Raw genomic sequence first — 257489 nt, 5'->3', positions numbered from 1 at the left:
TGGGGGGAAAGAGGGAAAGTGCCTCGCCGCCCCCCCCCCGCCAGTATAGCGATCGGGGTCACCCGGGAGGCACAAAAAGCGGAGGAGGAGCTCTTTCACACGTTCGAGGCAGATTCGGGGGACAGCGATGATCCAATGCAGTGTTTCTCAATTTTGGCATGCTTAAGACGGGTGGACTTCAACTCCCAGAATTCCCCAGCCAGCAAAGCAAAGCTGGCTGGGGAATTCTGGGAGTTGAAGTCCACCCGTCTTAAGCGTGCCAAAATTGAGAAACAGTGATCTAACTAACTTGGGGATGGCATAAAAGGGCACTGATTCTTGTGGCAAGGGAGGTTTGAGTGAATGCTGGGTGAGGAGGAAAAGGAACCCCGAAATCCGGGGTCTGAAATCTCGGGGGGCTCCTGCAGCCCCTGGCCCGCTAGGGGAGAACCAGCCAGCCTCCCCCCTGGCCCTCTGGATATCAACCCCTCTGGCCCCGAGCCCACCAAGAGCCCCCTTCCGGCCAGGCACCGATGCTGCTGTGGTGCTCCCCACAACATCCAAACCCCGCTTGCCTTGCTTCTAATTAGGCAAGTCCCCCCGAGGCACCGGGGAGTCAGGCAGGCATCTGACTTAATTAAGGAGTTAATTAGTTAATCGACACTGGGCGAGCAGCAGGCCTGGCCTTTGGCGCCGTGAGCTGAAGCGCTGGCTTTTCTTCTCCCCTCGCTGCCTTTCCCTGCCCCCCAACCTCTGCAGTCAGATTTGGCTCCCTCCCTCCCGCTGCCCCACGGCAGGGCCGGCCCTGGTGATGATTTGGGGCAGCCACCCCTTTTGCAGCAGGAACGTGGTGGTGGGAGAGAGACCTCAGAGTCGGTGCGTCCCCCTGACCCTCCGTTGGTGCATCCACTTCGGGCGTGCCAGGCTCCCTTAAAAGTTGTGCTCGGGCTGCAGGCAGAACCAGGGTTCACCAAAGCAGGGCTGGGCAAATAAGTCAGCTGAACCAGGGTCACAGCAACACAGGGCCACTTCCCAAAATGACAACAAGAACCAGGATTACAGCAACACAGGGCGCCAAGGGAACTAGGCTCACCAGGGTTATGCTAACCCAGTGTTTGCTGAACAGCTGGAAATTAGCCTGCTGCATTTTCAAACCTGGGTGAATCCAGCCGAGGTGTGATTGTGTTTTCAACCACACAAGAGTGTCAAGTTTGCTAGTGTGATTTCTGTGCCTCTCTCCCATGGTTGTTCCAGACCATCCTTAGGAAACTCTTACGTGGGATTCTAACCATGGTTTCCGAAGCAGCCAGAACTCAGGTTTAAACCCGTTGGGCTGTTTTTAGGCCTTGATTCCACTCCTTCTCTGACTCCTGCCATTCGCGTTGTTATCATGGTTGCACCCCTTTGTTAAAGAAACTTTAAAGCACTGCCTAACCAGCCTTGGCGGAACCAAGCAGGATCAAACCTGGTTAAGACTTGGAAGGGAGAGCAGTAGCGACCACTGCTGGTCACGTAGTGTAATATATATAGCACTGTAGGATTTGTAATTGTAAGATATGTCCCTGTGAGGGTTATATATACTTTGTGAACCGCGCAGAGTTCCCCATCGGGGGGAGATGGGCGGAGAATAAATCGAATGTATAAATAAATAAATATAAAATAAACCCAGAATTGTAGGTTAGGCTGAGAATTTAAAAAAAAAAAATTCTCTATGGGTCCGTAGACATGTAGGAGGAGAGCTGGGCTCCGTCGGATGATGAAGGGGTTTTAATTTACATCCAATTTAAGGCCTTCATCAGTCGAGCCCCCCTCGTGAAAGCTGCCACTGAATAAAATTTGTGAGTTGGGAAAGTTGCTACCAGACTCCTCCAGATTTATCTCTTTCTCCCTAGATGATTTTAACTGTTCCCTCCAAATGTTAATTAGAGGTGTTGTAACAGACCTTGGTTTAGCGGATTTCAAATACATGGGTGCATATTTGCTGCTTTCATCTGCTTGTCTGTTAAACAAGATTTTACAACAAATTGCACCCTTTAAAGCAGTGTTTCTCAAACTTGGCAACTTTAAGACGGGTGGACTTCAACTCCCAGAATTCCCCAGCCAGCATAGAATTCTGGGAGTTGAAGTCCACCCATCTTAAAGTTGACAAGTTTGAGAAACACTGCTTTGAAGCATCAGTTACACAATTATGAAAGTAAAAGGAAGATGAAATTGGTTTATTTGAACAAGGTTAAAGTAGATATGTTATCTCTGGTAACCCTGAATGGACTTTTGCTGACAAGGATTGAAACGGATGAGGCTTTCAGGATTTGTTGATAGATAAGAGTTGGGATACGGGAAGAAGAGACCATTTGTTGTATTTTAAGAGGAGGCGATCAGTTTCCAGAATTGTATATGCTAGTTGTGATGAAGAGGGAAGTCATTTCTTTATATATTTCCTTTCTTTTTCTTTCTTACAGGTAGTCCTCGACTTATGACTCCAACTGGGACTGGATTTTCCGTCGCTAAGCGATGCAGTCATAAAGTGCAATGTCACGTGACCTCATCACTTAGCGACTGCAATCCCGGCAGTCCCCATTGCCGTCGTTAAACGAGTTCCACTGGTTGTTAGCCAAGGACCCACCCCAATCCAAGCCATTCTGGGCTTGGTCCCTCCCAGCCTTGAGCCTCAGTCAGGGAAGGGACTGCCTCCTCTCCAGCTCCCCCCACCCACTTATCTCCCCCCATCTCTGCCCTTTTGGCCACCCTGCACCCTGCCTTGTGGGGTGGCAAGCAGCCCCTGAACCTTGCAGCTCTGGGGCTGCTTGCCATGCTCTGGGAAGCCACAGCCACCCCAGCCCAGTCCCAGCCAGTCACCCTCACCACCCTGCACTCTGCCACCCCAGCTGACCTTCACCGTCTTCTTGCTCCCACTGCTGACAAGGTGTGTCCAGCTGGCCAGATCGGGCACACCTCATCAGCAGCAGGAGCAAGAAGATGGCGAAGGTCAGCTGGGGTGGCAGAGTGCAGGGCAGCAGGGGGCCAAAAGGGCAGAGATGGGGGGAGATAGGTGGGTGGGGGGAGTTGAACACCCCTGTGGTCATAAGCGCAGGCCGGCTGCCAAGGACCCAAATTTTGATCATGTGACCATGGGGGCGCTGCAAGGGCCAGAACTTTGGGCACGGCTTGTAACTCCCTTCAGGCCCGTCATAACTTCGAACAGCCGTCGAACGGATGGTCATAAATCAAGAACTACCTGTGTAACTCTTATTTTTTCTTTCTTTTCTATTTTTTTTCTTTCCTGCACTTTCTATTTTTTCTTTCTACTCTTATTTTTTTTAGTTTGTATTAGCTTTTATCTTTGTAATCTGTAATGTTTAATAAAACTATTATATACAAAAAAGAGAAACGCTGCTTTGAAACATCAATTACGCAATTGTGAAAACCACAGGGATTGACGCAAATGGCCGAAATGGATGCAAATGACTTCCATTAGACACCCTCTCCTTTACTATGCTCGGATGGAAGACCACCAGGAAACCTTACGTCTCTGGGCAATATAAAACCACACGGTATGGTTGCCAAAACCCCAGCAAATCACATGTTGCTGTGGTCTGCCGGAGTGGAACCTGTTTAATATTTTAAAATTTGTATTCTGGATATTTATCTCCTGTATCTCCTCTTGGGCTCAATATTTCTGGCACTATGTTTGTTTCTAAAGATTCCGGCTGGTGCCAAGCCTCGATGCCAATCCTGTTTGTCCCCCAGCCAGACCCAGCGTTTGCCACAGCCTGAATTCCTCCGCAGATTTTATCGCCCTGCAGCGTTTCCTTTCTTCCTCTCCTCACCCTGCAGTATCGGATTCTTAATTTTCCTTTGCTTCTGTTTACATCAATAGCGCATATTATTTAAAGGAAGGAGCAGGGAGCGAAGCAACGCCAGGAAAAAAAAGTCGCTTTGGGACAGCAAATGCTATTTCGTGTTTGGGCTTTATTGCTCGGTTAAATCACAGCAAATTGCCGAATATCTTTAAGCAATTGGATTTAATTTAAAACTTCCATGGGACTCCATCAATTTGCAGCCGAGACGATAACAGGGAACCCTTTTGTGTGGCTCCCAATTAGAAAGCGAGGTGGGGTGGGGGGAGCTGGGGGAAGAAATCACAGAAGAAACCAAAGCGTGTGCGAGAGAAACGGTGGTTGCGTCATTAATAACCTCCTTGCTAATCTGTGGGGCCCTGGAAGAATAAATGAGAAATGTCAGACTTTGGGGAGGAGCGTGCAAGCCGCAGTGATCACAAACCGGTTGTGCTTTCAGGGGGAACCAATGTACCAGTTGACTGAGCCTTGCAAATCACTTGCCAGAGATCCTAGCGACCATGCGGAAGGCTTTTAAAAAATAAATTGTACTAGGCAGGAAATCCATCTCGTTTTAAAGAACGGTACCTATCGAGGGGGGAGGTTGAAAGTGTTCGCACGTCCCAGTCTGAGTCCCCAAACTTGCAGTTCTCATAGTTGGGTAAGAAAAGTAGAAAGGATCCTTTCTCCTTTGTCCAAAACAGCGTCCCAACCTGAGCAACTCCCATCTGGACTTCAGCTCCCAGAATGGCCCCGCCAGCATGGTCATTGCTGGGAATTCTGGGAGTTGAAGATTGCCCTCCAGACATGTGGACTTCAGCTCCCAGAATGGCCCAGCCAGCACGGCCATTGCTGGGAACTCTGGGAATTGAAGTCCATTCCCCTGGAAATGGCCCAAATTGGGAAACACTGCAGTTCAGGAAGCAGGATGGAGAAAGATCAGTCTTGAAGGTTTAGCAGGAACAAAGTTGGGATCCCTGAAGCGAAGTTGCAACTTGACCTCGCAGGCTCTTTGGGAAAGCACAAACAGTTTCCGTCTTGGAGTATAACTTGACGGCGCGCTCCTTGACCCAGCTTAAAAGCGTGTGCATGCGGCAGTCGCACGCCCAGGGGTTTCCTGAGAGATCGAGGCTGAGTTTGGGAGTCGGGTTGAGGAACAGCATCTCCAGCGAGGTGAGCTCGTTGCTGGAGAGGTCCAGGAGCTCCAGATACTCTGAGGACTCAAAGAGCCCAGCGGGGATGTGGGTCAGGCTGGCGTTGGCAAGTGAGAGTGTTGACAGCCTTGGAACGACGTGTAAGGTCTTGGGCGCAATGCACCCGATGGGGTTGCTCTCCAGGATCAGCCTGTCTACGTTTTCCAGGCCTCTGAACATCTCCGGAGAGAGGTGGTGGAGGAGGTTGAAGGAGAGGTCCAGGGAGGTCAGCTTCTTCAGCTTGAGGAAGCAAGAGCTAGGCACCTCCTTCAGCTGGTTATGGTCGAGGACCAGGAACTTGAGCTGCTCCAGGGTTTCGAACCAGGATGGGCGCAATTCAGCCAGCTGGTTTTCACTGAAGGATAACTGCCTCAGGCTAGTGGCGTTGGTGAAGAGCTCCGGAGGTAGATCTTCCAGTAGATTTCTGGAGAGATCCAGGACTTGCAGCTCTGGGAGGTTACGGAAGAGGCCACTTGGAAGAGTCTTCAGCCTGTTGCCGGACAGATGAAGTTCCTGGAGCTTCGGAAGACCCTGGAGGGCGTCCACGCCAAGGCTGGAGAGCTGGGTGAACTCAACCGAGATCATCTTGGTTTGTACGGGGAAGCCGGTGGGAAATTCAGAGAGAGAGGGAGAGTTGCAGACAAACTCAGTGATGTTTTCTGGAGCAGGGTCTGGTGGGCAGTAGAGGATCTGCTGGCTGTAGCCGGTAAGGGACATCACAATGCAGGTGATCAGGAGGGCTGGACCTGAGGAATCCATCCTGTACAGAAGCAGAGAGGGAGAATGGGGGGCAACGCACTTAAGCTAAAGCCCTAGGAGTTGTGTTCGCCCAAATGTTCAGCTAGGCTGGTGTTAACATTGTGTGTGGGTCTTAGTAGTGATTTGTGCAGGGCAGGGCTTCTCAACCTTGGCAACCTGAAGATGGATGGACTACACCTCCCAGAATTCCCCAGCCACACATCTTAAAGTGTGCTGACTGGGGAATTTCTTCCCATGATCCGGACTCCTTGCTCTTGTTCATGCACCCCAAGATTGCATTTGCCTTTTTGGGGATGTAAAGGAAGGTCGGGGGGACACACTTTCAGACTTGCAAGTTTCTCTTACTGTTACCTTACCATGAAGATAGTATTAGCGTTCTTGGTTTCCTGGACTGGACTATCTTGAAGGGGTGGTAGTTCCCTTTCACCCATGCAACTCCCCCCTCCTATATTTGTGCCTTCCATTTTTCCTACCCAGATGAAGAATCTGACATTTCCTGCTGTTCAGTTTTGTCCTCTTCGTCTCCACCTATTGCTCAAGCCTGTTGAGATCTTTTTGAATCTTCCTCTCTCCTCACACATCTGCTCCCCCGTCCAGCTTTGGGTTATCTGCACACATGATAAGGGGGCCCTCAACTCCCTCATCTGAGTCACCGATAAAAATGTGGAATAGCCACGAATAGATGGGGGTGGGGGGTGGAAGAGTTGCCTGCCTGCCTGCCTGCCTGCCTTCCTCTCCCTCCCGCTTGCTTGCTTCTTGCAAAATGTGCACCTTAAAGTGAATCATATTGGTTCAGGATCTGACATTTCTGTTTCTTAATTAGAGAATCTTCAGGACTAGAAATTTGGGGAAAGGGGAATCAAACTGATGCTGTCTTTTGCAGGCAGGATTCGGCGCCCCGGGCTGCAACTCCCATCCCAAAAGTTTGCAACTTTTTCTTTCCTTCCAAATGCCCCAACCCTCCAGCTGTGGAAAAAAAGCCCAGGCGTGTGCCGCGGACTCCGCACTTACCTGTAGCTCTCTCCAAACCTGGTTTCTGCCAGCCTCTCTTCTTCTTGGGCGCTGCGTTCAGCCGGCAGTCTCTTTTATGCTGCGCAAGGAGGAAGGTCCCGTACCCAAAATCTCGAAAACATTAACTAAAAGTTTGCCCAGCCCTGATTGCATCACGTTCAGAAACACATTTGGCTAAACTTCCGTGTTCCAAGGCCACACAGATGTTGACATTCGGTTTACCTGAAATGCCTGCCCAAAAGGGTCATTTCCCTGTCTTTTTGGAGGAGGAACACTTCCCCAATCGCTTTTAGAAAAGCTGCCAGAAACAAGGGTCAGAGCAAGCCTTCAGCTTGCACGTGTTTCCATCTGACCCTGAAAAAAGCATTTAATGAGGAGATGCATTAATGTTCGTGAGTGGGTTCCCTGAATGACTGCCTATTTATTTCTTTATTGAGTTATTTGTTTTGCAGCTTGAGCAGAAGCCTGAAAAACCGCCACGGGCTCCTTGAATGAATCATAGCCCTAATGGGAGGCTCCCCCAGAGAATGAAGGCTTCCACTGAATTGTTCTAGAAGCTTGCACAACCCTGGTGAAAATGTAAAAGTGGTCACGGCAGAGTTAGAAGGCAGCTTGGAAGGTGTCCATCCAGAGGCAATTGCAGGGGGAGGAGGTCAAAAAAGTCAAGATGGTGGCCACAGCCTTGCAGTTGGGATCCCTTCCTTTTTCATGTGAATTTGGAAGGTGGGGCTTTGATCACCTCTGGACTTTTTGAAAGCCCCCAGCGGACCACCCTGCAAATAGGCCGCCTGCTCTTGCCATTCTCTTCCTTGGTCAGGGATAAAACAATTCAGTCCTTCTATAAAAGACTGGAGGCCCTTTATGGACTTTTACTGAGAAGGAAAAAAAGTGAAAGGGCGATTTTTGGATTTGACGATTGGAAAAGAATTGAATAAGGGGCTGAAGGGATTTTTGTAAAGTTGAAGAGAAGGTCGGAAGTCGCTTGCTTTTTCTGATTCTTGTTTCTTTAATTATCTTTTTTTCCTTTCTTTTATTGTCTTGCTTTCTGCTCTTTTTATTTTTTTCTCTTTCTTTTTAATGCATCTTAAAGCGTGCTGGCTGGGGACTTCTGGGAGTTGAAGTCCACCCATCTTAAAGCATGCTGGCTGGGGGATTCTGGGAGTTGAAGTCCACAGAGTTTAAAGTTGCTGAGGTTGAGAAACAGCGTTAAAGTAACCATACTGCCAACGATAAAAATAATGCTATAGACCAGTGTTGTCCAAACTTGGCCACTTTAAGATGAGTGGACTTCAACTCCCAGAATTCCCCAGCCAGCATGGCTGGCTGGGGAATTCTGGGAGTTGAAGTCCACTCATCTTAAAGTGGCCAAGTTTGGACAACACTGCTACAGACAGAGTGACATACATAATGCCCAACATCTTGTTTATTCATGACTCCCCAAACGAAAACCAACTTCTGTGGTTTTCTTGTTGTTGTTGTTCAGTCGTTAAGTCGTGTCCGACTCTTCGTGACCCCATGAACCACATCGCTCCAGGCCTTCCTGTCCTTTTCTGTGGTTAGAGAGATGAAATCATTGCCATTTCAAGGCCTGATGAAGTAAATCTGCTTTAACGCCCTTCCTGGAAATCTGAAGGGGGGGGGGCTTTGTGTAGCACATTCTATGGAAGGGGGGGCCACAGTTAAGAAGACCCACTCCTGCAGTCTCTGAGCAGAAGGGCACAGAGCAAGCCCATCCTACAGATCTTATCTGGGCGGGCAGAAGCTCTCCCGAGAAGGTGGTCCTGCAGACACTCAAGATCTGGACCATTTGTGGTCCTAAGGCTGGCTCTGACGAGGGTTGCTAGATGTCCAGCAACAGGAGGACTCGTCCTCCTTTTCGTCTTCATGTCCCCCGCCCGGGAGGCATGGTCTGAAAACCGAATATTGTCCGGCTTATCTTCCTAAGCAGCTTTTCCCCGTGGTGGAACGCTTCCCTAATTTCGTCCCACCCCAACAGGCCCAACAGGAGAGGCATGTTCTGGATCCCCTCCTTTAACGAATGCCATCTAATGGGACCTGGGAAGTGGGCCTTTTCTGTCACGGGGCCTGCCCTCTGGACCACCATTCCCCCGAGATCAGACTGGCCCTGACCCTGCTGGTCTTTTCCCAAGCCCAGAAGACCTAGGTGTGCCCCAGGGCACGTGGTCAGGAAGTGAGATAGCCCTCAAGATGTAATGATCACTGCTGACTCCTGTTGATTGGGTCTGTTCTCGGCAACCGTTGCAGCTTTTGGGTGGTGCTTTTGGGGGGTGGGGTGGGGTGGGGGATTATTTTGAACGGGTTGTTAGCCCACCACGGTCTCATTTGTGAGATGGGCACTGAATAAATCCATCGATCGATAGATGGTGATGACTGTGATTGCCGTGATATAAACACGACACACCAAAACGTCTTGCAGCACAACCTCATTTTCTAACAGGAGGTGAAATTCGACAGCCCATTCTCCCTTCTGCCTTCTGCAGGACGTTCCTTGCTCCATTGCCATCGGCCAAATTCATTTCTCCCTGTCCGCGTCTCTCCCTCTCTCTTGCAAACACTCAGGTTTCTTCTGCGCCCGTGACTCCTTCCTGTTATCCGTGGATTGGATTGGCCTCCGTCCAGTCTGCATCCACACGCACCAGGCGCGTGCGTGGAATGCATTTGCAGTTGAGGGTGTGAATGGAAACTCCCAGGGTTTAGCCTGGAGACTTAGCTGGGGGACTCCAAGATCAGAAGAGAGAGAAGAACTTGGTAAGGGCATCAGATCACACACTGTGAGCCTTGGGAGGCAGGAAACACACCCAGATGAGCAAATTCTACTTAATTGTAAGGTTACACCAATGTTTCTCAAGGTTGCTGAGGTTGAGAAACACTGGGTTACATTATCAGAATCTTGCAAGTCTGAAATTGCATCTCTCCCCCTGTCTCCTTTACAGCCCAAGAAACTAGGGAGGGTCCCTTCTGAGACATTTGCCACGCCCCATTCCTGCTGCGGGCTCAGCGGCCTTTTATCTGACCGTCCCCTTGGCTGTGTCTCTTCTCTCTGTCCCCCAAGGTCATCCCCACCTACGATCACCCACATATCCTGAGATCCAGCAGTTCGTGCATGCTATGGATTTCCCCTGGATTTTTTGCACAGATCCCTTTTGGCCATACGGGTGAATATGTTCCGAAAATGAAATGACTGCTTAAGCTGGAGCCGTGCCCTGCTTTCTGCCAGTGGGCTCCTGGGAATTTTGTGTAATGCCTCATTTGATGAAGCCTTGAAGTTTGCCCGTTGCTTGTTGTTTTTAGTGGAGCAATCAGATCTAGATTTAAATGCTGAGCAGAGTACAGTCCGGAAAAGATCGGATGGGAGACCAGTAATGAACGTCCAGGCTTGGCCACTGGGCAGCGAAGTTGAAAAAACATCAGAGAAGAAACTCGCTCTGAAGGAGGTGGTATTTTCACCCAGTCGAAACACTGGATACGGATATTTTTCAGTTATATTAATGAGATGCAAATATGTTTTGGCGGTCCTTGTGCTTAGAAGTGGATTTGTACTTCGAATGCTGTAACCCTCGCACACTAGGAATGAGACAAAGATGTTCTGTGGGTGACTTCAGGGCATCTTCGTTGGCACAGCCAGCGCCGACTTTCCACACCAGCATGGTTGCAAGGGGCCAAAGCTGGCCGCCACATTTTCATTCCAAATCTTGTTTGGATTTCTCTCCTGTTGGATCTTGTCTGGGAAGCTTTGGGGATCAGAACTGGGGTCCACCAAAGTGTCAAAGAGGTTGGTCTTGCAATGCAAAGCAAACGTCGCTTCTCTGTGTGTGTGTGGCATGAATATTCAAAAGGGGTGCAGCTGGTGGACATCTATGGCATGGATCTGCAGGGTGGGGTCAGAAAAGTCAAGATGGAGGCCACAATGATGTAATTGAAGCTGTGCCTGTTTTTGATGTGCATTGTACTGTCATGGTTACCATTTTGGCTTTTTTTTTACATTTTGGACCCCAGCCTGTGGACACCTCTAGCTGCAGGTCTTAAGTAGGTTGGAGGCTCATCTGTCTAGATCAGTGTTTCCCAACCTTGGCAACTTTAAAATGTTCGGACTTCAACTCCCAGAATTCCCCAGCTGGCTGGGGAATTCTGGGAATTGAAGTCCACAGGTCTTAAAGTTGCCAAGTTTGAAAAACACTGTCTAGATGCTCTACTGCAGGGATTCTTAACCTGGAGTCTACCCTTGGGGGACCGTGGATAGATTTCAGAGGGTCTGCGGGCTTGAATGGGAAAAAAAAACATTTTCACTAACCTGTAACATAAATGAAGCTTTGCATTTAATGATGTAGGTAGACCAATAATTTATGGCTTTTTATATCTTCAGTAAATCTCACTGCCTCCATTGATCATTTCCAAAAAAGGGTACTGTGATTGATTTACTGGATTAAGAAAAGAGCCCATATATTCCATATTGGTTATTTTTTAAAATATTCTGATATTCAATTTGAGCATAATTGGTTTCCTTTGCAAATACAATGTATACCTATGTATTTCCTGTTACGCATTTAAATGCATTTTTATGAGAAGGGGTCTGGAGGTTTCACCAGACTCTCTAAGGCCGTGTTTCTCCACCTTGGCAACTTTAAGCTGGGTGGACTTCAACGCCCAGAATTCCCCAGCCAGCTGTGCTGGCTGGGGAATTCTGGGCGTTGAAGTCCACCCAGCTTAAAGTTGCCAGGGTTGAGGGACCCTGGACTAGATGACCTCGAGGATCATTTCCAACTCTAGAATTCGCTGATTTTGTCTGCAGTTCCTCCCACCGTGATTCTGCAACTTAACACACAACACTTATTTGAAATGTGTTTGGTATAACACTGGGATCTCTCTCCCCCGTTTCATTCTTAGAGGATCTGATCTTTATTCATCCTTGGTCACCAGGTGGCACCCTTGCCAAGTCCTCAGAAAGAAGTTGCATCCGCTTCTGGGCCCATCCGTAGAAGCCTGCAGAACGCAGGAGAGGGAAACTCCACTTTTCATAACGGTGCAGCAAATTTAAACCTTTGCAGAGTGACATTCCAAAATGCATGCATTTGGAATTGCAGTGGGCATTTTTCACCCATCTCCCTCTGTGGTTTAGTGCTCTTGATTGGCAACTGGGGAGGATGCCATGGGGGGGGGGCATGTGTGAAAAATGCCAGTATAGGCTTCCTCATCTTGCTTCCTTTTGGAAGGTTTGGGGGGCAACAAAACTTCCAAAAAGTTCAGTTTGCAAAAAGCCGTTTGCAAGAGGTGGGGGGGGGGGCGGGTAGAAAGGATGCTAATCACATTTGCAGACATCGCAAAGCTGGGAGGGATCCCTGGCACACGTCTTCAAGATGCCAAGGTTGAGAACCACTGGATTAAACCCTGAACAGAAAGAAGCTTAAGCACGCTGCTCATTCAGCTGTAACCGTGTTTTATGAATGGGCAGGAGCATTTTCGAAAACAGAATGGGGTTGGATAGAACAGAACTGGCCATTCGGGCAAACTCAGGACTCCTTTCTCTTTTTTTTTAATTAAGCATTTTTAAAAAGGACAATAACCACGAACGGTGAGAATAAAAGAGGGAAATACAATAGCAGAATACAAGTGAGAAAACGTGGGATCAAAAGTGCCAAGGAAGGTTACAGTTTTTCAGTTAATGATAAAATTATATATCACTTTTTAAAGGAGAGTTTAAAGGTCACCATTACGCTTTGAAAGAGTGTTTCTCAACCTTGGGAACTTTAAGCTGTGTGGACTTCAACTCCCAGAATTCCCCAGCCAGCCATGGGAGTTGAAGTCCACACAGCTTAAAGTTCCCAAGGTTGAGAAACACTCCTTTAAAGTAAAATTACCTAGTTAACACAGTATAAATCACTTTCTAGAATTATTGGCTATAAGGAATTAGGAGTCAACACGAGGAAACTAATTCCTGATCAAACTGAAGTAGAAGCATTAAAAATAGGAAATCCCAAATTTAGGATGAGGAACAAATCAAAGGTGCTAGATTAGAAACGGGGGGATCATGAGTTCGAGTTTGGCCTGGGGACTTTGGGCCAGTCGCTCTCTCTCTGCCCAGCCCACCTTACAGGGTTATTGTGTGGACCATGGGAGGCGGGAGCATTAAGCAGGGAGCAGGTAAGATCCCTGCAGTTAACCCAAAATGAAAGTGGAATCAAAATCTAATCAATTAAAATTGTCTCCTAGAGGAGGTGGGGAAAAAGCTAAGGAGTCCATTTCCCCTCGGAGGAAAAGCTGCGCTCTTACTCTTAATTCAGAAACGACAAAAGCCGCAACGGGGGGAGTTGTAAATGCAACTTTCAAAACTTTCTCAGTTCTGATCTTCCAAAGTTTGCTTTCTGGTTGAGATGCTCTCCATAGCGGAACAGGCGGATGTCCTTCAGGGAGACCAGGACTTACTCACTCACTTACCTGTTGACTTAATGTGTACAGCCGTCCAATTCGAATACTGCAACTTGACCAGAAGCAAAACAAAATAAACAATGTCAGGTTAAATCCAAACTAGGCAACCAGGAACCCCCCTACCTATCCCGTTCCAGAGGGGAAACTCCAAGCATCCTGGCCGGGGGAAAAAGTTTTGCAACCTTTCTGAGGGTCAACAGGGTCGGGTCCAGCCAGTTGGAAGATGGAGGGAGGAAGGGCTGGAATTCTCTGGGGCATCTCATACCATCGACTGGGCTGTCCTTCTAGAGCAGCGTTGTCCAAACTTGGCCACTTTAAGATGAGTGGGCTTAAATGGAGAGAGGAAGGAAGGAAGGAAGGAAAGATGAATGATGGATGGATGGAAAAGGAAGAGGAAGAGGAAGAGGAAGAGGAAGAGGAAGAGGAAAGGGTCTTTTTAAAAGCAAAACTTGCTAGCTGATTTGAGAGGAGGCTGGTCTGGCATGGCCACCATCCGTGTGATTCCACCCTCCAGGAGCCCCAGAGAAGGATGCATTTCAATGAGCTGCGCTGCTCCCTCCTCCTCAATGAGGGACACAGGGTCTTCTTCAGCTGCCAGCGCCCATCTCCCCCCCACACCCTCAGCCCTGCCGCCTGCCTGCCTGCCTGCCCGCCTGCCCTCCCTCCCTCTCTGCGCAGCCTTTCACCGTCTTGGCGGCCTTGCGTTCTTCTTTACTAGCTCCGAGGGAGCCGTCCTGCTGGAGATTTATTGCAGGGCTAAGGACCCCCTTCGTTCTTAAGCGAGCATCTGCAGTCCGTGATCAGAAGCTGGCCGCCCCCTCTCCCCCCACCCGTCATCACTGCTGCCCTCTGGAAAGGCAAATTCAGTCTTGGCCAGCTACAAGCAAATCCATTTCGGGGCTGCCAGGGGAGGGGCACTTCTCTCCCCCACCCGCTGACCTTGAGGTGGCGCGTCATAATGTGCCGAGGGAGCGCGCACGGATGCCTTTTTGCAACTGGATGGGTGGGCCGCTTGCCTTTCTGAGAATGGCACTAGCTGGCATGGGGCATCTGCGGGGAATGAAGCACACAGAGAAGTCCTGGGTTTGGATCTCGCCTGTTGGTAAGATACTGCTCAAGGTGAGCCGCTTGGGGTGATGGTGAAGGGGGCCTGGCAGCCTTCCCCCGCTCATTTGCTCCCCACTGATTCTCCTCATTTGCATCTCTCTGAAGAAAGCAGGAACCGTTGTGACGTCACCAGTTTTCTTCCATCTGTTGCAGCGACTCAGCATTTGTCAGGCTGATCTTGTCTGGCCCTAGAAGCTAAGCAGAGGTAGGCCTGGTCCAGTTTTGGATGGGAGGCCTCCGGGAATCCCAGGGCTGGGGCGGGGAATTGAAAGCGAGGGCAGATCGCTTCTGTCCCACTGCCATGATCTGTCGATGAAGTTGCCAAGTCAAGGTGGACTCAGGGGGCTCTCTATTTTTAATGTTGCCCTTTCTCCATGAAGTCAGTTCCTGAAAAATAATGCAATTAAAACACATCTGAAGAGCGTAACGGAGAGTGGTTGAGGTGCTGTGCTCAAAACCAAGAGACAGCAAGCTCTGTTTGTGGTGAAGGTGCTGGCCTAGGAGGGGGAGACCCAGGTTCGAATCCCACCTCAGCCTGGAAACCGGTTGGGTGACTTTGGGCCATTCCCCCTCTCTCAGCCCAGCCCACCTCACAGGGTTGTTGTTTTGGGGAAAATGGAGGAGGAAGCATTAGGGATGCTGCCTGGAGTGGTACAGAATAAAGGCGGGAGATAAATCTTATAAAGAAATGGCCACCTTTCAGAAGTTTTTAAATCATTTGGGGGCAAATTCCTCTTATATGAAGCTACTTTGATGTTGGAACTTTAGAGGGCATAAAAACTGGATAGATGGTTGCATAGGGAAGGAAGGAAGGAGGGAGATGGAGAAAGAGGAAGGAAGGAAGGAAGGAAGGAAGGAAGGAAGGAAGGAAGGAAGGAAGGAAGGAAGGAAGGAAGGAAGGAAGGAAGGAAGGAAAGAGAGAAGAATGCCCACCTACCCGTCTAGGGGGAGGAAGGCTTTTGGCAGACCCGTGGTTCCTTGGAGCAAAGCCTGGGCCTGCCTTCTGATGACTCGGAGGGCCTGCCAGTCCTCTGCTGGGCATCCAGCTGGCGAGAGACGAAGCTGCCGCCTGGGCTGCTGCTGCTGCTACCGCCACCCCCGGGATCTCGAATAGTCTGCAATGGTTGCAACTGAAACGCACCTTGACCGCGCCCAGACGTTCAGCAATGTTAACGGAGCCCGAGGCTCACTGCTGCCGCTGTTGGCCTGTGTATTAAATGGTTGTGTAAGACTGGATTCTGGGGGACCCGGGGGGGCAGGGGGGGCTCCAGCAAGGAATGTCCTTTAAACTGTACAGGAGGGAGGCTGCGTTATGCCAGTTGGGTTTGCACTGGGGCGGGCATACAGGGAGTGTCTGTGGCCGGCGGGGGGTGGGGGACACACGAGAGCCTGGGTCTCCCCACTCCCAGCTCCAAACTTTTCACACACACACACACACACACACACACACACACACACACACAGGCTGCCTTGAAGGGTGCTCTCCCACAGATGGCGTTTTCATGGTTTTAAACACTTTCACCTTAAAAAAAAATGTTTTTAATGATTTCTGTAGGGTTTTTGGGGGTTGTTTTGCACTGTTTGGGGGATTTGTAACCTTGTAAGCTGCCCGGAGTCATGGCAGTGAGAAGGGCAGCCATATGAAATGTAATATAATATAATAAAGCAAAGCAAAGCAAACAAGAGTCTGCAATTAACTTCCCTTTGTCTGGACTTGGCTAATTCTCCCTTCAAACAAAGTCACTGGGAGGGAGAAGTTGGTGGTGTGGTTCTCTAATAAAGCCTCTTTGGAGTCCAACTCAACTCCTGGGGACTTCCAAGAGGTCGCCAGGTAGTTTTCTTGGCATTATACAGGCATGGTTGGTGTAATGGTCTGTGGGGATGACCTTGGGAGACGGGAGGAAGAGCCGCACACGGGACAACCGGCGTGTAAAAGGTGTCTCAGCCCACAGAAGGAAAAGGGGCGTGGGAAGCGTCTCAGAAGGGACCCTCCCGGGTTTTCTGGAGAGTAGAAGGAGAGGAGGGGAGAAACAGTTTCATTCTTGCAAGATTGATGTCAACCCTTCGAGGTAGTCCAGACTTTGGTTTCCTAGTCTGGTCTACCTGGAACGGCTGACACCTCCCACCAGACCCCCCTTTCTACGTTGCTTTTTGCAGGGAGAAGTGGGCGACTTTAATTGGCGCTCCGTTCTTTGAATGGTGTCTATGTTTGCTTTGCGTTCTCGGTCAATGGGAACCAGGCCCAAGCACATCAAAGGGGGTGTGTGTGTCACAACACAGGTGGGAACAAGCCCTCCAAATATGCGCAATTGCCTCCGACACAGTCAATTTCATTCCTATTAAATTGTATCAGCTTCATTGGCACAAAATGTTCAGTGACTGCTGCCAAGATATTGCTGAGACCACAGCCAAAACAGGATGATCTTTTCTAGCAGCGGGGCATCTGTTTAGTGCGAGGGCTGCATAAATGCTCCTGAAGCGTGTGTGTGTGTGTGTGCGCGCGCATGTGTGGGTTGTAACAAGACTCATGGCATCCTTAAGAGAACCACATTTATTATGGAAGGAGCCATCCAAGGTTCAGAGCGCCCTAAAGCTCATTCTTTTCTCTGCCAGACTATTTAAACTGAACTATGATCTTCCCTGTGACCTTTTAGGGAAGCGAAAGTTGGACTTTGAAGAAGCAGGAGAGGAGGAGTATTGACGCCTTTGAACTTTGGTGTTGGAGAAGACGCTGAGAATATCATGGACAGCCTAGAAAACAAATCAATGGATCACTGAACAGATCAGCCAGAGTTCTCCCTCGAGGCACAGATGAGCAGGCTCAAACTCTCCTACTTCAGACAGATGATGCAAAGACCCAGCTCTCCGGAGAAGTCCATAATGCTGGGAAAGGTGGAAGGAAAGAGAAGAAGAGGACGGCCAGCAGCCAGGGGGAGGGACTGAGTTACAGTGGCAATGAGGGCACCATTAGAAGACCTGAAGGGCCAGGTTAGGGACAGATCCTCCTGGAGAAGGTCTATCCATGTGACCTCTAAGAATCACCACCAACTTGATGGCACATAATCAATCAATTAATCAATCAATCAACATGAAGACCTAGCTCTCTGAAGAAGTCCATAATGCTGGGAAAGGTGGAAGGAAAGAGAAGAAGAGGAGGACCAGCAACCAGGGGGACGGACTTGATTAGATCAATGATGGTACACCTTTGGAAGATGTGAAGGACCAGGTTAGGGCCTGGTCATCATGGAGAAAATCTATCTACATGGTTGCTAGGAGTCAACACTTCCTTAATGGCATGCAATCAATCAATCAATCAATCAATCAATCAATCAATCAGTACAAAAACCCACGTCCCTTTGAGAAGTCCATAATGCTGGGAAAGGTGGAAGGGAAGAGAAGAAGAGGAGGACCACCAGCAAGGGGGAGGGACTCAGTTGCGGTGGCAATGGGGGCACCCTTGGAAGGCCTGAAGGACCAGGGTGGGGACAGATCGTCATGGAGAAAAGCTGCCTATGTGGTCGCTAAGAGATGGCATCGACCTGATGGCACATAACGAATCCGTTGACATTAATGCAACCTCTGGCTCTAAAGGAGAAAAGTGTAGGGTTGTTGCTGGCTGGTGACCAGGGCCTCCTTAGGTGGGCACGAGCACATCAGCAGCAGCAAAAGACAGGGGCGCGAGATGCTGGAACAGCTGGCCCTCTCCAAAAGTGTGTGTGCGTGCACGTGGGTGTTTGTATAGACACATATTTTGGGTGAACAGGGACCTCTTTAAAGGCGAGCGCCTTGGGTGCCTCGCTCACCCTGTCTACCCCACATCACACTTCATGGGAAGCAAAAAGTCCTCCAGATCTCCAATTCTCGTATCCCCAGGAGTGGATTTAGTTACTATTGAATTACAGTCCAGATATGCAGTAATTTGATATTTTTACTTGTTAATGCTCTTCTCTTCTGCTTTGGAATTATAACTGAAAATAGCTAGCGTGGTGGAGTAATAAAAAGGTGGGACTGGCATCAGGGGGACCCAGTTCTTTTGTCCACCCTCTGCAATGGATGCTCCTTGTGTGAAAGAATCAGCCTACCTTGCAAGGTCGTTGTTCATTTAGCATAGGGACACCCAGGTTCAAGTCTGCCCTCAGCCACAGAATTCTCTGGGTGACTTTGGACCAGTCACCTTTTCCCTACCCAGTCTACCTCAGAGGGGCGTTGTAGAGAAAACTGGAAGCAGGAGCACTAGAAATGCCACCTTGGGCTCGTGAAAGAATATCAAGATATATACCTAAGAACTAAAAATACACCGATTTCAGATATGCCACCTTGGGTTCGTGAAAGAAAATCAAGATATAACTCTAAGAAAATAAAAATACATCCATATCCAAAATGTGTCATGCTGGACTTGTGAAAGAAAATCAAGATGTAAATAAGAAATAAAAACACATCATTTTCAAAGAGATGCCACTTTGGGCTCGTGAAAGAAAATCAAGATTTTCAATCAAGATACCTAAGAACTGAAAACACATCAGTATCCAATATATTAAATTCCTGGTTCTCTCCCTGATCACGCTCACGTTGCAAAAGATGTGCATTTTGTAATGTTTGGACTGTCATCCCACAGCACGTGTCAACAAGCTGATTAAGAAATACAGTAACTGCATTTTCTACAGCACAGAAAGCTTCCTTATTTTACGCTTCAGCTAAAAAGCGTGTGGGTTTTTCCCCCCCCCGCGTTTAGCACGATTCGTGAATCCAGGCCATTCCTTTCGTTTATGGTTCAGGGCGTGGGACCAACTCCGCAAAAGTGGCGTGTCGAGTCGTGCACAAACCCAGCTTTCGAGCCATGCCGGATCTCCTCGCGGCACAGCCGAGAGGGCCGAATTTCAGGTTCCTTCACCCGAGAGGCTCCAGGTGAGTGGGAACCCGCAACCCTTCGCTGGACTGACAGCTGGTTAAACAAGTGTCAGTGCAAAGCCCTTATCAATAGTTCTGCATCCGACTGGAGAGAAAGCTTGCATTAAACGCGAGGCAATCTGTCCCCGGTGCCGCATCGTTCGGTATTCTTGGCGTGAGTTGGATGAGGTCAGAGAAACAGAGGCAGTGGGCTTCTCTGTGTCTTAGAAATGCTGCGTTCCTCTATTTCGAGAGCTTTATTTTGAGTGCTTTCCAATCCCTTGATTCCAAGTGAAAAATCAGGCTAGCGCTTTTTCCAGCTAAGAAATTTTATTTCAAAGCACAAGCTTTGGGGAGCGGCACCTCGCTTCTCCAGATGCAGACAAGGGCTAGATGGATTATTTGATTGCAAGGGGTGCGAAGGAGCACACCGGATTGCTGAATGCTGGAAAATCTTAGTTCTGGTATCGGTACAGTGACCATACAGCCTTTATGATCAAGGACAGGCCTGGATTTCAGAAAGCTGTCCTTTAAATGTATTTATTTTTTCCAGAAACTCACTTTTGCCCTTTATTTTGGTCATGTAACTTTTACTGCACCAATGGTACAATTTTGTGGCAATCTTTCACATTCGTGTGAAAAATGTGGGAATTGAATGGTCTTTTTACAATAAATTTACGTATGCTGTTTGATTTTAGACGTCTTTATTAGAATAGGTGTTTTTGTAACGTTTCTCTTGGTTTTGCTCTGGAATTTTCCTTTATAAAGCAAAGTTATAAACATAAGCAATTCTTTTTTTTTTTTATCCTTATGAACCTCTTTCAGATTTGGCCCTTGTTCAGGTTTGTCCTTTATTTTTTCCATGAAAACATGGTCCCCGTAGGTAGAGGACTCCTTAACGGATGGAAAATAAATAGAAAACAATGGGAAAATACCTAAAAAAACAGGCCATTCATCCATTCGTTTATGGTAAACGTTGCTTAGAAAAATCAGTTTGGGAGTTGGTTAGATCAGTGTTTCTCAACCGTGGCAATTTTAAGATGAGTGGACTTCGACTCCCAGAATTCCCCAGCCAGTATGGCTGGCTGGGGAATTCTGGGAGTTGAAGTCCACACATCTTAAAGTTGCTGAGCTTGAGAAACACTGTGTTAGATTAAAATTCTGTCTTTCATTCAGGAGTTCAAGGTGATGTACATAGCATTCCTTTCTCCTATTTTGTCCCACAACAACCCTGGGAGGTAGGCAGGGCTGAACCTGCCCAAAGTCCCCCAAGGCACTTCCATGGCTGAAATCTCTTCATGCCTAATCTTGCATCTTCTTAACCGTTTCTCCAAATAGTACCTGTGGTGTGCTAGTTTTCTCATGTCCCTGAAAAACCACAACTTCCTTCTCTTCAGAGGCCAAACTAAAGTAAATCCTGCAACAGGTTTAACCCGGTTACTGGGGAAACCCATTTTTTCCCCCTTTGCATAATCCGCTAAGCCAAACGGGCCGCCTTCACCCTGGATGCTGACCTATAAAATGGAAAACGGAACCACAATGAACTCCAGGCACATGTTGGACAGGTTTTCTGCCCTAGGTCTCCAAAGCAAACCGAGATGACATCCCCAGAAAGCCCACAATTGGGGACTTTGGTTTGCTTTCTTCCCCGTGGGGTTGGGTGAGCGTGCAGCGTTCCCAGGGCACCCTGGATGCTGACCTATAAAATGGAAAACAGAACCACAATGAACTCCAGGCACATGTTGGACAGGTTTTCTGCCCTAGGTCTCCAAAGCAAACCAAGATGACATCCCCAGAAAGTCCGCAATTGGGGACTTTGGTTTGCTTTCTTCCCCGTGGGGTTGGGTGAGCGTGCAGCGTTCCCAGGGCACCCATTCCAAGCACCGAAGCTTCAGGTCGTGGGGAGGAGAGGCGCTGGCCCTGTGCCCCTCTGCAGCAGGGAAGAAACGACACTGCAGGACAGGAGATCCAATTGTAAACAAGGTTTATTGGAAGGGAAATTGCGTTCTCTTGAGTGATACAGAGAACCTGTTACTGCTATTGCATGCAGGAACACAAGGATGAAAAATTACTGGGCGGGGGGAGAACTTGCATCATTCGAGTCCCCTGCCCCCAAGGCCACACGCGCCCCACACTTTCTATTTACAGTGTGCTTTCTTATCTCCATGGGGAAGAGGCATTGCCCTGGGGAGGTTACGGGGGGACGCCCACCTCTATGCCCATGATAGAGCTGCAGTTCCCCCCCCTTCAAACGTGAAATCCTGGTGGTTCACCCCTGCCCACATTCCACCGGACTAAACTGAAGTTTCAAAACCTGTCCCCCTCCGGCGCACGCGTGAGAAAATGAACATTAACTTCCTCCCCGTCCCCCCTGCGCAAAACTCAAGATATTAAAGTATGTAAGATCAATCGAGTTTCTACTGCGGCCAATCAGATGCCCTGATGGGAAGCTCACCTGGGGGGCGGGGAACGGTCACAGCCCACCAGTACCCCTGCTCTCCCCAGCTTTTTTTTTTTTTGCAGGGATACACTGCCTTTCAACATGGAGGTTTCATTCAGCCCAGTGCAAACTGTGGGGTATGCAGAGTCGTGCCGAATTTGCTCACATCCCTTCCAATGGTGTTTAGAGCAGTGTTTCTCAACCTTGGCAACTTTAAGACGTGTGGACTTCAACTCCCAGAATCCCCCAGCCAGCCATGCTGGCTGGGGGATTCTGGGAGTTGAAGTCCACACGTCTTAAAGTTGCCAAGATTGAGAAACACTGGTTTAGAGATTTGTCAAAGGGGGCCACTGAGGACCGAATGGCTGAGTTCACACAATTCTCCAAGCCCTAAAACGGTTCGCCCAACTCAGCGGACGTGTTCACGGAACATGCAAGGAGAGATCCCTGATGTTCTGCGGCCATTTGCCCACGGGGACCACTAGTCTCTTCCTAGCGTCTCCCACCCGTGGCTGAAAGGAGAAAAAGCCTGTGACTTCGGTACGATGATGGTTGGACGGCTCTAGAAACAGGTCCTCAAACTTTTTGAGGCTGCAGAACCTGTCTAAAAAAAATTCTCGGAACTTGATTGAGAGGCAAAGCTCTAGTAACAGAAGATGGGTGGTATGTGCATGAAAAACTGGGCACTAGAAGTCTGTCGTTCCCTTGTGGTTGGTTCACATCACACACCAAACCAGTGTTCCTCAACCTCAGCAACTTTGAGATGGGTGGACTTCAACTCCCAGAATTCCCCAGCCAGCATGGGCAGTGCAGAGAATTCTGGAACTTGAAAACGGCCCTTTCTGCAAGTAGATTTGGGCTCCCAGAATTCCCCAGCCGGCAGATTCATTGCTGAGAATTCCAGGAGGTAAAGATCACCTTTCCAACAAGTAGACTTCAATTCCCATAATTCCCCAACCAGCATGGCCATCGCTGAGAATTCTGGGAGTTGAAGATTTCCCTTCCAAAAAGTAGACTTAGGTTCCCAGGATTCCCCAGCCAGCATGGCCAACAGTCAAGTGCTAAGACAACTACGGCTGGCTGGATTCTGTTCCTGCTCACCTTGGGTGTGCATTTTACACTGCTCACCCGTTGTAAAAAAGGCAGTGGTCCGTTTCACACGGGGGTTGAGGTCTAAACTGTGCACAAAGGAGGAGGAGGAGGAGGAGGAGGAGGAGGAGGGTTTCTGCCTCCCTGCTGTCCTTGGGTCTTGAAATTTTTCTGAAGCTTTTGGAAATATAAAAGTGGTTGAAATCTCACGGGAAGGCCCCGTTTCTCGAGGAGTCTCTGTTCTCGCGTTCCATCTGTAAGAATGCAGGCGAGCGTTACAAGCTTTCAACACTCTTGCCCAAAATAAATGTGAATTCTCTTGAAAATCACAAGATTCCAGAGCTTAGCAGAAGGAGGCTGTTGAAATCTTGCTAAGCCTGGCGTTATTGTGAAATTCATATCATATATACATATATATGATATACGTATCATGTGTGTGCGTGCGTGTACACACACACACACACACCTTTTCAAAATCCCTACTGAAGAAGCCACCGTGCCTAATTTGTGTGTCAGAAATGGTGGTGAGCTCTCGCCTCCTAGTCTCGCGTTCCAACAGGAGACAGCCCAAAGAGAGAGAGAAAAAAGGCTTTCTCTAGTTTGTACCCAAGACTGGTGGGTCAGAGGTAGAGTGCTACTGGAGAGAGGAGCTCTGCTTAGCTGGCATAGCTCACAGAGAAAGATGGGGGGGGCTTAATCCAGTAATGCGTCAATTTCACAAGGAACCATTGCAACGCTGAATGCTCAGATGGGTTTAGCATTAACACGTGCCCCAAGTATGAACACGCGCGCACGCACACACACACACACACACAGAGAAGTTGTGTTCACCCAGCGCATACACAGAGGTTGCGTTCGCCCGGTTATTGAACTAACTCCTCTTCTAGGTTTTGAACACCCCGAACCATAAACTGACCCGTTGGGCAGGACTCCCGCAACGTGCTGAGCAACCGAAACTAACCGAGCTTAGATGTTTGTAGGGAAACAGCCTCTGGGTTTGTAACCGTGCTGGGCAGTTGTGCCAAGACAGTCCCCGCTGCTGCCCTTTGTGCTTTCCCGGCCTGGAAAGAGCTGGAAGAGCAGAGCTTCAAATAAAAGCAGCCGTCCGTTTTGCCAGCCCGGTTCCTGCTCCTGCCCACCGGCTTAACAGCGCGTGCCAAGGGTAAGGCAAGCGGAGGGCAGTTCCACCGGCTCGTTCGGGGCTAAAGCTACAGTCCTTAATTTTCCTCCAAAAAAGCACACATTTATGGCGCTGCATTTAAGGTGCCAGCGCAGCCGGGCACCGATAGAACAAGATCGGAAAGTCACAGCCGGATGGCTTCTGTTTCGTAATCAGCAAAAGAGCTCTCCTCGGACGGGTTTGCCTGTTATTAAACCTCTGTGCTTAGAGAAGGATTTTCAAAATTGCTTCTGACTCATTCCATTGCAATGCCCGAGAAGGTAATTCAGTGATTAACAGCCTCAGCTGGTATGTTCGGAAACTCTGTCTCTCTGGCTGAGTGCCTGCTCTTCGCTCACTTCCTTCCAAAGGACAGGAAAGGGTGGAGGAGAAACTGGCTTCCATCGGAGCCATTCTTGTGGAGGTCCCTCTGCAACCCCAAATGAAAAAGCTTGGCAGAGCCAACCTCTCTCAGAGGACTCCTGTTGCAATCCTGTGTGAGTCACACCGTCCTGAGTTTCTGCCTTGTGCCAGGATGCATACATCATCCTGTGCCAATGAGAAAGAAATGGGGCTCAGCTACCAGAGGTTTGGGAGATACTGGGGGGGGGGGGGGCTGGGTTGCCCTCCTTGTCCAACCAGATCAACTGAAGACCACACATCCACATTCACACAACATGCTAAGCTTGGTTAGCATTAATCTTGGTTAATCTGCTGTGGCTTGCTGTGCTTTGGAAGCCTGCCCTGTTGGAGGATCAGATGCACCGTGTAATAAACCCCATGAATGATTAAGCGTGTTGTATGAATGACCTCAAGTGGCCTTCCCTGGGGGGAGGAGGGCACAGTCTGCTGTCCTGGGCAGGATGGAAACAACTGTGAGCGTCAAGAGAAGATATTTTACTTTCTGCCTTGGTTCTGCCCATCACGTCTTCTAGCCCATGTGTACAGCTGCCAACGTTCTCCTTTTTTTAATCGAAGAAGGCAGATGGAAGAACTCGATCGAAAACCATTTTGTCTGCCCAAGGCGCTCCATGGAAGACCAGTTCTGGCTATGGTTCCATGGAGCTTCCATGGAGTGCAGAGGCAGGACAAGGGACCTACACTTCTGGTTCCTGTTCAGATGCCCGATGAAACCCCAGTCCTGTATCTGTAGCAGGGTTTGGCAGCAAGGGCTCGCCAACATGTCACAGTCCTCTGGAAACCCAAATTGGAGTCAGCCTCTTCAGGCTGGCTTTCCAAACTCACTTCCTCTGCCCCGCTATGAAATTGGACAAAACTCTTTTAACAAAGAGCTTGTACCAACCCGACCAAGCTGGCCAGGCCACCCTCCTGCTCCTCTTTTAAGGCTGGGTTCGTATAACGCACTAAGTTAAAATGGGATTGGCCAGTTTACTTTCTGTCTGTGGCGCAAACTCAGGATTTTGTTCTATAAAGGGCAGTTCAGGAAGTGGCAGTTTTAGCATGCTGTGCAAAGCCAGAGTGTTTTGGTAAGAAACGGCATTTTAAAAAGCTGGAGACCCTGTCAAGGGGGGCCAAACTGGGACTGCTGAAAGGTGAGGCTCCTTAGAAGCCCAGGCAGAGTGCCAAGAAAGCTGGGCTTAATTTCCACTTCCCCCCACTGTCACGATCCACCTTTTAACCACCTGTGTAACACCCAGGAATCCTGTCCTCGAAGCTGGTGTGAAAAGAATACAACCTTTGCAGTGGTGGGACCCAGTTGTAGCACCAGTGAGAAGGGGAGTCGGGGTCTCTTCCCCCAAGAAAGTTCTCGTTCCTAGAAAGGAACAGCAGCCCTGCTGGAGCATAGGATGTGCGTTCACATCTGTGCATGTCGGCGTGCGTGGGACCCGCTGGAACCGCACAAAAAACAGGAGGAGGAAAAAGGAAATTGACAATTATAATTTTTGGAAATCTCTTCCAGAGTCTGGAACAGAATCCAGAGCACCCCACCCTTCCAGAGCAAAAAAAAAAGGGGGGGGAGGAGAAAAGCAACTGGGAGGGCCCCCCCAAATGCTTTGTGCAGCCTTCCCAATCTTTCCTTAGCAGCGGATACGGGTTGCCATTCATTTCACGATCGCTGTTCCTTCCTGTCCCATCCTACTAAGAGTACCTTTGCCCACGCACGGGTGGGGCAGTGCCCGGGTCTGCCCCTGCCTGCCCACCCCCTCAGGGAGGAGGAGGAGTTTCGCAAAGGCAAGGAAGAATCCAATGAGGAAGAGCCAGGATGAAGAGAACCCCAACACACACACACACACACGAAGAAGAGGTCCTCCTGTTGTGCCTCCAACAGATCCTTCCTGGGACCATCTGTACGCCTGGGAAGGGGGCGTGCCAGCCCCTCCATTCCACCTAAGGGGGAATCAAGCGTCTCTCACTGTCGTTTTCCTGCTTTGCTCTTCCTCCTCCTCCTCCTCCTCCTCTCTGCAGCGAAACCCCACCCCTTTGCGAGGAAGAAGGTTGCCAAGCCAAGCCACGCACCCCTGACCAGCCCTATTTGACAGAGGAAGGAGTCCGCTCCGCGCCACTGTATTTCAAGAGATGGCTGAAGTCTGTCAGGGTGTGCTGAGGGCCCAGCGTCGGGGTCCGCTGGGCCCGGGCGTAAGCTGTCTGACCTTCCCCGCTGTTGAACGTGTGCGTGCGCTTCAGGTGAGTGCTCCCCTTGCTGGCTGTGTTGTTACTATTGAAGTTCAGCTTCTCGGGGTTCCACTGACTCCCCGTGTCCCCACTTGGAGCAGAGACGACCCGCCGCCGGTCTGGGCTGTCGTGTGGCGTGATGGGCAGCTCGCTGCCATAGGAGCTCCGAGTCCCGCAGGGTCGGTGTGCCGGCGGGCCTTGCTGCGGCTGGATGCCCCTCGGCCCCTCGCCACCGCTAACCGGGAGGTAGCGCATGTCCAGCGAGAGGTCGGCTCCTTCGTCGTCCAGCTCTTGGTCCATCAACACGGACTGGCAGGAAATGGGGATGACCCGCCCGGAGCTCAGGTGAGACGGCACCGGGGTGTGTCCCGCGTGGAGAAGGATGACCGAGGAGGGTGGGTCTCCCCCTCGCAGGGAGGCGTTAATGAGATTGTGGCTGTATTCCCAGCTGCATGGTTTGGGACACCGTTTCTGCTGCAAGGGGGTTTGTTCTGGGGTGGGGAGTACCCCCGAATCCAGGTCATGCTGGCCCACCTTAATCAGTCCCTTGGGCCACCCGTTCTGCATGAGGGGAGCCAGCAAGTTCTCCGGCTGCCCGCCGGGTCCCCGGGAGCGCCGGTCCCCCAGCCTGCTGACGCTGACGACGGATTCGCCGTGCGCGAGGATGTTCTCCTTGTCTTTGCGGCGGGCCAGTTCCTTGCGGTCTCGATGCCCGATGAACCAGCACACGCTGAAGCCCGAGATCACCGCTCCGATGACGAAGGCGGCCACCGAAGAGATGACCAGCAAGTTGACGGAGACCAGCCCGTTGGGTTCGTCCACAAAGCTTTCGGTCACCAGCCCTGGGGAGGAGATTGGGACGTTAGACGGCAGCCGTAGCAGGAGCCAGGAGCGTATGCCAGGGATGGGGAAGGGGTTGCAACAAGAGGGAAATCTGAAGCGGGGGGGCTTTTCTGCAGAAACTCCCCTTCTGGGGAACCCCCACATTCAGGAGACTTTTAATAACACTTTTTTCCCACTCATATTTGGGGACTGAGGCGTGAGTGGGTTGACATACCAAGGTTGGGACGAATCTGGTTGTTTGAATTTATTCATTTTCCTCCATGAATAAATGAACGAGTGTAAAGTTTTCGATTCATTTATTTAATGGGGTTCTCTTTATCTAGCTGTAGGAGTTGTGTGGAGATCACATTTTAAGGTCATATTTATGTGGAAATATTGAAAATTCAAGAAGGTTCACATACTTCTAAGCACCACTGTATAAGGCATCATGGTTTGGTGATGGTAACATAATAATTGCTGATCAGATCTTTTAATTGTTGATATATCGAGAATTTCAATAATATGGTTGATGCCTGTATGGTTACATATTGTAAGTGGTCGCTTGTAATCAGAATCTGGCAGTTGAAGGGGCATGAAGGCATTTGGGAAAAAAACAAAAATTACGTTTGGAAAAAAACCCCAAAAAATTATGGAGAAACAGTCAAGCAGGAAACAATACCCTAATCAAAGAACTACCAACTCAGACAGACAATCAAGCCGTAAACAACAGCCTAATCAAGGAACTACTAAGGAGAAAACCACACCCCCACCAGCACTGACAGATACCACCGCACGTAAACAGAGAGCAAACCCCACTCCATCTAGCACTGAAGATGTTACCTGGCTGGGTAATGAAACATCTGCAAGAAAAGGACCAAGCTCAGAGAACCGCAGTTCCACCCTGAGCTACACAGATTCTCTTTTATTGGAAACCAAAATTAGTAATAAAACGAAATTAGAAACAAAATAAATAAAAAAATAAGAAATAAAATAAAACAAAAGCATTAAAACTGAAAACTGAAAAACAAGAAATACACTAAAATAAAAAATTAAGGAATGAAATAAAAACTAAGGAATAAAATAAAATAAAAGATTAAGAAATAAAATAAGAAATAAGAAATAAAATAAAAGACTAAGAAATAAAATAAAACAAAAAACTAAGGAATAAAACCAAAAATTGAGAAATAAAATAAAAAATTAAGAAAAAATAAAAAATAATAAAAATAAAAGATTAAGAAATAAAATAAAACAAAAAACTAAGGAATAAAATAAAAAATTAAGAAAGGAAGAAACAAATAAAGAAATAAAATAAAGAAAAAAATGAAATGAAATAAAAGCATTAAGACATAAAATTAAAAAGCAAGAAATACAATAAAATAAAAAATAAAATAAAAACTAAAGTAAAATAAAGGGTTAAGAAATTAAATAAAATAAAAACTAAGAAGTAAAATAAAATAAAAGGTTAAGAATTAAAATAAAACAAAAAATAAAGAAATAAAATAAAACAAACAATAAAGAAATAAAATAAAAAATAAGAAATAAAATAAAACAAAAAATGAAGAAATAAAACAAAACAAAAAATAAAGAAATAAAATAAAAAATAAGAAATAAAATAAAAGGTTAAGAAATAAAATAAAACAAAAAATGAAGAAATAAAACAAAACAAAAAATAAAGAAATAAAATAAAAAATAAGAAATAAAATAAAAGATTAAGAAATAAAATAAAATAAAAAATTAAGAAATAAAATAAAACAAAAAATTAAGAAATAAAATAAAATAAAAAATAAAGAAATCAAATAAAAAATAAGAAATAAAATGAAAGATTAAGAAATCAAATAAAACAAAAAATTAAGAAGTAAAATAAAATAAAAGCATTAAGAAATCAAATAAGATAGGCCGAGGCACGAATGACAACCACGGTCTGAGAATTTTGTGGAATAATTAGCAGTCTGTAGCTGGAGACGCTCGGTTTTAAATTCTGCTCCCCTTTTGCTCTCCCAGCCGGCCTGGCTTCACCGCAGCGCCAGGCAGTAAATCTCAGATCTCCAGAAACTGAACTCCTTATTCAGAAAGAGGCTTGCTCAGCAGGAATCGGAAGACCTGACTTGGCCACGTTCGACTCCTGAGGATCATTTTGTTTGAACGAGGGCTGGCTTTTCCATCCTCCTCTTACTTATCTGAAATTTATCTGACGGATCTCCCCGGTCCCATCACGGGCACTTTTCAAACTGCACGGCTGCGATGCCGCTTGCGTTCGCGTTCCTGGATTCTGAGCTCATTTCATCCGATCCATTTGCCATTATTACGCGGTAGGTATTTTATCCTGGTCTGTGCGGCCCCTTGGTTAAAAGCCCCCCGATAAGAAGAACCGCGGGATGAACGGACCAGAACCCAGAGACGCAGAGAAGCGGATTTGCCACCGTCAAAGCCATGGTATCTTTCTCTGCCCCAGGATTTATAGATGGGGAAGACCCAGGGGGGATTGCAGAAGGAATGGGAGGGAGAGGAGACATGAAAATCGACAGACCGATGCGTCGGTCGGCGGTTTATCACATCGGTGGCGGCGTGGCCCAGGTGAGGAGAAAGCTTGGAAGAAGCGTTTCGGATGATTCGAAGAGACTCTGCCTGATTTAACCCGGGTTAGCATTAAAGGGATCTTCCTAACATCTGTGTAGCTCTTCTTTCCTTTGATGTATTAAGGCCTTAGGGCAGTGTTTCTCAACCTCGGCGACTTTAAGCTGTGTGGACTTCAACTATCTGGCTGGGGAATTCTGGGAGTTGAAGTCCACACAGCTTAAAGTCGCCGAGGTTGAGAAACACTGCCTTAGGGTTTAATGTCTGGGGTTTCTTATCTTCAGGCATGAACATCTGGAAATTGCAACTCCTTCCAGCCCTTCCACCACCCACCCTTTCTCACTGGATTATTCTGCAGATCCGACAAGGGGAAGAAAATGAGCCTTGCATCTTGAGTTATTGGAAGAGGGGCTCTACTATATAAACAACCCCCTTTTTTTTAGGATGAGAAAGCAATTGGGCGTTTGGTCTTTTTTTAGCAGCGACTTCACAATTCTGGAGTCCAAACTTGGGGCAAAACACACACGTGCGATTTCTGAAGCAGCCCACGGGGTTGGTAAGAGACACAGTCCTTTAGACATCTGGGCACAACTGTACAGCTTCTGATGCCCCAACCGGTTTTTTTTTTAAACATCTGGGGAAATGATGCTCAATATCTATTTCTGAAGACGTCTGTGGAATAGGGACAACTAAATAAGCCTGGGGCTTCACCTGGTTTTGGTGCCTCGGGGGTGACTTTATTGAAATAACAATTAAAATAAAAGTAATGTATTTATTTATTATTAAATGGGTATGCTGCCCATCTACCCCAAGGGGTGACTCTGGGCGGCCCACAATTAAACATCGGAAGCCTATAAACAAAGGAAAATACCCCATAAATAATTAAATACTCAATCCATTAAAATCCGATAAAACAAACCCTCTACATAAATATTAAAGACGTTCAAGATTAAAGATGGCCCTCTTTTGCAGAGGATGCAATGGGGGTTCAATAGCAAGATTTGCACCACCCTTGCCCAGCACCCCTCTTGCTAGCTCTGCCATGTTTGGACCAGGAATGGACGCCTACCTTCACAGTCACCAAGATAAGAGGTCTTGACGCCAGCAATGTCTTGTTCAAACACCAGCCTGTAAATCGATGGAAAAGGAGATGTGAGTGTTATAGAACCTTCTGAGGATTTATAGAACAGTGTTTCTCAACCTTGGCCAGTTTAAGATGGGTGGACTTCAACGCCCAGAATTCCCCAGCCAGCCATGGCTGGCTGGGGAATTCTGGGCGTTGAAGTCCACCCATCTTAAACTGGCCAAGGTTGAGAAACACTGTTGTAGAAGATGGCTGGAATCCCCAAAGCGGATAAGTAACTGGTGAAAAGTTTGATTTCTTAAATATCAAGCCAGGGGTCGGGTTTTTTTCACCTATCTTTCTTTGAGTTCTCTCCTCCCCACTTTTCCTAGCACGTTTCCCCCCCAAATCCATTCTGGGCATCCTTGAATCAAAGAAAATATTGGACAGCCCAGACAAGGTTTCAGACTTAAGCCTGCCTGTGCTATTCAGACAAAAAGTCCTGTTTTAGGATCAGAAAATTACACGCACGGAGGTGGTTTTGACGAACATCAAGTCCAATCATTCTTCGACGTTAGAACCGGGAGAGACAGTCTTGGTGAAGTACCTCTCATGAAGGTGAATATATTCACAGGTGTTTTTTTCTTTTCTTTTCCCTTTCTTTCATTTCCCTTCTCTTTTATTTATTAATTTAATTAATGTATTTATTTATTAAATTTGCCCCCGCCCATCTCCCCCTAATGGGGGACTCTGGGCGGCTTGCAACTGATTAAAACAATAAATAATAAAATAAATGAAAACAACAAATAAAAATACAATTGCATATAACCTAACGCTATATATAATAATAACTAAATAACTTAACTTTTGTATTCTGTGTGGTTTTTTTTTTAAACTGGATACTCTGTTTTTTCAGTAAAAAAGTAAAAAAAAAAAGGAAGACAGTAAAAGACCATCTTTTTCTTGACATGGTCATAAACCCAGTTTGCCTCTCCCTGGAATCAGTGGCTTTTCAGATGTGTGTGGGGGGCTGAATAGTCAACTATTATAGTTTAGTGGATTTCTGCACTGAGAAAGGAGCTGGGCTAGGTGATCTCTAAGTTCCCTTCTAACTCATGCCATCGATGGGCCTTTAAGAAGGAACCAGAGACTTTGTCTTCTCTCTCTCCGCCCATCTCTGCCCCACAGCAACGCCATCCGAACTCTTCGAATACCTGGGGTTCCGTTCCAGAAAAATGCAGGATCCTTCGGGGGTCCAGCCACAGTATGGATCATGGCTTGCCAAACAATTCCTGAAGGGCAGAAAACAAAGAAAGGGGAAGGGGGAGGTTACTCGAACCCAGTCGGAGGAGCAGATCCAACTGGAATGCCGCCAAGGCCCCTCTTCCCAATGCCTCTTAACAGACAAGGATCCTCTTCCCACAGTGTTTGGTACCTTGCAAGTTTGCAAACTCGCCTTCAGCAACTTGGCCCCCCGCCCCACTCTAGAGGGACTGCCCACTGGAAGACTTTCCAACTTATCCGTCAAGTATCACACCGTGCAAAGCTATTAGATGTTCTTGGTGGGCATTCTTGGAAGAATCTGCCATGAGCTACAGATGGGACAACCTTGCCATGTCCTTTCAGAAGGGTTTGTGAGTAAGGGTTGCTGAACCCCCTTGTGCATCCATCTGCAATTTAAGAAAAGAAATGCCCCAAAATGTGTGCGCATCCAATATATTTGCTCTCCATGGACACGTTCTAACCATTCTGGACCTCTCCTACTCCACAAAGTGGTTACAAGGGGAGAAGAGGCTGAGAACTTTTTGGAAGGTGCCACTTGGACCTTCCAGAGGACAGATGGAAAACAATTCCAATCATGCCGTAACCAAATACAAGCCACATTTTAGCATTTACAAGGATGCAAAACCGAAAGAACCACCTTCTACCCTGTGTGATTGTGCTGGGATTCTCAAAAACCGAATTCTGCAAACGTTCTCAGCGCTGAGGTGCAGCTGGAAACCCACGTCTCACTGCTTGGGGTGACATTTTTCATGTTATTTTTCTCAAACTTGCAGAAAAACTCCCTTTGCAAGGGGTTTCAGTTGAGTTCACCACTCGGAGAGGATTCGGTATGGGAACGGCACGTCCCCAAGGCCATTCCTGTTTTTCCTCCCAATTGCCAAATGCACGCTCCTGTCCAACATTCACACGGAGAATCCGAGAACATCCCTCTGAATTCTGCCCCGTCTGCCACCAACAAAGCCCTCCGGGTTTTTGACCTTCCGCTCTGCGACAAGCCTGCTCTTTTGTTTTATTCATCATTTTTTAAGTGCCTGCCTTCAGCTGTGTTCTAAATTTTACTGCCAATCCTTGTCCGGGGATCAGGTATTTCAGCAGAGAACTGGTGAATCATAGGATTTTCGTCTCTGGCAATTAAGCCCAGAAACGTTGCCAACGCGGCAGAGGGGGGTAAAGGCCACTGTGCTGGGTGACAAATGATGCTAATATGCCTTTGCAGTTGCGATGGCCGGCGGCTTTCTTCGATAATTGGCCAAAGACCTCACAAACAGATGCACGAGGCTGCTTGCTTCGTCCATGAAATGTGGCATTGGCTGAACACGGCCCAGGAGCAGCGGTTGGCTGGGAATGTTTTTAGGCTCAGCTGAAAAACTGTCTACGTGCAAAATTCCGTATAGGAGGAGAGCTGGGTTAGTTTTGGGTGGCAAAAAATTAGGAGTCTGGTAGCATCTTTGAGGTAGCCCAGACAAGGAATACAGCCAGAAGTACTAGCTCTATCTTTAATTGTAAGGTTACACGAACAGAATCTTGCAAGACTGAAAGTATTTCTCCCCTCCTTTCCTTTTGCTCTCCGGAAAACTCGGGAGGGTCCCTTCTGAGACGCTTCCCACGCCCTTTTTCCTTCTGTGGGCTGAGACACCTTTTACACGCTGGTTGTCCTGTCTGTGGCTCTTCCTCCTGTCTCCCAGGGTCATTCCCACAGACCATTACATGCTTCTTTGGCCAACCACTTTTATTCAAAGGCATAAGCTTTCACAAATGAAATTGGTTAGTCGGGAAAGGTGTTCCGCTCCTGATTTTATGCAATATTCCTGTAATTGTAGGCACGCTCCTTTGCATAGGAGTAGGAAGAGGAGTAGAGGGCCACTGAGACTCAAAGCAAAACGCCCAGCAACCAGTGGGCCCTATGCTTCCCCTAATTCTTTGCAATCCTTGATGCATGCACAATCCTGATGCGTACATACAGTGCTTGAGTAGGGATGGGATGTCCCAGGTGCGAATCCACTCTCAGCTACAGGAGCTCATTGGGGACTCTGATCCAGTTTTTCTCTGTTTGAAAGAGTCTGTCTCTGGTAGGCAGAAGATTCAATGAAAATGCTTAATCTCTTGATATGCTAATAAATTCAACCCCAGTTGTTGACGTTTTCGATTGAGCCAGATCCAAAAATGCTAGAGAGTTCCTGGAAGGTTGGCATTCTGACAAATCAGCCATCAACCCGCCCATAGAGATAGGACCCGTTTCAAAGATATAACCAAAACTCAAGGAAGGAGACAAACAACGTGGAGAACATCTTTTCCAGCAACATCCAGATAACCAGGAAACAGCACCAGATAAATAGGGAAGAAACAATACCTAAGCAAGAAACTATCAAGGAAGAAACCCCACCGGAACCAAGGCCCTTCAGACAGCCAATCATCACCTGATGACTGGACTACTGCGATGCCCTCTACGTGGGGCTGCCCTTGAACACCACCCGGAAGCTATAGTTGGTCCAGAATGCAGTGGCACTGGCAGGGACGGGCTTGTCACAGTAGGCGCATGTGTGCCCGCCAAGGGATGTCCAGCTTGTTCAGCTTCTAGGTTGTGCTATGCCCGCCTTTTTCATCAGCAGTGTCCCACTGCTTGGCAAGCTGCACAGGTTGCCACTTTGCTTTTGGGTGTGTCAACTCTCTCTGCAGGGCGCCATTCAAGGTGCTGGGTATCCCCTTTAAAGCCCTTCATGGCATAAGGGTTGGCACACAGCTTCCGTCTGTCTGGTGAGGCCAGGCAGTGCGGGCACACTTCGGGTCCCGTTGATCCAACAATGTCCTCTTGCAGGAAGCGGGCCTTCTTGGGGGTGGGCCCTGCCCTCCAGAATGACTTTGCCCCGACGATCTGTATTGCTCCCATCTGAATGACTTTCTGGAACCTGTTAAAATTTTGAAATTGTTTTCCTGGCCTTAGGATAGGATGCTGGTGAGGTCCCCGTGGTTTTGAGGGGGGGGGGTTGTGATTAGGAGTTGCTGTTCTGGTTGGCTGTATTCTTTTTGATATGTGTTTTCTTTTATTTAAGTGACCCAGTTGTTGAAGCGTTGGGAGGGAGGGAGGGAGGGAGGGAGGGGAGAAAGAGGAAGGAAGGAAGGGAGGAAGGAAGGAAGGAAAGGAGGAAGGAAGGAAGGAAGGAAGGAAGGAAGGAAGGAAGGAAGGAAGGAAGGAAGGAAGGTAGGAAGGAAGGAAGGAAGGAAAGGAGGAAGGAAGGAAGGAAGGAAGGAAGGAAGGAAGGAAGGAAGGAAGGAAGGAAGGAAGGAAATGGGATGAATTGGCATTGTTTATATCAGTGTTTCTCAACCTTGGCAGCTTTCAGATGGGTGAACTCCAACTCCCAGAATTCCCCAGCCAGCTTGGCTGGGGAATTCTGGGAGTTGGAGTTCACCCATCTGAAAGCTGCCAAGGCTGAGACATGCTGGTTTATATTAATGGCTGCAAGAGTTTTATACGCCTTTTACTGGAAAAGTCCTTTAACCTTTTCTTTGGAAGAATGGCTAACTAAATTGTGGAACGTGCCTCATTGTCTAGAATAACCTTGTATTTAAAAAGGAGATTTGACCTAGAATTTAATTTTAATTGGAAACCCTTCTCGGACTACAGTTTTATACACGCAGTTGTGCCACATCCAAAATTTGGGTTTCAAAGTCCTTCTTTTCACTTGATGTATAATTTACAGCATTGACTTAATCCATTATTTACTACCGATCGTTTCCTTTTAAGGATTTGAACAGCGTTAACCAAGCATTTTGAGTGTAAAGTTCAAAAGGGATATGTATGTTGCTTAGCAAATGGATAGAAGAATCTCTTCTAATGATGTAGCAGAATGATTATTATTATAGTTTTATGTTAGTTGAGATTTGCTGCTTATCTGCCTGGGTTATTTTAATTGTACTCGATTTTCTGACCTGTACTACCTACTTCTTATATTTTTTCCAAGATATATAATAATAATAAAAAAGAAAGAAATCAAGAAAAAAGGAAACTCCTTTCATGTATTTACCAGTGGTACCTCGGTTCACGAACTTACAGTGGTACCTCAGGATACGAACGCCTCTACTAACGAACATTTCGGGTTACGACCAACTCGGGATACGTCCAGAGTCACGGAATGGATTAAGTTCGTATCCCGAGGTACCACTGTAATTCGTTCCACGATTCTGGTCGCGAACCGAATCAAATTTCCCCATAAGCTTCAATGTAAATAAGGTTAATCTGCTCTGAACCATATGTATATTTTTTTTTAACCACAAAAATATGAAACAAAGTACAGGGGATCTCGCCTAGAGGACGTCACAGCCACGTATCAGAGCAGGGAAGGTGGCCGCGGGTCGTGTTCGTCACCCGATGCGGAGTTCGCAAACGGAAGCAAAATTTTGCGAACGCTGCTGTTCGCGAACCGAATTGTTCGTGAACAGAAGCGTTCGTGAGCCGAGGTATTACTGTACAAAAGTAGGTGGGAATTAGGCCTAAATTTCCACCTCTCCTACCGATGGGGTTCGGTTCCTCCCCTGCTTATCGCAAACCCCAGATGAGAAAATGATGGTGTTCCTTGCTGTATCGGGGCACAGGAAAGACGCCAATTCTGTGCACCATGCAAGCCTCTCCTCAAAATCTTTAAAAAAGAAAGAGGACACAGCCGGGGCACACATGGGGTGTGTGTGTCAGTGTTCACTATGGTGGCCCAACCCATGCCACTGAAGCCTTTTTGGGGTGCATGTAAAAAAGGAGGGGCTTTGATTGCATGGGAATTACTGCCACTTTGACTTTTTTGACCACCCCAGGATGTCCCAGGATCAGACTGCCCGTTAGACTCCTGAGTACAATTATCCCCATTCGGAGGAAACGATCCCCCCAAGACAAAGTTTTGTAGCTGATCCTTGCTTGTTAACTGAACAATTTGCCCCACCCGTCCCGAGTGACGCACGGCTTTCCCAGACGCCAAGACGATTCGCGGAGTAAACGATCCAAAACGTTGCCGTTAAGTTTCTCCCTAGGCCCAGATGTTTGGGGAAAACAAGGGGACGCTGCTGCCCTTATCTGTAGATTTACCTACGGAGGCTGCTATGGCGCTATTGGGGTTGGAGAGGACCCCCAGCAAGCCATTGGTTGAGCTCCTGTGACGTCACAGCATGCTCGCTGACATCATCACAGCCCTATCCGCAATAGCAAGGCTCGGAGTTCAAAGTTTTGTAGTCTCAGGGTTTTGTAGTCTTTTAACTTTGTTTTGCAGTTTTTAAACTGGGTTTATGCTGGAGTCACTTATAGAGCGAGACGGGAGGCGGATCAATTGGATTTAGAAATGAACGAATATAAATAAATAAATAAATAAATAAATAAATAAATAAATGAATGAATGAATGAAACGGGCCGGCCGGAAGATCTGCAGCCCTCTGTTATCCCTAAATTCTCCCAACCGATGGAGATGAAGTGTGTTTTTCAAAGAAGGCAGATGTTTTGTGGGGGGGCCCTGTGACGGGACCCACAGGACTCCATGCACTTAACCTCGCATGATTCTGGTCTCAAAGTCCCTGCAAGATCTCAGGGTGGAGAATGTCCAAATTCTCCACGGAAGACGATCCGGGCAAAACGGAAACGGTAGCCGGGCTGCGACAGAACAGCACCCGAGAGGCGAAAATGTCGCCAAAGCATTTTTTAAATACCCAATCTATCCTTGGGAAAGAAGATGCTGGACAGACTCTGCAAAAATTAAGGGGTGGCTGACTAACGCCTTTTGGCCGGTCCCAGGATCTGAAAAAACAACCGTTTATGGATTTCTTAGATTTACATCCAGCCTTTTGTACAGGAGCTCAAGGCGGCATCTATATGACAGGATGTACCGTGTACAGGATAACCGTTGTCAAGTGAAAATACTTCGTTGGTAAAGAGTTTCAAAAGTTAATTATACACTTTTCCTCTTGTTTCTCCCCCAACAAGCACCTGGAGAGGTAGGGCTGGCTGAAAGGGACTGGCCCAGAATCCCCCAGGGAGCTTCTGGGGCTGAGGAAGGATTCGAACCTGGGTCTCCCTGCTCCTAGTCCAGCCCTTAAACCACCACACCAGTGTTTCTCAAGCTCAGCAACTTTAAGATGGGTGGACTTCAACTCCCAGAATTCCCCAGCCAGCAAGGCTGGCTGGGGAATTCTGGGAGTTGAAGTCCACCCATCTTAAAGTTGCTGAGCTTGAGAAACACTGCACTGCACCAGTTAAACTCTGCAGACCGATGCGAGGACTGGAGGAAGCAAAGATGTACGGATGAAGGGCACGCGACCCACAGGCGAAGCCCATCAATTGACACGACCTTGATTTCTGCCCCGCTGCACCCGTCTCACTGGGAATCCCCACCGCACCCCCAGCTCAGCAGAAGCAAAAGCGGGGACTTACTTCATGCACGTGGCGTGCTGGTGGCATCTGGCCACGGGGGCCCGCACGACGCAGGGCGGGAAGGCCAGCAGCAGCGACCCCGTGGCCTTGTCCAGCTGCATGCTCAGCAGTTTCCTTTCGCCTGCATTGTCCTTGCCACACCTCGGGAAAGACGGTTATTGTTACTAATTGATTAACTCAATGTATGTGCCACCCGGCTCCCAACAACTCTGGGGGATGACAAATCGAAAGGTGAGAAACAAGAAGAAAAAAATTAGCCGTGAAGAGCGTCGTCGTGAGCCGCCCAGAGTTGTGTTTTTAAGATGGGCGGCCGTACGGATCTAAAAAATAAAATAAAATGGATGGATGGATTGTATTTGCATGGCCCCTCTCGCAGGAGCGTGACTCTGAGCAGCGCACAGCCGTCAATTAAAAAAGAAAAACCAATAAACATATAAAACTGTCACAATGAAAAACTATAACATGATAAAATAAAATAAAAATAAAACAAAATAAAATAAAATACGGCTGCTTAACGGAGAGGTCAGCTGGGATAGCAGCAAGCATCTTCAGAGGCGTACAGAGTTCTTTAGCAAGGACGCTGGAAAAGAGCCCAGGCCCACACATTTGATTATTTATTGGTTAGAGTTCTATTCCAGCTTTCGTTCAGAAGCTCTAGATGATGTACGTGCTGCTTCTGCCTCCTATTTTTCCCTAACAACAACCCTGTGAGGTAGGTTGGACTGAGCAAGTTGGGCTGGCCCTAAGTTTCTCAGGGAGCTTCTGAGCTGTGGACTTCAATTCCCAGAATTCCCCACCCAGCTGGCTGGGGAGTTCTGGGAGTTGAAGTCCATCCATCTTAAAGTTGCTAAGGTTGAGAAATACTGGAGTAGATGACTTTGAAGGTCTCTTTCAACCCTTCAATTCTATGGTGGAAGGGGAGGGGAGGCAGGGGGGAGGGAGGGGCGAGGGAGGGAGAAGGAAGGAAGGAAGGAAGGAAGGAAGGAAGGAAGGAAGGAAGGAAGGAGAGGAAGGAAGGAGAGGAGAGGGAGGGGAGGGGGAGGGGAGGGGAGGGGAGGGAGGGAGAAGGAAGGAAGGAAGGAAGGAGAGGAGAGGAGAGGAGAGGAGAGGAGAGGAGAGGAGAGGAGAGGAGAGGAGAGGAGGAGGGGAGGAGGGGAGGGGAAGGAGAAAGAAGGAAGGAAGGAAGGAAGGAAGGAAGGAAGGAAGGAAGGAAGGAAGGAAGGAAGGAAGGAAGGAAGGAAGGAAGGGGAGCGGAGGGAGGGGAGGGAGGGAGGGGAGGGGAAGGGAAGGAAGGGAAGGGAAGGGAGGAAGGGAGGAAGGGAGGAAGGGAGGAAGGGAGGAAGGGAGGAAGGGAGGAAGGAAGGGAAGAAGGGAGGAGGGAGGGAGAGGAGGGGAGGGAGGGAGGAAGGAAGGGAGGAGGGAGGAGCGGGGAGGGGAGGGGAAGGGGAGGGAGGGGGAGGGAGAAGGAAGGAAGGAGGAGGGGCGGGGAGGGGAGGGCAACTCAGTTTGAGCCTAGCTTAGCATGGCATTTGAAGGACAACTACGTGCAACAGTGTTTTGCTTCCTTTACGTCCCAAGGGTCCACTGGAGGTAGAGTTGCTGCTTCCACCCTGAACGCTGAAAAAAGAAGCGCCGTGCGTCTGTGCGCGTGCATGAGTGTGTTCGTCGGTTTCAACTCACTTGTCGCTGGGGTAGGTCTCAAATTCCTCCAGCAGCAAGCTGTGGCTACTAGCCCTGGCAGGGGAGGAGCTGGCGCTGAGGTTGGCGCGGATGAGAAACTTCAGGACGGTTCCCGTATCGGAGCCCAGGAAGACCACCGTGTAGTTTCTGCCCGGGCCGGCTGCATTGTCCACCACAATCTTCCGCAGCTGATACCTGTCCGGCAAAGGATGGAGGTCAGTGGACCGGGCGCAGAATTGACACCGTGGGCCAGTTAATGCAACCTGCCGGTTGTGTGTGTGTGCACACGTGCACGTATAAACATGCATGCACACGTACAAACCGTGAACTAGTCTACATCCATCCTAGTCTACATTCATGCAGGGAAAACAATTGTGCAGCGTGTGGGCGGGGCCCAGATGCCAGAGGGGAGGAGCAACGTTGGGGCCCCTGCAGGTATCCAGCTGCAGAACAGGGGACTGCTCTTCTCAAGGGCCACAGGCTGTATCCCCCCCAGAGAAACTGTCCTCAACACACTTGTGAAAGAGCCGCCCGCGTGTGCAAACCCCCCCCCATCTCCTGGAGTGTATTTTTTGCAAGACAACAGAAATAATGCCTGATTAATTTCACATAAAACAGCAATTAAGGCAGATTTAATTAGATCCAGATCGTCTTGGCTGAGATGCTTAAGAAATTAACAGAAACCAGCATTTCCCAGCTCTTTCCACCTGCCCGAGCAAGCCAAGGTAGTTGTTCACGACCGGTGTGTGCTAACTATGCTGCAGAGGGGCCTGGCGGACTAGATGACCTCTAGGTGACCAGATGTTTCTGCAGGCGACTGCAGGGGGTAGCCGGAGGCCTCGTTCGCCAACATCTGGAAAGCGACAAGTCCCCCAGGCCTGTTGTAATTAACAGTCATGGCGATAAACCAAGATTAACTCGGTTAATCAGCTTGCTTATTTTAGAAACACCAAAGTGTAATTTCGGGGGAAAAAAGAAGCTTTTTGCCTCTTTGCCACACAACGCTTCTTCAAACGCTTCCATTGCCTGGAGCTATGGCTTCGCCCCTCGCCTGCAAATTGAAGCAGATGTCATCGCTTAATTGGATGAAGCGCACGGCCGTAAGAGCCCCAAAGGGAGGCTGCGCGCTCCCAGAGCAGGCGAGGTGGCTGGTTCATTTATTTATACCTCGCGATTTGCTTATTTATTTATTTATTTATTTATTTATTTATTTATTTATTTATTTAAAACAATTTAGAGGTTGCCCAATGCTGAACATCTCAGGACAGCTTACAATTAAAAAAGCAAGATTGATTACGCGCCATCTGGTCGTTTTCGGCTCCTAGCGACCACATAGATCAGTGTTGTCCAAACTTGGCCACTTTAAGATGAGTGGACTTCAACTCCCAGAATTCCCCAGCCAGCCATGAAGTCCACTCATCTTAAAGTGGCCAAGTTTGGACAACCCTGACGTAGATAGATTAAATCGCAAAAACAAGAGCAACCGTTCGTGAGTGGCCAAAGACAGACAGATACCCCAGAAAAGTTGAACAGGGACTCCGCCATCCATCTCTCCCAAGGTCTGGGATACAAGTGGTATAAACGCAGTCAAGCAAGACAGTGTTGACAAGGTGCTTTGGAGCAGACGGGAGCGTGCACATTGCACCGGCATGCATGCCCGCGTGTGCTCCGTAGCGCCTTGTCAGCTCTGGATTCAAAGCTCGGTATGTCCAGATCCCAGGTCTGGTAATAAACAAGGAGCACTATCATCAAACAGATCAAGCCAGAGTTCTCCCTCGAGGCACCAATGCCCAGGCTCAAATTATCCTACTCAGGCACATGATGCGAAGACCCAGCTCTCTGGAGGAGGCTCTGGTGCTGGGAAAGGAGGAAGGGAAGAGGAGAAGAGGACGACCAGCAGCCAGGGGGAAGGACTCAGCCACAGGGGCGATGAGGGCACCCTTGGGAGACCTGAAGGACCAGGTTAGGGGAGATCCTCCTGGAGGAAGTCTCTCTACGTGGTTGCTAAGAGTCGACAGTGACTTGATGGCATGTAATCAATCAATCAATCAATTCACAAACCACCTCCCTTCGAGAAGTCCATAATGTTGGGAAAGGTGGAAGGGAAGAGGAGAAGAGGACAAACAGCAGAAGGTGGGTGGATTCAGTTCTGGGGGTGACAGGGCACCCTTGGAAGACCTGAAGGACCAGCGTGGGGACAGGTTGTCCTATCTATTTGGTTGCTTGCAAAAAATTGGCACCAACTTGATGGCAGATAATCCATCAATCAATCAGTCAAACCGACAGAGGCACTAAAAAGAGAAGATTCTCCCGGTCTGAACAGGAGGGCAAACAGGAAGGCTAATAATGGCCATGCCCGTCTAGCCTCCAGAGCAAGGGCATTTTTTTATATATGCTTTCTGTTTTTTCCTTTTTTCCCCTACCTTCTTTTCTCCCTGTTTTCTTTTCTTTCTTTTTTCACACTTACTTTGCCATGTGTCTTTCTCTGAACGTATTTCTCAGATACATTTTTAAGAATAGTTTTATTAAGAGATTTGAGACAGATAATACATCTCTCCGTTAAAAATGATTTAAAAAAAAAGGGGGTTCGCAGGACCCGTCTCTTTCTCACCGAGCCACGCTCCGGATGATCCAGGGGGCATTCCCCAAAGAGGGCACCGACTCATCCATCAGGGGATGCGTCTTGACAAAGCTGAGGATCTCGTCGGGAAAAAGGCTGGAGGAATTGTGCTGCATCCCGGGGGCCGCACAGCAACCTGGTCTGGGAACCAAAGAGGAGACCGTGAATTGCAGCAGGCGTCCGGCGTCCTGGGAGGTCGCTTGCGTGGCCCGCCTCTCGCCCTTGCCGTCACCCGCCCCCCTTGTGCTGGGTGAAGTTTTCAGAGGGGAGGGCCACGAAGCGACTGCGTGGACTGCATTAGCGCCCATCAGCAAAACGACCGCGCCAAGATGGAAGAATGCAGAAGTGCCCCCAACGGAGGCATGGGTCGCGAAGATGGCAGAAGTTGCAGAAATGGCCAAGTTGACTTGTTGGATCGGGGCGGGGACCCCAATGGCTTTTCCAAAAGGCTGGAAAGCCTTGATGGACATTTTGCTGAAAACGGATAGATTAAAATGAACTGGCGACTTCGGGATTTCCCGGTGGATAAGGGTGGAAAAGGGGGGAGGGAACTACGTGATGTCCTTTAGAAGGGGGGGGGAAACAGTTTCCAGCATGTCTGTAACTTGGTAAAGAAGGTCGGAAGTTGCTTCTTTAAGTCCTTTTTCGTTTTCTTTTTCTTTCTCTTCGCTTTTTATTGCTTTCAACACGTGTTGCTTCAGCTTTCTTCCATCCTCACTTTTTTCAATATTTTATATTTATTTATTTATATTTCAAATGTGAGCACCCCCCATCTCCCTAGAAGCAACTCTGGACGATTTACAGTCAAAAAATAAATACGAATTAAAATGCGATAAAACCATAGTCCTACAAATAATAAGGAATAAATATCTCCCAAGATTGATGGTGAAATTATTAGATTCAGGGAGTGTCCTCACGGCGCCAGCCACCCCCAGGGTTGGCTGCCCCTCTTCTCGCCCCACACGAGTCGGCAGAGCCAGGTCTTCACCCCTTCTGGAAGGTCGAGGGAGGAGGGGCCTGCCGCATCTCTGGGGGGAGAATATTCCATAGGGCGGGGGCCACGGCAGAGAAGGGTCTCCTCCTGGGCCCACCAGCTGACATTCTCTCACCGATGGGGTCCACAACATGCTCTCCCTGCCTGACCAGGTGGGACGGGTTGATGTGATGGGGGTGAGAATATTGTTTCGTGTTTATCTTTTAACTTGGGGGGGGGCTCTCATTTGCTGGAGATGTTTGAACAAAAGCCGGGTGACCTTATACCAGTGGATCCTGGAGGGGATGCTGTGGTGATGGACTCCTGTCCTGAGCAACGGGTTGGGCTAGAAGGTCTCCGAGGATCCTTCCAGCCTTGTGCCTCCAGGATCCTATGATTGGGGTCCACAGTAGAGCAGGAACCTGTAGGACGTCTGAGGTTCAATACCCACCATCTTCTGGTAGGTGTGTGACTAGACCTCCCCTATAAATCCTGGAGGTATTAACTCCACAAAGTAGTTAACACTGAGTTGGATGGACCTCCTCAGAGGAGCACCACACCTTGTGCTGTTTCTTTGTTGAAGCCCCCCAAGTTCTACCCTTAAGGCAGATGTGGACAACCATGGCTCCCCACATGTGGATGAAGTACAACCCCCGGCATTCCACGACCGTGGCCATATTGCTGGGAGTTGTAGTTCAGCTACACCTGCAGGCCAACAGCTGTCCAGATGCACCTGAAGGAGCTTGCGTGACTGGGACTGGGGTGGGCGGCTGTTGTCAGCCTTCCCAGGTAGACCAGACCGGAAAGATGACCAGATGAACTAATTCTACTTTATTGTAAGGCTGCATTAACAGAATCTTGCAAGTCTGGAAGTACAATTCTCCCACTCTCACCTTTACAGCCCAATAACTTAGGGAGGGTCTCTCCTGAGCCCCTTGCTCCACCCGCCATGCAGCTGTGGGCTAAGCTCCCTCTTATCTGACTGTTTGTGATGGAATGGAATTATGAAGACCAGGCTCAGGGAGATAAACATGTTCTTAGCTCCCCAGAAGAGCGTGGGAGGAACAAGAGGATGAGACTGGCACCTCCCTGAGGAATTCACACTGTTGTGGCTGGAGGACTTTGGGAACTGGGGTTTCAGCCTGGGAAGATTCTTGCTAGAGGTTGTAGCTAATAAACATAACTGGACTGAATTTGCACTGTCTCTTGGAGTTCCTTGGGCTAGGCCTGACACTTTTCCCTTGGCAGCATCTCTTTGCCCCGTCTCCCAAGGTCTTTCCCACATACCATTACAGTTGCAGAGAGATTGGCCCTGAGGTCAGGCAAACCAGAGCAGGATTGGGAATCCGACAAAGAGATGGAGGACCATCAGGATGAATTCCCTGAGTGCTAGAAACCTTCCCATAGCGGCTTTCCTGAAGCACACGTGCCCCTTGGGTTCCAGCCATGGGACCTCTGACTTATTTCCTTACCGTGGTTTGGGAACCAGTTCTTCTGGGACTGGGGTCCAAATGGATTCAGGAGATTTCTGCTCTCGGAAGCGCCCTTCGAAGACCGCTGCAATTTGGGCCATGTCGTAGGCGCAGACGGCTGAGCCAGGAATGCTGCGAAGAGAGGCAAAGAAGGTTTCGGGAAGGAAGTGTTGTGTGAATCCGGGGTGCTGGACTGCAGTTGTTTTTCTGGCCTTTGCAAGCCACAAGGCTGAGGCCTGAACTGAGCATCCTACCCCATTTTCTTCCTCAAGACGTGTTCTTTCAGCCTCAGGGCGCCTGCCGTCCAAAGTGGCCTACCCCGCAGGGGTGTTCTAAGGATGACGGCAAGCAGTGCTCCTGTGCTGTGGTGGGAGGTGGTGAGGGGTGGGCAGTGGCGGAAAAGAAAGAGGCAGCAGAGGAGGGAAAAGGTCCCGATCCCTGCTCCCCATGCCCCCAATGGCAGCAGCAGAAACTCTGTGCGTGGGCATGAACTCTGCTGGAGGGAGAGATGGAGGACAAGCTGGGAGACGAACGGAGGAGAGAGCAGACATAAAAGTGCATCTAAACAGTGTCTCAGCCCAGGTGGGGAGAAACCTGGGCGGAAGCGTTCCGCAGGGTTCGGAGAAATTCCACCTTAATTCACGTTCAGCAAAAGTGGGAAATTCCTAACGGAACTGGCGGGGATGGCGAAACTGGCTACCTTGATTAAAGAAAAGACGTCGCCTAGCTTTGTTCCTATTTGGAAATTAGCCACTCTCGGGCTTTTTACTTGAGGTTAAAAAAAATGAAATATTGATGTTGGGGTTTGAGGACTGATTTATTTCACAACTGGAGAAATACTTTGTACTAATCTGTTTTATATCATTTGTTGATATAGATGTCTATTGTAGTCTTTTGAATACTAGAGTGAGAGGTGAATGCATTTTATATCTATCCCTGGACCAAAGAAAGTTGGAAGTTACTTTTTTTTTCTTCTGTATTTTTTCTTTTCTTTCTTTTCTTTTTCCTTCTTGTTTTTTTTTATTCTTTACTGAAATGTAATAAAGTTCTTTTAAAAAAAAAAAAAAAGTGGGAAATTCCTCTTACAGTGTCCAGATTCTGCATTTACCCCAAGACTAGCATCAAAGAGACCTTCTGGTTAGTTCTGACGTTTTGGACCTTGCCCAGCTGCTGTGGGACTTGACCCCTGACCAAAGGGCCATGGTGGGGACACCGTTTTCCAGGCTGTGTGGAATTGTTCTTGGAATAAGGTATATTCTTCCTATGTTTAAGTCCCCCTGCATTCAGCCCCATGAGGACTAGAAACTAGGGGAAAGCCTATCGCTTTGCTGTAGCAACTGGAAGGCATTGGATAACCTCTACAAAGGATGGGGGGGAAAAAGCTGTGTTGGAAATCCCAGATCCTGGGTGAGAACACAACCTCACGGGCGGAAAAAATCTCAGAGCCAGGGCCAGGAGGCTGTGTGGGTGCGCCCAGAGTTTTACCCTGATTTGGCACAGCCTTTTTAAGGTTTCTGCCTAGAATCTCTCCTAACTCCGCTGGAGATGTGAGGACTTGAACCCAGGTTTTTAAAAACACATCCTCTAGAACAGAGCTACAATTCCTTTCCAACCTGGGGGTCTTTGGGAATTGGAGATCTTCTTAGATGGCTCCACTATGATTGATATTCTGCTCTTCCCTACCTGGGAAGGCTGACAAGGTTTGTAAATTTCAAACTCTTTGATAATATTTTCATTTTAATAATTACTTTTTATCTACAGTTCCCAGAAGTGGGGAACGAAGGACAGCTTTTTCCTGGTTACGTTATGGTCTCTTGCAAAGAATCCCACATTCTGCATTTCAGGGCAGCTGAAATTCTGGGTTCAATACGATGCCCAGCCCAGCCCTCCAGCTCACCTGTTGGTGGGCGTGGAGAAGACGGCCAGCACCATCGGCCTCCCGTCGATCTCCAAAATGTCCGTGACCGACTGGATGACGTTGAAATAGAAGTGAGAGTCTCCCGGGACGGAGCAGTTCAGGCGAGCCTTCAGGAAGGACGTCCACTGCTTCTCCAACACCCGCTGGGACCCCCCCATGTCGTTCTTGCAGACGCGGGCTATCCTCGAGACCACCATCTGCGTGGGGGAGAAGAAAGGGGGGAAGCTGAGTTGCTAAGCAGAAACCTCTTAGCATTTTTTCTCTTCCTCGCCCCCCAAATCAAGCTGGGAGGAATGGTGGTCCTTAGGGATCTCAAGAGGACCTCGGGGAGAGATCCAGTTGGCTCCCTAGGCAGGGCGGTTCTTGCAGAGCCTGAGTGGGGGTTCAAAGCTCAGCTCGCCACTGGACTGCCACCTTGCCTAGGGGCAGCAAGGGGGCTCAGCTCCTCCGGTCTTGGGGCTAGAAGCAAAGGACAGCGTCAGAAAGAGCCCACCTGAGCGGTCCCAGGCGTGGCTGGGGCGGGAGGGCGCAACCGGTAGGGGCTGCAAGAGAGTGGCGTCACTCACAGCAGGTGGGGCTGCTGGTCCGCGTTGCAAAACACGGGTCAGGCTCTCTTTTACAAGAGGGCTAAACGCACGTGGAGGAGAAGCCTGCCTAAGGCTGCCCAACGTTGGTGCTGCGGGTGGCACGTCTGCAGCTGAGCGGATTAGGAAAGGCTGGTTTGGGTTAAGCCGTGATTGTTTTTTCCTTTGGGTACGGCATGTTTTGTACACACAGCCACTGAGTATTGTGCGCTGGGATTTCTCAGGGCTAAGCGTGGCTTGGTTTACCTATCTGTGACTATGCGTCTCTGTGTCTGTGTCTACCTGTCATCTATTTTTATCTATGTCTGTCTATCTATCACCTATCACCTATCTATCTATCTATCTATCTATCTATCTATCTATCTATCTATCTATCTATCTATCCATCCATCCATCCATCCATCCATCCATCCATCTATTTATCCATCCATCCATCATCCACCCACCTATACCTATCCGCCCACCTATCCACCCACCCACCCACCCACCCATCCATCCATCCATCCATCCATCCATCCATCCATCCATCCATCCATCCATCCATCCATCCATCCATCCTCTCTCTCTCTCATCACCATCCATCATCTGTCTATCTGTCTGTCTGTCTATCTATCTATCATCATACATTTTATATATATCTATTTATCTATTATACATTTTTATCTCTGTCTATTTTTGTGTGCCTATGTGTGTTTTCTGACACCTACTTCCTTTTGCTAGTTTGGAGAAGAAACTAGATTTGCCACAGAACAATATTGTTTATTTTATTGATTAGATTTATCTCCCGCCTGTCTTTTGTGCAACTCCAGGCCCCATACCTAATGCTCCCTCCTCCTATTTTTCCCAAAACAACAACCTTGTGAGGTAGGTTGGGCTGAGAAGAAGGGGGGCCTTTCCCTTTAGGGAAGACGGGAACTCACAGTCTCCCGGTTTCTAGTCCAGCTTCTTCACCACTACGTTGTTTGGGTGAAATCAAGCTAGGAGCAAGAAATTCAATGGATAATGGAGATGATTTGATTTTGTCTGCAATTTTGTTCTATTTGGGCAATAAGCAGGACTGTTCTAAAAGAACATCCTCTTTGCATCTGCTCCAGTATTTTCTTTTCATTCCAGAGAAGGGATATATATAGCTTAAAACTCTCTGAACTAGCTGCGCAGCGAACTGGGGAAGGCAGGAGCAGATGAAAACATGACAGGTTATCCGTCGTGTAGAAGCGGCTGTCACTCAACGTGTTTATTTGATGTTATTATTAGAATAAAATGCCCCACGGCTGAGTCCCTGAGACCTCCTTAGAAGTTATTTCATCATTTGTGGGTAGCTGAGTTTGGACAAAACAGCTGGCTTGGCCCAGTGGTTAAAGGCACTGGGCTAGAAACCGGGAGGCTCTGAGTTCTAGTCCTGCCTTGGGCGCAAAGCCAGCGGGGTGACCTTGGGCCAGCCGCTCCCTCTCAGCCCTAGGAAGAAGACAAAGGCAAACTAATTCCAAAATCTTGCCAAGAAAACTGCAGGGACTTGTCCAGGCAGTCGCCAGAAGTCAGAACCGACGTGATGGACCATGACAAGTCCGTAGGCCGTAAGTCAGTGCAAAAGAGGCGCTCAGTTTTTAGACGCATATATTGTTGTTGTTGTTCAGTCGTTAAGTCGTGTCCGACTCTTCGTGACCCCACGAACCATATTGCGCCAGGCCTTCCGGTCCTAGACGAAATACCCTCCACCCTACGGGTTTTGGTAACATTTGCAGTGCATCAAACCAAGCATTTCACTTTTGGTTTCATTACTACATTCGTATAATAGGAAACATGATAGAACGACATCGTAATACATAACCCAATGTAATGTAATGTTTGATGTGATAGAATAACATATTGTATTACATTATACTGCATTCCGTTACAGTATAAGCCGATGGGTCTCCAGCGGATGGTCTACCTTCTTCTTTTTAAATAGTTTATTTATCAAGACATTTAAAGAAACCGAATCAATAGCTATATAAAAAAAGAGGAGGAGACGTAGTGGGTAAAGAATAAAATATCAGCAAATAGATAAAGAGTTTACAAGGATCGTACAGCTTGAAATTCATTTTCTGTTCACTCGTTCACCGTCCAGAACAAAGTCCGTTATGTCCTCCTAAGAAGTAAGTAGAAATCTCTACAAAACTCTAAACTTGATATTGATAGGATATCACCAATCACTTCTTTCGCATTCTCACAAAGTTCAGGAGCGACGCAACTACGGCATTTAGCATGGTGGAAGACCACGTATGGTGATTCGGAGGCTCAGCACCCAGCAGCTCCTGAGGACAACGCAAAGTCTAGCTGGCCCCATCACCCAACCATGAGTTCGTTGGTGTCAGGCCTAGCCCAAGGAACCCCAAGAGACCATGTAAATTCACTCCAGCTATGTTTATTAGCTGCAACCTCTAGCAAGATTTTTCCCAGACTGAAACCCCACTCCCAAGTAATGGCAGCCACAACATTGTGAATTCCTCAGGGAGGTGCCAGTCTCATCCTCTTGAAGTTCCCACGCTCTTGCGGTGAACTAAGAAAACGCTTATCTCCCTGAGCCTGGCCTTCATAATTCCATTCCATCACAGTTGGGCAGCGCTGGTTGGACTCACCTTCTCCAAGTAGTTGAACTCCATCGCTATCTCTCTGAAGAAGAAGTAGACGTGGTTCTTCCACTCCACAGCATGGACAAAGTAGGGTTCTGCAGAGGGTGGGGGAAGAAACAGGAGAAGAGGTCAAGCAGGACCATCTTGGAAAGATCCTTCAGAAGCTGCCTCATTCACTCCCTTCCCCATGTATTAGATTGAAGGACTTGCTCCAGAGGAGCCCAAACAATCCATCGAGAAACCACCACAGAGGAGCTGGACGCAAATCAAAAAAGATGTTCCTTGCTCCATGCTCCAGATGACATCTCAGAACTTGGTCAGGCCACCTCATGAAAACTGGGGTTCCCGTTCCATCCAACCCAGAACTTCATTGCACTTAGGACTTTTTTTGTTGTTGTTATGAAGGACCTCCAACTGGCCTTTTCTTCTCCATTGAGGGATTTGGGTCTTGGGTGTAGCTTATTAGGAGTGCAAGCATTTAAGGAAATGTTAACTCAGCGTTTCTCAACCTTAGCGACTTTAAGACGTGTGGACTTCAACTCCCAGAATTCCCCAGCCAGCATGGCTGGCTGGAGAATTCTGGGAGTTGAAGTCCACACGTCTTAAAGTCGCTAAGGTTGAGAAACGCTGAGTTAACTGATGCAGTGAGCTTCAAGGTCCCACAAACCCAGAACTGGAAGGGTACCTTGGGGTCATCCAATCCAACCCCTGCTGGGGGCAGGAATCATTGAAGCATTCCCAACATCATCTTCTTGAGCACATCCAGGGAAGGGGAGACCCCCCTCTAAGCATGAATTCTCCTTTGAAAACAGCTCTTCCTGTCTGGAAGTCTTCCTTCTCATTCAAGCAATGTCGGCTTTCCTATAACTCCAGTCTGTTATTCCATGTCCTCCATTCTGGAACAATGGAGGACAGGTCTTGACCTTCTGAAGTCTCTCCTCCAAGGCCTTTTGGAGGACAGCCTCCTCCAAAATCCTTCACAGGACTTCGTTTTTGCTCTGTTGATCATCCTTCCTGCCTTTTGTGGAACCCATCCCGATGAACGCAACCCCCAGAACGAGACACGGTCTCGCTGGCGGGGTCTCACCAAACCGGAAACATTATTTCCCCAGAGTTGAAAACATCTTCTGAGGCCAACTAAAAACAGCTTTCTTCCTTTCCTTTTTTCCAGCTATATCACCCAGCTGACTCCTCTCCAACCTGACAGCAACAAGATTTCCGAGGTCTTTTTCTCACCTATTATTGCTAAGCCATTAAAGAAATCTTAATTGATAGGGCCAGAGTCGTTGACCGAGGGCATCAATTAGCACATGAATGTACCCAATTGTGCAGAAACGCGGGCAGGCGTGCAAGCATGCATTTGCTTTGTGAACGGAGCAAGCCCACTATAGGGAATCTTGCAAAAACAGCTAGCAATTCCTGCGGCTGTCATTAATTTCGAATGCTGTTTATCTCCTAAATAAATTAGAGCGAACAGCCCTTGGCTTTATGTCCTTTACAAAGGAAAGGAAGCTGGGTATCTTTTAGGGATGGGCCTCCTGGCCCATGGCTCCCAGGTCCCATAATTTGTCTCTGGCACTCTTTTATTTTGTCAGTTACATTATTTTAAGCACACGTACGCACACGCACGGGCTCCAAGGCAACTTTTAAAATTATTCCAGAATCTTTTAGCGGATTGACTGGAAGGAACATTAGCTAAGGCTACAATTCTACACATTTAATGGAGTGTATATTCCACTGAATGCTACAAGACTGGGAATAAACACGCATTGGTTTGGCTATAAATACTGCCTCTGTATTTTTGCCTCCACTTTTAAGGAGTCTTCTACCATTTCCTAATAAAAAAAGATCTTACCTTCCCAAGGATGCTCACATTCTGTTTTGGAACCATAAATATAGCAACTGGGGGTAAAACTAGGAGCGTTCTTCTTTTTTTTAAGCTCAGACACCAAGTTAAAAAACTCATCTTTTTATTCATTCAGGCATTTTAAATCTCGCTTGAAAAGTTTTAGATCATCCTCCCTGTTGATTTTAATCTGCCATTTTATTCTGCTGTCCTGGTGTGGTATATTTTATTCCTTTAGCGGGCTTGTGAACTCTCCAAGAAGCTGTGGCACAGAAATACATCCAGTGAAATAATATTCTGCCCAGGTTGATGTCACTTTGTTAGGAAAGCTATTTGATTTCTGGACCCAGAGAGTTCGCCAGCTCCTGCGTTGCAGTCTTCATCAACACGGTGCCTTGCAGAGATTTTGGATAACAACACCCCAAATTCCCAGGCACTAGCTGGGCTGTGAACCATGGAAACTATGAGCCAACACACCCAACGGGGCCCCCAATTTAGGACGGTTGCCATTTAGTCTGCTTTTTTTTTATAGTCTAGTAAAATGGGACGTTGGATGGGTTCTCCAAGGTCATCTAGTCCAACCCCCCTGCGTTGTGTAGGGATTCATCACTATATCATCCTGGACAGATGGCTCTTTGGTTTCTGCCTGAAGACCTTCAATGAAGACCAAGGCCTGAGGTGGTGCTGAGGGAGTCTGTTCATAGAATACTAGAAAGGGAAAGTGGAGGTGGCCTTAAAGGTCATCTAGTCCAACCCTCTGCCCAGAATCCCGGACAGATGGCCATCCAAACTATGTTTTAAACACCTCCACCACCACCTAGGACAGTGTTGTCCAAACTTGGCCACTTTAAGATGAGTGGACTTCAACTCCCAGAATTCCCCAGCCAGCCACGCTGGCTGGGGAATTCTGGGAGTTGAAGTCCACTCATCTTAAAGTGGCCAAGTTTGGACAACACTGACCTAGAGCAACCTGGTCTGTTGTAGAACAGCTCTGATGCCCCACCAAAATCTTCTTGGCTGCAATTTAAACCCTTCGCTTCTTGCCCCACCTCTGGGCACGATTCTAACCATTCGGCCCCCCCTCGCCCACCATACTTGAAAACGGCTCGTTCATTCATCTGTTCGTTTTTCAGCTGGGAGGAAAGGCCAGACCTGCTCTTGGCAATTGGTTTCCCCTCATCTTCACTACAAAACGCGTTTAAAAAAATATCCTACGATACAGTTTTTCCTCAAAAGGCCCACGGCCTGAAGGCTCCCCCACCTCCTGCTCAGGAAATTTTAATTCCGAAGAACTCTGACTTGAAAACACTGCAGCAACACCAGGAGAAAAGGCTATCGGTGAGGCTGAAATTATTTTCCAGTACCCAATTCCTTTTTCATGCCCAAAAATGCCACCGATAAAGTGCATCCGAGGCCAGATTTATTCAAGGGATGCGGTAAAAGCTTGCCAAACTGAATTCTTGGAAAGAGGCTGTGCTTTTCCTATCTCCCTTGCCAGAGCAGCTGTGGGGTCCTGACCCTCCTCTCCACATCCTGCATACACAAGACCAGCTGCACCCCTTTCCTTACCTTTAAACCACTTGGAGTCGTGCTTCACCGTGCGCAGGGTCGGGCTGTCTCCGAGGCTGCGGTAAATCACGGCGTCGATGGCCAGGAAATCGGTCACCGTGGCTGTGAACAGCATTCCTCCTATCGGGGCCAGAGAGAAGAAAGAAAGAAAGAAAGAAAGAAAGAAAGAAAGAAAGAAAGAGAGAGAGAGAGAGAGAGAGAGAGAGAGAAAGAGAGAGAGAGAGAGAAGAAAGAAAGAAAGAAAGAAAGAAAGAAAGAAAGAAAGAAAGAAAGAAAGAAAAAAGAAAATGGATGAAGAAGTGATGCGAGCAGAAAAGGGAAACCAGGGTTAAATAAAAATATCTGGGAGCGCTCCAGGCTCACCCCACAGCACTCAAACAGGCAAAGCCACGGAGAAATGCAACAGAGAGGATGCCAAAGAGAAGAATTGGGGAGGAGTGGGAGAAAGGAAGAGAGAAAGGGGGAAAAGAGAACTGGGCAGAGGGAGAGCAGAAGGAAACGGGGGGAATCAATGGCCAAGTTTTTGAGGAATCAGAAAAAGGGCAGGGGTGGGCACTCAGAGGGATGAATGATGCCAATGCTGGTTGGGAAACTGGACACAAGAAGAGCCCTGAGTCATGGTGAGGCCAAGGATCCATTTGATCCTGGAGAGTTCAAAAGAATCAAACCGGCTTAATGCTTAGGCGGGAGTTCACCAGGTAAAGGGAAGTCTGTAGGCTAGATTGGAAAGCCCAAAACAGCCCAACTGTAGACGTTGTAGGAGGAGAGGCACATGGGTCTCTAAAAATCAGGTGTCTGGCGGCATCTTTTCCAACTAACCAACTTTATTAAGAGGCAGATGAAAGAAATATCCACCAAGCCTTCTAAGCCATTTCAAGAAGACCGGATCAAATTTCCTGCCTCTTAAGGGGAAGGGCACAGGGAGAAAGGACACCACTCAGAGATCTCTGGGGAGAGAGGTGGGGATAGGAAGGAAATTAGAAGCACCTCCCTCCCACAGCACTGACCTGTAAAGAGGGCAACGTTGGCATGCTTGGGATCATACGGGCACCGGGCCATGCCGCTGATGTTGTCACCCATCGGTTCTAGATAGTCCATCTGTGGAAAGCAGAATGGGTCAGAAGAGTCGCAGATCCCCCAGCCAGGACAGACCAGGGCTGGATCAACTCTGGGACACAGGATCCCAGGCTTACAGACCTCCGGAGAGCTGTCCCACCACATCTGGAGCCAGGGTTGGGTCAGAAAAGTCAAGATGGTGCCCGTGATGGTGCGATGGAAGCTCTGCCTATTTTTGATGTGCGTCTCACCATCGCAGCTGGCATCGTGATTTTTTTGACCATGCCTTGCAGACGCCCCTAACCGGAGTGCCCCCATTCAGGGAAGAAGGGTTTAACGACCCACCAACCTAGAGATCACATGGATCTACAGTCTTTGTCCTCCCTTCTAACTCACACTGACGGCTTTCCCCAAACTTTCCCCAGAATTGCAGAAAATTCTGGGAATGAAACCCAATTGGGAGATACTTAGTTTGAGAAAGCCTGTGTGATAGATTTAACTTGCTCTAGATCAGTGTTTTTCAACCTTGGCGACTTTAAGATGTGTGGACTTCAACTCCCAGAATTCCCCAGCCAGCCATGCTGGCTGGGGAATTCTGGGAGTTGAAGTCCACACATCTTAAAGTTGCTATGGTTGAAAAACACAGCTCTATGGTTTGTAGCAAGTTAATTCTCCAATTGGAGCAGCCAAACCCAGGAAGAACCCATCTATGTTGGGCAACTAATGCACACGAGGTTCAGAGGCCGCGATCAGGTACTCACACTGTAATCGGAGCAAACGGGGTTGAAGGCATTGGTCCCGCACACAAAGAGCACGTTGTCGTTGCGGACAAGCAGCACTTTGATAAAGTTCCGGCATTCTGCCTGGGGAGGAAAGAAAATAATACGATGAGGGTTGCTGGGCAAAAGGCAGTCTTTGCATGCTCAGGAGCTTCAGCGTTAACCGAAGCTAGTTCTGGGATGAAACTCTGATTTGGGGAGACATTCCAGGAGATTGAGCTAAGGATGTGTGGCTTCAGCTTTCGCCCTGAGTTTGCTCCCAGTTTTCTGCATCCTGCAATGCAGGACAATCTTCTTGCAATGAGCACCATTCAAACTACCCAAGATTGCTGCCTTCCTCCTTAATAGCAAACCTTGGTTGAGTCCACGGCTGATCTAAAAGGGGACCCCAGAACAGCAGGCAGAGGGAATGCTAGGACCTGCAACAATGATTTTATTTTATTTTTATTTTTTTTAAACCCAAATTCGAAAGCAACCCCAGAGGATCACCCTTTGGCTGAGAGATTCCCACGGAGCCCAGGAGGTTGAACATCACTCTGAAAATCACAGCTGTTTTGCAATATTTCCTTCTCTTGGACCCCCAAGGCCTTTCTTCCACACCTTCTCCAACTTGCCTAATGCCCACTTGCTATTGAGCAGGGGCCAGATGTGCTCATCCTCTTTCCTTACAGCAGACCTGTAAGGTAGGTCAGTCTGGGAGAAAATACTTCAGTCCTGAACAACCCATTGTGGGTGGAAGCAAATACTTGGACCTTGAATCTTTTCACCCTAAGAACGCTACAATGATTATCCAGGATGGTGCTGATGCGCTTGGGTTAGAGTTATGGTGTCCTTCAAAAATCACATTTAGAAGAGAATCTGTGTAGCTCCGGGTTGAACTGCAGAGTCCCTGAAGTTCTCTGAGCTTGGCTGTTTTCTTGCAAACGTTTCATTACCCGGCTAGGTAACATCTTCAGGGCTAAAATGGGATGGGGCAAACCCACTCCCTTCTAGCCCTGAAGGTGTTACCTGGCCGGGTAATGAAACGTTTGCAAGAAAACAGCCAAGCTCAGAGAACTCCAGGTCTCCACAAAATCCCATTTTTTTCCTTCTGGTTCTGGGGTTAGAAAAATGCCCCCCGTCTTCCAAGCCAGGTTGTTCTTCTTATCGCTGCTGAGAGTGGAAGCGGCATTATTTTGGACTTCCAGCTTCTCATCTTCCGCCGAACGGGCTTTTGTGCTTCTCCTGGAGATAATATTCATCGTCCTTCGCTTCTCCAGCCCAGCACCTTTTCCCTCTCTCGGTTTCCATGGTTTCAGAACAGGCCGGAGAAAAGGAGAAAAAAGACATCCTTTTGGGGGGGAGGGAAAAACACAAAACAAAACACGGGTGGGTGATTTCCACCCCCTCCCCTCTTGGCTCCTGTTTTTCTCCATCTTTTTTGGAAGCGTTTTCGTTTCTGCCAATGGGGGAGGCTGAAAAGGCACTGTTTCCAAATTTTCCGAAAGCCAAACGGGAGCCAGAAAAAATGAATTATTCAAATGCCCCAAGATGTACATGTGGAGGCTGGAGGCTGTCTGGCAGAGGATCTCTGGTGCCGGGCACGTTCCCCACGAAGAGAGCTGCCCAGGTTGAGCAAACAATCCAGGATGCTCATCACTATGTTAGTCAAAAGGCAGGTCTGCTTTCGCCTCTGAGAAGGATTCCCAAAGCTGCCCTAACTCGTCTCTCCAGAGATGCGGAGAGGTGATCCGTCCTCCCGAGAGGCACCCGGTCACCTCCCTGTGTGAGTCACAGTCCGGGCCTCCCTTCCTTCTGAACACGGTGGCTTTCATGCTCTACAAATAATCTGTCGTCCAGGTGTGGGAGCAACCCCAGCTGAGCATGGATGGCTGCCATCATCTCCAAAGGCAAATTGAATTATCACCCCCCCTCCTTTTGTGCAAGGAAACCTCTCATTCCCAGCTTTTCCCTTCTTGGGGGAACCTCCAGTTTGTCCCCAGCAAGGTGGCCTTTGAGGGTCACCCCTGCCCCCCCCGGCACCCTCTTCTCCTGGCCAACATTTTACATCAAATGCGATTTATTAGGAGCCTCGTATAATTGCTTTTGTAATTAATTATTTCCGGTCTGCTGATCGGAACAGACACATCTCATAATCAGTGCGAAATCCAATTTCCAGATTCTATTAACACCTCCCTGGGTTGCATGTGTGACAGAGGTGTCCGCATCTCCAGGGGGTGCCATTCGCGGGGGGGACGGGATGCACCCCCCAGCTCCCCTTGCACAGAGTTAAGTGCTTGCGAGGGCGAGGGGGCTCACTGGCCAGAATTCTTTCCTCTCCCTATTTAAGGTAGCGGAGCGGAGGGAAATTTTAGCCGAGAGCAGGGATAGTCTGTGAAATGGGGAAGAAAAAAAAATTGGGGGGGTGAGGAGGGAGAACTGTGATGTCAACATATCTCCAACTCTAAAGACAGCTTTAGAGGGGTCATGTGTTCCCTGATTGGCTGGGTAAAGGCAAAAAGGAAGGGGAAAAATTTTAATTTATTTGGTCCAATGCATTTGGAATAAAATCAGGGGGGGGATTCTGGGAGGGGAGTTGGGGAAGTCTGTTTTAGGGGAAGCTTTAAAGCTGTGTTTCTCAAACTTGGCAACTTGAAGATGTGTGGGAGTGTCAACTCCCAGAATTCCCAGCCAGTCATGCTGTAAGTTGGGTGGACTTCAAGTCCCAGAATTCCCAGCCAGTCATGCTTTAAGATGTGTGGACTTCAACTCCCAGAATCTCCCAGAGATTCAAATCCTTTCTTGTATTGTTAAAATAATTCAATGTACTTTGCTTTTATGGTTAATTTCTTATCAAAAATATACTGAGCATTAACTGTACCACCTTGCTAACTCCTTGGCCACTTACTGATATGATATTACAGGTAGTCCTCGCTTAACAACCACAATAGGGACCAGAAAATTGGTCGTTAAGTGGGGCAGTCATTAAGCACGTCACCACATGACTGAACCTGAATTTACAACCATGTTTATGATGGTCGTAAAGTGAATCACTGTAGTTGTTAAGCGAATCACATGGCCATTAAGCAAATCCAGCTTCCCAAAGGGACTTTTTTGCCAGAATTCACTTAACAATCATGTGAGTCACTTAACAACCATCTGATTCACTTAATGATAGTGATTCACTTAATGATCATAGTGATTTGCTTTACGACCATTGTAAGAAAGGTCTCAAATTGCAATCACGTGACTGTGGGGGTAGTGCAACAGTTTGTGATGGTCATGAGTGCAAGTACAGGTCGTAAAGCACTTTTTCTGAGGCCATTGTAACTTCAAAACATCGTTAAACAAACAGTCATTAAGTAAGAACTACCTGTATTATATTTTTCCACGAATGTTTAAAAAAAGAATTCAGATTGAGGGAAGCAGAAGAAAGGGGGTGAGAACAGATCAGAGGATGGACAGGATCAGTCAGATCACTGAAAAGTTTTTGGAAGAGCTACAGGACATCAACAGGGACTGGTTGAGATGGAAGCCCTTTATTCATGCAAGACATCAATGCTCATGCCCAATTCAATGAGATCTAACCAGCGTGAGCAGCGGTTGCAAAAACAAATTTTCTAACTTTGGACTAACTCTGCCCTCCTGGGTGGCCATGGGTAGATTACTTTTCCAATTTTTTTTTTTTAAACAGTAAAACCATCATCCACTGAATGAGAGAGCAACAGTTCATTTTTCATTCCTTTCTTTTCAATGCATGGCCCTGTTGATGATGGAATCTATACGTGTGCATCTTGCTCAAATCACGGTTGGCACCTTCGAAAGGACACTGGGTCTGCTTCCTTCCTTTTCTAATCACTTTTGGAAATGGCTTGTTAACTGATTTTCAGCCATTAGGAACCTTTGGATCGACAGGTTTTAGAGCACTGGCTGAGTTTCTTTCAATCCTTGGTGAAAGAAGTTTTAAATATAAGTTTAAGGACTTTTTTTTTTCTGGAAAGGGTGATTAAGACTTTGATTTTAGAAAGTTACAAACAGACTAAGGGTCCAGATAAATTTGAAATAAGATTTTGGAATTAATGATAGAGAATCCTTTCTGTGGAAAAATGCTTTTGTTTTGAATTCTTAAAAAAAAAAAAAAAGATATGACCTTAAAAACTGGACACTAGAGGGAACTAGAAGGAACTAAAGATTACAATTAAAGGAGAAGAACACTCAGACTCAACTTACAAATACAGAATGAAGCAAAATATATTAACACTGGTGATACTGAAGGATATTTTTGAACAATGGACCCAGAAGTTAATTTTAAGAGTGTCTGTCTCTATAGATAGACTGTGTTTAAAAGATGTTATGGAAGAGAAACAAGTTTTACCTGATAAGATTGAGACTGATTTGAAGGTGGATTTAAAAATGACAGGGTACAAGAATGACATGGAAAAAGATGCTACATTGGATATACAAAAGAAACCAGCTGATATTCTTATTTTTTCTTTCTTTTCTATTTTTCTTTTTTTCTCCTTTTTCCTTTTCTGCACCTTCTAGTTTTTCTTTTTATCCTTTTCTTTTTTCTTTTTTAGTTTGTATTAGTTTTTATTGTTGTCAATTGTAACCTTTAATAAAATTACTACATATAGAAAAAGAACCTATACGTGGAAGATGATGATGATAGAGCCAAATTCAGAAAACTGGAAGGGAACAATGGGAATCGTTTACTCTGGGTAGGAGCGTGGACCGGATGGTCTAAATGCCTGTTTCTAATCCTATGATTTTATTCCAAGTTTCTAGTCCTTAGCGTTGCAAAGCTACGTTTGTAAATCAACATTGCGAGGTCCATTGTCCTAGAGCATCTTAGGCCTGGAAGATATATCCAAGATTCACCCAGTCTCTGCTTAAAAACATCAGCCAATATTGAATCTGTCCACTAATGAACTTGGGTAGCTGTTTCTAATGTAAAAAAGAAATCCCCTTCTTTTTTGCAAAAATAATTTGAACCCAGGAATTCAGGTTTTAGCTTCTGAACTCAACAAAGAGAAGCAAGCAATCCCATCTTCTCAGGCAGGGTTCCTCAACCTTGGCCACTTGCAGCTGTGTGGACTTCAACTCCCAGAATTCCCCAGCCAGCATGGCTGGCTGGGGAATTCTGGGAGTTGAAGTCCACATGGCTTCAAGTTGCCAAGGTTGAAAAACACTGTTCTAGGTTAAATGAACTCAATTCCTCTATTACTCCTTTCAAATGTGTTAGCCTCTCCAGGTTGCTGAAGTCCACATATCTTAAAGTGGCTAAGGTTGAGAAACACTGTGCTCAAGAAATGAACGAATGAATTTTGATAATTCCTCTGCATCCGTTTTTTCTTTTCTCCTGTTTGCTTCTTTTCACTTCCTTTCGGACATCCATCCATGCCGCCAACTCGGTGTTTCCCCAGGCGAGGAGAGCAGGTCAGCCTGGCAGAATATTTGCAGCTTCCAGAGACAGCCTGAGATGCAAAATCTTGAATTATGGCAAAAGAGGTTTTGCGCCTTCCCCCGGATTCCCCGGTGGCTTCTCCAAAGCAAACCCCACGGAAGGCCACGTTGAGAGCTTGGCGCAACCTCCATTTCTACGGGGCTGGTGTGAAACACACCCAATTTGCCTGCCTGGACATTCGGCACGTGTTGCATTGCTCCGACTGTTTCTTTGCACGTTGCACAGGAACAGACGCGGCAGGAAAACTGACCAGCTTTGCCGAAGCAGTGTGGGAGCAAAGCAGACCTTCCGCTTCCTTCTTTCCAAAAATGCCCACGGTTAGCAAGTTTGTCAGAAATGCATCATTTATTCCAGCTGCACAGGAGGGCTTTCCTGAAAACAAGATCTGAGTTGCGTGAGCCCGGATAGAGTCTGGGTAGCCAAATGAAAAAGAAAAATAACCATACACCTAGCCAAGGAAGACAGTTTTCTCCAGCAGCCGTTGCAGAATTTTACCCCTTTCCTGACCCGCTTCTGCTGTTCAAAAAGGCTGCACGAGCCTAACCCGGTTTGTTAAAAACCCAGTGGTGCTCATCTCCACATGCTAATCTGGGTTAGTTTAATCTCGGTTTGATTTTTTACGGCTTTTTGGAGCGGCATCCGTGTCTGCTTGTGCTTCTCCAGCGGAAAAGCAGGAGATGCACGTCAAAGAGGATGGTGATGGGAATAATTTACTTACTTCGTGTTTTCCCTTCATGTGGCAGATGTTGATATCCTGCTTATTCGATCGCCACGTCATTTTCTGTGTCAAGAGCAGAACGACGAAAAATAATCAGGTGAAAAAAGGGCACTATGGATCGTTTAGGAAAATGACCCCCCTACCCCCAAAAACATCTGGAATTGCAAACCCCCACTGTTGCTGGCCAAGGTGTCCTTCAATCCCCCCCCAAAAAAAGTTCAAAGGAAAAAGCTGATAGCATTTAATTCGGTCTGCATCAAATCTGCCTAGATTAATCTCTAGGTTTATATGCAAATTCAGAACCGCTCAAATGTATTAGACGCCACGAAAAGAACAATTCAGCAACACCTCCGAGAATCAGTGATAGATGTACCTTTTCTGAGTTTTTCTATTCCTCTTGTTTGCAATCTTTCAAACTGAGGGCCTTTTCTGTTTTAGCTTGCACTGATCACGTTTCTATTTGGCGAACAGTTTTCCAAGCATATGCATTTAAGTTCGCAAATCTCTGCCAAAAACATGCTTTTTTTGGGTATGCAATTTTCCCTAAGAGAACTCGTTTTTGTATGTGTGCGTGTGTATAGTATATTTTTGAATATGTACATATTGGTTCACAGGGTTTGTTAATCTAGTCTTGCTTTTAACCAGTGGGCTGAAAAACGTGACATTTCCTGAATTGTTCTAAAATTGTTACAGAATGCAAAATGCTTTTTCCTTGTATGGGATTTTCCAAGAGTCTCCCTGAAAAAGACTTGATTCTGATCCATTCTGGATCCTCTGGAGAGCCACTCATATATCCCTATCTCAGACATATAAAAAAGAAGGAAGAAATGGATAATTTCTTTTTTAAAAGGTCCACGGGAATGTCCCAACACGAGCAAGCGTCTTGGAAATTAAATTACTGGCGGTAAGCAATGGGAGAATTAAACAGCCGAAAGAATTTACAAAAATAACAATAAAAAGGCGGTTATTCCTCTCTAACAGGATCTGGATAAGTGTTTTGGAGTATACAGGAACAGAGAATTTCTTTGGAAGCAGGTGGGCAGCCACTGATTAATAATAATCATAATGATATATTACATTCATACTTATTGAGATCTTTCTGTTAGGCGTGCTGTAATGGTCACCGAACCCAGCTCTAACTTTACCTGAGCAGTTGCAAATCCAGAGATTCATTTCACAAGCGGGAAGGAAATCCCAAAACGCTATTGAAGGAAATACGGTGGGGAGGAATTTTATGTTTTAGCCCGTGGCAGCTAAAGCGAGTCTGATTCTTAGGCAGTGTTTCCCTAACGCTCAGGCAAACCTTATTTCTTTGCAATTTCTGTCTCTTGAGCTTTTTGCTGCTGTGAGAAACCAGAGAAAAAAACGCCAGGTCCTTCCAGTTCAGTATTTCTCAATCTTGGCAACTTTAAGATGCGTGGACTTCAACACCCAGAATTCCCCAGCCAGCCATGCTGGCTGGGGAATTCTGGGCGTTGAAGTCCACGCATCTTAAAGTTGCCAAGATTGAGAAACATTGTTCTAGTTTTGGGGGGAAACAGGGAATTTTTCCATCCATGATTTCCACCCTTAACAGGCCCAGATTTCATTTCAGCAGCCGCCTGGCTGAGCTCCGGAGAATTTCCTTCCATTATTTCAATTTCCTTCCATTTTTCCCAAGCAGATGCACAGACTGCTCGCTTCTGATTGCAGACAGGGAGCCCACGGGACAGAATACCCCGCCATCACAACATAAGCAACATCCACGCAGGTGGAAAGGTAGCAGGTCAGGCTCCCAGGTTAGGTTTCTCCCTGACATGCTCACTTTCTGCATGCTGGGATTAAAAAAAACTTTGGGGCTAAGTGGAGGTCAGGCATGGACAAACCGCGGGTTGAAAACCCGGCACAAATATTCTGCTGAAATAAGGATTCTTCTACCAGCGTTTCTGGCTAAGGGGGAAAAAAAACAGTCCTGCATTGGCTTGGACCTTAAAGCTAAATTTGCCTTTGATTTGAGATTGATTCCTGGCGACTTTATGGACCAACCACACATTCTTAGCAGTAATGGGGAACTAGTTTGTGATTTGGGCAGATTTCTTTCCCCCCAACTTCCCAGGCTAGCTTATGGCCTTGGGATCACCTCATGGTCTCCCATCCAAATATTCATCTGCCTCCACCTTGCTTAGCTTCTGAGGTCAGACAAAGCTGGCCGGGTTCAGCCACCTGCTGTAAGAGGTTCACTTCCTTGCGAGTAAATTTCACAAGTTCACACCTGAATAAACCAGTCTGGGCTGCGCGCCACAAGCGTGCAGCTTTAAGAACATATCCGCCTTGCCAACCGTATCATGCATATTGCATATCACTGCAATGGCAATAATACTATTCTTTACAATTGGTGGCAAGCTGGTTAATCTCCCAACTGAGCAGCAGGATGGAAAAGCTTCAGCACTCACCCTGTGGTAGCGCATCTCTCCGGCCGCAGCAGATTCCAAGCTGATCCGGTATAAGTTATCCCTGCATGGAAAGAAGGGAGGGGGCAAGGAGGAAATCCATTTAGAGACACCATGGCATCTCCTCTTCCTGTTTCAGCACTTGGAAAGCCCCCCAAATACAAGCCAGCCGGTCTAGTTTAAAACAAGCCAAAAAGGGAGGGAGCGAGGGAGGGAGGCAGGCAGGCAGGCAGGCAGGAAGAGAAAGAAAGAAAGAAAGAAAGAAAGAAAGAAAGAAAGAAAGAAAGAAAGAAAGAAAGAAAGAAAGAAAGAAAGAAAGACAGACTGGGAGGGAGGGAGGGAGGCAGGCAGGGAGGAAGGAAGAGAAAGAAAGAAAGAAAGAAAGAAAGAAAGAAAGAAAGAAAGAAAGAAAGAAAGAAAGAAAGAAAGAAAGAAAGAAAGAAAGGGAGGGAGGCAGGCAGGCAGGCAGGCAGGAAGAGAAAGAAAGAAAGAAAGAAAGAAAGAAAGAAAGAAAGAAAGAAAGAAAGAAAGAAAGAAAGAAAGAAAGAAAGAAAGAAAGACAGACTGGGAGGGAGGGAGGGAGGCAGGCAGGCAGGCAGGAATAGAAAGAAAGAAAGAAAGAAAGAAAGAAAGAAAGAAAGAAAGAAAGAAAGAAAGAAAGAAAGAAAGAAAGACAGACAGACTGGGGAGGGAGGGAGGGAGGCAGGCAGGGAGGAAGGAAGAGAAAGAAAGAAAGAAAGAAAGAAAGAAAGAAAGAAAGAAAGAAAGAAAGAAAGAAAGAAAGAAAGAAAGAAAGAAAGAGAGGGAGGGAGGGAGGGAGAGCGGGAGAGCGGGAGAAAGAAAGAAAGAAAGAAAGAAAGAAAGAAAGAAAGAAAGAAAGAAAGAAAGAAAGAAAGAAAGAAGGAAGGAAGGAAGGAAGGAAGGAAGGAAGGAAGGAAGGAAGGAAGGAAGGAAGGAAGGAAGGAAGGAAGGAAGGAAAGAAGACAGGAAGGGAGGGAAGGGAAGGGAAGGGAAGGGAAGGGAAGGGAGGAAGGAAGGAAGGAAGGAGGGAAGGAAGGAAGGAAGGAAGGAAGGAAGGAAGGAAAGAAGACAGGACGGGAGGAAGGAAGAAAGACAGGAAGGGAGGAAGGGAGGGAGGAAGGAAGAAAGAAAGAGAGAAAGAGAACAAGAGAAAGGGAGAAAGAAAGACAGGAAGGAAGGAAGGAAGGAAGGAAGGAAGGAAGGAAGGAAGGAAGGAAGGAAGGAAGGAAGGAAGGAAGGAAGGAAGGAAGGAGAGAAAGAGAGGCTGGAGCAGTCTGCAATTAAAAAAAATCATTTGCAAAGCAAGAACACCCCAGAAACTTGAAACTGAAATCAAGACTTCAAGGGGGTCCATGGGTTTGTAAAAAAAACTTATTTTAAGTCTGTGAAAAACGCTCCGTTGCATCTCCTGGCCAGACAGATGGTCGCTGGAGGCCAACGAAATCTCTGCTCTTTGACTGCACCCCTCAGGGGACGACGGGCCTCTCCAGGTACCGATGCAAAAGCGTCTTCTTGCCCCGTTTATCATTTTAACGCAGCACCAGCTGGCAGGCCTCTCTTTCAGCAAAGAGACCCGCAGAAGCCTCAGACTGAGCACGCTGAAAGCAGTTCTTGTCATGCCCCACAATTTGGGCATTGTTCTTCCCGCTTGGTGCCACTCTGCAGCCCGCTCCAGGCTGACCGGTAAAGCCAGCGCTGCTGAGTTCAATGGGACTTAATCCCAGGTAAATACATTTAGGACTGCAGCCTTTCTTGGTGGGGGAGCTTAAAGGCTTATCAACTCTTTAAATATATCTGCATATACTAGACCAGGGTTTCTCAACCTTGGCAGCTTTCAGACGGGTGGACTTCAACTCCCAGAATTCCCCAGCCAGCAAGGCTGGCTGGGGAATTCTGGGAGTTGAAGTCCACCCGTCTGAAAGCTGCCAAGGTTGAGAAACCCTGTACTAGAGGTTAAGCAGCCTCTTGCTTGATACATGAACGTTTGCACTTTGTATAACGATGTTAGAAAGAAAAATGAATCGGCATCTTTCTTTCTAAGAAGAGCAAGCCCGGGGAGGGTCCTACCAGCTTGTTTCTAACAGTGGCTGCAGGGTGTGGTGGTCAAAAAAGTCAAAATGGTGGCCACACGCATGTAAAAGAAAACCCCAGCCCATTTTTAGGGGCATCATAAATAAAGCAAGATGGAAACAGCCCTCCCTTGTTCATCCCCAATGTTTTTTATCCAGATACACTGCATCTGGCCACTGAGGCTCCCTCTAGCTATAACTGAGAAATATAGCTTGGACCAACTTATCAAGTGCCAGGTCTTCAATCGGGTAAATCATGATTTAGAGCAGTGTTTTTCAAAGTTGGCCACTTTAAGTGGTGTGGACTTCAACAGAACCGATCGTTTGGCCGCTCCCCACTCATCCAGTTTGATGAGATTCTTAATGAACACCCCTTTGGTACAATTTTCAAGTCAGGTGCGATTCAGCCTATCTTTAACTAGCTTTCTAATCAGCGTTTTAAGGAGCAGTTTGTCCAATACTTTGCTGAAGTCAAGATCTATTACATCTACTACACAGCGTTCCCACAATCTACTCAGGAAATTGCCCAGTCAAAAAATGAGATCAGATTAGTACGGCCAGATTTGTTCAAGACAAATCTGTGCTACCTTCTGATATTATTGGATGCTTTCAAGAGGCTGATAGATCAATCTGTTGATCATCTCCTCTCAAATCCTCCCAGGTCTCCATGCCAGATGGACTGGTCTGTACTTTGCTGAATATGTTCTCTTCCTTTCCCCCCCATTTTTGAAGATTATGCTCCCCTCCAGTCATCTGGCACTTCAAGATTACATGTAAGATAATACAGTCTTGGCTTACAGTGGCAATTGGGACTGAAATTTCCACCACTATGCAACACAGTTGTAAAGCACAATGTCACATGACCGTGCCACTTAGTGACGGCAGTTCCAGTTGCCATCATTAAGTGAGAACCATGCAGGTCGTTAAGCAAGGACCTCATAGGAATGCGACTTGCGACTTCCTGTTGGCTTCTCCGTTGACTTTGGGAAGGTCAGACATTGTGACCGCGGGATGCTGTGACAGCTGGAACTCCGAGGATTGGTCATAAGTACCACTCGTTCAGCCGTCGTAACTCTGAACAGCCCCTGAATGAATGGTCATAACCTGAGAACTACCTGTTCTGTAGGGTGCCACCATTTAGGCATGGAGATTTAACCCTAGCCTCCAAGATCCCTGGTCAGCTTGGCTAAAAGGTATAATAAAGCATCATCTAGAGCAGTGTTTTTCAAACTTGGCAACTTTAAGATGTGTGGGCTTCAACTCCCAGGATTCCTGTGATGGAATGGAATTATGAAGGCCAGGCTCAGGGAGATAAGCGTTTTCTTAGTTCACCGCAAGAGCGTGGGAACTTCAAGAGGATGAGGCTGGCACCTCCCTGAGGAATTCACGGTGTTGTGGCTGGCTGGCTTGGGAGCTGGGGTTTCAGTCTGGGGGGATTCTTGCTAGAGGTTGTAGCTAATAAACCTGACAATTCCCCAGCCAGAGAACTTGAAGTCCATACATCTTAAAGTTCCAACTTTGAAAGACAATGATCTAGAGCAGCTGATCTCATGTTAGGCTTCCAAACTCCAGGATCCCCAACCCTGCATGGGATTCTGGGAACGGTGGTCCCATCGAATTGGGAGGGCACCAGGTTGGGGACCGCGTGCTCTGGGCCGCCATCTGAACCCCATCTGCTTTCTCTTGCCAGACAATTACAACACCAGGCTGGCCTCTTTCGGCTTCACCTCCAAAGCGGCTGTTGCCGCTGCAATTCAAGGGCAGCACGTGCTCCGGGGGATGATCTCCACCTTGCGCACATCTGTCCTTCTTTAAACTTTTATTCATCCCAATTAAATCGAGCGTGGCGGCTCCGCTGGAGCAAAGAAGCCACAGGCCACTTCATTTCTGAGGCTCTCAATTTGAGTCAGCGGAACGAGCCACTGGAGAGCATCAAAGCACTTTCGTTCCACCGGCCGCTCGTTCTGAGCGTCTGCGGCGGGAAGCTGAGCCCTAATGGAAGCGAAAACGGTCGGCAGCCGCAAATGGGCTCCTGTGCGGGGCACGGCGGGCTGCAGCCTGCAGCGAGTCAGGCTGGGGTGAGGAAGGGGCCCAGAGATAGCCCGGAGCCACTCCAAGCGCTCCGGATCAGAATTCACACGGCCCTCGTTTTGCACGCTGGACCGTTAAGCACCCCGCCTTGCTCATCGACGCTGCGGGGAGGGAGCGAGGTGCGTCGCGGTGACGCTGCGGCCCGGGATGGGAGGGGGCAGCGCTGTTCAGGCTGCCCTCAATGTGGCAGTGGGGCAATGGGACGGACGAAGAGGTGGGGCAGGACCCAAGGGTGGGGCAGGACAGGGCAAAAACCAAGCGTCGTTACACTGCCAGGAATCAAAATGCGGTGAATGCAATTGCTGCTGCTGGTGCTTTCATTACTCCTCCTCCTTCATCCCCATTAAAAATTGCAGTAGGGTCATTTGGGGAGGGGTATTGGCCAGGAGACCCCAGGTGGGTGCAAAAAAGTCAAGATGGCAGCTGCAATGGTGCGATCAAAGCTCTGGTTTCTATGTGCATTGGGAGGAAACAGGTGGCGCTTCGATCACAGATGCCATCTTGACTGTTTTGACCACAACCTCCCACCCGATATTGGATCGCGTGCATTTCATTTCATTTTCTGCAGCCTGAAGATCCCAGGTTGACTACCCCTGGTCTCCGGCTTATACAACAGGCAATGGATTGAATGTGCATTCATTCGAAATTTGGGATGACGTTGGGGCTGGAGGTAGAGCCTCCACTCTCTGGAGCAGTGTACCTTTCGATTGCAGTTGCTCTGCTCTCTTTGCTGGCTGTGGGAGAAAAATGGGGCCAGGGTAGACCAAGCTGGATCCAGCCCCACTCTTTTCCACTTGGGGAAAGCCACAATTACGATGGCAGAATAAGCGAGGATGAGCTTGGAGCCTTGCCTCCAATTATAAATTGTATTTTGTCTTGTTTCCTTGTTTTAATGTTTTTTTTTTTAACAAATTGTAAACCATCCAGATTCACTGGGAGTTGGGTGGCATATAAATTTAATAAATTATGATGATGATGATTAAATGGCTTTTTTGCTCAGGGCACTGATGCTGATGCAGCTTTCCAGACAAGACTCTTGCCAGTTCAGTGCAAACAAGAGTGAGCAGAATAACATCGGGAGTGGGAATTTAGACTGAATTTTATGATGAGCCCTTACGAGGGCTCTGGCAAAGTGGTCGTCGGATGACGCCAGGCTTTTGAAGTTTGCAAACCAGGTGCCACCTTGGTTCAATAGAAACACGGTCCGTTTGCCTTCAAAGTTGTTTCTGGCAAAGGTAAGAAAGGGTCCTTTTGCAACCGTGAGCAGCTGGACCCACAGCTACAGGCATGCGCTTTTACAAACGGTGCACCTGCGCACCGTTACCCCACGATCTCAGCCACATTGCCCCGATTTTATAAGTCCCATTAAAAACATAAATAGATAAAAATAATATACCCAAAACAGGATTTACGATGTGCAAGGCTGAGGATGTTGGGAGGAGAGACAGAGAGCCCCAAGTGTGAGACAGAGCCTGTATCTTTATTTTATTTTATTATTTTATTTAGCAAATTTATACAACCCCCCATCTCATGAATGGGTCTCTTGGCTATGTCGAGGGTTTTTTATTTTTATGATTCTCTGCCAGTGGTGTATTTCATTTCCTGTTTTATTTTTTTGAACTGTATATTTGTTTTTAATGATGTGAGCTGCTTAGAGTCGTGAACTTTCTTCCACGAACTTGTTTAGATTAGGTTTAATGATTTGTAATGGTTATTTAAGACTGTTTGAATTGTTGGTTTTACTGTACACTGCCTAGAGTCACATTTGTGAGATGGGCGGCTATCTAAATTTGACAAACAAATGAATAAATAAATGTATTTGAGATGGTTGGCCATATAAATCGAATGGAAGGAAGCAAGGAAGCAAGGAAGGAAGGAAATGGAGAAAGAGAGGAAGGAAGGAAGGAAGGAAGGAAGGAAGGAAGGAAGGAAGGAAGGAAGGAAGGAAGGAAGGAAGGAAATGGAGAAAGAGAGGAAGGAAGGAAGGAAGGAAGGAAGGAAGGAAGGAAGGAAGGAAGGAAGGAAGGAAGGAAGGAAATGGAGAAAGAGAGGAAGGAAGGAAGGAAGGAAGGAAGGAAGGAAGGAAGGAAGGAAGGAAGGAAGGAAGGAAGGAAGGAAATGGAGAAAGAGAGGAAGGAAGGAAGGAAGGAAGGAAGGAAGGAAGGAAGGAAGGAAGGAAGGAAGGAAGGAAATGGAGAAAGAGAGGAAGGAAGGAAGGAAGGAAAGAAGGAAGGAAGGAAGGAAGGAAATGGAGAAAGAGAGGAAGGAAGGAAGGAAGGAATTGGAGAAAGAGAGGATGGAAGGAAGGAAGGAAGGAAGGAAGGAAGGAAGGAAGGAAGGAAGGAAGGAAGGAAATGGGGAAGGAAGGAAGGAAGGAAGGAAATGGGGAAGGAAGGAAGGAAGGAAGGAAGGAAGGAAGGAAGGAAGGAAGGAAATGGAGAAAGAGAGGAAGGAAGGAAGGAAGGAAGGAAGGAAGGAAGGAAGGAAGGAAGGAAGGAAGGAAGGAAGGAAGGAAGGAAGGAAGGAAGGAAGGGAAGGAAGGAAGGAAGGAAGGAAGGAAGGAAGGAAGGAAGGAAGGAAGGAAGGAAGGAAGGAAGGAAGGAAGGAGGGAGGGAGGGAGGGAGGGAGGGAAGGTCAAACTAAGGAGAAAGTATACCTCTATCTAAAAGGGAACTTCAAAGAATTGTTCCTGAGAAGGATTTTTTTATTATTATTTTTAATTTAGGGCTGACCTAAATGTTTTCTTCTGATGTATTCACCTTCAGGACCTAATTTCCAAACTGAAGAATCTTTGGAAGAATTTCCCCTCTCAGCCAATTTCTTGGATTCTGCATGATTTGATTTTCACATCTCCGACGGCAATATTTTAGCCTAATTAAGCTAGAGAAGGCCAAGTGTTTGGCCCCAAGGAGACCACATTCCTTATTTTCTACTCTGCAAGCCTGAAAACATATTGCATGCGGCTGATTGATCGTATCTGGAGCTTGAAGAATTGCAACTTGGAAAAGCCGTTGCTGCTCTGGCTGGACCTTAAGCTATCTGAGGTTATGGGGCTCCATTAACTCAACTCTAAAAGATGCCCTCGATACCAAAGATTAATTCCCAGATTTCAGCAAGAGGTTACAGGGCTGGTGGTTGCGAAGCCGGTGAAGAATCTGCAATTGTTCCAAACATTGTGGCACCGTGACAGCACAGTAGTAAGACAAAGCGATCCTGCACCAACTCAGAAAATATCATTCGCTGAATTGCAGATCTGGGAACCTGAACAGCAGAAATGGGGCTTCTGGAGGAAATTCTGGGAGCTGAAGTCCACACATCTTAAAGTTGCCACGTTCGAGAAACACTGATCTAATGCCTCAATGATCAGTCTCAGAGGAATGGGAAATAAGAAATAAGGAGAGCTTTTTTCCTAAATGTTTGCAGAGAGATTTGCTCACATCTTATAGGCAGTGGAAAACGCTGCCTATTACAGTGTTTGATCTTGGATGCAATGAGGGTCGAAAAATCTATTTTCCCGAAGTTACGTTGATGGGGAAAGTGGGAAACCTTAAAAGCGTGCACTCTTTGGGCGCCTTCATCCAATCATCTTCCAGCGGGTGATCTCTTTTATTTCCAACTGCGTTATCCTGTTGGCTGTTTATGGTTGAGTGGAATAGTCAAGGATCAAAACAATCTGAAACAGATCCAAGATCCAACCTCATTTTTCCCCCTTTTTTTGCACCTTGGTTGGAAGGGAAAATAACCCTCTGTCATTTGGGAATACCTTCAGAACAAACACGTGAAGGAAGAGAGAACTAGCTGAGAGGAGAAGGAAGGCAGAGAAAAATGTGCTTGGATGGAGCTGATGAAATCCTCAAAAAAAAATAAAGAGAGAGGGGAGAAGGTAACATGTGAAGTGGTGATGGGATGTGAGGATGCAAGCATGTTTTACAAGGGGCTAAAAGCGAACCATGCTGGTGCAAACTTGATTTAGCTACGTTTCCTCTTTTCTTCCTCGTCTGAAGCCTTTAATTTCTTTGGCTGCTATTTTTTACTCCTCATTTCTTTATTTCAGTTTAGACAATGGACTCTGAGCGGTTCACAAGTAATAACTTAAAAATCAGTGCAAACCAGAACCAAGATGGGGCCCAGGCACAATAAACAGAAAAATCCCAAGGGCCCCCTCTGTCTCACCCCAAGGCCTGGGAGAAGAACCAGGTCTCAAGGCTTTTCAGAACGCCAACAGGGTGGGAGCCCCACAGATTTCAGGGGGGATCTCATTCCAGAGGGCAGGTGCCGTGACAGAGAAGGCCCACTTCCTGGGTCCTGAGAGATGGCATTGTTTAATTGAAGAGACTCGGAACACGCCAACCCTGCTGGCATGTACCAGCCAGGTGGAAACCATGGGAGACGGGCAGTTCCTCAAGTAACCAGGTCCTATGCCGTGTAGAGCTCTATAGGTAACAGCCAGCACCTTGAATTGCACTTGAAAGCAAACTGGCAACCAGTACTGCACACTAAGCAGGGGTGTTCCACGGGCACACCAAGGCATGCCCATCACTGCCCACGCCACTGCATTCTGGACCAACTGAAGCTTTGGAGTGGTCTTCAAGGGCAGCCCCATGTAGAGTGCATTGCAGTACTTGAGCCTTGAGGTGACCAGGCATGAGTGACCATCTGAAGGGCCTCCCTGTCCAGATGGAGCTCTGCAAACCTTGGCCACCTGCTCTTTGATCAGGAGCTGGGAGTCCAAGAGGACAGAAGAACAGAAGCCGGGCCCTGGTGGAGGGGACCCTCGGACCATCTAGCCCAGCAGTCTGTTCTCCCAGAGGCCCACCAACTGCCCAGGGAAGCCCACCGGTCTCCCAGCAGATGCCCTTCAGAGGAGGCCTCGCGGTCATCAAGGCTAAGAGCCCTGACTTCCATGAATGGGTCCAACCCTTTGGTGAAGCCAGCCAAGCGGGTAACCAGCCCCACATCTCCTGGTAGCAAATCCCAAAGTCGAATTAACCATTGTGTAAAAAATACTTTCTTTTGTCTGACCTGATTCTTCCACAATTCAATTTCACTGGGTGACCTCTGGTTCTATTATTCTGGAAAGGGGAAAACAGCTTCTCCCCGTCTGCTTGATCCACACCAGGCAGAACTCTATACACCTCAATCATGACCCCTTTCGTTTGCTCCTTTCTGGGCTAAAAAGCCCCCAATATCACAACCTGTCCTCATGGGAAAGCTGTTCCAGCCCCTTTGGGGGTGCAGCGATCCAAACCGCACACAATACTCCAGAAGTGGTGGCACCACTGATTTATATCAGGGCATTATGATACTGGCATCTCTATTTTCAACACCGTTACTTATCCCTCCCGTGCCGTTGGCCTCCTTTTACAGCAGATGCACACTGGGTCGACACCCCCAAATTGCGCCCCACTCTTGGGCACCCCATCCAAGAGTATGGATGAAGAGTCCTTGATCCAGGGGGTCCTAACACCCACAGCCACTGGGCCTTGGTAGATCAAATCAGTCGGTTCTTCCTCCTCCAAACCCCCACAGCCTCCAGAACAGTGTTTCTCAACCTTGGCGACTTTAAGGTGTCTGAACTTCAACTCCCAGAATTCCCCAGCCAGCATGGCTGGCTGGGGAATTCTGGGAGTTGAAGTCCACTTATGTGAAATTCACACATGCACCGAAGAAGTGGCCACTAACTTCTCCCAGTGCTTCCCTGTGACGTCACTGGGTGCACTGATAAATTAAATCAACGCTCCCCCTCCGTGCACGCTGGTGTCTGCCCTTGAGCATCCCCACAAGGCCCCGATGCCAAGCTTCGCTGGGCACAATGGGAAATGGAAAAGGCAGCCAGTCACGCCCTCCCTGATCCCAGCCCTGCAAGGGCCATGCCATCATTGTTCAACGCCTCTTGGCCCGGCCGAGGTCCTAGCTGGCAACGGGAGGCGTGCCATGCTGTCGACCGTCGGAGAAAGCGGCCCGTGAGCCATGGAGCGCAGGAGGCGGGACCCAGCCACCCCGCCGGGTGGCGCCGCAAGTCGCTAGACCTCATTCCAGGAGGGCCGTGTCCCAATCCGAGAGGGGCCCGCTGGGAAAAGCCCCAGCCAGAAGAGTCTCCTTTCTGCAGCCTGCCGAAAACCTCTCCCGTCTTCCCGCTGCTTCCCGTGACCCACCGCTGCTCATTTATCTCGCTTTTCCTCCTTCTCCCTTTGATGCGCTTCCCGTGGACCGCGGGTTGCTATGGCGACGCAGCAGGCCACTGGCTCTGCCGTTCGGCCCACTGACTCAGAATCAGGCGACTCTTCTGCAATCCCCTCGCGCAGCTGGAGCCTTCCCCTTCCTCTGCCCGCCGCGCCAGCTGCGGACACGGGCTCCTTTAACCAGGATTGCAGGCTACCCTTCCACACCGAGGGGCTGCGGCCTCGTTGGAAGCTGGTGGAGGGGGGACTGGGGCACGGGCAGAGTGCTTTTCCTTTCAGCATCCTGCACTTGCCAACTCTGAACTGTCCTTGTACATCGGAAGACCTCTGCAAGCTACCTTCTGGGGTGCGAGCCCCCCATCCAGGGCATCTGAAGATGGAAGAGGGTCCTGCCTGCCCCCAACTGCCTGCCCCCAAATCCACTGGTCTCTGAGCATGGGAAGAGAACCTTTCTGCCCCTGGTCAATATGCATCAGAAAAAGGTTGAACGGTGGAACGTCTGTATTAACCGAGGCCCCTCTTCCAAGTCACCACCAATAATGGTTTCATTCTGGTGCATAGGAGGATCCTATTTTCTATACAACTCTTATAATTTGGGGTCTTCTAGACTGACTACATGCCATCAAGTTGGCGCTGACCCTTAGTAACCCCATAAAATAGATTTTTTTAATCTTCTAGATCAGTGTTTTTCAACCTCAGTGACTTTAAGATCTGTGGACTTCAACTCCCAGAATTCCCCAGCCAACATGGCTGGCTGGGGAATTCTGGGAGTTGAAGTCCACGCCTCTTAAAGTGGCCACGGTTGACAAACACTGCTCTAGACAGCTCTGTAAAATGACTTTTGACTCAAAGGGTCTATCTCAGTCCTATTGACAAGTTTCTCCTGCTTCCAATCCAATCCAATCCAATCCTCTTCGATTGCAAAATTTCTGACCTCTCTCAGACCAACTGGAACTAGCGCTCCGTGTTGTCACACCACCTCGGCCAACTAACGGCTACAGCTAGCAGTGTAGAATGGATAGAACCTCCACCATCAGAGGCAGTGTATCTGAGATGGCATAAGGACACACTTGGCTGGCCACCCTGAGCAGCTGCTTATCAGGGGAAAGTTTCAAAATTGGAAAGGGGGCCATGCTGTGGAACGTCGGATGCCACGGAAAAGTCAAAAAGGGGAACGAGATTGCATCAGGTTACCTCTCCCCAATAAACAAAGTCCTGTTGATTGTGAGCATCCGCTGGATATGGAGGCGCTCAGCCCCACCGTCTTGGCTGGCGAACCGGCCCAGTCCGTTGCCCACGAAGACGGCATATTGCTTCACATCTGCAGGAAATCCAGAAAAAGTGGGTGGGACATTACTGGGGACTACCCAAAGCCTTCTCGGTCTAGTTATCCAACCTCAGGATGTGGAAGAGCCAAGCGGGGACTGCCCTGGCATTTTTGATGGACGTAGGATCAGGTCTGGATCAGGGTGGGTTCAAATCCCTGCTCCTCTCCATGCAAAGATGTAATGGTCTGTGGGAATGACCGTGGGAGACAGGAGGAAGAGCCGCATACAAGGAACAGTCAGATAAGCAGCAGCTGAGCCTGCAGAAGGAATGGGGGTGTGGCAAACATCTCAGAAGGGGCCCTCCCTAGTTTCTTGACTGTAAAGCGGACGGGGGAGAGATGTACTTTCAGACTTGCAAGATTCTGTTAATGTAACCTTATAATAAAGATAGAGCTGGTACTCCTGGATGTGCTTCTTGTCTGGACTACCTTGCAAGGCTGACATCAATCCTGTAAGGTAGTCCAGACAAGAAGTACATTTCTCTCCCCTGCCTTTACAGCCCAAGAAACTAGGGAGGGTCCCTTCCGAAAGATTTGCCATGCCCCCATTCCTTCTGGCCTCTGATCTGACCATTGCCTAGTCTGCAGCTCTTCCTCCTGTCTCCCAAGGTCATTGCAAAGGTTCACCCAGTCAGTCTGCAACCCCCATCCTTGCAGAGGAATGACTGCATTTTGGAAGATGACAAAGCCAGGGGTTTAATAGAGTGCAAACAGGGGAGGCAGCCACTTGGGGGCCTGCTGGCCCCCCATGCCTGCTGGACTCCCTGTTCCTTGCTCCAGACTTCCAACAAACTTGGTCCTGCAGGAAAGGGCTACCATAATTGGGCTGCAATAAGCCAAACAGCCACTAAAGGGCAGCAAAGGTTTCACATTTTCCGTATCTTTTGCTGCCCCCTCGCGGTTATTCAGGTTAATGCAGCCACACATTACAGAATCCCAGGAGGAAGTAGAGCAGTACATAATATATACCAGTGTTTCTTACAGCGTGGTCCAAGAACCCCTGGGGAATCCCCCAAGACCCCCTCAGGAGTCTGCAAAACCAAAATTATTTGCAGATATAAGCCACAGGCAGCGTCTGCAAGAGAAAGGCCAACCCCAGTGCTCTTTTTCACAGAAGAGATATGAATATGTATATGTCTATGTAAAAACATTGCACAGTCCTAAAATTGGTTCACAGCTGCAAGATAGCAGTGAAGGGGGGAGATTTAAATTTTTTGGGGGGGGGGAATTCTCCAATAGTTCAATGGGATACCCCCCCTTGGAAAACTGATTGCAAAACCTCTTGGGCAAAGCTGTTGCCTCGCGGCTGCTCCTGGCACTTACAGTCCTCCAGAGCGATGCTGATGGGCCCCGATTCTTCGGGGAAGTGCGCATGAGACATCCTCTCCAGCAGCAGTAGAAAGATGAAAGGCAGACAGACGGGGCTCATGGCTTCCGCGCGGTGTGCCCTTCACACCCCTGAAACGGCAACGGAAGACAACCGAAGAATATTAAGCTGTTAGCCGAAGAAACTCAACAGTATCCACATCGTGCCCTGCCACATTGCTTGGGGAAAACAAAAATCAAGTCGGCTAGGACTGGACTAGCTTGAACCCAGGGCCCCACCGGACGCCTACGTTCACTGTCAGGTTGTTGATTTGTTTCCAAAATCCACAGGGTGCCTGTCCCGCCTCCCCCCTTCCCTTTTCTCTTAGCGGTTTGCTGTGGAAATGAAGATGCCAGCTACAAAGACAGATTTCCTCTCCTGTGACCCTGCGCTGAAACAATTTATCACCTGTTTTCTTCTGCTTCCCTGCTTGCTCTCAGGGTGCGTCCCAGTTTCCTTTGAATTCCTCTGGGGACGTTTTTAAGCTTACTTTCTTTGATGGAAGCAGTGAAGAGGGCCAGTACTGATACTGTTATTTCATAGGATGTCACCTCACCCCCCGCAAGGCTCCCCTTCCTTTTCACATTTCCCCCAAAGCCCCCCGCAAAGGGGTCCTCTCAACTGAACAGAAGAGTGCAAAGCCAGGCACGCTGCAGACATTTTTTTCCCCAAAAAGGACATTCACACGTACCTTTTGGCCATCTTTTTGCTTCGTTAAGGGCAAGAAGACCCCATTCCCCCCCCACCCCCCCAATGCTCTCATCCTTTGGGAGAAATTTCAAGAGCAAATGCTCTTTTATCAGATGGAATGAGAAGCAGTAAGAAAAAAGGGATAGGGGAATTGCAACTCTGAAGGAGAAAGGATTTAGTCCCTGTAAGGGATGCGAAAGCAAAGAGGGAGGAAGAAAAAAGGGGGTGGGAGAAAAATTGGGGTGTGTTTAAGAAGGGCTCAGAATTGTACAGGCTTCCCCTCATATAAGGTTGTCCCCCAGGGAGATATATAAGTGAATGAAAGCAAAGGACAACTCTAATGGTCTGTGGGAACGACCTTGGGAGACAGGAGGAAGAGCTGCAGACAGGACAACTGCCGCGGAAACAGTATCTCAGCCCCCAGAAAGAAAGGGGACGTGGGAAGCATCTCAGAAGGGACCCTCCCGAGTTTTCCAGAGAGCAAAAGGAAAGGAGGGGAGAAATGCTTTCAGTCTTGCAAGATTCTGTTAATGCAACCTTACAATAAAGATAGAATTAGTACTCCTCGTTCTGCTTCTTGTCTGGACTACCTCACAGGGCAAATAATGACATTCAAATAGCAGCCTGGCCCAACCAAGCATCTGAAAGATATGTGGAGACTGCCGCTCCCAGAATTCCTAGCCAGCAGGTCCTTTGGCAGGGAATTCTGGGAGCTGCAAACCTCTGAACGGTCCCACATTCAGGGAGCTGCCCCACAGAAGCAAAGAAAGCTTAAGTGGAGTCCAAGCCAACTCCGGGGGACTTCAAGGACACGTTCACAGGGTTTGCTTGGCAACAGCACGGGAATGGTTGGCCATTTCCTTCTTCCAAGATGTCTAGCCTACCGCCCTGAGATTTCCTGGTGGTGTCCCATCCAAGTACTAATCAGGTCTGACCCTGTGCAGCTTTTTCAGGAACAGTTAGGTGCTGCTGCCTTGCCAGGCAGCCTATATGCAGGAAAGAGCAATTCCACATCCCCAGAAATTCTCCAGGCTTTCCCTGTTTTACAACAATGCACCAAAATGAGCCGCAACCCCTATTTCTTACCCACGCATCCCAAAATGTACACACGCACCGAACATTGAGAGAGAAACGGTAATCACTGCCTGTTATACTGCTTAAAATGAGAGCACTGGGAAATTCTGACGGCTCCTTGCTCCGAAAATCCACAATGCACGTTCCACTCCGGTAAAGACAAACTTTCTCAAAGGGATTTTCTACTTTTCGATCCAAAGGAAAGGCTTAAGGAACGGGGGTTTAAAAACAGCAGGTAAGTGAGAGGAACCCAACAGCCATGCCTGGCTGAACATCTCGGATCTCAGTTTCTCCCCTCTGATAATTTTGGGCATGTTCTTCCCCAAATTTAGGCATTCAATACAAGCCACCAGGGTTACCGATATACTTAGTGCCACTTATGCAATGATGCCATCACACCTGCGCGTCATGTGCCTCTTCCCCCCCCCCACAGATATCCCTGCACCTTGACTCATTCCACCCAGTTTGCTCAATAAAGTGCTATTTTTAACAAAATCAGCAGAAACCGTGCCTGCAAATATATTCTAAGGCATCAACTTGGAAGTAGTCCTATTGAATTCTTTGGCACCTACTCCTCCCAAAATGAATTCATTAGGGGTGGGCCGTTTCCTAGTTCCAAAAGCACTGGCAAATCATCCTCTGGCAAAAATCAGGAGTGGGGGACATGTGAGGCCTCAGAAGACCATCTGGTGTTGCAGTGATTGCCATCAAGTTGGTGCTGACATGCCATCCAGTTCCATGCCATCAAGTTGGTGTTGACTCTTAGCAACCACATCGATTTTCTCCATGATGATCTGTCCCCAACCTGGTCTTTCAGGTCTTCCAGTGGTGCATTCATCCTCTCTGTAACTGAGTCCATTCCTCTTGCTGCTGGTCGTCCTCTTCTTCTCCTTCCTTCTTCCTTTCCCAGCATCCGAGCCTCCTCCAGAGAGCTGGGTCTTCACAAAATGAGTTTGAAGTAGGAGAGTTTGAGCCTGATCATTTGTGCCTTGAGGGAGAACTCTGGCTGATCTGTTCAGTGATCCATTGATTTGTTTTCTAGGCTGTCCACAGTATTCTCAGCGTCTTCTCCAACACCAAAGTTCAAAGGCGTCAATACTCCTCCTCTTCTGCTTCTTCAAAGTCCAACTTTCGCTTCCATAAAAGGTCACAGGGAATCCCATGGTTTGCACGATTCTGATCGTTGTGCGCATAGACACATCATGGCATTTGAGTATCTTTTCCAAGGCCTTCATGGCTGCTCCATCAAGTGCGACTCTGCGGCACATTTCTTGACTGCTGGCTCCTTTATTGTTGAGTGTTGCGGTGAGATCATGGGAATGGGTGCAGCTCAAATGTTTTGCTGCGGCTTCTTTCTGGGTTTGGAGGGAGAGGTGCTGGAGAGGTGTTGCACCCAAGCCCCCCCTTAAAACCATCCCACATCTTCACAAAATTGCTCCACTGAAATTCAGCCCCCAAATTTCAAAGCTGGGATGCTGAGAAATTATATAGGGACTATAGATGCAGGTTGCCCACCCTCAAAATCAGTGTTTCTCAACCTTGGGAACTTTAAGTGGTGTGGACTTCAACTCCCAGAATTCCCCAGCCAGCCATGCTGGCTGGGGAATTCTGGGAGCTGAAGTCCACACTGCTTAAAGTTGCTAAGTTTGAGAAACATGGCTCAAAATAAATGATCTGTTGTGCTTCTGCAATTTGCAAATGGGAAGAATAACAAAAGGAGGGAGAAGAGAGACAGAGTTTTAGCCCTTTGAGGTAGGACAGGTTAAGAAACAGGCATGGCAAGGATTCCAGAATCTTGTACTAAGAATAACAGAATCTGGCAAGCCTCTCCAAGTTTTGCTCTGCCCCGATACAAAACAAAATCAAGGCGGCGTTATTCTAAGTCTCTCGCTCACACTTTCCTCTTTTTAAAGCACCGGATAATTTTTTTCTGCACGTCCTTCCTTAGTGGCTCATTCATTGCTCCTCTTTTCCCAAGGTCAGCTCCAAATTCCTTTACAGAGACCTGCACTCCTTGTGAGCAGACCCCTAAGGGAGATAACATCCCAAGTCGGGGCTACAAATTGGGGTTTGCAACAGACAGATCTTTTGAGGAAGCATGACGTTGTCTCACTGAGCAGAAAATGGCTCTTGGGTGCACAGATTGCATGAGAAGTTGGGGATTCAGTCAGTTGCCACAAGAAGGGCATGGATGAAACTGAATTTCTTCCCCACTGTTGGCCCTGCTGAGAAGACTCCAAAGTGCGTGCGGGAAGGAGAGAAGCCGCCATCTCTCCCATCCCTCCCCTCCACCGCCCTCTCCCTTGCTACAGACGAGGATTGCAGCGAGAACTAATGAAATCAGCAAATTGAGGACAAACAAAAGGAAAATATTTCACCAGGCATCGCGTAATCCACTTAGGAAATTCAACTGCCTTGAGATGTGTACAACAGCCACTTTCCGAACATCCTTGGTAACCGAGTTTCAGGATCAAGCTGTGTGAGACGGACGGCTCACGGCTGCAGGAGACTCGGTGCTTTGCCGCCTGCTGTCCAACCCGAGGCCTTCAAACTTTGGAGGTTGAAGGCCACGTTCAGAATTTGGACAATCGTTTCAGCCCATCTCTGCAATCTGGCAGGGCTTTGATTTGGCTCTCGGATGAGGGCAGCGAGCCTTGTCTTCTCTGAAGCCTGAAGATCAAGACGTGGATCAACTCCTTCATGAGCAGTACTTGGTCTTTCTCCTTCTGTAAAGATCTTAGGACAATAACAGGTCTAGGAGTGTCAGCTTTTTCTTGGGTTCTGTAGACTTCATTCCCATTAGAGATGGTGATGGTTAGAAACTTGGAAGGCTTTAAAAGGGAAATGGATAAATTCATGAAGGGCAAGGCTACTGCTGGGTTAGGACGGGCCTAGTCTTATCTTCTTAGAAGGTTTAAGATCTTTAGGCTTTCTCCACTTTACAGGTCCAAGGATGGATTCTCTGCCTTGCGTATCCAAGGCCCTCCTTCCACCCTTTGTGGACCAACTAGAAAGGTCAAGTAGCAGGTGATGGGAAAAGGGTCTGCTCAGCCCAGGAACTGGAAATCACCTCAGGGTGGTCAACAGTGGACTTGATGTGCTGAGTATGGCCCCCTGCTCCATCCTTCTTTCTACCCCTCCACCTATCCTGTCCTGTCCTGGTTCTTTAGGTGGCTAAAACTCAGCTTAGATCTTCTACTGTACTCTACCCAGTTGGTCCCTCAGTTCTCCTAATTCGAAAGAAATAAGCAGCTACAGTAGTAATATCTCCACCCCCGACCCATGCTTGCTTCATAAGGTTCCTAATCCTGTACCGAAGGGCTGAGTCCTTCCTAAGCTCCATGTCTCTGGACTCCCAAACCATCCACTGTTTGAGAAATTCGACTCTTGTAGGTCACCTGTTTCATTCAGTCCTACCTACCTCCAATGGCTAAATTGGGGTCGGTCACTGCATCGCTCAACCTTACAAGATCGTTGTGAGGGTAAAAGGAGAGCAAGCATTATATGCTGATGTGAGTTATTTGCAGGCAAGGTGGCCCACCCCACAGCGACATACTTTTCGTGCGTTTTAAGATTAGTGGAGAACTTTCCACAAGCTTCTTTTTAAAAGGTTTTGCTCTATCTTGCTGAAGCTTGGGGATCACAGTCCTGTTTCTAAGCTACGTTTCGAGGTTACTCTGACCGCATGTCACACTGCCCTGATCAATAAAACTTACGTAATCTTGTTTGAGGAATCTGACAGAGAGCCTGTCTCCAAGCGCCAGATATCAAAGAATAAAATGCCTGGTTTTGCTCCACACCGGGATGCTTTGGATCACGACTAGGCTAGGTCACTCACAAGCCACTTCCAAAATAAATTAATACAGTATTTCCTTAATTTATACCTCCCCCCCCCCAGCAAATCCTTTTCTCCTTTCTTTTGGCAGAAAGGTGTCATTAATCCTAATTCTCACTTTCAGTTCACAGGTATAAGTGGGAGGGGGTTTAGGAGCCCTGTAAGTGTGACAGCTAAGGAGAGAGAGAAAAATCAGAAAGGCCCTAATAAACTAGATAAACAGCTAGAAAAGGAGATGTCTATAGAATATTGGATTTGGAGAAATTCAGTGTGGATCTGGAGGTGGGGAAAGGACTGTTACCTAAGGCCTCTTTTTACACGATGGAGCATTCAGAAGATATCTCCTTCCAACTGGGAATTTAAGGGGCACGATGTTTAAAAAGGTGAAGTCTCCTTTCAGCCCAGTTCCACTCCAGATTATTTCTTGGACCCATCCATGTGGTTTTCTCGGCAATTCTATGGGTACAATTTGCGCGGCCTTCTTGGGGACGTTTTCGGCCTTCTCCATCTAACCTACAGATTTCCTGTTGGCCTCCCATCCCATGACTGACCCTGCTAAGTTTTTTGAGATCTGCCCAGCTTATGACAGTTTGCGGTTTCCTGCTTTTTGTGAAAACCTTTTTTCCAAAGTGGGGAAAAAACTTTGAGATGGTTATGGTCTTTTGCAAAAAGAGAAGGGGGGGAAAAAGGGGCAGGTCTGTTTTCTTTCGACGTTTTAAAAGAAAGAGGAGAAAAAGAAAAAACCCTCACTTTTCAAAATGCAAAGGAGAGAGAGGGGGGCAGAGGGGAAAAAAATGAGCTGACGTTCATGAAAACTTCTGCCTTTGAATAAAATACGTTAGTTTGAAGAGGTGTTATCCAATTCCTCCTGATTTTTGGCTACCACAGACTGAACTACGAAGCACAGGGAGAATAACCCTATTTATCTGTCAAGGCTCCAGAGATCTATTGCTAAATTTAAGCTGAGCAACTTTGAGACAAGGTGGGACTATCCCATGAAGCACGTTTGATGGGGGCTGCGAGGGGTTTCCATCAATCTCAGATTTGGCAAAATTTCCTCCGGTTCCTTTGAAACAAAGAGTCTGGAGGCCCCTTCCAGCCTAACCAATTTTATTTGGTTTTAACTGATGTTTTTGGGGGGTTGCGATCCAGTTCCTTGGCACCGTGGCGTATGGTCCTTCCATCTGATGAAGTGGATTAGGTCCACAAACTTTTAATGTTATAAAAAAAACAGAATAGGTTAATTTTCACAGCGCCCCAAATGCCTGTTTTTATTTTTTGCTGTAAAAGACAAATGGGGCTGACTCTTTGGAAATTTTCTTTTGAATTTGGAATGATCAGCACCTTGGGCTTGGGAAGAACCTAGAATTAATCACGGTGGCTTTTAAGCCAACATCCTTTGTGAGCGTGCATTTTGGGCTGTGCGCTCATGCCCTGAGTTGGTGGCATATCCTTTTTTTTTTTTTTAATTCTAGGTCCTGTAGTCAATGGCTGTAGCCGAGCAAAACTGCCATCAAATTAGTGTTGACTCTTAACAACCACAAAGATGGATTTTCTCCAGGAGGATCTGTCCCCATCCTGGTCCTTCAGATCTTCCAGTGGTGCATTCATCCTCTCTGTAATTGAGTCCATTCATCTTGCTGCTGGTCCTCCTCTTCTTCTCTTTCCTTCCACCATTCCCAGCATTATGGACTTCTCTAGAAAGATAGGTCTTCACATAATATGTCCAAAATATGATAATTTGAGCCTGGTCACTTGTGCCTCGAGTGAGACCTCTGGGTTGATGTGTTCAATGATCGAGTTAGACCTCTGGGTTGCGTTCAATGACTTGTTTTCTCAGCTATTCCCAGAATCCTCAGGGGTCTTCTCCAACTCCAACATTCAATTTGCAGGCTCTGTCCACAGTAAAGCCCACTGGGTGCATTCATCTGCCAGAAAGTGCTGGCAGTGAGCTGGGAACTCTATACGTGGCCCCCTTTCAGGAGGGTGTGAGCCTTGCACACACAGCTGCAAACACATGTTGGTCCTTGTTCTTGGTGGTAGGTCAAGAACCAGCGGGACTGAGAGACTGGGGCCACCTTCTCGTCTTCTGGTCCTTCCAGAAGCTTTGGATGACCGTATCTCCCATAATCCCCTGGAGTGACCTTTGCGCCTTCCCACCCAACAAAACTTTTAGGGCACCAGCATTTGGCAAGACCAAGCCAGAGCGTTGGGCAAGGATTGAGCGGTTGCCGTTCGGTCTTCCTGATGCTTCATCGCCTGATGGACCCCTTTTCTCCAGCGTTGTCTGTTAGGAGCTGCTCCTTTGAATCCTTGCAAACTCATGTTTGTGGTATCCGTGATCCATCTTCCTTGTCTTCTGCTGGCCTCTTTTATCACTGCCTTTTATTTTTCCAAGCAGGACAGTCTATTCCAGGGTTTCTCAACCTTGGCAACTTTCAGATGGGTGGACTTCAACTCCCAGAATTCCCCAGCCAGCCTTGCTGGCTGGGGAATTCTGGGAGTTAAAGTCCACCCATCTGAAAGTGCCAAGGTTGAGAAACCCTGGTCTACTCCAATAACTTCCCTTTGCAGTAATGTGTCCCAAATCTCTAAGCTTTACCTTCCTTCTTAGCGCCCCAAGTTCCACCTTGCATTAAGGGACGCTGAGCCTGTCTTCAACTCTTCCAGCCTCATCTATTCCTCCCCCCCCCCCAGCACTCTCTCCAGGAGAGCTGAAAATACATTTGGAGCCGAAAGAGGCTTTGGAGGAACATCACAGCCATGTTCTTCAGCTATTTAACCTTCCTACCCTGAGTTGCAGACACTCCAGGCGTTCCTCCCACACACACACACACACACACACACACACACACAGCTCTGCTCTTTCGCCAAAACTCTCTAGAAGCCAAGAGACAAATCTCAGCCTCTTCGTTCGGCTGGCTCGACGGGGCCCTCGGGGAGAAAGCAGATTGCCCGTTTCCACATCAAACCGAGAGAGAAAACACGTCTTTGCCCTGCATGGTGGACTCTTTTCCATAGCCTGCTGCTATTGCTGGGGGTGTCTGGACTGCAACCCCCCTCACCCCCTCCCCACGGTGGGCAAGGATAATGGGATGTGTCAACTAAGGACTCCAGCAACTGGAAGGATGGGTGCAACTGGGCACAGATCGTCCTTGGTTGCAACAAGAGACCGTGATGGAGAAAGCTCCCTCTGCTTGATCTGAAATCCGTTGGGGACGGACACGCTCCTGCGTTGTTTTAAAAAAATAGCCTTTGGCTTCACTTATTAATATCGCTTTTGGCCTCGTAGGCACCCATTGCTCCTGAAAAATCTCTAATTCTTTTCCTCCTTGGACACCGGATCATCTTTGAAGCCAATGACGCCTGAGGCATAATACACCCAAGCATTACAAGATAATTGAATTTGTATTCTGCATTTAGCCCAGAGCCGACATCTGGGCCATCACAAAGGACAAACAGAGAGTGAGAAATTCTTCCTTTTCTAGCCCCTTACGCAGACTCTGCTCATCCTCTTACCCAAGACTTGCTATGGGCCAATTTCCCAAGCGTGGCGTCCTCTAGAAGATCGTTTTCCAACCTGGGCAATTTCAAGGTGCGTTCACTTCAACTCCCAGAATGGCCAGGCTGGCGGGGGCATTCTGGGAGTTGAAGTCCACAGATGCTGGCTGGGGCATTCTGGGCGCTGGAGTCCACCCATCTTAAAGCTGCCCAGTTTGACAAAGCCTGCTCTAAGTGGAGGTCTCTCATTGGAGTTACCAGCTGGTTAAGCTGCTCTGGCAGAAAATGACTCATCTGAGCCTGGATTGCCATTTGCAGATGTTTCATTAGGTTCATCGTTCTTCAGGGCATCAGCAGAATAAGAACCAAGAACGCCGTTTCGGTCACAAAGGAAGCCGCGCGCTCGACAGCATAGCCCGCTGGATCACGTGCAAGTCTGGTGAGATAACAGACCTACGCGCGCAACTAACCGACCGACCTTACTTCTCTGTGACCCCAGCATTGAAGATGTTACCTAGGCAATCTGCAGGGGTACAAGGCACGCTCAGAGCATGGCAAGTCTGCTGCGCAAATCTATTATCTCTGATTTTAAACCCTCATCATCGCCCAGAGCAGTGCCACACTAGGGACACCGTGGGAGGATCCAAGTGGCAGCTGTGCCCAGTTTGGGTTTAGAGGATCGGTCCTAAAGGAGGCCTAAGGAAGATTCGGGGCCCACGAATACCACGGCTGGTGATCCTGATCCGGAGATGCCATGCCAAGAGGATGCGGGTGGCGGGGAACGGGCACGGAGGAGGCTGGGACAGGGTATCCAGGAAGAGGGCTCGGTTGGTTGGCTGGCAGGCAGGCAAAGACCCATTTGTGAGTTTGGGCATTTGCATTTCAATAGCCCCCTTTTAGTTCCCAAGAGCTTCAGCTGCTGTAGGCTCCCGAAAAGACAGAACTATTCACGTTAAAGGGGGCGGGGGCAGGGAGGACGCTGGATCCACTCCGAACGGATGGGAGGGCGGGAGGTGAATCGGATCCGATCCTAAAAACGGGATCCAGAAGTTGGTGCGCCGGGAGGAGCGGACTGAAAGGGAAACGCAAACCCTCCATCCGTCCCCAAAGCACCCCGTAGCCCAGGAGGAAAACAGACCAGATCCGACCGCTAAGGATGGCGAGGCGGGGGCGGGCGGGCTGGTTCTTTCACACAATACCCAGAATCTTGTTGATGCCGTAACGAAAACGGCTTGCAAACGGCTTTTGTTGTGATGGTGGCCGCGGCGGTGCGCAGTTGCTCACCAGCATCTGGAGGAGGCACCGAAAAGGGCCGTCCCCGTTTCCCCCAGAAACCGCCCTGTGCCAAATGCACCCGCGGAGGCCCAGCTCCTGGGATGGCGGGCCAGGGGCGTTCGGAAACATCTGGCAGTAAGGCAGCCCCAGTGGTGTCTCCCCTCCCTCCGGAGAGGAGGTGAGGGAAGCAATTTAGGACATTAGTGAAAAGGGTTCCAAGCGCAAACAATGCAAAGACAGATGGAGATGAGTCACAAACGCCGGCGGGGAGGACAAAGGAAGGAGGAAACATTCGGGGCCACGCGAAGCCCTTGGTGTGGGCCTCCGGGTGGATCTGTTGAATCAGGGCTGTGCCCCGTCTTTCCTCCAGCAGTCCTCCACGCATTCGTCCCCCCCCCCACAACCCGGTGAGGTAGGTTGGGCCGAGAGGGAGGGGCTGGCCCAAATTCAGCTAATGAGCTTCTGGGGATGAGGGGGGGACTAGAACCCGGGTCTCCCCACATCTAGTCCAACGCCTTCACCACCACACCAGACTGCCTCTCGTAGTCCAGAGGAAGCCAGAAGATGCTGAGAAAACGGCCAGGTGGGCCTGACGCATCTGACCCGGAGCATCCACCAGGGAAGGGGGTCAAACAAGTCAAAATGGCAGCAGCAGCTGCATGGTCAAAACCCCACTCTTTTTGGGGCCTGCAAATAACAAAAGGGGTGCAGCTTTCATGGTGCCTTCGTGATCCCTGCCTTGACTTTTTTGACTCTTCCTGTGAAGGCCCTGCATCTAACCCTGCAGTAAGGTAGACTGCCTTTGAATACGGAGCAAGATGGGGCTTTTAGTCTGCCCCATCTATTTTGTTCGTTGAAAGGCACCTTGCCGCAGTGAATGCCACAGCTTAAGTATCCTTTGCTGGTGTGTCTGCTCCACGTGAGCTCCTGCTGGACCAATTCCACTGCCTCCCCCCCAGATCTCACCCTCGGGGACCGGAGGATCACAACTCTGTCCACTTTCTCTACCCCAAGCACCATTTCACACGAACATCAATTCTTGGCTTCAGGAGGGGCCGTTCAAGCTGTCGAGGCTGACCCCTTTTCAGCGCCAAAATCCAGATTACAGCACACTAACCCTCCACCATGTTCTTTCACCTCGTCATTTTATATTTAAACTGAATAAAGCTTAAAATTTGCTGGCCTATCCTCAAAGGGGTCCTCCAGTCCTGCTCATTTATTTGCGTCTGAAATCTTTTCTATCTCTACCACATCCTTATTTGAAATGCAGCAGCCAGGATGGTACATTGCATTCCCAATGTGCTGTGCTGAGGATTTATATAATGCCATTATGATCCTTGCTCCAGATTTATGTAATAGCCTTATAACCAACCTGACATACGGGTTCTTTGTATTAGCCCCTTTTGAACATACCTAATTTATCTCGAACAGGGACTTGCTTAACAGTTGAAAAAGAACTTCTGGGGAAAATACTCCTGCTCAAATCCAAATGTCGCTTAATGGGAAGAAGAAACCAAGTCAGAGTAGATCTGTTTGGAGGTAGCATAGACCTTGGGCCTTCTGCATCCAAAGGAGATCTCCTAGCAGGGGGGCTCAACATTCTAGTCCTCATTAGTTTAAACAGAGAGCTGGCTGAATCTGGAATCGGTGTTCTATCTGAATCAAGGGTGAGGATGTCAAGTAGATTCAGGGCTGGAGTACATGAGTATTGTCAACAGTGACGGACAGCCGCAGCACAGTGTTCCTGATAGCGGTTCTCGCTCACTGCTTGGAGACACTAGGGCAGTGTTTCTCAACCTCGACAGCTTGAAGATGGGTGGATTTCAACTCCCAGCATGCTTGCTGGGGAATTCTGGGAGTTGAAGTCCACCCATTCCAGCTGCCCAAGCTGAGAAACGCTGCACTAGGGGATTAGCTGCTCTGCAGAGAACTGACCCTTCCCTAAAGCTCTTGGCATTTTCTCTTCACGTCAGCCTACGGGCACAGGAATAAATTAGTAGCGCGTTTCACTACTTTCTTGGCTTGGCAATGTACTTGGTCAGCTTCCCTCTCTTGGCATCCTTCGGAAGTGTTGGGACTGCGTCTCCTCAAGCACAGGATTAACACCTCCAGCATGACTGTTCCCGCTTATCTGAGGCTTAGGAGAGGTAGAAATGGGCTTGCAACTGTTACGGTTCACTTCATGGACCCAAAATGTCACTGGCAGACCCCTCCCCAGCTCAAAGCCAAACTAGCTAGGCTTGGCTTGAGTTCCAGAAGAATTGAGAGGGGACGTCCACAGTGTTGCGGGTACAACACTTTCATTCTACGCGAGGGCTCTCAAAGACTAAATCTCTACTCATTTTGGATAATGTCTGATACGCCTGTCCAGGACTCAGCTCTGTTCTCTTCCAAGGTGTTTGGCTACCTTCCTCCTTTCGTTTGGTTAGTATGGAAGCCACGGTCTGAGAAGCGTCTCTCGCGTGGGTCTTTTCAGAAGGGCTCATCCTGGTCTTTTCCCAGATGCTACAGAAGCTAAACTCTTCCAAACGAGAAGTAGGACTCAGATCCTTGATTATGATCATTTTCTTATTTGGTTAAATTTATTAGCTGCCCAACTCCAATGGACTCTCTGACTTTCATACACACTCATTCATACCTTTACACAATTACATGGCACTAAGGGCGTCTATGTAGGAATCCGTTACAAATCAACAGAGCCAATAACGGCTTAGTAACACCGGAAACAATTCGGTGACCCTCCCAGGATCCCCACTGCTGCCAAGAACTATAGGACGTGTAGTTCAACACAGCGGGGTGTGTCAGGTTAAGGAGGACTGTTCTAGGCTCCGGTAGACAAGACACCAGTGGAAATTGCCTCAAACTATTGCCAAGAAAGGGGGAAATGTCAGCCGATTTTCCAAGATGGGCGCTCTTTTCTCCACCCTTGTCAACTGCCACCATCCCATTTCACAGAGTTCCTTGATTTGGTCTCCTCTGCAGGGAGCTTTCCCCAGAGAGACACTCTGTAGATGCGGAAGGCCTTATGATTATCAAAGGACTCAGGTTATCTTTCCTAAAGCTTTTTTGGGAGGAGGGAGGGGTCTGTTTTTGCAAAGTCCCACAGGTTCTTATCCATGCCAGAGCCAGACCGTTCAGCATCCTGGTGCCTGTCCCAAGTTAACTCTGTGATTGTTGGTCTTTACAAAAAGAGACATTTCCCAAGAAACGACCCAGATTCTGCAGGGCACTTGGAGAGTCCTCTGCATTCAACCCTGCCCCACTTCACATGCAATTTCCGTTCAGTTTCCCCCCCCCCCAACTTTGGGGGCTTTAAAGATCTCTCGAGCAGAGGACGCATTGCAGGTACGAAGGTTTTAAATCGACATGCCACAGAAGGGAGGAAGAGGGGGAATGGGTGTTTGTGGGAAAGAGGTTCTTTTTGTTTCTCGGTTGAAAGCCTCTCTCCTCCAAAAAGGTGACAATGAACATTAAAACATTTATCGCACACAGATGAGAAGGGTGCTATTTCAAGCTGCTAAATTAAAAATAAGAGCCAAGTGAATCACCCATCTCCACGTGACCATCATTGTTCCTCAGTTTGCTACCCCTCTTTTCGCTCCCCCTCCCCATCCCACAACAGACACAGACCTGGAGAGAAACAGAAGCATTTCTGGGCTTGAACTTCAGAAGGACAATGTGGAATGGTGAGCCAGAAAGATGCCCCAAAAAGGAGAGCGGACTTAAAATCAGTCTTTGCCAACCTGGTGCCCTCCAGGTGTGGATCCAAGGAAGCCCAGCCAAAGAGATATGGGGCACACTAAGTTTGGGGGAAGTTGGTTTAAAATCAAACTTGATAAGAGACAGAAACAGAGGTGTCCTTGAAGAGTAAGTGGTGCTCAGTGGGAAATAGCCACCACAAAAACACAAGAGAAGGGACAAAATGAAAAATCACTGCCCAAAGCCAACTCAAAACACTCCTGTTTTCGGGACCTGCCTTAACGTGGCAACAAGAAGCAACCCAGCATCTCAAGGGGGATCATTCCACAAGCAGCCGCCTTTTGCACAGCAAGAAGAGGGGTTCATCTACCTGGCACCGGCTCACCTGGAAACATCAAGAAGACTCCAAGACTCTGGCTTGCCAAGCAGGGGCTCAGCTATTTTTAAATTTTATTTTGTTGGATTTCTCCACTGCCCATCCCCCCCCCCGATGGGGGACTCTGGGCGACTTACAAAAAACATTAAAACTATAAATATATATAAAATACATAATACATCTAAAATTTTACTAATTACTTTTACTGAACAAGAGCAGCCGTGGGGCGGTGGGGCTGCTGAAGAGACCACCGGAGCATGAGGGCAAAGGAAGGATTTATTTGTGTCATCATATTTTTCAATATGTACTTGAAACATGCAAAGAAGTAGATTGTCAGCGCCACCAGGTAGGCCAGACCAGGAAATCGACTGCACTGGAAGTCTAAAATTACTTTGAGATTGGCTTTAATAACAGAATCTTGGAAGCCTAATTATGCTGTATTTCTTCCTCCTTCTTATACTCCTGTGAATCAGGGAGGTGTCTGTCTGAGCCTCTTTGGAATGCTACCTTGTTTCTCAGGACCTAAATAATATTTCACCCCCTTTTGCCCACGTGACGGTTCCTGCGTATTTCCATCAAGGTCATCTTCCTTACTCTCTGCACAGAAAATTCTCTCAGCTTATAATGGCTGCCTTAAGTCGAGGTTGAGCCCTGATGATTACTGGGCAAGAAAACACCCGCATCCTTTTCTTGGCAGCGGTACAGAAGCCTTCTGCGATTGCCTTCTTCTGGATTCTGTCAAATTTCCCACTTTAGCTTTCAACCCTGGCATTTCCTGGTGGCCTCCCGTCCGAGGAAGAACTGAGCTCATGTGCTTTGACTTTCATGAGATTCACCAAGCAAGTCCCTAAGCTGCACTTCAGAGGCTTAACATATCTATTTCATTGGCCACCCTAAAACTAGCCGAAAATCATGCCTCCAAACGTTGAAAATACAGTCTTAGGGACTTCAGGGGTATCAAAAAAGATGCTTGATGACACACATGCCCCCCAGGCTGTGCACCCTTTGTTTATTTTCTAGGAGATAGTAAGATTTGAGAAAGGATCTTCCCCAGAGCTAGCAGATATTGAACCTGGGGGTCTTCCACAGGGTAAAACACGGTCTTATCACTGAGTCACAGTCCTTCTTGATCATTATAATCATAACAACTATTTGCCTTGTCCTCATTTTTCAAATGACTGCAAGGACCAGAAGCAGGCACTTTACAGCTGAGCAAAATTCTCATGTAAATGAGATTATTTACAAGTTTAAACAAAGGCACCTGTTCTTTCGACTGAGCCCAGAAACAACCTAGGTGCATACACAGAATAGACCAACTATCCTAATCTCCTAAATTCAAAATGATCATTTCAAGCGTTCTCAGCTAGTAAGAAAACAAAACCTGTATGCTGAAGTTTTGCCCCAAGTTCCTTTTTTTCTTTCTGTTGCCACAGAGAACAATGGAGATTCAGAACAAATGCTTTGTCCCCCTTTTCATCTGAGGAGCAGAAAGAAGATGCAGCATGATTCATGCGGAGTGATATCTACCACCCAACCTACACAAAACTGATCAAGAGGAAGATTTTGGATTTTTTTAAAAAAGTTAAATTTTGATAACAAACAAGGGAAGCAGAAGTTAAGCACAGTGTTTGAAGTTTGTCTTCACAATATTCTAGACACAATGCACACGCACTTTGTTATTTTTTTTCCTTGCAGAACGCAAAACTTGGAAAGCATGCTTCACATGGGACTGTTTTATTTAGAACTCAGAACAAAACACAGATTTTTTCAGGGGGAGAGGGATGTTATACCACGTACAATCTTTTGCTGTCTAGATATCCTAGATCTGAATTACCAACATCATCAAGCAGCAATCAATTTCTCAGGATTCTGGGAGTTGTAGTCCAAACACTGATGGAAAGAAGAACAAGGGAAAGAAGATGAGATAATTTCCTTCTAGCCAGACATCCTTCGTATGCTGAGTCATATTAAGACTCTCTGGCAGAGAGAAAGTAGAGAGGGAGGGAGGGAGAAAAGATGGGGGAAGAAATGCTCATTTTGAACAGTTCGTCTTACAGAAATTGCGCTCCTGCTTCCTCCATTATCAGCTGTCACGAGAACAGTAAAGATTTGTTCTATTTTCCACATCAGAGACAGCTTTGGATAACCTTTCTGGGTAGCTCTAGCAGCTACAAAGAAACGAGCAAGATAGCAAATTAAAAACAAACACCCTGGACACAAATATTGATTTGAGCAATTAATCCCCCCAAATTGGAACGTGCCGAGCCAAGAACTCTAAGGTTCACGCAGGCATCAAGTCTGCAACGGGACACACAGGGCTCCCTTTCTCGCAGCCAGACCCGCACAGCCGTTTGCTCGGCTGCTGCTGAGTTGGGACGCGCTTGCCGACATCTTCACTTATGTGCCTGCTCGCGTGGAAATCGGTGGGATCAGGGACACTCCCACCAAGGCCCTGGTTCTGGAACAGACAGTCAGTCCTTTACCCAAGACAAGATCATCCGTTCGTTTTCCTTCCCCGTTGGAGTCAAACCAAGAGTTAATGAAAGGTGGCAAGCTCAAAAGCCAAGGACGGTCCCCAGAGATGCCTGTGTGGGGTGTGCGTTTGGGTGTGGGTGTGTGTCAAAAAAGTCAAGAGGGCACCTGTCCTGTGATTGAAGACCTGCGTTTGGCATCCTGCGCTGGTGGCTTTGCCACGTGAACTGGATGAGCCCAGAGTGAGCAAGTGGATCCCAAAACGAAGTAGGACAAATGCCAGAAAGAAGAGAGAAAGAGAAAGAGAGAGAGAGAATTTTGGAATAACTGCACCAAGGGATAAGACTCCTTCCTACATTCACGTAATTAACGTATAAAATGTGCTGCCAGTTGATAACACCGGGTACGCTCAGCCTTGAGAAAAGGGGGGTTTGGATCTTCAGCTGGTTTCACACAATCTCCTTCCTCTCAAACACGCAAACGCCCATTGCTGGAGATGTTTAAATCAGGGTCCCTCAACCTTGGCAACCATAAGCCGTGTGGACTTCAGCTCCCAGAATTCCCCAGCCAGCCTTTTTTGACCCACTCCCTGCAGGCCCCCCGAGCCTTGAGCTCCCCCAGGAAAGGCAGGATTTCAATGCACCGAGTAATGAAGGAAATAGGGCCTTCGGGGACAAAAAATCCCGGAACGAAAAGGAGGAGATAAGGGGGGGGAAGGAAGGGGGCCTGTGGGTGTGCGTGCATGCACGCACGTGTGCGCAGGAAGGAGGGAGGGGGGCAGCCTCTGGTCCAATGACTGTCTCCATCCCACCGAGCTAGTAAAGAGGATCCGAGGTAAGGGCGAAGGCAGATGTGGCAGGGCCCCCAGGGAGCCATCGGGAGACAAAACCCAGCTCCGTGCAGGTGGCGAGAACACCCCAAGCCACCCGGGGAGGGAGACCCAGCCTTTAATTAGTGCAATTAAACCGTTAATAACTTTCTGAATGGCTGGCCCAGGCAGACATCATTCCGTTCGAGCTCCCCGGGGAGAAACTCCATTCCGTTCCACTGGCCGGGGATGGGGGGGCTCCAGCTTGGTTCCCGGGAGGGGGAAAATCAGGAGTCGGGGTGGGTGCAGGGCTGGTGGGGGGGGGGTGGAGGGGGTGCCACCCATAGGAGGTCAAAAGCCCCCCCCATCTGTGCTCCCCCCTGCCCAGCCAGCCGGTTGGGCTCTGGGTGAGCAAGAAGCCTGGCTGTCCATCGGCGGGTGGGAAAAGTGGATGGGGGACACCTCTTTGTGCGATCGAGAAATTGGGGTCCAGGGCAAGCAGGGATCCGTGGCAGGTGATGGAGATCAAGACGTGGCAAGGGGTCTTTAGCTCTCGGAACAGCCGTTTCATCCACGGTCCCCCAGACACGGCCGGAGGCCACGACACAAAGGGCGAGTGTTTTGCGAAGCGTTCAGAAAACTCCGTTAGCCTAAGCCAGTGTTTCTCAACCTTAGCAACTTTAAGATGAGTGGACTTCAACTCCCAGAATGCCCCAGCCAGCAGGGCTGGCTGGGGCATTCTGGGAGTTGAAGTCCACTCGTCTTAAAGTTGCTAAGGTTGAGAAACATTGGCCTAAGCTGTTGAAGGGTGCACGATTTCAGAAGGGCATCGTTTCTTTCTTTCTCCCTGGGCCGATGGGAGCCATGCGTGAGCCAGATGAGCACTTTTGACGCGAACTGGAGCTGGAGATTTCCAGCCCCGGTTCTGGGTTGAGCTAGATGAACTCTGAGTTCCCTTCCACTGTAGGATCCTGTGGATCGTTCTCGCGTGTTCCTAACCCTTCTAAACGTTGCAAATGGGGCAAAGTAAGCTTTTGGGGCTGGTGGGAAGCCGAGGGAGAGCGCAGGGCTTGTGAGGTGCGAGGCAACCCCTTTTTCGGCTGAGATCTGAGATGATCTCCCGGAGCCACTTGGCTGAGATGGGCGGCTATAGAAATAAAATAAAATAAAATAAAATAAAATAAAATAAAATAAAATAGTAAAAGGAAAGGAAAGGAAAGGAAAGGAAAGGAAAGGAAAGGAAAGGAAAGGAAAGGAAAGGAAAGGAAAGGAAAGGAAAGGAAAGGAAAGGAAAGGAAAGGAAAAAATAATAAAACAAAACAGTAAAATAAAATCACCATTTTGTAAACCGCCCAGAGTCATTCAACAAGATGGGCGGTGACAAATTTGATATATATATATATAAATAAATAAATAGGAATTTAAAAAAAATAAATCAAATGAAAATCAAATAGTAAAATCAAATGAATAAAATAAATAATAAAATCAAATAGTAAAATCAAATCAAATCAAATACTAAAATAAATAAATAAATAAATAAATAAAATAAAATAAAATAAATAAATAAATAAATAAAATAAAATAAAATAAAATAAAATAAAATAAAATAAAAATTTTCCTACTACCAACACGGCTTCTTACGTTCTCTGGAATCGCTTTAGGATCAGGCCCCTCCCTGCAAATCCACCCCCCCCCCCCGCATCGGCACCAAACAGCTGCTTCTACCCGAAAGGGAGCCACTCTGCATTTCAGAAGAGCCCCCCAGCCCCTGCAAAGGGAAAAGCCAGACAGGAAGGAGCACCAGCCTTCCTCTCTCAGGCAATCCTCCTATTTTAAAGGTGAATTATTTAAGGGAGAGGAACCCAACATGAAAAACGCCCTGGCCTTTCCAGACAGACGCAGGGCAGGTGCAAAGTGCCTGGTCTAATCCAGGAGATTCAGTGAAATATTGATGAACGGAGACAAAAAGAGAGTCAGAAGGAGAAGAGAAAATGGTGGCGGGGGGGGGGGGGAAGACTGAAAAACAGCCCAGAAATAACGTCGGCAGAGGCCGAAAGAGAAATGAACAGCTCACCTTGGCACACCTTGGCTGCCATGGTGGCCCCCGATCCGTTTATGCCAGCGCTGCACGCACTAAAAACGGTGGCCCCTCTAAGGCCACCTCCAGCATCACCATAGCAAGGAATCCAAGCCACGGAGGCTGGGTCAGAGGCCGCCCGTCGGGAAACCAAGCCTTGGCCCCACGCCCTTCAGCTGTGCGAAATCCACAGAGCGGGTCGGCGGGAGACTCTCTGCCACCGAAGCCCTCGCGTGGCTGTTATCTGTCAAACTGGTTCCTTGCTTCTCCGCGCAATCGTTATGCTCCCTGAAACGCTCTGCAAAGAAGTTGGCTCAGACTTCTGGCTAAAACGATCCGTCTCTCGGACAGGAGGGAGGAGGCAGGCAGGCAGGCACAGAGATGGGATGGATGGATGGATGGATGGAAGGAAGGAAGGAAGGAAGGAAGGAAGGGAGGAAGGACACAAGGAGATGGAGAAAGAGGAAGGAAGGAAGGAGATGGAGAAAGAAAGGAAGGAGGGAGGAAGGAAGGAAGGAAGGAAGGAAGGAAGGAAGGAAGGAAGGAAGGAAGGAAGGAAGGACGGACGCAAGGAGATGGAGAAAGAGGAAGGAAGGAAGGAAGGAAGGAAGGAAGGAAGGAAGGAAGGAAGGAAGGAAGGAAGGAAGGAAGGAAGGAGGCAGGCAGGCAGGCAGGCAGGCAGGCAGGCACAGAGATGGGATGGATGGATGGATGGATGGATGGATGGAAGGAAGGAAGGAAGGAAGGAAGGAAGGAAGGAAGGAAGGAAGGAAGGAGATGGAGAAAGAGAGAGAGGGAGGGAGGGAGGGAGGGAAGGAAGGAAGGAAGGAGGCAGGCAGGCACAGAGATGGGATGGATGGATGGATGGATGGATGGAAGGAAGGAAGGAAGGAAGGAAGGAAGGAAGGAAGGAAGGAAGGAAGGAAGGAAGGAAGGAAGGGAGTTGTGTCCCCACAACGAGAGACTGTCACCAACAGAACATTGCCCCTAACTGGATAGAAGGAGTAAGTCAGACAGACAGCAAATTAGCATGGATGGTGAACTGGGGCCAACCCCTGCTGCCACTGTCTTAAATGATTTAATCATGTTCTCAAGTCCAGCCATGCTACTTCCCAAAAGGTTGCTCCCTGCCTCATGAGGAGTCCCCCGAGTTGCAGGCAGAATCCCCTAGGAGGGAAGAGTTCATTCCAAGGTTGTCTCCTACCCCACGTTCACTCCCAGCAACCGATTTCCCCCCTCTCTGCGTGGGATCCCAGCTCAAGGCTGATGTTCTTGCAACAGGAACATGGACTCCGAACAGGGACTCAGGGAGAGGTGTGTGGACAGGACTCCCTCTCTGGCTGATTAAATTCACGGGCAAGTTTTCTGGGTGAAACGCTGGAAATTACCGCCAAGCAGTTTTGACTCCATTTTATTTCATTTAAATCGTTTATAAATTGCTTGTTTTCTAACATTCTGAACTTTTTTTCCTTTTTACAGTAGTGAGCTGTTGGTTAAATAGAGTCATTGACTGGCATACAACAAGATGGCTTCCTATTAACTGTTTCGGTGCAGAATGGCAATTCTTAATTTTAATTCGGGGGGAAAAAGAGGACGTTCATCTATAATTTAGGGGGGGGGAAGAATTGGACACAAACTGTCCAGAGGCCTGGATTCACGTGCTTGCTCATCCGTGCAATTCAATATACAGTAGACCAGTGTTGTCCAAACTTGGCCACTTTAAGATGAGTGGATTTCAACTCCCAGAATTCCCCAGCCAGCCATGCATGCATGGCTGGCTGGGGAATTCTGGGAGTTGAAATCCACTCATCTTAAAGTGGCCAAGTTTGGACAACACTGCAGTAGACGATGACATCAGTTGCTGGTTTAAAACTTCTAAATCGAATCAGGATTGTTGCAAAAGTAGAAAGGGGGGATTTAGATACTGGGGTTGAAGAACTTTGAAGCGTGTGCGTGTTGGAGGGGGGCAATGAACGCTAAACGAGCAAGGTCTGGGGGTAGAGAAAGATTTAAACGCTGGAAAAACAGGGCCACGGTGCAGGCAGGAGAAGAGACTCCCGTTCTGCAGAGATGGGTGTGCAGTTATTTATGCCACCGTGGCTTCCATCCTTGCAAATTGGGTTTTTGTGAAGGGCTCGTGCAACAGGCCCATAAATTAATGCCTCTCCCCGTCCCCCTTTGTCCCCCGGCTTCCCGCAGGGTTTCAGCTCCGACACTCCCCGCCCGCCATGCGCCTGTCCTGGGGGGGCACCGCTGGGCTGCTCGATATGGCTTTTTAAAGGCCCTTTAAATCAAGAGGGGGCAACCCAGGAGACGCTGGATTGGCCCCAGCCCAAGAAAACTCCCGTTCTTCTGCACTGTCACCTCCCAGCTGACCCACAGGCCACCCACTTGGGGGGAGCATCCTTGCACGCTGGTCTCCCGCTTCCCCACGGTCAAGCACAGGAGTGCAAATTCGGGGAGGCCCAGCCGAATGACTTTTGGGGCCCCCAGGCGCTGCTGCCTTTGGGGCCCCCTCCCTCCACGAGAATGACCGGGTCAAACATTGCATTTCACACGAACGTCAATACCCTCTTTGCATTTTTACAGGGAAGTCGGGAATAGGAAATCATAGATCGGAGGAATTCTCTTGCCATAAGAGCCCGTCGCGGCATTTAACACGTGACCGAGCTCTGAATCTGAACTGTACTTATATCTGATCTGTAATTTTTGCATTCGTGGCCTGTTTAGCGTGTATAGTTTCCAGGCACGGACGGCAAGCAGGAGAATAAATAACTTCTCCTCCGTTTTTATTCTTTCTGATTAAAAGAGAGAAAAAAAGAAGGAAGGGTTTTTGCGGGCCCTAGGCACCCTGACTATTGTGCCCAACAGAGAGATATTGTTGGCATTGGCAAGGTGGGGGGGGGACCCAGCTTTTTCCAGGCGGAGGGCCCCCTTAGCCGCTGAGCATCCAACAGCGTGGATGGGGCCAGGACAAAAACAAGCCTTGATCTGATATCATTTATATTTACATTTACATTTATTTCCAACGAAATACAGTTCCTATGCGCCTCTCCGGCCCTGTATTTAATGAACCCGCCTCTCCCCCTTCAATCCAATCCCCTTCCAAGCTGATCTTGAAAAGCGAAGCAGAACTGGGCACGGTGAATGCTCGGGAGGGAGACTACAAGGTAATCCTAGGATTAAAGTCAGAGCAAAAGGCAACATAGAAAACACTACAGAAAAAGGCAGAGGGAATACAAGCTTCTTCTATAAGCCCAAAGAGTTTTACCTGCAGCTTCTTTTCACGCTGCCAAAGGAGGCTTTATCCTCATTTTTAACCCTGTCGATATTTAATTCCTGCACGCGTGCCTTTGTTGTGTGCATTTTTATTAATTAATTAATTACTAGTAATAATATATGAATCGGATTAATGGTGACGGGGTCATTCGCCTCGTATTTTACACTGCAGCATCTTGAACGTTACTTTTAGCGATGGGGGGTGGCGGCACAAAAAATGATCTTTTTCAAAAGTGACCCTATTCATGCCCATGGTCACTAAAGGCGCGGAGATATAAAAAGTGTCATCAATTGAATGTGCTGTATTTAATCAATATAAATACAAGAAGGGCATCTGATAAGGCATATACTCTCCCATCCGGACAATGAGCGATAAAAGTAATAAAACTGAGGGCCGTATATTATCTAATAAATAAACATACCCAGATCATCATCTGCCATTTGTTCTCTAGTGTCATCGGTCACAACCAAATGGGAGGAGGTCCCTTTCCTACTCAATCTGAGTTGTTCTCTGGGCTGTTCTAAAAAGAGCCTGCCGTGTGATGCTGCAGCTAAAAAGGCCAATACAATCCTCTGGTTTCTTAGACAGACATACAGATCTTGCCCTGCGGGAAGGAAGACTTTTGCCTTATCTCTTACTCTCGTCCATCAAATCTATCTGCCATATTTTAAGAAGGTCATTACAAAAACACAGGGCAAGGGGATTTCCAGCGGTTCTGCTCTAAAAGGGGGCATTTCCCCTTCCAGCAGAGTTGCAGCATTCGAGGGCCCAAGACTGCAGATCACCCCCCTCCCATATGCTCCAAAACGTGTTCCTGAATTGTGCGTCTTAATGTAACATGCGGAGGACATTTTTTAAATCTCTGACTAGAGACTAATCGTATTAATCATATGTAATTTTAAATACATTTAAATGTTCCAGCCCTTATAGATTCTGGCTCTCCGGATGAGGCTTAAGCTTTAATATTTACAGCTGGCTGGGGAGCCCAGTTGTGTGAGATAAATTGTTTTAAACAATCATTAGCAGCTGAAAGTTTGGATCGGCTTAAAAAAGCAGGTAACTTAGATGGCGGCAGGAAAAATGCATCTTCTCATGCAGTGTGTTTCTCAACCTTGGCGACTTTAAGACGTGTGGACTTCAACTCCCAGAATTCCCCAGCCAGCCTGGCTGGCTGGGGAATTCTAGGAGTTGGTCCACTTGTCTTAAAGTTGCCAAGGTTGAGACACACTGTCGTAATCTGTGTGCCCAAAAATTGCAGCGTCTTTCTTAGCAGCCCATAAAAACCTACGACTCCTTCCTTCCTTCCTTCCATCCATCCATCCATCCCTCTATCTCCCACTCTCTTTCTCTTATCTATATCTATCTATCTACCTACCTATCATCTATCTCTATTATCTGTCTGTCTATCATCTGTCTTCTATCATCTATTTATCCATTTCTATCTAACCATCCATTTCTTTCTATCATCTATCTATCTATCTATCTATCTATCTATCTATCTATCTATCTATCTATCAATTTTTATCTATTCTTAGATCTATTTATTTTCTACTTATTAAGAGTATTGTATAGTGTAATTTTAATTGATTTTAACTGTTTTGTAAACTGCCCAGAATTTCAATGAGATGGGCGCTGACAAACTTGACATATAAATAAAAAATAAATATCTATCATCTATCAATCCATCATCTATCCATTTCTATCTATCTATCTATCTATCTATCTATCTATCTATCTATCTATCTATCTATCTATCTATCCATCCATCCATCCATCCATCCATCCATCCATCCATCCACTTCTTTCTCATCTTCCTTCCTTCCTTCCTTCCTTCCTTCCTTCCTTCCTTCCTTCCTTCCTTCCTTCCTTCCTTCCTTCCTTCTCCCCTCCCCTTTTTCCTTCCTCCCTCCCTTCTCTGATCCCCCTTCCCTTCCCTTCCCTTCCCTTCCCTTCCCTTCCCTTCCCTTCCCTTCCCTTCCCTTCCCTTCCCTTCCCTTCCCTCCCTTCTCCTCCTCCCTCCCTCCCTCCCTTCCATCCTTCCTTCCATCCTTCCTTCCTTCCTTCCTTCCATCTATGATTTATCCATCCATCCATCCATCCATCCATGCATCCATCCACTTCTTTCTCATCTATCTATCTATCTATCTATCTATCTATCTATCTATCTATCTATCTATCTATCTATCTATCTATCTCGTGTCCATCCTATGACTTATTACCTCACCAGTCCTGGATCTTTCCATGCTGTCCCTGACACGTCCCTCTTGACTAAATAAATCCAGCCTCTTCACTTGTTCTACTTCCTTCCCTCCTTTCGGCCCTGGAGAGCTATTTGTAGCCTGCTCAGCTGCTGCTCAGCCCCTACAAATGGGAGGAAGGTTCTGACCCCTCCAGGTTTCTGCTTAAAGTAAGTCAAGCGCCTAGTCCTCTTGGCCGAAGAGCACCGCTGGATCCAGCAGCAGTGAGGAGAGCAAGCAGATCCAAGAGAGGAGGCCCAGAGCTGCAGGGCAGCGGTTTCGAGGGGTGTAGAAAAGCGGGGATGCTGGGAAGGGGGGGGACGTGTGGGGACGGGATGCCTCTCCAGTCCAAGAGGATGCAAGACAAGAGGATGCATCTCCACAAGAATTTACTTTTTTAGATTTTTTTTTATCCTGTCATTATTTTTATAAATAACTCAAGGCAACGCACATACCTAGTACTCCTTCCTCCTCCTATTTTCCCCACAACAACAACCCTGTGAGGTGGGCTGGGCTGAGAGAGAGGGACTGGCCCAAAGTCACCCAGCCGGCTTTCATGCCTAAGGCAGCACTCAAACTCACCGCCTCCTGCTTTCTAGCCTGGGGCCTTCCTGCCTGGGGCCTTCCACACTAGACCCAACTGGCTTCAATGCACGTTCAATCAACCAGCAGTTCCGTGCAGGAGTATCTTTTGGGTGGGGGTCAAAAAAGTCAGGATGGGGGCCCACAACCGTGCATCAAAAGTTCCGCCCCCTTTGTACATGCAGGACATGCTCCCCCTCCCTGCAGGCCCTTCTGGCTCCCCGAAACAGCCCCACAGCCCCTCGTTGTGGATTAGAGAGAGCAACGTAGAGCTGATGTCGGTGGCTTGAACCTCAGGGAAGCATCATTACCAGCCTCCAACATCAGCCCGGCTCCAGCGCTCGTACAGAGTGCAAAGAGCATCCCGTTCTCTACCCCACGATTTAAATCCTTTTATTCTAATCGACTCTTCTGGAAAGGGGTGAAGGCAAACATTTTAGAAGGCCAGGGGCGGTCTGAAAAGAGGAGTCCGCAAGTTAAAATAAGTATTTGCGGCGGCGGGGGCGCCTGGCAGGCCAGGGAGAGCGTGAGAAATGGAAGCCAGACTTTTATTTGGAAATAAAAGAATTTGGAAATGCCCTGAAGTCATTCTGAAAAGAAGCACGCAGACAAATCACAAGACAGATTCTGGCACGGACGGGGCTGGAAGCCAGTTGAGATTTCTGTTCCCAGCAGACGAAAAACTGCGGGAATGCAATAGGCAGAAATGGGACTGAAATTTAGAGCTTCCTTAATCATCCATCATCATGTCATCCATCTGCAACGTGGGGAGCGACTGCCTTCCCAAACTCCTGCAAATTACAAGGCCACTAGATTCCGACCAGCCCTGCACTTGGGGGCCACCATCGAAAAGGCCCCGTCTTCCGCCCCCTGCTCCATTTTACCTGCAACCGGGTGACTTTTCTGAGTTAGCCTGGAGCAACAGATCCTGCTTCTGCCCCAGAGAGAAGTCTTCTCCGATGGTCAACTGGCCATCAGCAGCTCGTCTGCCTCGCATCAGCCAAGCTGCTCTGGCAAGAGAGCCACGGGGGCCGGCCACGGGTCCAATTTAGCAAGGGGCTGACCCAGCGCGCTCCACGGCCAGAGCAAAGCCAGTTCCTTCTTCTTCCCTCCACCACCAGATTCCTTGATGAATCTCGTCTTTGTCCAGCGCTGCATGAGCCCTCTCTTTTCCGAGAGACAGCAAGCCCACCCCGTGCCCCTCTCTGCCACCCGATCCCCTGCCGCTGAGGTCATCCTTTGCTCTCCATTCACAGTTCTCTCTCGGCTTCCCTTTCCTCCCCAGCTGCAGCGTCGTCTTCTTCTCCTCCCGGCTCGTGTTACCAACCCTTGTTCTCTGGGTCGCTAAGCAGCCCTGACGGATGCGTTTTTCCACCCCACAGTCCCACTGTTTCACAGGACACCCCTTGGGGGAGGCAAGGCTCTTGGCTGGCAGGCAGGATGGAGTTACCGCTTCCAGCCGTCCCCAGCCCACGCCCTCTCCGGCTTGGGTGAGCGACAGAAAATGGCCCGTTCTTTCACCAGGTAGCTCCAGGGAACGCGTCTGAAGCTCTACCCAACCAAGGGCCTTCTGCCACGGGGGCTTAAACGCCTTGGGGTTCAAGCTTTGCTCCTGGAAGTCTACAAAGCGGCTATTCTGGATGATTTGGACCTTCAACCTAACGGCCTGCGGGCTGTCTGAGGTTAATCCAGGTTTTCCCCCTACACAACTGTAATGGCATGTGGGAAAGACCTTGGGAGATGGAGGAAGAGATGCTGCCAAGGGAACGGTCAGATAAGCGAGGGCACAGCCTGCAGCTGGATAGTGGGCAGAGCAAGAGGCTCAGAAGGGACCTCCCTAGTCACTCGGGCTGTAAAGGAGATGGCGGGAGAATTGTACTTTCAGACTTGCAAGATTGATGTCAGCCTTACCAGGAAACACGACCAGATGACCTAATTCTACTTTATTGTAAAGTTACGTTGACAGTGTCATGCAAGTCTGAAAGTACAGTTCTCCCCCCATCTCCTTTGCAACCCGAGAAACTAGGGAGGGTCTCTTCTGAGCTTCTTGCCCCTTCCACTATCCAGCTGCGGGCTGTGCCCTCTCTTATCTGACCGTTCCCTTGGCAGCGTCTCTGGCCCCGTCTCCCAAGGTCTTTCCTGCATGCCATTAGAACAACTTTCTAACTTCTGGAATCAAGCGTGGCTTGGCATGTTGCTGATGCTCAATGCTGTAGTCTCTTCCAAGATTGGGGCTGCGTCGTACAAACCCACTGTACTGGAATGGAAGGGATAGGGCCAGCTTCCCCATTAAGTGAGGGCAATGCCCATGCCCAGCTGGGTATTACCAGCAACTCAAGCTGGACCCCACAGCGGTCCCCCTGTGTTAGATGAAAAGAACTGATTTTCAGAATGGCTGAAAGTTCATGGATTTCAGGGTCAAAATAACATACCGTATATACTCGTGGACAAACCGAGAATTTTAGGTGCCAAAATGCACCCCAAAAATCAGGTTTGGCTTATCCGTGGATGGGTTTATCCATGAATATATACAGTAATACTTTTTTAAAGTACCCATATCTCCCATAAATACTCGTGGATAAGCCATCTGCGGATAAGTAAACCCTCCAATTTTGGTGGTGCATTTTTCATGGTATTTTGGTAAAAAAATTCGAGGGTTGGCTTATCCATGGAGGGGCTTATACGTGAGTATATACTGTAATATCTTTTAAAGTACCTGTATCTCCTGTAAATACCCTTGAATAAGCCATTGGTGGAAAAGTAAACCCTCCAGTTTTGATGGTGCATTTTTCATGGTGTTTTGAGGGTTGGCTTATCCACGGATGGGCTTATACATGAGTATATACGGTAGCTGGTTTTGCAGGCTGACCTGGGTTAGAGGCAGAGAAGTCATTAACTACAGCAACTCACAACCCAAGTTTGATCTGGCCCTGTAAAACTGGGCTTTGTAACTAGACCTGATGCTTTTTTTACACGGGAGAAAGAGCTGATAAAAACAGACCTGCCATTTTCTGTTCCGGAATTCAAAAGAAGAAGTGAATGATTGAGAATGGTGTTTCTCCCTCCCCCCACCCCCAAAATGGGACTGTCTACATATTTGGGAAAGTTGTGCATTAAAAAGTGTAGAAAGGAAGGAATGTAGATAGAAGTTGGAGGCAACTACAAATCCAGATTTTAGGGGGGGGTTGCTCTTAATTCTTTTTTTTGTTTGTTTTAAATGATGGAGCAGAATAACATGCAGAAATCTGGAATGCTAACGGAAGAAGGCAGGAAGCTGGGTGTCCTCAAGGCTAGAAAACCTGCAGATCCAACTCCAGGCTTCACAAAAGCCCAAAATCTACCTGAAACCATGAATCCCCTTCAAACTCTTTGGGAATCCCCCAGGAGCACAGAGCTGAGCCGAGAGAAGGTCTGCGGCAGCTGTTAGCAAAGCATGAACTTACCCCGAGAAAACAGGAAGGCGTGAGGAAGAAACTCAAGGTTGCCCCACCTTGACTCTCTTTGTGTCGGGATCTACGCAAACCAGAATCTTCAATTATTTTAATGTGCTTTTATTACTAACCATACTTTTGCTTTTATTGCTAACCATAGATCAATAGTGAAATGTTGGGAATGTTATTCTAACCGTTTGCTTGACCTGCCATAAAAAGGGGGGGAAAGAGGAGGCCAGGTGCCGTTATCTCTATCTTGAACCAGACATCCAAGGCCAGGAGGTGTGAGAACCGGAGCAAGGCACGAAGAGCTGCAAGTGGGAATAGAAACCTAGAAGGGGGGGAAGTTGGGCTTAAAAAGACAAGGCTTTGCTATGTTGAATCAGACTCAACAAACTATGATGCTGTATGCTTCTCCTGAATAAAGAAATCTCTGCTGGAACTTTTTGTCTCCAGAGGATTTACTGAATTTTGGGATTGAGTGTGCAGACTCTGACACTTTGGTATAAGAGGGAGGGGAGGGGAAATGCTGTGAGGCTTTCAAGATTCTGCTGTTATAACCTATATCAGTAAAGTCAAATTCTAGCATTTCTTGTGGGGTCTGTTCCCTGACCTGGCCTACCTTGCAGGGATGACACAAACCATAGTTCTTTCAGTGGGAAGGAAGACGAGAAATGCCTTAATGTAAGCCAGGCTCAGTTGCTGAGGAAGAACCTGCTTCCCCACTCAGCAAATTCTTGGACACGGGAGAAACGTGTCCCGTTTGTGGAGGGATCTAATCATCTAGTTAGCTAATATCCAACATAAAATTAAGAGCGGGTCAATGCAAACGTGCCGTAACAGAAGCTAACCAGCTATCGCTCTGTCGGATAGCTCATCGCTAGACCGCAACCGCATTTCTACTTTGAATCGTTCAATAGATAGAGAGAATTTCTTTCCACCAACCCCGGATTTCATTCAGGAAGTCCCAGGCTATTTTGAGATGGTTTGGGAGTCATCGATTTGGGAGAACAACTACATGTCCCAGCCAAAGCAGGGGCACTCACAGGAAAGGTCAAAAAAGTCAACATGGTAGCTGCAGAATTACAGTTCTACTCCCTTTAGGTGAAAAATGGGTGAGGCTTTAATCACAGGGCTGCCATCTTGACTTTTTTGCCCCTCCTGGCCAAAAGGGAAGGAATAATTGCTGTCCAAACCATCAGGAGACTTATCGATAAAATATTTTTCTTTCTTTTCCATTATTTCTCTGATGGGGTGGCATAAAGCTCATTCCTGTAATGGACAAAATAATACTCTAAAATCTGCACAGAATTGCTTTACTCCCAGGTAAATGAGCAGGGATGTAGGGTTCTCCCTCCCCGCACCTTTTCTTTGGAAAAAGAAATCCAACAAAACCACAGAGAGACTATAATACTCTACAGTCCCCAAAGCCTGCTGAAAAACCAAAGCTTTTATTCATTTATTGAATGATAGAGAGGAAACAGGAGAAAAATGCAATTCCTATCTATTTGAAGATGTGGTTACAAATGGCTTATTGAGCAGAGCGGCTTATCGCGTTTAATTAGAATGCAATCAATCTGTCTTTCCCCATATACGGAACAATATTTGCCTTTAACCCACATGAAATGCGCTGAAGAATCCAATCCTGTATTTTTTTTTACTTGAGGCCACATAACAGCCAGTTTTGTTCCCTTGCACCATTCTGTGGTTTTTGCTTTGCAGGCCTTGCAAAAAGCCAGAATTGGAAAGGGGATGCTTCCTCCTCCTCCTCCTCCTCCTCCTCCTCCTCCTCCTCCTCCTCCTCCATCATCATCATCATCTCCATTGTCATCATTTTCATCATCATCATCGTCGTCATTATATATTCTGTTCTGAATAATGCTCAGCAAATGCTGTTGATTTAGGATCAATTCCAGCTTTATCCCAAAGCCTTTGTCCAAATACCACAATAATATACATGTGGTTCTGAGCAAAGCTGATTTTATTGTGTGTGTGTGTATGAATATGTGTGTGTGTGCATGTGTATACATAACTATAATTAACTATAACTATAACTATTATTTTGAGTTAATTTATTCCTGCTCCTTGCTTGCCTTTCCTTCAGAAGCTCCTGATTTCGGATTCTGCTTCTGGCTAGCCCGGCACCCATCGGAGTAAACTGTGCAACCATCCAGGAGTGGAGACCACAAGGAGAAGACATCACTGGAGGAGTAACAGAAAACCCAGCTGTCGATGCCTCCAAGGCTGGAGGCCAAAACAAAACCTTCTAGAGGACACCAGATGGGGCTGAGGGTAGGGACACCAGATGGGGAATCCTGGGAGTTGAAGTCCACACGTCTTAACGTCGCCAAGGTTGAGAAACACTGCTTTATATGAACAAACCATTTCCAAGCACCTCTTTTATAGGGGTGTTTCTGCGTTCAATCCACCTTCATTCACCCCCCATTCATTTCTGATCCCATAATCCTCCTGTTTCAACCCAAGACACACTCCTCAAATTCCCCAGTCCTTCCCCTTTCAACTTCCTTTTATGTTTCTCCTGACATACCTCCCACAACATGGTTAGAAGCACACTCTTGTACACAATAATTTTTGATTCTTTCCACATAAACTCCTGGCAAGAGATTACCTTCCATCCGCTATCTTTTCCCCCCATTTGCACATCTGGAAAATCTTCCCTCCGTTTCCCCATCTTTAGAAAACACTCTACCAAGGTACGTAAATTCATCTCCTTGCTCTAGCTTTTCACCATGTATGTATAACTTGCAATCACTCACTCCGTTTTCCCACCGCTTGGTCTTGGATACATTAATTTTCAGAGCAATACGCTTTGTTGCATCGTACAATCTCTCAAACATTCACTGCAAATCATTTGGGTTCTCAGCCAACAGCACCATATTCACACCCTGAACCAACAAACCTCCAACATCACAAGTGTTCCTTGTACATTTATCCCTAAATACACAAAACCACAACGGGGGCTTCACACATCCCTGTCTTACTCCCCGCACAATGTTAGACTATTCACTAAACATGCCATTGATTCTCACACATGCACTCCTCCCATTATATCCCACCCTTATTTGCATTCGGCAACCAATGTTCAACTCCGCATTTGCACAAAACAGCCCTTAATCCAAGACTATGCATTTTATAATATGCTTTCTCACATTTTCCTTCTCACGGGCACACATTTCTCAGGGTCCTGCTACAGAGCAAGAATCGGGCCTGCATTTCTGCTGCCTGCACTGCCGTAACCAAAGACTACAAGAGGTGACCAACACCTCTTGTATTCCATCCAGAAAAATCCTGCCACCCTTCCCAGACACACGTCGATAAAAACCACGTCTATACGTTAATGTTCATTCTGTTACACCTTCTACGCCTGCAGTCTCACTATTTCTGAACATCCCCATAGCATTTAGCACTTCCTTTTGACCGTCTTTTTGCTTGGATGCTAAAATGTATAGCTTCTGTTTCCATTCTCCTTTTTGATATATCCTGTGCAAACTTCCAGCATTCCCTCACCCCAGTTTCATCCCCAGTAATGTTATTACTTTCATTTTGAATTTCCATTCGTTGTGCTGGAGGCTCCTTGTTTAGCCCCCTTCTTGCCCACTTCCAGAACAATTTTTCTTGACATCAAAATCATTCTGAGCTTTCTCTGCCTCTTTTAATCCACCATTCCTCGCTCTCCTGGACTATATTCTTTGCAATGATCTTCTTCTCTCCATAGACATTATACAGTATCCTTCTCTCATCGTTTCTTTGCAGCAGTCATTCTCCTATATGCATTGTTTTTGCTCCACAGCTTCGTTCACTCCCTCAATCCCCCAGGTGTCCCTTTTCATACTTCCCATTAATGTAACTCCACACATTTCTGTGGCACTCTATAATCCAGTCTATAATCCAACCCCTTTCTCTCTCTTCTAACCATCTTTCACATCCCTCCATCTTTTCTTCCCCTTCCCCTTCATTCTTCTGGGAGTTTAATCTCTCTCCTTGTATTTTTTCATTATACTTCCTCTTCTTACAGTCCTTCCACCTCCAGTCTATTTTATTTCCCTTCTTGTGTCTTCTTCCATGTCCATTTTTTTCTCAAGATCTGCTCCTGACTATCAAAAATGGGTTTATCCCACATGAAGAACCTCCCATCACCCTTGGCTCCTTCATTCATTCTCTCAATCTTTCATGGTAAACAATCAAATCAAGTTTACATTGAGATTTGTATTCAATCCTTTGCTGTATTTACATACGAATAGATGGTGCCTGTGCCATGCATTCAAAACAGGCCTTTTTCTAAGCAGATGTTCACCAAACAGTCCCATTCTAATTCATTCTTAGGTCTCCAAATGGCCCAGTCATATTTGGGGTATTTGCAGGCCTCATTCCCACCCACCCAGCAGGATAATCCCTCAATTGCATTCATTCAGAATATTCTACAATTTTCCCCCAAAGTCATCATGGATTCTTCCATTATCTAGCTGAGTGTGTTTCAACCTTGGCAACGTTAAGACCTGTGGACTTTAACTCCCAGAATTCCCCAGCCAGCCTGGCTGGCTGGGGAATTCTGGGAATTGAAGTCCACAGGTCTTAACATTGCCAAGGTTGAGAAGACACTGATCCAGCCATTGAATAAAAATGCAGCTATGGATTTTTGGATGCAAACTTTAAATACACCCACAGAAACCAATATGATATCAAGTCATACCTTCTTTTATTCATTATTAAACATGCACTTTCATCTCCTGACATGTTTTCACCCACATCTAAGATCAGTCCACCTTCATTCCCATCTACTACCTCCTCTGTACTCCACCCTGAGCCCCTGCTATGAGATGGGTGGCCATATAACGTATTTAAATAAGATAAATGCATAAATAAACAACCAAAAATAACCCCCTTTCCCCTTAGTTTCACAGACATGCAGCTTATTTTTATTGCATTCATTTGTGATTTCATGCCTTTTCCCATTTTCTTGGAATTTGCAGTCTTCCATTGCTTGGGGACATCACTGGAAGGGCCTACAGATGTTGACCACCACTGCCCTTCATGGATTTCCCTTAATGTCTTTTCTGAAAATAGAGATGTATAGCAGATTATCAGACTCAGTTGCACGTATTACACATGCAGCATTGAGTTTACTACTTAGCGGTAAAGATAGTATTGGTTAGTTTTGGCACAAGCACAACCGAAGCCTAGTTTTCTTCCACAATGCTCCTGCTGTTCCTCGCAAGCTAGGATCTCTAAACTAGAGGCTACTTTGCAAGCCAACATACTGTTGTTCATATTCTACCAACTAAGAGGTACTCAGGAAATTCGGTCAAGAATGAAGGGGGAGTACATTGATCTAGACCGAATACAACAGCAAATGTTCAGTCCGGAAAAATCACATTGAGATAGTTTTGTCGTATGGAGAGAATGAATGAGGATTGAAGGGCAAAGCAGATATCTGAAAGAAGGGTGGATGGGTTGAGAGGAAGGGAAAAACCAAACAAGTTGACGTTGCATGGAGCTGATGAGATCTTCGAAAAGCGAACGGTGAGAAGTTTAAAGAAGAAAGGCAATGTACACGTTGACGGATGGACGTGGTCGATGCAAGGGTGGGACGCAAGGATGAAAAGGCATGGAGGTAAAAGAGAATGACATTGGTGCAAGCTGGGTTGACCTATATTTCCTTTTCTTATCTCCTGCTTTTAATTTCTGTGGTTTACCATTTCTTACACCTTTTCTGTATCCTGCAGATAAGGCAACCGTTTGATGGACACACATGGATGTCCAAGAAAGAGACTTCCTTGGATGGGGAGGGGGCACGGGTCGCTCAGCTGTTTTTCTTCACCCGTTGTAAGGGTGTTCCCCCCACCTCCGCAACAGGTGACTTGGCAAAACTGATGTCACTCTGAAATCCAAGCCCACCCTTCCAACAGCTGCAGGGGTTGCCAAACTGGCTCCAGAAATCTGGTGGAGGTGGGGTGACGTCAGAAGAATCTTGCCTGCTTCGAGGCATAGGGTTACCAAGGTCTCTGTCCTAAAGTCGGGGAGGGAGGTGATCAAGTGAAGGGAAGGAGACGTGCAAATACAGACACACACCCGCCCATTTGGTAGTCATCAGGGAGATAAAGGAACGTGTGGGAACACCGCAGAGAGAGATAAAGAGAAATTCACTTTAGCGAAAGATAGAGTTGTATTAGCGCTGATGGATAGAATGTAGGTTACAGAAAGCCAAGGAGAATTGGGAGTACACAGGCACGGGAAACACTCGTAAAACATGGCTTGCCTGCAAAGCCAAGAGAGACATGGTGTCCTCAACAGCTCCAGCTACAGGGCGGGTTCACAAAACACGCTAACCTAGGTTGGCCAAGTGGAACTGCTGGGTGCATGTGACAAAGAAATAAAGCTTGCTGTGGATTATGGTGGGAGAGAGGAATGTCAATGCCTCCTGCATCTGGTTGGCTGTTGTGAGGAAGAAAATGTTGGACTCAGATGGACTTGAGCCTCCTCCAGCAGGACTGTTCTGCTTAAGGAGTGGCTTAGGTTTTTATGAAGTTCTTCACACCACACATCATAGACTTGTAGAGCTCATTCCCACAAGACATGGTGATGGCTCCTAACCTGGGTGGCTTTCAAAGGAGATTGGAGATATCCATGGAGAACAGGTCTACCAAGGGCAATTGGTCTTAAAGAGTCTGTTTCTCCTGAGAGTTGGGGGCAGCATGTCTCCAAACCCTAGTTGCAGGGAAATGATGGTGGGAGATGGGAACTTCTCTATCTCCTGCTTGTAAGGACTCCAGGAGCATCTGTTGGTCACTGTGAGAAACCAAACGCTGAACTAGGATGGGTCTTGGCCAGATCCCTCAGGTTTGTTCTAATCTTATGTAGTTTCTTAATTTTTTATGAAGTTCTTCACATAGCACATCACGAATCTGTAGAATGCAGTTTCACAAGATGCAGAGATGGCTCATAACTTAGATGACTTCAAAACAGGTTGGATGATTTCATGGAGGACAATCCTACTGAGTCGTCACGTTTCTCCCTATGTTCGGGGCAGCATAGCTCCAAATACGAGTTGCAAGGGAACAGCAGCAGAAGAGGTATATTTCTCTGTCTCCTGCTTGCGAGCACCCAGAGGCAAAAGGCTGGCCTCAGATGGCCCTGATCCACCAGGTTGTCCTTATCTTCATAGGTTCACCTGGGTGAGGCAAAAAGCCATCAATCTTTGCAGGTTTTGGGGGCAATAGCAACATGTCAATAATCTCTGCTTGCAAAAGGTGATCCAGAAAGGGGAGAAAGAAAGATGGGATCTGGTTTTGAAGACCTGCCCTGTTTCTCAACTGATTTGGCCAGGGCTGGCACCAGTGCTGGTGGATGGACCTTCCATTCTGGCTGGGCAAACAACCGATATGCAGCTCTTACTGGTTACTAAGGTCCCTAAGCTAGAGCACATGAACCTGAGGTCTGGAGGACACATTATCCATGTCCATCTTGCAGATGACCACCCTGGCATGGGACCAGGCTCAGACACCCAGAAAGTGCCTTTAATTGAGCCCAACTCTCCTAATTCACCGTTTGTGGATGAACAGACAGTGTGGAACATGGGGGTCCTTTGGGTTACAGTCCCGAATAAAACAGGATGCACTCGATGGGAAGCGCAGAGCTGTCTGCAGAGTGAAATCCTTTTCCCTGCAGAATCTGGACCAGGGCGGACAGAGCACGCACATGGGCACCCAAGAGGCTCCTTAACCCGGAGAACGATAAAATGCCTCCTTCTCTTTCTGTCTTAATTGGCAGCCCTTGGGATGGGAGAGAACTAGACGGACCTCAAGAAAGTGGAAAGGGCTCCTGTTCTACAGATGCACTCCCGGGTGCCACGATTCAGAGTGCGGCATGACCAGCAGGTCAATGTGGATGCTGAGGGTGGATTTTAAAAGCCGAGGCTCCCTTTTCTCTCTCATTCTGGGCTGAACAGCGCCAGCGCCAGCGCCAGCTCCCATGCCAAAGCCGAATGGTCTCGATTTTCCTCCCCGCCGGAAGCAGGCACACATCGTGCTCGGATCTTCACTGCCTCTGGTCTCGCTTTCTATTTTAGGTACCAGCAGAGATTTTTATCCAGTTCCCTGCTGCAACTCACAAGATTATCTCTCTGTCTGCGTGCAGGGGGAGGGTAAATCTCGGAGAGGAGAAAAATCTTTAAAAAAAAAAATTGCAGCTCTTAAGATAAAGTTTTTGCAGTGATGCCTTTCAGTTTGACAGATGAGTTTGTCCGAATCCTTCGTGAAGGGCAGATCATGACAACCCTGCGCTTGACTGGAGTGATTATCTAGCCATTAAAAAATTACTTGTCTTCCAACGGGAACATTACAATAGGCATCTTTGTACATACCTACGTGCCCACATACCTACTCATCATGCTATTCTCTTTTGGGGTCAGCAACAAATTGCAGAAGAGAAGCAAGAATAAGCCAAAGAAATTACAGGTAGTCCTCATTTAGCGACCGTTCGCAGTTACAATGGTGATGAAAACATAACTGCCACCAATCCTCACGTTTACGACCTTCTTAGGTCCATAAAGCAAAGGAATGCTGAAGTCAGATTGTAAGCACAGGGGCAGTTTCACTTAGCAACTGCTTTGCTTAACCACTGAGTTGCCAGTCCCCACTGTGGTCGCTAAAAGAGGACGACCTGTAAAGAAAAGAGATGCAAAAAGAAAAGATAATATAGGAAGAACTTGTCTGCACCAACAACATTCGTTATTACCTTTTGGTATCTTCCTATCCTTATTTTCCCCATGTCCATCCACCACCCTCCGTATATTTTAGTCTCTCTTCTTCACAATCTGATCAATTCCATCACACCACAACTTTCTCAGTCTTCTCTTCGTTCTCTTCTCTTCACTCCCTCTTCCTTCACACAGTACATTTATTCTGCCATTCAATCCTCATTTGTTATATGACCAGACCATCTTAACATACATCCTTCAAACCGGTCACTCGCTGTTGCATTCAGTCCACCCTCATTCACCTCCTATTAATTCTTGACACAATCTCTTCTGGGTTTTTTTTACACACGTGCTTCTTAAATTCCCATTTCTCCTGTATTCAGCTTCCCCCATGTTTTTATGAAGTCTTGCCTCTGCCAGTAACCTGGATTCACACAACACCCGAGACCTTATTGTTGCCTTGAGTAAATCCATTGTATGAACGCAGCAGGAGAGTTGGAAAGACCCTTGATGTTGATGATTACCTTGGAGATTATGGCTATACAAATTTTCTACCGCAGAAGGTGGAACCTTTGAATCTCCAGCCTCCATCTTTCCGGTTGAGGCTGATTGAAATTGGGATCTAACCCTATCTGGATGGGAAGATTCCCCCAACCTCTTAGAAAATGCTAATTCATTCTGACCTCTGTGAATCTGCTGACCTGTGTATAATCCCAGACAAAGACTTCCTGCAGCCCCTTACACCTGGCCACCGTGTGAACAGAAGGAATGTACAAGAAGAAAATGTATAGGAAAGCAATGAAGACTGTCTTCCTTTCACTGGTAGATCTTCATGGGGGTGCAGATCGGGGGAGTTCTCCGGCCCAGAATGACCTGGTTTGGCTTGGGAGTCTCTGCGATGACCTTGGTAGACCAGAGAGCTGAAATGTCAACTGGGGATGCTGGAAATTTAAGGGAAACCCTTTTGCTTCCAACTCCAGGGCCTGACCACCCAATTCACTCTTCCCAGATCTGCCATTCCGACACCTCCAGCCGAGGGGCCTGGCAGAGGGTTGGGAAGCACGTGAAAACAGCTTAACCCCTTGACTCAGTTTTGAAGAGCTCAGCCAAGGAAAACGGAGGCCCGTCTTCTCACTAGTTGCCTTAGACCACTCAGGACATTTTTGATTGATTGATTGATTGATTGATTCATTCATTCATTCTATGCCATCAAGCCGTTTTCGACTCTAGTGACCACATAGATAGATTTTCTCCATGATGATCTGACAAGTCTCCCGACGGTGCCCCCGCAACTGAGTCCCTCCACCTTGTGGCTGGTCATCCTCTAGGGCACTTTACTGGTTATTTCTTTATCATTTCCATTTATATGGCAAATTCATGACTCTGGGTGGCTAACAGCAATTAAAATCACCAGCACGCAAATCAACACAGCCACGTCACGGGCTCTGCCACACATCCTGATCCTCAAACTGGGTGACCCAAGCGTGTCTCTGGTTCTTGGCATTGCTTTCACTAGCCGGCCACGGACCTCCAAGGATCGATTCGCTGATCGACGGAACTTCTATGTAGCTGCACAACTCAACCCGCGTGACTCTGAACGGCACGCAAAACCATTTAACAAACATGCAAAAGAGAAATAGCACGCACCACTAAAGCAAACCATAAAAACGGCGCCCAGGATTAAAATATATGGTATTTCCCCAATTGGGAGAGTTTGTAGCAAGATGATTTTCCATGGTTTGCAATTTGGTGCTTGGAAGTGGCAAAGGAGAACCAGACCGGGGTGCATCCAACAGCCTGGGAAATAGATGCCCTTCTCTCAAATACAGAAAGATTCCAGTCCTCAAGGTTTTGAAGCAAGGGGCAACCTGAACTTATGGAGCTGTCTTACATTTAATTAAACCACTGATCTACATCAACTGATGTCCCCAGCGTGGTGCTCCTGATAATTTCTCTTGGAACTCCCCCCCCCCCAAATTAGACTGGTTTCAATTTTTAAAACAATTGACCTATGGAAAGCTGCAAATGATCACCCATATTTCCAGGTATATCCCTGGCCCGCAGGTTTCCTTAGAAAATGAACATTGTGGGTGGCTGTAGCCAAAAAGTGTGATCTGAACGTATGTTGGGGATGGAGAACCTTGGGGGGGGGGGAGTTGGGGGGAGCTAAAGGGAGTGGGGGGGGAGAAAGACCTCCCTTCTGCTAAAGGGGTATTTGGTGCCCGGCCATGCTCACGTGGCAGCCGTTTTGTGGAGGGGCCCAGACTCTGGCTCTCAAAATGCTCCCCAGCAGCCGCTGCCAGATGGGATCCTTCTTAGCCCTCCCTGCAGATGAGGAAGACTGATCCCGGGTCTCCCTCTCTCCCTCCCTCCCTCCCTCCCTCCCTCCATCTTCCTTCCTTCCTTCCTTCCTTCCTTCCTTCCTTCCTTCCTTCCTTCCTTCCTTCCTTCCTTCCTTCCTTCCTTCCTTCTATACGGCCGCCCGTCTCGCTTGTACGTGACTCTGGGCTGCTCCCGTGCACAGCTGGGCCTCTCGTGCCACTGAGCCCTGGATCCGCTCGGCTGGAGCAGGGGGGCGTCACGATTCGCGATTCGCTCGGCAGGCCGGCTGGAAACGAGCCCCTGGCTGGACAGCAGAGTGAAGACTATATTTGGGAGACTTTCAAGCGAGAGTCCACACGCGCACATGTGCAATGCCCGCACCCGGCCCGCTACACTGCCGCCCCACTGTCCTTTCCCATAATCTCGGCTGGCCGCTGTTCCTCCCCACCTGTGCCGAGAGACCAGGAAGCCCGCAGGGGAGGCGATGAAGGGAAGAAGAGGGTCTCCTCAGAAGAACAGCTGTAAAAGGAGCCTGAAACCAGATACAGAGGCCCCAAACTCCGGCGGGGGGGCGGGGAGTCAACGCAGCCGGGAGCCAGGCTTTGGGAGACATCGATCCGGCGGCCAAGCAGCAAAGGCAGACATCTCCTCTAGAAACGCCAGGCGCTGATCTTCTCTGATGCTCCCCGGGGAGATCATGTTCAATGCCGGCCCTTTTGCTACCGACCGACCGAAGTCCGAACGGGGGACGGAGGACCCCGCCCCACCCGGAGGGAGACCAGCCCAGCCCCTGCGGCTTGGGAGGCCCTCCAAAGGCAGGGCTTGCCTGCAGACGAGGCAGTGAAAACCTGGAAGAATCAGAAGGTCCTTCATAAGCATTTGGGAAGAAGATGGGGAAGGAGGTCCAGAAAGGGGCACTGAAGGGCCATGCAAAGGTTCAAAGGGGGGGGGGTGCTTCTAACCAGGGGCCATGACTCAGGGTATGGTCAAAAAAGTCAAGATGGCAGCTGTAATGGTAAAATTAGGTGCGTCAACATGTTGTCATCTAGTGGGACCCAACAAATGCACCTTCCCAGTGGTGTTCCTGCCCTATGGAACCTCCTCCCCCCGAGATCCAAGAGGCCCATAAAAGCAAGGGCAGGGATGGAGTGAGGCTGGAGGCCACATAACGTGAGTGTGGATCTATGGAGGAGTGTTGTTGTAGGACGCCAAGAGCTGTTTTGTGGAGGCTGGTTTTTTTACTGTTTCTTGTAATATTTTTTTTTTAGATTGTTGCTGTGAGCCACCAAGAGTTTTGATACATAAGATGGGTGGCCACCAAAGTTTCTTCAATAAATAATAAAATAGAGCCTATCCACCTTGCTGCTGGTCATCCTCTTCTCTTTCCTTCCACCTTTCCCAGCATCGGAGCCTTCTCCAGAGCGCTGGGTCTTCATATAGAGATCCTACAGCTAGACCTTCTCCAGGATGATCTGTCCCAACTTGGCCCTTCAGGTCTTGCTGTAACTGACTCCCTCTCCGTTGCTGCTGGTCGTCCTCTTCTTCTCTTTCCTTCCACCTTTCCCAGCATCAGCGCTTCCTCCAGAGAGCTGGGTCTTTGCATCACGTTTCTGAAGTAGGATAATTTGAGCCTGGTCATTTGTGCCTCCAGGGAGAACTCTGGGCTGATTTGTTCGATGATCCATCAGTTTGCTTCCTTGGCCGTCCATGGCATCCTCAGGAGTCTTCTAATAGTTATCGTTATTATAGCAAAATTGTGAATGTTCTAAAACTCATCATTAGCAATTGATGTACGTCTTTAGCTATAAGGTAATTTGTAAGGGTGGGCAAGGTAATTGTATATAAGGTAATTTGTAAGGGTGCCTTATTTGCCTTACTTATTTGTAAGGGTGCCTAATTTGTAAGCAAACCTTATTTGCTATAAGGTAATTTGTAAGGGTGGGCAAATCTATTAATTTTAGTTAGTTTCTCTCATTTCCTTATTTTTCAAAGTTTCTTTTGGTCTTTTCAAACCAGTCTGCACATTCTATAATAACAAGTATATAGAAAAATGATTCTCGGGATTGTATCATCTGCCTAGATTGAAACTGATTGATTGATTGATTGGTTGATTGATTGTGTCCCATCACGTTGGTGTTGACTCTTAGCAGCCATATAGACAGATTTTCTCCATGACTATCTGTCCTCCTTGCTTCAGGTCTTCCAAGGCTGACCCCATTGCCACAGTTGGAACGACTCAGTCCCACCTCACTGGCTGCTGGTCATCCTCTTCTTTCCTTCCACCTTTCCCAACATTAAAGCCTTCTCCAATCTGTGAAGAGTTAGGTCTTCACAGATTGGATCTGAAGTAGGACAATTTTAGTCTGGTCATTTATGCCTTGAGGGAGAACTCTCGGTTGATCTGTTCAATGATCCATTGATCTGTTTTCTAGGCTGTCCACAGTATTCTCAGCATCTTCTCCAACACCAAAGTTTAAAGGCGTCAATAGTCCTCCTCTCCTGCTTCTTCAAAGTCCAACTTTCGCTTCCCTAAAAGGTCACAGGGAACACCACGGCCTGCACGATGCTGATTTTTGTAGGTAGAGATGCATCCTGGCGTCTGGATCCCTTTCGAAATAAAGAGGACTTCATTTGCCAACAGACGACTGCCAGAAAGAGAAGCAGCTTGGCTTCCTGTGGCAAGGAGGCCCACAGCTTAGCTGCAGCCAACAAGAAGAACTTTTCTCTTGCCCTCGCCCATTCTGCCTCCACCAGAGAAGGTCCTCGCTTTCAGATCTCCCACGGAACCTTTTAAAATGAGAAACTGAAATTCTACAAGGCCAACCCCCAGTCTCACATACATATCCAAGAATGCCTTTGGCTCCACCAATGGGGGAGGTGGGGGGGTGTCATTCTAGCAAATGCAGGTTTTGCAAACTGGTTACGTGGCACCCATGAGATACTCATGCTCAAACTTGCCCCCCGCCCCAAAGTGGGGGAATCCTGTGCTAAGCCGTAATGCGGTTTGACTTCGGTTTAGTGTGTTGTATGACCTCAGTCATTATGGTTAGTGAATAATAATATTAATTCTTCTGCAAAGAAGCTGAAGAAACAGTGGACCACCTAGTCAGCTGCTGCAGGAAGATCGCACGGACTGACTATCACCAACGGCATCACAAATTAGCCACAATGGTGCACTGGAATATCTGCAAGAGATAACATTTGCCTGCAAGCAAGAACTGGTGGGACCACAAAACAGACAAAGTCATAGAAAATGAAGATGCTAAAATGCTCATGGATTTTAGAATTCAAACAGACAAGCACCTGCCACACAACACTCCAGACTTAACCATGGTTGATAAGAAAGACAAAAAAAGTCTGGATAGTGGACATTGCAATACCTGGAGACAGCAGAAGAGAAGAGGAAGAACTGAAGAAAATCACAAGATACAAAGAGCTGCGAACAGAAGTAGAACGACTGTGGCAAAAGAAAGCCAAGAGAGTCCCAATAGCAATAGGCGCCTTGGGTGCCATCCCAAAACATCTGGAGCACCCTTGAAGACCATCAACATTGACCAAATCACCGCCAGTCCTTTGCAAAAGGCAGCTTCACTTGGAACAGCTTCCATCCTGTGACCTTATATCCTTTAACAACATCCAACCGCAATATTGGGTCCTTGGGAAGGTGGATAAAAATGCCAAATCCAGTCTAAACATCTGGCTGACTGTGTGACCAGCCATAATAGTCATAATAACTTGCTAAGCCCCCCCCAACTCCCAAAGGACACCAGGCAGCTTACAAAATATGATGCATGGTTCAGCATCTTGGTTGACCCTTCCAGTTGTCGCTTTCTTAACAAGCCAGGCCTGGCCTAGCAAGGGGGGGCGAGGTAGGGTTGGGGTGCGTGGCTCAGCTCAGGTCCTAGAGCAGGGTTTCTCAGCCTGGGCCACTTTAAGACGTGTGGACTTCAACTCCCAGGATTCCCCAGCCAGCCAGGCTGGCTGGGGAATCCTGGGAGTTGAAGTCCACACGTCTTAAAGTGGCCCAGGCTAAGAAATCCTGCCCTAGAGATTCAAGAAGATCGGCTGGCCGTGTATGAACAAAGGAGCCATTTGTTTCATTCTGCATACTAGAGTCGGGCCAAACTTTTGAAAGGCTCCACCACCGGCCCAAATCTGGAAAAATTTAGCCATGAAGGGGGCAGGGGGGGGGGAATATTTTTGCACTTTGCATTTTGCAGTCGTGGTGGATTGGTTGGGTGCAAAATTTGACCCAAGCGCTGAGCTCTGTGAGGTTGCCAGTCAGCATCTTAGATTTCCCAGAAGGCCTCAGAAACGCCATCAAAAATGGCATCTGCCAACTGCTGCACTGCCAAGCCCTTCCTTCCCTTGCTTCTCCCCCCATTTCTCCCTAATCGAGGTACAGCCTCTGAGGATCTAGGTTCCTGGGATGGAAACCCGCTGACCAAGTCTGACGTTTCCCTCTCTCAACCCATTCTTCTCCCACCCATAATCCTGGAGAGATCCCAGTTTGACCCACCACTCCCCACTTTAGCTGCACGTGAGACCGTTTCTCTGCCCGGCCAACCTCGCAGGGTTGTTGGGAGGGAAAAGAGATGGAGAAAGTGTTATATGTGTTCGTTTCTGAAGGAAGAGTGAATCATTTCCTGGGCTGAGTTTTCAAGGCACACCTTGGGGTGCTTAAAAAAAAAGCAACACGCACACAATCCTCTGAGAACGTACAGAGTGCTTTTCTCCCCCAGCTGACCTCCCCCAGCTCCAGATCCCCAACGGTCCAACAGGCCCCCTTCCTCCTTGTAGGGCTCAGCCTTGGAAGGCTGCCAAACGTTTGCGACACCCGCAGAGACGTTGGCAGCCCTCCAGATCCGCAAGGCAATTTGCATATTAACTACACACCAATCTGCATATTAAGGGCCCATTTGCATAGAGGAAGTCGGTTTCCACAGGCACCAAAAATAAACACAGAAGGGGCAGTTTGAGAATGCAAAAACTTGTCGCCAATAAATACGGGGCGCCTTGCAGGAGACCGTCTGGTGCGTGCGGGACGGACCTTTTGCAGTGTGCGCTTGGCACGGCCCAGCCACGGCGGTGGCCGAGGGGCTCCAGGAAACCAGGGCTGTGCTCCCTATCAGATCTGCTCCAGCTAGGAGATCCCCCAGCCTCTGATCCAGAAGCTCCCCGGCTCGGATCAGGAAACCACCTCCCACGTTGTGCGTGATTTCTGGCCTCCTGCTGCCTTGAAATCTGGTCTCTCTGCTTTTTTTTTTTTAAATTAGCACTTTAGAGGCAGTTTGACAGAGAGTTAAGGTAAGCTTTCTGAGAGGTGAGCTTGGCAGACGGGAGCCCAGCCACCCTGGCAGCTCGCCCGGATCCATCTGGCAAACCCTGCTCTGTTTTAGGATTCTGCGCCCTCCTCCCCCCATTCACAGGACACGCAAGGAGGAGGTGCCAGGCTGGCATTTGCACCATGACAAGCTGAACAAAGCAAAGGGCTGCCAACGATGCAGGGCTCAGATCTCAACCTGCCTGATGGTTGGACAGAATGAGTCCCTTCCCCAGCTTGAACCCTCCCCAACACTCTGGAGAAGATCTGAGATGGCCTTCAGAGTGGCGTAGTGGTGAAGGTGCTGGAGTAGGAATGGGAACACAGCCATGGAAACTCACTGTGTGACTTGGGGTCAATCTTTCTCTTTCTTTCAGGGCCTAGCCTACCTCGCAAGACCATTCTTGCATTGGGTGGTTGCAACGATCTTGAATTCCTTTAAACAGAAGGCGAAACGTCTTGAGGATAAGATCTCTCCAATGGCGGAACAAGCGACGTATGGAGATGGTTGCGGGTTCTCCCTCTCTGGAGGTTTTGAGACGGGGCTGCACAGCGGCCTTTCGAAGACGGTTGACGGAGCTTTCCTACACATTGCGGAGGGTTGGACTAGATCAGTGTTTCTCAACCTTGGCAACTTTCAGACCTGTGGACTTCAACTCCCAGAATTCCCCAGCCAGCTTTGCTGGCTGGAGAATTCTGGGAGTTGAAGTCCACAGGTCTGAAAGTTGCCAAGGTTGAGAAACACTGGTGAGCTGAGGGCACCTTCTTCAACTCCACAATTTGAGGATTGTAGGATATGTTCTAGTCCTCTCTCAACCTTACCTTCTATGACTCTGACCCTTGGGCTTAGCCTCAAGGGTTTGCTCCCCCTGCTTGATCTGAAGCAGCAGCTGTCAGCCCCCATCCTGACCTCCAACCCAAGCGAAGTTGGCTCTTGCGGAAGAAGATCAGCGTTTGTGCGTGGATCACCAACCATCCATGTCAGAAAGAGCTGTCCAAGGTGCTGTTGGGCCTGAACGTGGTCTGCCTTTGCCCTCCCGACAGGAAACTGATTTTTGTCCTTTTTTTCCAATCTGAATTCTTGACCAGACACTCCACTCTTACTTGGGTTAGAGCTCCCTCCAACCAGACCGACTACTGGACAAGGAGACCAAACTAGGGTCCCGTCTGGATGTGTCCACCTCTCTCTCTTGCCCACCGAGTTCCAAGAAATTTCCAAAACTAAAGCCACCATTTCCGCATCTACCTATATTGATCTAAATATCTATCAATTCATCCACCCACCACAATGGAATAGAGAGTAAGACAGAAGAATCAAAAGTGGATTCAAGTCAACTGACTTCATCTACCGCAGCCAAAGATCTTCCAACCAGGAGGGTCTACACGGTACCAGTAGAGGTGAATAATCAAGCAGCAAACAAATGCCAATCAAAGAACTACCAGAGGAGCAAAACCAAACCCCCACCCCTACCAGCACTGGCAAGGCAGGCCACAGCACATAAATAGAGAGCAAACCCCATCCCATTCCAGCACTGAAGATGTTACCTAGCCGGGTAATGAAACGTTTGCAAGAAAAGAACCCAGCTCAGAGAACCCCAAGGACTCCACGGTCTACACCGTGTGATGAAAAAGTTGGGTTGGCGACTTGATTGAAACTCATGATACCCATATATCCAACTGATCAAGCAAATCCTGGTCCAGCTACTAGGGTTTGACATTTTACTCTGGTCACCCCTTTTAAGCAACCTGACCTGTTGGTTTTGTCCAAATTCTGCCCTTCTTAGAGTTTACAAATGCAGGTTCTGGTGCAGAAATTAATTACAACATTAATTTATTTTATCCATTTATTATGGAAAGTTGCACCCCATGGCCTGGGGTTGAGAAAGTTGCAGGTTAAAGGAAACGTCAATGTTTTTGCTTTTATTTTCAATGGAATGATGTAAAAAGTTGGTTGACTGATTAATGACTGATCCAGAACCAAAATAAACTCAAGCTAAGCCACCCTCTAGATCTCTCAATTTGGGGCCTTTCTGGAACAGTGATGTGGGCATCATAGGGACTTAAATTGCCCTCCCTGCAAAAATGGGTCAGAAAGGGTAGAAGAGATGGTGTTTTGAAAGGTCTAAATGTGATACAGGAACTTTGGAGAGAAGCATTCAAATCCCTGTGTAACTTTGGAACCCCTTGCGTGACTTGGGGCCAGACATTTTCCCTTAGTCCAACCTCCTTTATTGGATTATTTAGGGATGAAAATGAGGACAGATCCTTAGAGGTACTCTCTGGAGCATTCAAGAGAAAAGGCAGGATATAAATATGATTTTAAAAATAAAAATAAATAAAGGGATAACCAGAAGAACCAGGGGGTGGAACGATTTGGGGAAAGTCTGTGTGAAGTTTCAGATTTTTTAGTTTGGGGAAGGAAAGGTCGCTCAACGGCACAACATGACAGAGGTTTGCGAAATGAAGCTTGATGTGTCGAAAGCTGGGAATAGAATGGCTTTCTCTCCCTATGCATCCTACCAGAATTTCAGGCGCATGCAATCAGATAGATCAGCAAGCATTTGGACAGACCAAGGGAAACACTTTCATGTTCCCTCATAGGCTATGGAACTCCCTGCCACCAGAAATGGAGAAATGTGTTTGGCATGAGACAAATTCACAGAAGAGGACGGATCAACTAACAGCTATGGAAGGTGAAGGATGTATGGAACCTCCAGTTTCAGCTACAGTCTATCTCACAATACTGATAGAAAACAACATTTGTAGGAGATTCTGGTCCTCAAGGCTCTACCTGTGGACTTTCTACCCTGGGGCACAGCGATGCCAGGCTAGGTAGATCTTTGAACTGATCCAGAAGGCTATCACTTCTGTTCTTCCAATGCAGGAGTCCCTGATGACTTTCAACCAGCAGGTGCCTTTGGAATTTCGAGAGCAAATTCTGGGTATTGATTTAAAATGGTGACATTGGTACACACGGGCCCATCATCTTCTCTGGCCTCCCAAGATGTTCTCTACAGCCTCAGTTTGTCTCTGCCTCTTTTCTGTGTGGGTGGACATACTTCCAGACAGGACTAAAATCCTCAACTATATTTATTTTTTATGAACGCCTTGAAGCTAGGCAGCCCCCCCCCCCCAAATTATGCTTCTGGCTGGTGCTGTTTTTAAGGCATGTTAGTTTCCTGTTTAACTGTTATTTAAAGAGAAGAGAAAAGGTTGATAACATCAGACGGGCCAAGAGAGGCGCTGGTGGGCACACTGGTGCCCGTGGGCGTCACTTTGAAGAACCAAGAAGCCTGCAAGGAACCCATTCTCTATGCAGCTAATTCCAACAGGAGACACATCTGGATTCAGAGTTAAACGCCCAGCCTGTTGAGAGCCATCTGGTTTCTAAGAGGCTCTTGTCCCCCAACCACCTTCCCGGCGACCCACTTCTTGATACAAACCCAACGAAGTAAAATCAGATATAACCGCAGCCGAATCAATCCAAGGCAGCATCCAGATTTACACAGGAAAAACCAGGATTGTTCCCAACCGGCCCTCATTCTGGTTTCAACCGTATCAAGGTGAGGAAGGTCAGAACTGCTCGAGTCGATTCAACAAGTGGCGGTGCCTCGCTGGTTAGTCCCCGGATGGGAGACCACCAGAAGATCCCCAAGCTATAAACTACCGTATACATTCGCGCATAGGGCCATCTGCGGATCAGCTGACCCTCACATTTTTAACCAAAATACCATGAAAAATACACCACCTGTGGATTAGCCGACCGCTGATATTTTTGTATGTTTTAATTTTCACAGTTGGTTTATCCACGGGTGGTGCATTTTTCATAGCATTTTGGTTAAAAATCTGAGGGTCTGTTGATCCGCGGAGGAGCTTATCCACGAGCATATTTGGGATATATTTTTTTAAAAGATTACTATATATACTTGCAGGTAAGCCTGTCCGCGGATAAGCCGAACCCAATTTGGGGGGTGTACTTTGGCACCTAAAATTCTCAACTTATCCACAAGTATATACGGTAAGTGGAGAAATAATAATAAAAAAAAAAACAGAAGAAGGGATGGCGCGCCACTGTCCAATTCCTGCCACCAGACCTATCGTGGGGCAAAAAAGTATTTAGTCAGCCACCAATTGTGCAAGTTCTCCCACTTAAAAAGATGAGAGAGGCCTGTAATTTTCATCATAGGTATACCTCAACTATGAGAGACAAAATGGGGGAAAAAATCCAGAAAATCACACTGTCTGATTTTTAAAGAATTTATTTGCAAATCATGGTGGAAAATAAGTATTTGGTCACCTACAAACAAGCAAGATGTCTGGCTCTCACAGACCTGTAACTACTTCTTTAAGAGGCTCCTCTGTCCTCCACTCGTTACCTGTAGTAATGGCACCTGTTTGACCTTGTTATCAGTATAAAAGACACCTGTCCACAACCTCAAACAGTCACACTCCAAATTCCACTATGGCCAAGACCAAAGAGCTGTTGAAGGACACCAGAAACAAAATTGTAGACCTGCACCAGGCTGGGAAGACTGAATCTGCAATAGGCAAGCAGCTTGGTGTGAAGAAATCAACTGTGGGAGCAATAATTAGAAAATGGAAGACATACAAGACCACTGATAATCTCCCTCGATCTGGGGCTCCACGCAAGATCTCACCCTGTGGGGTCAAAATGATCCCAAGAACGGTGAGCAAAAATCCCAGAACCACACGGGGGGACTTAGTGAATGACCTGCAGAGAGCTGGGACCAAAGTAACAAAGGCTACCATCAGTAACACACTACGCCGCCAGGGACTCAAATCCTGCAGTGCCAGACGTGTCCCCCTGCTTAAGCCAGTACATGTCCGGGCCCTCTGAAGTTTGCTAGAGAGCATTTGGATGATCCAGAAGAGGACTGGGAGAATGTCATATGGTCAGATGAAACCAAAGTAGAACGTTTTGGTCTAAACTCAACTCGTCGTGTTTGGAGGAGAGAGAATGCTGAGTTGCATCCAAAGAACACCATACCTCCTGTGAAGCATGGGGGTGGAAACATCATGCTTTGGGGCTGTTTTTCTGCAAAGGGACCAGGACGACTGATCCGTGTAAAGGAAAGAATGAATGGGGCCATGTATCGTGAGATTTTGAGTGAACACCTCCTTCCATCAGCAAGGGCATTGAAGATGAAACGTGGCTGGGTCTTTCAGCATGACAATGATCCCAAACACACTGCCCGGGCAATGAAGGAGTGGCTTCGTAAGAAGCATTTCAAGGTCCTGGAGTGGCCTAGCCGGTCTCCAGATCTCAACCCCATGGAAAACCTTTGGAGGGAGTTGAAAGTCCGTGTTGCCCAGCGACAGCCCCAAAACATCACTGCTCTAGAGGAGATCTGCATGGAGGAATGGGCCAAAATACCAGCAACAGTGCGTGAAAACCTTGTGAAGACTTACAGAAAACCTTTGACCTCTGTCATTGCCAACAAAGGATATATAACAAAGTATTGAGATGAACTTTTGATATTGACCAAATACTTATTTTCCACCATGATTTGCAAATAAATTCTTTAAAAATCAGACAATGTGATTTTCTGGATTTTTTCCCCATTTTGTCTCTCATAGTTGAGGTATACCTATGATGAAAATTACAGGCCTCTCTCATCTTTTTAAGTGGGAGAACTTGCACAATTGGTGGCTGACTAAATACTTTTTTGCCCCACTGTATGTGGACGGGTCTGTGAAGTCCCATGAATGAATGCTTAATACAAACGTAAATAGAGGTAAATGGTGTAGACCAGTGTTTTTCCAACTTGGCAACTTTAAGATGGGTGGACTTCAATTCCCAGAATTCCCCAGCCAGCATGCTGGCTGGGGAATTCTGGGAATTGAAGTCCACCCATCTTAAAGTTCCCCAACATGCTGGCTGGGGAATTCTGGGAGTTGAAGTCCACAGATGCTAGGGAATTCTGGGAGCTCTACACGGTCTCCCTCGATGCAGCCAGCTCAGTGGTGTCTAATTCATTTTAATTCCCCCCTTTCCATATCTGGAAATTGGGCACGTCTGCCGAGCAAGCAGACATGGGGGACTGGGGGACGGGATCTCTAAAGCGGGAGCCAGAAATCCAACAGGGCAAGTTAGGAAGAAGGTAAACCATCACACTGTGGGCAGGGAAGTTCACAGTGCCCTGTAAGGTAGAGCATTTATATAGTGAAGTGGGAGCAGGGAGTGTATAATAGGTCTAGAGCAGTGGCTTTTAAACTGGGGGCAATGACCCCCCAAGGGGGTGATCTGGGCACATCCAGGGATTGTGAGCTGAAGGTCCCGTTTGGGAGTGCCGCTGCGGAGACGCTGGTGTAAAACAATGGACTCTGGGTTTTTTTCTTTGGGGCGGTCAGGATGTTATTCGAGAGTGGGAGGGGGGTAACCGGGTCAAACAGTTTCATATTCCTTTCAATTGATTGCATACCTCAGTAGGAACCTTTGATCTAGCGGTGCCCTGGAGGAGGGTGAACAGGGCACATGCGGAGCCCTGGGTCAGGGAGGCGGGCACGGTCAGTGGGTCTCCCTTGCTCTCTTTTCCATTTGGGTGGCCGGCCCGGGTGGAAACTCTCCCCCACCCGAATAAAGCTGGCCTGGTTCTCCTTTTCTCCCTTCCCCCAAATTCATCCCCTTCGTGCCCCGCGCGCACTGCACGCTGCGCTGCCAGCTGCTCCGACGCTGTACTGAGGCGTTGGCTGGTGATGGAGACGTAGCCGAACAAAGCCGCGCGCTTCTGCGGGCCTCCGCCTTTCCCTCCGACCCAGGCGGAAGTCAAGGATGGCCCCCGTTGAACCCCTCAGCCCCCCCGGTTCTTCGAAAGAGAGGCCCAGCTGCGGCCCAGAGCGGAGGAGAAGAAAGGGGGAGACGGGGGGCAGCGGCAGCAGCTGCGCGAAGCCTCCAAACAAACAAATGACATTGATAATAATAATAATAGTAGTAAAATAATTCTTGCCCCCTTTGGGAGACGTCAGGAGAGCAAGTTTCCCAGCCCCCCACCCCCCGATATCCCCTCCTCGTGCTCTTCCCTGGCGGCTAAATTAGGGCCCGGTTGCCAAATGAGCCAACGATGATGGCTTGGCCGTAACACTTGCACTCTTACTCAGAGGCGTGCTTTGTGCGTGTTCTCGTGCACGTTCCAGGCACTGCAAACGAGCAACGTGGGTCTTCCTCCCCCGGCCTCCCTGCAACCGCCTTGTCACGCTGGCCCCGGCTGAGTCACTTCCTCTCTTTCCAGCTTGGCAAGTTTCTACCCAGGCAGGAAACCCGGTTTGTCGGGAGCTGTGGCTTTGCCCACCCAAACGCCTCAACCTGCCTCTCTTCCTTAAGGTCGACTTCCTCCTGACTCACTATTTCTCAGCCCTGGCAACCTTAAGACCTGGGGACTTCACCTCCCAGAATGCCCCAGCCAGCATGCTTTAAGATGGGTGGACTTCGACTTCCAGAATGCCGCAGGCAGCATTTGTGGACTTCAGTTCCCAGAATGCTCCAGCCAGCAGGCTAGCTGGGGCATTCTGGGAGTCGAAGTCCACTCATCTTAAAACATGCTGGCTGGGACATTCTGGGAGTTGAAGTTTACAAATGCTGGCTGGGGCATTCTGGGAGTCGAAGTCACCCGTCTTAAAGCATGCTGGCTGGGGCATTCTGGGAGTCGAAGTCACCCGTCTTAAAGCATGCTGGCTGGGGCATTCTGGGAGTTGAAGTCACCCATCTTAAAGCATGCTGGCTGGGGCATTCTGGGAGTCGAAGTCCACTCATCTTAAAACATGCTGGCTGGGGCATTCTGGGAGTTGAAGTTTACAAATGCTGGCTGGGGCATTCTGGGAGTTGAAGTCACCCGTCTTAAAGCATGCTGGCTGGGGCATTCTGGGAGTCGAAGTCACCCGTCTTAAAGCATGCTGGCTGGGGCATTCTGGGAGTTGAAGTCACCCATCTTAAAGCATGCTGGCTGGGGCATTCTGGGAGTTGAAGTTCACAAATGCTGGCTGGGGCATTCTGGGAGTTGAAGTCCACTCATCTTAAAGTGGCCAAGTTTGGACAACACTGCTTTCAGTACGCAAACACCAGCTGCAAACTTTTAAACAGCAACCCTGTTGGAGACCCTCGTGGGCTTAGCACCTGCCTTGTGTTTAACTTTGGCACCGTCCGATTCTCCAGGCTCCCGGCTGGAAATCTTTCTCTTATTAACCGCAGCAATAAATACGTTCCCGGAGGCCAAAGACTTGACAGGTTATTTCGAAATCAAGACGAGATTCTCAACCTTTTTGACAGCGCCTGGCTCCCGACAAGAGCCCATCCGGCTGGTTCCCTCCCAGAGACTTGCTGCGGGGCGCCATGTCCGTCTCTTCCCCCAGAAACAAACTCCGGGGCCCCGCCAGTTGCAAACGTGGGGTGCAGCGGGGTGGGGGACTCGAGGACAGCTCTTTCTTGCTTGGAACGGCCAAGAGGAAACAAGAGACTCTCCAGCTGTTGTTGGACTCCAGATTCCATCATTCCCACCTGAATGGGGGCCAGAGGTCTTAACGCTTCCCTGTATTTCCCCCCCACGCTCAGATTTTTTTAAAGAACCCCCCTTTTTTTGTTCTTTGGAAGAGAGGAATGGTCTCTCCTTCCCTAGATGGAAACAATTTAATTATGCATTTTAAATAACGGGAGACTGCTGTTTATCGGGTTGCACAGCTGTGCGTCCTACTTCTCATTAAAGACACCCACGCAGACCTGGGCAAGCGAAGCCTTCCAACGTCCAGAGGGGTGGACTTCCACTCCCAGAATCCCTCAGCCAGGGTGGCCTGGGTGGAGGATTCTGGGAGTGGAAGTCCAGCCATCTGGAAGTGGCCAGGTTGGGAATCGTGCTAAAACATTCTTGGTGATCAGCGATGCCGTCAAATGCCCAGGCTGAGAAATTCGAGCAGAAGATCCAAAATTCAATTTCCAACAGCCCCAGATAAAGGCTGGGCACGAACTTGTGTTTACTATCCTGGGCTTGGGAATCAGAGTCTAACAGAGGGCAGCTTCTTATCTTCTTCGTTAAAGCAGCCCTTTGTTCATGAGGTCCAGTATCTTGCTTTGCTTTTAGGGAAGGAAACTTCAAGGGAGAATTCCTGCCTTGCAGCCCAGAGGTTTAGAGCTTCGCCCCTGTCTGAAATCTTTGGCAGGAACCTTTCCGAAATCCTCTCCACTTTAAACTTTGCTATCTCGCCAGACAACATTGGCAGCGGATCGTGCCTCATTGGGGGGAAAAAGGAATCACAAAACTCCATTTCATCAGAAGCACTTCTAAGAAGTACACTTGGAGCCTTTTATGTGCAAAGTATCTGCCCTCTGACTGACCTTAAGCCCCCTTTCAAAAACCCAGAAAGATTCCAGTCCTTATGAACTCAAAAGGAATGATAATTTAAATATCTGGGCTGATTCCCGGTCTGGTTCAACCAAGTTGCACTCCAGCTTTTCCCAAACGGCTACTGGCTTGCCTCCTCATCGTTTGTCCCCATCGTCCACAGCCTTTACGGACTGGAGGATGCTGGGAAGCTGTAATCCTTTCCATCTGCAGGGAATTAGGTGGGAAAAACTGGTCTCCTCGGATCCCGTGGCTCTCCAGCAGGGCTTTGCTCCAACTGAATCCGTTCCCTCTGGATGGGGCTGGGGGGGATTAAAGTGGCCTTCTTCTGCAAGCGAAGCAGATGCTTTTATCTCGGAGCTGCAGACGCCAGCGTTTACCTGGAAGGGTTTGCCCCACGGCTGCCAAAGTCCACATTTGCATCCGCCCCCAGAGGCAATTCTGCAAGGCTCTGAAACGCCTCCAAGAAGCAAACCGGGCTGGCCTCTTTTCTGCAGGCAGGCAGGCAGGCAGGCAGGCAGGCAGGCAGGCAGGCAGGCCTCCTGAAAGGTTTGGGAAGAGCTGGGTAGATCAGGCGGCCTTTCCAGGGACGGATCCGTGGGAGAAAGGGCCCGGCCCGAGAGAGGCTGCGAGAGGCAGCTGTGTGATCCCGCCGTAAATTTACAGGCCACCCGGGGAACAGCGGAAGAATCCAGAGCTCTCTGGGAAGAGGCGCTTTCTCTGCCAGGAAAAACTGGCTGGAAGGGAGAGGCGGAAAGATTTATTCCAAGCCCACGTGGGAATCTTTTCGCTTTGGTTGGAAACGAAGCCAGCCCTTCTAGGATTTGCCAGTTATCAGGGGCTGCCAGAGTTTGTCCTGCCCCCTTTTCCTCCTATTTGTTCCAGGCGAGGGCAGAGAGAAGAATAAAATCAGGGACTTAGCAGTCGTTGGCACAGATGGGTGCCCCATCTGGAGGCTGAGAAACCCCTGACGTTCGTAGGAATATGGCAGCGGTTCTCGACCTCAGCAACTTAAGATGTGTGGACTTCAGATCCCAGAATTCCCCAGCCAGCATGACAGCATAATTCTGGGAATTGAAGTCCACACATTTTAAAGCCACCCAGGTTGAGAAACACTGGTCTGGATGACCTCCAAGACCCCTCCCTGCCTTTCCAGTCTAGCCTTCTCCGCCACAGTAGATAGTTAACTGCCAGCCCATATTGCAAGAGCCTTTGCGCACGCCATGACGTGGATCTCAAAATGTGCCCAAGCAGGACGCAACCGAGGGCCAAGTCAGACAGATTGATCAATGTGGGACTTTGTTGAACACACCTCTTCTCCCTTCACTTATAAGTAACAGCTGTGTGGGGCGTGTGGGTGTGAGAGAGCGATGACAATTAACACACTTCTCCTGCATCCTTATAAAATCAGCCACCCCAAACCAGCCATTACAATCGCCACGTAGGCTTCCATTGATGGAAGACACTCTACATTTGTGGACTGAGGGATTTTCATAGGAGCACAGCTGGAAGGGGCAGGTAACCCCTGCTTCTGACTGCATACCCCAAATGCTGCATGTACCCCCCCCCCATCCTAAATGGCTGCGATGCATAGCAGGGGTGTGCAAAACTCAGGCATATGGAAGCACCTTTCCCAACCAATGCATTTTATCAAAACCTGCACAGAACCTCAGGCCCTTTAATAAAATGCATTGGTTGGAAAAGGTGCTCCCATCCGCCTTCTGCTTTTCGGTTTCTGTATCTCTTCATCATGTCTGGTGGGCTGCACGACAAAACGCCTCGCAGGGCATTTGCAAATACGAGTGAATGTTATCAAGGCCCTTAAGCTGAGTAGCCCCTGATGGAGCAAGCTGCAGCTCGCAAAAGCTTCGGCCTTTTAATAAAATGGGTTAGTCGCAAAATCAGACTCCTGATTTGGGGCTAGAATGACACCCAACAGGGGTGTGCCCATTTCCAGGGTGGGAACTGCACCATATTCTCCTCCCCTACAGGAAGGCCCCGGGAAGAAGCAGGGCTGGATCTTTTTTTCCAAGCCCCTTTTCCAGTTTTTTTTTCCCCCCGAGCTGTGCTCCAAATCATGCCACTGGAAGTCAAATTCAGCAGCACAAATTTGGAAGGTCCTTTATGCAAAAGATGGGATGAGCAGCGCTTGGGTCTCCCAAGGACCACCAGCTGGTATTTCCACCCTGATTTCTGAAACACTTTTGGGCTGTTAAAAGTGGATCTTTTGATCGCTGACTTTCACCAGCACGAGCTCAAGGTTGGGCACGAGGCCCCTGCATCGGCTGCTCAGATTTAGGAAAGGAGATGGAAAGAGGCTTTGCACAGGCTGCAGAGGTTGGCAAATCACGGTGGTTCATTCCTCTCGGCGGTACGAAAAATTCAGAAAAGCTGCAACGCCTTGGAAAGAACGGCTCTGAAGATGATCAGGATAGCCGCTAGAAACTGCGTTCTGCAAGGAAGACTGTTGCAGGGTGTTCCGGTCTTCCACCAGGAAACCAGATTCCGAGTGAATATTAGGGGGAAAAACTTTTTCAAAGTAAGAGCGGTCTGGAGGTCAAATGGAGCCAATGACCTAGAAAAGTGGAGGGGGGGGCTCTCTTTTGCTGGACAAGTTCAATCAGAGACTGGACAACCACATCTCTGGGAAGCTTTAATTAGGATCCCTGCCCAGGGCAAGGGGTTGGTCTGGATGACCTCAAGGGTCCCTTCCATCCTTAGATTCCATATTGAATCCAAGGACTAGTGTGCTGGGGATAATTGAAGGGTCACAAACTGCAATGAGGGATGAGAAAAGCCAATTATTAGGACCAAACAGTTGGCAGGGTTTGGGGAGAAGACAATATTGGGGCGTCAGGGACAACCAGCAGATACAAGAAAGCCGCGGAAGACACGAATCTCAAAAGAGCCACTGGATCTCCTTGATTCCTCTCTCCTGTCCAGGTGGGTCCAATGGCCAGCCAAGGAGGGCCGGGCCTGCCGAAGGACCGGGGATTCAACGCCACTCAGTATGGATACCGCAAACAGGAAGACTCCCCCCAACACCCAGCCTTTCCCGAAAGCACACAAACCTTGACTCACCAGAGAAGGAATCACAGCCTCACAGAAGGAAGGGCTCCTTCAAGCTCTTTCACGACCCAGACGTCTCCTGGGATGGGGGCGGGTGGGGGGTTTACTTAAAAGCAGGAGATCACAACGGCGGCCCCTGAATGCTCCTGAACCGGAGGGCGATCCGTTCAAACGCAAAAGGCCAATTTATTCCCCCGCTGTGCCTGCTGGCTGCTCTGCCCTCTTGGGGGGGGCGTCCCTTAGAAGACCTTTCGCTGCACTTTGCTGGCAATTTGCTAGCTGGGGCTGGCTGAAAGGTGCGGGATCGTGCCCTGCCATTTCACGGCAGGGGCGCTGCTTCTAGCCACGGCCCGGCCCTCGGAAATGACCCGGTGCATCGTCCAGAGCTCAGCACGTGGGCAAACCAAATTGCTGGGTGATGTCCCAACATCCGTACGATTTTGCCCCGTGGCTTTAATTACCCGGGAAGCAGGTTAAACTGGCTGCCAGAGAAAACATTGGCGCCACTTCTGATTCAGGCGTTCACACACAGGCACGCGTGACTGGCCTGGCCCGCACTGCTCGAACGAGATTCTCCGAGCTGATTGGTTGGGACTGCACCGATCCTGGTTCCCCGTCGGCTCCGTTCCTCTCCCTAAGCCATTCCTCTCTTCCCTGGCTTGTCTTAGCGGAGCCATTAATCACCCCATCGAGTCCAACCGGCTGGGTAACTTCGTTTCATAGCAGCCCGCTCATGACGTGATCCCTGATGGGTTAAGCTCGCCCATGTCTGACTAACCCAAGCCAACGGCTCGGGGCAGAGAGAGAGAGAGAAAGAGAACGAGGTGGAAACAACAGGTGCCAAGCCAAGTGCCCATCGGGGTTGGAGTTCGGACCAAGGCTGGCTTTCCCATTAAAAAAGCGGCCTTTATCGCTCCAGCCTTCCTTTGCATTTTGGGGGGCTTCGATGCAGAGAGATGAAGGGTGAAGGGTGAAGGTGGCAAGGGGTTGAGCAGAAGCAGGAGAAACAGGGGCAAAGTTATGCGCTTGGCAGCGATGGCAGAACTGACACGTCCCTTGAGAGAGAAAGAGAAATCTGCAGAGGCTTTTATTAAAGACTGGAGTCCATTTATGGATTATATTACACAAGTAGAGAGAAACAGCTTGGGGATAAAGGGTTTGATAGATGAAATGAGGGGAGACAATGGAAATTGAAATAGCGATTGCAGCGGTGGGAGAGAGTAAGAAACGGTTAACGGATCCGTGAGGAAAGTGAAGGGCGGAAGTGGATTATGTGTTTTTTAGGTTAGACGTTTAGTTTTGTATTTGCAGGTTTGTGTTTCTGGATATGTTTCGGTATTGTGTTTTTTTTAATGTTTATTTTATGTGTCGAATTTTAATAAAGTTGATATATAAATATAATACGTTTTATAAATACATATATTTCTAAATATGTAATATGTTATAGCGGCGTAACACGGGCATGAAATCTGACAGGCTCCACTGGGTCACATTCAGGGTTCTGCGGCAAAGACGATCAAGACCGTCTTCTCTTTTCTTTCTTTTATATCTAATTTTATTAAAAGTTTTAACCACCATTGGAAATGCTAATACAAACTAAAATAGAACAGGAAAAATGAAAAAGAAAGAGAGAAAGAAAGAAAGAAGGGAAAAAGCTAAAAAGCTAAAAAGCTAAAAGTTTTATTGTCAGCCACCCAGAGTCACCCACTGGGGGAGATGGGCGGCATACAAATTTAAGGAAGGAAGGAAGGAAGGAAATGGAGAAAGAGGAAGGAAGGAAGGAAGGAAGGAAGGAAGGAAGGAAGGAAGGAAGGAAGGAAGGAAGGAAGGAAGGAAGGAAGGAAGGAAATGGAGAAAGAGGAAGGAAGGAAGGAAGGAAGGAGAGAGAGGGAGGGAGGGAGGGAGGGAGGGAGGAAATGGAGAAAGAGGACGGAAGGAAGGAAGGAAGGAAGGATGGAAGGAAGGAAGGATGGAAGGAAGGAAGGAAGGAAGGAAGATGGACAAAGAGGGAGGGAGGAAGGAAATGGAGAAAGAGGAAGGAAGGAAGGAAGGAAGGAAGGAAGGAAGGAAGGAAGGAAGGAAGGAAGGAAGGAAGGAAGGAAGGAAGGAAGGAAGGGAGGGAGGGAGGAAGGAAGGAAGATGGACAAAGAGGGAGGGAGGAAGGAAGGAAATGGAGAAAGAGGAAGGAAGGAAGGAAGGAAGGAAGGAAGGAAGGAAGGAAGGAAGGAAGGAAGGAAGGAAGGAAGGAGGGAGGGAGGGAGGAAGGAAGGAAGATGGACAAAGAGGGAGGGAGGAAGGAAGGAAATGGAGAAAGAGGAAGGAAGGAAGGAAGGAAGGAAGGAAGGAAGGAAGGAAGGAAGGAAGGAAGGAAGGAAGGAAGGAAGGAAGGAAGGAAGGAAGGAGTGTGATGGGAGAGGGAGGGAGGAAGGAAGGAAGGAAGGAGAAAGAGGAAGGAAAGAAGGAAGGAAGGGAGGGAGGGAGGGAGGGAGGGAAGGAAGGAAGGAAGGAAGGTGCAATAAGAAAAAGAAAGAAAGTAGAAAAAAGAGGAAGAGATTTAGGTGTAAAGAAGACTGTTCTCATAGCACATTGAACCACACGCAGGGGTCTCCACGGGGTACATATACAGTGGGCGTGGCCAGGTGATTGAAGCCCCACCTTCTTTTTGACGTGCCTCCGTGGCTGCATCAAGGGGAGGGGCATGCATGCCAGGCACACACCCCAACTCAGCCAGCCCCAGGTTAGAGGGGGTTAGTTTTAACCCCCCTAAGTCCCGCTCAGCCTTCTGTGCGAAGACAAAGAAACAAGCAGGTTAACAGAGGGTTAGCCCTCCGTTATGACAGAGGCTTTCCCGTTTTACTTCCACGCATCTTCCGTGGGGGGAGAGGAGGATTTAAAGGAGGGAGGGGAGGCTGCATGGATAAGAAGCCCCCCACCCACCGTGGCGCCACCTCCAATCAGCCCACCCTGAAGTTCTTTTCATGCCCTTCCCCAAAAGGTTCAAAGGTTCAGCAGGATGCAAGACGAGGACATCCGTGTTCACATGCATGTGTGTGGGAGGGTGGGGTGAGCGTTTGACCTGGGGAGTGGCGGACCAGGTCAGCCATGCTGGGCGGACATGGCCCGAGAAATCTTGCAACGGTTTGAGGATTAACCTGTTTTCCACCACAGCCCAGGTAGGTGTTTCTCAACCTTGGCCCCTTGAAGATGGGTGGACTTCAACTCCCAGAATTCCCCAACCCCTTGCTGGCTGGGGAATTCTGGGAGTTGAAGTCCACACATCTTCAAGAGGCCAAGGTTGAGAAACACTGGTCCAGTTGGTCGAAGGAACTTATGGAGGACAGTGGCAAACAGTGCTCCAGACATCTGGGGAATTGCTCCCAAGTTTTCTTTTGGGAATCCCAGCCAAACAGCTTCCCTTCCCACGACACGGCACAATTTGAACCAGGGGCTTTCCAGGGCTGGGGACCCCCTGGCCAAGCAGAAGGGGACTAGGGATGCGGCACAGTCAAAGAGGTCCATACCATCCTCCAAGCCTCCCCATGCCCCCAGCCCATCTCTCCCCAGCTAAAAAAGAGCTGTATGCGGACCGCTGATGCAAACGTCCGGCCGGAGGAAATTCCAACCCAGCGCTCCAAACCGCTCTCGGTTTCTTTTACGGCATCCGCCTCCCCCCCGTCCGGCCGACGGAGCAAGCCGCCTCCACCCTCCTGGATGGCCCCACGGCGATGTCTACAAAGGGTCAGCAATCCCGGGGGGGGGACGTTCCCTGGAAGTCCTTGGCTGACCCTGGTTTTCCCACTCCAAGACCCTCCCACTGCCATGGGGTCAGGGTGCAGTGGCGCGGCTTGCTTGCCTCCCTGCCTGCCGGTCAACAAGAGGCTAAAAAAATGTGCGGGTGTTTCCAGGGATTTTCCATCCCTGTCCGGTCACAATGGACAATGTACTCAGGAACTCGTGACTCACAACCCCACTTCCGTGGCAGCCACCTTGTCCCCCCAGCGAACCAACCATCCGAAAGCTCTTGGGCCCAGCGCCAAAGGGGACCCAGCCTGCCACCCGAAAGTGCCCGCGGCGTCCCCAGGGCACGGGAAGACGAGGTGGGCCCCGGGTCAGCAGCGGTTCGCGGTACGGGCGCCTTGCAGCCGGTGGACCCCCCGAGCAGCAGCATCGCCGCAGCCCTGCAGGAGCCGGGAAGGCCGATTTGAGGCAATTATTTCTGCCCAGAAGGACCCACGGCACACACCGGCCTGCTTTTTGCAACTCCCAGCAAAAGAGCAGTCGATGGCGGCGGAAAAAACAAGCAATTATTTCACACCGAGCTTGCAAACTGTCATCCGCGTGGTCGCCTGGGGCAAGTTAAAGTGATTTCCAGGAGACCAAGCCGTGAGATTTAAAGGAGAAGGGAATCGAGTCCTACACACACACACACACACACACACACACACACACACAAAGGGTTTAAACCCCTGAGGCACTCCAAGGCTGAACGCAGGGAGGCCACCAATACTTTCAAGAGGCTAGGAATCTCTGCAAAATTCTCGGCAGGATAAAACATGAGCCCGGATGGCTGCGGTAGGGCAAACTGGGAGGTCATTGTACAGGTGTAGCCCAACTGTTAAAATCTGCTCTTTAAATCTGCTCCTTTTTGGAAACAACACAACAGGACTTGCCCCGGGACTCAACAAGCAAGGCGAGACAGCCATTCCCAACCTGGCGCCCTCTAGAATTGTTGGAGCATTTTTCCCAGAATTCCTAGCCAGGAAGGAGGCCACATTGGCTAGGAGATCCTCGCAGCATTCCTTTTATTTATTTGAACTGCTTCCCGCCTCTCTGGGGTCTTAAGACCTCTGGCAGAAACCAGGCCGTGAAAAGTTGTTCTAAGACAGTGTTTTGTAACCTGGGCTACCTCCATATGTGTGGACTTCAACTCCCAGAATTCTCAGCGGTGGCCATGCTGGCTGGGGAATTCTGGGAGTCAAAGTCCCCGCGTCTGGAAATGGCCCAGGTTGGGAAACCCTGCTCTAAGGGAGCCATCACGCATAATCTCACTTCTAGGCTTTTTCTTTACAAGTCCATTTCATTCTCACAACAAACTTGCGAGGCAGATTAGGCTGAGAAAGAGAGGGACAGCGTAAACCCAAGCTGGCTTGGTCCTGGCTCAGTGCTGTACCCCGTTAAAATGTTTGCCTGAGCCCATGGAAAGAAAAAGAGAGAAGAGGGTCTCTCTGCCTCTCTCCAGTGTTGGTGAGGTTCAGGCAGGAAAGGGAAGGGGAATCTAGGTGTAACAGTCTGTGGGAATGGCCTTGGGAGACAGGAGGAAGAGCCGCAGCCACGGCAACGGTTGGATAACCAGCAGCTGAGTCTGCAGAAGGAATGGGGGTGTGGAAAGTGTTGCAGAAGGACCCTCCCTAGTTTCTTGGGCTGTAAAGGGGACAGGGAAGAGATGTACTTTCAGACTTGCAAGATTGATCCCGACCTTACGAGGTAGTCCAGGCAAAAAGCACACCCAGATGAGCTAATTCTACTTTATTGTAAGGTTACATTAACAGAATCTTGCAGGTCTGAAAGTACAGTTCTCCACTGTCTCCTTTGCAGCCCAAGAAACTAAGGAGGGTCCTTCTGAGACGCTTTCCACGCCCCCACTCCTTCTGCGGGCTCAGCTGCCACTTATCCGACGGTTGCCCTGGCTGCGGCTCTTCCCCGTCTCCCGAGGTCATTCCCACAGACCGTTACACAGGGCCCGAGCAGATCCTGTTCTCTCCCCAAATTCAAGCAAGTGTTTGAACTTCCACTCATTATGGCCCTTCCTTCTTCATCACAAAGAGAAGTTGGAGGTCTTTACTAGAACGGAAGAAAACCCCAAATGGGGTCTTTAACAAGGGCTTCCATAAAGGATCTCCTGGCGCAAAGGTCCAGCTGTTACAGAAACCAGGCTAAATCCAGCAGCGGAGGCCCCAAAACCTCTTCGAAGAGGCACTCCCTTCACCCCTCTGAAAGCAACCGCATCTTTGGCCGGGCTCGCCTGTTGGCCCTTGCAGTGACCACGTGGCCTCCGGACACAACCCAGCTGCTTTCAGAAGCTGCAGATGGGGGAGGGCTCTGTCTGCGCCCCCCACCTACTCCAAAGCACCTTTGGGGAATCGAATCCAAAGGCTCGAACAGCCTGAATGAGAAGAAACCAAGAGGGACTCCCAAGGAAGGCTTATTATTAATTATCATTAATATAATTCATATAAACATCTTGAAGTTTCTTGGCCTCACTGAGGCCTCTCCCAGCGTCTGTGGTACAAAGCTAAATGCTCAAACTCCAACTTCTTTTACCTTTAAAAGAGAAAAAAAAAAAAGAGGAGGAGGAGGAGGAGGAGGAGGAAGAACAGGACAAGCTAAATTAATTTTCTCTCGCAGCTTTACTTGCCTGCTTGCCACACTCCCGTTCAAGATAACAGGACATGGCTGTTGACCGATTTCTTTCAGACGACGCTGCTTTTAAGCTTTCCATGCATCTAGGAAATCTCGGTCTCTCTCACTCTCTCACACACACCCAAACACACACACGTGACGTATCTACCTTTCTCCCCCCGTGCAAGAGCTGCACCCGACTGCTGAGCCCGTCAGGGAAGAGGGAAGAGGGGTTTCAGACCCCCCCCAGAGGAGGAGAAGGGGCAGCTGGCGGGGGAAGCAGGTCGACGGGGTAGCTGGGAGAGGGGCAGGGCCTCTCCCCCCAGACCACTCACTCACGACCTACGTCAAAGGACTGGCGCACTGAAGCCTTCCGTCCGTCGTTTCAAGGAGGCTGTTCTTGCGATATTAAAATGCCAGCGGGGGCTTTGTGGCAGGTGAGGTGCGTGGCTCTGTGCGGGTGGACGGCTGCGCGTCTGGATTCGCAGGACTGGCAACGCGGGCCCAGGAAGCAAAAGAGGCTTAAGCTTTGCGGGAGGAGCTCAGCCGAACCCAGCGCGATGCAGGCTGACCCTCGGCACCCTGGCTAGCTTTGGCGTAGGGAGGGTGCGCGCACGACCCGGCTTCTGTTTTTTAACACTGCAAGGCTTGAGGGACAAGTTTCTAAGCCTCGTGGCCCATTTCCCCCTCCTGTCCCTGAATCCTTGCCTTCCTTCCCAAGAAAGCCTTGGGCTCCATCCGCACCCCGCCGTGCTCTCCTCTGGGGTTCCTGCCTCCAAGGCTGGGGCTTGGCTTTGCAGGTTTCCCCCCTTTTTAAAATGAAACGAATCTTTTGTTTAGAAAACTAAGATGTGTGGGGCGCACAGCACGGTGTACGTCGGAAGGACAGATGGATAGGCAGGCAGATAAAAGGTGGGTAATTATTATTTTGCATAACTTTCATCAGGTCCAAAGTAATATAAATAGACAGATAACAGATGGTCAGATAGACAGACAGGGGGTAGGTAGGTAGACAGATGATAGATAGATGATAAATAGATAGATACAGATATTGAGATAGATAGATAGATAGATAGATAGATAGATAGATAGATAGATGATAGATAGATAGATAGATAGATAGATAGATAGATAGATAGATAGATAGATAGATAGATAGATGAGAGAGATAGACAGACAGATAGGAGGATGGATGGATGGATGGATGGATGGATGGATGGATGGAGATAGATGAAGGAGGGAGAAGGCAGGGAGGGAGGCAGGGAGGAAGATAGATAGATAGATAGATAGATAGATAGATAGATAGATAGATAGACAGACAGACAGACAGACAGAAAGAAAGAAAGAAAGAAAGAAAGAAAGAAAGAAAGAAAGAAAGAATACAAACAGACACAGACTGATAATGCAGCAAATAGACAGACAGGTGATATTATTATTATTATTATTATCATCATCATCATCATCATCATCATCATCATCCATTCCAAAGACAGTTGGATAGGCAGGTAGGCAGATGAATGGATGGATGTTCAGAAGCAATGCTAAAAAGGCCTCCCCCTGGTCCCTCTCCCGGGCACACCCTTTTAGCATTCTTGGCAACCACGCAGAAGTGCTTTGCTCCTGTCTTCCTCCAGACTGTCTTTCGGGCTGGCCGCTTTAGCCCACAGCCCTGGGATCCCCTAGTGGTCTCCTGGCCCAGTCCTAACCCTGCCTGACCTCGCTCGATGCAGCCAGGGCTGCTACGTGCTGACGCTTCAGCCGAGCGAAGCTTGCCGGCTCCTCCTTTCTCAGCCACAGAACCCTCAAAGGCCAGAGCGTTTCTCAGGATTCCCCAGCAGGACACGATCCCCAGCTTCTTCTGTCCTTCTGACACCCTGAACCCAACGGTCGCACCCTTAGTCAGTGCTTTGCTGTTGGCGAAGGGCAGCAGCTCGTCACGGGCGAGTCTGAGGTCGCCTCCAGGCGAGCAGGCACAGAGGCCACTTAGTGTTTTCAGCCATCATTCTTTCCCTTTTGCTTCCCCATCACATCGACCCGTCCCACCCGGTCAGGCAGGGAGGGCACACTCCGGACCCCGTCGGCGAGAGAATGTCGACTGGCGGGGCCCAGGAGGAGAGCCTTCTCGGCTGTGGCCCCTGCCCCATGGAATATTCTCCCCCCAGAGGTGAGACAGGCCCCTCCTCTCTCGACCTTCCAGAAGGGGTGAAGACCTGGCTCTGCCAACTCGCAAGAAGAGGGGCAGCCAACCCTGGGGGTGGCTGGCACCTTGAAGATGCTCCCGTATATTAACATCTTTTCTACCAGCAGCACCTTGGCAGATGTTATTATTTATGTATGAATATGGTTTTTATCGTATTTTTATTGCATTTGAGTTACTATTTATTTTTGCTTTTTACTGTAAACTGCCCAGAGTCCCTTCCTAGGGAGATGGGGGGGGGGGTCAAATTTGAAATAGAAATAGAAATAAATGGATAAATTCTGGCCATGGAAATCCTTCCACTAATACCTTGCAAGAAGGCAGACCGTATAAGAAGGGGGAAGCGCTTGGCTAAACTTGCCTGGGTTCCGGTGGGGTTAGTTCATCGTGGGGAGATCGCACGGAAATCCCACAGGTGTAGACGAAAGTGGGAAGTCCAGAAACTTCCCGGGAGAAGCAGTGGCTTACCGTGCCTGGAAGCTGCCCGCCTCCCCAAACTTCACGGGCGTATCCCAGAGGTCACCGGGAGCAGACCTTACGAATTTTATGCAAAATGACTCCAGGCTCAAGGCCTCTCCGTTAAGGATGCTTCTTCTGCGCTCTGCCTCCTTCTGATGTTCAGGTAGGTAGAATGGCCAGAGTATCAGGTGAACCCCCATTTTTGGCCAAAGTCTTTCTGCCATTTTAATTCAACTGACCAGTGTTTCTCAACCTCGGCCCCTTTAAGTTGGGTGGACTTCAACTCCCAGAATTCCCCAGCCAGCAAAGCTGGCTGGGGAATTCTGGGAGTTGAAGTCCACCCATCTTAAAGGGGCCGAGGTTGAGAAACACTGACATAGATGCTCGCCGAGACAAACTCTACATTTGCCACGGCTGTTTCCCCTCCTAGCCATAAAAGAGAGGCGGAACGAACCGCAAAGCCGACCTCAAGGCACAATTCTAAACTGATTAAAAATCAGTCACACGTAAAATGCTCATAATAAGGGTGGGGGGGACTTCATGAACTCCCAAACTAAGTGATGCTGAAGAAGAAAAAGGAATCAGGTGTCAGGAGAAGCTGTAGAACAGGAAGGGGATGCGATCCAGCTTTTGGGGGGGATCTTCTGTTCCTTTTGCAAGCAGCCCTCTCTGGGGATCATCGGTTTTCCTAGGAGAAGGGTGACCCTCGATTGCTTTTGGAAAGGTGAACCAGGGTTCTCAGGGTCTGCCACCCAGCTTGATCAGCAGCTGTGGGCATATCCTTCTCCCTCCCTCCTTCCATCCATCGCCCTCCTTTATTGCCCAGTCTGGAAAAAAAAAATTGATTGATTTTCCAATTTATATATATACCGCCCATCACACTGGACAAGTGACTCTAGAGAAGAGAGCTTCTACCATGTGGGGTTATGGCATGCTTGAAATGGACTATCACGAAGACAGCTGGGTACCAAACTCCATAAGCGTCTTCCAAACAGATATATATATATTAATCCAAGAGGGAGAAGAACTTAGAGCAGTGTTTCTCAGCCTTGGCCCCTTGAAGACGGGTGGACTTCAACTCCCAGAATTGGGAGTTTTTAAATATATACTTAAAAATTATATATTGATTATATATATATATATATATATATATATATATATATATCAATTTTTAATTAAAACTTTCAAAAAGAAAGATAAAAACGAAGACAAACTAAGACAAAGTACGGAAGAAACAGGAAAAGGAAAGCACAGAGAAAGCAGAAAGGGCAAGAACAGAAAAAGGAAAAAGAAAGAAAGAAAGGAAAAAGATAGAAACAGCCACTTTTTTAAGGCTTTGTGTTTCTCAACCTTGGCCCCTTGAAGACGGGTGGACCAACTCCCAGAATCCCCCAGCCAGCATGGGAGTTGAAGTCCACCCGTCTTCAAGGGGCCAAGGTTGAGAAACACTGCTCTAAGTTCTTCCCCATCTTGGATTTAAAAACTTTTCTCTGCTGCTGTCCCACTCCCCCAAATTCTCCCTCCCTTTAAACTGGCGACACTGACGACGGCCAGGCTCGTCTGCGAGAAAAGAGGTTTGCCCGGGGCTGTGAAGCGGACCTTACAAGGAGCCGGGACAGCGGTCTTCAAGGCCTGGAAGGGGCGTGGGGCGGAGGAGAAATGGAAGGGTTCAGAGCTGTTCCAGAAACAAGGGGTTTGAGTTTTGAGGAAGCCAATTTCCATGGGACATCGGGAAGAGTTTCCTAACGGGACGAGCTGTCCCACAATGTTGGGAGGGGGTGGACGGCGGGAGGGTTTAAACAGCGTCTGAACAGGCATCGGTTAGGAATGGGGTAGCAGTGAATTCCTGCCCTGGGCAGCGGTTGGACTAGATGACCTCCCAGATCCCCTGTAGGGCTTTGTGACGTTCCCCAATTCTTTCCTTGCTGCGGATAACTTGATGGACAGGAGCCAGGACAGAAACACACAGCCTTTTCTCTTGTTCTTATTCACCTTCCTTATTAATATGAATATTTGCCGTTGCTCTCTCTGCTCAGCGAAGGGAAGGGAAGGGAAGGTGGATGTGCCCAGTGAAGCAGCAAAGGCCATTGCCAGGGAGGCGGAAAGGCCTGGGAAATTCCTGTGAACCCAGGAGGGAAAAATTATGGTAGCCTTAGCTCTTCCCGGTTTTCAGCGGAACGTCTCCTTCCAAATTCATCCGAGCCAAGTTCTTCCATGCACCTAGCAATCTGGAAAAGCAAGCGCGTGCCTACCCCCATTCTGGCGATTATCATCAAATTATGAGTGTTTAAAAATCAAGGCCAGCGATTTCAAACTTATTCCCGCGCCCTCTTTGGCCCTACGGCGCAACCGGCTTACAGAGCCTAACCTTCACATCTGCCCCCAGCTTTGTTTCAAACCGTTAAAAATCCTCAAGAGACGGATTTTTCTTTCGTTTCGGGCACCCTGCAAAGCGGCCAGCCGGAAGGGAAATGTCTCAATCGCCCTCCGAGACTTAAGTAACGCGATTAATTGAACGTCATCAATAACCCCACCCGGATCTTCAGGCTGACCCGAAATGCCGAAGCTGAAGATGCTTCAAAGCACGACTGGATGATGCGCGGTTTTTCCGGAGGAGAAAAAGAGGGAGGTGATTTGCACGTCTGTTTCTTCCCTGCGTAATGGGAGGTGGGTGCCTTGAGACACTGCCAAATGCCTTAACTGGCGACCTTTCCCCATCCTTTCCCCTCCCCAAGCTGGTTGCATCATAAGAGGAACACGTGTCGAGGCTGGTGAAGAAAGAAAAAGAAAACTCTGAACTTCTCCAACAGAAAGGGGGGTGCCAAGTGCGAGAAGTCACGTCCGCAAAGAAGCAGCACATTCAGGCTTCGGAAAAAAAACAGTTGACCACAGCTATGCGCCATGGTGTCTGGTTGGAAAGCAGATGCCGCTGTGAAAAGACGACGCCTGGGAGGTTCTGCCTCCGAGCCGGCTCTGCCCAGCAAAGGCCGGGCTGGGACAAAGCAACAGGAACAAGGAAAGCAGTAATTCAGTGTTCCTTGAAATAACATTGTCATAAGAGTTATAGTAATAATTGGTTAGATTTGTATTAGGCGGTTTCTTGAGGGGCTATTGTGGGAATCTCACTTCTTTTCCTGCGTACAACAACCCTGCGAGGTACACTGGGCACAGAGAGAGAAGCCCTAAATCACGCATTCAGTTTCCTTGGCTGAGGGTGGACTTGGGCTGGGTCTCCCCAAGGCCTAGTCCAACACTTTAACCATGTTAACATAAATGACAGGGAATGAATGCAATTTAGTTAGCAAGATTATTCTCCACTGTCCCATCAGAAGTTAGCGTTTGAAAAACGAATGTAGCCTATTTGTGTACCTCTCAGCTAAGCCACGGTTTGCTTTAACCCAGGTTTAGCAAGTAAACCACCACTGGATGGATTCATATCTAGCGTTAAGCCACAAACCCAGGTTTAAACAACAGATGGCTTCCCAAAATATTTTAGGCTTAAGGTGGATGTCAGCAATGCAGTTCCCGTTAAGCTTCTCCTTTTTCAAAAAAATCAAACCTTTAATTAAAAAAGGGCTCAAATGTTATGATCTAGCCCAGTGTTTTTCAAACTTGGCAACTTTAAGATGTGTGGACTTCAACTCCCAGAATTCCCCTGGGGAATTCTGGGAGTTGAAGTCCACACATCTTAAAGTTGCCAAGTTTGAAAAACACTGGGCTAGATTGTTAAAGCACAGTGCTCTTTTCTCTTCTTAATGTGTTTCTGTCATATCTGATTTTTTATTATTTTTTTTACTTTCTTCTTTTTGGCTCTGCCCTATAATTCCAGCAATTAAAAAAAAAACAACTAGAGAACTGCCACTCCTTTTCCTGTTCCTGCTGTCAATTTTTCTGGGCCAAACATATCCATTACCCTGGGACATTTGCCTAATTTCTAGCTCTTACCCCAGATCAATCTTTCTCGCTCCTTGTTGAAAAAACAGAGCGAAAGTCTTCCCTGTGACCGCTTATGGAAGTGAAAGTTGGACTTTGAAGAAGCCAGATAGAAGAGAATTGATGCCTTTGAGCTTCGGTGTTGGAGAAGACCCCTGAGAAGACCATGGACAGCCAAGAAAAGAAATGGATGGATCATTGAATGCATCAGTCAGAGTTCTTACTCGAGGCATAAATGACCAGGCTCAAGTTATATTTTGGACACAAGATGCGAAGACCCAGCTCTCTGGAGAAGGTGCTGATGCTGGGAAAGGTGGAAGGAAGAGAAGAAGAGGACGACCAGCAGCAAGAGGGAGGGACTCAGTTACAGTGGCGATGGGGGCACCTTTGGAAGAGCTGAAGGACCAGGTTGGGGACAGGTTGACCCAGAGAAGGTCTATCAATCTGACCTCTAAGAATCACCACCAACTTGATGGCATGTAATCAATCAATCAGTCAACATGAAGACCCAGCTCTCTGAAGAAGTCCATAATGCTGGGAAAGGTGGAAGGGAAGAGAAGAAGAGGACCACCAGCAGCCAGGGGGATAGAATTGATTACATCAATGATGGTACGCCTTTGGAAGATGTGAAGGACCAGGTTAGGGCCTGGTCATCATGGAGAAAATCTATCTACGTGGTTGCTAGGAGTCAACACTTCCTTAATGGCATGTAATCAATCAATCAATCAATCAGCACAAAAACCCACCTCCCTTTGAGAAGTCCATAATGCTGGGAAAGGTGGAAGGGAAGAGAAGAAGAGGAGGACCACCAGCAAGGGGGGTGGACTCAGGGGCACCCTGGAAGACCTGAATGACCAGGTTGGGGACAGGCCATCATGGAGGAAATCTCTCCATGTGGTTGCTGAGAGCGGACATCAACGATATGACACATAATCGTGTCATCCTCTCCATTTCCAAAAGGCCAGAAGATCCTCCTTTCCGCCCAAATCCCTCTTCTCCGGGGATCAAGTTATAAATAGAGAAGTACTTTGAAAAGTAAAATCTCAGATTCACAGCATTAAAAGGGAAGGTAAAACTCATTTCGCCCAATCTCAGCCTGAAAATCTTCAAAATCCTCTGCTTAAAAATGTCTAACAAAGAAGAATTCACCAGTTTGGATGGTCCAGAAAAAGTTGCTGCTAGTGCTTTGGCAAATTAAACTTCCTTGTCATTTCAACCTTCCCTCCTGGATTTCTCCATCATCCAGCCTCGAAACAGCCCTTTCTTTATCTCCCCGGTTGTGTTTATACCACATCTGTGACCCAGTTAGTGAATTAACTCCTTTTCAGGATTCACACAGCATCCTGCATCCTTAATTAGTGAAACGGCTTGAGCAGCATGCTAAAAATTAATTAAAAATTAACCAAGGTTAACCCTAACCGAGTTTAGCAAACTCAAGCGAGTGGGGCCAACATGGCTGTTGCCTTAGAACCAGCTCTACTTCCAGCAAAATATATCCATGACTTTCAACCTTTCCAGTCCCCGCAAGATTTGGAGACCAAATTTGTCATCTTGATTGATTTATTTACAATATTGGATAACTGTCGCCACCCTACCAGCCCGGGAATCATGCCACGCAACAAGAAACAGAGCCTGCAGCAGTTGTAAATTTAATCTCGGCAGGTAAATCTGTGGAAAACACTCAGCCAAGATCCTGGAAAATCAGTTTAGGGAATAATGAAAATAGTTGCGCTCTGCCTATGGTGGCTTTGCTGGCTCTTGTGCTTTATTCATGAGGTCTAGAAACTTACTGTAGCTGTAGGAGAAGGAAGGGGCTATGTCCACCCTGCTTTGTGTATTGCACTGCCATGTTCCAACCCTGGTCTTTCCAGGTAGGCTGGGAACAACCTTGCCAGAAACACTGAAAGGCTGCTATTAAGCTTGGTTCACACGCATGCACACCCCGATACCCACACGAAGTCATACACAGACACACACAGGGAGAAAGAATACACCAAACCAGAAGGACCGGGGGGCCTGGTGTGGGTCATGCCAGCCTCCTAGACCTGGATCCGGTGCAGGTCCTGTGAAAACCACGTCGTGGAAGATGTCACCTTGAGATCTTTCAAACAATGATGGGATCCCAAATGCAACACGCAGGCCTGGCCTCGCACACTCCCGATCTAGGGATTTCTTTATTCCAAAGCACATAAATCCTGAACATGCCATTGATCAGGGACAGGCATCTCTGGCTTTATAGGGTCTATTTCATCTATTCCAGTGTCACTCAACCATAGCAACTTTAAGATGTGTGGACTTCAACTCCCAGAATGCCCCAGCCAGCTTTGCTGGCTGGGGCATTCTGGGAGTTGAAGTCCACACATCTTAGAGTGGCCAAGGTTGAGAAACACTGTTCTAGGGGATAATAACAGAAGCTCGAAAGCCCAACACTTGGCTTAGCTTCCAGATTCGAAGAGTTGCAAACTGGTGCCCTTCCAGATGGAAGAGAGATCCAAATTGGGGTCCACCACCCGGTAGCCTTCCCCAGGCTTCTCGGCAAAGCCGCAGGAACATCACAGAAATACCTGCTGGGTGGATGGGGGGCGTGGGGGAGGCTGCAAACTCACCAGCCTGGCTCCCTGGAAGAGACAAACCTTTTGATCACGGCCTGCCAACGGCTGGGACTGAAAGGGAGACAGGAAGGAAAGGATGGAGGCATCACCATGGCAACTGGATGCAGGGAGGTTGAAAGGATGCAGAGATGGGGGAACAATGCCCAGGCCTGGCCAGCTACACTTGGAGAAGTGGTTGGGGGTGGCGGGGGGGGGGGAGAGGGAAAAAAAGCAGTTTTTTTTTTTTCATTTTCTTTCGTTTTTATAAAAATAACCTCGAGCTTACAGGCTCCCCAATCACCTCTTTCACACTTTCTAATTTACTGCCACTTTATCTCGACATCCCCAACACAGAAATGATGAATAGGGCCGGTGATTAAAAAAAAAAAGACTTATGTTCTTACCGCTGGGGATGGGGGGGGCAAAGAGAGCTGAGAGCCACTTGGTGAAGGTTGGTCACGTCGGTCCCGCTGCACAGGGAGGGCTTTCTGCCCCCCCGCCCCTTTCTCCCCCCTCACACCCCCCCCATTCTTGACTTGCTTTGGGAAATGAGGAATCCTTGGAAGAAGAAACTCTGGTCTCTTTCTGCATGGGGGGGGGGAATAAATGCTGGTAGAGATCGACTTTAAACAAAAAGACCCTCATCGCCACCGCCACCATCATCATCATCCTGTAAAGGGTGGCTGCACCCCTTTGCCCAATTTCAAAAGCTGCTCCAGTGACACCAGCCCTGCCTCCTACGGAAAATTATCTTATAATTCAGGTTACACACACACACACACACCATCCTCCCTTGGCGAACTGGAAAAAGCAGACAGCCACGTGTGCACCGGGAGAGGCGGGGGGAATAAAGTGGGTCTTTAAACCTCTCCCCGCCCCAGCAGAAATTGCAAAGGAAGGTTAAAGTGTTCGTGGATGGGGGGGGGGTGTTCTGCTCTGTTTTTCTCCCTTCCATTTGCTGCTTCCTGATTTTTGCCCCCCCCAAAACCCATGGATCCCATGGAATGCCCTCGATCTGTTGCGGGGGGACAAGATGTTCTCCTCAATGCACAGGCTGCTTTCCAGTGGCGGTTTCCCACACCTGCCGACCCCGCGTGCCGCCAGGTTTCTCGCAAACTCTCAGCACTGGAAACAGAGAACGATGCAATCAGCTGCTTCCGGACCCCGGCCTGAGCGTTATGGGGTCAGCCCTTCGAGGCGGGCCATGAAACCTACACGGCAGGGATCCCTAAGGCGTAAGATTCGGCCACAATAATAACACGCTATTTTATCGTGGCAGGGGACATGAACAGAGTCTTGGATACCTGTCCAAAACCTTCACTGTCCCCTTTTGAAGGTTAAGGTGAGGCGGATGACTCTTTCTCACATTTTCTACTCTCCGACCTCCTTCTCAAGGGCAGATCTTAGTTCCTCTGCGTCAGAGTTTTTCAACGTTGGCCGTTTTAAGATGTGGACTTCAACTCCCAGAATTCCCAGAAGGCTGGCTAGGGGGTTCTGGGGGTCAAAGTCCATGCATGCTGGCGGGGGAATTCTGGGAGCTGAAGTCCACACATCTTCAAGTGGCCGAGGTGGAAAAACACTGATGGTCACTGCCTCTGAACAGCCCAGCAGCACTTCTCGGAATCATCTGGTGAGGAAAAGCCCTTCAGAGCTTTTCCGAGGCTGGGTCAGTCACTGATTCCAGGCCCCGGGGGCTTCAGACGGGGGACTGTATCGGCAGAAATGCTCTGATGCTCAAGCAGACACCCTTCCGGCTCCCCCTCGTGCAGCCGAGAGCTCTTATTAAGGACCCCTGGATCGTCTAAATAGGCCCCATTTTAGTTTCGCAGAAAAGCAATCAGAAATTTGCTCCAGCCAATTTCTGCGCCGCCGCGGGAACAAAAGGCCGCAAAAGCCGGGTTGAAACCACCTGGGCGTTCGACTGAAGAGGAAGGCAGAATGCAAATCAAATCAGTGCATAAAAATAAATTAACTTGCATGCACAATGCGCCCCAAATATATACCTTTTTGGATACAGCTTCCTCTAATGCATCTTAATCTGTTTGCCATTTCGAGTCTCCAAACATTCCCACCTCTAGTCAAGCCCTGAGTGATGAATAACAGATAGGAATGCGGCCAGCAGCCCCCTTGGGATGACAAGCAATTTTGAGCTCACCAAACACTGGATGGGCCAGTTCATTCATGCAGAGAGACAATGAGCACCCTCTCCTTTCCACACCACAGTTGGCAGCGCTGACCACACCGAGCCTCTGTCCTGCCCCTCACTCATGCAGAGATGCACCCCATGCCTCCTCCTCCACCATCAGTGACCAGCTCTGATTTCACCAAATGCTTCTTCTACCATACACTCATGCAGAGAGGCAGCAATCAGCCTCCTCCTGCCGTGGGGCTGTGGACAGTCTGGAGGGCTGGGGGAGTGCACTGGACTGCAAAGGGCTTGGGGTGTGGCTTCGGCAACTGGTGGTGCCCAGTGGGTGGCTGTCCAGTAAGACTCTCCAGTAAGAATCCAACTGGGCACAGCATTTCTGGCCAGTTCCTGGCATTCTGCACCTGACGTCTGCAACCAGAGAAGTGGGTTCTTCCATGACCGTGACCCCAAATTAGGACATCCTCCGGGGGTGAGCTGGTGATGGCCCTTAGCACCCGCCAACAACACTTGACTGCTTCCCACCATCCGGTTCTCCTCCTCTGCCAAATCTTTTTTCAAAGCTTGGGGTGATCCTCTAAGGCGGTGGGAGCTGAGCCGAACCCAGGAGAGCTGAAGATCTGGAAGGGGGGGGGGGGATGAGAACTTGGCCTGTAGAGATGCCCCCCTGCAGGCCCCAATTGGAGTTTAGGAGGAAGAATCTGGAGGAAAAAATGTAACTTTGGAGGCCTTCTTGAGTTCTATCTTTTGTTGAAGTTAATGGTGCAAATCGTGATCCTGCAAATTGGAGTCTCCCGTGACTCAGGAGAGTATCTTGCTTGTCACCTTGACTCCTTAGACCAGTGTTGCTCAACCTTGGGAACTTTCAGAGGTGTGGACTTCAACTCCCAGAATTCCCCAGCCAGCATGGCTGGGGAATTCTGGGAGTTGAAGTCCACACCTCTGAAAGTTCCCAAGGTTGAGCAACACTGTTTTAGACATTGCCTTCGCAGACGGCTGGAGAGAAGACAGGAGCTACTGGTCCACCCCATTCAAAGCGAGCAAGAGAGCCCAATTCTTCACCAAATCTGGAATTCTTTGCCTTTCCTAAGGGATTTCCACTTTTTCAGGAAAAAAATCCAAACCTTGTCTCCTTCCCCTTCCCCTTCAAACCAGAGCCTTTTTTCAGCAAAAAGGAAAAGCTGTGAAAATTCATCCCCGCGAATTTCTTAAAACCCCCAGTGAATGCCGGGAAAAGCGATAGAGCCAGGCCAACGGTTTCAATTTCACAAGGTCATCTTCCCTCGGGTTTTCTAAGAGCATCACAGTTCAGGTGGCAGCCCAAGCGCTCACCTGAAAATTGCATCGAAGACCAGCAGGCCGCAGGTAGAAAGCTGGGCATTCCAGCCCTTCTGCCTGCCAAGCTAGCTTTCTTCCTTCGGGGACTGTACTTTATACTGGGAGGGAGTCTTAAAATGGTGAGTGGGGTGATTCTTTCTCCAGCCCCTTCATTTCCGCTCAGAGGTGTAAAGGGGATCAATACACGCAGGGGTGTCCGCAGGGAGGGGGTCGAAAAAGTCAAGATGTTGGTTACCATATCAAAGCCTTGCCCCTTTAAATTTGCATGGAGACACCCCCCCAAAAGGGGCAGGGCTTTGATTGCATGGGGGTGCCCACCCTCTGGACTTTTTCGGCTACCTCCCAACAGACACCCCGTAAGCAGAATTCACTGCAAGAAGGAAGTGCAACCCATTAAAACCCAAAGGCTGCAAAGTAGAGAATGCATGAAGGCTTGGATGGAGTCAAGCCTTGGAAGCAAAGTTGAACCCCACCAGAAGTTGAGGAAAGACATGAGGTAGAATCTTCTTGCTTTCAGGAGCATGGGGGAACTAGACTATCTTCCTCCCCCCTCCAAAGATCCAGCATTCAATTCCCAGTATCCTCAGCAACGGCTATGCAGGCTGGGGAATTCTGGGAGATGCTCCACCCATCGGCAGAGCATCCTGGTGAGGGAAAGCTGATGGAGAAGATGCCAAATTTTCAACAGCCCGCATTTGCAACCGGAGATCATCCTTTTTAAACGCCCGCAGAGGTTCGGCCCTGCTCTGCTCCTCCTCGAAGCAGCCCTCCGGATCGCAGAGGCTTCCACGCCGACATTAGCCTCTCAGCCCCAGCAAATTCCTCCCTAGTTGATTTTCTGCTCCAGGGTGAAATCTGTGGGGCCAGACGCAGCATCGGCTCTCTTGACCAAGGCTGAGGGCAAATCAGATCGCGTGGACTGACCAGCCCAACTCCGTTACAGAGGAAAAGGAGAATCCCAAACCAGATTCTAACACAGCCATGGCTATTTGCAGAAGGATTTTAATTTGGCAGTTTTGCTTGGTTTCCTGGACTGGCAGCCCCCAACCCAAGCGTATTTACCAGCCAGGTCCCAACTGAGCTGAGTTTTCCAAGGATGGATGTCCCTGGATAAGACTGAGGAAACATTCAGCCTCAAGGGCCGGCGAGGAAGAAGCTGAAAAGGGGGGGATTACTGGGTCTTAAGGAGGCCACGGAGTGCCACGGCAGTATCGCCACGGGGTCTGTCCCCAGCAGCCGTCCCCAAAAGAGGTGAAAAGGCGCGGGAGAGGAGTGGAGAAAAAAGGTGGCCAGATTGAACAGCTGGGCTGTGAAAAATTGTCCAGTTACAAGCCTGAACCCTTCCACAGCCCCAGCCCTTGGTAAATATGAGAAGGGTCATCAACTTGTGCTGGGGGAAATAGATCACTTCTTTCTCAAACTTGGCTACTTTAAGCCTGGTGGACTTCAACTCCCAGAATGCCCCAGCCAGCATGCTTTAAGATGGGTGGACTTCAACTCCCAGAATGCCCCACCCAGCATACTGGCTAGAGAATTCTGGGAGTTGAAGTCCACACATCTTCAAGCTGCCAAGTTTGAAAAACGCTGGTTTAACTTATTTAAATCATCATAGTGTTAACAATTACTAGTTTATATTGCATAAATACCACCGTACCCAGCTAATATCTGTACTTTATAATGTATTATTCGCGTCTCATAATGCAATAAAACAATTACTTGGAAATAATAATCATTTATGAAATGTATATGCTGCCCGACTTGCAGCGACTTTTCTGTTGTAGGGAGGAGATCTAAACTGACTGTTAGGAACAACCATCTTTCCTAATATAAAGAACCGTGTTTTTCAACCTTGGCCACTTTAAGAGGACCTCAACTCCCAGAATTCCCTAGGGAGCATGAATTCTGGGAGTTGAAGTCCGCACCTCTTAAAGTTGCCAAGATTGAAAAACACTGGGTGATGCAAAGAAAGTTCGCGAGCTCCCTTGGCTGGATGTTTTCAGGCCGAGAGTAGGAGGGATACTTTAAGTTGGATTCCTGCCCTGAGCAGAGGGTTAGGCTGGATAGCCTCAAGGAACCCTCCCCGTTTTGGGTTTATGAAAAAGAAATTGCTTTGGAGTTTGGTTGCAAAGGGGGAGAGAAGGCTGGCGAATTCTCATGGTCGGGTCCCGGTCTTCTGGCCCTGATGCAGTGGTGCAGGGCTGAGAGGATGTGCGTTAATGCTTTCCATTGCACGCTCAGTCGCTCCGGCTTTCGATGCTTCTGCTCAGTCCCGGGAGAAAAACGCCAAGAAGGATTTCTCCTGTGGGACGTCGTTTCCACGTGTAGCGCTCCTCTCACTGCTAAAAAGCGCTTCGATCCTTGAGAAACGGTGAGATCCGTAATCTCCTTTTCCTTGGCGGAACTGAGAGAAATCATAACCCACAAATTTGGTGGGGATGTTCAAAAGGCCTTTTTACATGTCAGTTGTTGAAGGGTAGAATCCAGAAACATTAACCTGTTACTCCAGGCAACTGAGAGCTATTTGCTCTGAACTTTCCTTGCTCTGCGTGGGCAGGAAGAAAAGGTGGGATAATTTGCGCATGACTTATGACTGGGGAAAAATCCGTTTCCTTTGCATCTGAATGTCAGCTCCGCCTATTCACAATGCCTCGATCCTGGTTGATGCACTGAAATCTGTACTTTGTTATGATGGAGTATGGAACTCAAGTAGAAGGTACGAAAATGCACGTATTAAGGGAGGGCAGATATATGTGGGGATAGTGTGAAATGGCATGAATGCAATCTGTGATACTGGCGGAAAATTGCTTTCCCAATCTCTCTCCCTCTGAAATATAGTATAAAAAAGATGCCTGGGAAGAAGAATAAATGCAAAATTGCACGGCGCCCCATGCAGATTTCCATCTTCCTGCAAAGTATTAGCAATCCAGTCCAAAGCAGCCTTTTAATCTCTCCGGGACTAATGGGAATAATTGCTGGTCCAGTGGGGGAACCCAGAAGAATTCCAAGAGTTGGAAAATCCACACAGATGAGCCCCACGGGAACTCTTGAAATCCTTGCAAAGGTCAGGAATTCACTGGATTACTTGATGCCATTTCTAGCTGTCTGAGCAGAAGCGTTAAAAAAATACAAAAATGCCTGCAATGCATCTCTTGGGGAGAACCCCACGTGGGTGTTTCAAGTGCAAATTTGCACGTGACACGGCAGAAGGAAGCGTTGAGGCCAGCAAGCCTAGAAGCGTCAGGCTCCTGATGGAATTGGGCTTCCTTGTTATGCTAAGGCCCTCTATTTCATTGTTTCTGAAACTTGGTAACTTTAAGACCTGTGGACTTCAACTCCCAGAATTCATGCTGGCTGGGGAATTCTGGGAGTTGAAGTCTGCACCTCTTAAAGTGGCCAAGGTTGAAAAACACAGTTCTTTATATTAGGAAAGATGGTTGTTTCTAACAGTCAGTTTAGATCTCCTCCCTACAACAGAAAAGTAGCTGCAAGTTGGGGGGCTATACATTTCATATATGATTATTATTTCCAAGTAATTGTTTTATTGCATTATGATACGTGAATAATACATATTAAATAACTTAAATAAGTTAAACCAGTCCCCACCTCTGAAGTCTGAAGTCCCCACCTCTTCAAGTGGCCAAGTTTGAAAAACACTGAGTTAAACTTTCACCAGTAAGGAGAAAAAAGTTTATATCAACGGTAAATATAATTTCTGAAATGTCATTATTATTATTACGTATTTAAATGTATTGACTGCCCAACTCCAGTTGGATAAACATAACGATGCTGGAATTGTACAATTACAGTTAAATATGGCACTGATGGACAATTGCAAAATGCATTAAATAATAATAATAATAATTATTATTATTATTATTAAAGAGAATGCCTCTTGCCCTGTTTTTCTCCTTACTGCAACAGCCCCATGAGGAGAGCCCTAGACAAAGAGTTCCTTTAAATTCATCCCGTCCTATTCCTGTAACTTAAGCCTATTCTCTGATGCCTCGCACCTGGGAAGCCGGAGTCCAGGTCTTGACCTCCTCCTCTGTGTTTAAACCTTCCAGGGATCTGAAGGACCTTTCCTATCCCCCTCGCCTCTCCTCAAGAGGAAACCCAAGTCCTTTAAGCCCTGTTCCTACAGCTTCTTTCCGCGCCCCTTGATCATCTGTTCCAACGTCTCTGATCGCTGGAGACCACACTCCCGGTCTGACTAACGCAGAATGAAGTCCAGCCAACAAGGACTCCGAGGTGGAAATTAGACTCTTTGCACAGAACTAAGCGTGAGCCGCTGGAAAGAAACGCAAGAGCATTTCTCTGCTTTGCGTTAAGGTTGCCAAAAAGGAAGCCGCCTTCTTCCAAACCCAACCCTACATTGTTCTTTCAGTTCCAGGTGCAAAGAGAAAGATCCCCCTCATTATTTCAGAACGGTTTTTGTGACTCAGAGTGGGCTGGGTGGGAGCGCGGGAGAGGAGAACGATCAGCATTTATCGATTCGGTTTATATAGCCGCCCATCTCAGTTGTTGCATGACTCTGGGCGGCTTGCAACCATGATAAACTACAAAACGAGCAAAGGACAATTTCAACACATCCACGGCCGTATAAAAAACGAACAACGAAATCCATGGCTGAGGTCTAAAAAAGGATCTACACTCAACACCACCTCTGCACGGGCTCAGCTACACATTCGGATCCCCAACGAGTCAGACAGCCATGTCTTTCAGGCCTTACAACAGGCCATCAGGGTCAGAACCAATCTCTCTTCCTTTCTTTATGTTGTGGAATCCATGCGTGCTTGAAGAAAAAAGGGCATTGGGAGAATATCTGAAGGACAGTGAGGAAGATGCACTGAAGCCAGCACACCATGAAGGCTTCCTGAATCCCGGAGAGACCAAACTGGCCTACCAGAAAGACCAGATGAAGAACAGAAAAGAGACATGGCAAGGCGAAGCATGACGTGGCCAGTACACAAAAAAATAGCAGGCAAAGCAGATAACCAGAAGACTTGGCGACGGCTAAGAGCAGGAGAGTTGCAGAAAGAGAGAGAGGGGCTAATTCTGGCTGCACAAGACCGAGCCTTAACAACAAATGCACACAAAGCCAGAATTGAGAAGACAGCAACGGACAGCAAACGCCGTCTCTGCAAAGAAGCTGGAGAAACAGGGTACCACCTAGTCAGCTGCTGCAAGAACAGCACAGAGTGACCACAAACAACAGCATGACGAAGTAGCCACAATGGTGCACTGGAATCTCTGCAAGAAATGCCACTTGCCTGCAAGCAAGAACTGGTGGATCACAAAACAGACAAAGTAATAGAAAATGAAGAAGCGAAAGTGCTCGGGGACTTTAGAAGTCCAACAGACAAGTGCCTGCCACACAACGCCCCAGACTTAACAATTCTTGATAAGAAAGACAAAAAAGTCTGGAGAGTGGACATTGCAGTACCTGGAGATGGCAGAAGGAAAGGGGAAGAAGTGGAGAAAATCACAAGATACAAAGAGCTGCAAATAGAAGTAGAACGACTGTGGCAAAAGAAAGCCAAGAGAGTCCCAACAGTCACAGGCACCTTGGGTGCCATCCCAAAACATCTGGAGCACCCCTTGAAGACCCTCGGCATTGGCAAAATCACCACCAGTCCGTTGCAAAAGGCAGCTTCACTGGGAACAGCTTCCATCCTGTGACGATCCCTTTAACCCCATTATAACCACATCTGCCCATCCCAGTCCTTGGGAAGGACTCGATCGGGGGATCAAAATGCCAAATCCAGTCTAAACATCTGGCTGATTGTGCGACCAACAATCATAACATTAAAAAATTAAACTTCTTTTCCACCCAACTCTCAGTGACTCTGGGTGGCTGACACCAATCAAAGAAATTACAATAAAACTGATCAAAGATAAAAAGTAAAGATGGCACAACGAAGTGAGGGGTCTCATTTCCCCCCGCTGTAATGCTCGGTGGGAGACGGGGAAGAGCCGCAGCCAGGGCAACGGTCGGATAAGCGGCAGCTGAGCCCGCAGAAGGAGTGGGGGTGTGGAAAGCGTCTCAGAAGGACCCTCCTTAGTTTCTTGGGCTGCAAAGGCGACAGGGGAGAGACGTACTTTCAAACTTGCAAGATCGATGTCAGCCTTGCGAGGTAGTCCAGGCAAAATGCACACACAACAGTACTAGCTCTACTTTATTGCAAGGCTACATTAACAGAATCTTGCAAGTCTGGAAGCAGGGCGATGCACACACACTTCTCTTTGTAGGCAGGTTTTGAGCCTGGCACCACATTGCGCACATCCAGAGAACCACATCAACCAAAGGCAGTTGTGTCCCAATCTGTATTTTAATCTGGAGAATGCAAAGGAGGTCTGTTTGCTTCCAAAATGCACCCATCTCTCTGCAGCACCACGGAGAGCTCCCAAGAACTTCCACCACCCTGGAAGCTCTCAAGCTCCGCCCCCTTTTGAAAAGTGGAAGTCCTTAAAGCAGTGTTGTCCAAACTTGGCCACTTTAAGATGAGTGGACTTCAACTCCCAGAATTCCCCAGCCAGCCATGCTGGCTGGGGAATTCTGGGAGTTGAAGTCCACTCATCTTAAAGTGGCCAAGTTTGGACAACACTGCCTTAAAGGGACAGGCCGACACCTCAGAAGCCAGGTCCTGCTAGACCAGTGTTTCTCAACCTTGGCATCTTTAAGATGCGTGGACTGCAACTCCCAGAACTGTCGCCTTCGGACCCCTCTCCCCACCTGCTCAACTAATCTAGCCCAGAGGTGGGCCCAACCTTGCAAGAGGTGATAGCCCCTCCTCATCGGCTCTTTCAGACACAAGCTTCAGCACAGAAGAAAAGACACAATCATGGAACATGTACGTTGGAGGGGACATTAGAGGTCATCTAGACTTCAGGGCAGAAGTCCACTAAACCATCCCTGCCGGGTGGCCCAGTTGGAAACTTCCTGAAGTTACTTTCAGCAAATTCCTCCTAATCTTTAGCCTAAATCTCCTCTTTTAATTGCAGCCTATCGGTCCTCGCTCTGCTCTTGGCTTCATCGGAGAACAAATCTGCCTCCTCACATACAATAACTTTAAGATATTTGAAGATCACTATTATTTCTCCTCTCGGTCTTCTCTTTTGCAAGCTAACCCTGCCCAGCTCTTTTAACAGTTCCTCACCAATCTTGGTTTGTTGACCTCTTGTTATCCTCCGAACCTGCTCCAGTTTCTTCATGTCCCTTTCCAAGGATGACACCCACGGTTCCCGCTGTGCTGACCAGCCCAGGATGCAATGGAATTATTACCTCCCGTGACCTGGATTCAGTGTGCTTCTGCTAATGCGTCCCATGATTACACTGGCCTTTTTTGCTGCTGCACCACCCTGCTTGCTCAAGACATCCCTGGTTCCAATTTCACACTTCAGGTAGCCACATCCATATTCTGGGGGAGAAGGCTGACTTCCTTCATTAAAAACAAACTAAAACAGCCTTGCCCGGTCATCTGATCAATAATGAGTGCAAACCCATTGTAATACTAGAAAGCACTAGCCAAACGTTAATAACGCTGCCACGTTCTCCGTGGGCTGGCCCGCGGAGCAAAGATGTGACGGAGCAGCAAAGACTGTGTTCCCTGTTAGCCCCTCTAAAGAGAAACGAGCAAAAACTGCTTTTCTGCTGTGATCTCTTGATTAGGAGCAGGTCTAGATTTACAGCACGCCCATTCACGTGTCATAGGATGGGCATTTTGAAAAAGGGGGGAGGAATCAGAGAAGGAAATAACACATTGCTGTTGAGCAGAACATTCGATATTGCAGGATATTGCAAACACATGTGCCAGGCCCACGTCTTCAAGGCCACAGCAATGAATGGAGATGATGGTGAAGATGGCGGGGGGGGGGGTGTCATCCTCTGACCCTGTTGCTGTACAGAGAATCCCAGCTTTTGTGCCTCTTCAAAATCGCTCATCCTTTTTGCTCCATTTCAGGACTATTATGTTATTGCTCCCCCCGCCTTTCCTGCCTCACAAGGAATTCCTCACTTCTCATTAAAACACCAAAGATTCGAGGGTTCATTACTTCAAAAGGGAGAATGGGTGAGATGAAACTGTTCTGCAGAAAAGCGGGCTATCTGATCAAGCTCACCGGTGTAAATTTACTCAGAAGTAGGCCTCTCCCTGTCCGCGGCACAGCTTAGCCTGACTCGGAAGCCGTGCGCTCAGCTGTACGGCCAGTCGCTCTGCACGCTGCCGAGGGGGACAAGGGAGTCGGCCGGACTCTACGAAATGCCAAAAGGTCTCACAGATTGGCACGGGGTGGTTGGCAACCTGTAAGTGCTGCGTTTCACGCTCTACGTGATACCCAAACCAATATCCTCTATCCTGGCTTAATGGGACAATATGCTAAGAGAGGCATTCGATTCCCACATTTCATGTTTTCAGTGCCCTGCATCTCACCTAGCGTCGCTTCGCCGACTGGTGTATACATTGATTAAATACATAAATTTAATAAGCGGAAGAAATCACCAGTGATCCAACCCAGATTCTGTCTAGGTTTGTGTTGAGTGAGCCTCACGGTGTGAGAGTGCACATTACTGGAAGGTCGAAGAAGGCACAATTCCTCAGCCTGTCCTACCTCACAGGGCTGTTGTAAGGAAGGACAAATGGAATACAGCAAACTCTTGGTTTAATGAACCTCGGTTTAGCAGGCATCAGATATGAAATTATTTATTTTCTACAGGCTCCATCCCCCCCATTTAATAGATGTTAAGTCAAGGACACCACTTACATCAATTTTGTCATCACACAAATGACATCAGTGGAAGCAAATGGCATACATTCAGATTTAACGGACACTTGGATTTAGCGGACACCCCTTTATGGTCTGCTAAATTGAGGGTTCGCTGTAATCATAAGATTCATCAAGTCTCCCTAGGCTGGACTGTAGAGATCGTTCCATTCTGCCTTGGCCCTCCTCGAATACAATGTTGGAATGGGAAGAGCGGCCTACCTTGCAGGGCCACTGCCAGGATTCTTGAGACCATGGTGAGCCTCACGACTGAGTCTTTTTGCATCTTGGAAGTTCTGCTGGTGGGCAACAGCAGACTAGAGGGCCACCCTTAGCTTTTGCATCTTGCAAAGTTGATAAAAACATGAACCAGTCGTTTTCTAAAAGCACCAGAAACAGACACATCATAGGAATGCCAGAAGCTACCATAGATCAATTCTGGACTGCAAACTTCCAGATGACCACTAGATGGCAGAAAACCTGTTCGTTGCTGCCCCCTAGAGGTGATCTGGGCTTCTGCACCCACATAGCACCTTCAACTGGATCAGTGAAAGACCTGCTGCAATGTTTCTCAACCTTGGCCCCTTTAAGAGGTCTGGACTTCAACTCCCAGAATTCCCCACCCAGCCAGACCTCTTAAAGGGGCCAAGGTTGAGAAACACTGACCTAGTGGCTGCGTCCACACTAGGGCTAAACTGGGTTAAGTTTTGAGGGGGGAGCATTTGGTCCATCACAAATCAGGGATTTGTACAAACCTAGAAAATGGGATAATCCGGGCAAGAGGCTTTGGTGAAATAATCAGCGAGCAGGGGGCAAAGGCAGTCTTCTGTCCCGGATTTTCAGCAGTAAAGTGAGCGAACGTTGAACCAGATGGGGTAGCTCCCTGTATAGTCCCTGATAGCCCAAAACCAGGATAGTTCCACCTTTTAATAAAATTGGTTCGTTGGGAAAGGCGCTCCTTCTGATTTTTCAGGGTAGAGAGCAGATTGGGCATTCTGACACGCTGTCGTGGGCGCTCTCACAAAATGGCAGCCGGGGCCACGGCCAGTCACAAAACAGCTCTCTCTCACTCTAGCAAACAGGCAAAGTTTCTCCCTGCTGCGCCTCCTTACATAGATAAATCTTTATTATGGTCTTAGGCCAGCACAAATAAGACAAAAGCAATTAGAACAGTAAAAAATGCAGTGGGTCCCAGTCCCTTGCCATTCCAATGTCCCTTTGCCTTTTTTCCTCCTACCTATTCAAAAATACCTTTGGACAAGACTAGAAAAGCATAGCACAGAAGGTATTTCGGCCCACTGAAGGAAAAGGGGCATGGGAAGCATCTCAGAAGGGACCCTCCTGAGTTTTCTGGAAAGTAAAAGTCAAGGAGGGGAGAAACGCACTTTCAGACTTGCAAGATTCTGTTCCTGTAACCTTACAATAAAGGTAGCATTAGTACTCCTGGCTGGTGCTTCTCCTCTGGACTACCTTGCAGGGCTGGCAGGAAGGACCAGGGTCTCTGGGCCCAAGTGAGTTTCAGAAGCATCACTGCCAACAAAATGAGCAGAAGAGCCAAGCACTTTCCAGCAGTTATTCAAAATGATCCCTTAAAAATAAGAGGCGAGCGGGTGCCAAGGGAGGTGTGTCTCTGGGCACCCTGGCGCCATGGGCACCGCTTTGCCTTCCTCCGCCTTGTATTATGGGCCTTTTGCATGCTTGCAGAGATATGCCAAGCTCAATCTTTGTAGGGTGCCGTCTAGCTCTGGCTTGGAGGCCTGGAGGCCCCAGGGGACCCCTCCGAGGGACCCTTGGCACCGATGCCCTAGCAGGCGAAGACAGGGGCTCTCTCCTTGAGCAGCCTTGCCACCTCTAATATTGCCCTTCTTGTCGAGAAAAGAGCAAGCCGTCTGCAAGCAGATGCCTCCTCCGCTTCCCACGGCAGTCTGACTCCAGCAACCGCCTCCCCGCCCCGAACTTTTCAGAGCTCAGCCCAGGCGGTGCAAATTCCAGCTTGGTGGGAGCGAGAGACGGGGATGCGGGGAGCAGCGGGCGCACGGGAGGCCCTCCCTCGGCGCTCCTGCCCAAACCGCAACCTGTTCTTGGCAGGTTAAACCGGCTACTTTCACACCTCCAAGTCTACAGAATCCAAATTAACGCCTCTGTCGGGCCTCCTTCTGCCGGCGAAAGACGTGGTTAAATTTTGCATAACTCGCCTCGGTTTTTTTGCTGGGGATGTGGGGAGCTGTGCTTTGGGTGTCCTGATCCCCAGTGGGCAACAAAAGGCTTGCGGCATTGCCCCCCTGGATCTGGGAGTGATTGGGGCGGCTCCTAGCCAGCTCGCTAGGAAACAGCGGGCCATCTTGTGGACGGATTCCGGAAAGTGGTCCTGCGCCATCCACGGACGAGTGGAAACTCGAACGCGGATCCTCCATCAAGGAAGAGCCGCTGATGAGCCCAAAGCTTTGACCCAGGCTGGCCATCTGACCACGAAGGTATCTGTCCGATCTTCTCCAGCCCAGCCCCTTTTGGACACACGGCCCTGCAACCCCTGGAATTCACCCAGGGGGTGGGGGACTTTGACCACCGTAGCCTCAACATCTGGCGAGTGCCCATTTGGGAAGGATTGGGGGGCTGGTTATTGTTTTGCGGGGGGGTTGCCTATGCAGGACCCTCAATTTAACCTCCCCCCAACAAAGCAACAATCTAAGAGGACGCTGTTTTTTTCAACCGACCGGTTGTGAAATTCTTATCCAGAGCTCGTGAATGCTCAGGGCAATTCGTTCTGAATTCTGGATCCCCCCAAAAGAACAGGGGGGCTACACCCCTTTGAGAATAATTTCCACCCTTCCTCTTTCCTCCTGACAGGTACCTTTCTCGTTCTGCTCGCCAAGGCTCAGTCTACGCAGGTGGTAGAGCCCTAGAGGGATCAGCAGGGACTGTACCACTTTCGGCTGCAGCTCGAAAGCAGAGAGGGCAGGGAAATTACACACACACACGAATGCACCCTGCTTGTCTCTAATGCAGATGCATTACGGCACCCCTAGACATCCTCCCCACGTGTGGAGAATTCGTACGATGCAACCCCTGCCCACTTTGGCAGATTTTGACTTGCAAGGCTGGGGAGGGGCGTGGAGCGTATTTAGTTAGCATTAAGAAACCCTCCATTGCACTCTCTCAGGCCTCTGCCGCGTCATCCTGCAGCCTCGGCGGAATAAATCTCCCTCCATCAAACATGCAGATTGCTTTCTCAGGCCGCCCTGAATCGGAAGAATGCGCTTATCTCGCCCAGCTTGAGAATTTTCCGAAAAGTATTCCAACAAGCCGGAGCAGACTGAAAGCTTATCAGCAGCTGGAGACTTCAGCGGGCAAAGAGGAACCAACTCAGGTTGGAGGCTGGAGGGGGTCTGCTTTAAGAGGACGGGGACCCCATTGTGGTCCTCTAACTTTTTTAGAACCCCTTTTTTCGCCGGGCTCGGAGGGGGGCTGGAGCTGGCCTCGCCCAAGGACCAGGCTGGGGGAAACCTGGAAAGCCGACCAGGTCATGCCAATCATTGGCTGGTTCCTTTCGGGTCCCACGTGGAGACCCCCCTGGCCCGTGGAAATGAGAGGCCAGGGCAGCTCGGAGGCCCCGAGTCTTCCAAGGTCAAAAGGTGACTCGGTGACCAAGACCCCAGGGGAAGGAGAGATTCGCACGATTTGTACCCGAAACATCCCTGGGATTCAGTTTCCGAGCTGACCCAGGCTACATCCGATCTTTATAATGCTTTCGCTCTCCCCGACAGAAGGAAAGTTGGCCGTGGCGGAGAGGCCAGGGGGTTGGAAGAATCTGACGGGACAGGGAAGAGCTCCTGGGTTCTGGGCAGATGCCAATCCTCAACGGGCCCCGTGGGAGCACTTAAGAAGCCAACGCCAGCTACCAGGCTCTGAGAAACTCCAGAGGGCCCAATTGAAGTCTCTGCTGGAGGCTGGCATCCACGCTCGGAAAAGATGCAGCCGGGAAAAGCAGGAGGCCGTACGCCCCAGACGGGGCAGACGGCTGGGGCGGGAACAGCGGAGGGAGACGCCGCGGCACTCCAGGCATGCTCAGAAGCCGTTGGCTTTGCCGCTGCTTACTTTCCAGAGGGTAAAACCATGAGCTTGTCTCTGCTTGGGCTGCCCCAAGCTGTCTGCTGTTCTTCTCCCCTCCCTCCCCTCCCCTCCACCCACCCAACCTGATCTACCAGGCGCAAATCCAAAACGTTCAAGTCAGAGCAGGGAGCTGCGAAAGGGGCAGACTTAAGCCAACAGTGCAGGCTAAGGATGATGGGAGCGTGCAGAAATTGGTTTGGGGGGGGTGATACAATGAGATCAGCACCCATTCAAGAGGCCAAGTGATTCAGGGAGAAATCTCTGGTTGGGCAGCCTCATGTGGGCCAACTCTTTTATCCAAAGATGCCTTCATTTCAGCCCTTCTCCCTCCCCCCCCACACCAGATCCTTCAACATACGCTACCTATTAACCCCAAAGAAATCACAGGAGCCATCTTCACAAAGCTTTGTGCCCCCCCACTTATAAGCATTCATGGGTGTTGCCTCGGAACAGACAAACATGCCAGACAGTCCCTGAGCATATGCAGAGCACCCCTCCTGCTCTGCCCTGCAAAGTCTGGAGAGATCTCAGGGGACGCAGTGAAAGGAAAAGGTTTCCAGGCGGGAAAGGATCCCTCCCCATCTTTTCACCCTATACTGAAAGCACAAACAAGAGCTTTAAAAAAATAAATAAAGTTTAACCCGGTTCCCGAATGAACTCATTCCCAGCACCTTGAACCAGAGGCTACCTAAAGGGCCGGACTTGCATAGCTGGCTACGCCATGACAAATCTAACCCAAGATGGCATTACTCCAGCTTAGCACGCTGTGTGAATGCCAGGTTTTCACTGGCTGCTTATTGGGTTGTGTGAATGCAGCCGGAGCAACTTGGAAGCATCGTCCGCCTGTGGGAAGGGGGGGAGAGAAACATCGCGGGGGGGAGGCTATAGCCTGCCCTCCTCAATCCCCAAGGCTGACCCTGACCCTGAAAACCGAAGGAGCAGCGAGAATATGGTTCCCCTGAGCATACAAAGAGCGCATAGGTATTCTGGGTCTCTCTCTTGAGAAAGAAGAGCTGTAGCCCCAGACAAGTGGGGCTCCGGGAGTGGGCTCTGGGGCCCCTTTCGGCCACAGCAAGTCTCCCTGCCGCCCTCGGCGTCCCTTTTTGTAACCGTGCCATCCGAAAAGGCCCCAAGAGCTGCGTGCCACCGCTTTCGAGGGACCAGAAGGGAGCCACCCGGCGCCCCTCCGCCCGGGGAGGTTTTGTGAAACCCAGGGCAGGGAGGCCAGCGGGAGAAGTGCCCGGGAACAGGAAACGCTTCTGACAGATGTTTTCCTCCACCAACGTCCATCTTCTCTCCGATTCCCAGTATCCCCACTTTGTGACAGAGCGTGCATAAAGCCACGTCCCCCCCTCCCTTGCAGCTGCACGAATCGCCCGCGGCTGCCTCTTTCGGCTCCCACACCCCTCCTCAGACACTAGGAGGGCCAAACCCGGGCCCTCCCTTCCTTCCTTCCTTCCTTCCTTCCTTCCTTCCTTCCTTCCTTCCTTCCTTCCTTCCTTCCTTCCTTCCTCCCTCCCTCCCTCCCTCCCTCCCTCCTTTTTTCTCCTTCTCTCTCCTTCCCTCCCTCCCTCCCTCCCTCCCTCCCTCCCTTCCTTCCCTCCCACCCGGCTACCTGGATTCCTCAGGAGAGAGGAGGCTCACGCGATTTGGGGGCTGACGGGGGCTTGCTGGCCTGGCCTGCACCCGAGATGCTTCGAAGCCTCGTCCCTCCCTGAATTCTCCTTCTCCTTCCGCAACATCTTCCTTCGGTCCCAGAGCAGGGCTGCCTCCTTCTGTGCAAAGCAACCGATTCTAGCAGGATCTGGTGTCTGGCTTTTGGGGAGGGGGGGAACAATGACCCTCCCCAGAGGCTCTCTCTCCCCAGGAACCGACAATGGAGACAATACGAGGTTCGGTCGGAATTCACTCCTGCTTCCCACTTATTATTCTCTCCCGTAATTAAAAAATTTCTGGGTCCACCAAACGGGCTCCAAAGCAAAGGGGCATGGCATTGCTGCTGCAGACCCCTTCTCCCCCCCCCAAAATAAAACACGACGTGGGTGCCAGAAGGAGTCTGGTGGCCACCCACCCACGCACAAGGATCCAGCCCTTAAAAAGCCACTACTGTCCATGGAATAACAGGATTCTGCCTTCCCCTCTCCCCCCCCCCCCCCGGAAGAAAGCTAGCAGAGCTGGGCGGCAAGGGCTGTCCTCCAGGAATCTGCTGCGGGTCCAAACAAGCATTTAAAAAGTAACGCAAGGTCTGGGGTGGGGAAAGGAAGGGGGCAGCTGGATTTTCTGGGGATTTTAATCGAATGCCCCCGGTTTGCAGTGAACCCAGTTCCAGCCAACTGACAGCAGGAAGGTGCCTGGTCACACACAGAAAGCCACAGATCGAAGCTCTTTGCTTTCCTATAAGCCTGAAACGAGCCTTTTGTAAGTTTTTATAATTCGGGCAATTCCTATCCACCCCCCCCCTTAGAATTGCTCGAATCCTACAAAGTTTGCAAGCATTTAAAACAGAAAAAGGGGAACAGAGGAAAGGACACCCCCCCCCCCGGCTTTTCTTTTTGGAAAACAGATCCGCGGCGAAGAGGATCCGTCGAAAGAACGGCTCGGGTCTTACCTTGAATCGGCTCCGAGATCTCCCAGAGAGGCTGAAATCTTGTTTGCTGCAGTTCTGGCTCAAAAACTCTCCGAGGCTCTCCGAAGCCTTTTGAGGGGAGGGAAAGGCGGAGGGGGGGCGCAGGACTCCTCCTTCCTTCCCCCCCTCTCTCTTGCTCCCCCCGTCCCTTTACACCTGTCCTCTAGTCCTCACATGCTTGTCTGCGAGGGATCCGATTGTCCAAGAGACGGGAGCGGGCTAAGCAGGGGTTAGAAAGCGGGGGAGGGGGTGGGGGGGTGGGGACGAGAAATAAAAGCCCCCCCCCCTTTTTTTCTTTTTTGCTCCTCCTTCTCGGCAACTCTATGCCAACTCGGCTATCATGCAATTGCAAAAGAAAAAAGAAAAAGGGGGAAAAGCCCCAAACAACAACAAACCACCTTTGGCGGGGGGGGGGGAGGCGGGAGGCGGGGAGGCAGCTGCTAAAGGCAGGGGGGATTTTTAGGGTCTGTGGGCGGGGGGGCTCAGCTGATCCTGGAGGGCTCCCCACAGCTCCCCACACCCCACCTCGGCTTTCCGCTGCTGTGTCGTCGCCCGGTTTCCTCCGGAGGAGAGGAAGAGGTGGCAGCAGCGGGGCCGGCTAGAAACGAGGGGCTGGCGGGGGGGGCTGCTGCTCCCGGCCCCCCCGCCCCGCCCGGCTCCGCTTCTGCTCCAGCGTCGCGAGCCGCAGCAGCAGCGGCAGCCTCGGCGATCCGGGCCGGCCGCCGGCGCCGCAGCTTCCGAAGTGGGAGGGCTGGAGGGAAAAGCCGGGCTGGATTTGCCTTGCCTGCTAAGCAGCGGATCCGGATCCGCAGCGAGCCCGGAGCTCGCCTCGGAGCGGAGCGGAGCGGAGCGGCCGGCCAGATCGCCTTGACCGGCAACCGATCCCTTCCCTTCCCTTCCCTTCCCCGCTCTCTCTTCCCCCCGCCTTTTTTCCTAAAATGCACGGGGGCAGAAGCCGCTGCCCGATTCGGCTCGAGGTGGGCGAACCCCATCGCGGTGGCGTCCAAAGCGTGGCTCAGCGGGCGTGAAGGCGGCCGCCCGCGGCTCAGCGGTCGGTGGCACAGCCGGGCAGGGAGGTGGGTGACTCTGGAGGTTGGCTGATGGAGGCTGACGGGCGTTTTAGGTCTCGCTGCTGGCTGGCTGGCTGGCTGGCAAAAACTCCCCGGGCATTTTCTGCCACTTCTGAACCGCTTCGGGGGTACCCGCAAGGGGGGGGGAGCCCATTTTAGTCTGGAGACACGAACCTGGATTCTAGATTTGGTCTGGGGCTCAAGGGGCTTCTCTCCCAGAATAAACCCAACCGCCCAGCCGTCCCAATCAGGCCAGACGCTCATGCACCCTGCAGCATGGTTCTGGCTAGTGTGGCATGAGCTCAGCTAGGGCTGAATGTACAAACCATGGTTTATGGGGCAGGGCAACATCCAATCCCAGTCAATCAGCGAGATTGCCGCACACTCCCCCACTTTTCCAACTTCAGTGGCTGCGTTCCATTCTGCCCACAAAAATTCATGCACATTTTTGTACATAGTTCTCGTTCTTCTGGGCATCTTAGCCAACGATCTAGCCCTAATGGGGAACCTCCATTATATTACCCACCCCTGTCCCAGCATGTACACCTTTCCTCAAGACGCAAGGAACAGTTAGTCCCAATCTTTTCCAGTTTTGCGCACCCTCGATCATGCGACCGTCCAGATTTCCCCAGCGTTTTGCAACTTAAAGATAAAAGTCACCCGGCCACATGCAAAATCGGTCACTGGCAGACCGTTTCTCTCTAATAAATACATTTTCAGCAGCTTGCTTTGGGCTCACCACTTTTGAGCCAAAATTCACCACATTGCAGGATTAGCGGATAAGGATTGGATCTCAGAAACGTTTCCCGTGGACTCTTGCTGAATCTACTCTTTCCTGGATGATCCCAAATGGAGTGGATCACCAATTAGAGCCACTGTTGCAGAGGATTCGCTGCACGGAAAAAGGGTCAGGTTGGAAAACTGAGCCAAGGAGAAAAGAGCAAAAAAATCAGATTAACATCTCCCCAAAGGTTGCTGTTTTAGCCAGCTTTCCACACTGTGTTCACACCCTTTGGAATTAAGGAAGGCCATTAAGACCTGTTGTCTCAGAAAACAGCGGCAAAATGATGCAAAGATTTTTAATTTTAAAATATATTCATTTTAAAATTAATATTAAATTTAACGAGTAATATTGTGAAGAAAGCAGAACTCTCTTTATTGGGGTTTCTGGGCAATGAATTGGGGGGGGGAAACTCAGGGTGGACTGATATGGTATAGGGTACCTGCTGCAAAATTATTGTGTGCACAACAGTGGAAGAATTATGAAATCCCACGGTGGAGGAATGGATTGTGAAAATGTCGGAATTTGCAGAAATGGCAAAACCGACCTGTCTGGTCAGGGGGAAAAAACAATAAAAACTTTTCTGGAAACCTTACGCTGCATGGACTTTTTGCTGAAAGAAGAAAAAAAAATGATATGATAATTTATGGGTTTGAAGATTAAGAAGGATGTAGATTAAATGAGGCACTCACGGGATTTATATAATACAGTGTTTCTCAACCTCGGCAACTTTAAGCTATGCGGACTTCAACTCCCAGAATTCCCCAGCCAGCCATGCTGGCTGGGGAATTCTGGGAGTTGAAGTCCACATAGCTTAAAGTTGCCGAGGTTGAGAAACACTGATATAATATCTAAGAGGGAAGAAAGACTATAAAATTGTAACTATCTGTTGAAAAGAACATCAGAAGTCATGATACTGCTTAACTTTAGTTTTTCTTCTCTTTTTTTCATTTCTAGAATGTCTGTCTTTGTTTCCATTTTGATTTTTCCTTTTTTCCCCCCCTTTTGGTTCCTTTTCCTCTGAAAAGTTTTCAATAAATATAATTTTTTTTTAAAAAAAGGAAACATCATCGGAGATGCCCTCCACTTTGCGTTGGGTGGTTTCTGTGGGAAGAACGTTTTCTCCGCCAAATTCAGATTTCTGATGATTCTTATCAGGGGCTCGGACGAAGATGGAAGGATTGCACCATCCTGTTGGAAGTTCAGCTCTGTTGGCCCAAGCCTCCAACCCTCCCTCTGCCATCAACGGTTGGCAAGTGCAGTTTTGACCCCGGGTGCAAAAAGAGTGGGATACAACTGACGTGGCCTAAAAACCGGAGTTGCCAATCGATCAATCAATCCATCGATTCATCAATCACGGCTGCACCAACTAAATCAGCCCAAGGAGAAAGGATTCAGTTCATCACCTGAGTCTTACCGTATAAAGAAAATGGAATGTTCATGAGTTGTAAATGGAATAAAAGTTTAAGCTTTGTTCCGGCCCCTTTTTCGTTTTCTTTCTTATTTGGGGAAATACAGCCCCCCCCAAGATAAAATATTATTAATCCCTGCGATGTATATTTTTTTATTTTAGATGATCGTCACAGCCCCTTTTTCCTGCAGGGAGTTCTGCACATCACCCAAAGGCCAGAGGCAGCGTCACATTGATTACAGTATTGAATCGGGGTCCAGGGTCCGTGTGGGCGGAGCCACGTCCCAAAGTAGGTGGGGCTGTCATGCTACCCCAGGATGGGAGTTGGATTTCCCCATTTTTTTTCTGCTTCTTTCTCCGGGAAGAAATGGATTTCTTTTTTTAAAAAAGTTTGAAGCCCCTTTCCAGGCTCACGCGACAATGGGGCGCTTCCTCTCCCACAAACAGGAAACTGCGTGGTTGTTTCCCACTATGGTCCTGCTGAAATCCGGTGGTGTGCTCCAAAGGGATCCCGCCAACTGGAAAGAAGGGGCCCCACCTGCTCTCCAGCTGATCCAAAAAGGATCCAGTTAGAAAAGAAGGATTTGCTGAGGATGGGGCTGGGAAAAAAGCTGCTTCATTTTCCCTATGGGGAAAACCCTTCTCCATATCAAGGACCGCATTCCTTGAACACCCCTGATGGGCGGGGCTAAGAAAAACAGGGGTGGGGCCAGCAACAAAGGGGCGGGGACCCCCATTGCAGAACACACACACACACAAACACACCCCACTTCCCTTTCCCCCAGGCTGCCAGCTGCAGAGAAGCAACACAGATAATTGAATCATTTCCTTAGAAAGGATCTAAGAGGTCATCTAGTCCAACCCCTTGCTCTGTGCAGGATCCACCCTGGGTTCAAAAGGCAAAACACTCCCTGTTTCTCCACTGAGAGGTTTCAACTGATCTCTTGCAGCCGGTTTGGAAACTGGACCAAAACTTAAATGTTTCTCAGACCTGGCCTAGAGCGTGGTGGATTTTTCTTCAGTTTAAATCCTCAAAGAGAGATCCGGCAGCCATGCCGAGGATCTCCATTTCTGAAACACGCAGTAGTTGGTCAAGGTGGATTAGGCGGACACAACATGTTTTCACCTAATGACTGAATTAAACCAGTTTCTGGTTTTGCCATAGGCACAGAATTACCTATAGGTTCATCTCATACTCTAAATCAGTGTTTCTCCACCTTGGCCACTTTAAGATGGGTGGACTTCAACTCCCAGAATTCCCCAGCCAGCCAGCTGGCTGGGGAACTCTGGGAGTTGAAGTCCACCCATCTTAAAGTGGCCAAGGTGGAGAAACACTGCTCTAAGTTCCCAGAACCACAGTGGGTTAAAAAAAAGAAAGGAATCTCCTAACCAAGGTCAAATGCTAACCACGTTTAGCATGTTTAATGCACGCTGCTGTTGCACTTTTCACTTACGTGGTTAAAGGATGGTATGAATACAGCAATGATTCAGCCATTGCTTCTCCCCAGTTCTAATCATTAAACATGCATTTTAATTCGTGAGATTTGGAGGTATAATTCCTGAGTTTTAATCAGGAATTAATTTTAATCTATACATCACCGGGATTCCCAAACCTTGTGGGCTCCCTTAGAATGATAAATGAGTTTGCGTGGAAGTCTCTGACTGGGGCTAGTGTTGGGCGAGAAATAAATGTACCATTTACTTATGACAATTCAATTTTAATTAATAAACAACTCAGGGATTTTTAAAGTTTGCGGCAACGAGCCTGGGCGGGCAAAGCAAAATGCAGAGCGATTTCGACAGGGATCCGACTTTGTCGATATGTATAAAAAAGGGGTGGGGCTTCCCTCACATGGGCCCAGCTGCCATCTTGACTTTTTTGACCCTTCCACAGATGCCCCTGACCTCAAGGGGTCCCAACCCACAGTTACCTGGGTTTTTTTTCAGTAGACAGCAAGTTTATCAATTCCCTTATTCAATCACTCTACAGGTAGCCCTTGAGTTACAGCCATTTGTTTAACGACTGTTTGAAGTTATGACAGAGCTGAAAACTGTGATTTATGACCAGTCCTCATACTTATGACCATTGCAGCATCCCCATGGTCATGTGATCCAAATTCGGGTGCTTGGCAACCAGCATGTATTTATGACAGTTGCAGTGTCTTGGGTGACATGATCACCATTTGCAATCTTCCCAGGGGGCTTCCGACAAGTAAAGTTAATGGGGGAAGTCGGATTTGCTTAACAACCACATGATCCACTTAATGAACATGGCAAAAAAAGTTGCAAAATTGGGCACAACTCACTTAAAGATGGCATCACTTAGTGATGGAAGTTCCGGTCCCAATTGTGGTCGTAAGTCAAGGACTACCTGTATTGACCTCCAAAACAAAAAAGCAAAGATTGGGCCCAGTTGGTTTCCCTTTTAAATGGCCACTCAACTGCTCCAATGAGCAGATCATTGCCAGGAGGGGATGCACCGTTCTGTGTGTGCAGATTGTTTTCTTAGTACAAAATAAAGAATGAGGAAAAAACATGGTTAAGCAACTGTTTCTGTGCAGCCAAGCTTGCGTTTTCAAATTCAATTGTTTGGGGGCCTCTAAGACCCCAAAGCTGGGGAGAGAGGCAATGTCTCTGCTGAAATGGGTGGGCTCCCATTTGGGGTCTGTCTTGGGAGGCCCGTGGGGGAGGCGTTAAGAGGGGACATCAGTGGTTATGGCCCCCTACTTTGCCCCTTATTTTTAGCAAGAGACAGACAGGCAGCGATGGATCCTCTCTCTCTATCTGCATCTTTGCCTTCTAACTTTAGCGGTGTTGACTGGGACTACCAACTGCGTGGTCAAAAAAGTCAGGATGGCAGCTGCAAGGATGCAAACAAAACTCTACCTATTTTTTTATGTGCGCAGTTTTGATTGCATAAAAAAAAAGAATGGTGGAGCTTTAACTGCATTGTGGTGGCCATCATCTGGACTTTTGAACATATCCAGGTCGTCCTCCTTTAGCGACCATGATTGGGACTGGCCACTTGGTGGTTAAGCGAAGCGGTCGCTAAGCAAAACTGCCCCTGTGCTTATTTATTTTATTTCTTTATTAGTCAAATTTGTGCAGCCACCCATCTCATAGAAAAGTGACTCTGGCAGCTTAGAACAATCCAATAAAAACAACATATATGTAAACCAGCTTTGCTTAACCCTAGCAACTTTAAGATATGTGGACTTCAACTCCCAGAATTCCCCAGGGGTTAGGGTTAGGGTTCCCCAGGGGAATTCTGGGAGTTAAAGTCCACATATCTTAAAGTTGCTAAGGTTGAGAAACACTGACATAAACAATCAGTATAAAAATATAAAAATCAATATTAAAAGATAAATATGATAAAAAAACAAATATACAAACCCTAGGCAAGAGAGAATAAGAAGAATCTGACCTCAGCTTTCCTTTGCTTTACAGACCTGCGAAGGTCATCAAGGCAAGGATGGGGGGCAAAGTTGCTTTTCCATCACCGTCGTAACTGCAAATGGTCGCTCAACGAGGCGTCGCTAAACAAGGACGACCTGGACAGTGGATGCCTCTGCGGATTGCAAAGGGGGCCTGGCCCAGAGGTTGGCTGCTGTAATTGAGCCATTCTGCATCCCCCACCCACCCAAATTCTAATTGCAATTTGCCATCTGGACAGTTTGGGATTGCCCTGGTTTTGAAAAACAGGGATTTTTCTCAGCCCGGGACAACTGCGTTAGCAGAAGGAAGCCTTTGGCTGGCTTTTGTCCCACCACAAGCAGAGAACCACAGCTGGCCGAAGGCACTGGGCCGTCGTGGGCTGCGGGCCAGGACGGCCACCGGCTCTCTTAGTCACCCCCTCCAACACTTGCTCCGTTTCAGACAAGGCGCCTCTCTCTGGCGGTGAGTCACTCGAAAGCTACCCAGGGCAGCGGCTGTCCCCTGCCCGCAACCGTGCGCTGGGTGAGCACATTCCCCCATCTTTCAGGCTTTCCTACGGCCAGCTGCGAAAATAAGTCATCACGTGCAGGGATCCAAGCTGAGCATAGACCCTCCTGTGTCAAGCCTCGCAAGCCACACGGCAGAAAATTAATGTTTCCCATTACTTTTTTCAAGAATGACCTTTAATTTTTGCCATCTTTCCTGCAGTACCTTGAGGCCTGTGTAACTGTAGGGAAGAAAATGGCCTTTAAAAAATTGAGGAGGGGGAGAGGAAGAGACAGATCTCCCCCCCATTTCATCTTCTTTTCTGCCCCAACAGACAAAATGAGAGATTTTTGTGCAATGACCCAGCATTTTCCTCCTTTGGGCTTGATTTTCCAGGCTTTGGCTTTCATTGTGGTTTGTTAAAATGTTCCCTTTGCTCTTCAGAGAAGGGTCTCAGAAGGGCTTAAATAGGATCAAGAATAGCAGGACAATTCCTGCTTCTCGCATTCAGAACAAAGACCCTGTTCTCACAACAAACTTAATGGGATCAGTGGCAGGGGGGAGTTAATATGCTGCGGAAATGCCAAAATGGGGTGAATTCACTCCGGCAATAACTCCCAGGGGTTTAAATTTAAGCCCTGGCCATGCACAGGGGGAAACTCACTTTCCCAAGGTAATTGTGCAATGAATCTTTGCACCAGTCCTCCAGCATAAGAGTTGGGGAGAAAGAGCGGCTGGAAAAAGAAGCCTCTCTGGCTATGGAACTCTCTGGCGAGGTCTCTCCCGAATTCCGATTGGCTATAGTGTCCAAGCCACACCTCCTGATTCTTTTCTAGCCAATAGGGAACAGAGGAAGGGACCTGTGTTGTCTTGAACCCTTGCCAGGACCCCACAAGCACAGGAGAGCTTTAGTGTCACACGGGGCTGGACAACAAATTCACTCCGTTTCTCATTTTTCCAGGCTTTTAGTTCTTCTAGTGCCTGAAAATTGTGCATGGTTTGTCTATTTTTGATGCCCGTTTCCTAATATTTGCATTCTGAAAGCAATTATCCCTAATTTGTTTTGGCGATGTTCTTCCCATGCATACATATGTCTGCATGCGCCTTCTGAGTGGCAAATGGCATCACAGCGGTCTGGAAAAGTCAGATATTGGGAATAAGGAGCAAGAACTGAAAAGCAAATGGCATGAATTTTTCCCCTGCCTGTACCAAAAAGTCACAACACAAAAGGAAACAAGGATGAGGAGGGTAGAGGAGCATAGGAGCTCAGGCAATATCGTTACAGTCACATAGAATTTCTTAAAACGTCTAGTTGGTCAGGAAATGGAGAAGGTTGAAGATGGTACAAGATGGTACAAGCCACAAGGATGTTGCGTCCACCTTTTGTGCAATGATGTCCCTCCTGATGCGCCCCGCTCCCAGTGCAAGGGATCATAGTTGAAGATCTTCCCGGTGAAAGGTGCACAGAGAGAAATGCTGACTGCTGAAAACTACTAGAGTTTAAGGCAAGAATTTCTTTAAATTAAGGACGATCCTGTTTTATAAGTAAAAATATACATTTGGATTACGTCTTTATTTCATTTTCTTATAAAATATATATGGAACGCTGGGATTTGCTCTTTATTACTTAGACTTTATTACTTGGGTGTACTTGCTGTTTCCCTTATGAAACTGAGGTTGAGAAGCAGATAAAATTAGGCAAATTTCAAGATGGTTAACAAGATTTCAATAAAGGAAAAAGCCATCTGGTTAAAAAAAAAATAAAAATGCACAACAACGTATTACACCCCCTCCTGATTTATTTCTGAACAGTGGAGTCCATAGGGGGTCAAAACATCAAGCCAGCAATAATGGCGCATGATCAAAGCGGTTGCAGCCCCAGGTTCAAAAACCTCTCCCGTCCATACCCTGAACCTCCTATGACTGGGCAGATCAAAATGTTACAATAAGATTTTTTTCCCCTCAGAATCAAATCTGGGTTTCATGCTGCAATTATCTAGGAACAAAATTTCAGAAACTACTTGGTATGTGGTCTTTTCCCTGTGTGGAAGGAATTCAGTTAAATAGGAACGATCTTAACGGGGTGAAATGTACTCAAGAGAAAGAAAAACAAGTAATAACAGGAGGAAGGGAGGAAGGAAGGAAGGAAGGAAGGAAGGAAGGAAGGAAGGAAGGAAGGAAGGAAGGAAGGAAGGAAGGAAGGAAGGAAGGAAGGAAGGAAGGAAGGAAGGAAGGAAGGAAGGAAGGAAGGAAGGAAGGAAGGAAGGAAGGAAGGAAGAAGGAAGGATAGTTTGAACCACAATATGCTGAACCATGAAGAATCCAACCCTGTTTTAGGTGTGTTTAGAATGAATCTATGAATCTTCCAGTGTCACAGACTCACTTTGCTTCCATCTCCTGGAGGCTCTACCACTGCAATCCCCAGTAAGGTGCTCACGGGCACCAACTGGCCCCTGACCATTTCCTCGGCTGGGCTCTCGGATGCTCCAGAAGTTTAATGTTGTTCTGGATCCTTGGGGTTAAAAAAAGGAAAGGGAAGTCGTGTTGTTGCAAAATAAAGCATCCACTGTAGTTTTACGGAACCCTTCAAGGCCCCCAGAGGTCCCACTAAACCAGTGTTGTCCAAACTTGGCCACTTTAAGATGAGTGGACTTCAATTCCCAGAATTCCCCAGCCAGCCATGCTGGCTGGGGAATTCTGGGAGTTGAAGTCCACACGTCTTAAAGTGGCCAAGTTTGGACAACACTGAACTAAACAGTAGATGGTTGAATCTCATATTTTATTGAATCCAAATAGATGCTTGTTCCATTATATTAGGGGGGATAAGAGGTCTAATGGATGAGACTCCCAAACCTGCCAGAGCAACATTCTGTTTCCTGCAAAGGCCACCCAATTGCCCCCTGGAAACCCCCCAAACAACCTTCCTGCTCTGCTTCCCAAAGTACCAGGGAGGTAATATATGCCCAGTGTGGTTAGTCGCAGTCCTACAGACTTGTCCTCTGTGAATTTATCCCCCTTGAAAGCCATTTCACTTGGCATCCATCCATACTCTGGTGGCGGAGAGTTCCACTGCCCTGGGCGAAGAGGCTCTTCCATCTGTCCATCCACAGCCACTGACTGTTCCTCAGATGACCTCTGGCTCCTATGAGGCAGTGAGAGGAAGAAATACGTGTCTCTCCCTCCTTTCATGGTCATTCTCGGTTGCTTTTCTGTCAAGCTAAAGCAGTGTTGTCCAAACGTGGCCACTTTAAGATGAGTGGACTTCAACTCCCAGAATTCTGGGAGTTGAAGTCCACTCATCTTAAAGTGGCCAAGTTTGGACAACACTGAACTAAAGAATCCCAAACATTCTTGGCTTTTCTCATAAGGAAGCTAAATTTGAGTAGATCAGCCCTGCTCCATGCCAGTGGAGGTACATGTGCGCAACATCACAGCACAAGTACAAAAGATTTGATTTAATTATGTGCCATCGAGTCAGTGTTGGCTCCTAGAGACCACGTACAGTAGATAGATTTTCTCCATGACACTCTTTGAGGATGGTCTATCTCCAGCCTAGTCCTTCAGGTCTCCCAAAGGTGCCCCCATCACTCCTGAGTCCATCCCCCTTGCTGATGGTCATCCTCTTCTTCTCCTGCTTCCCATTGATTAATTGATTATATGCCATCAAGTTAGTGTTGACTTTTAGCAGCCACATAGACAGACCTTCTCCAGGAGGATCTGTCCCAACTGATCTTTCAGGTCTCCCAAGGGTGCCCCCATCACTGAGTCCTCTTCTGCTGGTCATCTTTTTCTTCTCTTTCCTTCCACCTTTTCCAGCATCAGAGCCTTCTTCAGAGAACTAGGTCTCTGCATCATGTGTCCAAAGTAGGATAATTTGAGCCTGGTCATTTATGCCTTGAGTGAGAACTGTGGGCTGATTTGTTCGATGATCCATTGGTTTGTCTTCTTGGCCATCCATGGTATTCTCAGGGTCTTCTCCAGCGCCAAAGTTCAAAAGCGTCAACACTCTTCCTATCCTGCTTCTTGAAGGTCCAACTTTCACATCCATAGAGGATCACAGTGAAGACCATGGCTTGTAGGATTGGGATCTTAATGCAGCTGGCGTTGCCATCTTGACTTTTTGACCCCCCTGCAGATGCTCCTGGGAGATGGCCCAGAAACCCCTGCTTTCTGCAATCCCAGCTTTATGAAATATCTTCCCTTGGAAGTGCGGCCTGATCTTTCTAACACCCTATTCCAGAACTTAGTTTATCCAGTGTTTAGACATGAATATGTCACCCCACCTATTTACGATTTAGGTTGATGATCTTACTAATATTATTTCTACTATTATAAATGCCATAATATTAACCACACAATCATTATTAGTGTTATTGTTAATATCATTATGGGCATACCATAATATAATATTGATACTATTGTATCAATAACTATATTATTAACATTATTATTAGTAGTCTAATTATTAATAGCATTCAAATCAAGTCAAAACTTTATGATAGTCGTTGACTAGAAATAATGTTAATATCATTAACCAAAGGGATATTGGTGAATAATATTATTATGATCCGAGTGGTTTTTTAATATTACTTTCTGCATTATGATGATGAGGAAGTTATTATCCTGGATGTTTTCATTGGTTTATTGTCATTTATCGCTTAATGTGGATGCCTTAATTGTTGATTCGTGACTGGAAGCCATGGGGGTTCTTGCCAGATTTGGTAGTATACAAATGGAATGAATAAAATGGAAAATAAAAAATACACAATTAATCAAGCTACCAGCTGCACAATCTATCAGAGAAAGGCCGACCAGGAGCAAAGTCATGCACCTAATTACGGAAATCCTATCGAAGTCCGGGAGGCGCAACATGTGCCCCAAAGCCCCTCTGTCCATCGCCACGCTGTAATTTTCATGTGACACAAGGGGGATATTATGACACGGACTGTCTTTCATTTTAGTCAGAATTTACGTTTTAAGCCAGTTTGGGCCTCTCGGCTCTGCTGTTTCAGCATGCAGCTTCTGACGGTCTTCTCCGTATTGGGGGCAGCCTGGAGTCCGGAAAGTTTGGAGACCCTAAACTAAATGGGATGGAGGAGCAAAAAGAAAGAACAGCTGGTCAGAAAACACGCCAAAGTATTTTTCCAGGCCCCGTTGGAAGATATTGTTGATTCTATTGTTGTTGATAAGAAGGATCCCGTAGAGGGTTCAGGATGCTCAAGAGAGCAGGAAAAGCCCCTCTCCCCCATTGTAGAATGATCATCAGGCTGGAAGGGACCTTGAGGTCTTCTAGTCCAGCCCCTGCCCAGGGTAGGAATCTTCAGACCATGCCAGAGCAGTGGCTGTCCCACCTTGGTTTGACACCTTCCAGCGATGGAGCCCCCATGACTCCAGGGCAGGATCATCATAGACTCCTAAGATAGGAAGGGAGCTCGGAGGAGGTCATAGAATCAAACTCATTGGGTTGAGAGGGAACTTGAGGTCTTCTAGTCCAACCCCCTGCCCAGGGCAGGCATCCTCAGACCATCCCAGACCAAGGCCTGTCCCACCTTGGCTGGGAAACCCCCCAGAGATGGAGCTTCATAGCTCTCACAGTCAGGAAATTCCGCCTTCTTTCGAGATTGGATCTCCCTCTGTGGAACATCCACCTGTTGATGCTGGTCCTGCCCTCGGGTGCTCCGGAGAAGAAATCCATCTTCTCTTCCTGGAACAGCCCTTTGAGGATAGGAAGAATGTGATCATGTCTCCCCTTCACCTTCTTTTTTCTAGGCTAGACCAGTGATTCTCAACCTTGGCAACTTTAAGATGTGTGGACTTCAATTCCCAGAATTCCCCAGTCAGCTTGTCAGATGAAGCCAAACTGACCCCCTTGAAGAGACAGAGGTCCAACACCTCCATCCTGACCAACTGGAGTGGCTTTCCAGAACCCCCCCCCCCCAATCCACCTCTGGGTAGAATTTGCTGTCTTGGATCTCAAGCTTGGTCCTTCAGAATTCAGAGCTGGAGCTCACCTACTGCATGTTGTCTCCATCAATGGGAGTAGCTCGTTCATCTCTCCTGCCAGGATCCTTGGCATGATCTTCATGCTGGCTGGGGAATGCTGGGAGTTGAAGTCCACACATCTTAAAGTTGCTGAAGTTGAGAAACCCTGCTCTGTTGAAGTATCTCCAACAACGGAGGTCCTCCATTACAGAACCTTGGAATGTATGAACCAGAAGGGACCCTGGGTATGATGTTGTTCAACCCTGTGCCCAGGGCAGGAATCTACCTCTCTACCATCCTTGACAGATGGCCATCCACCCTTTGTTTAAAGTCCTCCAGCAAAGGACAGTCTTTCATTTCAAAGACAGTTTGTTCTATGACAGAACAGCTCTTAATGTACAGAAAACCTTCCTGACCACAGAATTCTAGAAAGGAAAGTTTGGAAGGGACCTTGGAGATCATCTAGTCCAACCCACTGCCCATTGCAGGAAGCTACTCCTACAGCATCCTGATAGCTGGCCACCCAGTCTCTGTTTAAATACCTCTAGTGAAGATGTAATGGCATGTGGGAATAACCTTGGGAGACTGGGCTAAGAAATGTTGCCAACGGAAGGTCAGATAAGAGAGGGCATAGCCCACAGCTGCATAATGGGTGGAGAAAGAGGCTCAGAAGGAATCCTCCCTAATTTCTTAGGCTGTAAAGGAGACAGCAGGAGAAATGTATTTTCAGACTTGCAAGATTCGGTCAATGTAGCCTTACAATAAAGTAGAATTAGCTTATCTGGTTGTGTTTCCTGTCTGGTCTACCTGGGAAGGCTGACAGGAGAAGACTCCGCCACATGCCGAGGCATCTATTCCATTAGTGAACAGCTCCTACCATTAGATCTCCAACCCAAATACGCTTCCTCGTAAAGTAACCGCCTTGTGCCTTGCTTGCTTTCTGGAACAACTCTAAACAGTTTTGCCCCCTCATCGATCTGATACTGGGTTGTTGTTGTTTTTTTGTACTAACTTTATTAAATTTTTAAACAAAACTAACAAGAACTAATATTTAAGATACTGTAATGGTCTGTGGGAATGACCCTGGGAGACAGGAGGAAGAGCTGCAGACAGGACAACCGGCACGTAAAAGGTGTCTCAGCCCACAGAAGGAAAAGGGGCGTGGGAAGCGTCTCAGAAGGGACCCTCCCAAGTCCTCCAGAGAGGGAAAGGAAAGGAGGAGAGAAACACTTTCAATCTTGCAAGAGCCTGTTAATGAAACCTTACCACAAAGAGCTGGTTCTGCTTCTTGTGTGACTATGTCGAAGGGTTATCAGATATCCCTTCAGAGTCACAAAGTCCGCTATCCTGTTTCCTCGTGGTTTGAAGTTTTCTCTTGGGATTTAATCAAAACGTTGAAAGCCTGTTGAGGAGAGGAGAGAGAATTATGCAGCGCAAGGCTGGAGAGTCACATAAACACACCCTTGGCCATCGATCACTACACTGCTGCGTGTGCCTAACTCACTGAACCGAGCAGCCACCTTTCAGCCTGGCATATTGCGCAGGGCCAGTTAATTCATGCTGTCATACAAACCTGCAACACTGACTTAATGAGGGAACCGTGGTTCAGTAAACCCTGACTTAGCATGCTGTGTCAACATGGCCAAGAAAGGCAGGGACGCCCCACTCCAGATGTCCTTGGGGACACTCTTCCCAAGCATTCTCCTCCTTGGGAAAAACATCTGCAAAAGGGTGTCTCTTGTGTCAATTGCATGAGAAAAGGGTACAAAAATGGTCATCATGCTGCTACCTCAGCCCTCGTATCAGGAGATGCCACACGCTGACTTCTGCTGGCAAAACACCTCCTTCGCCATGCCATAGATCGAAAGAATGTCTAAAACTGTGATGAATTTTTGGACTTCCTTGTCCCTGTTGTCCAGTGCAGGAAAGAGAATCTAGAACTAAGCTTTACTGAGATAGGCACCATGGCTGGGGAATTCTGGGAGTTGAAGTCCACGTGTCTTAAACTTGCCGAGGTTGAGAAACGAAGGGTTCTAGTAACAGAATCTTGCAAGTCTGTTTGTGCTTTCCCTTCTCCCCTCCTATACCCCCTTGAGTCACTGAGGGGCTAGTCTGAGCCTCTTCCTAATACCGCCTCCTTTTCCAGGGCTTAAAGGATGCTTCTGAACATTTCCCTCAAGGCCATCTCCATGGCTCTCTACACCTACTCTCTCTTGTAGATGCCCATTGCTAAAGAGAAGGATGCCAGAATGACAAAACAGGTGTTGTGACATCATGATGTGAGCCCCATCCTTTTGTGTGCACATCGTGATGTTTCAATGCAAGTACTGTACATAAGAGCCAAGTTCGCATTGCTACATTGTGATGCACATGTACAGGTAGTGCTTGACTTACGACCATTCGTTTAACAACTGTTCAAAGTTACGACAGCACTGAAAAAGTAACTTATGACCAGTCCTTGCACTTACGACTGTCGCAGCGCCCTGCAGTCACATGATCAGAATTTGGGTGGTTGGCAACCAGCATGTATTTTTGACAGTTGCAGCGTCCCCAGGTCACATGATCACCATTTGCAACCTTCCCAGGGGGCTTCCGACAAGCAAAGTCAATGGGGGAAGCTGGATTTGCTTAACAACCATGTGATTCACTTAACTACTGCAGCAAAAAAGGTCGTAAAATCAGGCGCCACTCACTTAATGACCACATCACTTAGTGATGGAAGTTCCGGTCCCGATTGTGGTCATAAGTCAAGGACTACTTGTAATCACTTTCTCTCTCTTGATTCTTCTGTGGACGCTTCTGCTCTGTCTACTGGGATGGCTAACCACGTTCCAGCAGACATTTTGCCCATCTTCTGAGATCTTCTGAAGAAGCTTCTGAAGTTCACATATCTGTGTGCAGAGTGGTTCTGCAGAAGGTCCAGCAACCCTAATATTCAGCTGTTTCTTCTTCAGCCAAATGGTCTCAGGACAAGGGCTTTCCTTTAGATAAGCAGTTTTGTTCCAAGAATGGCCAAGCATTTGTGAGCGTGTATAGTAAAAGCTTGATTTAACAGATCCCCAGTTAATGGGCCTTGGATGTAATAGACCAAATTTCTTTTCAGACATTACCCTAAAATAGTGGATTGATGCCATGCATGCAAAGTAGTCCAAACAAGATAGTTAAATCTATGTTGATTTGATTTTAATTTGAGAACATCTGGAGCAAAGTATATCAGTGGCATCATTATGCAAAAGATGTGTCTATTTATGGCATTTGCATCATGAGAGCATCACAAGAATGACTTAAAGGGATGTAGATACTTTCATATTTAATGGACTGTCTGAAATAACAGACCCTCCTACCTGCAACTAGTCTGTAAAATCAGTGTTTTACTGTATTAACACCTAGGAGAAAATATTAAAGAATGAACGAACAGCAGCACGATGAACTGTAGCTCCCATGTTATTTCCAAATCCCGGAGACTCACAGCCCAAAGGTGGTCTGGGTTTATACCTGACATCAAGCCATGGCTGGGTGAATAAACCATAATAGCTAGCTCCACACAACATAGCTAAAGCAAAACCAGTAAAACCACACAGCGCCTTCGTTGTTTTCTGAAGCAAGCCAATAACCTTATTTGCACATGGTCCTAAACCATAAGCTGCGGTTTGTAAAAGCACAGCTACGTTAGCCCCATTAAAGCTTAACGTGAAGTGGAAATTCCACCTCTTTAGACGGTATAGAGCAGTGTTTTTCACCTTTGGCAACTTTCAGTTGTGTGGACTTCAACTCCCAGAATTCCCCAGCCAGCAAGTCAAGTTTCCAAGGTTGAAAAACACTGGTATAAGGAACCAGTGATCTGGCTGGGGATAGGCCCGCTTCTGGAGCTCCTTTTCAAATGTGCCTTTTATTCAGAATCCTGAGGACTAGAATCCTATTTCCTTTTTAGGGAAAGGGCCATAACTTGCCTGCAAGGCACAGCTTTGCATGCCGGTGGTCAGTCCATCCCCTTTTGGGTTGCTCCACTCCAGGGTCTAAATGGAAGAATCTCTCTTTCCGTATCGGGGAGGGTTTACGAAGTCGGTTCCAGCGGGCAGGAGAGGAACACGCATCTTGGAGTTGGGCTGTCTTTGCTTCTGTATGAAGCTTCTTGGCTGCTGCGTCCATGCGACTGGAGGGCAGCCGATGATTGGCCAACGCTCACTGCGGCCAGATGTTTGCATCGGGAATCTTGTCCTTCCTCTACAGTTGGGGCATCTGGACAGGGAGGTAATGAAACAGGACCGAGCAAAAGTGTGCACCGAGAGGGTCGGGCAGGAGAAATGGGAACGTGGCTAATCTGTGAAGGAGCATAAAGCTGACGGCGGGGCTAGAGAAGGAAAGAGCGAGCCGTTAAGGGGGGGGGGGGGCTTGAAGAAAAGAATGTGCAGTCCCAAGAAAAGGGAAGTGTGAGAAAAAAAACTCAGAATAACCCTGCCTTGATTTTGTTTAGTGTAAGATGGGGCGGAGAGAAACTCTGTTTTCAAGATTCTGTTCTGCTCCCTTATTACAGTAAAGAGAATCCCTGCCCCCCCCCCCCCCGCTCATTTCTGGATTGGCATCAGTCTTGAAAGCCTACTGTTTCTTCCTGTCCCCTCTTACACGAAACAAAATCAAGGCTGGGTTGTCTTGAGTTTCTTTCTCCTGCTCTCCTCTTTCTCAGGACTGAGTCATCTTTTCCCAAGTCCCCCCTTAACAGCTCTCTCTTGGGATTCCTAGTCCCGAGTCAGCTCTGCGTTCCCGTCCACAGTCGAAGCAGTTCCTCCAACGCGGCCAAGGAAGTCTGCTGGGTTTCCCTTCTGGACCAGAAGGCTCTCATCTCATCGGAAGGAAGGAAGGAAGGAAGGAAGGAAGGAAGGAAGGAAGGAAGGAAGGAAGGAAGGAAGGAAGGAAGGAAGGAAGGAAGGAAGGAAGGAAATGGAGAAAGAGAGGAAGGAAGGAAGGAAGGAAGGAAGGAAGGAAGGAAGGAAGGAAGGAAGGAAGGAAGGAAGGAAGGAAGGAGGGAAATGGAGAAAGAGGAAGGGAGGAAGGAAGGAAGGAAATGGAGAAAGAGAAAGGAAGGAAGGAAGGAAGGAAGGAAGGAAGGAAGGAAGGAAGGAAGGAAGGAAGGAAGGAAGGGAGGAAGGAAATGGAGAAAGAGGAAGGAAGGAAGGAAGGAAGGAAGGAAGGAAGGAAGGAGGGAGGGAAATGGAGAAAGAGGAAGGAAGGAAGGAAGGAAGGAAGGAAGGAAGGAAGGAAGGAAGGAAGGAAGGAAATGGGGAAGGAAGGAAGGAAGGAAATGGAGAAAGAGGAAGGAAGGAAGGAAGGAAGGAAGGAAGGAAGGAAGGAAGGAAGGAAGGAAGGGAGGGAGGGAGGGAGGGAGGAAATGGAGAAAGAGGAAGGAAGGAAGGAAGGAAGGAAGGAAGGAAGGGAGGGAGGGAGGGAGGAAATGGAGAAAGAGGAAGGAAGGAAGGAAGGAAGGAAGGAAGGAAGGAAGGAAGGAAGGAAGGAAGGAAGGAAGGAAGGAAATGGAGAAAGAGGAAGGGAGGAAGGAAGGGAGGAAGGAGAAGAAAAGGAAGGAAGGAAGGAAGGAAGGAAGGAAGGAAGGAGGGAGGGAGGGAAATTGAGAAAGAGGAAGGAAGGAAGGAAGGAAGGAAGGAAGGAAGGAAGGAAGGAAGGAAGGAAGGAAGGAGGGAGGGAGGGAGGGAGGGAGGGAAGGAAAGAAGGAAGGAAGGAAGGAAGGAAGGAAGGAAGGAAGGAAGGAAGGAAGGAAGGAAGGAAGGAAGGAAGGAAGGAGGGAAATGGAGAAAGGAAGGAAGGAAGGAAGGAAGGAAGGAAGGAAGGAAGGAAGGAAGGAAGGAAGGAAGGAAGGAAGGAAGGAAGGAAGGAAGGAAGGAAGGATCTCCCGTGGAAGATTGCTTGCATTTCTACATGCTTGTCTATAGACTAGTATTACTGGGCTCCTGCAGAAACTAGGACAAACCCCACTTGGAAAGATAACTTTTTGTATTCCAGGAGAGCTAAATGTCTGAATCATAGAATCACAGCACTGTGAATTTGGAAGGCACCCACAGATCATCTAGTCCAACCCTCTGCAATATTCAGGAAAACCGATCCAACTACCCAAGAGAGGTGGCTCTCCAGCCTCTTCTTAAAAGCCTCCAGAGATGGAGAACTTATAGCTTCCATAGGGGGTCTGTTCAACTGTCAGATCTCACCTTGGGAAGTGTTTCCTTATATCTAAGAGAAATCTAGGTTGCTGCAGCTCACGCCGGTTATGTCTGGTCCTGGTTTCTGCAGCCGTGGAAAAGAAGTCAAGGCCAGCTTCCCTGTAGCTTCCCTTGATAGAGCTCAGTTTTCTAGGCAGGTGGAAACGGGAGTTCACTGCCTGATAGACCATCCATGCTCTGTATCAGCACTGCCTTCTGTGGAGAGGAGACAGATGGTTTCCACCCCTCCTGTTGACCAATAAGTCCACCAACTAAGCTTGGAATCTTCCAGCCACTGTCTGAACCCCAACAACCATCATCCTTGGCAGTCCTTCTTTGTAGTTCACCTTCACAGCCTTGGCACTGTTCCAAGGCTCAGTGGTGGAAAACTAGATGTTCTCCAAGTGAAAGGTCCTGGATTCAATCCCTACCATCTCCAGATCCGGCTGAAAGGACCACCCTCTGTCTGAAACCCTGGAGATCCATAAATGGAGTCAGATGGTTTCTGAATATTGCTTTGAGATGCCTCCTCTCCGCAGAAGCCTGGGGGCTAGCATTTTGCACTTTTAAGGGAAATACGGTAGTGTCATCTCTTGAAGCTCTGAATATCGGCTGAGACCCCGTTCCAGAAAATGTTCTGCAGTTAAATGGAATGTGTGAATAAAGAGAGATGCTTGATCCTTGATCTGCATTGTCTCAGGAGAGCATCTGCTTTTGTCTGGTGAACAAGGTGCCTGGAACATCTTCTTTCTCTCTCCATCCCACCACCCGAGATGCTCCCTTCCTATTGACTACTTCTCACTAGCTGTCACCATGACATTTTTTCAGTGATTAGACTCATTGTTTTCTTCCCATTCTAGAGACAGCGAACGATGCTCCTGTTTTTGTCCTCATCGGCCTCTTTCACTGGAAACATCTCCAGCTTTGGCTTGAAGCAGAGGGAAGTGGAGAGGAACAAGGCTGTGACATTTGGGTTTGCTTTTTTTCCCTTACTCCCCCAAATACCACAAAACTGGTTCTGGCTAATCCTCGGGCAACAGAAAAATTGAGATGACAAGGATTCCTGTCAATGAAACGTGGGCCTCTTCTTCCCTTGCAATGCTGTGGAACAAGGTCAGGCACGGGGTGTGGAGGAAGTTCACAGTGGGGTGGGGGTGCGGAGTTGTAGGCTCAGCTGGGCCTTCTGTGGACATGACTCAGTTTCCCTTGCGGAGAGGAGGAAGGGGGTCTTGCATTTCCAGGTAAACTCTTGGGAGGGGGAATGATGGTCTCTTCAAGCTTCTGTCCAACTTGCTCCTCGGAGGAGCGGCAAATCGTGGTCACCAGCAACTTCTGCTGTTCCGTTATATGTGGACAAAGATGAAAAGGGAGCGTCTCCTTCAAGTCAAACTTCCTGGTGGATCTGCCCATCTCACTTTTTGGCCTGTGATGCAGAAATGGTTTGCTCTTGGCTTCCTTCAGATGTTCTTCCGCAGTTTCTTGGTGGCTCCCATCCAAGTCCCAACCAGGTCTTGCCTTGCTTAGCTTCTTTGCAATCAGCCAGGGGCTTCTGCCATGGGTGAGTCCAAAAAGTCAAGGTAGTGGGTGCAATCTCGTGATCCAAACCTTGATCAGCTTGGCTGGGTTAAGAGCGGCCACCTTCCTCAAAAAAAGGGAGAAAACCTGTTTATTCCCTTGTGAAATTGAGTCCTGCCTCTGAAGAACGTGGGATGTTTCTTCTTCTCTTGGCCTGGAGGTGTTTGATGGAAGGAGGCCTCATCCCCATTTCTCTGACTGTGGACAGACCAGAATATTTTGAGGTTTGATCTTTGCCCAGGTGGTGGGGCCCACGTTCCATAGGGCCCCTTCCATGCAGGCAGACTTGGGATGTTTTCGTGGTTTGAGGAAGGCCACAGACTTCCAACACAGTGTCCTCTTGCGTTCCCACACCAGCCAATCCGGACTGAATCCTGTTTTCCTCCATATTATTACCCTTCTATTTCCTGCGATCCAGAATACTGGAGGTAGGATGGATTTAATTGTCCAAAACCTGATCCAGGTAGATTTCCCCCCCTTTTTTGCACAAGGTATGCAGACCTTCAGAAAGAGTAGGACGATGTTTCTCAAACTGGGCAACTTTAAGACATGTGGACTTCAACTCCCAGAATTCCCTAGCCGGCATGCTGCTGTTGTTTCGGCCTGCAAATATACAGTATGCCTTTGAATAAAATGTGTGAGCCACCAAAGGTGCTTCGGAGCACAGAATAAAATGAAGCTCCAGAGCCAGGAAACCTATCACAATCAGTGACCAGCCGCAACATTCAAACAATAAATAGTGATCATGATAATGCAGTGTCAAAAACCAGAGAACAGCCTGGGAAAAAATTAGTCTAAATCAACCAGCTTTTGCCCTCTAAACGATGAAGCTCGTTTTAAAAGGATTTTAATCTGCCGAGCTATCTTGGTGGGCTTTTTCCCTCTCCCTCTCTCTCGGCTTGGTTTTTAAAGATCACAACATTTGTGGGTGTTGTGGATCCAGCTGCAATGCAAGGAGGGTGTAGATTGGTGTTTTTTAACCTTAGCAGTTTTAGGATGGGTGGACTTCAACTCCCAGAATTCCCCAGCCAGCATGCTTTAGGATGGGTGGACTTCTGGGAGTTGAAGTCCACCCATCTTAAAGTTGCCAAATTTGAAAAACACTGGCCTAGAACAGTGTTCCTCAACCTTAGCAACTTTAAGATCGGTAGACTTCAACTCCCAGAATTCCCCAGCCAGCCATGCTGGGAATTCTGGGAGTTGAAGTCCACCGATCTTAAAGTTGCTAGGGTTGAGGAACACTGGCCTAGATGATCAGTTTCCAGATAAACCCATCAGAGAAATATGAGTAACATTGACAAAATCTGGAAGTGAGATGTGAACCCCCAATATTATGAGCCTAGATGAGCATCCCAGGAGGGAAGCTAAGAAGGGTCACATCTCATTAGTCCTTGGATGGGAGACCACTAGGAAATAGGTCCATAAGCTGAAAATCGTTGTGGAAGCAACCAAGGACAAACTCACTTCAAACAACCCAGCTGTTCTTCTGTACGTGCTTATAAGCTCTTCGTTTAAGACACAGCCGGACACGACACATGGGCCCGATTGCCCTCCCCAGATGCACCTTTGGTGTGAGGGCAAAGCTTGGAAACCTGTAGAAAACAGTGTCCAGAGCATGTGCAAAGTGATTTTCCTTCCAAAAGCCAGGGGGATTTTAATGCAAGGGGCCTGTTCTGAAACATCCCTAAAAAGTATCACTGAGATACGTTAACACTCTCAGTTGAGAAAGGGTTCAACTCATTCCACGTATTATCTAAGTACCCATAACACCCCTGCAAAGGAGGCCAGTATTAGCAGTCCTATAATTTGGGGAAGGGGGAGATTGTAACGAATAGAAGAAGGCCGCACTATGTATTAAGGCCTGAGACAGAGAAAGGTGTTCCCACCGCCTCCTTTTTAACTACTGGGAGTTAAAATTTCTGCCTTCAAAACGGGGTCTGTCTCCCTCCCGGTGGGTCTTCCTTGAAAAAAGAACGAGTCAATTATTGATTATTAAATGAAAAAAAAAAGTGAAAAGGGTTAAAAAGAACCCAACTTTCATGGGTCTAAATGGGAAGAAAGTGGGGACACGGGTTTATTTAGCACAATATTCTCAACTGCAGCTTGGTGGGCATCTGTTTGCGGTCTCCCGAAGACTGCGGCTTTGTCCGCATCATGCGCCGTTCCCGTGTGGAACTCACCGCCACAGGTGCCTTTATGACTGCCCAATGGGGCGGTTGCTTTGGGGAAGGGAAAAAAAGCCCCCAGCCCTCAAGACTGAAGGAAGTTTGGGGCAACTGATCTTTCAGCGATGGCCAATTCCTAGTTATCCTACAGGGCTGGCTGAAGGATCTCTGAGGAAAGATGGGTCTGTTATACAGAGCGAAACCCAGGTCTGTTTTTTCCCTGCTAAGGACAGGGGTGTCCATAGGGTACGGTCAAAAAAGTCAAGATGGTGGCCACGACCGACCAAGGTCCGTCTGTTTCTTTTTGGACTGTTTATCTTGGTCGTTGCTGGTTTCCTATTCAGAGGTTTTGGACTACAACTACACTTGTGGGCGAGGAGGGTTAGAAAAGGCCGGCAGGGCTTGGTTTGCCCTGGGATGGCCACCATCTTGACTTTTTTGACCCTGCCTTGCAACATGGTGAGTCGCAGGCCCCGGGGAGCCCTGAAAGTCGCCGTGTCTTGGCAACGCTCCACGTCTTCCTTGGCCAGAGTCGGAGGATCTCATCGGCTTCTTGGCCGGATGGTGGAACCAGCCTTCAGCGAGATCTTGCCCGGCTGCTGAAATTAGGGGTGTGCAAGCCCCCCGTTTTCTCCCTCCGTCCGTTTTCATTAGAAACCTCGTGCTCCTTGGCATCCAGAAAAAGGGGAGTCTTCCCGCGGTCACGCCTCGACGCCTGGTGACTTTACGGACGTTTGCTAAATTGCATTTATTCCCGACTTCGTCCCTTGCAGCCTTGTGCGTTTAATCACTCGTTTCCCATTTATCCCTTTCTCTGTCTTTTTTTTTTTTTTTTGGAAAAAAGTGGTTATCCAACCTGCCCGGCGTGGCGGCGGCGAAGACCCACGGTTTTTCTTCTGAGGCTGGGGAGGAAGAGAGGGTGGCCGATGCCCCCCCAACGGTGGCTTTCTCTCAAGGTCGCCACGCTTTGACCCCGGATGTCGTGAAATATATGATGTGTTCTGAATAAATAAACGGAATTGCTTTTTCCCATTCTGGGCCTTGCTATTAGTTATGGTCCTCTCATTACTCACAGTGTCCTTTACTCCAGGGTTCCTCAACCTTGGCAACTTTAAGACGCGTGGACCTCAACTCCCAGAATTCCCCAGCCAGCTGGCTGGGGAATTCTGGGAGTTGAGGTCCACGCGTCTTAAAGTTGCCAAGGTTGAGGAACCCTGCTTTACTCTCTCTCTGTTTCTCTCTCATTTTAGTTTGGAAGCCAAAGGGACCGGTCAGTTATTCATTCATTCATTCATTCATTCATTCATTCATTCATTCATTCCGCTTGCCCACCGCCACCATCATGGCTGCATTAGAGCCTCCATGTATAGTGGCAGTCTACCCCTGAATGAAAAGCTGCTGGGCAAAAACAAACCAGAGGCGGGCTGTGGAGCTTGTTCCCTAAAGGTGGTGGGATAAATGTTTTTTTTTTTTTTCCTGGCTGAGTTTCACATTTCTTCCCGAGTCCCTCCTGTCCCGTTTCCATATCTGGGTCTGATTTTTCATAAAAACAAGCCTCACCCCAACTGGCCCCCAAAACCTCAGTCAAATCCGTGCTTTTTAAAATGCATTCTGCCTCCGAATAAACATAGGCTACCTTTTTGCATTTTTTATTTTAAAAAGCGGAGAATTCGTCTACTGGTCACGGAATGGCAAATCGGGTTAGTCCAGAAGAAAATTCTGCCCCCCCATCTCAAATCCTCAAGCACCCTGAATAATAGTCTTTGTATTCCCTTTGGGGACAGCCGTTCAGCTGCCCTCTACTTTTGGGGTATATAATTTTTATTAAGGACTTGGATTACAATAGCAAAAACGAATGCAAGCTAAACTTAAAGAAAAAAAAACAGAATAGTAAGAAATGATAAAAAGTGCAAGAAAGAAGAAAAAGAAAAGAAAGGATACAATAAAGAAAAAGAAATCTATAAAGGAATGACTTCCAACCTTCATTACAAAAAGTAGACAAATTTAGTAACTCTTCGCCTCCTTTAAAGTCACAGATTTCATCCCATATCCCATCTCTCATCTACAAGCAAATCCATAAAACATCAATTTTTCAAACCCAGTGTCAACAAAAAGTCCATAAAGGTTGCCAAAACTTTGCAAGAAATGTCTTATTTTAAGCTTGATCACATAAACCAACTTTATATTACCTTCTTTTACTTCTAACAGTCTTCATCTTTACTTTGTCCAAATATTGTCATAGGATTTGATTTATCTTCAATTCTTCTTTATCTCCTCGTATAGACTTCTTCAAAGGCTTAACAAGCCTCTTTTGTAGACCCAGTGAGAAAACATTTTCCAGGTCACTCTCTTGATTTGTCATTCATATTTCCCCTTTAATTTTTAAAACTTCAACCGTTTTCTTTTGTATATCCAATAAACGGTCCTGTTCCAAATCATTCCCTTGGCGTGTCACTTGTAGTTCCACTTTTGATACCATCTCTGTCTTGTCAAATAAAATTTGTCCTACATCTGTCATTCCTTCATTAACATCTTTTGGACAGAGTCTATCCATAGAATCAGACATCATTACTGTCATGGTTGATATTATAGGTATTAATTTCTGGCTCCATTCTTCAAAGATCTCCTTTAATATTTCCAAGGTTATGACATCTTGTGTCATTTTGTAAGTCCCCGTACTAACCGACACTAAGAGCAGTCTTGTATTTTTTCCCCTTCTACTTAGAATTTTGAGTCCCCTCTAGTGTCCAGTTTCTAAAACCATAAAGCCCTTCTATTTATTATGAGCTAAGACAGACAAAATAATTCTGGTTCCCAGGAGAAGCTATTTATTTTTTATACTTAATTCCAAAACCTTATAGTAAAAGTCAATATTCCAAATTTAACTGGGCCCTTAATCCATTTGTAACTTTCTTAGATCAAAATCTTATTTGGCTTTTGGCCGTTGATTTTAAATTCTTTGAGTTCTTAAGCTTGTGATTAATTCTTCTTTTGTTCAGAGCTGAAACTAAACTCACCCGGCAACTTTTCAAATTTGTCATTCTGAAGGTCTCTAATAGCTTTAAGTTGGTTAATAGGCAATTTCCGAAAGTGATTAGAAAGTGAGGTTTGCAAACTTAGTGTCCTTTGAAAGGATCCACCACAGTTGTGAGCAAGAGGGCTAATCCTGTCATCTCCTAGTGCTCAAACTTATAGAAAGCTGCAGTCTCCTCGTGAGGAACAGCCATCTGGAGTACATGTGGACAATCTCCTGTCTTCTCCTTATCCAGAGAGGTTTCAAGGAACCGGTCTACTCACCGGTTCTTCAGTCTTCACCGTGGTCATTGGCTCTGCTCTTTCGGAGACATGTTTAGTTTGCCATTCCTCCCCCGGAAGTTCGATTAGATGAATCTACTGACGCTTGATCCAGCCAACATCCTACAGTATATTCTTCTAAAAGGCAGAATTGCTGCGCAATGGAGGTGGTCTAATCCCCTATCTCTTTGAGTCTCCGGTGGCCTTTCAATCAGCTTGGCCAAGGATCAGACAAGGATGACTGAGAGCGCTACTGAACATGACACTGACTGATTGCAGTGTATTTTTATTGGATTTCACAATGATGGCTGTTTTGTACTGCGAATGTCCAGAGTTTGTTCTACAATAAAAGGTGTGAGAGGAGAATTACAAATAAAGAAATGACCATTTTGAATGCATGTGCTTTCAACAGAGACCTTTTAAAGGGGGTTTTCTCTTGGGGTTCAGATTTGCAAATGTACTGTGACAGAACCATAGAATCATTGGGTTGAGAGGGACCTTGAGGTCTTTGAGTCCAGCCCCTGCCCAGGTAGGCATCTTCAGACCATGCTGGACCAGTGGCTGACCCACCTTGGTTTGACACCTTCCAGTAATGGAGCCCTCACAACTCCAGGGCAGGCCTTATCATAGACTCTTAAGATAGGGAGGGAGTTTGGAGGTCATAGAATCAGATTCATCAGGTTGAGAGGGACCTTGAGGTCATCTAGTCCAACTCCCTGACCAGGGCGGGCATCCTCAGATCATGCCAGACCAAGGTCTGTCCCACCTTGGCTGGGAAAGCTCCAGGGATGGAGGAAGGCTGCTTCATAGCTCTGAAGTTCAGGAAACTCTCCCCTATTCTGAATTTGGATCTCCTTCTACAGAGCTTCCACCTGCTGGTTCTTGTCTTACCCTCAGGCCCTGCAGAGAAGGAATCTGCCCCCTCTTTGCTGGGGTGGAACTCTTTTCGTTCAGCCTTGTTGGAAAGGAAGTGAGCTTGAGAGGTTGTGTTTTGAATTTTTTTTTAAAAAATGGGCAAAGTGTTGCTGAGCGGGGTGTGAATGTTGCCTGTGAGCATTTTGTCTTTCATGGTACAGTCCTAACCCCAGGGATCTCCAGCCTCCTGGACTTCTCACGCTTCTACTTCATTGCAAGGGGAGATTGTGAAAGAGAACTTTGTCCAGAAGTCTTTTTTTCAGAAGGGGAAGCCCAAGAAAGGCCCACAGCTTGGTCCACCATGCAAGAAAGACACACGTTCAGAAACTCCATCAGAAGAAGGATACCACAAGTCCCTGGAGGATGAGGTAGAAAAACGGATGCCTCTTTTTTCCACAGGAAAAGGAAACTTGCCCAGAATTGGAGGGTGGATTTCAGCCGCCTGTCGCTTTTGATGTGTTTTGGGTTTGCAAAGCTTGAAGTCCTTAGAGAGCTCGGTCCAGCCTGAAGCTAAGTTTCTTCCTCGCAACTCAAAGAGAAATGGAGAAGCACTGAAGAAGATCAGTGCACCACGCTCTGAATCTCTGAACTCCGCATCCGGAGGCTGTTTCTCAGAGTCAGTCAGTGTCCCCCCCGCCACTTCCATCCACCACCAAGGCAGCAAGCCCCCCACACTGCCCCCCCTTCCCAAATAGACACCAGCATCTCCTGTGGCCAAAGAAAAGGGGGGATTTCATCACGGCCAATTAGGATAATGGATCATTTCCTTCACTGGCTCCGCTTAGCAAAGACAGATTGCAAGAGAAACCCTTAAGGATGCTGTGTGTGTGTGTGTGTGTGTAAGGCGGTGCAATTGCACATCAGTAAGAAACACACCCATTGAGCATTTCCTCTGTTCCACAGTTTCCAATGTGGAAACTAAAGGCATCTCTTGAAAACAGTAAGAGTGTCCACTTTGATGTGGGTGAAAAGACAGTTATTTCCTGGAGACCCCCTCCTTTCACCTCTGTTGGCGCGCAAAGACTTTATATATGAGTTCTGTCTTAGATATGCAGGGACTTGGATATATTATCTCAAAATATCATTATCTCTGCTGCCAAAGAGGGCCAGTGGCGTACAGAGCACATCCAGCCCTCCTGATGATTTGGGGGAGCTTGGAGAACATCACGGGACATTCTGAAGGTCTTCTGCAACCTGCCCCCACTTTTTTGGCCAGATCGATAGCTGGACTTCCCTAAATCTCTAGTTTTCAGAGACTCCAAATGTCCTTGTTTGTAACATGCAGTTTGCAATGATCAATTATTTTAGAGCAGTGTTTTTCAAACTTGGCAACTTCAAGATGTGTGGACTTCAACTCCCAGAATTCCTCAGCCAGTAAGCTTTAAGATGCGTGGACCTCAACTCCCAGCATTCCCCAGCCGGCATGCTTTAAGATGCATGGACTTCAACTCCCAGCATTGCTGGGGAATTCTGGGAGTTGAGCTCCACGCATCTTCAAGTTGCCAAGGTTAACAAACACTGCTGTTGGGGCATCTGGCCTTTCCCCTGGCCAGCAACTGGTTCCATGGAGAGATATGGCTGCTGGGTTTTCTTCGTTTCATTCAACCACATAAAAATCCCAAATTTGCCCATGTCTCCATCCAATGAGGTGGACAGACCGTGGAGTCTGACCACTTGGTGGGAAAAAAAAAGAAACGGACAGATTCAACCCCCGTGTACCAAATCCCCTAAATTTAATTACTGCCTTCTAATAATGCATAAGGAATTAAGATTTCACGTCCAGCCCAATGACCCTAACCCTCTCAGCCTCAGCGCGCAGGAACATTTGCGCCAATGCTGCGGTCCCCCAAATCCCAAATCCTTTACATATTCCAGGGGAAGTTTCGCTGTCTGAAATTCACCAGTTCCCCCAAAGGGGTGTTTGAAAGGCAACTGTCCCAGATTCTGTAATGAACAGAAACTGGAATCCGTCGATTTGGCCCCCTTTTCCAACGCTTCTCTTCCTGCTTGCGATTTCTCAGTGCAATCAAAGCCTGGAGGTGCATTAATCAAACCCTGGTTCGGGTGGGAGGGGGCACCCCTTGGAGGTGATTGTTTGATGATTGCATCAAGATTCCCTCTGGGCAGTGGGTGATCCAAGGACACGTCGCAACCGAGGAGGGAGGTCAAGGCAGGCAGGGTTTCCTCCTCCCCGTTCTTTGCAGGGTTGTATGGATGGGCCTTTGTGCATCGCTATTATGGGGGCAGGGGGTTGCAAAGTCACCGAGGAACTGAACCCTTCAGTGGTTTAAGCATGCCCTGGTTCTGGTTGGTTTCACAAGCAGCAAAATGGCAAGGTGGGAGGAAGGTTTGCTCCTGCTCGCAGTTCCAACCATGTTCTCTGTACTTTATTCATTCTTTATTCACCATCTGAGAAGTTTCAGCTTCCTCTTCCTTTCCTCCTCATCTTCCTCCATTGTTCCTGCCAGCCACGCTCTCTTCCACAATACTCCATTTCATTCTCCACAGATGGCAGATTTGATGTTCTTCTCCTTCTCCTTCTCCTTCTCCTTCTCCTTCTCCTTCTCCTTCTCCTTCTCCTTCTCCTTCTCCTTCTCCTTCTCCTTCTCCTTCTCCTTCTCCTTCTCCTTCTCCATGTTCTCCTCCACCTCCACCTCTTAGGGCTCTTGGACTCTGAGGACTTTCCCTGTGTATGTGTGTTGCAGGGGGTGGAGAAGTGGGTAAGACTCTTGTGCTGTGAGAACATTGGTATCCTCAAACATTGAAAATGGAAGGAGTGGTTCTCCTTCCCAGAGCAGGCGATCTGAATACAGCTGAAGAACTTTTTGGAAACTTTTGAGTGTTCTCAACAGAATGGAAAACGTTAACCCTCAGCTTTGCCAGCCTTTGCTGAGAACTCTACCAAAATCCGCCTTGCAATATTCCACAAGTGTTCTTCCCCCGTAGAGGAGGCTTTTGATCTTCCCACCACGTTCCTAGGATGCATGAACACGTCTTTCAATTTTCTCTGGCTATTTCTTAGCTGACTGTTGTTGGAAGTGCGACGGGGGTGCTACCCTCAGTTTTTCAAGGTGGCATCTTTCCCCATCCTCTTGAAGCCCTTCTGGTTGCTCAACCCTCTTGAGCCAGACTAGAAGAACTCCTTGGGCGCCGGATTGTCATTGGCCCAGGGAAAGTTACGATCCCAGGGAGAAGGGCTACGTGTGATGGAATGGTGTTATGAAGGCCACCCTTGGGGAGATAAGCATTTCCTTAGCCCCCAGCAGGAGCGTGGGAAGTTTGAGAACTTGAGACTGGCACCACCCTAAGGAATTCATGTTGTTGTGGCTGGCTGGCTTGGGAACTGAGGTTCCGTCTGGAGAGATTCTGTCTTGAGGTGGAAGCTAATAAACGCAGCAGAACTGTATTGCACTGTCTCGTGGAGTTCTTTGGGCTGAACCTGACATCCATCTCTCCAGACTCAATCTAAACTTCCCAAGCCAGCCAGCCACAACACCGTGAATTCCTTAGGGTGGTGCCAGCCTCGTCTTCTTAAACTTCCCACGCTCCTGTTGAGGGCTAAGGAAACGCTTATCTCCCCGAGCGCGGCCTTCATAACACCATTCCATCACACTAAGCCACGAAAAGCGGGACCTCTGGCCAACCGGTCGCAAAACGAATGCAAGAGCCTTGCAGCTCCCCCCCCCCCCCCCCCGTTTCTCCCCAGTCCTCTTCTCCTTGGAAAGCGTTGAGAAAACAACGTCTCGTTTCATCAGAACTGCTTGGAAAAATAACGCAGGCACAGTTCTTCGGCGTGTTGGCATATAAAGCTCTGTTGGCCGTCCCCGGAGAAAAATCCACCTACCCTCCAGGTCTCGGAGGGCATTTGCTATTAGCCACCAATGACAAGGAAACGAGCGTGCAATATTGCACTAATGAAAACGAATGGCTAATCATTCCCACTTACTGTTTACCCAGGAATGATTTAAACGCACTTCAGGCTAGGGTGCCCCGTTAATGCTTCCTTCTGTTCTAGTCCATTCTTCCACCTTCCTGCAACACCCCTCTGCAGTAATGATCTCATTCCCCGTCCCCATGCGGTTGCTAAATGGGCCCAGCACGTGGGAGAAAGACATTCACTTCAGCGGGTTCATCTGCACGCACACACCAAATGCCAGATATATGTAATTTGCTGGGGAGGGGGGACCTGACCTGATTGCAGGGCTCCATCCTTGCTTTATGAAACCCAGATGGGGCTGCTTTTTACTACACGTTTGTGGTGGAAAGGGCTGGAAACAGAGGTGGCGCTTTGATGGCCCCAGGATGGCCACCCTCTTGACCTTTTTGACCTCCCCCTGCAAAGACCCTTGGTTTCTTTCTTTAAGACATCGCTGTTTGATCATCCCACATTTGGGGGGGGGGGAAACCCACCACAGTTTGGTTTTTTTGCATTAGTTAGAGCAGTGTTTCTCAATCTTGGCTGCTGTAAGCTGTGTGGATTTCAATTCCCAGAATTCCCCAGCCAGCATGGCTGGCTGGGGAATTCTGGGAATTGAAGTCCACACAGCTTACAGCAGCCAAGATGAGAAACACTGAGTTAGAGCTAAGGGAAGGCAGGCCTTAATTTGGCAAAGGGCTTGTTGGAGACAAACAGGGTTGTGCAAAGCTCATTCTGGCAGGGTGGAAGATGGTTTGGCTCTGGGAATGCATGAAGGGTGGGGCTATGCCTGACACATGGGTGGAGTTAGGATGCTAATCAATCAATCAATCAATCAATCAATCGCCACGCAGGCTTTTCTGATGCTGGAATCATTTGGAGCCTAACCAGCCCACAAGCCTGTTGCCAAGAGCAGAGTCATCAAAATCATCAATATATATAAGCTGTCAAACGCAGTCCCTTCCTCGCACTGTAGTCGTAAAACCACATCGTTGTAAATCACCCAACGAAAGGAAAACCTATCACGCTCCCAGGATCCTCCACCTAGTCTTTCTTTGGTCAGTTTGGAGCGGTTTTCCTTTTATTAAATTAACTTCAGCATCGTCAGCCTCCCGTTTTCGCCCTTAATTCATTTTAGTTCGGAGGAGGCTGGAATCAAATGGATCTGTTGAGCCAAGCGCCCGATGGACGGACGGATGGATTCAGTGAACGTGACCATCCCCTCATCGGGAGACTCCGGACAACCGACTTCCAGTCCAAAACAAGAAAAGATTTAGTGCTTAAATCACTTAGTATTTCTGCCAAAATAAAAATTAAAAAAACACACACCGAAAAATAGCAGCACTGCTTTTTAAAAACTTTTTATGTAGTTTTTACATTTTGCTGCCAGATTTGGATGGTGAGATCTGGGGGAAAACACAAGGGATCACGAAAAGGGGGTTGAGGACATTACCTGATTGCACCAGCCCAGAAGGGGTTTTTTTGGTTTGTTTTTTTAACATTTCAGAAAAACCTTCAACAGATTTTTTTTTCTGCTTTCGCCACTTTGGGGCAATTTCTCACATTCCCTCTGGCTTCCGGGAGGAGGAGGAGGAGAGGAAGAAGAGAAAGCAGCAGCTGCAGCATTTTTAGAGATGCCATGATTTGTAAACCATTCATAAGTGCTTGGGGTCAGCTGCCTATGGCAATCCAGATGTTGCTGAACTACAGTTCCCAGCGTCCTTCACTCTGAGGACCTTTTGCATTGCCAAGTGGAAATGCTCTCCGCTCCTCAAATCAGCAGAAAAGTAGATGGGCAGGAAAGTGGACTTCCCATTGGGTCGATCCTTCTCCTGCAGGCGAGTCCGCAGGGGGTGGTCAGGAGAGTCAGGCTGGCAGCCAGGACGGCGCTCTGCCTGTTTTTTATGCGGGTTGTGCCAGCTTGACCCTTTTGACCAACCCCTGTGGACCCCGCTGCTCTCCGGTCTCTGTTCCATGTCTGGAATCACCGCAGATGTGCAGGAGGCATCTGGTCTGAAGCACAATGACAAGAGAATGATGCAACGGACAACCCTTAGCTGCAGGAGAGTCACGCCGTTTTTAACGAGATTTAATGCCAAGCGTTAAGGATAACTCGCGTGGGGCGAGAAGGGGGGCCACCAACCCTGGGGGTGGTTGGCACCTTGAAGATGCTCCCGTAACCTTTATTGACCATCCATCTCTTGGAGGCCATTATTTATGTATGAGCGGGGTTTTTTATTGCCTTTTAACTGTATTTTAATTAATATCTATTCTTGTTTTACTGCAAACCGCCCAGAGTCGCTCTTGAGTGAGATGGGTGGTGACTAAATTTGAAATATAAACAAATAAATACATAAATAAATAAATAAATAAAGTAAAATTAGAGGACAGAATCCGGAGCAAGGAACATCCAACTTTCTTTGATTATTGCATTAATTAAGACCGAGTCTGTTTGAAGCTGTTGGATTTCTTTTTTCCAGGCTGTTTGAAAGTCCTTTGATAAACTGGTAAGGAGGTCTCCCATCTGCTGATTGCATCTAGATCGGTGTTTCTCAGCCTTGGCAACTTTAAGATATGTGGACTGCAACTCCCAGCATTCCCCAGCCAGTCAGACCCCCCCCCTTTTTTTGTTTTTAGATTTCTAAAATCCTGCCTTTATTATTTTTTATATATAACTCCAGGCAGCGAACATACCTAATACTCCTTCCTCCTCCTACTTTCCCCACAACAACAACCCTGTGAGGTGGGCTGGGGCTGAGAGAGAAGGCTGGCCCAAAGTCACCCAGCTGGCTCTCATGCCTAAGGCAGGACTAGAACTCACCGTCTCCCGCTTTCTAGCCTGTTGCCTTCATCACTAGACCAAAAAGTCCCGTATCCAGTTTTGGGCACCTAGTTTGAACATTGATTGATTGATTGATTGATTGATTATTTGCCATTAAGTCAGTGTTGATTCTGAGTGACCACACAGATAGTTTTTCTCCCACAGTATCTGGAGCAACCTTCAGATCTTCTAACACTGTACCCATTGCCACTGTAACCGAGTCCACCCATCTCGCTGCTGGTCCTCCTCTTCTTCTCTTTCCTTTCCCCTCTCCCAGCATTATGGACATCTCCAGGGAGCTAGGTCTTCATGCTGTCTGATGGGTTATATGTCATCAAGTCAATGTGGACTCTTAGCAACCACATAAATAGACCTCCTCCAGGAGGATCTGTCCTCAGCCTGGTCCTTCAGCTCTTCCAAGGGTGCCCCCAGCACCTCTGTAATCATATCCGTCCCCCTCACTGCTAGCCGTCTCCTTCTTCTCTTTCCTTCTGCTTCTCCCAGCTCAAGGGAGCTGGGTCTTTGCATAAAGGCTGCAGAGTGAGATACTTGGAGCCTGGTTATCGGTGCCTTGAGTGAGAACTCTGGCTGATTTGTTCAAAGATCCGTTGATTTGTTTTCTTGGCTGTCCATGATATTCTCAAGGTCTTCTCCAACACCAAAGTTCAAAAGCGTCAATGCTCCTCCTCTCCTGCTTCTTCAAGATCCAATTTCCGCTTCCACAGACGGTCACAGGGAAAATCATGGCTTCCACAATGCTGATCTTTGTAGCTATAGACACATCCCAGCATCTGAATAACTTTTCTCTACCAAATATCAATGAAGATATTTCTGGACTGTTGGTTCCTTTATTGTTGATCATCCAGAAAGACCAGAACTATTCACCCCTTCAATATCTTCACTGTCAACAGTCTGAAAAGGGTGGAGATCAACGGGAGCAAGTTCAGAGGAGGTCCAGGATGGTAAGGAAGTCAAGCCAGATGAGAAATGGTGGAAGAACCTGAGAACCTACGGAAAAAAGAGAAAACAACTGAGGAGAGATACAAAGCAGTCTTCAAAGTTCAGATGAGGAAGAGGTGCTCTGTTGCCCCAGAGGGCAAGACCAGCATCTTGCCCAGAGGGAAAGACCAGTAGGTTAAAAGTACAAGGAAGCAGGTTTGGGATAGAGATCAGAAGGATCTTCCTGGCTATTCGAGCTGTCAGCCAGTGGAATAGTTGCCATATGAAATAGAGATGTGTTCTTTGGTGGAAGTCTTGAAACAGAAACTGGGTGGACATCTGTCAGAGAGGCTCTACAACAGTGCTTCTCAACCTTGGCGGCTTGAAGATGAGTGGACTTCAACTCCCAGAATTCCCCAGCCAGCCATGCTGGCTGGGGTATTCTGGGAATTGAAGTCCACTCATCTTCAAGCTGCCAAGGTTGAGAAGCACTAGTCTAGTGGACCTTGTACTGAACAGTGGGTCAGGCTGGATGACCTCTAAGGTCCCTTCCAATTCAGCGATTCTATGTCTCCCAAATACAGTAGCCTTCACTAACCCCACCGATGAATGATCTCCATCCATTGTCGCTCCAAGATGCCTTTCCTGATCGCCAGCAAAGTGCCTCTGAATTTCAATGTGAAATTCTATTTAAAGAGGGGGAAGGGCAGCGTGACTCTCTTCCTCTCTGCTTACAGTGCATGTTAATGCCTTCCCTCCGTCGTCCAAGGGGGAAAAGCCACCCCACGCACGTAAGGACAAGCTGCGTGCCACGTGCAAGCCGACGTTCCTGCAGACAATTCCAGGATGGGCCACGTGAACCAGGCCTGGATGAGAAGAAAGTGGGCGAGTTGAGACGCCGAGCAGAATCAGAGATGCCCCCCTCGCTTGACCTGTTATGCGCAGCCATTCCCAACCTGGGCCCCCTGCAGGGATGCGGACCTCCCTTCCCAGAATCCCCAGGGGAGACAACCAGCGCCGAGCATTCTGGGACTTGAGCGCCACATCTCTTGAGAATATCCGAGTTGGGGACGGTTCAAGCCGGACTTTACAGAAACAGACTGGCGATTGTCTTGGTTGCTGAGCTACGCGTGGGGGGGGGGGAATGTGGTCCTTGGCACCCCCCCTTCTTTTCCTCCTGCTTTCCCATCAGGTTCCAGCGTTAGCCACGCGTGAAAGATCTTCCACAATCGATGTTCCTTCCTGGGCCAACTCCGTCCAAGCCATTTTTCTCTCTCAGTGCCACCCTGCCCAGACTCTGCGGCTTTCAGGTCCTGGGAAAGCAGATGTCAAAAAAGGGGTTTTGGGGAAGGCGGCTGTGGGGATGCCAACGTGCGCCTCTCTCTGAGAAAGAGACGGCCCAAGGGCCACAACACGCGAACCCCTTGCACGCATGCATACACCCCCAACAAAAACAGCAACCCAAAACCATCGGTGTGGCCCAGTTTGTGTGCTCGAGGGGCTAGAAAATGTCCTGGCTGCAAAACGATGCAACCCTACCCTTCTAGGATGGGCGTCCTTGAGGCCATGAAGACCAACCCCTTCCCGTTTGCAGGAATCTGACGCATGAAAGCCGGCTGGGTGACTTTGGGCCAGTCAGCCCAACGCACCTCACAGGGTGGTTGTTGTGGGGAAAAGAGGAGGAGGCAAGAGCGTTCGGTAGGTTCGCTGCCTGGAGTTACACAAGAAAAGGCTGAATGAAGCTCTAATGATGATGATCTGAATTGGCAAGCTTCTCAGATCACTATTCAACTTCTGGTTGAACGCATTTACGCAGTGGGAGAGCAAGTTGCACAGCGTCTGCACGGGAGGGGGATGATCTACCGGGTGGGGAACAACCCCCCCCCCCGTCCGCCCTGGAGCGAAACCAACCCAGCCAGGCCCTTGCAGGCCACCGCGGGGTCTCTCATGCAGAAGCTGGGTGGGGTTCGCACTTAAGCGACGCGCCTGCCTGTCTTTCCCACTTTGGTATTTTTGCTCGATTTTGCGCGGTGCTAATTGTTCTGTTTTCAGAAGTGTGTCTCGCAGCCAAGGGCTCCCTAGAAACAAGGCGCTGTGCCCCCCCCCCTTAATGAAGGAATATTTATCAGCAAGGTTCAAACAAGATTCAAAAGGAGCTCAGCCTTTGAAGTTGGCGTTTTTCTCCCGCTGCCCCCCCACTTTGCTCCCACTCTCCCCTCCCCGGGAGAATGATGACAAAGTCTCCGAAGACCGTTTTATGGCAAGACAAATATGAAGGGAGGATATGTTACTTTCTGGAAAATTAATTATGTATTCAGATGCAAATATTGTGGGGGAATATGCAAATTCTGTCGCCTTGGATTAGCGACGGAAGAAAGAGACTCGTTGGCGGTTTTCCCCACCTTTCAAAAGAGTTTCCCCCCCCCAACCGCCACTTTTGTCCCGGGCTGAGTGCGATGCCCCCAAACTGGCTGCCCTTTTCTGCCAAGCCCACCCTGGCACGCCAACGGGCATCTTGGGCGGGGGGGCGGAGACAGCCCTGTTTGTTCCACAGGGAAGCCTGGCCAGGTGGGGGCTGACGCCCGGCGAGGGACGGGTGCCAGGGCCGAGGACAAAGCAGGGGAAGGGAAGGGAAGGGAAGGGAAGGGAAGGGAAGGGAAGGGAAGGGGGGAACTAGCCTGGCGCGATCAGGGGTGCAGACGGGCCTTAATGCCAGCTTCTCTGCTTTCCCACCCCCAAAACTGCTCCAAATATCCCAGGGCAGTAAGAGGGGCGGAGGCCTGGGCAGAATCTGGACTAGAGGACCTTTGGGGTCTCTTCTATGACTCTGTGATTCCTGTACCCCAGGCAGCCACTAGGAGACACGGTGACATCACTTGTATCATGATGTCATTACTCAGATGACATCAGGAGGCAAAGTATGTGACACCATTTGTGTCCTTCCTCCTCCTGCAGATATCCGTTTCTCTCTCCTTCCTTCCTTCCTTCCTTCCTTCCTTCCTTCCTTCCTTCCTTCCTTCCTTCCTTCCTTCCTTCCCTCCTCCCTCCCCACTCCCCACTCCCTCCCTTCCATCCTCCTTCTCCTTCCTTCCTTCCTTCCTTCCTTCCTTCCTTCCTTCCTTCCTTCCTTCCTTCCTTCCTTCCTTCCTTCCTTCCTTCCTTCCTTCCTTCCTTCCTTCCCTTCCCTTCCCTTCCCTTCCCTTCTCCTTCCTTCCTTCCTTCCTTCCTTCCTTCCTTCTCCCTCCCTTATCCTTCCTTCCTTCCTTCCTTCCTTCCTTCCTTCCTTCCTTCCTTCCATTCCTTCCTTCCTTCCTTCCTTCCATTCCTTCCTTCATTCCTTCCTTCCTTCCCTTCCTTCCATTCCATTCCTCCTTCTCCTTCCATTCCTTCCTTCCTTCCTTCCTTCCTTCCTTCCTTCCTTCCTTCCTTCCTTCCTTCCTTCCTTCCTTCCTTCCTTCCTTCCTTCCTTCCTTCCTTCCTTCCTTCCTTCCTTCCTTCCTTCCTCCCTTCCCTTCCCTTCCCTTCCCTTCCCTTCCCTTCCATCCTCCTTCTCCTTCTCCTTCCTTCCTTCCTTCCTTCCTTCCTTCCTTCCTTCCTTCCTTCCTTCCTTCCTTCCTTCCATTTCGAATATCATCCTTCCACCTTCATGCACTTTTGAAGAGACGTTGTTGAACAGGCTTTTGAAGGCTGATGATCAATTCTCCTAGTTTGTTCTCATGGATTTTCAGTCCCATGTTACATTTGATCTTTACTGGGCGCCTGCGCTAGGCCTGCACAGCTCATCCCTGGCTGCCTTTGGGACTCTCTTCCCCAGACAGGGTCTCCCAGCAGCGGTATCCACGGAAAGGGGGTGCAAATGCCAAGATGGGGGCTGTGGCCATCCGACTGAAGCCCCCTTTGTGCACACGCACACATGTGGGTGGGGCTTCAGTCTTTGTGACCCTCCCTTACAGATTTTCCTGCTCCCTGCCTGACATGATAAGGCCAGAAGAGGATTCTCGGGGGCAATCTCCACCTACAGATAGATTACTGCAATGTGCTCAACATGGGGCTGCCCTTGAAGAGTATTCAGAAGCTGCAGCAGGCATTTCTCATTCCACCCATGTAACCCCATTGCTCCATTAACTGACCTGGCTCCCAGGGGGCTTCTGGGTGCAATTCAAGGTGCTGGTCATCACCTATGAAGCCCACCCCACCAGGTCTAGCAGGGAGGGCGTACTCCAGGTCCCTTCCATCAAACAAAGCCATCTTGTTGGACCCCGGCCGGAGTCATGCCTTCTCTGTGACTGCACCTGCCCTGTGGAACAGCATCCCCAGGAGATCTGGATGGCCCAAACCCTGTTAGCCTTTCACAAGACTTGGAAACCTGTCTGTTCCCCCAAGGGGGGGTAGGGTAGAGCTCAGTTTCTCCTTGGTCCATCAGTCTCCCCCCAACCCATCCTTGATCTGCCCCCCCAAAGCAGGAGACATGACATAATGTGTGTTGTCTCTTGGAACGACAGGCAGGAAGATTGAGATCCTCCAAAAATGTCGAATCTGACAGCTTTTGAGGAATTTTGGCTATATGGGTTGTGGGGAAATCCCCAAGAGTTCTTCGGTTTTTATTATTTTTATTAATGTGGTGAGCCGCCCAGAGGCATGACACATGAGATGGGGGACTGCATGCCTCTTTTAAATCAATCCATTTGTAAATAAATAAGAGAATCATGTTGAGAAACTGGAAAAAATAGCCTCGTTCTGGATATGACGGAGCGGATTCAGAAGAGGTGTAATGTATGCATTTTAAAAAGGCTATCTTTTCTACCAATCAAAAAATAAGATGTTTCCCTTTCTTGATTTCATGATACTTCACCGGAACAGAATCTTATTTTTTTTCTTTTAAATTGGAAATTTTCATAGAATGTGTCATATTTGATATATATGTGATATGCTTAGAATGTGTATCATTTTATTTCCCTTTCTCTTCTGTTAAGGTTTATGGGGGATAATATTTTGAAGGGGTTGGTATTGTTATGTAGGAAGATTGGGAGTCTGCTTATCTCCCCCCCCTTCTGGGTTATGGTCAGTGGGGTGGTGACCATAGAGTTTTGGGGGTCCTGAGCAAGGGGGCCCTTGGGGGCCCTCACTGCAGATTTATTTTGATAACCTACAAGCAACGTAGCAGTTCTGATCCTCCTGCTTTTATTCTAACACATCTCAACCCATGATTTGATTTGATTTTTTTTTTTTTTGAGTTTCCTGAAATCAGGTCTAAAATAATAACAGCAATAGTAATAATATGGCATTATGGCATAAACTGGCCGTGGGGGTTCCAGGGGTTATCGGCACCCTGGGTGCCCTGCCAGAAAGCCTCGGACAGCGCTTAGGAAACCTACACATTGACAAAATCTCCATCTGTCGATTGCAAAAGGCCACCCAGCTTGGATCCCCATGTAGATGCATTGTGACATCTTAGGTCCTTGGGAAGAACTCGATGTGAATGAAGGCCAACACCAGCTAAAGAGCGGGCAGCTGTGATTTCACGCGGATGTGTGTAATGATAATATTATCAATAATAATTCAAATGTCTATGCCGCCTGACTCCTGGCGACTGGGGGTCGGGGTGGGTGAGGGGTGGCTGACGTAGTGCAAGATGCTGGCCCATTGCAGGACTTGCCCCCTCTATTTTCAGCAAAAATGTATTCTCCAAAGGCAGCCCTCTCCCAACGCCCCTGATTCCTCCCTCTCCTTTTCCTCTACAGCTGCTTTTCTGTTTAGACCCAGCGGGGAAATTTCAGGCACCTTTGATCACGGGAGGTAGCAGCTCCTGGTGACAATCAAATCCAACCCCCCCACCCCACCCCACTTTCCAGGCGAGCATTTTTACAGCAGCTTAAAAGATTTATGGGGAGGAGCCAGTGACAGGCCGGCGTGTGTGGGGGGGGGCTGGCGAGATTTCCTTCTGATGGGAAAATTAATTATTCACCATCCCAAGGATGAGGAAGCAGGGAGGGAGTGGGGCTGAACCACCTTCAGAATGAAACTGACGGGGCGTCCTTGGGGAAGGGCAGAGTGTGAGGAGAAGGAGGAAGGAGGAATCTGAGAGCAGGACAGGTCAAAGGGCTGAAGAGCTGGGGCAGATGGTGGTGTAGGAGAAGATCCCTGGGGAAGTTCACGTCTCCTTCAGCCCAGTTCAAATCCTGGGGACTTCATATCTGTGCTGCTGGCTTGGCAGGAAGAGGGAAGGGGTTTGCGATTGCCTTCTTCTGAGAAAGAGGCCGCCCTCAAGGCACCGACGACCAGGCAAAAATGATCCTACTTCAGACACATGATGTAAAGACCCAGCTCTCTGGAGGAGGCTCTGATGCTGGGAAAGGTGGAAGGAAAGAGAAGAAGAGGACGGCCAGCAGCCAGGGGGATGGACTCAGTTACAGGGGTGATGGGGGCACCGTTGGAAGAGCTGAAGGACCAGGTTGGGGACACGTTGACCCAGAGAAGGTCTATCTATGTGGTCCCTAAGAGTTGACACCAACTGGATGATCAATGTGAAGACCCAGCTCTCTGGAGAAGGCTTTGAGGCTGGGAAAGGTAGAAGGGAAGAAGAGAAGAGGACAACCAGCAGCAAGAGGGATGGACTCAGTTACAGTGGTGATGGGGGCACCATTGGAAGTCCTGAAGGACCAGGTTGGGGCCAGATCATCCTGGAAAAAAATCTATGCGGAGAGAGATTATCATGGAGAAGGTATGTACATGTGGTTGCTAAGAGCCAACACCAGCCTGATGGTGCATACTCAGTAAAGAGATTTAAACTTATATGGGGTGTCCACAGGATGTGGTCAAACAAGTCAAGGCAGCAGCCATGACATGCATCATTGGAAGACCTGAAGGACCAGACTGGGGACAGATCATCCTCAAGAAGATCTATCTATGTGGTCGCTAAGAACTGGCACTGATTTGATGGCATCTGGTAAGCATTTTCTATTTGTATCCTACAGCCCTGGGAGTTCCTCACTGTCTCTCATCCGAGGAGGGACCAAGTCTGACCCTGCTTCTTTGAGATTAGCCACCTTTGTGTAGGGACTGCCACCTGATGTAGTGGGACAAGGGAATGGTCTTGAGGGACAGGAGGAAGAGCCTCTACCCAGACAACAGTCAGATAAAAGAAACCCGATTTGGTGGTGGAACTGTAACCTGAGAAAACATCTTGGACAAGACCCTCTCTAGTTCTCATGAAGGTAAAGGCAGGGAAGAAGCACATTCAGACTTGCAAGATTCTATTACTGTCTTTATAATAAAAATAATATTGGCCTGCATGACTTGGGTTTCCTAGTCTGGCCTACCTTGACTGGCTAACATCTGCTGTGGTTGACTCATGAGCATATCCTTTAGTCTTCTCGGCACCAAAATCTAAATGGTGTGATATTGCCTTCTTACGGGATGCTTTTTCCCACTCTAGCAAACAACTCTGGCCTTTCCTAGTGGTCTCCCATCCTAGTGGTTTCCCATCCCATCTAAGACCCATCTTAGCTTCCCTACTCACTTTTCCTGGCCTAGAAGTTCTGTCAGGTTCTACCACCAGCAGTAGAAATATCAATATCTCTTTCCCAAGGTTGTGTTTCCGCAACACCCATCACCAAAACTGTGCAAACTGGCCTATTCTAGGGTGTTATGAGAACCCATCCAGAAATTTGCCTGGCTAGGGTTCCTCAGGATAAACCTAAAATCTTCACCAGGGATGATGGAATTCAGCAGTTTCTCCCTGCTTCATGGAAATAGTCACTAGAGGTTGGGGTGGCATATAAATCTAACAGCAACGACAACGACAACCATCAAACAACAACATTCGCCTATCCCAGGTCTTTGGGAAGGACTTGATAGGTGGATAAAAATGCCAAATCCAGTCTAAACATCTGGCTGACTGGGCGACCAGCTATAATAATATACCGCAGGCTGGCCTTGTTTATACAACACGGTTTGCTATAGTTCACATAAATCTGGTTTCCTCAGTTTTACGAGCGTGCACAAGCTAATTTGTTCCCCCAAAGAGTTGGGCAAACTCAGTCGGTGTGATTTATTTAGGATTTGTGGATTGAGCTAACTCAGAAAATTGGCTTGAGTAAACCAGGGTTCTGCTAATTATGAGTCAGCATGTGGTGCAAACACGACCACCGAACCATAAACATCAACATAAACTAACCTCAAGAGCTCAAGTTTAAGCGACCCACTGGGCCAAAGTGCAGCTGGTTTGTTCAACGTATCGTGTGAACCCAACCATGGTCAAGGATCCAGGCCTGATGCGGTCCAGATCCAGGGAACTGGGCACTCTCAAGATACTTCTTAACCATCTGTTGTATTGGCTGAGGCTCATGGGAAGGGCAATCCAATCTAAAGGGAAGTATACGGCTGACTAGCCTTGGCCCAATAGGAACGAGGCAGTCCGGTTCCCATCCAGTCACTCAGCCTTGAAGCTTTGGGTGTGCCTAGCCTGGAGAAGACTATGGGAAGACGTGTTGGTTCCTTCACGCATCTGGGGAGGTATTGTGCATGATTTTGGGGGGGAAACTATAGGTAGTCTTTGGTTAGTGGTGGTAACTGGGACTGGCAACTCCATTGCTAAGTGATCCAGTCGTAAAATGGAAAATCACATGACTGCACCAACTTACAATGGCAGTTCTGGCAGTTCCGGTTGCCATTGTTAAGTGAATCCCACAGAGTCATAAAGCGAGATGTCATGTGACCGCAACGTGTGACTTCCCACTGGCTTCCCCATTGACTTTGCTTGTGGGAAGCCAGCGGGGAAGTGTTTCTCAGCCTTGGCCACTTTAAGATGTGTGGACTTCAACGCCCAGATCACAGATGGTGATCACGTGACCGCGGGATGCCATGATGGTCATAAATACATGCCGGTCACCAAGCACCCAAATTGCGATCATGTGACTGTGGGGGTGCTGCGATAGCCAGAATTTTAAGGACTGGTCATAAGTATCCATCATTCAGCATCGTCGTAAAGTCAAATGGTCCCTGAACGAGTGGTCGTTAACCGAGGACTACCTGTAGTCACAGTTGTTTCGGGATAAAAAACAAAGGAAATCACAACAAAAACAGATTTCAACGGGACATCAAGGGGAATTTCCTAAAGGTAAGAGTTGTTCACCAATGGAACGGATTGCTTGGTGGGGGTGGGGGTGGGGGTGGGGGTGGGGGTGGGGGTGGACTCTCCTTTGCTGGAGGTGTTTCAGTAAAGGTTGGATGACCCTCTGCTTGGGAAGCTGGACAGAGGGTTGGTCAAGAGCAGTGTTTTCCAAGCTTGGCAACTTTAAGATGTGTGGACTCCAGCTCCCAGAATCCCCCAGCTTAGTGCCAGTGGTGATGGACTCAGTTCCATGGGTGATGGGCACACCCTTGGGAGACGTGAAAGATCAGGTCAGGGAATAGATCGTCATGGCAAAAATCCATCTATTTCGCTAGGAGTCGAAAACGACTTGACGGCACCGAATCACCCAATCGGCCAGGAGCAGGAAGGCTCCTAAGAATAGTTTCCAGAGCGTCTCTGTGGTTCAGCTTCAGGACGACGATGGCCAGAGCACCTACAGGTGGCTGAAGCTGCGGTTCGATGCTTAGCAGGTACATTTAGTGGGTACAGCGTAGCAACTGGAGTCTATTTTAAACGCTGCCTTTTTATAATTGGTTTGCAACCAATCCCGTTTATAATCTTGCATTTCCTTATAAAGCCACCCTGTTTCCTGGGCATCGGGGCCAAGCCTGTGGAGTGTTGCCGAACACGTCCGCGTAGGCTCGACCTGGCTTTGCAAACCATCATTAGCTGTTTGGAAACTGAAGTACTCTAGAGCAGTGTTTCTCAACCTTGGCAACTTTAAGATGTGTGGACTTCAACTCCCAGAATTCCCTAGCCGCCACCTGTGGACTTCAACTCCCAGAATTCCCCAGCCAGCTATGCTGGCTGGGGAATTCTGGGAGTTGAAGTCCACAGGTGGCGGCTAGGGAATTCTGGGAGTTGAAGTCCACACATTTGAAACTTGCCAAGGTTGAGAAACACTGCTCTGGCATCCCGCACTCCAAACTGGGGGACTTCTTCCCCTGGAGAAAAGCATCCCCACGGCCTTTCCTCTGCTCGTTTGTCAGCAGCCCTGGAAAAAAAAAAACAGCTTTCCACCCGGGACAGTGGCGTCTTCTCTCTCGTCCCCATTTCATCTCCTCCAATTGTGCCCCGAACCAGGGTGCCTCTCTGGAGCTGGGGCACAGACCCCTGGGATTAATTAGGAAAGGCGTTCCTTGAACAGACCAGGCGCAAGGACCTTTCCTGGGAGCAGCGAACGTCGGATGAATACAGCATCGCCGGAATCTGATTTTGTATGAAGCTGACCCGCAGAGGCTACATGGCTGCTTGCTTTGCGCGTTCCAGTTTGGGGTGCTTTGAAGCTTCCTTGTCCATCTCTGCCCGCTGCTGGGGCTCGGGCACCGTTTTTTTTAACTCCACACCTGCCCGACCTGCGGCTCCCTTTTGGGGTCAGTGGCGTTAGGCGAGGCACCGAAAGACAGCCGGACAAGGAAACCAAAGAGATTTGAGGCAGGAGATGAGAAAAGAGGAGGAAGAAAAGGTAGATAAAGCTGTCTTCCACCAACATCATTCACTAGATCTTTCCGTGCCTTTTATCCTCGCAGATGGAAGTACCTGCAGGATAAACATCTTCAAGAAGGCAGGCGTGGCACGGCGGCTCTCACCTTGCAGATTTGGCTCTGCCCCCTTGTTTGCAACCCATCCTTGCTTCCATCACATCTATCCATCCCTTGCATGGCCTTTTGCTCTCTAAACTTCCCACTTCTCTCTTCCTAAGATCTTGTCTACTCTACCCAAGCACAACCATCTCGATCTTCCCCTTTCCTCTTAATTTTTTTTTTTTTAGTTCCATCCCCATGCATTCTCTCCAGGAGACCAAACCCCTCGACTTCCTTCTTTCTGCACCTTCGGACGTGCCTGCTGCAAACCCAGTTTTACTCGAAGCCCGTGCACGCTATTCTATGCAAGCTAGGATCGCTCATCTGGAGATGGCTTGCAAGCCAGTAAGCCTGCTTCCCACCAGCTCAGAGGCCCTGCAATTCCATGCAAGCTCAGAGCACCATTAAATGTCCTTTGTCTCCACACCCTTCATATCTGAAGGTTTTTCTTGCATGTTGAGCTCTGTAACGCCATCCTTCATAGGAGACTAAGGCAGTGTGTAATTTAACAACTCATCAAGGAAAGAAAGTAGAATAAGCAGGGGGTATATTATGGATTTCACTTGGTCCAGGAAGCAATACAATATCGTATGAAGAGCTCAGCTGCAGCATTACATTTCTCGAGTTTACTCTTTTGCAGTTTTCCAACTGAGACTCAAATTCAGTGGTTAAGCGGCATGTTTAATCCTCACTGCGCTGTTTTCTGAAGCATGCTGGCAAATGGGGAGGAGGCTGCCTTAATTTTGAAAAAGATGCTTGGATTTCTACAACCTGCCCAGTTTCTGAGCTTCCCATTTCTTCGCAGTTATCCAATTTCTCCTCATTTAAGGCAGCATTTGCCAACTAAATTTGCTTCCAAGGCAGTGATCTTTTCATCACTAAAGGAGCCTTTCAGTTAGCCAAGTTGGCCCCCGTTTAACATCACCTACCATTTTTTCCATAACATTACCAGGAAGTTTGAGATAGGCTGAAGATCAGTTTTATCTTCAGTTGATTTTCATATCTTGTCAAACCATCCTGGGTAAGTTTTGAATGTTCACTTTATCCCCATCATGCAAAATGCTGCAATTTAGCATTTTACTCCAGTTAAAAAGGGGAAAGAGAAGGAGAAGAGGAGAAAGAAGGAGGAGAAGGAGACGAGGAAAAACAGAAGGGGGGAAGAAGGAGAAGGAGGAGAGGAGAGGAGAGGAGGCTGAGGAGGTGAAGGAAGAGGAGGAGGAGGAGGGGGAGGAGGGGGAGGAGGAGGAGGAAGCAGCTTACACCCCTTGGGCGAGGGGCTGAATAGTTGCAACTTGGCCACCAATTAATGAGACGTTTTCTGATCCTCCACTATGCTTTCATGGAGTCTCCTGAAACGTCAGTGTACAAAGGGGTGGGCTTTGATTGCACAGTTGGGGCTGCCACCTTGACTTTTCTGCCCACCCATTCCCCCGCCCAGCAAATACTCCAGATTCCTGTGCAATAGACCTTGGGAGATGCTAAGGTGGTCACCAGCACCTCACAAGGTTTAATGATCTCGCAATATGTGGTGTAACTTCTTAGGAGGCAGTGTCATTGGGGGCCTGCTCGCCCCAGGAGTCTAGACTAATAGGTCAGCTTTTTCAGTATTTATTGCCTCCGCATAAAAGGTCTTTTCGAGGGCTATACAGGCAGCTGTCCTTGATGGGGCCCACTCTTTCAAAGAGGAATAGCAGAATCCTGTATTGGGAAGGGATCTGTAAGATCACCCAGTCCAACCCCCACTCAGTGAAAGACTCCAAATATACTTTCAGTGAGGGGGTGTGTATCATTTCTCTGGATCATTGGTACCAATCCCATACTGTTTTTATTATTAGGAAGGGGCATTTTTTCCTAACGTTCATTTAGAGTCTGTATTAAATCCCTTAAACCTGGCTCTTAAGTCATGGGGGCTGCATTACAGGAGGTTTTCAAGCCAAGCTGGACAGCTGTTTGTCTGGATGGTCTGTGGCTTCCTGCCTTGAGCAGTGGCTGGACCAGAAGATCTCCAAAATCCCTTCTAACCCTATGAGTATATGATTCTATGACATCTAAGGTCCCTTCTAGCCCTACGAGTCTATGATTTTATGACATCTAAGATCCCTTCTAACCCTATGAGTATATGATTCTATGACCTCCAAGGTCCCTTCCAGCCCTACAAGTCTATGACTCTGTAAGTCCAGCACTCTAGATTGATCCCAATGAAGAAATTGGGTTCATATTTTCAGAAATAATTTTCTTTCTTCCAGTTCTTCCAACACTTCCTTTCCTATTGTAGAGAACAAGAGAGGGGACCTTGATGAAATATGCAGGAACTGTTACCTGGGCAAAAAAGGCTGAAACGTTTTTTAAGTCCAGAACAGCCAGATAACCTTCAGAAGTGGCTCAGGCAGACACCTCCCTGATTCACGGGAGTATAAGAAGGGGGAAGAAGTTCAGCACAATCAGACTTTCAAGATTCTGTTATTACAGCCCATCTCAAAAAAAGTAGTTTTAGCCTTCTGGTGGAGTTGACTTCCTGATCTGGCCTTTTTGGAGGGGCTGATACCTAAGCAACACTCCAGCTCATATTTATAAGGCCTTATCTCTCTCTTGTAAACCAATTCCTTGTAACTCCTTTAAAGGAAAAAAAAATCCACCAGATTTCTCCATTACTAATTTATAGCAAACATGAGAAGAAATAAACCAGGGCCATAAAACAATGAAATGAGATTGTGTGTTCAGAGGGCATGCAATAGAGAATACAAGGCACATTTTTTATCCTTGGCAATAAAGTCTGGTCCTGATTGTGAACTTCCCAGGTCATTCCATCAGCGAGTTTGAGATGCTATTTAAATTACACACCTCTCGTGGCTGTGTTCACACAGCACACTTAGCAGTTACGGAGTTATTCTGTTTTGCGCACATGTTGAACCCCAAACTCGTCTAAGGGCTGGGCTCCCTCTTCGTAGTATGTCCTGTGCAGGCTGAGCCAAGTTTAATATCTTGTACAAATGATCTTCCAGACCTGGGTAAATGTGTCCTTGAACACAGCCATAATTTCAAGGTTTTCACAGACTTGGAATCACTAATTTCCAGAATTAAAGTTTATAAGGTCAGTGACGGGTGGGGTGACACAACCCCTTGTACCTACCTACAACGATCGGTAAGGTGGAAGATATTTTTTTTATAGCTGGGGATTGGACTGATCTGGGGGGGAAAGAAATGGCTGTTTATTTACATGTTCACCCCTTCCTTTCTCAAAAGCACTCTGCCAGTTTATTTTTACTCTGTTCTGTTCTTTTTATTCCATTTATATCTTGTGCTCCCCCAGCGCCGCCGAGGGTGGCTCGCAGCAATTAAAGGCACGTCGAAAATACTATAAAATTTCAAATGAATAAATGCAATGCAATAAAAATGGAAACAGGTGCAGCGAGTAAAAACAGAGCCAGAATATAAAAGTGTATCATTCCAATAAAATAAAAACCTGCCTAAACAGGAAGGGGGTTTTTTGTAATAGAGAAAAATCCCTCCAAGGTTTACTCCTGGGCCAGTTGCAATTCCACCCCTAAGCAAAATTAGACCTTGATTAGTTTGTCATGGCTTTGATGCTTTGGTGGACCCAGATCAACTGGCTTGGATGACCCCAATGGGGAAGCACTACACTTTAAAAATTTATTTAATAAATTTATAATTCTATTAATTATAAATTATTAAAAGCCTAAATTTTAAATCTCTCTAGCATATCATATCATACTCACATGGCTGTTTTTTTCTTAGACTCAAGAGCCTTCTGTTTCCATGAAAATGTTCTAGGACCAGGATTTATTTACTTTTTGGCTGTATGTCCTGCCTTTCGTTCTGGAGGTACAGTATATATGCTTTCTCCTCCTCCTTTTCCCACCCACCAACAACAGTCCTGTGAGGTGGGTCAGGACTGGCCCAAAGTCCTGCAAGCGGCTTCCGTGGCTGAGGGGGATTTGAACCCGGGTCTCCCCAGTCCACCTGCACAAACGTCTGCCGGATGCCCCATCCTTAAAGCAATGTCCGTGGGAAAGAGGGGCGTCTTCGGAGCACTCCCTTAAACGGGGCCACAGTCATTCCAGGGAGTGCAGCCCCTGCAGAAAGCGTGACACTCTTTTGAGGAAACGAGGCATTTTGGCTGTGGAAAAAGAGAAAAAGTCAGGAGCCCCGGCTGCTTCTGCATTTCCATACCCCCTCCCCCAAGCAGAGCGGCAAATTTATGCCTTGATATTTTATTAAAAATTGAGACATAACTCTTCCAGGGAGGAAATCTCTCTGCAAACTGGAAAGTAAAACAGGTAAGATTTATTCCAATGCACACATCCCTAATAAATAGAAGAAAACCGTGTATGTGTGTGTGTGTGTGTGTGTGTGCATTCCTCTCTCTCTCTCTCTCTCTCTCTCTCTCTCTGCTTCCAAAGATCCTGCCACGCTCCCACAACTGAAAACTCATTTTCTTGTATGTAAGTGAATAGATCTCATGTCAGCCTGGCAGCCAGGAAATCTGGTTTAAATCATCACTCCGTGGATGACTTGAACCGGCGGCGATCGTTCGGCCTAGTCCACCTCACAAGATTGTTGTGAGGATCCAATGAATGTGGGCCAGCCCATCTACACGAGCTTTTGAAGAAAAGGCAGGCCAGGAAGTGATGAAATAAATAAATTCATCAGTGAACTTTCCAGAGCGCTAAAATTTCCTGACTCGAAAGAGTTGTAGACCCTCTTCTTCTTCCTTCCTCTCCCTTCCCCTTCTTAATTCCTTTGCCAATTTCCCTTCCCTCCCCTTCCTCATCCATTGACGTCCTTCCCTTCCCCTTCCTTCCCCTTCCCCTTCCCCTTCCCCTTCATTTTCCTCTTCCTCTTCCTCTTCCCTTCCTTTCCTTTCCTTTCCTTTCCCTTCCCCTTCCCCTTCCCCTTTCCTCTTCCTCTACTCCTTCCCGTCCCTTCCTTTCCTTTCCTTTCCTTTTCCCCTTCATTTCCCTTCCTCATCCATTTAAGTCCTTCCCTTCCCCTTCCCCTCCCCTTCCCTTCCTCTACTCCTCCCCTCCCCTCCCCTTCCTTTCCTTTTCCCCTTCCCTTCCTCTTCCTCTTCCTCTTCCTCTTCCTCTTCTCCTTCCCTCCCCTCCCCTCCCTCCCTCCCTCCAACCCCCCCCGCAGCCTTCCCCCAGAGGCCCCATCCCAGCTCAACCGCTCGCTTGCTCGCTTGCTCTCCCCGGCCTCCTCCGCTTCGGCTGCCAGCCACTGGACCAGGGCTCAGGTGGGCATCGGGGCGGCCTGGAGTAACGTGGGGATGAGACCTGGGTCGATGCAGCCGCCAAGCAAGGCCTCCTGGGGGGGCATCGAGAAGCATCCGGCAGCCGCTGCCTTGAGACGCGGAGGCCGGGCGTGCGGGAGTTTCCCCACGGAAGACCCGCTTCCCTCTCCATCGCTCTGCAGGTCTCGGGCGCCTGCAGCAGGACCCCGTTTCTGTGGCCAGCCTTGGAAATGACTGGAGCGTCAGAAGACCAGCGACTTCCAGTGGTTCTGCCTGAACGTGTGTAAACATCTTTCGCCACTTCAGACCCCAGCCCAGCAGAAGCCCAGGGCTCCCGGAACCAGAAGGAAGGGAAGAAAGAGAGCTGGCATTTGCGGAAAGCAATTTGGAAAGCCGTTTGGAAATTTCTCGGCCGTGCCCTGGTCTGCCGGTTCTCTCCCTTTCGGGGCTTGTTGCTACCGTTTGCCTACGACTGGAACACAGCTGGATGAGGAACGGATCAGCGTTCATGAATCGATCTCCATTTTTCCTCCAGGGACCCACCGTAATCTCCAACTCCAAATGGTCCAGCCAGAGCAATCTTTATTTTCAACGAGGCAGTGAAAGGTCCCCAGAGTGTTGCGTAGAAACGAAATGCAACTCATCAAAAGTAGCATTTCCCAAACGTGGGCCCTCCAGAAGAGTTGGACTACAACTTCCAGAATTCACAGCCAAAGGCGGTAGCATCTGCCCCTGGGTGGGAACCTGGTTTCCAGATGGGCTGGGTGGGAATTGGAGCAAGCCGGGAAAACCCTGGCATCTTGGCCAGGTCTCGGCCCAACTTCCAACCCTTTTGGCGGCCTGCTTCACGGGCGTCTTCGGCTCCAGCTTTTATATCCTGATTTTCAGTAAAATGTCCAGATGTACATTTGTTAGTCATTCTGTGGTCCTTCCAGGAAATCCTGCACAGGACAAGGCAAACCTCAAAGAGCGCTGATTTCCATACTAGTATCTTTCCCAGACTGGCTTCTGGCCAGAGCCCGGGTGAAATTCTTTCCACGCCTAACAGCCACCTTCTGCTTTTGGAAACCTGGCCCCTTCCGCACGTCACAGGAATCGTAGCCCCAACGCATTGCAAGGGTAGGAGAAGCAGGCATAGGTTGGGGGAAATGGGCTTAATGGAACCTCCATGTGTGGAGGCAGTCAACCCCTGGGAATTAGAACCTTGGGATTCACATCAGGGGGGGCTCTTGCCAAAAATGCCTCCTTTGATGTAGCCCAGGGAAGAGAGATGAAGGTCTGTAACTACAGGAATTATTGTGTTGACGTCCCTGGCTACAGTTTCAAATTCTGCTCAACACAAGCCAACCCAGAAATCATTAACGGTGCCGAATAATTAGCCTAAAGCTGCTTTCTTTCCCTTCTGCTCTGTATGTGACAAAAAACTGCCCTCCCCTCACCGTTACAGTTAAAATCCCCCTGCAGAAATTTGCTTTCCTCCTTTCTGAAGTCCTGAAATTCTTTCTCAGGGTAACCAAGTTGGGTGACGGATCATTTTAGCCACGGCCTGTATTTTTCCAAGAGGGCAGCGTAAGGAAGCGCAATCAATTACATGGTCTCCTACGCCCCAAGTTGGTTTAATCTCTGTACATTGTCACTCAGCATTGGTCATGTCAAGTCTTTCCACACAGCACCATGGGCATTAGATCAAAAATGGTGAAGATACCTCTTGCTTTCAAGACGTGGCTGAATACTCTGGAATGTTTGGGGAAAAAACATTCTCTGCAAAAATAGCCAAATTAAGGAAGAGCTGATTTATACTGGGATTTTTAAGAAAATGCCCAGGTGTACATTTGGGGATCCTTTATATGGGCACCTGATCATTCCAGGAAGTGCTGCAGAGGAAAAGCAGGTTTAGAGAGAGCCCCCCACTTATGTGGGAATCCATGCATATGAATGAATATCCCTTCGACACCAAGTGCTTCAACGCTATTTAGACTTCCAAGCATTCTTGAACAAACAACGTGACAAATCATTTATTTAAAACCACGTGTGCAGCCAAAGTACATTTTTTGTTAAGCGGGACATGCTTCCCATAGGAGTCTGGACATTATTTAAAAGCAACATTTGGTCTGGTTCGCAGCCCAAGAGATGAAATGGAAGCAGAACCTCAAGAGAACATCTTTTATTCACCGATGTTGTACACCCTGAGAACCCCTGTAAACTAGAATTCTCTGCAAAACTGGATGCACAACAGCTTGGCCGTCACTATGTAGGAAAGTCCCTTCTGTTGTCAGGCCATATCCAGCTGTGCTGCAGCCTCTGTCTAAAGAAGGGCGTTGCACTAGAGATGTGTTGCAAGCAGGAAACCCGGACTGAATCTCTGGCATCTTCCAGGGTGGGAAAAGTGACTCGGATCCCTGAAAATAATCTGAACGACCGGGGGAGGGATCTAATTTGGTGAAAAGTGCCTTCTTAGGAAGAATCAGCTTGGAGGTGGCGATGCTTGAACCACCAGGCCAAAAAGCCATGAGTGGGAACTTTTATCCAGTAGTAATGTATGGCTGTGAGAGCTGGACCATAAAGAAGGCTGAGCGCCGAAGAATGGATGCCTTTGAACTGTGGTGCTGGAGAAGACTCTTAAGAGTCCTCTGGACTGCTAGGAGGTCAAACCAGTCAATCTTAAAGGAAATCAACCCTGATTGCTCATTGGAAGGATCGATAATGAAGCTCAAGCTCAGATACTTTGGCTGCCTAATGCGAAGAGAGGACTCTTTGGAGAAGACCCTGATGCTGGGAAAGATGGAAGGCAAAAGGAGAAGAGGACGGCAGAGGATGAGATGGTTAGATAGCATCACTGAAGCAATGAGCATGAAACTGAGCAAACTCAGGGAGGCAGTGAAGGACAGGAAGGCCTGGCGCAATATGGTTCATGGGGTCACGAAGAGTCGGACATGACTTAACGACTGAACAACAACAAGGGAACTTTTAAAATGTTAGAAGCGTGGAGAGGCCAGACCGTAATATGGTTCAAATACCACCCTTCCCAGAGTGTTATACCAACATGAAGAGTGCATCACTTCAATGAAAAATCAATATATTTATTGGTCTGTGGCGTCCTTGGGGTTCTCTGAGCTTGGCTGTTTTCTTGCAAATGTTTCATTACCCAGCTGGGTAACATCTTCAGTGTTCACGTTCAGATGTTACCTGGCCAGGTAATGAAACGTTTGCAAGAAAACAGCCAAGCTGAGGGAACTCCAGGGACTCCACAGTTCAACCCTGAGCTACAAGATTCTCTTTTACTGGTCTGTCTATCTCTCTGGCTGTCCGTCCATCCGTCCGTCCATCCATCCATCTATTGATCCATCCAGCTCTTTTTATTTTTATTGTTCTATTGATCTATTTTGACCTATCTTAGTCTATCTGTCTTGATCCATTCATCATATCTCCCTCTTTATCATCTATTCTATTGATCCATCCAGCTCTTTTTATTGATCTGTTCTGATCCACTTTGATCTATCGATCAATGTTTCATAGGCACTTTTTAAAAAAATGCAAAATGGGATTAAAAAAAAAAAGATTAAGGTGGGAAAGGATCCGAAATGGAGAGCCCCTGGGGAAAAATTGATTTTTTAAAAAACAACTACACCCACGTCTTCCCAAGAGATCTGGGTTTTTTTATTCTATGTGGTGCATAGCAAGATTTCGCTCCCTTATCCTGTGCTTTCTTCTTGCCTGATTTTCTAATATGCCGTAAATGAGGTCAACGTCGTTGTTGAGAATCGATGTTGTCTCCCTTCCCCGCCTTCAGTGGCAGAGATGGGGAATGGCCCCGACGGCTGCCATGTCCGTGCGGTATCCACAGCCCGAATCCTCCCCAACTCAGCCACCCCCTTGCAAAGAAGGGCGGTGGGGACGTGGCTCAACGTGCCCAGAGCTAGATCTGCCGCCTGCGGACAAAGCTTCTCCATTTTTAAATGTTTATTCCTCCATGGTTATTCTCCTTGGAAGCAGGTCTAACGCCTTCCCCGGTTTTCCTGTCCACTTACAGTTTTGTCCTCCTTTGCAACTGTTGGGGAGATGTCCATCGGGGTCCACAATGTAGGGTCAAAAAAGTCAAGAGGGTGCCCATGGTGGTACGATCAGATCTCCGCCTGCATTGCACCCATACCGCATCTCGACCGCTTTGCCCACCCCTCTCAATGTCGTACACTTTCACCATCTTGTGCGGCTGCATTTACACGCACTCCTTTTTCCCGGGTGGGTTGTGACATTTGCAGCGGTAGTCAGGGAGCCTTCTGCTCAGCTGCTCCGGCCCTCCGGGATGTGTTTGTGGGGCTCGGGGTGTCGTGGAAACCCGGCCCGCTTGGGTTGAGGAACACTGCTCGGTCGCCTTTCTTGCTCTTCTCCTGTCTATATTCCTCACCCTGGTGAGAATCCATCTTCTCCCCTTCCAAATATTCCAGACCAGATGAAAATTCATTCCATCAAGGCTGCCAATTTTTAGCTGCCGACTCCCTTTCTCTTGGCACAGGATTTCGGCAGTCAAGCTGGCCACAGCAAGCTTTCAGGGGAACTTACCCCCCACCCGTTTCTTCCCTGCCCCCATCACTATCCCCGAAAGAGTTAATGCTGTATTGCCTTCTGCTCCAAAATTATTTTTAAGCCTTCCAGCCTAAAACATTTTAAAAAGATATTTTTAAAAACTCAGGGAAAGAATACCAAATTGGCTTCTTTGACCAGGGCTAAAGGAGAAAAATAGTTACACCTGGTTGCCCTTACTGGACTTTTGCAAATAAAGAACGACCGACGAAACATCTGGATTTTGTTTTTTTAATTCAATAGAGGAGATATGGGGTGAAGAGAGATTATGTTGTATTTAGAGACAGCGCTGTTAAGATGGACTTTACTTGCTGGGATGAGTCCTGTTTTCTTTTCCTTTTTCTGTTTCTTCTTCTTTTTCACCCTTTTTTCCTTCTGGATTTTTCTGCTTGGATTTTTCGCAGCCCGTATTGGCTTGGATTCTTTTCGTTTGTAATTCTGAATAAAAGGATTCGGAAAAAGCAAAACAGAATTGTTTTGAAGAAAAATAGTCCGCAAAGTCGGGGTGAACTGGAAGCCTTTCCCAATCCGGCGTCTTAGAAGAAGCCGACAATATCAAAAAAAGCCGTTTTTGCCCCTCTCCCCGTCCGGATGGCTTGGTATAGCTTTGGCAGAGAAGAGGCAGCCTTCTCCTCCGGCAAAACTGGGGGCTTCTGCCTTGTCCTCCGTTGCTGCCCATTCGGTGGGTCCTGGTTCCCATTGCCCCACAAACCTCTTTTTAGAGGGCAAAGTTGCTAAAATTGCTGTGCTTTAAATAAGGGCCGGACGAACGGGGAGCTCGCATCTGCTGTCCCGGGTGAGGTTTTCTGGGTCCCATTTCAAAGAGGAAACAGGAGAGCGCGGATTTCGTGGGACTGAGCAGTCAGGCCGATGTTGTTAAGGTTGGAACAATCATTCGCTCTGAATCCCTTGGACTCTCCCCGTCCATCCGTCCATCCATCCACCCCTCCCAAGATTGCACTTGGTTTGATTTATTGACGTGCCACCTTCCTTCTGCTCCGCTTCCATCTCCAACATCTACACTTTTGAAGGAGAAGGGCCATCTGGTAGCCTGGTCCTTGGAGAATACGTTGTTTGTCCCCAAAGTCTCCCTGGAAAGGATTCAGAAAAGTCAAGATGGTGTCCGCAACGGTGTGTCCCTTTTTTACATGCATCTCAAAGCTTCAGTCCTGCTGCTTCCTTGACTGTGACACCCTCCCCGGTGGACATCCCTGGATTGTCCCGCAGAAATCAGACTGGCCCCAATTTTAATAGCTTTTTAGAAGATGGTGAAGATGGAGTTCTTTCAGACAGCATGTAGGCGTTAATTGGTTGTTTCTCTCAGTTGTTTTTAATATCACCATCATCATCAGTATCATTTTATTGTTATTATTATACTCCAGCCATCATCCGCTGGGTTACGGATGGAGGCGACGCCAATTTTAGATTTCATTTAACTTAATAACAGCGTACCTAGGCTTGGCGGTGTAGCCGGCTGTGCTAATCTGCTGGGAACTTCTAGTGTGGGATGTTTTATGGACAACAGAGTAGTCTGGATGCTTTAACTGTATCGGCCTTTATGGGTTTTGGATTGCGTGCGTTCGCGTTGCAGCCGCAGACGTTTTAATTGAAATGCTCGTTGTGCTAGTAATTATTGCAAACTACCGAGAGCCATGGGATGGTGGTGGGTAGAAATATTATAAATAGAATCAATAAATAATAAGGAAAGTGTTTGGGATCGCCCTAGTTCCTGATGGATTTGGCAATACGCAAGCGCGGCAGACACAGAGAGGGAGGGAGGGAGGAAAAAGGGAGGGAGGGAGGGAGGAAGAAAGGAAGGAAGGAGGAAGGAAAGGGAGGGAGGGAGGGAGGGAGGGAGGGAGGAAAAAGGGAGGGAGGGAGGAAGGAAGGAAGGAAGGAAGGAAGGAAGGAAGGAAGGAAGGAAGGAAGGAAGGAAGGAAGGAAGGAAGGAAGATGATGAAGACGGAGGGAGGGAAGGAGATAGAGATAGAAAATGATGATGGAGAGAGAGATGAATGAATGAATGAATGAATGAATGAATGAATGAATGAATGGATCAGAGAGAGAGAGAGAGAGAGATGGATGGATGGATGATAGAAAGAAATGGATGGATAGATAATAGATAGATATTATTAAATTCCTTCAGCAATCCTGCTTCTTCCTGCTTTACCCCCCACCCCTGTGGTTACGCAGCGAGGAGCTGAGAACCGTTTGGAGACCAAAGTTGCAAACTCCATTAGCGCAAACCCGCCAGTCACCACCGCCTAATTCTTCCGTGTCAGTTTAACTCAGGGAGCGTTGCAGCCCCTGCCCAGCGCTGAACTCCTGCCTGGATTGAGGAGGAACCGTCCTTCAGAATCCAGCACTCCGGCGGTCTGCGGAAAACGATGCCGATCTTATTCCTCCAGAGACCCGGCTGCGGCTGTTGAATCCAAAACCAGGCCCTGTTTGTGGCGGACGTGGCTGATTTCGGAGCCTTGGCCAACCCCGGCCCGCTTGCTCAGCTGGGTCCCTGAAATAACCCTCCTCGGCTGGAATCGCACCAGGCCGTGGAGCCCCAAGCCAGCGGCTGAGCCTCTGACCAGCCGAGTCCGCCTGGTGTAACGGAGGCCTGAAGGTCGGAGCCCCTTTGGGCGAGGACCCCGGGCGAACGCAGGAGGCGGAGAGCAGGAGCAGGGAGCGAAGGCTGTAGAGAGCTGCTCTGCAGCTCAGCCTTGGGAACCCACTGCAAACGATGCCGGGTCTTTGGGAGTCGATCAGCCTCCGTGAGAACCGCTGGGTCCCGGACACTGGAAACTTCAGCCCCAGCAGGAGCATCACGCATCAGGCACGGAGGATCGGGCTGGCACTGAAAAGCGAAGATGAAGGCTGTGGATGCAAGCAAAGCCGTGAACCTTTTTTAAATGTATGGCCTGGGTAGAAATAGGGCAGCGCTCTGATCATTCATTCATTATTTATTGAATTTGTATGCCGCCCATCTCCCCCAACGGGTGACTCTTGACTTTCTGGACCTCCCACAGAGGCCCCTGACTTGGGCCAGCTCTGTTTGCTTTCTCCGCCCTTGCAAACGGCTTGAAACGATACCCTTCTCTACGTCTCCGAGGCTCACCTGAAGGGGTTCAGCCCACTGAATAGGGACAGTTGTCCAACGGCTGTCGCTTGGAAGAGGGGAGAACCTGTTCTCTGTGGAGACCACTGGAGATTCGGGGTCTTTCTCAAGCATGGCTGACCTGGGTCTCCTGCACGGTCAGAGGGTTGACCCGCAGAGTCTCTTTCAGCTCTACAAGTCTATGAAACTAAACATTAGGAGGAATTTCTTGACGGCAGTCCCTGGGAAGCTGCAGAGCGGCGGCTTAGGACAGGTTAGAGGATTCCAGTAATGAGTGGGGCTAGATGACCTCAAAGTTCCCTTCCAGCTTCTACGCCGAGGGTCTGGGAAAACACCCCCCTCCCGGCCCACCCCATGAAGACTACTGCTGTCCCAAGGTGGCCCCACCATCACGCCTGCGTCTTTGGGGCATCCCTCCCTTGGTGGAAAATAAAATGGATAGTTTGCAAAATAAAAAAAAGGTAGCTCTTTAGCCCTGTAGTATCTGCAGATTGGCAGGAAGGAGCAGTTTCCCGTCCTGTCGAAACCGATTGACTTTCAATCCATCAACAGCTGTCAGGTGCCGGCTGACTTTTCTGTGTTAATCTGTTCTGAAAGAAGCAGCTGGAGACGCGGGGAAGGGACACCTCCAATTTTCCACGTGGGGGGGGCTAAGGGGGTAAGACGGCCTCCCCTTCGTGGTTCCCACCTCGTGCAGTTAAAGGGCCGTGACGCAGAAGCAGGCGGGGGCTCCGTCTCGGGCTCGGCCTGCTCTCCCTGGCAAGGCGCGGCAGCTCGACCACACGGGCTGACTCATCTGTGCGCTGCGAAAAAGTGATTTCCCCCGAGAGCAGGGCTGGAGAAGGGAGGAAATGAAGTGCCAGTGCGCACACACACATGCACGGAGACGTGTGAGCACGCACATACACACACAATCTGATTGAGGAGGATTGGACATGCTCTCTGCATTTGACCCACCGTCAGAGTCCAAGGAATGGAGTATTTTGGAAAAGGGTACGGCTGGCAGGATGGATGGGGTCGGCTCTTACGGCCGCCCTCCTGAGCGAAACCCGCTTGCTCGGTTTACAAACTAAGTTCGGGGGATGAGGAGTTTTGCAGCCAAAGAAGAGGGAAGCAGGACTACAAGAAGGTACACAGAAGCTTCTGGAAAAGCTACGCAACTGTTTTAGGAGACCGTGACTTCTTAACAAAGCCCCCCTAATAGTTTTGCGCCGAATGGTTTTTGTGCCTGAAGTGTTTTTCACTCGCCCCCTGTGCTAATTTGTGCCATTCTCCCCCTTTGTGAGTCTTCCCAAACAGTGACGGCCTTGGTTGGAAGAATAAAAAATTGCAAACTTAATCTGAGCCAGCAGCGTGATAGGGCTGCGAAAAAGGCAAATGCAATTTTAGGCTGCATCCAGGGAAATTTAGTTTTCAGGTCACAGGAAAAAATGGATCCATTTTTATGTTGCGTTGGTCACACCTCACCCTGGGTCCTGTCTCCAGTTCTGGGCACTACATTTTAAGAAGGACACCGAGAAAGTGGAGCAGGTGCAGAGAAGAGACTTCTGTGGATGTAAGATGTGATGTGGTGTGGTGTGGTGGTTCAGGTGTTGGACTCTGGCTGGAGAGGTCCAGGTTCAAGTCCACATCACTAGAAAACCTTGTGCCAATCACGCTCTCTCTCAGCCCAGCCTACCTCACAGGCCTGTTCTGGGGATGAAATGAAGGGATATCTCCCTATAAGTTGCCTTGAGCTCCTGGAGCAAGGCAGAATATAAATTAAGAAGGCTTTCTTTTTAAAAAAAGATCCCAGGAATCTTATGAAGAGAGATTCAAACAGCTGAAGACTGAAGTGTTTGTGAGAGCGAGAGAGCGAGAACACTTTCTTCAAATAATGGAAAGGTTGTGGGGCCTGACCAGTGCAGACTAAAGTGGATTGTTCTTCTTGATGCAGCTTAAAATTGTATTTGCCTTTTTTGCAGCTCCATCACATGGTTGGCTCATACTGAGTTTGCAATCTTATTCTTCCAACCAAAGACTGTCAGAAAATTCACGAGGGGGAAAAAAACATGAAATTTATTTATTGCATTTATATAGCCACCCATCTCATACAAAGTGACTCTGCTGATGACGATGATGCAGCAGCATTCAGTGAAAAGGATCAAGACTTGTTTTCTTCTTGTTCCAGATAGCAGGACATGGAAATATGGAATTAAGCTGTAGGAAGGCAGATTCCAGCTAGATGTTGGAAAAAAACGTTAAGGTAACAGCAGCTGAACAACGGGACGGATGTCTTTGAGTAGTGGCTGGACAACCGTCTATCAGTGATGCCTTAATCCGGATCCCTGCACTGGACGGGGTTGGACTAGATGCCCTCCAAAAAGGGACCTTCCACCTCCAGGATTCTACGGGCTCTTGTCCTTCTCAAGGCTAGAAATTGGGCACAAAAGAGTTTTTAAAAAAAACCCTCAAGGATCAGGACTTTGTTTAAAAACAGACGGCTTTTTGCCCTGCTGCTGAAAAAAAAAATTAAAATAAAGGCGGCTTTTCCTGAATGAACTTCCCATGAAAGAGGGGCTGTTGTTTCTTTAGAAATGTCAGCCTGCAACTTTCGTATGTGGCTAAACTTTGAGAGGGGCCCAGGGATGGGCGAGGACCCAGACAGAACTTCCCTTCTTAAGCCCTGGATGAAGAATTCCACCTCTGTGCGTGCGCGCGCACACACACACACACAGAGTTTCCCCCCCTCCCCTTTAAATTCAAGAAAGAAAGCTGATGGATGGGGAACTCACCCCTTCCATCACTCCCACAAAGATGCAGGGCTGCGCCATCGTGATGCTCCCCCCCACCTCTTTTCTCTCCGCCAATTCAGACTTTGGGTGACATGCGTTGCACGACCCTTTTTAGCGCACATCTTTCTTTCCCACCCCTGCGTTCCTTTTGGCCAAAAGCCGGCCCCTTACAAACCAAGCCCCAGTTCGCATCAGCCCCTTTGAGAGGCTGCCGGGACGGTGGGGAAGGGGGCAGAAGAGGGGCCGGGAGGCATCGCAGGGTGGGGTGGGGCGTCACCAGGGCGCAGACATTTTCCAAGGAAAAGATGCACAAGACAATGTGTTTGGCTACTCTAGGGGGGGGTGTCTAATGCTGCCCCCCTGCTTTGCCTCCCCAGGGCAGCGTGACCTAGTGAGCTCCTGGTACACCTTCTGCAACACGAGACTCAGCAGAGCCAAAGAATGGGGTAGGAGAGCACGGGGTGTCTGTTGTTGTTGTTTAGTCGTTAAGTCGTCTCCGACTCTTCGTGACCCCATGAACCATATTGCGCCAGGCCTTCCTGTCCTTCACTGCCTCCCTGAGTTTGCTCAGTTTCATGCTCATTGCTTCAGTGATGCTATCTAACCATCTCATCCTCTGCCGTCCTCTTCTCCTTTTGCCTTCAATCTTTCCCAGCATCAGGGTCTTCTCCAAAGAGTCCTCTCTTCGCATTAGGTGGCCAAAGTATCTGAGCTTGAGCTTCATTATCGATCCTTCCAATGAGCAATCAGGGTTGATTTCCTTTAAGATTGACTGGTTTGACCTCCTAGCAGTCCAGGGGACTCTCAAGAGTCTTCTCCAGCACCACAGTTCAAAGGCATCAATTCTTCGGCGCTCGGCCTTCTTTATGGTCCAGCTCTCACAGCCATACATTACTACTGGAAAAACCATAGCTTGGACTATGCGGATCTTTGTCGGCAAGGTGACGTCTCTGCTTTTTAATATGCTATCTAGGCTCGCCATGGCTTTCCTCCCAAGGAGCAAGCATCTTTTAATTTCACGGCTGCAGTCTCTGTCTGCGGTGATCTTGGAGTCCAAATAAATGAAGTCTGTTACTGCTTCCATTTCTACCCCTTCTGTTTGCCAGGAATTAATGGGTCCAGATGCCATGATCTTAGTTTTTTTAATGTTGAGTTTCAAGCCAGCTTTTGCACTCTCCTCTTTCACCCTCATCATGATCCAGGGTGTCTGTGGAGAGGGTCAAAAAAGTCAAGATGGTGGCCCCTGCTCCTTTTCAGTGCCTGGGGATGGGGCTCCAACCGCGAATCAAAATCGAAAACCAGCAGTCAATGATAATCAGTAAAAAATGAAATATTGCTATTCGCACTCCTAATAAGGAATGAATAATACAGGATAATAAAAGCATTAAATAATATTATTTATGACGGTGAAAGAATAATAATAAATAAAAGATTAAAATAATGTGCTTCTTTGTGAGTAAATAATAATGAATGGCACATAAAAATAAGCCAGACGTTTACTATTAATAATAATGAATCGATTAAAAATAATAAATTTGCCAATAGAAGAGAAGATCTGTAGCTCGGGGTTGAACTGCGGAGTCCTTGGTGCTCTCTGAACTGGGTTGCCTCCTTGTCCTATGTTTCACTACCTGACTAGGTAACGTCTTCAGTGCTAGAAGGGAGTAGGGTTTGCTCTCTGTTTATATACAGTAGCTAGCCCTGTCAGTGTTGATAAGGGTGCGGTTTTCTCCTTGGTAGTTCCTTGATTAGGCTGCTGTTTACTGCTTGATTGTTTGTCTGGGGTTAATCCCTGCTTATCTGGGTGTTGATTGCTGCCGAGGAGGTGTTTTTACTGCCTCTTTTGAATGGTGTGTAAATGTTGTTTATCCCTATGTGCCTGTTGATGGCTGCCTTGCATGAATGCCAAACTTCCAGGAATTCCCTGGCATTTTTGGATTTAGCTTGGTCTAAGACGCTGACAGTTTCCCAGCTGAAACTGTGGCTGAGTGGGTCCATGTGTTGTGAGATTAAGGAGATTAAGGAGATTAAGGAGTCACCACACATGGACCCACTCAGCCACAGTTTCAGCTGGGAAACTGTCAGCGTCTTAGACCAAGCTAAATCCAAAAATGCCAGGGAATTCCTTGGTATTCATGCAAGTCAGCCATCGACAGGCACATAGAGATAAACAACATTTTCACACTATTTGAAAGAGGCAATAAAAAGCTAAAAAGGAAACGAAAAGACCAGAACGCCTCCTCTCCAGCAATCAACACCCAGAGAAGCAGGGATTAACACCAGACAAACCACCAAGCAGAAAACAATACCCTAATCAAGGAACTACCAACTCAGACCAACAGCCAAGCAGTAAACAACAGCCTAATCAAGGAACAACCAAGGAGAACACAACACCCCCACCAACACTGGCAGGGCAAGCAGTAAACCCCACCCTCCCTCGCACTGCTGACATTACCTAGTCAGGTAACGAAACGTCTGCAAGCAAACCACCCAGCTCAGAGCACACCAAGGACTCCACAACAATAAACTGTATTCAGAAGCCTCTGCAAGAGGATGGTCAGATAGGAGCATCACACCATCCTGTTGCACACTCCAGGCCTTTCATATGTGTATCACGATGCCCCACGTGCATATAGAAGGGGAAGAGTTGCGTCTCCTAATGGTGGGATTTTGCTCTCATTTTGATTATGGTTTTGGATCTTGCAGACACCTTGGGTTGTTCTGATGACCCCACAGGACGCCCCATTTTGAGTTCATTACTGGTGGAATTATTAAGCCGATATCGAGGGGCCAGGGGTGGCCTCCAGGACGAGTGCTGGTCCAGCAAAAGAAAACCCTGGCTGAGCTCACACGTGCTAAAGTGGATTTCGATTGTTCGTGGTACCACTTATCATCTCAGTGCATTGTGTGAGTCTAACTATCTTTTAAAAAATTATTATTATTATTATTATTATTATTATTATTATTAGAATTTTTCAATACAATAAAAGTATACAAAATTTTAATAAGACTATAGAAAATAAGAAAAAGAAAGAAAAAGAAACTAAGTGAAAAAAGAAAGAAAACACAGAATTATGACTTTCACCCTTCTTTCTATCAAGTAATTGCCATCTTATTCTTTCTCCTTCCTCTTGTGAGTCTGACTATCTTGTTAAATCACAACAGAGTTCATTTGGGGGACCCAGCATGTGATGTGAATCAGAGCTATTGGATCTAAGCTGCAGTGCCCCAGTTGCCCACTAGAGGGCAGCAAAGAGGCATAGAAACTCTAAATCTTTGGGGCCCTCTACTGGTCAGCGAGATATTTGCAGCCAAAAACTGGTCACCCTAATCCGAAGGAAGGAACTGTTTTGTTAACCTGGACAGGAGTGTCTGGGGGGAGGGGGGTTGTCAAAAAAATCAAGATGGCAGCTGCAACCATGGGGTTGAAGCCCCGCCCTCTTTTGCATGTATCGGGAGCTTTGGTTGCTCGGCTGTAGCTCCCTCCCAACTTTTCTGGCCTGCCTCTTCTACAAATTGCTCTCATCGTTTCCACTGATTAACAACTCTCTGATCCCGTTTTCCAGCGAAGGGTAAGTCTTTCAACAGGAGGCTTTCTGGTCAAAACAATTATTCTATAATGAGAAGAAATTAATTCTAGTTGGGAAGGAAACTCAGAACCTTTAGACCTCCGTTAACTCATTAACTGAGTCAAGTTGACCTATTGATGGAGGAATCTGACTCTGGACCACCTCCGTTTTGGCTGCAATCATTTCTGCACCAGAATTTTCTCCACATACACGTTTTGTCATCTTTTTCCTTTAGCGTGCACCTTCCGGTACATAGCTATGCTACGGTATAAAAACTGAATAATTCAAAAACTTCCCCTAATGTCAGATGATTGAATCTGGCCTGCAGATGTCCAGAGGATTGCTAGATGGTGGCAGAGCTGAGGCTTTTGACATCCCTTTGCTGCCAACTAGAGGCCACCTAGATGTTTGCAGCCCAGGCGTGGTCCCCTTTTCTATTAGACATGTTCTTGTCTTCCACTTCCTGAACTTTCACAATTTTCAAAGAGAAAAATGAATCACAAAGTTAGGAAAGGAAAGCCAAGTTCTGGTTTTGATCCAGTTGATCAGAGAAGCCAACAGCTGGTTGACTTAAAAATGCAAACCAAGTTCACCAAATCTGTACTTTCATCCACTTCTTAAGTGTGTGTTAGGATACCGATTTACATGAAGCTGTCCCTTTGTACGCAGATGATGCTGTGTGGTTAGCTGAGAAACCGATTTGCAGCGAATGTTAGATAGATTGTATGATGCAACCACAACTATGGTTCTGAAAAGTGATGTATCAAAGATCCAAATAGTTATGTCTAACAAGGAAAATGAGGTGAACAATTGAAAATTATGTATAAAGGATGGAAAACTTGAACAAGTATGATGAATTGAGAGCCAGTTGGGCGTAAGGGTGAAGGTGCTGGACCTGAAACTGGGAGATTGTGAGTCCTAGTCTTCCCTTAGCCACAAAAGAGCCAATCTCTAACCCACCTCACAGGGTTGTTTTTGTGGGGAAAATAGGAGGATGGAGTATTATGCATGCTGGCTTGAGCTGTAAAAAATAATGGTGGGAAATAAATCTAATTTGTGCCTCGTGGTAGAAGATGGAGAAACGTTAGGATGTGAAAATGCCGGCAGAAAGTGGTGGGTGTGGAGCACAAATGTTTGTGGAAAGCAAAGAACATGACGGTGCTTCTGCCCACTGGGTTAGAGAGTTGGGCATTTCAGGAGAGCAAGGAAGCTGAAAGCAGCGGAAATGGGGAATTGCAGAAGGATAAATGGATGCGGATTAAACCCCAAACGGAGTGACCAGTATAGAAGAAGTATGTGGAGAAGGCCTGGTTGTATTGAGAGTACAAAGACTGAATGACAGTCTCTCATCTATCTATCTATCTATCTATCTATCTATCTATCTATCTATCTGTCTGTCTGTCTGTCTGTCTGTCTGTCTGTCTGTCTGTCTGTCCGTCCATCCATCTATCATCTATCATCTATCATCAATATCTATCTGTCTATCATCCATCCATCCATCCATCCATCTATCAATCATCTATCTATCATCGATCTCCATCCATCCATCCATCCATCCATCCATCCATCCATCCATCCATCCATCAATCATCTATCTATCATCGATCTCCATCCATCCATCCATCCATCCATCCATCCATCCATCCATCCATCCATCCATCCATCTATCATCTATCTCTATCTATCTATCATCATCTATCTATCTCTATCTGTTATCTATCATCAATCTATATCTATCTATCTATCTATCTATCTATCTATCTATCTATCTATCTATCTATCTATCTATCTATCCATCTCTGAAAGAAGAGGGGGAAAACTGAGAAAGTCATAGTTGGATGGAGTTGATGAGATCCTCAAAAAGAGAGAGGTTTAAAGCAGTGTCTCTCAACCCTGTCAACTTTAAGATGTGTGGACTTCAACTCCCAGAATTCCCCAGCCAGCCATGCTGGCTGGGGAATTCTGGGAATTGAAGTCCACACCTCTTAAAGGGGCCAAGCTTGAGAGACACTGGTGTTAATTAGTTTCAGCCACATTTCGTTTCCTTTACTCCTTACTCCTTTTCTCTGCTCTAAATCATAGTGCCTCAAAAGGGAAGAACATGTTGGGGATGAAAGTATAACCGCGTCCCCAGATTTTCCACTTTCATTTTGATGATGCCTTTCGCTGGTTTTTGTCTGATTTCCTCGGCTTCTCCTTTCAGTGTGCCTCTGTTTCAGATTCCTGGCAATCTTTTCCTTTTCCCAGACCTCTCTACTATCGCATCGTTCTGGGGCATGAAGGAAAAAATGGTGACTGCCCAAGGTTGGGAGGGGGCAGACTGTTATCCCAGAATGCCCTGGTGTGGGTGTCCGTCTCAGGGCATTCTGGGAAAAGAACACGTCAGGCTCCAGATGAAATCAGTTCTTTTAACCACCTGGTGTGTAGCGAAACATGGAAATACCTATGAAGGACAAACGGAGGTTTTGTTTTGCAAAGAATTCACCGTGGACAGCTGCTGATGTAAATGCAGGAAAACGGGAAACGGTGAAATTGCAACAAACCTCTCTCTCGATTAGAAATTCAGCCCTTTTTATGCATGTCACGCCCACGTGCAAAAAAGGGGTGGATTTCAATCCAGGGGGTGCCACCTTGACTTTTTTGACCAGCCCAGAGGCACTCCTGCCCCCAATATTTTTTCCTAGTTCAACCACATTTCGGGGGGAATGAAATGTAGGAGCAGAGCAACAATAAAAACTAGGGTAGTGTTCACTCCCCAGGTAATAAACATCAATTCTGTGTCTTCCCATGGGAACAAGGAAGGGGGGTGTTGTTTCTTCTAATTTATGCATATAATGAATCTCTCGGATTCATGGGTATCTTCCCTTCGGAAAGTGGCATCATGAAAAGATGATTCCCCAATCACATCGTTTCTAGAGGTGTAATAAAGCTACACTCCTATTTAAGAGTCCCTTGGAGGATAAGAAGGATAAAGACAAGTGGAACAAGGGATGGGCCAATATGTCAATTTTGTTTTCTCATTTTCTCCTTCTTGCAAGCCCTTCAAATGAAGCTCATCAAACCTGAGATTATTTTTAAAGCCCTGTTTTGGGGCACCTTTCCCCCAAACGTCCATAATTTCCTCAGTCGTTTTGCTGAACGGGCTCCCGTTTTGCAAGTCACGGAATGCTGCTTTTTCCCACCTGATTTCCACGAACGTTCTTGCATTTTGGCTGATTGGATTTTTCTGCAGGGTTTTCCCCAACATACTTGTTAAAAAAAAAAAAAAAAGGGTAGTGAACTCGTCTGCAAAATTAGGAGAACTGCAAAGCTCCAACGTCGGGTTGCGTAGGGCGCTGAAAATGCAGGACCCGGCACGTTTGCATTTAAACACAAGCGAAGCGATTTAGCCACAAGGTATGATCGGGGCACGGCGCGCTCTTCTTCAACCCTCCCATGCCTTCCGCCATGATGCTTCATTCCCTTTTCCCACTTTCACCCAGCACCTAGTCCTCAAGAGACTGTGGCAAGGCACGCGCTCCCTTAAAGCTTTCTTTTCTATAAATATTTTCCTATCGTCTACAGTCTTGGAATTCCCCCAAGCCTGCTGTTCCTTCTCTCCAGAATGTAGATAGCCCTTGGAGAATGAATTTGCTGTAAGAGGGTAAATAACTGATTGAAGAGGAAAATGATTTACTGTTGGCATCACAGTCCCCCTGAATTGCCTTCAGAACGCCAAGCGCTTCCTTCTCCCCAGCCCGGGGAAAACCTTCTGGGAATTGCAAAAACGGATGGATGGCACCATCCATTTGCTAAACACTGCTCCACCCGCCTTTTTTCCCCTGCACGAGTACTGAGAGGAAGCAGCGCCACGCCGTTACGAATTGCAAAGAGGGGAGGCGGAGAGTCCCAGGGGTGGCGGCAAGACCTCTGGGGTGCTGCTGTTTTACAAGCCCCGCTGCAGAATGCCAGGCGAGCTTGAATGCAGAGCTGGTGCGTTCCCTGGAGGCTGAGGTGGGCAGCTTCAGTTTTGCTTCTCTTGGAGGCACAATTAAGAATGGTTGGGGAGGTGGAGGGGTTTGCATTTTGCTGTTTTCTCGCAATGGAGGGTGGGGTGGCATTCCCAGAGGAACAGAATTCCAAGAGGACCCTTCAACGGAGCCAAAATGACTGTGTTTTTTGGTTTCCTAAGCATCTGACCCACTTTCCTCCTCCACCTTTCCGTCTAGTTCCTCCAAGGCCCTCCTTCATATCTTGGGCCTTGTTAAAATAATGAACAAAAGGTCCAATGCATAAGAATGTTCTTGGTAGACCTTCTCACCGAGGCATCCCGGGCAAGTAATGAGGATGGCAAGGGCATCATGACGCCGTTGTGCAATTAATGCGAATTTTGTCATTATGGAATTGACAGTATGGGTGAAATTTTGTCCTTAAATAATTGGCATCGTTTGCGAATTTGGGTAATTGCAGCATTTATACTATTTGCAGATTTTATAAATAGAGAACTTGCATCGTTAGTGAATGTTGTAATTACAGCATTTGGGCCTGTTTTGAATTTGTGGTGGAAGAATTCACCTGAGTTGCGAATTTTGTAAAAAAAGGACTCCTGTGTTTTGTGCAGTGACACACATGGTGTCCTTTGCCCCTCCCTGAGGATGCCACCTGTGTTCTCATTCATTTGGACGGCAAACAAGTGACTTTTGGATTTCTTTCCAAAGGAGAATATCTTGGTTCTCCTAAGTTGGATTCTCACATTGACCTTAATGACAAGATGGTGGATAACTTGACTTTCATTGCATAACCCTCTCTTGAAGAGCTGCTAATTCCATTTTCAAGTCTTCCAATAAATCCCAACAAGGTAATGCAGTGGAGCTCCTTCTAAGGGATTTTTTCCAATCAGGAAGCCAAGGGAGCCATTGTGCTTATGAAAGGATCAAAACACGTTTTTGTATGAAACTCTCCTCCCAGACTAGACCTTCTCCTACCTCATGTCTTCCATAATTAAAACAAAAACTCAAAGACATTATGTGGATGCTGGGGAAAATCAGAACCGTCCTTTGGGCAAGAAGACATTTTGGAGAAATGTCAGGACAGATTTTGTGATGGAAATGTTTGGTGGGCTTTTAACAACAGCCGAGAAAAAGGTTATTCTGGTATTGGAGAAGACTCTTGAGAATACTGTGGATGGCCAGGAAAACCCACTGATGGATCATTGAGCAAATCAGCCCAGAGTTCCCACTCGAGGTACAAATAACTAGGCTCAAATGATACCACTTCGGACACATGATTCGAAGACCCAGCTCTCTGGAGGAGGCTCTGATGCTGGGAAAAGTGGAAGGAAAGAGAAGAAGAGGACAGCCAGCAGCCAGGGGGAGGGACTGAGTTACAGTGGCAATGAGGGCACCGTTGGGAGACTTGAAGGGCCAGGTTGGGAATTGGAGCTCTATCAATGTGGTTGGTAACAGCTGACAGGGACTTGATGGCCCATAATCAATCGATCAATATGAAGACCCAGCTCTTTGGAGAAGGGTCTGATGCTGGGGAAGGTGGAAGAGAAGAGAAGGACGACCAGCAGCCAGGGGGAGGGACTCTGTTACAGGGCGATGGGGGCACCCTTGGAAGACCTGAAGGGCCAAGTTAGGGGCAGATCCTCCTGGAGAAGGTCTATCTATGTGACCTCTAAGCATCACCATCAATCTGATGGCACATAATCAATCAATTAATCAATCAGTCAACATGAAGACCCAGCTCTCTGAAGAAGTCCATAATGCTGGGAAAGGTGGAAGGAAAGAGAAGAAGAGGACAGCCATCAGCCAGGGGGATGGACTGAGTTACAGTGCTGATGGGGGCACCATTGGGAGGACTTGAAAAAACAGGTTAGGGATAGACCGTCATGGAGAAGATTTATCTATGTGGTCACTAGGAGTTGAAAATGACTTGATGGCATATAATCAATCAATCAGTCACAGCAACTGATCAACCATGTCATGGAGTCATGGCAGATTTTGAGAAAACCTGCTGTGGAATTGCTCAATGTTTGTGTCATCACTGTCCAAGTCAACCAATGTCCTGGTTAACTATTCCATCCTGTTTGTGAGGGCCACACAATTGCTGATAACTCTATCAATGGAAACTTTCTGGGGAGCTTGGGTGGGCTTTCATATTGTAATGGTCTGGGGGAATGACCTTGGGAGACAGGAGGAAGAGCAACCGGCGTGTAAAAGGTGTCTCAGCCCACAGAAGGAAAAGGGGTGTGGGAAGCATCTCAGAAGGGACCCTCCTGAGTTTTCCAGAGAGCAAAAGGAAAGGAGGGGAGAAATACTTTCGGCCTTGCAAGATTCTGTTCCTGTAACCTTGCAATAAAGGTAGTGTTAGTACTCATGGTTGGTGCTTCTGGTCTAGACTACCTCAAAGGGCTGACATACATCCTGCCTCTCCTCCTCCCCAGATGGGAAAAAAATCCACCAGGGTGCCCTTCTCTGCAGACAGATTGGGAGGGACCTGCTCTATCTTTACTCCTTTCTCCATCACCCAGAGGGCTGTGGGAAAAGGGAGTAGAAAGATGAGAGAGAAGAATCCCTAGAGAAACCTGATTTTCATGGGCCCCTCTAGGACCCTGTCAGAAGGGGGAAGAAATAGTCCATCTTTCCCCACCACCCATTCCTCCAGAAGGTGTGGTTGACGGACAGGGCAGGGGTGGGGAATTAGTTTAGCTCCAGAAAGCAATGGGCTCTTCAGGCTGAAACAAACTGGGTTAATTTTGCAGGTTAACTGGCAAGGTTTATGTGCTGGCATACCAACCACCACCACCCTGTTGGCTGAGTTAAATGCAGTGTTTCTCAACCTTGGCAAGTTTAAGATGTGTGGACTTCAGCTCCCAGAATTCCCCAGCCAGCATGGCTGGCTGGGGAATTCTGGGAGCTGAAGTCCACACATCTTAAACTTGCCAAGGTTGAGAAACACTGGTTAAACATGTCCTGTAAAAAGACCCAAATGCCTTCTATTGCACATGGAAAACCACCCTGGATCTCTTTCACAGGGGAAAACATGAGGGTGATCTCCAGGGGCATCTTGGACGGGTTGTCCAAAACTCATGATACCAGCCACGGCTCCATGCTCAAATCTTTTTGCACACACCATGCGTGCCAAAAGACCTTCCGAGGTCTGTGGCACGCACAATGCCTCTAAAAAGGGGTGGGTCTCCCACGCCGTGGTGGTGGCCACCGCCTTGACCTTTTCAATCCCCCCTCGCTGACTTTGCGCAGTGGGAAAGTACCTCCGTTCAGCTCCCGGCCACCGATAACAGACCCATGGTGCACGCTCTTCCCATTTGAAAGCGAGCTCTCCTTCCCCCGGCTCTTCTCACCCTCGCCCTCCCCGTGCTCCAATTAATTGTTTTAATTAAGGAAACACGGCTTCTACTCCAGACTGCCATTTGCTGGCAGAAACGTTGCTAATTATAGGGAGGGGAGTGAAATGTGGCTTGTTAGATCTCCTACTTGGTCAGAGACGGCAGGGCGGGGAAGAGAGGGAGAAATTAGGGATATTTTTAAATGTCGGGGCAATCGCTTGGAATGGATGGGAACTATAAACCCAGTGGAACGACTTGCCCCCAGAGTTGCTTGGCCCGAGGCTGAAACTTGGGGGGGAAAAGCAAAAAAGGACGATTTTTCCTGATCCATTCCCCCATGGTGTTTTGGGAGCTGAGGGCTGGAGAAGGGGGTTCTCTTTAGCCAAGACCGTCCGAGAGGGTGGTAGACAATTAATTCTTCTCCGGTTCGGATTTTAATCTGAGCCAGAGAATAATTTAATGGGTTTTTACAGTTCATCTTTCCCTGGAGCCGGTCTTTATGAGACCCTGAAGTTTGTTTTAGGCTTTCTAAGAATTTGGCTGGCCTCCATGCTCATAACTGATTTGGACAACGTTGGGAATTTATCAAGGAATGTCTCCCACCAACTGTTCTTTTGTGGTGGCCTATCCATGATTACTATCTTCCTCCTCCTCCTCATGATTAGTGGTGGCATCTAGGACTGTGGGAAGGCTATGAGGAGACTCCATGGGGGAAAAAGTTGTGACTGCACATATTCTGGGGTACCACCATCCATCCATCTAAAGCAGTGTTTTTCCAGCTTGGCAACTTGAAGATGTGTGGACTTCAACTCCCAGAATTCCCCAGCCAGCCTTGAACTCCACACATCTTCAAGTTGCCAAGCTGGAAAAACACTGATCTAAAGCTTTCTTGACCAGTGCTAAGCTCATGGAAGCTGCCTAAAACCAAACAGGATTCTTTCACAGTTCCTGCAGAGTTCTCTTTAACGAGATTTATTGATGAAAGGGGATGTTCTATTTCATGGGATTCTATGCCCACCTTGAACTTCGGCCGAGAGGGAAGAACTGGCCCAGAGTTCCCTGGGGGATTCCATGGTTGAGGAGGGACTAGAACCTGAGTCTCCCCATGCCTAGCCCGGCACCTTCCCCCCCCCCCAACGATGCTGCTGACAACTGAACCGGAGACCTTATGCCAACCCAGAAGCTGCTCAGCCGTGGAGCTGTGGATCCGCAGCAGAAGATCCACTTAATCCTCGGTGTCTACTTCGGCTTCTCCCCCATCTGGGAAACACCTAGTAGCTGTCATTACCCCTTAGTGTTAACTACTGTTCACCAGAACTAGGTTTTGTGGGTGGGGGGTGGGTGTCTTGCCTGTGATAGATGGACTAAGCCCATGTGGTCAACTCATGCTTTGAACGAATCATAGAATCATTGAGTTGGAAGAGGTCTGAGAGGTCATTTAGTCCAACCCCTGCCTACTGCAGGATCTAGCGCATCTCTGACAGATGGCCATCCGAACAGATGACAACCAGGTTAAGTTCATTCTGCGAACACAATTTCTCTGTCCTTGCACTGGTCAGACAGGGGTGCAACAGAAGACAAGCGTCTTATGCAAACACAGCAGGGGAGTTTCATGGTTTGGGGGTAACTCCTGAGAAGGCCCTCTTGACCCCCAATTTTATTCTCCCAAGAGGTTCTGGGCTCACAGTTCCACCAGGGATCTGAGACCCCGCACCCAAATTATTATCCACCCTTTTTTTCCACCAAGCATTCACTTCTTACTCCATCAAGGGCCTTGGTTAGTTTTTTATGGCATAGCACACTTGCAAACCACGCTTAATTTATGCTGCAAGGTACTCTGCGAACCCTGAAAATTAGGTTAACGTAGTAACGTATTATGTGAACCCTGCCCCTAAATCTTTACCAACAAGGGTGCTTCTGAGCAAGTGCAGGGTGCTTCCGCCACCTAGCAGCCAGGGGGCTGAGAGACTGAAGGTTGTGGTATCACAGCAACATTTCAAATCATTTCAACTTAGGGTCAGAAGGGACCCGTGAGGTCATCTAGCCCAACCTCCCATTCAGTGCAGGAATGACCACTACTCCTCTGGGGCCTGGACTCCAGCATCAAACTGCTGGAAGAGTCTGTGGGGTTTTTCTTCCGGTGTTGAAAGACCACTGGGACCTGCCGTCCTGTAACTTAAATCTGTTTCTCTGCGTCTTGCCCTTTAGCACAAAAGACAAAATCAGTCCTGACATCCTTCTGAGCGCTTGAGAAAGGCGACCGCGTCTTCCCCTCGCCAGCACCTTTTTTCCCTATTAGAGGTCCCCCTTCTCTCAGCCTTGCCTTGCAAGACTTGACTTCCTGGCCCACCCGTCGCCTCCCTTAGCCTTCTCCCAACCCGAATCAGTAAAGCGGGCACTTATTCTGCCCGTTTGGATCCCAGGAATTCAACCCAGATCAGACCCAGCGCAGCCGTCCAGCAGAGCCCGGGTCCTGGCCTCCGGCCGGCGTCTGAATGGCATCTGGCCTTCCCGGGTCCCCTCTGCAAGTCAAGGAGACGGTGCCGCCCTGCCCTGTCCATGTGGGGGAACATGTGGCCCAAGCCATGCGCGGAGATTCATTACCCGGTGAATCACGGAAGACCAGCCACGGCTCCATCTGTTCGCGCCACAGCCGAGCGAGCGAGCGAGAGAATGCTTTCCGCTCGGGCCCTTTGCCGGCATCTGGAGCCCTGATTTATTTTGCTAGGAGAAGTGGCCTGGGGGTCGTTGCGTCGAGAAATGGCAGGCAACCGGCACGCATTGTGCTCGGAACGCTCACAGGCCGGGATTCTCAAGGCATGTGCAGGGGGGTCAAAAAAGTCAAGATGGCTGCTGCAATCCAAGCCTGCAATGGACTGAAGTGGGATGGGGCTTGAACGGCGTGAGGATGACCGCCGTCTTGACTTTTTGGATCCCTCCTGCAAATGCCCTTGAGGGTCTGGGACCACTAAGGACTACAGTGCCCCGAATTTCTAGCCATGTGAAGTAGGAATTCTGGGAACTGCAGTCTTAAGACATTTAAAAGGCTGGGTTTGGAGAAAGCAGTTGATCCCTTATCCCAGGGTTCCTCAACCTGAGCAACTTTAAGAGGGGTGGACTTCAACTCCCAGAATTCCCCAGCCAGCATGGCTGGCTGGGGAATTCTGGGAGTTGAAGTTCACCCCTCTTAAAGTTGCTCAGGTTGAGGAACCCTGCCTTATCCAGCTAAATGTTGGCCTTTTGGAAAATATACAGCCTGGAACAAGGGGACTAAAGTGGATTTTCGTCTTCCTGTCAAGGCTGCTGAAATCCAAACAACCCCAAGACAGAAGCAGGGAGACACAGAACCCTCTTTTCCCCCACACCCCGGGCCCTCTGCGTGTCTCCAGCCCCCATTTCATATCCCTGCCCCATTCCTGGGGAAGAAGTGAACAGTCGTAGGTTCAACGCACTGAAAAAAGGAGAGAGAGGAAAGAAAAGACGTTTCTCTTGCAAGATGGAGGATTCACCTGTCGAACTCCTGGCTGCAAGGAATGGCGGGCCGTGGCTTAGAGGACCACCGGGCATGGATGCAGGGAGATGGGAAACATCCTGCTGTGGGGTAGGCGATGGGGTAGAGAATTGGGTCCGCCTGGTCTCGCGGCTGAGGGGCTGGATTTGGAGTGGGGGGACCTGGGTTCTAGTCCCGCCGTTGGCACCGAGCCAGCAGGTGACTTTGGGCTTCTGAAATCGGAGCTGCAGGGACTTGGTTGCCAGGCGTCGGAAGTGACCTGGAGAAGCGGCATCAGTTGTTCTCAGCCCTTCGAGGTAGACCAGACTAGGAAGGCGAAGTTAGGAAGGGCAACGCGACTTTTATGACCGGGGGCAGCAGCGTTTCTCAGCCTCGGCAACTCTAAGACATGGCAGCAGTCAGTCAGGAATCACCCAGCGGTGCCTTGCTCATGTTCTGGACTTCAGCTTCTACACACCCGGGGCAGTATGGGCAGGGGCTAGGGAGTATGGGAGCTGGAGTCCAAAAGACCCATCAACAACACTGCCCAGAGGCCTTGTTCTGAGATGGGCAGCTGTGTGAACTGTATAAGGCACTCTGCTGAAGATGGGAGTGGATGCACTGCGACCCTATGGCTGTGCCCTCCCCATCCCTCCTTCCCTTCCCTTCCCTCCCCTCCCCTCCCCTCCCCTTCCCTTCCCTTCCCTTCCCTTCCCTTCCCTTCCCTTCCCTTCCCTTCCCTTCCCTTCCCCTTCCTCTTCTCTCTTCCCTTCCCTTCTTCATCCATTGACCTCTTTTCCTTCCCCTTCCCCTTTCCCCTCTCACGCCCTCCCCTCCCCTCCCCTCCCCTCCCCTCCCCTCCCCTCCCCTCCCTTTGCTTCCCTTTTTTTCCTTTTCCTTCCTTTCCTTGCAAGGCAAACGAGGTCCCAAGCCAGAGACACTGGGGCGGGGGGCGCTTGGCCCTTTGCCTGCCGGACCAGCCCCGATTCCCCCCACCCCGGCCCTCCCCCCTTGCCTTTGCCAGCGCCCCCCGCCCTCCCTCGGCCTGGCCGGGCGACACTGCCACCCTCGGCTGCCCGCCTTTCCACTGAGCCGGGAGCGCACAGCCCAGCGGGATCCCGCATCAAACTTAATGGCAAGTCCAGCTGCTTGAAGAGGGGAAGGGAGACGGGGCAGCGCAGGGAGGCGGCTTGTCCTTGCTGGGGGGTAATTTAATCTTTCTCCAGCAGTGCCCGTCTCCTCCACGGAGCATCTTCTGTGTACCCTTCTGGGCTGTCTTTTCATTCTGTTTTTATCCTGTCTTAACTGTCAGCCGCCCGGAGTCCTCTTTACGAGATGGGCAGCCAAAGACATTGAATAAAGAAACAAATATGTGCTTCTCCCCCCACCCCGCCCCTCTCTCTCTCTGCCCCTCTTCTTCCTATCAGAAAGAAACAGGGTCTCCCCTAAGACGATCACGGGAGCAAGACGGGTCTCTGGGTCACGTCTGAAAACTCCAGGTGCCCAAAGTAAATCATGTCCTTCCTGCTCCTCCGTCTGCTCTGAGACTCTCCGCGTACAAACTTAACAACAGCACTGCTGGATCGGCCACAGCCGTCCTGGCCCATCCTGTCATTATCACGCTACGCTGCACATTTCTTGCAAAAAGGAAGAATTCCTCCTGTGCAATGAGTTACTTATGGCAGGGTTCCTCAAGCTTGGCGACTTGAAGACGCCAGATGCTGGCTGGGGAATTCTGGGGGTTGAAGTCCACCCGTCTTCAAGTCGCCAAGCTTGAGGAACCCTGACTTATGGGATATGATCTTCAAATATCTGAAGGGCTGTCACCCTGAAGATGGAGTGGAGTGATTTCCTCTTGTGCCAGAGGTAGAAACTAAATTATCTCGTGCTTCAGACAGAAGCCAGGGAGCCACCTTGAATCTGAATTCCTGCCCTTTGCAGGGGTTGGACTTGATGTCCTCAAGGAGACCCTTCCAATGAACTCAGTGATTCTACCCACGTGGAAAGATTTGGATTAGCGAAAGGAATTGTTTCTTCACACAACGCAGGGCCCAGCTGTGGAATTTGATACGGCATCTGAAGCGGAGAGGGAGGCCAATTTAGAGGGTCTTAAAAGGGGAACGACAACCCCCTGAAAGGCTATCACGTTCTTTCTGGAAAATGAGGGCAGGACAAGGACCAGCAGGCTGAAGTTAAAAGAAGGGCGATTCAAGCTGAATATAAAGCAGAACTCCTGATGGTAGGAGCTCTTCAGCGGTGGCAGAGTTTGCCTGGCACAGAGGTGGACCTCCGCGGCTGGAGGTATTCATTACACTGATCAATGAATTGGACGAGATTACTTCAAAGATTCGACTCTTAAAAAATTGTATTGCTTCTCATATATCAACAAAAATAAGAAAAATAATTAAGAGGTATAAAAGAAGGGAGGGAGGGAGGGAGGGAGGGAGGGAAGGAGGGAGGGAAATGTGATGGATGGATGGAAGGAAGGAAGGAAGGAAGGAAGGAAGGAAGGAAGGAAGGAAGGAAGGAAGGAAGGAAGGAAGGGGGAAGGAAAGAGAGAGGAAGGGAAGGGAAGGGAAGGGAAGGGAAGGGAGGGAGGGAGGGAGGGAGGAAGGGAGGAAGGACGGACGGAAGGAAGGAAGGAAGGAAGGAAGGAAGGGGAAGGAAAGAGAGAGGAAGGGAAGGGAGGGAGGGAGGGAGGGAGGGAGGGAGGGAGGGAGGGAGGAAGGAAGGAAGGAAGGAAGGAAGGAAGGAAGGAAGGAAGGAAGGAAGGAAGGAAGGAAGGAAGGAAGGAAGGAAAGAGAGAGGAAGGGAAGGGAAGGGAAGGGAGGGAGGGAGGGAGGGAGGGAGGGAGGAAGGAAGGAAGGAAGGAAGGAAGGAAGGAAGGAAGGGGGAAGGAAAGAGAGAGGAAGGAAGGAAAAGGAAAGAAAGGAAGGAAGGAAACAAGGAAGGAAAGGAAAGGAAAGAGAGGGGAAGGAAGGAAGGAAGGAAAGGAAAGGAAAGGAAAGGAAAGGAAAGGAAAGGAAAGGAAAGGAAAGGAAAGGAAAGGAAAGGAAAGGAAAGGAAAGGAAGAGGGAGGGAGGGAGGGAGGGAGGGCATAAATACATATTGAATTATATTTATGTAAAGCAAAAAGCTGAGATCTTAAACAACAAATTAAATCTTGATCGCATGTAGTAATTCCACAACTTTCATAGAATGCTAGTTCATATGTAGAAACTGAATATACTGTATGTCTTCCATGCAGGGGTTTAAATCAGGTATAATAGAGCCTTTCCAGAAGCGTAAAACTATCTCCATATTTCAATAGGTTCCCAGTTTTCAGAGTGGAGTTGAATTAAACATTCACACTGATAACTCTCTTTCTTCCCCAACACCCTATTAACAACTTTATGAATATTAAACCAAATTGGAAACTTTGTTGAACAAGCCCAAAAGGTATGAGCGTGTCTCCTTCAAAAGTTCCAACTTACAGAAGTAGAAATCTAGCTCCTATGTCTTACCCTCAAGGGTGTCCAATAAACATGAAAAGGAATATTTCACTCTATTAATTCCCTCTTAAGATCACAGAATATTGATTTAACATTCTTTAACATTCCAGTCCACTGATTTGTTAAGATACTCCAAGTCTTTTTTCTAAATTACTTGCAGGTTTCCAGTAGCTATCCTAGTACCACTTTTTAATTGTCCATACAGAATTGGGAGTTTGCAAAACTTTTCCCAATAATATTAACAGGTGAGGAGTTTGGAACACTGCTAGTGAGGCAAGCCCAAATTACCAAGTCAAAAAAGAAAAAAATAATAACAGAATATTACCATTCTGAAGTTTTAGGCAGCCTAGTTTATTTATTGCAAAGCATGAAATGTTTTAAAAGACTGATTAATAATGAACTCATCCAATGTATCAATATCATTTTCTAACCATGAATTCCAGGAGAGAAATTTACCAGCAGTGTCTAGGCTAGGATTATATCATAATGTCAATTTCTCATAAAAATTAGGATCACTTTTGTCTACAATTTCCCAACCTTGTTAATTTATCTTTGTGACTTTTAATGCAGGAGAAACAACTCAGTTACAGCTTAAACAGATACCAAGTCTTTGCCAAGATGTAACAGGGGTCAAATGATAACTTTCCAATCGTACCCATAATCATTTCTGAGATAAAATATTTACATTCCACAGTATAGCTGGAACTCAGAAAAATCGAACCCCCCATCACACAACAGTCTCGATTTAGCCAAAGAAACCGTCACTTTCTCAATATCTTACCAGCCTCTTCAGCAGGTATTAAACTGGAATTACTCTCTGAGTATATATCAATCTTTGAGTAACATTCATTTTAATTCCATGCATTCTTCCCCATAACCTCCTGAGGATTTTTAACCATCTCTTTATATCAAGATTAATCTGAGATAATTTACAAAAATTGTCCTTGACCAACAAAGAAATCTTTCTTGGAATAATGATTCCAAGATATTAAAATCAAATCAAAGAAAATGTAGCCCCATTTTTTTTTTTAATAAATATCCCTAGAAATTTAGAACCAGTAGAAAAGATCTCAGACGTCTTCCACTTAATAGCATAAGCGGTATTGTCCGATATCTCAACATTTTGGTAGGCCCACCGGTCATTATCAATGAGGCAAAGAATGTTGTTGGCAGACAACAATAAACTGTGTTCCACTCCAGCCTCCTTGAAAGCCAAAATGCCCTTAGATTGCTAATAAAACAGTCCATTAGTTCCAAAGTCAAATTAAATAAAATCAGAGAAAGTGACCTTAACGACATAAGGATTACGGAGGGCAGGGGCGTCTGCAGGAAGAGTCAAAATCAGCAAGATTCTGGGCACGTTGGGGCAATCAATGCTGCGCCCTGCTTGTACATGGGCACATCTGTAAAAGGGGGGGGCTTTGGTCATGATGCCGAGCCACCGTCTTGAAGGTGTTGACCTCCCCTGCGGACACCCCAGACAAGTACCCGGGCCTGGGAAGGAGGATTAGAAGACGGTGCCCTCATCGTCATGGTCCTTTGCTGTGTTGGACGCAGCTGGGTCCTCTGCTTAATCCCATCTCAGGGGTCTTCTGATAAGCTGCAGGTGGCCCCTGATCTCTTGGTTGACAGGACTTCTGAAGTTCGGGGTCCCGCCCAGCCTTTCCCTCCAAACAGAGGATTCTACTTTTCATTTATTTATCGATCAAATTCGCATGCCACCTGACTCTTGATGACTCTGGGTGGCTCCCAAGAGGAGGAAGAGGAGGAGGAATTTGGTTTTGGGGTGGGTCTCGTCTCGTCTCATGTCAGAGATCATGGTTGAGACTGGGAGCAAATTTGGGGGTCCCATTCCAGCAGAATCTCTTGTAGAATAGCAATCTATTAATGACCCGTGATTAGAGCATGTCTTTCTAAAATCCACATCAAGGCATACATTAACCGTAGTAACCATACAAAATCATTGACAGGTTTCCTCCTCCTCCTCCTCCTCTTCCTCCTCCTCCTCCTCCTTCATCTTTTCCTTCTCCTCCTCCTCCTCCTCCTCTCCTCCCCCTTCCCCTTCTCCTCCTCCTCCTCCCCCTTCTCCTCCTCCTCCTCCTCTCCTCCCCCTCCCCCTTCCCCTTCTTCATCTTTTCCTTCTCCTTCTCCTTCTCCTCCTTCTCCCTCTCTTCGTTCTTCTTTTGACATTCATCTAAGGCAAGGAAGTTGTTTGGGTTTTTGTAAAAAAATCCTGAACAGCTGGGAGGTTGCTAAGTGGGTTGCTAAGCAAAACGAAGGGACCGCCGAAGTGGCACTTGTCCAGATTCGCACAGTCAGGCCAGATTTCTTAGCAAAGAGCAGCCACAACTAGCAACTGTCCCCCCAAGGCTGAAGCTGTCCCTTCACTCACCCAAGGGGTCTGTAGCAGGGTCAAAAAAGTCAAGATGGTGGGTGTGACCGCATGATTGAAGCCCCACCCCTCTTCTATGTGCACCGCTCCGTGGATGCCCCAGAACTCACCCCAGTAGCAACCAAAGGAACAGCTGAAAGACCGCTAACTTCAATATCAAACTAAAGCAGAGGGAGAAAAGGAAGATATAAGAAGGAAGATATAAATTGCTGGTGAAAAAAGTGTAAACATCCTATATCTTTTGATGAAAACCTTAGTGTCTCTGCAGAAGCATTAGAGCTGACTGGATTGAGCATAATTTCTTGATTGTTCTTTCTGGCGGTGCAGTCATCGACAACCAATTTCCATTTTGTTCTCTGGCATTTGGGACCCTGATTTCTTTTCTCCCTATACGCACGGCAGAACATGGCAGCATGATGCTTCTTTCCACATGAAGAAGACAGCCACCCTCCTCCTGCTCAAGGAACGCAGAGGTGAGCTGGGCTCAGCCTTCAAAGGTTGGCTGGGGAGACGACGAACATCTCCCAGTCATTCAGGGATCAATGGGGTGAAGCTGGATCTCTCTGAAGCAGGCTTTTTCTTCAAACCTTGGGGCATTTCCCGCCTTGGTTTGCTCTAACAAGAGGGGGAGAGGGGACCCATTTCCACAACTAGAATTGGCACTCGGCTGCGGTGCGTTGGACAGCTCCTGTGGCCTTGAGGATGGTGACAGAGAAGAGATGTTGCTTCAGCAGTTGAGCGGCCCCAACGCAGACCCGTTCCTGGTGGTGCCCAGCATTGCCCTGTGCTGAAGCAACATCTCTTGTTGCCGTGAAGTGGCTCTTGCCCTCTTTGGGGTGAGGAACAGACTCAAAACATGGTAGCGGAAGCTCTAAGGAAGCCTAGCAAACATCACCCCAGTCCAACCTCGCTTGCAGGAGTGACGTAGCCACTCTGAGATGACAGCGACCGTTCCCTGAATTGAGTTGCAGTTCTTGGCCCTCTGAAGGCTGCCCACCCCTGTCCTAGGAAGTTTGGGACTGGGGGCCCAACGCATTGGGAATCATGGAGTTGGAAGGACCTTAGAGGTGTCTGGGTTTGACCCCATCAGCATGAGGGATTCAGAGTCACTGCTTTAGAGGAAACATCCTCCTTCTTGGACTGCAAGAGGGGAGGGCAAGGCTGGTATTCCTTTTTGTTTTATTGGTTAGATGTCTCTCTCTCCTTTCATTCGAGAGCTCAAGGCGGTGTGAAGACCTGAGCCTCCCCACTCCTACTCCAGCACCTGCCCTACAGCCCCAACGTGGCCCCCAGGAGGAAACGCTTCTCATTCGGTGATCTAGGAGGAACATTCCCCCTTCCTTTCACACAAAGGGTTACTTGGTTCAAGCCAGCATTTGACTTGAACCTCAGTTGTCACTTCCTCCTGTTCCCACAATGCCCGGTGCCCAGCCTGTGGCCTCAGAAGTAGTTGTGCCAGGGGCAAAACCCCTGGATTCTGGCTTAAATAGTGATGGCATCTGCCTTCCACCCAGGTTCCTCCTTCACCCCCAGAATGCAGAAGGGTGGGCTAAACCGCAGGCCATGGGCTGGCATGCCAATAGATGCCATTTTTGCAAATGTGGAGATCTGCTCCCCGCTTCCTCTCTCCTTAGCAGGGCGACTCCAACTTTGGCACGAGGAACAGCTGTCTTCCCGGCCCCCCTGCTCCAGCAACATCTGCTGTTTCTTGCTCCTGAATTAAAATTCACGCGAGCCACCCACCCGGGAAATGCTCCATCAAGGATTCCAAGCTGGTCCTCCTGTCCCGATGCCCCCTGGCCTCCCCCCGGCCTGCCAACCGAGTGATTCTTATCTGTCAGTGAATATGAATGTATCTCTGTAAAAGAAGCAACCGCGTTTGGCAACCTGGTGACCTTCTTCAGCAATCGTGAGGCACAGGCGGGCTGTCCTCCTGGTAAAATGCCAGCCGTGAACAGTGACAGAGAGACCCCCATAAAGCAGGGGGACAAATGTGTTCCTTCACGCTGCAATTCCATCCTCAATTGTCTCAGAAGAAATGGATGAAACCATGGAGCCATGGCGTCCTACTGACTTGGGCAGATCGACCGCCACCACAAAACTGAGCAGGGTTGGACCTGGATGGATAGGAGAACTCCAGGAAACGTTAAGCTAGATTAGGCTGATGGAAAACCAGGCTGGAAGGACACGGCGGCAAGCCACTCCCGTAATGTCGTCAACCAAGGAATATGCACGTGTCTGCGAAGGGAGCACAAGTTTGTTTCAGCTCTTCGGTTTAGAGAAAATGCAACTGACATATTTCATTATTTATTTAAGTGTGCATTAAACGCGTAAGGTGCACAATTCCAAAGGACTTTAGGACAGACGCCAGGAAGTCTATCTTTACCATCTGTGCGGTTAATCGACGGAATTCATTGCCACAAGTGCCTAACGCGATGGCTTTCAAAGGCAATGGGATGGGTTCTTGGAGGGCGGGGCTGTCAAGAGCTATTAATCGGGAATCTCAATGCCCCCCCTCCGGGTTGGGGGCAGCAGGGCTCCAAATACCAGTTGCAGGGGGATAGGAACACCGGGTTGCACTGTTGATTTTTATGCAATTTTTATGATGATTCTCGGCTGCCTGGATGTATCATTTGTAATGGTTTCAATGGTTTTAAGGATTGAAATTGTTCTTTGCCCAAAGTCGCTTGGATTGAGATGGGCGGCTATAGAAATGGCATAAATAAAGCACCCCAGAGGCTTCTGGCCAATCACTCTGAGAAACACAATGTTGGATTAAGATGGGCCTGGATCTCATCCAGCAGGTTAGGCTTGCTTGCTCGCTCTCCTTCCTTCCTTCCTTCCTTCCTTCCTTCCTTCCTTCCTTCCTTCCTTCCTTCCTTCCTTCCTTCCTTCCTTCCTTCCTTCCTTCCTTGCTCCCTCCCTCCCTCCCTCCCTCTTTCTTTCTTTCTTTCTTTCTTTCTTTCTTTCTTTCTTTCTTTCTTTCTTTCTTTCTTTCTTTCTTTCTCTTTCTCTCTCTCTCTTTCTTTCTCTCTCTCTCTCTCTTTCTTTCTTTCTCTCTTTCTCTCTTTCTTTCTTTCTTTCTCTTCCTTCCTTCCTTCCTTCCTTCCCTCTTTCTTTCTTTCTTTCTTTCTTTCTTTCTTTCTTTCTTTCTTGCTTGCTTGCTTGCTTGCTTGCTTGCTTGCTTGCTGGGTGAAGGGTCTAGGTTACAGAGCATATATTTAATTAAATGAACTCATGTATATAACTGCCCAAAGTCACTCATGGAGTGAGATGGGTGGCGACTAAATTTGAAAAATAAATAAATACATAAATAAATATTCTATACATACATAGGCAACAAGCTAATTGGATAAGTTGTCCAGATGCCAGAATCTGGGCCTCGCCAGTTCTGATCCAACGTGTAATGGAGAGGCATTATTGTTATTGTTGTTACTGCTATTTACACAGTTCACCCGACGGGATTTGGTACTTTTGACTATCGGATCCTTCCCAAAGATCTAGGCTAGTTAAAGATATCGTCGTAATACAGATGCTCTCCCGAGTAATGCAAGCTTTGTAATTGGTGGGTGGGGGCTGTGTCCAAGGGCTTTTCCAGGTGTTTCGGGGGACACCAAGCGTGCCCCAACCGCTCCTGGCATCAGCGGGGCTTTCCTTTCCCACATTCGCTCCATCTCTGTCGGAAGGTCTTTGTCTTTCCTTATCTTTCCTGGTCCTCCCACCCCGATCCCTACTGGCTTCTGGATAACCACGGTCGGGTCTGGCTTACTGTGGGCTAAATGTTGGTCAGTCTGCATCGGGGAGCCTGGAGGGACCTTGACCTCCTCGCTCTCGACCGCCTCTTCCGTGTTGTCCTTCCACCGATTCTTCACGGCCAAGAAGTCGCAGTTCTTGCCAAGATCCCCACGAATCCAGGTGACCATTTTCGGTGCCTCCCTAAATACTTAACCCCCACGTCCCAGGGGTTCAATAGTATTTTCATCCTCATCCTCATTTCTACTACTATCAAAGCCACAATCAGCTGGGAAAAGATCCTTGGAAGGAATGAGGCTGGGGTTTCAAGCACATTTCTCCACTGTTTTATATTTTGGGTACTGGTGGTGATGTTCAGTCAGTGCACTAAGAGACCTATTTTAATTTATTTTCCATTAAAAGGGAAGGGAACGGAGGGGAGGGGAGGGGAGGGGAGGGGGGAGGGAGGAAGATTTAGAAGAAGTTCAAGATTGCTCTTTCTTGTTTTAGAGTTCCCAACATGGAACAATGGATTTCAGTTACAGGAAGAAAGACGGGAAAAAAAATGAAAATTACCAGAAAAATTCCCAATAATCAGAGCAGTTTAACAGTGAGAACAACTTCCCAGGGAGGTGCTGGGCTCTCCTCTGCTGGATGTATTCAAGTAAAGGCTGGCAGCCATCGGTCAACGATGCTGGATTTGGGGCTGGACCTGATGACCTCAGTGTGCCCTTCCAGCTGGAGGATTCTGTTGTCAGCTGCCTGGAGAATCAGTCAGTCAAGCAACAGGAGCAGGACTTTTCAAAAGCGACGGTTCTGTCCTCACTGCCCAGTAAGCTAGCAAGACTTAAACCAGTTAGAATTACTCCTGAGTAGAGGAGGCTTGGATCATGTCAGAAGCAGACAAAACCAGTCAAAAATTGCAGCAGCTTCGCCTGGCCCCGTTTTGGAATGCGTTTTAGAAACGTGCACTGATTTATGGTGAAATTCAGAGCAGTAAAACACAGAAAAAAATATATATCTGTGGGGGAGGAAAAATTCTCTGGATTCCTAGCAGGAAACAGCGACTGAATAAGAGAATTAATCCATTTTTGGATAAATAGACAGACGGGGCCTTGAACTGTTTCCCCCTCTTCATCAGATTCTTATAATGCCTTAAAAAGAATGTTAAAAAACGTCTTTAGCTAACAAAAGTTGGTTTTGTTAGTAAAGTTTATCAAACTTTTCAAACAATCAACTAATCAAGTAGACACCTCATTTTAAAAAAAAAGTGTGGGGCAAACTGTAATTTAGAATGGTTCATCCCAGCCTGTGAGAGGAAAGTGGTGACCTCCAGAAGTTTATGCACTACAACTCCCATAATCCCTTGGCATGAGACTGGCTGGGTGGGGTTAATGGGAGCTGAAAGTTCCAGACTTCTAGGGGATGTAGGCTACTTTTCTGATGTCTTATTTATTTTCTGATGATTGTTCCTCATAACGTAAACTGGATTTCGACTTTGCTTGATTGTGAAAAAGCAAAACAGGGTGAGACCTGGTAAGTTTGTGGATGGGAGACCACTAGGAAATTCCAAGGCTGTTGGCTGGACTGGAAAGTTAAAAACTAACCTGAAAAAAGGCAGCTGGCACCTGCTTTCCTGTTGCCAAAAATGCGTAGTTTGACTTGAGGGAGTCTTAATATTTCTTTAATGCGCAAATACTCAAAATTGAAAAAAAATACAGTGAATCTTGTGGGTGGTTGTGCGAAGATTCTGCATTTTGACTCTTCAGTGGTTTTCCCCATATCAACGTGGAACTTTGCACCCCATCTGCCCTTGTTTCCCCCCCCCCCCACCAATGCTTTCCACCATCCTATATTTTCTTGTTTGCTAGCTGGGGGATTCTGGGAGCTGAAGTCCACACATCTTCAAGCTGCCAAGTTTGAGAAATGCC

The 257489-nt window shown here is 48.2% G+C and overlaps 2 protein-coding genes across 3 annotated transcripts; both read right to left on the bottom strand.

Moving 5' to 3' along the window:
* Window positions 1–3928: 3928 nt before the first annotated feature.
* LRG1 (leucine rich alpha-2-glycoprotein 1) lies at window positions 3929–6880 on the bottom strand. Its single transcript, XM_007443182.2, has 2 exons — window positions 6779–6880; window positions 3929–5768 (listed from the first exon to the last, which is right to left on the bottom strand). Exon 2 carries the CDS (start codon window positions 5765–5767, stop codon window positions 4769–4771), a length of 999 nt encoding a protein of 332 aa, XP_007443244.1. The 5' UTR covers window position 5768; window positions 6779–6880; the 3' UTR covers window positions 3929–4768.
* Window positions 6881–21932: 15052 nt separating this feature from the next.
* Window positions 21933–170353, bottom strand: SEMA6B (semaphorin 6B). 2 transcript variants are annotated; one of them, XM_088149321.1, is made up of 17 exons: window positions 170104–170353; window positions 77403–77537; window positions 75947–76073; window positions 64393–64453; window positions 61961–62023; window positions 55779–55880; window positions 54969–55059; window positions 53962–54081; window positions 50553–50641; window positions 47330–47547; window positions 45433–45564; window positions 42979–43128; window positions 40368–40562; window positions 38688–38828; window positions 32212–32289; window positions 31004–31062; window positions 21933–27380 (listed from the first exon to the last, which is right to left on the bottom strand). In XM_088149321.1, the coding sequence occupies exons 2-17, from the start codon at window positions 77506–77508 to the stop codon at window positions 26395–26397; spliced, it is 2718 nt and encodes a 905-aa protein (XP_088005447.1). In that variant the 5' UTR covers window positions 77509–77537; window positions 170104–170353; the 3' UTR covers window positions 21933–26394. The 2 variants fall into 2 exon arrangements, with proteins under 2 accessions (XP_088005447.1, XP_088005448.1); XM_088149322.1 differs by lacking the exon at window positions 170104–170353 and adding an exon at window positions 169111–169497.
* Between the last annotated feature and the right edge of the window lie 87136 nt (window positions 170354–257489).

Source organism: Python bivittatus, unplaced genomic scaffold (assembly GCF_059951505.1).
Source record: "Python bivittatus isolate LINGU-HERP-01145 unplaced genomic scaffold, Pbiv_v1 ctg000580_np1212, whole genome shotgun sequence".
In the NCBI taxonomy this organism is placed as follows: domain Eukaryota; kingdom Metazoa; phylum Chordata; class Lepidosauria; order Squamata; family Pythonidae; genus Python; species Python bivittatus.
Note: the sequence above shows the minus strand (reverse complement) of the source record. Positions and strands in the feature narration are given on the sequence as shown.

Bases quoted from the DNA above. Each gene is read 5' to 3' on its own strand.
- LRG1 (XM_007443182.2), bottom strand. From the start codon at position 5,767: ATGGATTCCTCAGGTCCAGCCCTCCTGATCACCTGCATTGTGATGTCC.
- SEMA6B (XM_088149321.1), bottom strand. From the start codon at position 77,508: ATGAGCCCCGTCTGTCTGCCTTTCATCTTTCTACTGCTGCTGGAGAGG. The intron at 64,454-75,946 runs GTAACCTGATGC...CTTTCCATGCAG, and splicing joins ACTTTGTTTATTGGGGAGAG to GGATAACTTATACCGGATCA. The intron at 50,642-53,961 runs GTAAGGAAAGGG...CACCCTCTGCAG, and splicing joins CGACTCCAAGTGGTTTAAAG to AACCCTACTTTGTCCATGCT.